At 34.8% G+C, this 288,358-nt stretch overlaps 3 protein-coding genes across 6 annotated transcripts in view; 1 reads left to right on the top strand and 2 right to left on the bottom strand.

Annotated features, from left to right (window-relative positions):
- The window catches only part of LOC112632005 (serine/threonine-protein kinase TNNI3K), a 310,001-nt gene extending 293,552 nt beyond the window's left edge, over positions 1–16,449 (bottom strand). The window contains exons 1-4 of the mRNA XM_025397614.1: positions 16,345–16,449; positions 15,625–15,733; positions 4,752–4,837; positions 3,519–3,616 (exon numbers count right to left, since the gene is read on the bottom strand). Coding sequence (XP_025253399.1) covers positions 3,519–3,616; positions 4,752–4,837; positions 15,625–15,733; positions 16,345–16,384 — 333 coding nt within the window. The 5' untranslated portion in view covers positions 16,385–16,449. The remainder of the gene's footprint in view (positions 1–3,518; positions 3,617–4,751; positions 4,838–15,624; positions 15,734–16,344) is intronic.
- Positions 16,450–49,985: 33,536 nt separating this feature from the next.
- Positions 49,986–59,004, bottom strand: FPGT (fucose-1-phosphate guanylyltransferase). Of its 3 annotated transcripts, XM_025397634.1 has the most exons (5): positions 58,862–58,982; positions 57,112–57,279; positions 55,538–55,630; positions 52,780–52,845; positions 50,160–52,017 (listed from the first exon to the last, which is right to left on the bottom strand). In XM_025397634.1, the coding sequence occupies exons 1-5, from the start codon at positions 58,980–58,982 to the stop codon at positions 51,404–51,406; spliced, it is 1,062 nt and encodes a 353-aa protein (XP_025253419.1). In that variant the 3' UTR covers positions 50,160–51,403. The 3 variants fall into 3 exon arrangements, with proteins under 3 accessions (XP_025253411.1, XP_025253419.1, XP_025253425.1); XM_025397626.1 differs by having other exon boundaries at positions 49,986–52,845; positions 58,862–59,004; XM_025397640.1 differs by lacking the exon at positions 52,780–52,845 and having other exon boundaries at positions 51,452–52,028.
- A 30-nt stretch (positions 59,005–59,034) lies between these two features.
- Positions 59,035–221,069, top strand: LRRIQ3 (leucine rich repeats and IQ motif containing 3). 2 transcript variants are annotated; one of them, XM_025398024.1, is made up of 8 exons: positions 59,035–59,225; positions 74,002–74,250; positions 74,828–75,151; positions 98,034–98,167; positions 136,833–136,989; positions 170,314–170,443; positions 202,827–203,069; positions 220,110–221,069. In XM_025398024.1, exons 2-8 carry the CDS (start codon positions 74,002–74,004, stop codon positions 220,160–220,162), a joined length of 1,290 nt encoding a protein of 429 aa, XP_025253809.1. In that variant the 5' UTR covers positions 59,035–59,225; the 3' UTR covers positions 220,163–221,069. The 2 variants fall into 2 exon arrangements, with proteins under 2 accessions (XP_025253809.1, XP_025253805.1); XM_025398020.1 differs by having other exon boundaries at positions 202,827–203,547.
- The last annotated feature ends 67,289 nt before the right edge of the window (positions 221,070–288,358 follow it).

Below are 288,358 nucleotides of genomic sequence, written 5' to 3'. Positions count from 1 at the left end.
CAATTCCACAATAAAAGCATTAATTACTGAATATATAACGTGGGTGAATCCCAATAGCATTATGATAAGTGCCAGAAACCATATAGAAAAGAAAACATACTGGATGTAATAAATTTATTTAAAATTCTAGAAAAGAGAAAACTATAGTGATAGAAAACACTTGTTTCCGGAGACCAGGTGAGAAGGAGATTGACTGCAAAATGGCATGAGGGAACTTTTTGGTACAGTAGAAATGTCCTATAACATGATTGTGATGATGGTTACATGATTACATACATTTTCAAAGGTTAACAATTGTAGACTTAAAATTGATAATTGTATTCGGTACATATTAAATCTCAATAAAACTAAACCCTGTGAAAAACCCAACAAACTAAAACAAACAAACAAAAAAAGGTGTATGGGGATTAATCATTCACGTAGTATTAAAAAGCTAAATATCCACTTTGGTTTTATTAATGAAAGCAGAGATTATTCATTAGAAAATATCCAGTCATGATGTCAGAGGCGTTTGAACCAGAGTGAGCTACTCCATTTTGAGTGAGGGCTAGGAAAATAGGAAAATGAGTCTGAGACTTACTGGGTTACATTCTCAGAAAGTTAGGCATTCTTAACCTCTAGATGTTTATGGTTAAGGGAACAAATTAATAATGTTTACTGAACAGATCCAGACTTGGGAGTGTCCAGATATCCTCATATCTGTAGAACAAAGGCATTCCTAATTTTGCTTTAAAGATAATAATATCGATTCTTGCAAAATATAGTAATTAAGAAAATTAATGTTATCACAAACCCTTGTAGCAGGACACATCTCCCCAAATATATGAGCATTGTACCTAGGGTGGATGCACTCCTCCTCTTACTTTCAGGAACGTCCTACTCCATCTATGGAGTAGCTGTCTTTTCACCATTTTACTTTCATAAAAAACTTGCTTTTGCTTTGCACTGTGGACTCGCCCTGAATTCTTTCTTAAGGGAGATCCAAGAACCCTCTCCCGGGGCCTGGATCGGGACCCCTTTCCTCTAACGATTAGTCAGGCCCAGCATGCCAGGGTGTATAATTGAAAGAGCTATTTGATGTAGTGAACAAAAGGATGGGATATTTACATTATTCATTTTGTGAGTGTTATGAACAAAATAAAATTCGATTGCAATACCAAAAAAAAAAAAAAAAAAACAAAGACATATGTATAAATAAGTGGTATGCATGAAAAATATTAAGATAATAAAATACAAGGATGGGTGAGAAATTATTTCAGAGTAAGGGAGATTACAGAAATAAGAAAACTGAAAATGCATGATTGTGGATTGAATCCTATCCCAGACAAGAAAAAATAATCTATAAATGACACAATTGGAACAATTGATAAAATTTGATTTTGAACTATAGATTATAATATCATATCATGTTAATATCATCTCAATTTTTTATTTTATAATTGCATTGGAGTTATATAAGTGAATTTTCTTGTTCTTAGGAAATGAAGACTGAAGTGGCTAGAGTGCATGTTGTATACAATTTACTGTCAAATGCTTCTAAAAAAAAACAGAATAATGGAAATGGGACAAAATGCAAACAGTTAATGAACCTGGATAAGGAGTTTCTTGTACTATTCTTGCAATTGTTCTTTTAAGTTTGAAATAATATTAAAATTAAAAGGTTATTAATACTATATGGGGGTGGGGAACTGGGCCCAAAATTAATTATATACTTACTGGAGTAGTTCTGTCAAGGGATAATTAGGAGTAGGTTTAATGCATTTAATGGTTACTAGGTTTAATGCCTGGTAGTGTGAACAACTACTTTATATTATTTTTGTGTTTAAAATGAAATAGTAACTTTAATTTGTTTTTTACCTTTGTTAAGAAATTTGCAAAATAACTATGCATTTTATTATGGCCTTTTAATATTTTTGCCTGCTTTGTTTCCTAAGAATCTAAATTTTCATTTAAACTTGCTATGAAAAAGCTATAGTTTATGCACCCTTCTCTAAAATAGAAGAAAACATAAAAATAGAGCAAAGAAAACTCTAAAAATGGATATTTAGTTATTATAAACAGAGGTTGAAGAAATATATTCTTTAAATATTGTAGCACTAAATCATTCAGAACCCATTCGTGTGCCAGTGTCATGCTAAATCTTAGTAAAATAAACTAATACAGAAAAAATCTCCCAGACGGTGAGGTTCAGAATTCATGGTTTCATACAGTGCCATGGCTATCCATCACTACCTTCCTGTTCCTTGAAGCTCTTCTACTTTCACCTCCTGCCTTTCAGCAGAAAAGTCAACATCAGATGCTGTTTTCTACACTGGAAACTCAGACTCTTTTGTAGTTTAGCAGGATAATTAACAGGTATTAAAGACAATTTAACACGTAAGTGAGGCTTTCTCCCAGAAGGAATTAGAAGAATTGACTAGGCATTGACTGGGCATGAAAAGAGACGAAACTTTAGAGTATTTGCACTATGAATTATAGGAATTTGTGAAGCTAAATCATGGGAAAATAAGGTCCTATTTCCTCCCAATGACAAACTCTCTAGTAGTTGGGGCAGGGAGATATTGCAGGGGGTTCCTAATACACGCAAAAAGTTGTCCCTCCTCCCACACCTGCACACACAAAACTGAAATAAAATTCTGTTACAGACTCACATGAAAATGAGAAAGAACAAAATACGCAATAAACAAATGAGATTCTGGGAGTAATGAGCCAACTGTACTTGATTTTAATCACTATTCTAATATTGTCCAGGTATCTACTTTAGTCTTTAATTGCATTTTCTGTAAAATAAATCCTAATATGCAGTTATTTTAATGACTAAAGTACATTTAACTTAGTATGATATTTAGCTCATAACAAATATAAAGTAGAAATTGTTATTATAATTATAAAATGGTCAATGTATATTATATAATTTGTACGTTTTATAAATTTATATTTATGAAAATCTCAAGGTTCAATTCCAACAGTAAGTATCCCAGTTTGTCCAATCCACTATTATATTTATTATTCTATCAGGTGCTGAGATTAGGTTGGAGCCAGGGACTAATATAAGAAAAAAAAAACAGCTGAAGCAAAAAGGTTTTTTAAGAAAAATTTGCAGTAAAGAAATACAGCTTCAATGTGCTTCTTTTGTCTTTAAGTACAGCCTCATCTCTCTCTGCACAGAGGCAGCATGGTGTTCTGATGAGGAACTTTGGCAACAGAACTAGACTGCCTTGTCTTAAATCCTGGCTAACCCCTGGCTAACCATGTAACCTTGGGAATAATCATATTCACTTGTGGGATTCTTGTGAGAATTAAATGAGCTAAATAGAGAAAGCATTAAAAGGAGTATGTGTCTAGTATACAGAAGATATCTGCTCAATGAAGAGAAAGAAGTCCTTTAGTAATGTAACGCCTCTGGTCACTGAAAATTTTCCATAATTACTAATTTGGAAAGAAAAAAAAAAAAAACCCTAAAGATACACATTATCCTTAGTTCCAAAGCAGTGATTATGGCAATTAAAGTGTCATACCTTGTAAACTGCCAAATGCAAGGCTGTAAATCCATTTCTTGACAGTCGAGATGGGCGGAGCCCTTTTAACATAAGAGTTCGAATATGTGATTTGTTGCCTTAAAGAGAAAAATGAAAGAAGGCTAAATCGTTGTGGGGATGGGGTGAGTTTAAGACTCTCTTTGACTTAATGATAAATGCCATACAGCTGTTTAAAAATGTCAAGCTGCCGTTCTGCAGGCCATTTGTAAAGTTTTCTATTAATTGGCAACCTTACTTAGTAGGGGATATTTCTTTTCCGTTTTTTCCGTTTATAAAACTTTATTCAAATGCTGTGTATTTTGATTCTTCGTCTTAGATGTTTTTATTTAGTATCCTCATCATCGGATGGTTTTGAAACATAAACACATAAGAGAATTCACCATAATAAACTATTAGTGAAAAAGCTTAAATTAAAAAATCTAGTTGTAGAGGATTTATCTGAACATTATTAACAGTAGAGCTTATTTAGATCAAAGAAATATGAAGGATATAACCAAGGTTGGGAAGGCACATTTAAAGTTGAGAGAACAATCTGTTAAGTAGAGTCTGTTTGGTTTGTTTGGGAGAAATGGTTAAGGAATATGGTTAGAGTTGACACTCATTTCTGTTCCATTTTAAGAAGTTAAGTTCAACGAATTTAGTTTGGGTTAACAAAATAAATATTAATGGTTCATTCATTAATTCAATAACTTTACTGAGTGGATATTATATGCCAGACACCATTCAAAGTGCTTGAGATACATTAATAAACAAAACAAATTAAGTGAAAGCCAGATTAAACTCTTAATCTTCACTTTGATCAATCCTTACTTTTAGATTTTATCTTTGGCATTTGTCACTTTTCCACATACCCTTGTTGAAGATTGTGAAGCAACTGCTTGATGCTATTTGGGGGAATCTTTAACTGCTTCTGAATTTAAGTTAATCCCTGACTGGCATGCCCAATATTGAAAAGGGATTTTTGATTTCCAAGCAAATTGAGTGACTTGGTTTCCGGTAGGAACACAATGAAGCTTAAATTTAAAGCTAAATCAATTGGAATATTCTGCCTGATAGTTACTGCCTAAACTGAGATTATCAAGGTTGGAAAAGGCAAAGCAGAAGAGAAAATTGAGCATGAATAGAATTCTCTTGTAGACTATTAAGCAGCTCAAGTCACTGATGATATACACATATAACCAGTTTAAGAAGTACTAAGTTTCAAGTACTCACCTCCACAAATGCAACACAAATGAAGTAGAGACAGCCCATTTTCAGTGCGGTAATTTAAATTGACTTTACTGAAGGCTTCATCAGAGCTGAAAAAAAACATTTTACAGATGATCACAAAATTCATCTTTTAGCATATTGTCTTTCATTTGAAAATTATAAATGCAAATTCTGTTACTATCAATTCAGAAATGTATTTTTTCTAAGATTATTTTGTACTTACAGAAAGAATCTTGAACCCTCTATATGAAGAATTAAAATTGAGAGGAAATTCTGTAGTTTTACACTGTAATGATGTCGCCAGAAATAACACTATGTTTCCAATAGTTGCTCCAGAATCACTGACAGCTACTAGGTGTCACAATAGTGAATTTAGTGCCACTTTTTAAAGAAAAGTAAAACCAAGGTCAGACATAATCTAGGAACCTGAGAGTCACTGTTAGTAGGGAATACTTATACAATACATATATAAAATTGATTATTATTAAAATCAGAAAATCAGAAATCAGAAAATTGTTGTCAAATATAAAAGGCCAAGAAAAGTCAAATATGACATGAAATTATAGGAGACAAGAAAGACCTTCCCCTTTGCCTCTCTGAAGGTTTGCTGAAATCAACTGACAAAAGGGACATTAATAGAAGAAAAGGCATAAAATATATTTGACCATAGTTTTAAAAGGCACAAGACACACAAGACATAAGAGCCTTCAGAATGAAGACTCAAAGCTACAGGAACAACTCTGTAAGTTCTAGTTTCTATGACCTGCCTTGACGGGAGAAGGATTCTAGTCTCTATGGCTATCCTCTGGGGAAAATGAGGGGCCAGAGACAAGAGGACAGGAGGAGGTCAGAGAGAAAGTTTTGCTTCTAAGGCTGCTTGTAGGGCTTTCATTTTGAGGTGTCATTTTCTGAGCCTCAACAAAAATGATGCTAAAATTACCCGAAGAGTTATACTTCACAAAGAAAGTTGTATATTCACAGTGAAGTTGGCAATGTTAACAACAGTGCAATAATCATTTTTTGATTACATATCACATGCCAGATACTGTAGTAAGCACTTAACCTTACTTATTCCTCACCACAGCACAATGTCATGTGTATTGTCACATATATTATTTTACTCATTTTATAATTGAAGAAATTGAAGCTTAAAGAGGTTAAATAATTTGCCCAAATTGGAAAAAAGAGAACAAACTACTTAAGAGGCAGAATCAGGATAAGATTTGAATCCTGGTGTAACTGTAAGAACAAGGCTTTCAAGGATTACCACGCTGATGAAATGATTTTTTCCACTTTGAAAACATCAAAACATAACAGGTATTGCTATATAACATTGGACATACATACTGAAAAACTGCATTTTCTCAGGGGTTTATTGCTACATAGGAGCTCCAAAGCTTTTTCTTCTTTCACTATTTGCCATTAAGTTCATTATGGTTAGCTCAAAAGAACGTGCATCCTTCCATCCTTCTGTGTTTTGCTTAGGCTGCTGGTTACATAGTTTTTCTTAGGATCAGAAGGCCTCTCTCACCTCCCCCAACCCAATACTTTGTTTTCTTTCTTGTGGTTTTATACTATGTTTCATTTGCTGGACAATAGAAAGACCAAGGAAGAAAAGCCAAAGCAGCTCAGAGCTGAATCATTGTCCATCAACATTCTCAGTTTCCAGTCACAGTTTTCTTTCCCTTTTTATTTATGGACACTGATTTCCTACAACCTTTAAGAGAAAAATCCAATCTACCTAGCTTGAAAGGCAGAGTTCAGCTCTGCCGAATACCTCTACTATTTGAAGTCATAACCACAAAGAAGACCTCTGCGACCTGTAAATTCATTTCCAAGTGTGTTCCAAATACCTAGTTTACTTTCTTCCAAGACATCCATAATATATTTGGGTTCGCGGGTTTAAAAGCCTGGCTGAGCCAAAGACTACACATTTCTAAGAATCATGTTATTTTGTGAAGTTACTGCAATACCATAAACAGCTCTATCATTTATAAGTAGGCTCATTTTATTATAAGTGGACATTTGAAACAGTGGTACTTTCATCAGAAATGATTTTGATTGCAGTATTCTTTGAGCTGAGGGAAATTGCTGATAGAAGTGAGTTAAATTCTTAACTATCTTCATGAAATTCTAAACTCCCTGCTTATATTATTAACATTTATAAACACTGGAGTTTATTGTACTTCTACAAAAGGCTTTCCAAAGCAAGTTGAGTTGTGTTTTCCAGTATTAGTAAGCTGTCTACATGTTTTGCTGCAGGGAAACACAGAAAGCAAGAAAGGTAGGAGGGTAAAAAAAGTTTGAGAGTACTGTATTCCCACGACTGTGGAAACAAACCACAAGACTTGCCATTTCTAATTAAAGCATTTCACTGAGGTTTTTCAATGACCCTGGATTTAGAGCCTTTCTCTTTTTAGCAGTACCTTGGAGAATAGCACTTTTTCTTTTTCTATTTTAAAATTCCAATAGCTTTTGATGTTCTTAACTGGGTGCCTTGATGATAATGTTCTGAATTTATAGTACCTTTCAAGTGTAAGTACTTTACAAGTGATATGAGACTTTGGCTAACTCACCAAAGACTACGCTATCTCTCTAAAGCTGCTAGAGATTTAAATAGGCAGGAGGCAGCTTGAAATTGACCTGTAAGGCCAAGGATATGATCTCATTTCTACTGAAAAATGTCCTGGGAGCATCATGGACCTCAAGAGGTCGAGAATTTTAGCTTTACATTCCTTTTGAAAGGCTACCTGTGGCTCTCTAGGGCCCTCCTGGGGCAATGGTCTTTGTTCAGACAAAGACAAGGATTTCATTAATAGAATCACTCCACTTCTCACCAGGGACTATATCACAGTACCTTACCAGAGTTTAGACCTTTATCTGTGAAATCTGACCCAGTCAGAGTACAAGAGAACTTTGCTTCAGGCAGAAGTTGTAATACACTGGGATTATATTCTTTTTTCCAGTATCTTATCAGATGCTACTTCCCCCCACCTTTCTTTTTGGAGGGATTTTCCTGAATTTCTCCTTAGATACTATGTGAGATTTTGGGTGTGAGTGAAATGAGTTTACTTTCAGATGTCTGTTTTCTAGTCATAATTTTTATTTATCAAAGTGCCCTGAAAAGTTTAAATTATACATAGAACACAGAACTGCACATGAGATTCTCTTATTTAAACTTGACCTCTCAAACTTTTAATATTACTGTATTTTCAACAGTGGAGATATTCAAAGAATGAAAACTGCAAAGGAGGGAAAAACGGTTAAAGTTGAAATGAAAATCACTTTATTTGAGAGGGTAAACTCAATTGCTTTCTTATTCTGTGATCTAACCTTGATGATCCGTTCAATAAGTCTGGCACAACACCTACTAAACACCTACTACATGCCTCACTTCTGCTCTTAAGGCTCACTTCAGGTTGTGTTCAAGAGTCTCCTGGATATAAACTACTCACTAATTCCTGGATCCTTTGAATGCATCCGTCCTGGAAATATACATACTAGATAAAATCCTGAAATTGACTGTTGTGTTAGTCCTGATATCTAATACTCTGATCAGCTTTGCAAAACAAATGAACGTGGAATAAACAGAAAATACAAGATGCCAGGGTCCATTCTTGATTTTTTAAAAAGAAAGGCACTAAGTAAATGTTTATTATTTACATAAATAAAATTGAAAGCAAGATTAATGACTTTTTATTCAACAATTATTCCTCAGCTAACTGAATCTTGAACTAGACTTTACCATCTATAAGTGACTCAGTATAGAGTCCTAGAGTTCCTTGCTTTAAACTGAGCTGCTCCTTGTTGCTTTTGTTCTCCTTTTGAATTATATCCTCCTTGAACTGATGCAACTTCTATTAATGTCAACAAAATGAATCAACAGAGAATAGACTCCTGTAATATTTGGCAGTCAAGTGTGATTTTAATAGAACAACTTTTAGTTCAACTTTAATAACTGGAATGTACATTTTTAAAATGAGAGTTACTTTGGGGGCTATATTTGAATCCTAATTCTCACTTCCCATTAACTTCTAGTCAAACGTTTCTGTTTTGAAACATGTAATTAAAATATTCAAGATATTTAAGCAATCATTCCTAGGAGAGAAATTTCATTTTCTCTTCTTTTGCCTCTTCTAAAGTAACTGTGTATGTCAAATTCACTGCCAATTGAGCATCACTTATGTATTCTAATACCCTAAGCTCAATTTATTTTTTAATTTCCCCTTACATTTTTCATCACCTGCCATGCCACACTGTAACTTAACATATCCTAATGAGTTCATCGTGCATGCTGGGGCATGAATGAAGTTCCTAATTAAAATAAAGCCACTATTATGAATATATTTCTAATAGTAAATGCTGTTCTTAATCATTAAAAATGATAGTTCTGTACCCAAAGGTTACTTTCTTTCTTGTAGCATAATGAATTCTTTTCCTAGCCTTTACCTTTTACCCAGAAAAGTGTGCAGTTTTGTGATCCAATTAAAATTCTTTTTCATGACCTCATCCTTTCAAGAAGATATCTGACATGAATGACCACAAGTGGGAACTTATTAAAATGTAACATTTGAACAGTTGGCCAAAAAATAACACACTGCTGTCCAAGGTATTCAGACAGGTAGATACATTTTAAAGCTAATTCATTGGTTAAAACTTAGGGGAAAGCCAATAATGTAAAAAGAAGGTAAGGATTTTTTATGGGTCGTCTAGTTTCCCAAACTGATCATTTAAGTTTCAAATGGCTAGTTGCAACTTCTTGCCTATTCATTGCAGATTCTTCCCTGCCCCATGCCCTCCAAGCAATAGAAGCAGACAAATAATAAGATATGTTTCTAATATATATCTCCAAGAAATATCCAGAAATATATTTGTTCAATATCTTCCAAATAAAATCTGCAAACTAATACTGTGAAGTATGTTCATTTATTCAGCCATTCATACAATAAACAATTATAGAGTGACAGATACAGCAAAAATAGCTAAGTATCATAAAATTGATGTAATAATTGTTACCTCATAAGATTGTTGTGAAGTGTAAATGAGTTAGAGTTTGTAAAACTGTTATAAATATTAACTGCTATAATAGTTATTTCTAGTAAGGCATCGATATTGATTACTTTTACTATTTTTTTTTTTTTTTTATTGTTTTGCTCTTCCAAAGAGGGATAGGAAAGTAGAAAGGAATCATGGAAGTACAGGATGGAAGAGAAGAAGAAAGGAAGAGTAAGGGGGAGAGAAAATGATAGAAAGATAGCAAGCTAGAGATGGAGAAGGAGAGGGAGAACAATAGGGAGAGATAGAGAGAGAGAGACAGAGAGAGATTGAGGTCAAGTTGCTTCTCAATGATTTCACAAGATATTCCTGTAAAATTATAGTTAATAAATAGTTTTACCTGGACAAACAGGAAACGAATTAGAGAAATAGACTGGCTTAGGGCATTATGAATTCTTTGTTTCCTTTTGGGTTTCGGGTTTTTTGTTGTTATTGATGATTCTTATTTTTTGTTTTGTGGCTAATTAGCAAAACACACTACCCAAACATGTCAAATAATATTTTCATTCTATGTTAATTATAAGATGACATTTCCCCTTCAATATCCTACTTAGTAGTTTGACAGAAAGGGTCTACTCCTCTTAAATAAGATCAGCTTGAAAAGTTTCCAGAGCTATTCATCTTATAATAGCCAGATTTCATAGTTGGCTATAGTGCTAAAAATAATTTTAGAAGATAATTCATTTAAGGATGAGTATAGTGGAATGCAACAGGCCTCAGCAGAACTTTTCAGAGAGAAAAGGTACAAAAAGGTATATCTCAGAAAACATGTTTTTTCATTTCCTCTATACATTTTGACTTTTTAATGGAACAGAGCATTCTTTTGATCATTTTTTGTACATAATTAAACCCAGTCAGTTTTAAAGTGAAGCACTGTAATTACTGACCAAGATGTATCTACCCAATTGTTTTGGATTATGTTGATGTCACAGTGTTTAAAAATTATGACTTTTCTGGGCCGGCCGCGGTGGCCAATGCCTGTAATCCCAGCACTTTGGGAGGCCGAGGAGAGCGGATCACGAGGTCAGGAGATTGAGAACATCCTGGCCAACACGGTGAAACCCCGTTTCTACCAAAAATACAAAAACATTAGCCGGGCCTGGTGGCGGGTGCCTGTAGTCGCAGCTGCTCTACTTGGGAAGCTGAGGCAGGAGAATGGCATGAACCTAGGAGGCGGAGCTTGCAATGAGCTGAGATCGCGCGGCTGCAATCCAGCCTGGGCAACAGAGCGAGACTCCGTTTCAAAAAAGAAAAAGAAAATTATAACTTTTCTGGAATATTCTCATAGTTTTACATATTATATTATAGATTAAGCAGACACAAAGTTGGCCTGACAATGAAATTGGCAAAACATAGTCTTAAAATTTATTATGATAAAAACTATTGAAACAAAATAATTTAAATGAAAACGTTTTAAGTCACATATGGAGAGCCATCACTTCCATAATCTTTTCAAAAAGGTTGTATAATATTCATAACCAAGATTATTAATATGATACATTTTTAAATCAAATAAAGATGGGTGTAATCCTAGGTAAATCATACAAATTGTTTAATCTAGTTCAAGCCAGTTTAATTTGATTAGCCTCATTTTCTCCAGGTATAACATGGCAATTGCAACACTTACTTCAGAGGGATGTTAACATAAACAATAATGATTAAGTGTTAATAAACATTTCTGAGGTTTGGCCATGTGTCAGACACTGTGCTAAAGCACTTTACATATACACCATTAGGATTATATAAGCTGATGCACAAAAAGATATAGAGAAGCATTTCTGGCATATGGTAAGCACTAAGTTATTAGTTTGTTTCACAAATAAATACAAATATAAATAAGGTTAAATAAGAAAAAAACGCTGCCTTTAGTGAACACATATACTAGTGGGGAGATAGACCTATAAATGGATAAGAACACCACCATGTAGTAAGTGTTATTATGTTGATAAAGATTAGAGGCAGCACCGAGGAGGATATAATCAGACAATGGTACTCTAAGGTGCCCTTTTCTGTCTTTCCTTCTCCTCCTGCCTTCTCTTTTTCTTCATTTCTTCCTGCCACCAATCCATTACCTAAACAAATGTCCAAAGTTGTGAGTGAGTAGCAACTTTACAGCAGAAGATGAAAGAACATTCCATTTCCATTTCCCTTCTTTCCCATATCAAGCTGCCATTCCAAAGCTGCTATAAATTGGCATAAGCAGGATAATTATTTAGCTCTTTCTGTCTTACATTTAGTTCTATATTGCTGTTTATTATATTGTGGGTAAAAGCTATGTCAGGAAGATTGTGTATTCGAGCTAATAGAGCAATGGTGTATTATGTGGTGAAAAATATCTTATAATGAATGAAATTAGCATCTACCAAGAATGTCATAAAGAAATTGGTTAGCAAATGAAAAACTCTGTTTACATCAGTGATCCTTTACCTTTGACGCTAGTGTTAATGTTCAACGTTCCATTTTGGGCATTGTATACAGTCTCCTTGCTATCTAAATGTTTAGAGAAAGGCTGATGTCAGGCAACATAACATAATCGCTTATCATAGAAATGCTCTTTATATTATAAGAGAAATAAATAAGGGTGAGTAATGAGATTCTAACATTTATTCAGCAGCTATAATGCTCTAGATACTCATTTAAATGTCATTTCATACAACGTTATGTTTGATCTTCCCAACTACCTTTAAAATTTGGTGAATGAGTAAGTAAGACAATTTATATTCTCAGCACACTATTCTTTTCTTTCTTTCATCCATCATTTTATTCCAAAGAAAAGAAAACACTTAGAACTCTGCCCTGGAAGCAATTGACTTTTCTGTCCCAGATTATGCTATCTACTTTGACGAAATCAGACAAAAGCATATTATTCTGTTTTTGCTTGTTTGTTTTTTGGTTCTCTTGACTCTCTGTAGACCATATCAGTTGCTTTCTTTCTGTTCCCATATTCCTCATCCCTTCACTAATATCACCTCAGGTAAAGAGTTCTCAGTGCAACTTGGATATCTTTCTAGAAGTATAGTTTTCAAACTTTAGAAGTATCACTTTTATTATGCATAGTTTTATCTGGGGAGTTTGTTAAACATTCAGGTTCTTGGAAGACATCTCCAGAGATTCTGATTCATTTGATAAAGGGTGGAGTCATGGAATCTAAAATTTTGGCAAGTACTACAGTCTCCATCTCCATTAACATAAGAGGCCCCTAGTTCTTGCAGAAACATCATTCTAGACTGGATAATCCTCTCCTCAACTTCCTTATCATCACATTCTGTAGCTTCTTTAATGTCATCACGACCAGGTTATTGGTCTTTCTCTCCAGAAATGTCTAACCGTTATCCTCAGTAAATTTGATAGCCATTTTGATGAGCCTTCTAATACTCTAGTCTCAAAATTCTTCAAATACCTTTCAATCAAAATCATTAAAAGCTACATTTCAGATTTTGGAATCATCCTAAACTGTGCTAATACTTTACATTTTAATTTTGAAATAGTCCTCTTCATAAAAACTTTCATTCTTTCTAACTTTTAATAAGCTATTTGTTACTCTAACTTTATGATAAAGGCTTCTGTTCTTTAAATTGTCGTTATTTATCTAATCAATCATGATAATATAAATTTCTAATTATTCAATGCTTACTATGTGTTGGGCTCTGTACTTAGTATTTAATTTACCTCATTTTGAAAATATCCTGTGAGGTAATTATTATTCACGTCATTTTATAGATGGAAATGAGGATTAAGGAGATTAAAAAACATATCCATGGACATACAGCTTATAAATAGAGGAAGCTGTATTTAAAACCATGTTTGTATGACTCCAAAATTCTTACATTGATTCGCATAGCTTTCTTACTCAACTCAGATAATATGGTCAAGACATTATTTTTTCTCACTTTTCCTAAACTTTATATGGTACTCATTCATTGTTGCCTACACACCTTTACTTAACTATGCTTTTTATCTATAATGATTCAAAAAATCAATGAATACATCAGGTCCTAAATCTTGTTTTTGTAAGCAGGGTATAGTAGGAAGAGCACTATCTATGGAGTCGGGCAGACCTTGACATAAGTCACATTCCAGAATTTACTGACCATGTGATTTGACAACTCCCAATGCCTTGTCTCTAATCCTTAGTTTATCATCCACTAGAGTTAATATTATTGGGCACACATGAAATGACAACAATCTACATATGATAGATAAATAATGTCTTGTATTTGATGTATCTGGAACAACACTTGAATATGAGCTGACACTGAACAAATTCTGGACTATAAGCTCCCTGACACAGATTTCTGCCTCTCATCCCCAATGCTAATGAGAAAACAGGTCACATTTGTTGCATTTAGTAGAAACATAGGAAAAGTCCGTTATGGCAGTTGTCAAGACAGGTTGTAGTTGTTGATGTGGTATGAGAAAGAACCTTACATCTTAAATCCATTGTTAAACCTAATATTCAGGTTTGGATACATCTAGTTTAAGCTAACCTTGACCTATTTGTGCAATACTTTCTAAATTAAAAAAAATACTAAATAACTGAGGCTTTGACCTTTAAAAGTTGAGGAAAATTTTTTCAATGTAATCACATTTCATTTAGCGTATTTATTTAAGTCAATAAGAGCTGGATGTTTATGATTAAGTTCTATATTCATATTTTTCCAACAAAACACATACATACTTATAATTCTCCTATACTAATGTACCAGTTATATTTCTATAGGAATTTCAAATGCTGTTCCATATCTCAGCATGTGATACTACTTGCAAAAGTCAGATCAGTGGTATCTCATCACAAGTGTCACTGTTGAGTTCATCATCTTGGGCCAAACTATAGAGAGAATCAATTATTTTTTGAACCATAAGTTGAACAGTTGTGAAAGCCTTGTTAAATCCACTGACAAATTTCATATAAACTATATTATACATGGATGATTTTATTTGCCAGTTATGTGATATTTATATGTTTACGGTATCTAAAATTTTGTTTTAAAGATATGACATTTGGTCATTGCTTTACACTTGTTTCCTAAGTAAAATAGAGGGAGTGATGAGTGCATTACGTAACACAGCTGTAAATGAACATGACTAATTGGCATATTTGGAACTTTTCCTTAGACAGGCAGGTAACTTTCTTGACCCTCTAATGGGCATCTAGTTTCTCAATGTCAGATTCAATTTAACCAGAAGACTTTTTGTGTATATAAGGGTCTTGCTCCTCTTTTCTGAACATTTTGTGTCTTCCAAGGTTGTGACACTGTCTTAGATTATTTTTCTCTTGTTATCATGGAACAAAACCTACTGAAATCCTGAAGGCAATATTATATGTTGTTTTATGATTGTTCAGGGGCAGAATGATACTCAGTTCCATTAAGGGACAGCCTTTCAATGTCAAGAGACCAGAGGCTTTGTTAAAATTGGACTTACCATCATAGTTCAAAGAGAACAATGTGGCCAATATGCAACCACTGTGTGGGAAGAAAAATCTTGCTTTTCATTGCTGGCATGGTTTACAAGAATGATCTAATTCCAGAGAAGATTATTGAGATCAACAATAGCTTGCATTCAAAGGCTAGCCCTTAGGTTCTTATTTTTAAACTTTAATGATGGCATATTACAAGTCATATTTTTAAGGAGGTGAGACATTATGTTTACATTTTGAGAGTGATATGAGTGGTCAAAAAGAGATAATCTGACATCCTAAGGCTTAGAACATGACTGCTTTTGTCTGAGGTTCTACAGGTTTAAAAAATACACAGATATTTTAAAAAATAAGGTGAATACTGTAGACACTTATACGAAGAAATAACTCTTACAACTTTACCTAAATATATGCCTTAGTTCTGTCAGTTCTTTTTCCTTGATCTGCAGGTCATCTTCTAATCTTTCTATTGTGATAACATATGATTCACTGACTTTTTTCTTCCATTCATCTAGTAAAGAAGAACAAATGAGATGAATTTATAGTTGTGTTTTGCAAAATGTAGACACAGATCATAATATACAAGTAATCAAAACTGTTTTTATTCTAGAATCTACAATACTTAATTTAAATTACTGATTGTGAGTTTAAAATGCAGATGTTTATATTTAAAATGCAATCATATTGAATTGTAGTAATTAAGAATCCATTTGTTATTGGATAATATATTTACATAGAAAAATATATTTGACTTATTTCATTTGATTTTATTGCATTTTAATTACAGCAATCTCTAGTTGCAAGACGGTTTTTAGGTTTTAAATACTAGATACTTAAGATATAATTCTAAAATCCCTACATTCAGCATTATTCCAAGTTTTTTTTCTGTAACATTATACCAAGGAACTAAAGTAATATTTTTGTAAGACATTTATTGTTTCCTATAAAGATCTTCAGAAAAAAAAAAAATTGAGTTCAGATAGTTTTTCAAAGACTTTCACATAACATGCTGCCTTATCTTCTGTATACAAATTAACACATATTCCAATGAGTTGTTAGTTATCAGTAACTGTAATTGAACCATGTTACATTTAAGGAAATAAGAATAATTAGAATAATTACCAGTACAAGTTTGGGTTGGTCTAGATTTATAATTTCCCATTTATTATAAGTTTCTTCTTTTCTCCAGGGCAGTTCTTCAAGTTATAAGATTCCAAGTTCAAGTGCAGTGACAGCCCAGTTGAAAAATACTTTGATAGTCTGGCTAAAAATAAGCCCAACTGCCAAATGGAATGTCATGCAACAATGACAAAGAACAAAATCGTGTGTGCTTTCAAGGGTGAAATCATAAAAGGAACTAATCAGTCTGTTTAAAAGAACTGTATCAAAAATAAATAGCAAATGTTTCAATAGGATTATTTGCTTCCATCAATTATCTACCCGTACATACTTTCATGGACCATTTATTTAACAGATAAATCTAGAAAGTTATTCAGTTACATCTGAAGTTCACAAAAGAGCTATTAAAACTACCCAGACCTTCTTTCAAGATCATTTTCTCCTAAGCCAAAATAATGGCAGTTGGTAAAAAGTAGTAATAGAATGTGTCTACATAAATAAATAAATAATAAAAACTCATAATCTCTGGCATATAACTAATAGAAATGAATGTAAATTTGGCCTATATAAGAGCTACATAATTATGTTTGTATGAAGAAATTCTCAACATAGACCAAGATTTATACTGTTGTTGAATATTCTGACCATAAGAATCATAGATAAGAATCTAAGACATTAAGTTCTACAAATAGCAATTCATAAAATAATAAATGACAAGAACAATATGATTAAGAAGATTGAGCATTTGCTATGTGTCAGACCCTAGTCTAAGTGCTTTACATATATTTCATTATTTAATCTCATGCAGTGCTGCTAGGTAGATATTATTCACAAATTATGGATGAGAAAACACAGAGTTGCTAGTACGCTGGAAGTCTGGAATCAATTATGACCATGTGATTCTAACATCCAAGCTAGATATTATTGATTTGTCTTTCAGAATTTCTCTTTCATGCACCTTCCATTTACTTTATGGGGACATTTCTCTTTGTGTGCATATTGTATGCATATTTCTACTGATATAAAGAACCCAGGCTATGATGGAGAATAAACGGGAAACCCAGAAAGAAAACATTAAATTTTTCACTGTATATTTATTTCAGATAATCTTCTTATACCTAGAAAGTATAAACTTTAATCTTCAGATTCACATCCAAAGGCTATAGCTTTAACTTAATAGATATGGATTTCATATTTTCTATAGTTAAATGTTCAAACAACTCTCTTTTTGAATAAATACTTAGGCAAAGTTAGGATTCAGCACATCTTTTGCTCAGCAAAAGTAATCAAAGTTTCAGAGGTAAGGCTTCCAGACTGATAAGATACAGTTGGCGCATCAGGTACCTGGCTTCATAGACACTTTGTCCTCACCTGGACGTATTCTCCTTTTCCCTTTTTATCAGTACATGCCTACCACAGCTGTTAATACTTGCTGTACTGCAGTGGCATCTAGTTACCTTGGTCCATACACTACATTCTCCTTGTTTGAAGGCCAGACATCTTCAGTTCCACCAGCTTTCTCTAAGCACTTATGTGACCCCCATTTTCTCAGTTTGGAAAGTCTTTGTTTTGTTCAGGGACCTTCCTGCTTAATCTCTTCTTTCTTCCTTATCTTGAAGACCATACTGGATAGCCTTCTTTAAAAGGCTTGCAATCTCCCAGGGCTTTACCTTGGGAAATAATGCACCAGCTCTTTCTCCTCTTGGTTTCTTAAAATAGTCATGGTTTCTATACTCTGAAGCCAGAGGGACAAAGATGGGAGCCTTCTAGAGGACAACTATATTTTTCTTCATCTCTTTTCTTATTTGTCTCTAATATCTCAGATCTTCCATCAATGTGTGTGTGTGTGTGTGTGTACATGTATCTTTTCTACATATGGAGGAAAAATTAGCTCTTATATCATCTTCCATTGTGTTTCTAATTTCCTGCTTGGGACACAAGTCTGATGTACTGCTTTTTAGAATTTTTCCTTTTGCTTTTCAAGAATACTTTTATTCTCTTAAAAAGCCATTTTACAAATGAAAGTTTTCGCTTTCAAAGGTGTGATTTCTGCTACGAGTTTGAAAATCCAATCAGGAACTCAGCTGAACTCCCCCACATTCTAACGCAATACATTTTGCTGGAAAAAAAATGGAAGGATAGCAATATAAGAAATGCAGAAAATTACTCAAAATATTACCCAAAATATTAACCATTATTGAACTATAACTGTTTCCTGGTTTGAAAGAAACAATCTTTATCGATAAGCCCTTCTTAAGAATTTGGATCTAGGTAATGGTTTGAGGTACTAGAGTAATTTTTTCTGGGTACCTTCGGCCTGATGAAGAAATGCTGGAAAAAGTAAATGGTCCAGGATAATATCCTTGCATTCCTTTTCCAAAGAATGTTGGAAAGAAACAACATAGAATCAAAAAATATTTTCCCTGATACTCCGTACATTTCTGTAAAAATTACTTCTTTCTAATAAAGAGTTGGTCACATACTCTAACTTGAATCCTACTCTCCCCAGTCCTGAGACGTCCAAAAGTGGAGAAAGCATGTTATATCATACATTATCAAAAACACAAATTGATTACAAAAGCAGTCTGCTTTCAAACTTTAGTGAGGATAGGCAACATGAGGAGCTTTGTTTAAAAAAATAGAAACCTAGGCTCCATCCCCAGAAATTCTGATTCAGTAGATCAAGAGTGGAGTCCAGGAATCTGAGCTTTAAAAGTTACTCTGATGATTCTAATGTAGACGCTACATGGAGCATCATTTAAGAAGCACTATTTTAAGGTTACTTAACGTGAGATGCCTACTTAACAGAATTTTTTTTTATCTTTGAATTTCATGCAAGAGAAAAGAGATAAGTAGAATAAAAACAAAAGAAAGATTACTTCAGATTCTCAAAGAGTTCCATCCTGTGGTAACTCCTGGGGCAATAAATGATTTGGCTGTGCAAGTATAGTTTCATATTCTAAAAGTGATTCACAAAAAATTGAACCAACCAACATATTCCATCATAAGTGAATGGAGAAACAAACTGTGGTATACCCAGAATATGGAAGATTATTCAGCAGTAGAAAGAAAGGAGCCATGAAAAGTCATGGAAGAACTTTAAATGTGTATCACTAAGTGGAATAAGCCAGTCTGATAAGGCTACATACTGTGTAATTTCAACTATATGACATTTTGGAAAAGGCAAAACTATAGAAACAGTAAAAAGATCAGTGGTTACACGGGTAGAGGAGAGAGAGGAAGAGATGAGTAGGTGGAGCACAGGGAATCTTTAGAGTAGAGAAATATTCTGTATTATACTGTAATGGTGGATACATGACATTATTCATCTGGCAAAACTCGTAGAACTACACAACACTAACATAAACTATAGACTTTAGTTAAAATCATATATCAATATAGGTTCATTAATATTAACAAATATGCTATATAAATGTTAATAAGAAAAATTGTGTGTGTGTAGGGGGAGTATATAGTAACTGTACTTTCTGATCCATTTTTTTTGTAAACTTAAAACAATTCTAACAAAATATTAATTTAAAAAATTATGGAAAAATATAAAACAAATAATGCAAAAATAATAATTCATTAACAAGAGCATTTGAAGTATTCAAGGAGATTTAATAATTTATAAAGAAAAGCCAATTCAAATACATGATTAATAGTAAGGTTTCTTTCTTTTATGCTTGCTCGTTTCTTCATTAGAAAATGTCAGAACACATTTAGTAAATATTATTTCTTCAACTACTTTGTTTCATCTACATTTGATATTCTACTGAATTGCCTAAATCTAGTTTTAATGCCTCTGTCTTTTCAACTGATTTATCAGACCACTTCTGCATACAAAGTTATATTCTAACACTCCTTCAATAAGCTTACTTATGTTCTTTCTGCATTACTTTATTTGGGGTTCATATGATTTATGTATCCCAATCTACACTTATACATCTGCTATTTATATTTATTTTATACTGATTTCTTCATAAAAACTTAAAAGGATGCTTTCAAAATGAAAAACATAAAAATTGACCTTGACACTTCTACCTTTATGGTTCCAACAGAGAAATGATAAACAAAATGTATCCCATGAAATCAAACTAATGCACTTGGAACAGTTATTGGCACATTTAGGAGTTGAATTAATTTATACTTTGACAATTTCTTCATTGTGTATGAGTCATTAGTATATTTCCATGTTTTTGGGAAGCATAGAGTTTCAATGTGTTGCATCTGGTTGACAAATTAATCGTTGCTTTAAACATAAGAAGCTCAAATTACTAGTTAGTTTATATTTATTTTTTTCTCTTATTTTTAGTAAAGATTAAATAATTTGTGTTGAAATAAAATTATTTTAAAAAGAAATTGACTGTTGCCTAAGATGCATACAACTATTCAATTGCACACAATTATTTGATTTTCTTTTAAATAATGTGTTTCTGCATTTAAAAAAACATAATTTGTAAGAGTCTTATTTATCAAACAATTTTCTTTTTTTTCCACTAGAATATCTAGGTTTATAGTATGTTGGATGATTTATAAATCACCATGATGAATCTGAACATGTTGAGGTAATATTCAGATTAATCCTCAAAAATGAGTAGGACTTGAGAATACATTATAATGAATATATAATATATTTATAATATGAAGAAATCAATGTCACAGTAATTTAAAGATGTGTTCTCAGTATCTTTAACTGCTAGAGTATATTTTAAAAAGGAATAAACAATATTGCTATTTCTGTGTCCAATAAAGTATAATAGCAAATGCAAAGATCTTAGTTTCTCCTGTAACTTCTTTTGTTGGTGGGAAAACATGAAATAAATTTGATTAAATAATCTAGATTAAATAGAGATAAGAGTCACATTTCTGTAATTGGCTAAAATTTCTTTTCCAAATTTATATGACATCTTTGAATTGTCAGTCTAGCTCTTTACAGATTGATGAGTCCATTTATCTATTTAAGAAATATGTATTTATGTAACAAACCTGCACGTTATGCACATGTATCCTAGAACTTAAAGTATAATAATAAAAAAAAGAAAAAAAGAAATATGTATTGTACCAAGAAATACACAGAGCTCATGGGGCCAGAGATGCATGAGTAAACAGGTAACTGCAATACAGTATTTGTCCTATGATGAGATATACATGATTGGCATGAGAAAGTCCATCTATTAAAGGCTAAATTTCAATCAGAAAAAGTTTACTGGAGGAATTAAAATCATCAAATAATCTAAACTTCATGACTCAGGCCACTTCCATTCCTTCTTAAGTCTTTCTTCACCCCTCCTAAAAGTTAATTAAATAGCTTAAAAATGATATTGTGTGATAATTATAGTTCAATTAATAGCTAATAATTGTTTTGGACAAATAACATTTTAAAAAATGTTATTTAGAATCTAATGTAATCAACTTTAAGTTTGTTTTAAGAATTAGAGGTTTCTCTAATTAGAGGTTTCTAAATCATATAATAAACATACAAACAAAAAATTGGGGGGAGGGAAACCAAAATAATAGTTCTACTTATATAAGTGTTTTCCTTTTTTTTTTTTTCGCAATTTTTATTTTCTTTTTAAAACATTTTCAATTTAAATTTTTGTGGGTACATAGTAGATATATATATTTAAGGGTCACATGAGACATATTGATAGAGGCATACAGTGCATAATAATCACATCAGGGCAAATAGAATATCCATCACATCAAGCATTTATCTGTTTTGTTACAAACAATTAAACTAGAAACTTTTAGTTATTTTCAAATGTACAATTAAATTATTGTTGACTACAGTCACCCTGTTGTGCTAACAAACACTAGGTCTTATTCATTCTTTTGAACTATTTTTTGTACCCCTTAACCATCCCCACCCCCGACCACCCACTACCCTTCCCAGCTTCTGGTAGCCACTCTTGTATTCTCTATCTCCTTGAGTTCAATTGCTTTTATTTTTAAGCTCCCATAAAAAATGAGAACATGCAAAATTTGTCTTTCTGTGTGTGGCTTATTTCACTTCACATAATGATCTCCAGTGCCATCTACATTGTTGCAAATTACAGGATCTCATTCTTTTTTATGGCTGAATAGTACTCCATTGCATATGCGTACCACATTTTCTTTTCCACTCATCTGTTGATGGACACTTAGGTTGCTTTCAAATCTTAGTTAATGTGAACAATGATGCCACAAACATAGGAGTGAAATGATCTCTTTGATATACTGATTTGTTTTCTTTTGGATATGTAATTCAGCAGTGGGACTGTAATTCAGCAGTGGGATTGCTGGATTATATGTAGCTCAATTTTTAGTTTTTTGAGGAACCTGCAAACTGTTCTCCATAGTGGTTGTATTCATTTTCATTCCTACTAACAGTGTACAAGGATTCCCTTTTCTGCACATTCTTCCCAGCATTTGTTATTGCCTTTTTGATGTAAGCCATTTTAACTGAGGTGAGAATATATCTCTTTGTAGTATTGATTTGCATTTTCCTGATTACAAATTATGTTGAGCACCTTTTCATATGCCTGTTTGTCATTTGTATGTCTTCTTTTGAGAAATATCTTTTGAAACATTTTGCACATTTTAAAATTAGATTATTAGATGTCTTTCCTATAAAGTTGTCTGAGCTCTTTATAAAATTCTGGATATTAATGAATCCCTATCAGATGGGTAGTTTGCAAATGCTTTCACCCATTTTGTGTGTTGTCTTCACATTGTTGATTGTTTCTTTTCTATGCAGAAATTCTTTAACACATGTGATCCCATATGTTTATTTCTGCTTTGGTTACCTGTGCTCATGGGATACTACTTGAGAAATCTTTGCCCAGTTCAATGTCCCAGAGAGTTTCCCCAATGTTTTCTTTTAGTAGTGTCATAGTTTGAGGTCTTATAGTTAAGTCTTTAATCCATTTGGATGTAATTTTTCTATATGGCAAGAGATAGAGGTCTAGTTTCTTTCATCTGCATATAGATACCGAGCTTTCCCAGCATCATTTAGTGAAGACACTGTCCTTTTCCCAATGTATGTAGTTGGCATCCTTGTCAAAAATTAGTTCATTATAGACATATGAATTTATCTCTGGGTTGTCTATTCTGTTCCATTCATCTATGTGTCTGTTTTTATGCCAGTAGCATGCCATTTTGGATGCTGTAGGTCTGTAGAATAATTTAAAGTCAAGCAGTGTGTCCTCCAGTTTTGTTCTTTTTGCATAGGATAGCTTTGGCTACTCTGGGTCTTTTGTGGTTCCATAAAAATTAAAAAAAATTTTTTTCTATTTCACTGAATAATATCATTGGTATTTTGATAGGGATTGCATTGAGTCTGTAGATTGCTTTGGGTAGTATGAACATTTTAACAATATTAATTCTTCCAATTCACAAACGTGGACAATTTTTTCATTTTTGTGTGTCTTCTTCAATTTCCTTTATCAATGTTTTTTATTTTTTATTGTAGAGGTCTTTCAATAGTTGGTTAATTCCTAGATATTTAATTTTATTTGTAGCTACTGTAAGAGGAATTAATTTCTTGATTTCTTTTTCAGATTGTTTGCTCTTGGCATATAGAAATGCTACTGAATTTTGTGTATGTTGATTTTGTATCCTGCAACTTTACTAAATTCTTCAATTCAAGTCATTTTCTTGTGGAGTCTTTAGGTTTATCCAAATATAAGATCATATCATCTGTAAATAAGGATAATTTGACTTCCTCCTTTTCAATTTGGATGTCCTTTTTTTCTCTCTCTCTTCTCTGATTGCTCTAGCTAGGACTTCCAGTGCTATGTTGAATAACAGTGGTGAAAATGGGCATCCTTGTCATGTACCAGATCTTAGAGGAAAGGCTTTCAGTATTTCCCCATTTAAAATGATACTAGCTATGAGTTTGTCATAGATGGATTTTATTGCGTTTAAGTATGTCTCTTCCATATCCAGTTTTATTATTTTTATCATGAAAAATGTTGAATTTTGGCAAATGCTTTTTCAGCATCAGTTGAAATGTCCATGTGATTTTCGTACTTCATTTGGTTGATATGATGTAGTACATTAATTGATTTGCATATGTTGAACCATTCTTGCATCCCTGAGACAAATCCTGCTTGGTCATGGTGAATGGCCTTTTTAATGTGTTGTTATATTTGGATTGCTCGTATTTTATTGAGGGTTTTTGCATCAATATTCATCACTGATACCGGCCTATAGTTTTCATTTTTTGATGGGTCTTTGGTTTTAGTATCAGGATATACTGGCCTCATGAATGAGTTTGGAAGTATTCTTTCCTTTTCCATTATTCTGAAAAGTTAGAGTAGGATTGGTATTATTTCTTTTTTAAAATGTTTGGTAGAATCTAGCAATGAAACTATTGAGTCCAGGCTTTTCTTTGCTGGGAGGTGCTTTTTATAATTGCTTTGGTCTCTTTACTGGTTATTGTTCTGTTTAGGTTTTGGATTTCCTCATAGTTAAATTTTGGTAGATTGTATGTGTCTTGAAATTGATTCATTTCTTCTATATTTTCCAATTTATTGGCATATAGTTGCTCATAGTAGCCAATAATGATCCTCTGAATTTCTGTGGCAACAGTTGTATTGTTTCCTTTTTCATTTTTGATTTTATTTATTTGGATAATCTCTCTTTTTTTCTTAGTTAGTCTGGCTAAAGATTGTACATTTTGTTTATCTTTAAAAAAAAGCCTTTTTGTTTCATTGACATTTTGTTTTGTTTTAATTCAGATTCATTTTTTTTCTGCTCTAGGCTTTATTATTTCTTTTCTACTAATTTTGGTTTTGGTTTGTTTTTGCTTCTCTAGTTCTTTAAGGTGTATCATTAGATTATGTATTTGAAGTTTTTCTACTTTTCTGATGTAGGCACTTATAGCTATAAACTTCCTTCTTGTTCTGCTTTTGCTGTATCCCAAAGATTTTGGTATATTTTGTTTCTACTGTCATTTGTTTCAAGAAATCTTTCAATTTTCTTCTTAATTTCTATTGACCCACTGGATATTCAGAAGCATATTGTTTAATTTCCTTGTGTTTGTATAGTTTCTAGAATTTCTCATGTTGATTTCTAGTTTTATTCCATTGTGGCCAGATAAGATCGCTGATATTATTTCAATTTTCATGACTGTTTCAAGGCATGTTTTGTAACCTAAGATATGGTCTATCTTTGAGAATGACCCAAGTGCTGAGGGAAAAAAAATGTGTATTCCAAAGCCATTTGACCAAAGGTTCTGTAAATATCTATTTCGTCTATTTGGTGCATAGTGCAGATAAAGTTCCATGCTTCTTTGTTGATTTCCTGTCTAGACAATCTATCTAGTGCTGAAAAGTTGGGTGTTGAAGTCTCCAGCTATTATTGTATTGAGGCCTCTCTCTCTCTTTACTTCTAACAAAATTTGCTTTATATGCCTGAGTGCTCCAGTGTTGGGTGCATATATATTTAGAATTGTTATATCTTCTTGCTGAGTTGACCCCTGTACCATTATGTAATGACTTGACTCTTTTTTTTAACCTTTGTATTGAAATCTTTTTTTTTTCTGATAAAAGTATAGCTACTCATGCTCTTTTTTGGTTTCCATTGGCATGGAATATCTTTTTTCATCCCTTTATTTTCAGTCTATATGTATCTTTATAGATGAAGTATGTTTCTTGTAGGCAACACATCATTGAGTCTTTCTTTTTCCCTCATCCATTCAGTCAGTCTGTCTTTTTTTTTTTTTTTTTTTCTTTTTTTTTTTAAATTTATTTATTATTATTATACTTTAAGTTGTAGGGTACATGTGCATAACGTGCAGGTTTGTTACATATGTATAATTGTGCCATGTTGGTCTGCTGCACCCATCAACTCGTCATTTACATCAGGTATAACTCCCAGTGCAATCCCTCCCCCCTCCCCCCTCCCCATGATAGGCCCCGGTGTGTGATGTTCCCCTTCTCGAGTCCAAGTGATCTCATTGTTCAGTTCCCACCTATGAGTGAGAACATGCGGTGTTTGGTTTTCTGTTCTTGTGATAGTTTGCTAAGAATGATGGTTTCCAGCTGCATCCATGTCCCTACAAAGGACGCAAACTCATCCTTTTTTATGGCTGCATAGTATTCCATGGTGTATATGTGCCACATTTTCTTAATCCAATCTGTCACTGATGGACATTTGGGTTGATTCCAAGTCTTTGCTATTGTGAATAGTGCTGCAATAAACATACGTGTGCATGTGTCTTTATAGCAGCATAATTTATAATCCTTTGGGTATATCCCCAGTAATGGGATGGCTGGGTCATATGGTACATCTAGTTCTAGATCCTTGAGGAATCGCCATACTGTTTTCCATAATGGTTGAACTAGTTTACAATCCCACCAACAGTGTAAAAGTGTTCCTATTTCTCCACATCCTCTCCAGCACCTGTTGTTTCCTGACTTTTTAATGATCGCCATTCTAACTGGTGTGAGATGGTATCTCATTGTGGTTTTGATTTGCATTTCTCTGATGGCCAGTGATGATGAGCATTTTTTCATATGTCTGTTGGCTGTATGAATGTCTTCTTTTGAGAAATGTCTGTTCATATCCTTTGCCCACTTTTTGATGGGGTTGTTTGTTTTTTTCTTGTAAATTTGTTTGAGTTCTTTGTAGGTTCTGGATATTAGCCCTTTGTCACATGAGTAGATTGCAAAAATTTTCTCCCATTCTGTAGGTTGCCTGTTCACTCTGATGGTAGTTTCTTTTGCTGTGCAGAAGCTCTTTAGTTTAATTAGATCCCATTTGTCAATTTTAGCTTTTGCTGCCGTTGCTTTTGGTGTTTTAGACATGAAGTCTTTGCCCATGCCTATGTCCTGAATGGTACTACCTAGGTTTTCCTCTAGGATTTTTATGGTATTAGGTCTAACATTTAAGTCTCTAATCCATCTTGAATTAATTTTCGTATAAGGAGTAAGGAAAGGATCCAGTTTCAGCTTTCTACTTATGGCTAGCCAATTTTCCCAGCACCATTTATTAAATAGGGAATCCTTTCCCCATTTCTTGTTTTTCTCAGGTTTGTCAAAGATCAGATGGCTGTAGACGTGTGGTATTATTTCTGAGGACTCTGTTCTGTTCCATTGGTCTATATCTCTGTTTTGGTACCAGTACCATGCTGTTTTGGTTACTGTAGCCTTGTAGTATAGTTTGAAGTCAGGTAGCGTGATGCCTCCAGCTTTGTTCTTTTGACTTAGGATTGTCTTGGAGATGCGGGCTCTTTTTTGGTTCCATATGAACTTTAAAGCAGTTTTTTCCAATTCTGTGAAGAAACTCATTGGTAGCTTGATGGGGATGGCATTGAATCTATAAATTACCTTGGGCAGTATGGCCATTTTCACAATATTGATTCTTCCTATCCATGAGCATGGTATGTTCTTCCATTTGTTTGTGTCTTCTTTTATTTCACTGAGCAGTGGTTTGTAGTTCTCCTTGAAGAGGTCCTTTACATCCCTTGTAAGTTGGATTCCTAGGTATTTTATTCTCTTTCAAGCAATTGTGAATGGAAGTTCATTCATGATGTGGCTCTGTGTTTGTCTGTTATTGGTGTATAAGAATGCTTGTGATTTTTGCACATTAATTTTGTATCCTGAGGCTTTGCTGAAGTTGCTTATCAGCTTAAGGAGATTTTGGGCTGAGACAATGGGGTTTTCTAAATATACAATCATGTCATCTGCAAACAGGGACAATTTGACTTCTTCTTTTCCTAACTGAATACCCCTGATTTCTTTCTCTTGCCTAATTGCCCTAGCCAGAACTTCCAACACTATGTTGAATAGGAGTGGAGAGAGAGGGCATCCCTGTCTTGTGCCAGTTTTCAAAGGGAATTTTTCCAGTTTTTGCCCATTCAGTATGATATTGGCTGTGGGTTTGTCATAAATAGCTCTTATTATTTTGAGGTACGTTCCATCAATACCGAATTTATTGAGCGTTTTTAGCATGAAGGGCTGTTGAATTTTGTCAAAAGCCTTTTCTGCATCTATTGAGATAATCATGTGGTTCTTGTCTTTGGTTCTGTTTATATGCTGGATTATGTTTATTGATTTGCGAATGTTGAACCAGCCTTGCATCCCAGGGATGAAGCCCACTTGATCATGGTGGATAAGCTTTTTGATGTGTTGTTGAATCCGGTTTGCCAGTATTTTATTGAGGATTTTTGCATCGATGTTCATCAGGGATATTGGTCTAAAATTCTCCTTTTTTGTTGTGTCTCTGCCAGGCTTTGGTATCAGGATGATGTTGGCCTCATAAAATGAGTTAGGGAGGATTCCCTCTTTTTCTATTGATTGGAATAGTTTCAGAAGGAATGGTACCAACTCCTCCTTATACCTCTGGTAGAATTCAGCTGTGAATCCATCTGGTCCTGGACTTTTTTTGGTTGGTAGGCTATTAATTATTGCCTCAATTTCAGAGCCTACTATTGGTCTATTCAGGGATTCAACTTCTTCCTGGTTTAGTCTTGGAAGACTGTAAGTGTCCAGGAAATTATCCATTTCTTCTACGTTTTCCAGTTTATTTGCGTAGAGGTGTTTATAGTATTCTCTGATGGTAGTTTGTATTTCTGTGGGGTCGGTGGTGATATCCCCTTTATCATTTTTAATTGCGTCGATTTGATTCTTCTCTCTTTTCTTCTTTATTAGTCTTGCTAGTGGTCTGTCAATTTTGTTGATCTTTTCAAAAAACCAACTCCTGGATTCATTGATTTTTTGGAGGGTTTTTTGTGTCTCTATCTCCTTCAGTTCTGCTCTGATCTTAGTTATTTCTTGCCTTCTGCTAGCTTTGGAATGTGTTTGCTCTTGCTTCTCTAGTTCTTTTAGTTGCGATGTTAGAGTGTCAATTTTTGATCTTTCCTGCTTTCTCTTGTGGGCAGTTAGTGCTATAAATTTCCCTCTACACACTGCTTTAAATGTGTCCCAGAGATTCTGGTATGTTGTATCTTTGTTCTCATTGGTTTCAAAGAACATCTTTATTTCTGCCTTCATTTCGTGATGTACCCAGTAGTCATTCAGGAGCAGGTTGTTTAGTTTCCATGTAGTTGAGCGGTTTTGATTGAGTTTCTTAGTCCTGAGTTCTAGTTTGATTGCACTGTGGTCTGAGAGACAGTTTGTTATAATTTCTGTTCTTGTACATTTGCTGAGGAGTGCTTTACTTCCAATTATATGGTCAATTTTGGAGTAAGTACGATGTGGTGCTGAGAAGAATGTATATTCTGTTGATTTGGGGTGGAGAGTTCTATAGATGTCTATTAGGTCTGCTTGCTGCAGAGATGAGTTCAATTCCTGGATATCCTTGTTAACTTTCTGTCTTGTTGATCTGTCTAATGTTGACAGTGGAGTGTTGAAGTCTCCCATTATTATTGTATGGGAGTCTAAGTCTCTTTGTAAGTCTCTAAGGACTTGCTTTATGAATCTGGGTGCTCCTGTATTGGGTGCATATATATTTAGGATAGTTAGCTCTTCCTGTTGAATTGATCCCTTTACCATTATGTAATGGCCTTCTTTGTCTCTTTTGATCTTTGATGGTTTAAAGTCTGTTTTATCAGAGACTAGGATTGCAACCCCTGCTTTTTTTTGTTCTCCATTTGCTTGGTAAATCTTCCTCCATCCCTTTATTTTGAGCCTATGTATGTCTCTGCGTGTGAGATGGGTCTCCTGAATACAGCAGACTGATGGGTCTTGACTCTTTATCCAGTTTGCCAGTCTGTGTCTTTTCATTGGAGCATTTAGTCCATTTACATTTAAGGTTAAGATTGTTTTGTGTGAACTTGATCCTGCCATTATGATATTAACTGGTTATTTTGCTCGTTAGTTGATGCAGTTTCTTCCTAGCCTCGATGGTCTTTACATTTTGGCATGTTTTTGCAATGGCTGGTACCGGTTGTTCCTTTCCATGTTGAGTGCTTCCTTCAGGGTCTCTTGTAAGGCAGGCCTAGTGGTGACAAAATCTCTAAGCATTTGCTTATCTGTAAAGGATTTTATTTCTCCTTCACTTATGAAACTTAGTTTGGCTGGATATGAAATTCTGGGTTTAAAATTCTTTTCTTTAAGAATGTTGAATATTGGCCCCCACTCTCTTCTGGCTTGGAGAGTTTCTGCCGAGAGATCTGCTGTGAGTCTGATGGGCTTCCCTTTGTGGGTAACCCGACCTTTCTCTCTGGCTGCCCTTAAGATTTTTTCCTTCATTTCAACTTTGGTGAATCTGGCAATTATGTGTCTTGGAGTTACTCTTCTCGAAGAGTATCTTTGTGGTGTTCTCTGTATTTCCTGGATTTGAATGTTGGCCTGCCCTACTAGGTTGGGGAAGTTCTCCTGGATGATATCCTGAAGAGTGTTTTCCAACTTGGTTCCATTTTCCCCCTCACTTTCAGGCACCCCAATCAGACGTAGATTTGGTCTTTTTACATAATCCCATACTTCTTGCAGGCTTTGTTCATTTCTTTTTCTTCTTTTTTCTTTTGGTTTCTCTTCTTGCTTCATTTCATTCATTTGATCCTCAATCGCTGATACTCTTTCTTCCAGTTGATCGAGTCGGTTACTGAAGCTTGTGCATTTGTCACGTATTTCTCGTGTCATGGTTTTCATCTCTTTCATTTCGTTTATGACCTTCTCTGCATTAATTACTCTAGCCGTCAATTCTTCCACTTTTTTTTCAAGATTTTTAGTTTCTTTGCGCTGGGTACGTAGTTCCTCCTTTAGCTCTGAGAAATTTGATGGACTGAAGCCTTCTTCTCTCATCTCGTCAAAGTCATTCTCCGTCCAGCTTTGATCCGTTGCTGGCGATGAGCTGCGCTCCTTTGCCGGGGGAGATGTGCTCTTATTTTTTGAATTTCCAGCTTTTCTGCCCTGCTTTTTCCCCATCTTTGTGGTTTTATCTGCCTCTGGTCTTTGATGATGGTGATGTACTGATGGGGTTTTGGTGTAGGTGTCCTTCCTGTTTGATAGTTTTCCTTCTAACAGTCAGGACCCTCAGCTGTAGGTCTGTTGGAGATTGCTTGAGGTCCACTCCAGACCCTGTTTGCCTGGGTATCAGCAGCAGAGGCTGCAGAAGATAGAATATTTCTGAACAGCGAGTGTACTTGTCTGATTCTTGCTTTGGAAGCTTCCTCTCAGGGGTGTACTCCACCCTGTGAGGTGTGGGGTGTCAGACTGCCCCTAGTGGGGGATGTCTCCCAGTTAGGCTACTCAGGGGTCAGGGACCCACTTGAGCAGGCAGTCTGTCCCTTCTCAGATCTCAACCTCCGTGTTGGGAGATCCACTGCTCTCTTCAAAGCTGTCAGACAGAGTCGTTTGCGTCTGCAGAGGTTTCTGCTGCTTTTTTGTTGTTGTTGTTGTTGTTGTGTAGCTGTGCCCTGTCCCCAGAGGTGGAGTCTACAGAGACAGGCAGGTTTCCTTGAGCTGCTGTGAGCTCCACCCAGTTGGAGCTTCCCAGCAGCTTTGTTTACCTACTTAAGCCTCAGCAATGGCGGGCGCCCCTCCCCCAGCCTCGCTGCTGCCTTGCCGGTAGATCACAGACTGCTGTGCTAGCAATGAGGGAGGCTCCGTGGGCGTGGGACCCTCCCGGCCAGGTGTGGGATATGATCTCCTGGTGTGCCTGTTTGCTTAAAGTGCAATATTGGGGTGGGAGTTACCCGATTTTCCAGGTGTTGTGTGTCTCAGTTCCCCTGGCTAGGAAAAGGGATTCCCTTTCCCCTTGCGCTTCCCAGGTGAGGCGATGCCTCGCCCTGCTTCAGCTCTCGCTGGTCGGGCTGCAGCAGCTGACCAGCACCGATCGTCCGGCACTCCCCAGTGAGATGAACCCAGTACCTCAGTTGAAAATGCAGAAATCACCGGTCTTCTGTGTCGCTGGCGCTGGGAGTTGGAGACTGGAGCTGTTCCTATTCGGCCATCTTGCTCCGCCTCCCGGACATTCCAGTCTGTCTTTTGATTCAAGAGTTTAGTCCATTTATATTCATTATTATTATTGATAAATAGGGACTTAGTTCCTATTTTATTATTTATTTTCTAGTTGTTTTGTGATTTTTCTCTTCCTGTCTTCCTTTCTGCCTCCCTTTTAGTGAAGGTAATTTTCTTTGGTGGTATGATTTGTTTTCTTGCTTTTTATTTTTTGTGTATCTGACACATGTGTTTCGATTTGAGGTTACCATGAGGCTTTCAAATACTCTCCTATAACCCATTATTTTAAGCTGATAACAACTTAACACTGTTTGCATAAACAAATAAGCATAGAGAAAACAAATAAAAACTCTATACCTTAACTTGTGCCCCCACTTTTAATTTTTTGTTGTTTCCATTTATATCTTAATGTACTATCTATGTTTTAAACATTTGTTGTTGTAGTTATTTCGATTGGCTCATCTTTTAGTCTTTCTACTTAAGAGTGGTTTACACACCACAGTTATAGTGTTATAATATTCTGTGTTTTCGTGTGTACTTACTATTACCAGTGAGTTTTGTACTTTCAGATGATTTCTTACTGTTCATTAACTCCCTTTTATTTCTGATTGAAGTACTCCCTTTAGTAGTTATTATAGGACAGGTCTGGTATTGATGGAATTCCTCAGCTTTAATGTGTCTGGGAAAGTATTTCTCCTTCAAGTTTGAAGAATATTTTCACCAGATATGCTAAGGTAAGGTAACAGGTTTTTTTCTTCAGAACTTTAAATATATTATGTCACTCTCTCCTGACCTGTAAGGTTTCTACTGAACAGTTTCAGCCAGATGTATTGTAGGTCCATTATATGTTATTTGTTTCCTTTCTCTTCCTGCTTTTAGGATTTTATTCTTTATCCTTGACTTTAGGTGTTTGATTATTAAATGCCTTGAGGTAGTCTTCTTTGGGTTAAATCTGCTTGGTGTTCTACAGCCTTCTTGTACTTTGTATTGATGCGTTTCTCTAGATTTGCGAAGTTCTCTGTTATTATCCATTTGAATAAAGTTTTTATCACTATCTCCTTCTCTACCTCCTTTTTAAGGCCAATAACTCTGAGATTTTTCCTTTTGAGGCTATTTGCCGAGTCTCATTACTTTGAGGCTAAGTGCTGAGTCTCATCTGAATCCAGCAAGATCATGTAGGCATGCTTCATTCTTTCTTATTCTTTTGTCTTTTGTCTCCTCTGTGTATTTTCAAATAGCCTGTCTTCAAGCTCATTAATTCTTTTTTCTTTTTTTTTTTTTTTTTTTTGAGGCGGAGTCTTCACTCTGTCGCCCAGGCTGGAGTGCAGTGGCACCATCTCGGCTCACTGCAAGCTCCGCCTCCCGGGTTCGCGCCATTCTCCTGCCTCAGCCTCCCGAGTAGCTGGGACTACAGGCGCCTCTTTTTTCTGTTTGAACAGTTCTGCTATTAAAAGACTCTCATGCATTCTTCAGTATGTCAATTGCATTTCTAAACTCCATAATTTCCACTTGATTTTTAAAAAATTATTTCAATCTCTTTGTTAAATTTATCTGAATGAATCCTGAGTTCTTCTCTGTGTTATCTTGAATTTCTTTGAGTTTCCTCAAAACAGCTACTTTAAATTCTCTGAAAAATTAAATATCTCTGTATCTGAGGGATTGGTCACTCATGTTTTATTTAGTTCATTTGGCAACATCATGTTTCCCTGAAAAGCCTTGATGTTTGTGGATATTCATCTTTGGGCATTGAAGAGTTAGGTGTTTATTGTCATCTTTGCTGTCTGGGCTTGTTTGTACTTTTTCTTCTTGGGAAGACTTTCCAGATATTCCAAACGACTTGGGTGTTGTTGTCTAAGCCATATCTGCATTCAGGGGCACCTCAAGCCTATTAATGCTCTGGCTGTTGCAGACTTGTGGAGGTTTGGCCTTGATAGTCTTGGATAAGATCTGGAAGAATTCTCTGAATTTTTAGGCAGAGACTCTTGTTCTCTTCCCTTACTTTCTCACAAACTAACAAAATCTTTCTCTCTGTTCTGAGCTGCCTGAACTGGAAGCGGGGTGACATAAGCATCCCTGTGGCCACCACTGGGGCTTCACACTAGGTCTTACTCAAGAGCCACTGTAACCTCTACCTGGCTACCGCCTATGTTCACTCAAGGCTCTGGGCGCTACAATCAGTGGGGGAAAGCCAATCAGGTTTGTGTCCTACTTTTCAGGATGGCAAGATTCTCCAGGTCCTGGGCAGGTCTAGAGGTGCCATCTTGGAGCCAGGTACTAAAGTCAAAACCTTGGAAGTCTACCTGGTGTTTTATTGTACTTTGGCTGAGCTGGCAACCAAACAATGAAACACAGTCTTCTCCAGTCTTCCCTCTTCTTTCCACAGGGAGAGGAGCCTCACACTGTGACCACTACCATCACTGGCCCATGCGGAGTACAGCCAGACTACTGCCAATGTTCCCTCAAGACCCAAGGGCTTTTAAGTCAGCTCGTGGTGAATGTCGCCTGACCTGGGACTCAATTTTCAGGGCAATGGTCTCATCTCCAGCCTGGGGCAGGTCTCAAAATGCTGTCCAAGAGCCAAGACCTGGAATTAGGGACCTTAAGAGACTGATTGATGCTCTTCCTGACTGTGGCTGAGCTGATACCTAAGATGCAAGGCAAAGTCCCCTTTATTTTCTCTCTGCTTTTCTCAAGTAGAAGGAATCTCTCCCAGTAGCTACCACAGCTGGAAAAGTGCTGAGTCTCATCTGAATCCAGCAAGACTCATAGTCTCACCCAAAGCACACAGCATACAACCTAAGTATCACTGCTGGTTATTCAGGGCCCAAGGGCTCTTTAGTCAGCAGGTGATGAGTCCTGCCAAAACTTGGTCCTTCCCTTCAAGGCAGCAGGTTCCCTTCTGGCCCAGAGTATGTTTAGAAATGTTGTCTTGAAGCTAGAGCCTAGAAAGGGTACCTCATGACTCTGACTGGTGCCCTATTCTACTGTGACTGAGTTTGTATTTGAGATGTAGGACCAAGTCCTCTTTACTCTTTCCTCTTCTTTTTGAGAATTTTCTTTTCACTTGTCAATTATCTACCTGTGGCTGTTCCTCAAAGTGAAAAGAAATATATTTTGATATAGGCAGGACAAATTATTTAAAGATTTGAAAAGTGGGACTATATAATGTGGTTGTTAGAGAATCCATAGACATGTAGCTATTATGTAGCAAAATTAGATAAACAAGTTTGCTTGCTTCCCCCTTGTTGACTCAGTGACTAATTCCCTGTTGCTTACTGCAGCCAACTCCAGTGATAGAGAAAGCAGGAAGTTGCTGTGTCTGCTACAGTGTGGCCCCTCAAAATTAAAATCGGTCCTGGTAGTTCTTCAACTTTAAGGGAAATGCCATGCCTGAGCCGAAATCACGCCATTGCACTCCAGCCTGGGACACAAGAGCGAAACCCTGTCTCAAAAAACAAACAAACAAACAAACAAAAATATGGAATGTCCTGAGACAGAAGAGCATTATCTAAGCACCATGTCTCTGAATTTATGTATGATCCTTGAGTTCTTGAGTTAGCATGATGAGTGATTCCATAGGACCAGTACTTTACTTATTCTCTCCAAGCAGAGAAAGTCTCAGTAAGCTGTCTGTCTATAGTTACCATCATTTTTGGTACATCTTCTCCTATATCTTCTTAATGGCAGAATAGTGATTATAGTTATCATGTACTATGTTTTTTAACCACCTTGTCACCATTCTCTGTAATAGTGGCAGAAATAGCATCAGCAATTTGTGTGTACGCAAAGGTTCATGATCTTCCTTCATCACATTGGCAAGCTCAGCACTCCACCAATCAGAACTAACTTTGATTCGATTGTATTTTGTTTCTATACATTGTATATTTAGTTGTGGAGCTAGACTGACTTTTTTCACAGTTGAAATTTCACATATATAATCTTTAATATCTTGCATAAAATTTAAAGGAGTGCTAGGAGTTAGTATAATGCTGTTAGAGGTAAAAAAAAAACTCAACTTTCATTCATAACCCCATTAATGGGTCAACACATTTCATTCAGTGAATTAATAGAAAGTTGCAGTTAGTATGGCCACACAGATTTCTGATTTCTTTTTGTGGAGACTATTGTTTCTGAAGCCAATTATTTATGGGCTTGTTATAGTAAGTAATATTTGAGTGCATCCTCAATGCCAGGCAGACTTTTAATAATAAACCCAAGTTAAGTGCTTCCAATTCAACATATGTCCTCATAGATTTATATCTCATTTTATTGGCATCCAAATAATATACCCTTCCCAACCAGAATTCAAGTTTAGTATCTAAGTGTATACAAAAAGATTTACATTTTAATTACAATTTGTGAAAAACTTCATGTTTTCCTTACAACTGTACTCCCCTTCTTCATCATGAATTATCAAGGGTAGACTATAATTATTATGAATTTCAAGATCACTTGTTTTCATGGAAAGCCATTTTTGGGAGTTCCCACTACTAATAAGCCTAAATTGTCTGGTAATATGGAGAGTGATTGCTCTAGTATTCTTGCCTTTATCTCCAGGAAAGTCATATTCCTGCTTCAGGATTCAGTTTAAATGTTAGCTCTTCTGAGGAGTCTTTACCAACTTCACAAAACATTTTGGCCATGTTGTCCTTGTGCTCCCATTGTATCTCCTACCCTGCTTTGTCTCTTAAACCCAAAATTTGGTCACATGAAGTTCACACTAATGGAGAAGAAAAATTGTGAATTAATGGACTTAAGCTCAAGCTAGAAACTTTAAAAATGAAATTGTCCTCAATACTAAAAGGCAAGTTCTGAATTACAGATCAGAGGAAATTGTACATGCAAAGGTGTTAGAAGCACTCTATGTTGCCCAGGGGTCCCATTGTTCCCATACCACTAACTTTATAATTTAAGGTCACCCCCTCTTGAGGTCCAAAGCAAATGATGCGAAGACAATTCTAACTGTGATGTTTCTGATGCCTAAGTTTATTAAATCATAATATAATATACTGGATTTGATTATAAGTCTTGAGTCTATTTGTTTAAGTTGGCTCACCATGTGTTACAATTTCCTAACTGCTGACCAGAGTTTCCTAGGTTGAGGTCTAGGTCTGATTACACAAATAGTTACCTAAAATTATCACCCATATTTCCCTAGTTCATATATACAGCCAGAGAATAAATGATAAGGCCTGTGGTAAAGGGTATCAAGGCATTTGGAAATTGTGTAGGCCTTAAGCACATCAGAATGAGAGATAAATGCATATTATCACATTGGAGTTTTCACAAATTAACTCCATCATTATCTTTCTGAAACTCTCATTGCCCATGATGCTCAGTGCAGCTATATAACAGTCAACGTATTGGCGAACTACAATAGTTATGTTTGGGTCCTCTGAAGACTATACATTCTCTCTTTGACTTATTATATAAAACTCATTTCTTCTACAGAGTCTGGACATGTACTAATCTACAAAGTCACCTTGAGATGATCTATCAGGGCTGCATCATTTAATGTTACTAAAGATGGCTGTTAGTAACTATTTCATTTTGAAGGCTAAACATATTTATATTTGGTAAGTTTATAGTATAATTTTATGTATGTGCATATACACTATATATAATACACATGTATACATTATATAAATATATATATAGAGAGAATAAATATATGTAGTTTAAGAAAGTTGCGATCCATGCAGCATCTGTGTCTATTAAGGGATTTACTACAGAATATAGAATTAATGCTTTTATCCCTCCTCCTAGGCAATAAGTAACTTGAACGCAGGCATCTTTGCATTTGAAATAGCCCAACACAGTTTCTGATAGGTATAGATATAAATTTAATTGTTTTGGAAGGAATTGAACTGAATAAAATTGAACTGAGCTGAAAGGGATTGAACCAATTGAACTGGATAGAATCCATTCCTTCAGTAAGAGAAATATTGCTAAGTTTGGAAAAGAGGTAAAGTGAAAATAGAGTAGGCCATTGCAATTCTGCAGACTAAATACTACAGTCTTTTGAAATTCTATGCAAGGAAAATTCACACAAATATTAGTCTCTTTGTTTTCCTCATCTTCCTGTTTATGTAATCCTTAAGAGGTTTTTGCATTAGTTGGAGTTGCTAGCATTAGTAATTTATACAAGGGATTTGATGCACTAGCAATAACTTACAAACCAGACTTTCAGGGAGATTTTACAAACTACAATTACAAGAACCTACTCATGATCAACTAAATCAGAATCTGCTGAGGTTAGTTCCTTGAATTAGAAGTAAAATAAAACTCCAAAAAGTGGTTTTTGACACAGCTTGTCTATAAGGAAGTATAAGGTAGGGCCCTTGCTTACAGAGTTTATAACCTAATTTGATATTCAAAAATCTAATTTATTTTACAAAGTAACTTTTGATGAGTATCAAATGATTGGTGCAAAACAAACAAACAAACAGAAAAACCTTCACATGCTATGGAAGAGGAAGAAAGGGCTACAATGGGCTAGTACAGAAGGATTTTCGAATCTGGCATGATTTGCAATAAGTCTTCTACTTGTAGATTTTTAAAAATCTTAGTGGGAAATAAATAATAATTTAATATCTAAAATATGATAAATTAAGAGTCTGGACACAATTTAGATTCTATCACAACAGAGAAATTATTAAGATGATGCTCATTAAAATCTCTATTATTGTTTTACACAGTAAACAAATTAAACAAAATTGATGAGATCAAAGTAATTTAAATTTCATCTTGGATTTTTTTAGGGGACTAAAAATTGATGAGGCTAAATTAGACAAAGCCATAAATACGAAATGACAGAGAAATTATATAAAGTAGCAGCAATGGTAGAAACTATGAACAGAAAAGATAAAAAGAGTTACAAAGGAAACATGTAATCAAACCAAAATAACTTAGAAAAGCTTAAAAAAAAACACAATATAATTATTGGAGGACAGAAGTACCTGAAGAGTGGTATAAGCCAGTGTTCTGTAAGGGGCATAAATACACAAATTATATATGAATTCACGGTATGTTGAAGAAAGTGAGTGGTTTAAACAGAGGCATCATTTTATAAAGAAAAACATAAAAAATTTGCTTGTTGCAAGTCTGTTGGGATTACATTTGAAATGTAATGTTCAATCCTGTACACATCTACCTCATTATCACAAAAGAAAGATCAAAGAAATAAAACTGTTCTTGGCAATGAAGAAATCGGTTATGAAATATATTTGTCCCATCTAAAGACAGTAATTGCACATATGCTGTAAGCGCTCCTTTAATAATTCCATTAAATTTTCTTAGATATCATAACTGAATAGGAGGCATATTTTCAGCTGTCAGGAAGATTGTTTTTTTTCTTTTCCTTTAAATTTCAAAACACTTTCTAGCACACCATTTCAGATTCACAATGCCCAGTGGCCTTTGCTGTTCATGTATTTGACTTTTGATTTAATGAAGATCACGGTGAGTTAATAGCAGTGCTAGGAACAAAGCTAAAGTGTTGTTTCATTTTTACATGTTTCCTTTGTTGAGCTTTATGCTTAACTAGAAAGTTATATTTTGTTTTCATGCAATGAAAATCTTTGAAGATTGTTTTATTGGTTTGGCTAATGTCTGACTATGGACTATAAAATGTGCATTTGTGTACATATTTTGGTTGTTGCTGTTGTTATTTTTCTACTAAGAGCCATGAAAAAAAAGTTTATGCAGTGTAGTTTACTCCATAAAGACCTTCTTTTAGTTCTTTAAATCAGACTGATATAATACTATCATATGTGATGTTGTTTCTATACTGTATCAATAAAAAAGCCAGCTGTATACTGAATTTTTAGCTCAGCACAGATAGGGAAAAACTCTTGTAAAGACAAAAGTAACTACTCATGTCTAAACAAAAACATTTCCAAGAAATACGTGTTTTAATGAGAATATAAAATATAGGATTAAACACTAAAGTTTTAAAATCTAATTTAAGTTTTTTCAGGTTCAAAGTAAATACTTTTCTGTACAATATTTGTACTATGTTAATGCATTTGTGAAGTTTCTCTTTTCCAGTTCTCTCTTGTTTCAGTTCTACACAGTTCAGTAAGTGCTGCTTATCGTTAAGCAAAGCTATAACATAAATCACCATATCCTTTAATTTACAGTGTTTTATTAGGAAGTGATCTGTGGGAAGACATTAATTATTATTATTTGTTTCCCTATTCGTTACTATCCATCAATGTCTAAAGTCAATTTTGTCATTTGGTAGCCAAATACTGGGACTATCACTCTCATATTACATACACACACACAAACACATACTACTTTCTCTCTTCTTTCCCCTTCTTTGAAATAAATCGTTAATCATAATTTGGTCAGAGGTTTAATTTCTAAGGTACCTGCGTATTTACGTAAATATGAAGTTACCTGCATATTTATATAAAATACTATAAATTAATCAAGTGTAGACTTTTTCCCAAGCCACTCTTACACTTCCATGTGATTTCTGAAGTGACACACTACACTGCGACTGGGTTTCTTTCAGACCTTCCTATTGACCGAGAACTCTTACCTACCAGACTAAGAGATCTTTCCTCATCACGTAGCTTTTGTTAGTTTCTTTGGCTGACTATTCGAAAGCCTTACTTATGGTAGCTCTAGCTAGGAATTATTGCAATTTTTTTTTTCCTTTCTTATCCTCAACTAAACTGGAAGAATCCTGAGAGCAAGGGATAAAATATTCTTAGTGCTGATCAAATATCCTGGCACATAATTAACTTCAAATTGTGACAATTTGAAGTCAGGGAGGGTCTAACACTGGTCTATGTGTTCTATCTACTATAAATGGTGACTTTTTTAAAGGAAATTATGTAGGCTTATTTCCTATTTCAAAAAATAAACATTTAACATACTTTTGTCTGCTTATGTTTATTCCGACCTCCTCTGTAAAAGATTTAACACAGTTTATCATCTCATAGCAGGCATCATGCTAGGTGCTGAGTCGTCTACTCCATCATGTGGCTTATGGGATGGGGGATAAATGGGATAAGGGTCTAAATGTTTATTTTATTTGCTGTTTTTTCTTCATATGTTTAGCATTTTCATGATCATTATATTCCATGACTGTAACATTCCTTATAAAATATATCATCTACTAGTACTATCCCCTACACTAACATACCATACCCTCTACCAACTAAAATATAGTGAAAATGTTGGATAATAAGTCGATAAGATAATGCAGAATTAGAGTTATGTTTCACAAAAGTGACAATAATGGACTGATTTTAAATGCTAAGTATAAAAGTCATAATCACAAAAAACAATGAGGAACTAAAAACAATAAAGTTGTATACACAAACCATTTCAGGAAAGTGCTTAAACCCAGAAATATAAGTGGATATTTATTTGTATAAGAAATATAGTTGGTATGGAATATGTTTTTGCCCTGAGGAATTCGCCAAAAGCGCACAGGTTCTAAGGAATCAGAGGGTGGCCAAGTGTTTCCTCAGGTCGGAAATTCTTAGAGGGTGTCTTTGACACATTAATCTAAAGCCTCCCAAAAATATGCCTTTGGATAAGGATCAACTAGAAGTAAATACGTCCTCCTTTATTCCAAACCAAAGAATTGTCAAGCAGCTTGCCTTGCTGTTAAGCAGAGCAGAAGAAATAAAAAAAAGAAGGAAGGAAAAAAGAGAAGGAAAAGAAAGTAAAATAAGGTTCCTGACAAATTATTGCTACAAAAATACTCACTTTGGATTTATACAGAGCCTAGTAAGTCAGAGAAGCTCACTCTTGAACTTAATCTGAGGTAGTTCTTAAGTGGCAATGCCTGTCTGGTCTCCTGATAGAAGCAAATATAAAGTCTCTACAGGAGAGTCCATTCATCTTAGGCCAAGGGAAACCTCGGCAAATAACTTTGCTAAGGACAATGACCAACAAACAAAGTCAATCAAAAATATACATGAAAGCATAGCAATATAACGCTAAAGAACAAGGATCAGAAGCATATCCACCCTGACTTTAGACAGTAGAATTATTAGATATGGTTTAGAAAACAACAGTGATTATCACATTGAAGGAAAAAAAGAGAAGACGGAAGGTGGGGACAGCAATGATGATAGATGTCCAGAGAACAGAAAACTTTAAAAAGGGACATAGCAGATTTAAATTAAAGGAAAACTTTATGAATTTTTTTTTTAAAAAAATGCTATTTTCATTTCTTCTCTCCCCAAATACGTTGGAGAAAAATCTTTTAATGATTAAGTTATATTTTCATTTCAAATTCACATCTGTGATTTTAATCTGAAAAAAAAGTATCCCTAAAAACATACTGATAGACTTGACAAAAATGGTTAATACTTTGTGTTGTACATTTCAATATTTTAGATAACTAAGCAAAGTATTAAGACGTTATGCTAGCCATGTTAAATCCTATTTTTCTCGAAATGCTAGTCATTCTTGCTGAACCTTCCTTCTTTCAGATTCCTGATATTTCAGAGACTAATAGAAAATAACTATATGGAGTCTGCTGTTAGTAATTCTCAAATATACATAGAATCATGGTTCAGTGCAAAATATAGTTAGCACTGGACACCTGTTATTCCTTGACTCCTTTCTGAAACAAACTTATTAGGAGTCTCTGCTATGATGATGGTATATTTTGTGCACTTCTTGGAATAAATAATGTACAGGAATCATTCAAATGCATATTCAGTGGGAAGCCATCTGGCTTCATGTGAATTTATGAATATTTTAGCTTGTTCAGCTAGTCAAAAGTAAAATCTGGCACTAGGGATTATCATGTAGATTTGTGACAGTATTACAAAAAAAAAAGCTTCTGTAAATCAATGATTGACATATCTACTAAAGTATAGTTTCTTCTTGGATTGGGTATACTTAAAATAAGTACAATATTGCATGATTAGTTTGGAAGTCATAATTCAACTTGACATAACAATGTTTCATTAAAATAGTTACATATAGAAATGGAACCTTGGAATTGAGTTGGACTTCATAATGTTACTGTGGTGAACACTGTGATAGCACCCATATCACTTCTTCAATGAAGAGCTTGTTACCTCAGCTACTCCAAGTGCTGTCAGTGGAGAGCTTTCACGGGTCAGTCCCCTTTCACATACTGCCTTATTCCTAAAAAGGTATCTTGTCCATTGTATTCCTTATCGATTGGGCATCTGAGAAAAGATAATTGATGTGTGGTATAAATCCTGGCCAACCAGGTTAAACTTGGGAAACACTGAAGTGCTATTCTAGTATCCAGAGCTCCTCTTGGGATTAGCCAATTAAGGCTGTCTTTGGAATTGCATCTCAGCTTCACTTTCTTCTTCTCTGTTTTGCTCTCTCCCCTTCCTCGTACAAGTGTTAGTCCCACAGGCCCTCCTTAAGAATATTTTGCATTCTAAAATACATCTCAGATTCTGCTTTTCAGGAAATCCAACCCACAGTCATTAGCTAATCCTGTTACCGGTGGACAGTGACCAGGTTCTTGGCATTTTGAACAAAGAATTAGACAAAACACACAAAGCGAAGAAAGAATGAAGAACTTTATTCAAAATGAAAGTACACTTTACAGTGTGGGAGTGGGCCAGAGCATAGGGTCTCATGGACGCCATTACAGAATTTGCGGGGGTTTAAATACCCTCTAGAGATTTCCAATGGTTACTCCGTGTATGCCCTATGTAAATGGAGAGGATGAAGTAAAGTTAAAGTCATTTACTCTGCATACACCCTCTGGAAAGGATATTTCCTGCCATAGTTTAAGTGTGAATCAGCCTTATGTTCCCTGTCTCCAGGCCCTACCTCTTATCTAAAATAAGAACTTGAGAAAACTCCTGCTAAATTGTCTTTTGGACTTTTTGCTTAAGCCTATTATCTCATAAGAAAATGTACTCTAGTATTGGACAAAATTCTTTATAATGTTGTATATAAATTTTCTTCCTTGTAGCATCTGGTACAATATAAAACCAACTTCATAATCCTGCTGGTTTCCTCATTAATTAAATTCTGACCCACGTTCACAATTTATGGATTCATATTTTAACAATTTGAGAGTTACATTTTGATAATGAGAAATACAGATTTGAGAATTGATAACACATAGATGCTATGAGAATGGATGGTATTCCAAAGGAGTGAATGTGGATAGAGTAATTCAAACACAAATATCTGTGACCTTCTAGTGATACAAGGTGAGGAAGATAAGGAGAAATCAGTTAAAGAGACTTAAAAAGAGTGACCAATAAGTTAGAAAAAGAACCAGTAATTGGGGTTCCTTGAATCCAGGTAAAGAATGCAAGTCAAAGAAGTAATCAATTGAGATAAATGCTGTTTAAAGGGCAAGAAGATGAGACCAAGAATGACCCCTGGATTTAGCAAAGTCGAGAGCTCTGGAAATCTTCAGAAGAACAAGTTTAATAGAGTAGTGGTAATGAAGAGGGGTGCTAAAAGCCTGAATTGGGTTGAAGAGTAAATAGGAAGATGGGAACTGAAGAATGGAAGAATAGACAATGTATTCTAAAAATTTTAGTGTAAAAGGAGCAAGGAAATAAAGTAATACCTGAAGGAAGTGTAGTCAAGGGTTTTTGTTTTTTTTTAATTGGAAAAATCACAGAATATTTGTGTACTGATGAGAATAATCCATTAAAGGACGAAAACTAATGACACAAGAGAAAGAAGAGATAAATGCTATATGTCTACAATGTAAACAATGTGTGCATATCTCGTAACGGGATGGAAGAAGTTGGTCTGAGGAAGAGAAACAAAGTTAGACATAATTTTGGATTATAAAAAAAATAGCTAGTGAAGAAAGTCTTGGTGATGAGGATGCCAAAGGATTTCTAAGAACAATTATTACTTAATGCTGTACTCTGATATGTATCCTTCTCTTTCCTTCCAGCACCTTCCTCCATAGCTCCAATGATTCAGAGAAATTTGCTACACATAAAATTTGTGTGAGAAGGCCTTTTTCTGGAGGGGATATGGTGATGCTCTAATTGTGGGAAAGAGGAAAAGTTTGAGACTCACATAGTGAAAAATACGTGCTCAGCTCATAGAATTGTGAGAAAATCACATGCAAGCCCAAACAGAACTAACTCAACAGAAGTGGAAGCTTACATCCCAAAGTAATTATGAAGATATATGATCTTCAGGAATTTCACAGATATTTGAGAGAAGTTTTTGACATCTATGGGGTTTAGAATAGAGGTTCAACTAACGTTGCCTGCATCTAAAGGGAAAGCAAATTTCCAGCTGACATCTGATTACACGTAGCAAATATGAAAAAGGTAAAAAACAACAATGTGGGTGGTAAAGAGATTGCAGACTATCACCAGGCAAAACTTCATGGAGAAAATAAAGTGTAGAATGTCAGAAAGTAGTATGAATCTTTGTCCTAAAAGGTAGTCTTCAGGGAAGCAAAATGGGATACAAAAACAGTACTAAATTAGTGAAGCAAGGCTGAGATGGCCACAGTATTCCTTTTTCTTTCAACGCCTCATACACCTCAGTGCCAATCTTTTAAATCTTTCCTTTGTAGGCTTTCTGTAACTTTGCCTTCATGTGCAATTATAAAAGTCAGATCATTGTTATTACAGTACACAATAAGGCATTATGGGATGTAAAAAAAAAATTGCATTTGTCTAGAAAACAGTGGTAGCTCAACAAGTTGAGAGAGGTGGATGGGTTTTGGTTGTGTTTTTCATATTCATGTGTTTTTCATTTCATATGTTTCACTTGTTGAAAACAGGATGAAAAGGATGAGGGGAAGTACCTGAAGAGTCATGGAAAATTTCCAGGTTTTTGCCTTGAGCAATTTGGTGAATGGCTGTGTCATTTATCTAGATGAAAAAGATGATCTTACTTGATAGAGAGAAGATTAGAGCTCTCCAAATAGAGATGCCTATGTATTTTTTTCCAGTAAGGGAGGGATACGAAGCAGGGAGGTACGTATCTGAATCTAGAATTCAGTGTTGGGTATATTATGACGGCTAGTACAACTTAGGTTTCATTGTAGATGAAACTAGGCTTACTACATCCTGATGAAATAATATGGCTAAGAGAAGTATTGTTTTTGTTTTTGCTTATTTATTTTTATGTTATGGAAAATTGCAGCATGTTTTTAGTCTAGAGATACATAATTGAAGACAAAAGAAACATGGCTAATTTTGTAAACTGCTTCTTCTCACTGAACTCATGGTAAATATTTATTTTGTATTGAAGAATCACCTGTTGCAATAAGTAAAAAAGAATTACTCTAAAACTTTCTCCTTCCTTCCTCATAGGCTAGCTTCCATAGACAGCTCTTTATTCGACTGGATAATGCTTAATTAGAAGCTCTATCAACTTTAACCAGTCATAATGAGTGATGATCTTTCTTATTCAATTTCATTAAAGATTGATCCCAGTGATATATAATTAGTGCATTTTTAATTTATGACTTGTCAGTGTGCCTGTACATTTAAAATCTGAACTTGGGCCATTTGATCTATTCGTAATTATTTCTTTGTATAGTCCAAGTTTTCTAGTTCTAGAAATATTGGAAACCTCTCTAAAGAACAGCATATTGACAGACATAATTTACTTTCTCAAACCCCAAGGCTAAAAATAATAGGGAAAAAACCACTCACGCAAACTTCATTAAGCAGTGCAACATTTCTAAACCTGCAAATGAAATGAACACTTACTTGATTTCGACATAGTTGTATTTTAAAAGATTTTTTTGCCTCAAGATGTAAATGCTTTAATTCTATTCTGGGCGATGTGACACTCTCCTACAAGGAAGTGGTAAATTAAAACTCACTTGAACCATCTGAATGTGCTGCAGAGAGAAAAGAGTGGATACTGGTAAGAAAAGAAATAAAAAAAAATCATTCACATGTGCAGATTACTTAGCTACGATGTGTTGGTTGTAGCAAAGATTTTAAAAAGCATTTAAGGAGGCTGGAGATTGAACAAGCATATCAGTAACACATCATAAGCCAGTGGCCAAAGAATATAGACATTTTAGTTTAGATTGTTTCAGAAATGCACTGAAGCACAATTGAAGGAGTATAATTCTGGCACAGATAGCTAGGAAATGACACTAGCAGATGGATTGCACTAGTCTATAGCAATCAGAAATGAATTGCTCTGTGTGAATGGTTGAAATTTATATGTGCGATGGCTAAGAGATTCCTGCAGCCAGAGGCTTCAAAAAGATAGACTATTTATCCAAGCAGCCCAAAATAAAATGTTAACTCTGTTAGTATCAATCAGTTACTTGCATGCACAATAATACTCTTGGGATGAACATCTTTAGACATAAGTGTCAACAATCAAGTTTATGTGCAGGTAGTTGATAATAGTCACTCATTTACAAGCATCTTCCCTCTACACCTTCAATCCTCCAAGTATCAATACAGTAGGAAAATCAGCAGCTTTTATTATTCCATTTCCCCAAATATTAACCTGACCCAAAGTTGTCATCTACTAAACTACAGCCAAATTGGCAAGTTTGAATGACGTGGCAAGTTCAGTTTGTTATGGCTCACGTAGACAGCTCTTCTAGGGACAGAACTAGTATTCTTCAACCAAACTGGTATGACTAGACTTTCATTATGTATTTAAAAAACCTAAGCAGAAGTTTCTGTATATACAGATAAATGGGAGCATGAAGAATGTGATTATGTTACAGAATTTGCGGCACACTAGTATTGGAGGAAGGAAAATATGACAAAGTTAAATGCAAGGAATGTTAATAATTGTATTAAGTATTAGAATTGTGTTTCTCAACCTCAATAGAAATAGGCTTTGTCTAAACAAAATTGAGAGGCACAGAAGACTCAAGTTAACTAGATATATGGTTGCTATTATTTTTCTTGCACTAAGCAAATTAAAAAGGTCTTTAACAATTTAGTTCTTGACACAGATGAAGACTTGATTTAGATGAACAAGGGAAAGAGCATCTGAAATCCTTTAGCTGGTTTTGAGCTACTAATGAGTTTTCGCTTCTCTCCATTGTAATTCTGCTAGGCTAGACTGAGGTGCCTTAATCCTGAGCCTCCAAGGTGCTCAAGTCCAGAAGGCATCATGATGTATGTAAACAGCAACTCTGATTTTGTGTCGTTTACTTAACAGCTATATGTGACAACAGGCGGTTTTGATTTTGGCTTTATTGCTGAATTTGGTAATCTTAACATTAGGAGTACTGCGTAGCTACGGAAGATGTCTAGATCATCCGGGGTTGTGGGAATTAATCCTGGATTCATGCCATCAAACTTTTGATGATTTCAGAGTATCACTTGGATTTTTAAAGCTTTATTTCAATCAGTACACAGTGATATATATCTTTTATTTCTGCTTTGCTTAGATAATAGATGCCTAAGGTAAAAGATTATTACCAAATGTTGAATTTTTCTCATGCCCTTGTTGACAGTTATTAAACCATCAATAAGTTTATGGATTATAGTTACAAACAATAGCAGGATTTGACACACCTGAGTATATGATGTAAGTGCCATGATTTTCTAAAAATAAAAATTATAAAAGACAATGTTTAATTTCAAACTTATCCATTTAGGTCTTCTTTTTCTATTGCTGATAAAATTCAGAAAAAAAATGAATCTTTATTGGGAGACTAAATGAAAAGCCTGAAAAATTAAGATTGTTACAAAATTTAGTCACTTCTTATCAAAAATATACTTCTCTCTCATCATGTACACTACATTCAGGGATTAAATTTAGGAGTGACTTACTTTTTTTTTTTTTTTTTTGCCTAGATTCTTTTATTAAAACACACATTTAGGTTAGGCTCATTTCCTAATTCATCTTTTTTTCTCCACATTTCGATATCCCAGAAAACAGAATGTGCCTTACAAATGATAGTATAATAGCTATTAGTCAGGCAGCAATAGTCATGGAGTTGTTACTTGCTCACATGTGAACTTGGTCATATCTGTGTATATGACTGTCATTTCAGTTGAATTAGGTACACTATTGGTGGTATGTGTGTGCTACTATACACCAAGCAATACATCTCAGAGCAAGAGACCTTGATAAGTCCTTTGAACAGAACCATTTCAAAGCAACTGGAATCCATGCACTGTGCAGGATTATGGTTAAAATTCAGATTAGGTAAAATACAGTAGTGAGCACTTAATAAACACATAACATCCTCTGAACACTCTGTAAGTAAATAAATGTTAAACAACAGCTATCATAAATTTTCTTTAAAAAGAATCTTGAAAAAGAAAAAATAAACACACAAATACCATATTTGAGGGCTTCAGATGGTCACTTCTGGTTTACCAAACAATAATTTTAATATTAACATGTTAATATGACCATCAATTTGTGACAAATCAATCACAGGTCCGATCTTCTAAGGACCTGTGATTAAACTGAAGCAAAAGTGAAACTGAGTTTTGTCAAACAGAAGGGTATCAAAACTTGCAGGAGTGTGGGTCTGCAGTTAGGTAAAAAATAAATCCAGACATAAGTGTGGTAAGAGCACTCAGGAAATACAGCCTTACCAATAACTCTGAAAGCACAGAAGGTACTAGGTGGACGTATGCATATCAATAGCTCTGAAAGTGCTGAAGAGTTTGAATGTAAAGCTGTAGAAATTTCTTGATGATATCTCAATATTTTACTTTTTTGTTATTATATATGTACATTCATTCAATATTTCACTTTTTTGTTATTTGATATGTATATGCAAGAGGGTTAAATAAAAATCTGTATTTAAAAACAACTAAAAGAGATCTCCAATAAATATGAAAATTTCAAGTAACAAAGCATTGTGTCATGTTTTATTGTGTTTTTCTTAATGGAACATAAAATAATGGTGATTCTTATAATTGATGGCACTTCAGATTTGGTAAAACTACAATTCTGAACATTTAGTGAATGACAAACATATAACATCCTCTGAAAAATCTGCAAGTAAATCAATCATTTTTAAACAATAGTTACCATGTATTTGTATCTTATCCTTGGGAAAAACTTTGGGGAAAAAAAAAAAAAACCACAAACACAAGTATCATAACTGAGGGTTGTGGACAATTTACTTCTAGTTTACCAATTTTTACATTGACATAAAGTAGCACAGACTAGTTATTTCATTAAAAAAAACACACACTGACAAATCTTTTCTCTATTACACTGTAGTACAAAGACTTTTCACTTATATGCTTACACCAATATAGAAACACATAACTTGAGATTCCAGCCAATTTTTATTTTCTTGAAACTTTATCATCTGTGTATTATCTAAGTTTTTCCATTTTCCTGCCTGCTTCTTGATGTCTGCATCTGGACCAATTATCGTTTCTCCGCATCACCAGTGTGTGGATAAAAAATAAGATGAAAAGTCAATTCAGTTCATTTGGTAATTTCAGTTTTGTTAGAAGGACTGACAGGAGATAATACAAGTAAAGTCTATAGTGAAATTATATGATTATTGATGAATTTCAATTATTACTACCACTTTCCCCACAGATAACTGAGTTTTGTGCGCATATGTATGTGTTTTCCTATGGAATGGAACATAAAGGAAAAATTTAAAGATACACAAACACATGTTCAAGTGTATAATACGTATGTACTTTTAGTTTCATTTTGATAAAATTAATGAGATATGAATTTTATCATCAATTTCAGAGGTCTTTGTATCTAGTTATTTATCAACTAAAATAATCACAATATATTGGGCACTCAGTGAATGTTTCAGCTATGGATTTGTTTCTGAAAAAGTATTTCTACAGTATTTCTACACTACTCTGAACATCCTACAGTATGCCATTTTTATTATTCAAAATAGAATTACAGTTGAGGAGAGAAGTGCCAGTGAATACTTAGAACTTCACTGGATCAAAAGCCTCAAAAAAGATGGAAAAATTCTAAAGATATGCTTAGAAAATTACCTTTAAAACTATGTGAAAAAACAGTGCTCCACAAATCAATCATTATTAAAAACTAAAATACTGATACACATCCAAAAAATATCTATTTTCTCAACTTAGTCTTGAAATATTTTTCTTCAAAAATGATTTATATGTACTTTTGTGCTATTATTATTATGCTACAGGAATTACATTAACATAATTTTCATTAATTGAGTTCAGTGAAACAGCCTACAGAAAATACCTATCTCGGGAATGTTACTCAAAAAGGCAAAGTGTACAATATTTAAAATGTCTCTAAATCAAATTGCTTTTTAAACTGATTTCTAGAAAAATTTGTTCCCTGTAAGTTATCATATCTTCTACATCTTTGTAGATAAGCATTTCTTCAATGGACAACAACTTATAGCTATTCAGGCTGAATGCTGACTTGTTCTTAACAGCATTTAACATCTTTAGGGATGTTGTAACTGAATCACTCAAAGAAGAACAAACTGGGAAAATGCGTGCAGTCCACAAACTCAGACATGTCTTGTTACCAGAGAACAGTTCCTCTGTAACTTTAAGATTCCAAACATCTAAGCATGACAGGAAACAGACTCCAAAGAATTGAAGTAACTTTATATCTGACAATGTTTTCACACTCTTTTTCAAGTTGTCTTGCACTCCAAATGCCATAGTTGAATACTTTAAGCATCTATTCATCTTTAAACTTAAGGAACACACAAAAGAATGTGCAGGGAGGGCAGCTTTTGTTAGGATATAAGAACCACTAATAATGCAGTTTTCCCCAACTGAAACATCAGGCCCCAATCTAGAATACTCCACAACTGAGCCAGGTGCTACAGAACATCTTGAATCCAGTATGCTTTGAATGATACAGGATGTTTTGCAAGAGCATTCTGGTATATCTGGAAAGATACTAAAAGTTATGGACTGTAAGCCGAGCTCTGACTTTAAACTGTTATCTGAGGTAAAGTAAAACAAATATTCTTCGGTTGTTCCAATGTGATAAAATTTGGAGTTATTAAGAACAACAACATTTAGTGATGTTCCTTTAAGAAGATGAAATATTCTCTGCCTCATTTCTACCAACTCTGACCCTTCTTTAATGACATTTGATGTGTTTCTGGTGTACTCCACAGTTGCTCCAGGTCCTAAAGCCTGTAGAAAGTCACCATAGGCATCTATTTCACAGTTCAGTGTGCCTATTTTTTCATAAAAAGCAAGTAACATTTTTGCTGATTTATGATCCATATAAAATAGGCTATCTGTGTAGACATAGTCAGAGTCTACTTTAAGATCGGCGATGTCACCCCCAGCAAAGTCCTGTTGACAAAAAATTCCAGGTCTACACACAGCATTAAATTGATACATCTTTTCTATGCTGGGCTTATGAAGGAAATGATGGCAAGATCTGTATTCAAGGTCTCTATGTTTTAAATCATCAAAAGGATCTAAGACAAATACTCCATGTGTGGTACCTATCGTCAAAGTAGAAGGATGAGCTAAAGCGGTAAAGCCAGGTTTGTCAAACCTAATAAACTCAAATTCTCCAATACTATAAAGTTCAATATCATCTGCACAGGTTACCAAAATTCCAGGATTCATATGTAAGGGGAAATCAATGTACATGGCTAGTTTTAATTCTAGCATCTGATAAATGGGGTTACCAAGAGGTAAAGCAGTGAAAATTTTTCCCAGAGCACTTGCATTTGGAAGTCGTTGACTGTAGCCACCTATAAAATTAAAACAAAATAACCATTTAAAAATGTAGTATTGTTTATAAAATTTTCAAAACCCAGGGTTTAATAACCTGTAAGTTACAAATCAAAATATATTTAAAGATATTTAATATATACCATGTGTTACTGTAAATCAGGAAAGAATAATGAAATCCAGATTAAAAATTCAAAGAGAAATTCTCTTGTTGCCATGTGATATAACACAATTTTAAAAACTATAGGTCAGGAAAAAATTTAAGTATACTGTAGAATCTGTGAAATGTTTTGAATTACATGTATAACAAACAAGAAGGACCATGGCCCAAAACATGATGTTGTATCTACATTTTTTTTCTTTTTTTCTGAGATGAAGTCTTACTCTGTCACCCAGACTGGAGAGCAGTGGCGCGATCTTGGCTCACCACAACCTCTGTGTCCCAGGTTCAAGTGATTCTCCTGTCTCAGCCTCCCAAGTAGCTGGGATTACAGGCGCCTGCCACTGTGCCTGGCTAATTTTTGTCTTTTTAGTAGAGACGAAGTTTCACCATGTTGGCCAGGCTGGTCTCAAACTCCTGACCTCAGGTGATCCACCCACCTCGGCCTCCCAAAGTGCTGGGATTACAGGCGTGAGTTACTGCGCCCAGACTGTATCTACATTTTAAACAACAAATTTCAACCATGTTTAGACTTCTAATTAAGAATCTACTTCACAGAAAATAAAATTATAGAAAACTAATATACTAATGCTAAAATACAGTCATTTGCTTCTTTACAATATTTCGCTCAAAGATGGACAGCATATATATAGGTTGTCCCACAAGATTATAATGGAGCTGAAAAATTCCTATTATCTAGTGATGTTGGAGCCATTGTAAAGTCCTAGCATAATGCACCACTCAAGTGTTTGTGGTGATGCTGGTATAAACAAACCTAGTGTGCTGCCAGTTTACTAAACTATAGAACATACAATTATGTATAGTATACAATACTTGGTAATAAATGACTATTTTACTGGTTTTTGTGTTTACTATACTATACTTTTCATTGTTATTTTAGAATAAATTCATATGATACATACCAAAAAAAGTTAAAAATACAATGGCCTCTGGCAGGTCCTTCAGCAGGTATTTCAGAAGGCAGCATTGTTATAGGAGACGACAGCTCCTGAACTCTAGTAGGGCTACAGAGGTAGAAGACAGTGATACTGATGATCCTGACCCAGTGTAGGCCTAAGCCTACACTATTTTTGTGTTATCATTTCTAACTAAAAAGTTTAAAAGGTAAAAATAAAAACAACGGAATAAACCCTAATGATATAAAGAAAATATTTTTGTACGGCTGTACAGTGTTTGTGTTTTAAGCTGAGTGTTATTACAATAGAGTCAAAAAGTTAAAAAAATTAAGAAGTTTATAAAGTAAAAATGTTATAGTAAGCTAAGGTTAATTTATTACTGAAGATCAATAATACATGTAAAGCACTTGGCAGCACACAGTATATTGTTCAACAAAAGGGAGCTAATAACTTTCTGTTTTTTCTTTTTCCAAAGACCAGTCAATAGTAAAGTTTAGTACTAAGAATTATCTATTTCCAAAAAACAAAAATAAAAAAACAAAATCTATGCATTTCCTGGTATCTAATTTAATTTTTACTAAACTGATAATAATAATTATTTTATTAAATAAAATTGTAAATTAGATTTTTTTTACACATTTTTAGTCTTCAAACCAGAACTTGGATGCTTTACTTTGACATCATCTTTACAAAGAATTATTGTTTTGTATGTAAATCATAAGAATGAGAAAGTGCTTTGGAAGCCATGTAGACAAACAATTCTAAAATACCTGTCCCTGGACTGGTGTCGGTTCATGACAGTTTTCATTAATCCCTTAACATACAGAGAAAAACAACAAAGGTTTTCATGTAACCAAAATTTTCGCACAACTAAATGTATTCAATTTAAAAAGCTATTCTTTATTGTGAGGCTATGTCCTTCCTACTTTTCTGTTTTAAAATGTCTTATTTTATGTGTGTGATTTCTCTCTTATATATTTACTTGTTCATTCCGTATATTGTCACATTTTCCTTTTATTTTTAAGCATTGTGGCCTCTGGCTACCAATAATCACACAAAAATGCAAGATAAAAAGTACTGGCAAAAGTCTAGTAATGACCGTGTTAAACCAGCCTTCCCTCAAAGCAAGAATCCCCATTAAGGGAGAAAGAGCATTAGGTAAAATAGCTAATGCATACTGGCTTAATACCTAGGTGATGGGTTGATAGGTGCAGCAAACAACCATGGTACACGTTTACCTATGCAACAAACCTGCACATGTACCCTGGAACTTAAAATGTAAATTAAATGTAAAAGAAAAATCCCCACTAAAGCATTCCTGAGAACTATTCATATTTGAATGAGTTGTCTTAGGAAAATAATTTTCTATATACATACCCAAAAGAAAACAATATTCATAAAAGGTTGACGATATATGTGATCTACAATTTTATGAGTAAAATTTGTGAAAACCACTATACTACTTACAACCTAAAAAAAAAAAATGAACATCATGAAATATTTGTTTTCAAAGCAGAATAACTTCAAAGATTTTTTTTTAAAAAAGGAAAGCGTTTGCAAGACAGAAAAAAGTCTCTAAAGTATTAAAGGTGGAAGACTAAAAAGAAAATGTAAATTAGTAAAGTATAACATTACCAGAGTGAATCAATAGGATGATAAAAGAATTCCATTTATCTCCATATAGCTTTTCCAAATGTTGAAGGGCACAAAGTGTTGATCCTCCATTTCCTTAAAAACAAAGTTAAAAAAGCAATATTTATTTAATAGAAACCTACTAAAACTTTGTCATGATGGTAAATTTAGGTGTTATAAAACCTTGAGGATTTGCCTTTCAGGAATAATTAAATAGATGGACACCAAAGGTATTGGCAATAGAACAAAATTAAAAACGTCTCATAGCAAATAACCAATCAATAAATTAGCAATGAAACCCAGACAACAACCCTCAGTAATAAATGATGAGGTAATATTCTCCCCAAAATAGTAATTATAAGAAAGAAGAAATAATAAATTACACAATCTATAACATTAGAAGACTGATAAACATAAGCATTCATACAGAGTTACAAATCACAAAGCCCATTTAAATAATTCTCCCAAATGACACAATCAACACCACAAGTTAGAGTTCCTTTCGAAAAAAAGATTTTTAGAACTTGAATTCCAAAAAAAAACATTAAATATAACTACCACACTAGTTATCTTGGGCCAGTTATCTAACTCTCAGTACCTCAGATTCTCATCTGCGGAAATAATATCACGCCTGTAATTTTTTACAGGCCTCCCTTTGGGAGGCCGAGGCGGGTGGATGTTGAGGTTAGGGGATCGAGACCATTCTGGTTAACATGGTGAAACCCCGTCGTCTCTACTAAAACAAACAAACAAACAAAAAATTAGCCGGTCGTGGTGGCAGGCGCCTGTAGTCCCAGCTACTTGGGAGGCTGAGGCAGGAGACTGGCATGAACCCATGAGGCGGTGCTTGCAGTGAGCCAAGATTGCCACTGCACTCCAGTCTGGGCAACAGAGCAAGACTCCATTTCAAAAAAAAAAAAAAAAGAAATAATAAGAGTACTGACCTCATAGTTGTAAGGATTAAAATAACATTGGCTAATTAGAATAATGCTAATGTCATTTACAGATATCCTATCTCTGGTATCAAGGGGCTTCAACTTTAAGTATCACATAGAAAATAGCCTTCAGAAAAACAGCATTTATTTCTATTTGCAATGGAAGGTCAAAGGGCAAAGTGGACCTAAACTAGGGTTTTCAAATATGTGTATTATGATATTTAAGCCATGTGACATTGTTCTTTTGCATTATGTCCTCAAAAGGCCAAGAGTATTTTTTCCTACTATTTTGCTTTCTTCATGTAAACTGCTGGAGGAACTTTGGAGTGGAGAGGACCTTAAGAGCTCTACTGATAAGGTCCAAAGGAGTATTCCTATCTGAGTAGTGTAAATTTCATAAAAACTGATAAAATTATCTTTTAAGTAACATTCTGGAAGTTTTTCAAGGTAAGTCATAATGGGTAAGAACAGTTGCTATTCCTTTTATCTTTCTAAAAAAAGTGAATTTACGTTCAAATTTTAAAGTTTATAAAGCTGTGGGTAGAGATATGCAGCTTATACACTTTAAGTCACAGAAAAGCTTTTCTTCAATGATTATTCCGCTTAGGACCTATGTTATAAATCTGACCATAAAGCACATACCAATTTTGGCTCCAGCAGGATCTACAAAAACGTGATACTGAACTCCGAGGGGTAACTCCTTTCTTTTCAGCTTTTCTGACAGCTGGTGGTTGTAAGCAAGTTCCTGTTTTTCATCAGCCGCTGTTATTGCAACTATGTCCCAGAATTCTCCAGGTGCTACCAGTTTGCCTATTTGGAAAAGGCAAGCAAATGCCAACAAAAATTATCAGAATTTTCTAGTTGCCACAGGTTTGCCTACTTAGAAGAAAAAGAAGGTAACATCTGTTATCATCTTCCAAAATGTATCTTTGGCTTTTGAGAGTTAGGGAATAATCAGTGGTGCATTAGTATGATTCAAAATAGTTACAATGAGGACTGTTCACAAGTTCCTTTTTTTTCTTTTAGATCACTCCCTCCTTTTATGGTCTACAATCCAATTTAATTATAAATGCTGAACGATACAATGTTTCTTGATTAAGAGAGCGACTTTTAACTTGCCAAAGACTATTGCCTCAATTCTTCAATAAGAAGAGGAGACAAACAAATCTCCAGCGTTGCAAATCAATTCTTACGTATCAGGGACACTTAGTGTTAGGTGACTGAGACAGACACAACCCAGGCCGGGAGCGGTGGCTCACGCCTGTAATCCCAGCACTTCGGGAGGCCGAGGCGGGCAGATCACGAGGTCAGGCGATGGAGACCATCCCGGCTAACACGGTGAAACCCCATCTCTACTAAAAATAAAAAAAATTAGCCGGGCGTGGTGGCGGGCGCCTGTAGTCCCAGCTACTTGGGAGGCTGAGGCAGGAGAATGGCATGAACTCGGGAGGTGGAGCTTGCAGTGAGCCGAGATAGAGCCACTGCACTCCAGCCTGGGGGACAGAGTGAGACTCGGTCTCAAAAAAAAAAAAAAAAAAAGACAACTCAAAGATCCATTCCATCAATGTTGCTGTTTATAAATGTGGGTACTTTATTTTCTATTACTTTAAGATAAACCATGCAAACTTACATAGGCTGTTAGAACATAAAATTCTGGATAACAGAAAGTCCCAACTCTCTGATGACATCTTTAAAAGACAGTCTGCACTTTTAGTAGACAGTTGGAATCTCTTTATTGGTAAACAAAATGATTTAGCGTTTTAATTAGTTAACAAACAGAACCTGTCAGCTAGAATCTAATAGTCCTGAATATTTTACTGTTATCCAAGTATTAGTCCCAGTATTTTTTAAGCAATCACTGCATCAGTAACCACTTTTATTAGCCAGTTGTACGGGGATTAAGTGGCATAGCCAATTTTTTGATAACAAATTTCTTCCTTTTAATTTTTAATCTATAATTCCTCCATGCTCTGTTACTCCCTCAACAAACGTTTACATTACAGAAGTAGATGAATGTAATGTAAACAGTGAAGTTTACATTAGGGGGTTGGGATCTACTCATAAAGGTCAAAATATATCTTTTAGATTTATTTAAAGTAACTTTTATTAATGAGCTAATCAATGCATAACTTCACCAGATTTTCTTTCTTCTTTTTCCTCCGCCCTCATTTTAATATCTATACTACTAAGAATAAGCAACAAGCATGTCAAGAAGGGACAGTGAAAACAATAAATAAAAACTCAAAAGGATTATTAGCTAGCTACTCCTGGGGGGCGTCATAGGCCTGCAGATGAGAAGCAGACGGGAAGTGACAGTCCAACAAACTTCCTGGCACGCAAAAGCACCCTCCCTCTGCATTGCCCAGGAGAACTCGGATGCCTTCTCTGGTACCTCTCAGCTCGGAAAACCTCCGCAATTTTCGCTGGGTGGCTTCTCGCAGCGATACTTCCGGAGGGTCCCTAGCAGCTGCCATAGCCCCACCTTCCCTGAGACCGCGCTGCACACGACGCATGCGCCCTCGGGTGCGCCGCGGTCCGGTTATTTCTGGCCCGCCCCCTCCGTGCGTGGCTCACGTAACCACGCCCCGGAGCGCCTTGGCTGGCTCCCGGAAAACCCTGATGTGGTGAACCTGGATCTCGTCTTGTTTCTCTAGCAACGGTCTCAGGAGCAGATGGCCACCCAGCGATTTGTCTGACTGTGTTGGGTCTGGGCCACTTGTCTCCAACTCATAAGGGCTTGCGGCCCAGTTGACCCGGTGAGTGGTTCAGGTTGGGTTACAAAATTGTTAGAACCGACCCGCTAAGGATAAGGCGAAACTACAGTCTAGTTTCCCAACTTTCACATCGAAGGCGATTCGTCCTAACTGGTGATTTGTTTCAGCCTGGAGCAGTTCCCCAGGAGATCCTGATAGAAGATCTCCCCCACCTGTCCTTTCCCCCCCGCCACCCCAGGTCATCTGGAGCCATCTGCCCCCAACCCTGGGTCATGATACGTACACAGTCTGAATATTTAAAATCTGTTCTTTTTAGGAACCTTAAGTTTGTGGTTCCTAGAGAGTGAGCCACCCCACCCCTCTGTTTTTTTCTTGGTAGGCTACACACGACAGCCTCTCAGATAGTGTCTTTGGAAATTGTATAAAATTCAATCCGCAACCAGGCTCCAAATATTTTTGATATTTTGGTTTATTTTCTGTCATTCTTTTGTATATGCAGATTAATCTAGAATGTTCAATAGCATTCTTAGAAATAAGTCGGTCTTTTTAGGTGTATTTTGGGTAGCTATGTAGAGGTGTTCCTGTTGTAGAACACCAGGTTTATTAGTTTTACAGATCACTTCATCTTTACACAGAAGAAAACTGAATCAGAGAATAGTGACTTAGTCAAGCTATCACAATTAGTAATAAAAGATGTAAGAAATATATTTCAATCCCAAACCCAGAAATTGTGCTATTTCATCATACCGTTTGATTTTTTGAGAAGATTTGTCTGTATCAAGGTCTTCATTAGGTACGTAGGCATTCAGGGCGCCATAAATTTACTTAGTTTTTCTTCTCAGACTTGTTATACAATCGTGTTCTAATAGTGGAAGCATGTGGATAAAATGGCAGATTAGATTACTCTTTCATAGTTTTGTCATTTAAAACTTTTCATTAATTAAAAAACGGTGTCTTACTGAAGAACATTTAGAAAATACAGAGACTCTCACTCAAGTCTCTGTATTTTCTAAATGTTCTTCAGTAAGACACCGTTTTTTAACCAAAAGAGAAAGTAGCGAGAGAAGGTCAGAGAGGGAACAAAGGGCCATAGAAAGAATTTTGGGTTTTACTCTTAAGGGAAACAAAACCATTGCAGGGTTTTGAAGTGACGTGCCTTATGTTTAAAGAGATCACTCAGAGATACGAGAATAGATTATAATGGGGGATGAGGTAATGATAGAGGCAGGGAGACTTGCTTGGAGGCTACTGCAATAATGCAGGTGAGAGTTGGTGAAGGCTTGACCAGGATGGCAGCAGTGGGGATGGTGAGAAGTTGGTCAGATTCTGGATGTATTTTTAAGACAAAAACAATAAAATATGCTGATGGAATTAATGGGTGTGGACTGTAAGAGAAAAAGAGGAATCAAAATGACTGCCTTGGGATGGCCATCAATTAAGATGGGTAAGTTTCTGACTGAGGAAGATTGTTGGGGTAATAGAGTCCAGAATTTGATTTTGGACATGTGGAATAAACAGACATATGTGTGTGCAGTGAATACGTAAGGGAAGTTTGTGTGTGTATATGTCTGTTTGCATTATACATATGAGTCTAGAATTCAGGAAAGAGGTCTGGGCTGGAGATACAATTTTAAGAATTGTCAGCAAAAAGATAGAAATAATTTAAACTGTGGAACTAGGTGAGGTCCCAAGGGAATGAAGGTCAGCAGAGCCTGTATGTCTGGGGTCTGTATATTCTAATAAGGTGAAATAAACAAGAAGTAACCAAATAAAAAAATCCAGTGGTAACAGTTGTAAGGAGACAAACGGAGTGATGTATTAGATTCTATCATACAGAATATTAAATAGAGTATTTCTTGGATCTGGGATGGTGTCATACAGAATATTAAATAGAGTATTTCTTGGATCTGGGAAAGATGGCCATAGAAATGGGAAATTATTTTTTCTCAATATGACTATATCATGCAATCAAAATTTGCTGGAAATAAATATACCATATTATCAGCTATGGGTTCTATTCTCTTTCTTTTCTCAAATTTTCGTTAATGTTAATTTTTAAGTAAAAAAAACTAAAAAACACTGTATATAAGCCGGGCGCGGTGGCTCAAGCCTGTAATCCCAGCACTTTGGGAGGCCGAGACGGGCGGATCACGAGGTCAGGAGATCGAGACCATCCTGGCTAACACGGTGAAACCCCGTCTCTACTAAAAAATACAGAAAAACTAGCCGGTCGCGGTGGCGGGCACCTGTAGTCCCAACTACTCGGGAGGCTGAGGCAGGAGAATGGCGTGAACCCGGGAGGCGGAGCTTGCAGTGAGCTGAGATCCGGCCACTGCACTCCAGCCTGGGCGACAGAGCGAGACTCCGTCTCAAAAAAAAAAACAAAAAAACAAAAAAAACACTATATATATGAGTAGGAGTAAATTTCCATGGCAGTTGATTGTTGGGGGCCAAAAAAGTCTAGAGATTTTATTTAAGTTCATATTCAAAATAATAAAACAGTGCGATATGATTGTTTAACATCTTAAGCTACTAGAGTATTATTTTACTAGAGTATTCACCACAGAGTTTTTCCATTTATCAGAATATTTTTATCAGAATATTATTTTACCAAAGTAAAATATATCAGTCCAGCCAAGCTGTAAGCCCATTAATTCTGCACAAATCGAACACACAGGAAATAATCTATTTAGTTTTGGATTCCACATTTTTAAAAAGACATTGAACATACTAGACTATAATAAATTGAAAAATTATATTCTGTGGAGGCATTTGGGCTTTTTATTTCTTGGAGGATAGTAGAGAGTATCTGAAGAGCTGCCATAAGGAAGAATGAGATAGATTTTTTAAAATAACTTTATTGAGGTACAGGTTTAGAACATTTTCATCCCCCCATTAAAATGCCTTCTAACCCATTTATAGTTAATGCCAGTTACATTGTTTTTTTTATTTCTACAGACATAACTATGACTGTTGTGTGGAAATTATAGAGAAGCATGTTTTAATTTCCCCCCCTTCTTTATAGGAGGAAGTTGAAGCCAAATGAATAGGGTCCTGGATTATGTACTGTGGAGCTCATAGTGCATGCTGTGGTCAGGCCAACCTAGGACTGTACTTGTTTCCAGTCCTTGTGCTTCATGGCTCTGTTTAACCACCGTTTCCTCCTGCTACCCTTCCTGACATGCAACAAAAGCAAAAATTCTCTTTTTGCAGTTTGTTTTATTTGAATTTATTTACTCAGCTAGCCTGTTCTCAACTTATTTCTTAAATATTTTTTTCTCACTATGCCCTGTTGGAGGAACCCTCATACCCTTCAACTTTCCGTAGTGCAAGGAAACATTGTCCCACCCTTGAACTTTTATTATACTTCCTCTCTTAGTATTTTGTGGATTTTTTTTTTTTCCCAAATGGAGTTCCCCAGTAGTGTAATCATAATCTACTTTGTCCAAATACCAACATGAGGTTTCGGGGAGGGGAAAGGGACAGGGAGAGGGCAAGTACTTGAAGACTATAAATTAGTAGAGTCAAGAATTAAATTTTAATTAATGTAATACAATATTTATGACACTTAAGAGAAAGGTATTAATGGCTTAATTTTAGGAGATACAAAATCTGTTCTGTGAAAACTAACCAAGGAGTGTTTTGGGCTAGAAGAAATATTTGTTGTGCTAATTTCCTTATTAAGAGGTTATGATTTTTGTGCAGATTATTTTCTGTGAATGTTTTTATTAATTTTGACTGTTTAATATCCATCTTCTGGCTCACCACCTTTTAGTTTTTTAGGTTTATGCTTTTGCAGTTTCCAAATTGGAATAAAAATACAAACTGAAAAATGATGTCTCACAAAAGCTTTTTTTCTGAACAGAAGTATATAACTTTCTAAAATTTAAAAAGCCAATACATTTAAATAAAAAAGTTATAATTACAAATGAATTCTGATTCCTTGTTCTGAATGACTTTTCATGTCATTTGAAAACATATAGAATATGCCATGAAAATATGTTTTGTGCTATCAAGGTTATTTATATTAACTTAAAAATGCACTGTATTCTATGTGATTTTCCAGGACACATGTACTGGTCTGACTGTTCTACTAGACTCTCCCCTTCTTAATTTTTAAAATATATTTTTTCTGTGATATAAAATCATGGCAATTCTTCTATATTTTTAGGGACAGGATTTTTATTTTTAGAGACAACCTTTCACCCAGGCTGGAGTGCAGTGGCAGATCATAGCTCACTCCTGGACTCATTCATTCTCTTGCCTTGCCCTCTCAAAGTTCTGGGATTATACAGGCATGAGTCACTGCACTGGCCTATGGCAATTCTTTATTAAAATAGTCATTACTTAACAAATCTGTTATCAAAATAAAGAGTATTTTAAAGATATAATTTCTTTATTTTGTTAATAGAGAAGAGCTTAATATATTGCAGACATGCTAAACTAAAAATAAAGTTTGTAATCACAATATGTATAAAATATTACCGATTAGAATCCTTACAATTAGATTTTCTAAAAACTGAAACTTTTAATTTTTTTTTTATGATTTGATTTTATATGCAGATATCTTTTTTTTTTTTTTTTTTTTTTTTTTTTTTTTTTTTTTTATTCGGAGTCTCGCTCTGTCCCCAGGCTGGAGTACAGTGGCGCGATCTTGGCTCACTGCAAGCTCCACCTCCGAGGGGTTCACGCCATTCTCCTGCCTCAGCCTCCTGAGCAGCTGGGACTACAGGCGCCCGCCACTGTGCCCAGCTAATTTTTTTGTATTTTTAGTAGAGACAGGGTTTCACCACGTTAGCCAGGATGGTCTCGATCTCCTGACCTTGTGATCCGCCCGCCTCGGCCTCCCAAAGTGCTGGGATTACAGGCGTGAGCCACCGTGCCTGGTCTTATATGCAGATATCTTAACAGCTGTTGTGATAATTCTGGAGTCCAGTATTCAGATTTCCATTTAATATTATAGTTCATGCTTATAAAATAAACTACTTTCATGTAGACCATCAAATCTAGTATTTTAATATATTACTTAAAATAATGATGATCTGTCTTCCTAGTACCTAAAAGGTTCAGCGAATAAGTTTTAAGTCTAAAGGTACACTCAGCAAAGGCTTTGAAAATTTTCTTTTCAATATTTATTATATATCACATTTGGAAAAGAAATAAATATACAAAATAAATATTTTTTACTTCTTAATATTTAATTTAGATATATTCATGAGTTATAACCTTGTATAGTTATACTTAATGTGTTTGCCGTCAAAGTTGGGAGCAAAGATGAGGTATAACTGATGGGCATTTTATTTTATAGAAATGGTTTATATAGTGTGATTAAAATGTATGATAATTTTAAAATTAGTACTTTAGTTGATATAAACTAAGGAAAGGTTTACTGATAATGGTACTGATTTATTTTTAACTGCAGAATTTGTTTGAAACTGTAGTTGGAGCCTTGATACTTTCCGTAATGTGTTGCTATACTTAATTTGCCTTTGAACATTATATTATTATTTGAACTTGATAATTTACAGATGTGTATATACATTTCACAAAATAGTTATAAAATTATCAAAGTCTAAAATGAACAAAAGTGACTAGATTCCTCCTCTATGTGCATATTTGAAATTTGCAACAAGTGGTAAGGGGCTTTTAACTTGGTAGAGGAGGATATATCAATTGCAGTGGTTTTTAGCTTCCCTTGGTAGGCAGTAGAATCATATGGGCCCATAGCTGCAATGATATGATTCAGGGGATATGCTCTGGGGCCTGCTCATTTGAGTTATTCCAGTTTTCAGATGTACAGTATAAATAAATAATGAGAAACAAAATTGAAATGCTGCATGTGGTAGTTAAAATATGAAAAATCTCCACTTTTCCAAAATGATTGGAAAGTTTGACAGAATATGTAGCTGAATAATATGAATAACTGACACATACATTATATTCTGAATATAGAATACTAATTTTCTAATGAAAAACTTATTTCTGTAATTTATTAATCATGTTAATCTTTCCTTTTAATAGCAATAACCAGGTATTACTATGTTCTATTTTGTAATTTGTAAAATATTAAGTTTGTTTATATACTGGCAAGTACATTTTGTTGGCAGAGGTGAATATTAATAGAGAAAATGAATATAAATTAGTATAGTATATGGGGAAGACTGCTTATAAGACTAAATTAGTGTTCATATCACATCAACTAAAAAGAAACCAGTTGAGAAGAGTTTAAAATATTGAATACATATAAAACAAAAATCAGTTAAGAGGAACTGAAAAATATGTTTTCAGACACCTTGGATAAGATTTGGTATTGCAGAGGAATACAAGAATTAGGAGAGAGGATGACAGGTAAGAATTGGAAAAAAAAAACTACCTGTTGGGTACTCTGCTTACTTCTTGGGTGACAAATTCATTCATACTCCAAACTGCAACATTATGCAATATACTTTTGTAACAAACCTGCACATGTACTCCCTGATTCTAAAATAAAAGTTGGGAAAAAATTAACTCTGAATGTCCTAACAAATAAAGAAAGGATATATTTTGGAGTAAGATTTATTATTGCATGGTAAAGGTAACCACAGAGAGTATATGGAAAGACCTCCCTACTCTTCACTAAAGATCTGAACTACAGGTTGATGGTTAGATGCTTTATATTATAGAAGAACCTACATATAATCTGAGTAAAGTATTTATTTTTTAGAGAGACTATAGATCTTTATGGAATCTTCTGGAATGAGATAATGATAAAATATCCCCCCCCCGAAAATATTGGCGATTGTAATTAATAATTACAATTTTTCTTGAAAACTAACTTAATATATTTATTACTTTTCTCCTATTTACTTTGGATTAAATTTGCTCTTCTTTTTCAAGTTCTAGAAATGGCATCTTAGATGATTCATTTTAGATCTTTGCTCTTTTCTAGTATATGTATTCCGTGCTATGAATTTCCTTTTAAGCACTGCTTTTACTATATCCTACAAATTTTGCTAAATTTTACATTTTATTTTTATTAGTTCAAAATATCTTTAAATTTTTATTTACCTATGTGTTACTTAGAAGTGTGTTGTTTATAAATCTCCTAAGTATTTGGAATTTTCCAGCTGTTTTATCAATAAACTAAACTGATATCTAGTTTAATTCTATTGTAGTTTGAGAGAAGATGTTGCATGGCTTCTGTTCTTTTGAATTTGATAAGACATGTTTTATGTCCCAGAATGTGGTCTGTCTTGGTGAATGAATCCTCCGTGTGAGCTTGAAAAGAATGTATATTCTACTGTTGTTGGATGAATTAAAATAAAACTAGTTACTATTATTATTTTGGACAAATTATTCAACTAAGAATAAGAAAAATAAGAGAATTTTATTTTATCCTCACTTGTTCCTTTCCCAACACTTTCTTACCATAGATATGAGTATCTGACGTATATCATTTTTCTTGTTCCTTTCCCAACACTTTCTTACCATAGATATGAGTATCTGACCTACATCATTTTTCTTCTTTCAGACCTTCTTTTAATATTTCTTACAAGGCAGGTCTACCAACAACAAGTTACTTCAATATTTGTCTAACAGAATTTATTTCTTTTTCACTTCTAAAGAATAATTTTGCACAATACAGTGTCCCTTGATATAGTTTTTGAAGCATGTATTTTATCTTGAATTGTTAATGGAACTAGGCATTCAATTAATTTTGTAGAACTTACTGTATTAGTCTGTTTTCATGCTACTGATAAAGACACACCCAACACTCGGTAATTTATGAAGAAAAAGAGGTTTAGTGGACTCACAGTTCCGTGTGGCTGGGGAGGCCTCAGAATCATGGCAGGAGGTGGAAGGCACATCTTACATGGTGGCAGATAAGAGAAAATGAGAACCAAGTGAAAGGGTTTTCCCCTTATAAATTCTAAGTCAGTGAGTTTTTTTTCTCTTGACACTTTAAATATTTCACTCCACTGTCTTCTGCCTGCATGGTTTCTGATAAGTCAAATGTAGTTATTATCTGTGATCCTTTATAAGTAAGATTTTAAAGAAATTATTTGGCTTTTTCCAAGATTTTTTTTTAACTTTTGATTTTTTGAAATTTGTGTATTAAATGCCTAGGTGTGATTTTTTTTTTCTTATATTTATCCTACATTATGTTCTCTGAGTCTCTTGAATCTGTGGCTTAGTGTCCGATGTTAGAGTAAATTCTCATTCATTATTGTTTTAAATACTGCTTTTATTCCTTTCTATTTTTCCTTTTTTGGCATTTTCATTACACATATGTTACACCTTTAGAAGTCCCACACTTCTAGAATATTACTCATTTTTTACTCATTTTTTTCAGTCTTTTTTTTCTCTTTGGTTTTTAGTTTTGAATGTTTTTGTTGGCATATCCTCAAAGTCAGAGATTCTTTTATCAGTCACTTCCAGTCTACTAATGAGCCCTTCAAAGGTATTCTTCATTTCTGTTACAATGTTTTTGGTCTCTACCATTTCTTTTTTATTGTTTCTTAGAATATCTATCTCTCTACCTACATTATCCATCTGTTCTTGTATGTTACCTACTTTTTCTGTTAGAGCCATTAGCATATTAATCCTAGTTGTTTTCAGTTCCCAGTCTGATATTTCCAACACCCCTGACATCTGTGTGTCTGTTCCTGATGAGTTTCTGTACTGCCTGTCTGTTGCTACAGTTTTGGGGTCAGTAGTTTACCCTATGATCTTACTTCTTTTGTGTAGCTAAGAAGAGTTGTTGATTTTCAGTTTGTTCAGCTTTTTAATGTGTTATTAGGATGGAGTGACTACTTCCAAGCTCCTTACATGCCGTACTGGAAATTGCAGGTGCTTTGATACACTTTTTGAAGCATATATTTTATCTTGAATTGTTAATGAAACTAAGCATTCAATTAATTTTGTAGTGCTTACCGTATTAATCTGTTTTTGTGCTGCTGATAAAGACACACTCATCACCAGGTTATTTATAAAGAAAAAGAGGTTTAGTGGACTCACAGTTCCTTGTGGCTGGGGAGGCCTCAGAATCATGGTAGAAGGTGGAAGGCACATCTTACACGGCAGCAGACAAGAGAGAATGAGAACTAAGCAAAAGGGGTTTCCCCTTGTAAAACCATCAGCTCTTATGAGACTTATTCACTACCACAAGAACGGTATGGAAAAAACTGCCACCATCATTCAATTAATCTCCCACTGGGTCTCTCCCACAGCAAGTGGAAATTCTGGGAGCTACAATTAAGATGAGATTTGGGTGGGGAAATAGCCAAACTATATCATTAAGTGCCAAACACTGTTCTAAACCCTTTATGTTGACTCATTTAGTCCTCATAACAATTCTATGGGCTGTTATTATTATCTTATTTTTACAGAGGAGGAAACTGAGGTACAGGATACATAACTTCCTTGAGATCACCAACCTCAGAACAACTTATATTTCATTTCCTTTTTCTGTACTTAGTTTGTAGGGTGCTTGAAAAATAAAATGAACTTGTTGTAACCAGTAGAATGTGGCTGAGGGGATGCTTCCATTGAACCTAAGCCTTAGGAAGTCTCACAGGTTCTGCTTTTATGCTTTGGGAGCCCTTAAGCATGTAGAAAGTCTGGCTGCCCTATTTCAGACACACATGGATAGATGACATAGAGAGGACAGTTCAAGATAGAGAGGTCCTGAGACAGTATGGAAAGAAAGGCTGGTTCATCTCAGTATCCCAGCTGAACCTAACCTTCCAGCAGTTCACTGGAGGAGTGAACTGACTCATGCTTCAGCCAGTGTCAGTTGGAGAACTGCTTACTTCAACTTAGTGAATACACAAAATCTTCAGAATAACAAAATGGTGGTTATTTTAAGCCAATAAATTTTGGAGTGATTTGTTACAGTACATAAATAGCTGAAAAATAAACCTTTTTTTGTTGTTGTTTTGCAAGACATTGAGTATTAGCTGTGGAGAATTAAAAATAAAGGAATGTCCAATAGATTTCTACTGAAATGGGAGAGACTTTGTCATTTGTACTTAGAAGTCTTTTAAAGGTTCCTTCCCCATAGTTTGCTATTTCTCTGAGGAAAGGAAAAGATAGACATGTCTATGAAACAGACATTTATTGAAATCTAACTCAGTTCTATGTCAGGTCCTATGCAAAAATTTGAAAAAACCACCTGACCGTAAAACAACTTTTCTGTTCACAGGGTACATATAATTTATTGGAAAACAGGGCCATTAAATAATAACACATATAAATATATAATCACTAAATTTGGGATGTGGGGATGTGGGGATGGAATCAGAGTCTAAATAATGACTAGGCAAGATTTGCCAAAGAAGGTTACACTGAGAGAGAAGTGTGACATCCTAAGATAGCTGGTTAGCATATTTTATTAACTAAGAAGCGAGGGTTCTTAATAGTTTGGAGTTTTTTAAATTTTTGCTTTAAGTTCAGGGAGAGATGTACAGGTTTGTTACATAGGTAAACTTGTTTCAGTGTAGTGTGTTGTACAAGTGATTTAGTCACCTAGGTGTTAAGCCTAGTACTCATTAGTTATTTTTCTTAATCCTCTCTCTCCTCCCACTCTCCACCCTCCAGTAGGCCCCAGTGTGTTGTTCCCTTTTATGTGTCCATATGTTTTCATCATTTAGCTTCCACATATAAGGGAGAAAATGCAGTATTTGGTTTTTCTATCCCTGCATTTTTTTTTTTTGCTAAGGATAATGTCCTCCAGCTTTATCCGTGTTCCTGTAAAGGACATGATCTCATTCTTTTTTATGGCTGTATAGTATTCCATGGTGTAAATGTACCACATTTTCTGTATCCAGTCTACCATATATGGGCATTTAGGTTGATTGTATGTCTTTGCTATTGTGAATAGTGGTACAGTGAACATATGTATGCATGTATCTTTATAATAGAACAATTATTATTGCTTTAGGTATGTACCCAGTAATTGGATTGCTGGGTCAAATGTTATTTCTGTTTTTAGGTCTTTGGGAAATTGCCACACTGTCTTCCACAATGGTTGAACTAATTTACACTCCCACCAACAATGTATAAGCATTCCTTTTTCCCCACAACCTCACCAGCATCTGTTAGTTTTTGACTATTTTTTTGTTGTTTTTAAATTTTTATTTCAGTAGTTGTTGGGGTACAGGTAGTATTTTGTTACATGGATAGGTTCTTTAGTGGTGATTTCTGAGATTTGAGTGTACCTGTCACCCAAGCAGTGTACACTGTATCCAGTATGTAGTCTTCTATCCCTCACGACCCTCCCAACTTTCACCCTTGAGTCCTCAAAGTACATTATATCATTCTTAGGCCTTTGCATCCTCACAGCTTAGCTCACACTTATATGTGAGAACTTACGATATTTGATTTTCCATTCCTGAGTTACTTCACTTTGAATAATAGCTTTCTAGGCTCCATCCAAGTTGCTGCAGAAGACATTGTTTTGTTTTGTTCCTTTTTGTGGCTGAGTAGTATTCCATGGTGTGTGTGTATGTGTGTGTGTGTGTGTGTGTGTATTACATTTTCTTTATCCATTAATTGGTTGATGGGTACTTAGGTTTGTTCCATATCTTTGCAGTTGTGAGTTGTGCTGCTATAAACGTGTGTGCATGTGTCTTTTTTAATATAATGAATTCTTTTCCTTTGGATAGATACCCAGTAGTGGGATTGCTGGATCAAATGGTAGTTCCACCTTTAGTTCCCTAAGGAATTTCTGTACTATTTTCCATAGTGGTTATACTTGTTTACATTCCCACTAGCGGTATTCCCTTTTCACCACATCCATGACAGCATCTATTGTTTTTTGACTTTTTAATTATGGCCATTCTTGCAGAAGTAAGGTTTTAATTTACATTTTCCTGATGATTAGTGACTTTTTTTTTTTTTTTTTTTTTTTTGCTTATAATAGTCAATGATTAAAGCTAAAAAGTAGGCAGTTGAACAAAATGGGGGAAAAGACATTACATTAAGTAATATCAAAAAGATCTCAAATTTGAATTTAATATGTCCTTAATTAACTAGTACTTAATTCTTACAATTTTTTTTCTAATCTTTTTGATTGAAACTGAAAAGTAGACTGTTTTACAAAATGGAAAAAAACGCATTGAATTAAGTAATATCGTGAGCATTATCCCAAATTTGGTTTGTGTGAACCAATATTTCGTTTCTTCCTCAAACTCTATGTCTTATTGACAGGAAACTTTCAAGTGAGGCAAGAGTGCCAATCAAACCAGTTCCCTTATTATATATTACTCATTTTATGTAGAAAAATGTTTGGACATATTTAAGAATTTTGGTGGGAAAGGACAATGTTATTTTATCATGTTCATTATAACAGCATTTGTTAATGTCACAAAGCTACTAGCAAGGATATTCATCTAATAGCTAACATTTGAATGTCTCACATAAGAGTAGAACCTCTCATTTTAGAAAATTATCCAGTGTATCTGAGATCAGTAAGGAAAATAGAAAAAACTCCACTTTGGAATAATACCATTAGTAGTTCATTGGCATGTTCAAATGACATATAGACAGCATTCATGCAGAAGGTTTAAAATAAAAAATTATTCCTGGTGGATGAATCTATAGATATTACTAACTATATTTGATTAATAGCACTGTTGAGAATCCCTGAAAATAAATGCCAGGAAGAAGATAATATCTTCATAAAGAAATAGACTGTTAGAGATTGAATAATCAATGTGAGAAGTAAATTCTTTGAAATAAAAATACTTATATTTATTTATATAGCTATATATTAAAATATATAATTTTGTGTACATATATAATTTGTGTACTAATGTCATGATTAACAGTATAAAATCACCTGTAGCTTTATGTGAAGAAACGAGATCTCTGAAGTTCCGTGTGGATGGGTGTTGGTTTTTCAAGGACTTTTTATGCATTTGTGAGCTAAAAAAGAAATGAAAATTAAGAAAGTGAAAAGGCAAGCCACAGAATGGGAAAAAAAGTCTTTGGAAAACACATATCTGACAAAGGATTAGTATCTGAAATAATACAAATAACCCAAACTCAACAATAAGACAATACTACAATCAAAGTATAATGGACAAAAGATCTGAACAGATAACTCACCAAGGAAGATATACATATGGCTAATACGCATATGAAAGATGGTCAACATCATGTATCATTAGGGAACTGCAAATTAAAACGACCAAAATCAAAACATTGGCAACATTATATACTGGTGAGGTTGTGGAGCAATAGAATCTCTCATTCATTGCTGGTGGGAGTCCAAATGGTACAACCACATTGGAAGACAGTAGCAGATTTTTACAAAATGAAATACATTATTATATGATTCAGCAAACGAACTCCTTGGTATTTATCCAAGTAAGTTGAAAACATCCAGACAAAATCCTGCACATACATTTTTATAGCACTTTTATTCATAATTGTGTAAAGTTGGAAGCAGCCAAGACACCTTAATAGGTGAATGGATAAACAAACCAAACCATGGTGCATCCATGTGATGGAATGTTATTCAGAACTTTAAAAAATGAGTTATTTTTCTAAAGACTTGCAGGAAATTTAAGCTTTCTTTAAATGGGGAAAGACTTACGTCTTTTCTATTTTGGAAGTCCAAGTGATGCGATGTGGATATTATCCTGCATCCCAGCACCAATAGAGCTTGATGAGTTTAATTTGTAAAGGTTTATTTATATCTGTCTATTCCATATCTGACTCTATATTTGGAAGACTGGTTTACTTGTAGTTGAGGCTAATCTGTCTTAAGGTGTTTGTCGATCACCTGTTGACATTATTCCTAGGCCCTTAGCCCAGAAATTCTGATACAGTAGATATGAGATGGGGCCCATGAATCTGCCTTCTAGTTAATTCATTGATACTTAGAGTTTGAGGATTCTAGTTTTAGGCCTTGGTTATGATATATAAAGTAACCAGTGTCTTGAAAGAGTACAAGAGTGTATCTGGATTTTCACATTTATTCTCACTTGAATTACACTGATTTAGTTTATCTAAACATGGTATAAATCGATTCTTCCATTGGGGAACATTATTGATCTTAAAACACACTTCCAAATAGACGACTTGAGCTCATACATTCTCTTCTCAGCTATCTCTGACTACCTTTTATGAAAGCTGAAATTACTCTTAATAAGTGAAAATTCATATGTATGAGAAATACTGTATAAAATTATATTAAAAAGCATTGATCTAAACATTTTAGATAAATTTAAGTAGTCAAAATTTAAAGCTATTAGAATTCTGGAGCCTAATTGCCTGAGTTGAATGTAAATACTGTGACAATGAATTTTCTCTTTAAGATACAAATATTATTGATAACATTTGAAGGCCTGTATAGCACCTTAATTTTATCTGGCTACATTGTTCAGCCTCTTTCACAAAGATTATCACTCTCCTGACTTGTTTATTATTCAGTGTACTTCTTTAACAGTATATTTTAACAACAATTATTATACAAGTTATACAAGGTATTGTTTGGTTTGTTTGTTGTTAGTTGTCTTGTCTAGAAGGGATGATTTTATCTCAGTTTCTTCACTGAATTCTTTAAATATTCTATGAAAAAGGAAGTTTGTCTTCCTCTTGCTAATTAGTTTGTTCATTGGTGAGTGCAGTGATAACATTCAGATTAGCTGTTATTGAAATATTAGACATTTAAGTTATTTTGGGATAGAAAGTTCTATAAGAATTAGTTTTTTAAAATTTTAACTTTAATAACACGTTTTACTTGTACCATCTCTTGGCAAAATTTTATTGGTTTTCAGGTAAATTTTTGAAAGTAGAAAAAAAAATCAAAGCAATTTCTTATCTTTCCTAGATGTTTCATGGAACAATCACAGAAGAGCTAACCAGTCATGAAGAATGGAGTCACTATAATGAAAACATAAGAGAAGATCAAAAAGATTTTGTTTTTGTGAAGTTCAATGGCCTTCATTTAAAGTCTATGGAAAATTTGCAGTCTTGCATCTCTCTTAGAGTATGCGTCGTCTCAAACAATTTTATTACAGATATTCATCCACTTCAGAGTTGTATAAAATTAATCAAACTTGATCTCCATGGAAATCAGGTAAGCAATAGGCATTTCAGTTATTTGCATATTTAATGAAATTTCAGTTTTATTTAATATGTACTTATGTTACCTATCCACAGTATTTCTTAAAGATGGTCTTTTATCTAAAATATATACAAAAATTTAACAATAAATTAAAAGCATGTAAGATGTATATTAATACAGACACTTTGATGTAAATGAAAATGCATAAATAGTGTGTAATTCGGTATGTTTCACTTCTTAAATCTACAGCCTGGATTAAGAATGCCTCATGCTTCCTTAATTTTCCTTAGGTAAGGAAAGTATTTTAGAAAAGTTTAAAGAGTCAACCTATTACAAAGGAATTTTCATTGAACAAAAAAGTATCGTTATGCATTTTACTGTACTACTACTAATAAATTATCTCAGATGCCCAGTGTATTATGGTTTTCAACTAGCCATCATCGTATAATTATAAATACTCTATTTGCTTATTAATTAGAAAATTGCTATTTGGGGAATATTGAATTTTAGATGTGTAATGTTTTACCATTTTCTGTGCTTTTTGAAAAAAGTAATTTTGGAATTTAAAGTATTTTTAATAATATTGCAGATAAAGAGTCTACCAGATACCAAATTTTGGAGTGGATTGAAGAATCTAAAACTTCTCTATCTTCATGACAATGGGTTTGCAAAGTTAAAGAATATATGTGTATTATCTGCCTGTCCAAACCTCATTGCCCTCACTATGTTTGATTGCCCAGTAAGCCTTAAAAAAGGATATAGACATGTTCTTGTTAACAGTATATGGCCTCTCAAAGCACTGGATCATCATGTGATTTCTGATGAAGAAATAATTCAGAACTGGCATCTTCCTGAAAGATTCAAAGCATGTAACCATCGACTTTTCTTTAATTTCTGCCCAACTTTGAGAAAGGTAATCAGCTTCTTTAGGGTTTCATTTTAATTAAATGTATAAAAGGAAAATTTTAGCTTCTGAGTTCTATATCTAAATTATATGAACTCTTTAATATTTTTGCATCATGTATATAAAATAATATAAACTAGTGAATATATTTGTAATGTCTATCTGAAACTTTATAAAAGTTTGTATGCCTACTACATGAAAAGCCTGAAATGATCAAATTGTAGAGAAACAAATTTTTGTTTTTTAAATTGAAAGTAAATCTCTAATTTATTCAGGATTTGGTATATGAAAGACTCCATTGGGAAATACTTAATGTTTTTTGAGAGCCTTAAAGGACAACTTAGATTATTATTAGAGGAAGATAAAATATTTAATTCTTACACAATTAATTTGATTATTTAACAAGATCAAACCATCATTATCTGTTGGTTTATAAAATGTTAGAAGAAGTGATTGTGAAAAGTTGATGCCTAGTTAATGGTTACATACTACTCAAGTGGATTTACAAAAACATAAGGAAACATTCCTTGTGACACATGAATGAGTATTAGAACAAATCATTTAAGTGTTCAAAAGAGGGGGTTAAATTGGTACAAGATATAGTAACAATGTAAATTGCAGGAGGTGTTTATAATATGTTCTAAAGGTTTGTGAAGTCACATGTGTGTGGAAAATTTGAGGAAGAATAGAACATCATTTTGAACAGTGAGTATATCTAAAAGAGTATATAAACATTGAACAGTGATTATGCATGGAAAAGCTGAAAATTACAAAGTTGGAAGAATTTTATTATTGCATATAAATTTTTATATTAGAGGTATATTAATGATTTTGTAATAGTTTTAAAAATTTAGGATTTTGGTAATAATTTTGTAGTAATATTTAAAAATATAAATACACGGTACTATTTAAGTCTGATATCTTAACCTGGGCCCTAAATAAAGAATTTCACTTTGGTACTTCACTTGTGTGGTATGGCAGAATCAAAGGTGGCAACACGCATGAGCCTTTTAAGGATAATCAAAGTGACTGAGATTCATTTAAGGAAGTAATGGAAAGTTGGGCAGTGGGCATTGAGAAAGAACTTGGACGACCTACTAAAGAGCTTAGACTTGATGAATATAATGAAGATTAATTGAAATTAATAGAGGTAGGAAAATTAGAGTAGGTCCCTCATAGTAAGTGCTCTATGAATAAATGGTATTGACAAGGTTTTAAGAAGGTGATCAACCCAACATTTTGCTAGCAGATTAATGGAGGATAGAAACCAAATGAGGGCAGGGGAATCAATTACTATAGTTTCAAAATGATGTGATTAGGATTGATATAGGCGGATACCAGTAATAAAGAAGAAAGAACACAGTGGAGAAGATAGACACATATTCAGTGAATGCCATTGTGGTAGGTGCTTTATATATTTTATTTATTCATTCTTTCTGAGTACCTATGAAAAGGACTGTCTGGGACTTGGAGATTCAGTGGTAAATAATACTGACAAAATTATTATCCTCTTTAAGTCTAAGGAAAAGGCACAGAGACTAGACGAATCTGGAAACAAGAATAAAACAACTATAGAATGTCAGCTAGTGTTAATTGCTAAAGAAAAGAAAGTAAGACAACACAGACTGAAAGGGGTAGAGATTTGGGCTACATTAGGTAGAGTGGACAGGGAAGGCCTTTTTATTTATTCCTCATCGTTTCCTTGGATGTGGAAAAGCATTCTTTTACAGGAGAAAATGAAGCATAGTGAGGTAGGAACTTACTCAATATTGGACAGAAAATGAGTCATGAGCTGGGATTTCAGCAAGTGTGCAGTCAACATTGCATCACAAATGACAGACAGTACAGAGATTTGAGTGTACTTTTCACACTGATTGAATGTGGGAATTGGGGAAGAATAAGTGTGGAAATACTCCACTATTTTGAAGCTGGATAACTGGGACACAAAAAAACTTATTTATCAGAAATGGCAGCACTTAAAGAGTTTTGGTAAAAGGTAAGTTTGGTGATACTTATGTGAAAGCAGGATATTAAAGAAGAAATATTAACTAGACATTGGATATGAAAAACAAAAATTCAGAAATAGTGTTCTGGACTTTGAGTGTAAATTTGGGAGTGTTTGCTTGGGGTCATAGTTAAAGCCTAGTTCTCTCAGGTAAATACAGGGATCAGTAAAGGCTGAAAACTAAGGTTACAACCTTGGGGCACAGTCTCATTTTGTGGGTAGAAAGCAGTGTAACCAATGAAGATAAAGGATAATCGATCTCAGCAGGGAAGAGGAAAAAAAGTTAAATTGAAAAAAAAAAAAAAACGCATTGGAAGAATTTTTGATGATAAAGAGGATGTCGCATCTTTGGAATTTCAATAGCTTGCAGTTGTTGGATATGAAATTGTAATGGGTTATATGTAATTGCCAAATATAGAACCTTTCCTGAGAATGTTTTGGACAGAAGAAAGATAAAGCTTTAGCTATAGGAAATAGAATTTATGAAAGATTTATTAAAGTGAAGTGGTACTTACCTCACTTTAACTTACCAAATATATAACTTACCATATTTAGAAACTGAGGATAAATAAGTTTTGATTAGAAAGAGAAAGAGATTGAAAATGTCATAAATGAAGAAATAATGGGAGAAAATCATTGTGAAGAAGTACGAAAGGACGGCAACACAAATGGAGTAAGACATAAAGAGATATAGGCATACCAAATGCTGACGTGATTTTTGTGAGTTGTGGAGATTTAAAGAAATCTTTCTGAATAACAATTTTTGAGGCTATCTATAAATTTGTGTTTGTTACTTCCACTAAGCAAGGTTCTTTTGATTGTTCTTTGATCATTGAAATGTTTTATATTTTATTTAATTTACAGCAAAAAAATAACTCTTGAGAAGGAATAAATGTAAACCTATGGGGATAATTATTTAGTAATGCTTGAAATATATGTTTTAGAACATTTCATTGGACTTATTAATGAGTATAAGAATATTATGAAAACAAAAATAATGAGACTTGTAAGAGTTCACACAATTATTTTCTTTAATTGGTATTCTTTCTTAAGGAGAGCTTGAATGTAGAAATTAAAGAAGCATATGCCCATTTGAAAAGAGACAAATCTAGTAGTGTAATTAAAGCTTGTGCCTTGTAACACACACACACACACACACAAAATCCAGAAGGATTTTATCCTTAATTGTGACATAAAATGATTTCTAACCTTTATTTTTTGAGTCAGAAAAAAAGGAGGAAGCATGGATTCCTTTTTGCTATATGAAATCAAAGTAACTTTACAAATCTGAAGTGCTTAGTTATCTAAAATCATATCATGGAAGGATATATATCTATATTTTGATTGTTTTATATATGTAACTTTTTAAAGATCAGAGTGATCTGGGCAAGAAACCAGTGCTATCAGCCAGTATTGCATTTTGTTTACATCTAATAGAAATCCTTCTAAATAAGGATTTTATTTTCATCATGTTACAGAAAATTAGGATATAGGAAGTCCTTCCTTGTAGTTGCTCAAAGAAATCATGAAGGACCAAGTTTATTCTAGCTTCCTGCTCTTCCACCTTTAGCAAGTGGACAGACCACCTACCTCTCATAGGCAATGAACTTCTTCACATCCAAGCATGTGCTTAGGTCAGAAAAAAGGATTGGTGAGAACAAAAATCACGTGCCAGTGAAGTCTGTTCATTTTATATTAGGAAATAATAGCTTCTGCAAATGTCTTACTTGATAGACTTCTACCACTGGAACTGCCTCACATGACTACCACTAGATAGAATGGAATCTGGTATGATGAGTATTTTAAGTGGACACATTTACTTCCTAAACAAAATCAATATTCTATTAATAAAAAGAAAGAAAGAAAGATTCTTATAAGGCAGCTAATATTTCTGTCACACAGAGAAAAACAAATTGATAATGCAATACAAGATTGATACTTTAAGGTAGAGATTTCTAGCTTGAGCATTTAGCATCCATTTGTTCTTTTAATGTAAATGTCAAACAAAATATAAAAATGATATGTATAATTACCAAAAATGATTTAAAAATAAATTTATAATTCACTCAATAGAGTAATATAGATTAAATAATTTTTGTAAAATTTAACGTTTTTTGCTTTCAAAAAAAAGAAAGATAAAAAAAGAATATGCAATTATACAGTCTGTATGAAAAAAACCATAAAAGTGTCAAAAGTAAGATTATGCCTTATAAAAATTACATGTTTACATTTATGAATGTGACCTGAATGTAAATGTAAGTAAATTGTAAATGTATTATAAATGAATGTAAAAGCCAAAATGAAGTTGTTTATTGGCAAGATTGATTCCAGAAACGAAAGTAACGATGAACAGATCAATATAAAATGCTAACCAAATATATATTAAGTAGAACAAAGCAAAGAACTTTACATTAGCTTCAAACAATGTAGAATTCAGTGTATAAAGGGTTAAATGTCATAGATAGGAACTCTTTCATTGATAGAAAAAGTAACAGCCAAAATAATGATATTTTAGTTCTGACCATTAATGTGCACAATAGTATTATGTAAAAACATATGAATACTTTGATAAATATGAGAATAAATCAATAGAAAATATTGTTGTAGAAAGAAAACGTATCATTTTTATGTCAACAAATTATGTGTGGAAAAATAAGCACATAGGGCTTCCACAATATCAAGAAGATGGAGTAGATATTCCTCTAAGTACAATTAAATATCCTTGACATTATATACGTAGTAATTACTGTGTATTATGTAATAAATTATATAATCTGTAATAAACATATTAATTCCCTAAAACATTAAAATATATGTTCCTTAAAACATATAATGTAAAACATATAATTCCTTAAGATATTATATGTAATAAACATATTAATATCTTAAAAATTATACAGAAAACAAACATCAATAGACTAAAAAGGTAAAGAGAAGAGGCAGACTGGATAGAACAATTGAAACCCAAGGAATGACACAGTGGTAAGTTCTTCATTTTGCTAGTTTGTTTTTCTTCTTCGCTATAAGTCACAGTTCCCCAGAGGGACATAACTAATAGGATAGATAGATATATATAAAGAGGAGTTTATTAAGTATTCACTTACATGATCACAAGGTCCCACAATAAGCTGTCTGCAAGCTTGAGGAGTAAGGACAACCTGTCTGAGTCTCAAAACTGAAGAACTTGGGAGTCCGATGTTTTGAGGGCAGGCAGCATCCAGCACAGGAGAAAGATGTAGGCTGAGAGGCTAGGCCAGTCATTCCCCAGTGCCAGACTGCATAGACATACTTAGCAGCTGAAAGAACCCCTATACCTTCATATATCCAAAACCTGAAGCTGAAAAATCCAGCAACACAGAAGGGACAAAGGGTGCAAACAAACAGAAAAAAAATATGAAAAAAGTAACGGAAGCTTGTGCTCTCTATCTAAATGAACAGGAAAGGGTCAACCTAGCAAGACTGATAACTTTTAGAATATAACCACTCTACTGCTGTCAAAGTACAGAAAAATCTGTGGTCTCACATTCGCCCATGCAGCAAAGTCTGGGTGGGGAGTTTAGACCTCTCCCTTTTTGAGACTCAAGTGAAGCAACCCAACACCCTGTAGGGTGGTGTCAAAGGAGGCCAAGTAAGGAACCAGGAATTTCATTTCTGTTGGCCAGTTATAAGCCCTTACTATCCCATTGTAGTGCAGCATTCCTGCCCCTTCTTGCTGAGGTGGTGTCAGAGGAGAACTAATGGAGATCAAGACTTTTACAATTGCCTGGTGATAACAAGACTACCCCTAAAGCTGTGCCAATTAAGACTACACAGGAGCTATAACCCCTACAATATAAACAACAGAAAAAAATATACTGAAAAATCAGCATAGCTTGAGGTGTCCATGGAATTATTATAAAAGATATAACTTTCATGTCATCAGAGTCTCAAGAGAAAACAGTGCAGTGCTAAAAAGGTGCTTGATTAAGAAATAATGGCTGAAAACTTCCCAAATGTTGCAATAGACATAAATCTGCAGATTTAAGAAGTTGAGAAAACCCGAAATCAGCCCAAAGAAATCCAATGCCAAAAAAATCTTAATTATACTTCTTAAAATTGATGACAAAGGGAAAAAATCTGGAAAACAGAGAAGAAAAACAACCACTTTACCTATAGGTGAAAAACAATGAGAATGACAGAAAATTTTGCACCAAAAACCGTAAAGAATATAAGCAAGTGGCAAAATATTTTTCAAGCTCAGAAAATAACCCTATCAAATCATAATTCTATGGAAATGAAAATATTCCACAGGAATGAAGAAGGAATTAATATATATTCAGGTAGAGGAAAACTAAGAGAACCTATTACCAGCATACCTCCCCTAAAATAATAGCTAAAGGAAGTGCTCTCTATAGAAAGAAAATGATAAAAGAAGGCTGTGGAATATCAGGAAGGAAGAAAGAACATGGTAAGCAAAAATATGGGTAAATGAAATACACTTTCTTTCTCTTGAGTATTCTAAATACTGTGTGAGCAAAAATAACACTGTCTCATGTTGTTCCAAATATATATAGAATGTATACTTAAGAAATTATAAACAGGAATGTAAAGGGATGTTAAGATGGATAAAGTTTCCATACTTCATCTGATGTGGTAAATTGGTAATATTAGATGGTTGTGACATTAGCTGACTGTGGTATGTATATTTAAAGCATCTACTAAGAAAGCTCTACAAAGAGATATACAAAAACAATATATGGAGAGGAGTGATGTCAGCAAGATGGAAGAATAGGAGATTCCCAGTTCTAGCCTTCCGACAGAAGCACCAATTTAGTAACTATTCATGGATAATAATGGTTTTGTGAGAATTCCAGAACCCAGGGGAGAGGTTACAGCACCCAGTAGAGTGCAGAATCTGGGGAAGAATGTTAAAAGGATAAAAGGAACAGTTTTACTTCACATGTTTCACCCTTTCCCCAAGCTAGCAGAGCATCACAGGGAGAAGGACCTTTCTGGCCTCCCATTTCTCCAGTGGGGGAAGGAGAGTCTGAGATGAATATTCATTTTCCTCAGCATTTCAGGGTGTTGCTTGAGAGGTACACTTCTATCTTGCCTCAGTCAGAATGTGGGAGAATTAGCACAGCTAAATCATCAGGGGACAACTAGGAACAACAACAACAAAAAAGGGGGAGGGCAGAGCTCTTAGTGGTGGGCAAACACAGATATTGGCAGTAGCCCCATACCCCCTACCATTGGCCTTGACTGACTGTAGACCTGTCAGTATCTTCACCTAACAACATCTTCTTCCAGTTGGCCCCAGCAGACCAGAGAGACCTGACAGCTGGCCTCACCTGACCTTGGACCCCATCGGCCTCATCTGACTTAAGAGCCAGTAGACACTAGTCAGCAGGCTTCACCAACCAGAGACACCAGCCAGAGCCCCAGAATCCCAGGGTGCACTGACTGGTGAAGACCTTTAATCCCTAAAGCCAGCCTATGAAGATGAGAAGATTGTTTTAGATATAACTGCTTCTTCAAATGCACAAACACCAACATAAGTATATAAGGACAATGAAGAATAAGGGAAACATTATGCCATAAAAGGAAGCTAAAGGAAACTAGTAAAGCTCTCTCTAGCAACCAAACCTAAAGAAATGGAAATCTGCAAACTGCCTGACAAAGAATTCAAAATAATATTCTTAAAGAATCTTAGTGAACTACAAAAGAACACTGACAAATAACTAAATGAAATCAGAAAACCAATCCATAAAAATGAGATGTTAAAGAAATAGAAACCATTAACCAACAAGAAATAGAAAACATTAACCAAAATGAAATTGTAGGCTGGGTGCGGTGGCTCATGCCTGTAATCCCAGCACTTTCAGAGGCTGAGGCAGGTGGATCACCTGAGGTCGGAAGTTGAAGACCAGCCTGGTCAACATGGCAGAACTCTGTCTCTACTAAAAATACAACAGCAAAAATATAGCCAGCTGTGATGGCAGGTGCCTGTAATTCCAGCTACTTGGGAGGCTGAGGTAGGAGAATTGCTTGAACCTGGGAGTCAGAGGTTGCAGTGAGCTGAGATTGTGCCATCGCAGGGCAGCCTGGGCAACAAGAGTGAAACTCCTGGCAAAAACAAAACAGGAAGGAAGGAAGGAAAGAAGGAAGGAAAGAAGGAAGGAAGGAAGGAGAGGGGGAAAGGAATTTTAGAGTTCAGTGTTATAATGAATTAACTGAAAAATTCAATAGAAAGTTTCAACAGTAGACTCAGTCAAGCAGAAGAAAGAATTAGTGAAATTAAAGATAGATCATTTGAAAGTGTCCAGTCAGAGAGACAAAAAGAAAAGAAAATGAAAAAGTGTGAAGAAACTCTATGGGACCGATGAAACACCATCAAGTAAAACAATATACTGCATTATGGATATTTTACAAAGTTAAGAGAGACAGACAGAAAAGAAGGAAGAAAGTTTATAAAATAATGACTGAAAACTTCACAAATCTGGAAAAGGAAGTGGATGCCTATATTTAGGAAGCCCAAAAATCTGCACATAGATAGAAATGAAAGAAATTTATATCAGGACACATCAGAAACCTTGTGGGCTGGAAGAAAATGAGATGGTATATTCAGAGTACTAAATAAACAACAACAACAGCAACAACAAAAAACAAAACCTGACACCAGCCAAAAATACTCTGCCTAGCAAAATGCTTATTCAAAAAATAAAAGAGAGATAAAGACATTTACAGATAAACAAAAAGTGAAGGAGTTCATCACCATTAGGCCTACCTTACAAGAAGTGCTAAAGGAAGTTTTTTGAATTGAAACAAATTATTATTTTTTTATTATTTATTTTTTGAATTGAAACAAAACATGTCTAAACAAAATTTGTTACTGAATATATAATATGAAAGCTATGATATCAATGACAAAACATGGGAGGGATCAGTAAGAGTGCAGAAATATACATGTGTTTGACATTAATTTATATCAGCTTAAAATAGGCTTTATTAAGAGATTTGATACAAATCTAATGATAATAAGAAAGATAAAACCTATAATAGATACACAAAAGATAAAATAGCATCAAAGCATAACAGTATAAAAATTATCAGACTACAAAGAAAGACAGCAAGAGAAGAAAGAACAAGAGAACTACAAAACAGAAAACAATAAATTGGTAATCATTAGCCTTATTAATAATTATTTTAAGTGTAAATGGGTTAAACTCACCAGTTAAAAGATAAGGAGGGATTGAATGGATTTGTAAAACACCAAGACCCAACTATATGCTATTTGCAAGAGACTTTCCTTGGATGTAAATGCTCACATATTGGTGAAGGTAAAGAAGTGGAAGAACATATTTCTTGCAAATCATAACCAGAGGATACCTGGAGTGACTATATTTATTTAAAAAGTAGGCTTTAATTAAAAACTTACAAAAGTCAAAGGAGGTCATCACATAATGATAAAAGGGTTAATCCAACAAGAAGCTATAACAAGTATAAATATATTTGCACTCAACATCAAATTATGTAATATATGAAGCAACATTAGCAGTTATTAGGAGAAAACAGAAACACAATAATACAAGACTTCAATAACCCACTTTCAACAATTGCTAGATCATCCAGAAAGTAAATTGATAGGGAACAGCAGACTGGAATGATGCTGGAGGCCAAATATACCTAACAGACATGTAGACAGCATCCAGCAGTAATATAATATACATTCTTATCAAGCACACACAGAACATTCTTTAGAATAGATGACATGGTCACATGTAAGTATTAAGAAATTTAAAATGATTGAATTTATTCCAAGAATATCTTCTAAGCACAATGGAATAAAACTAGATATCGTTAACAAAAGGAAATTGGGAAAATTCACAAATGCAAGGAAATTAAACAACCATTGAGTCAAAAGAGAAATCAAAACAAATTATAAAACACTGATACAAGTGAAAATGAACTTACTAAAATTTGTGAAAACACAACCTACCAAAACGTACAGGATAAAGTAAAAGCAGTATGATAAGGAAAGTTTAATAGTGAAATCTATTTTTAACAAGAAAAAACTATCTCAATCAACTGTACACCTGAAGGAACTAGAAAATTAACAAACTAAACCTAAAAGTGGCAGAAGTAAATAAATAAAGATCAGGGCAGAGATAAATGAAATACAGAATACAAAAAAAAAAAACAGAACTCAGTTGTTTTTTTAAAAAGACAAACAAGATAGAAAAACTCAGCAATAATAACACAGAAAAAAATAAGACTTAAATAAAATCAGAAATGAAAGAAGAGACATTACGATTAATGCCACAGATATAAAAAAAAGTTTTGAGACTCATTGAAAACATACTCCAACAAAGTGGTCAACTTAGAAGAAATAAATAAATTCCCAGAAACATACAACCTCCCAAGAACAAATCGAGAAAAAGTAGAATGGTTGAACATACCTATAACAAATAAGGAGGTTGATTAAGTATTCAAATTCCTCCCTAATGAGAAAAGCCCAGGGTCAGATGGCTTTATATATGAATTTTAAAGCATTAATACCAATTATTTTTAAATTTTACCCCCAAAAAAGAAGAGCAAACACTTTTAAACTCAGAAGTCCAACATTACACTGCTACCAAAGCCAGGGAAAAACAACACAAGAAAACGACAGGTCAATATCTGTGATGAACATGGATACTGCAATTTTCACCAAAGTATTAGCAAACCGAATCCAAACAGCACATTAAAAGGATCACACACTATGACTGAGAGATTTATCTCTGGGAGTCATGGATGGTTCAACCTATACATTTCAATCAATGTGATACACCACATTAACAGAATGAATAATAAAAATCACACAATTATCTCCATAGATGCAGAAACATTTGACAAAAATTCAACACCTTTTATGTTTAAAAAAGCTGTCAACAATTATGTATAGAAAGAGTTTCCCTTAATGCAATATAAGGACTATATATAAAAACCCCACAGTTAACATCATACTCGACAGTGAAAAACTTTTAAGTTTTTTTCTCTAAGATATGGAACAAGGTAAGGATGCCTCTATTCAACGTAGTGTTGGAAATCCAAGTCAAAGCAATTGGACTAAATAAATAAATAAATGCCATGCAAGTTAGGATGGAAGAAGTAAAATTATCTCTACTTGCAGGTGGCATGGTCTCATATGTTGAAAACCTTAAAACATGCTACAAGAATACTGTTAGAAGTAATAAATGAATTTAGTAAAGTTACAGGATTCAAAATTAACATACATAACTCAGTTACATTTTTATACGTTAATAATAAACAATCTGAAAAGGAAATTAAGAAAGCAATCCCATTTAAAATAGCACCAGAAAGAATAAAATACGTAGGAATAAACCTATCCAAGGAGGTGAAAACTTGTTCACTGAAAACTATAAAACACTAATAGAAAAACTAAAGTAGACATAAATAAATTGGAAGATATCCTGGGTTCATGGACTGAAAAAATTAGTATTGTTAAAATGTCTGTCCTACCCAAAGCAATGTATAGATTTGATCAATTCCTATCAAAGTAACTAAGTAATTTTTTACAGAAATGGAAAAAAAAATCCTAAAATTAACAAGGCACCGCAAAAGATGCTGAATAGCCAAAACAATCTTAAGCAAAACAAATAAACACAAACAAAAACCAAATAAAGCTGGAGGCATCACACTTACTGGTTTCAAAATATGTTACAAATCTGCAGTGATTAAAATAGTGTGGTACTGGCATACAAATAGACATATAGAACAATAGAACGGAATACAGAGCCTAGAAATAAACCCATGGATATATGTTCAACTAATTTTCAACAAGGGTGCCAAGAATACACAATAGAGAAAAGATATTATCTTCAATAGGTGATACTAAGAAAACTGGATATCCATATCAAAAAGAATGAAATTGGACCTTTGTCTTATACTATACTCAAAAGGAATTAAAATCTTAAAGGTAAGATCTGAATCTATAAAACTTCTAGAACAGGGAAAACCTTCTTGACATCAGTCTTGGCAATGGTTTCTCCAATATCCCACTAAAAACACAATCAACAATAGCAAAAACAGTCAAGTAAGACTACATCAAAATAAAAAGGGGCTACACAGCAAGGAAAACAATCAACAGAGTGAAATGGCAACCTATAGACTAGGAGAAAATATTGGCAAATCATTTATTTAATGAGAGGTAAATTTCTAAATTATATAAAGAACCCTTATACCTTAATAGCAAAGACAAACAAACAAAAAATAACCCAAATAAAGAACGGTTAACAGACTTGAATAGACATTTCTCCAAAGAATACATAAAAATGAATACATAAAAAGATATATGAAAAGATTACTAATCATCTGAGAAATGAAAATTAATGAATGAGGAGATGCCACCCCATACTTCCTAGGATGACTATTATTAAAACACAACAAAGCAGCCTGTAATTTCAGTATTTTGGGAAGCTGAGGCAGAAGGATTACTTGAGGTCAGGAGTTCAAGACCAACCTGGACAACATAACAAGGCCCTGTCTTTACAAAAAATTAAGAAATTAATCAGGTGTGGTGGTGTGCACTTATAGTCTCTATTTGGGAGGCTAAAGGTGAGAGGATTGCTTGAGTCCAGGAGTTTAAGGCTGCAGTGAGCTACAGTTGTGCCAGTGGTGCACCAGCCTGGGTGACAGAGCAAGACCCTATCACTTAAAAAGAAAGTTGGAGAAATTGAAACCTTCATACACTGTTGGTGGCAATGTAAAATGGCACAGCTATTATGAAAACATTATGGAGGTTTCTCAACAAAGTACAAATAGAACTATCATATGATCCAGAATTCCTACTTCTGGGTCTCTCTAAAAAAAAATTAAAATCAGGATCTTGAACAGTATTCTATGTTCATTGTAACATTATTCATAATGGCCAAGAGACAGAAACAACCTGCATGTTCATGGAGAGACGAATACAGAAAGAAACTGTGTACATATACAATTGATTATTGTTTAGCCTTAAAAAAGAAGGAAATCCTACCATTTGTGACACCATGGATGGACCTGAAAGATACTATGCAATGTGAAACAAGTCAGTCATGGAAGGACAAATACTGGATGATTTCTCCTATGTGAAGCATCTAACATAGTCAAATTTACAGTAGTAGATAATCAAATCATGTTTACCAGGGGATAGAGAGGACACCATGGAGGTATTGTTCAAGATTTACAAATACCCAGTTATACAAGATACTCATCCTGCAAATTGATGAGTTCCTGCAAATTGTGGTACAACATAGAGCCTAAAGCTTGCAATATGTATTGTAAACTTAAAAGTTTATTAAGTGAGTAGATCTCATGTTAAGTGTTCTTACCACAAACAAACAAAGGAAAATAAAAGTGACACAAGAGAACCAAAAGAACTTTTAGAGGTGATGGATATGTTTATTACCTTGATTATGGACATAGTAACATAAGTAATACATATGTCCATACTCCCATTAATTATGTTTAGGCTTTTTGTGTATACAAATTATATGTCTGGAAAGCTAGGGAAAAAAAGCCTCACTATAGATAAATCTAAATGTAATTACAAAAATGTTTAAGCAACCCGTAGGAAATCAAGAGAAGAAAACAATGAAAGAATAAAACAGAGGAATCTAACAGAAAACAAACAATAAAATGGTAGTCTTAAGCATTAACCTGTCTATTATTACATTAAAATTTACAGTAAATGATCTAATTATGCAAGGTATAAGAAAGAGACTGGCAAATTGGGCTTCAAAACATTATTCAGCTATGTGCTGTTAACAAGAAACTAATTTCAAATTGAATGTTACAGGCAGATTGAAAATAAAATGATGGAAAAATACATATCATACAAAAATTAGTTAAAGAAAAGTAGGATTGAGTAGCTGTCTGAATATCTGATAAAGGAAATTTCAGCACAAAGAGAATTATCAGAGGTGGAGAGAGATACTATATAATGATAAAAGATTCAATCCACTAATAAGGCAAAGCCATTCTAAATGGGGGTGCATTAAACAATAAAGCAACAAAATATATGGACAGAAAACTGAAATGAGAAATAGACAAATCTACAAATATAGTTGGAGATGTCAGTACTTCTCTGTATAAACTAGACAGGAAATTAGATAGAACAACTATACATAAAATTAGGATATATATAGAAAATCTGAGCATCCTATTAACCGATAGTATGTAATTGACATTTATATAACACCACCCAACAACAGCCAAATATACATTATTTCAAGTGTCCATGAAATTCTGTATAGACTATAGCCTTAAATATCAACAACTATTCCTAAAACAAATATCAATAAATTTAATAGAATTTAAATCATACAGGGTGTGCTATCTGATAACAGAAAGATAAGAGGAAAATCTCCAAATACTTGGAAACTATTACACATTTCTAATAAATCCATTAGTCAAGGAGGAAGTCTTTCGTGTGTGTGTGTTTTTTAATGTTTTTAATTGTATAATTCAGTGGTTTTTTGTATATTTTATCATTTCAATAGGTTTTTGTGGAACAGGTGATGTTTGGTTACATGAATAAGTTCTTTAGTGGCAATTTCTGAGATTTTGGTGATCCCATCACCACAGCAATGTACACTATACCCAATGTGCAGTCTTTTATCCCTCACCTCCTCCCACCCCTTTCCCCAAGTCCCCAAAGTCCATTGTATCATTTTTTAAAAAAAATGTATGTGGAAGTTTAGAGTGTTGTATTTTTTAATTTTTATTTTTATTTAAGTTCTGGGGTACATGTGCAGGTTTGTTACATAGTTAAATATGTGCCATGGTGGGTTGCTGCACCTATCAACCTATCACCTTCTTATGCCTTTTGAGTCCTAACAGTTTAGCTCCCACTGTGAGTGAGAACATACAGTATTTGGTTTTCCATTCCTGAGTTACTTCACTTAGAATAATGGTCTCCAATTTTATCTAGGTTGCTGCAAATGCCATTATTTCATTCCTTTTTATGGCTGAGTTGTATTCCATGGTATATGTATACCACATTTTCTTTGTCCTCTCGTTGATTGATGGGCATTTGGGCTGGTTCCATATTTTTGCAATTCCAAATTGTGCTGCTATAAACATCTGTGTGCAAGTGCAAGTATCTTTTTTGTATAAAGACTTCTTTGCCTCTGGGTAGATACCCAGAAGTGGGATTGCTGGATCGAATGGTAGATCTACTTTTAGCTACTTAAATAATCTCTACACTGTTTTCCATAGTGATTGTAACAGTTTACATTTTCACCAATAGTGTAAAAGTGTTCCCTTTTCACCACATCCACACCAGCATCTATTATTTTTTGATTTTTTTTATTATGGCTATTCTTGCAGGAGTAAGGTGATATCACCTTGTGGTTTTGATTTGTGTTTTCCTGATAGTTAGTGATGTTAAGCATTTTTTTTTTCATATGTTTGTTGGCCATTTGTATATCTTCTTTCGAGCATTAAAAGAATAAATAAAAAGGTAAAAATTATATTATTTTTCTTTATTTGAAATAAACACTTATGGGATGGGTATGTTTTACACTTTTCAAATATGCTGAGAAAATGTGTGCCAAATTTGGATTTTTAAACAAAATTAACTGACATAATTGTACATATTTATGGCATTCATGGTATTTCAAAACATATAGTGAATAGTGATCCAATCAGCATAGTTAGCATATTCGTCATCTCAAACATTGATCATTTCTTTGTGTTGGGAACATTCACGATCTTCCTTCTGGTTATCTAAAACTATATAATATATTATTATTAACTATAGTCATTCTGCAGTAGTATAAGCAGTAGAACCTATTCCTCCTATCTATATGTAATTTTCTATCCTTTGACAAATCTTTTTCTATCTCTTCCTTCCCTCTACCTTTCCCAGTCTCTAGTATCTTCTGTTCTACTTTTTACTTCTATGGTATCAAATATTCTTATGGAAAATATTCACAAATAAAATAGAAAAAGATAAACTTTATGGACAAGATAGTAGAACTAAAAACATGGAAGGTGGAAAGATAAAAATTATATAAGTACAATAGGCATTTAGAATGTCTAATTGGGAAATTGTTTTGCATCATTTTATACAATGTGACTAGAATATAGTTTTAGAATTAGTTTTTAAACTACTCTTACTGTCAACATGCAACACACTCTCATCCGTATGAGTCATAATTATAAAAGTCCTTAATTTTCTTTTGAATGTGTCACTCTACTTTGTTCCAGGATTAGTAATAGCCCCTGTTTCATTTCAGACAAGTAGTATAGAATTTCTGTTATTCTACCAATCATTTCATTGATTGTTGATAGTTTTTTGCCTAAGTGTCTTTTGTTCTTTGCTAAGCTTTTACTATAATTCCTTTGATTGGATTGAAGACATTTGTAGTGATTATCTTTTATAGTTAATTTGATTTCATAATTTTACATTATATTAGTTTGGATAAGTTAGTACATTTCTCTCTTTAGATAAAATTTTGTAAGTATCAAATATAATAATGTATGTAGAAGTTCCTTATAAACCCAAAAACACTATATCATTTTAAGTATTGCTATAAAACTGTTGAAAGATAACATTGTTTGCATGCTTGAAACCTCACAACAACCCAGTGAGCTGTACCATTGTTATCTCCGTTTTACAAATGATGAAAACATGAGACAGATAGGTTATTTACCCTATAACACACAGCTAGCAAGTGGTAGAACTAGGATTTAAACAAATGTCGTTTTTCTTCAGAGCCATCACTTCTTTAATGGAGGAAATGCGTTGTTATTATGCTTTAGAAAGAGCGTTCCTTCGTCTTCAGACACCAAATGGTTTATGGCATTTGTAAAATTTTGCAGGGTCTTTATTGCCACTTTTCAAGATCATTGTTTTATGTCATGAGAAAGCTTAAGTATTGTGTGGAGGTTACTTGTTCTCTGGAAGGGACACTCATACTACCCATAGCTGATGAATATTCTGTTTTTCTGTTTAATGAGAAGGAATTTTTCATGACTCAGTGAGAAGCAGGACTCTGATGTAAACTGCAATATGAGCTTAATGGTTCTCTACTGATGAGAACTGCTTCTGACCAGGGCTACTTGGGCCTAATCATCTAAATTCCCTCCTGTATTCTTCCTCCTTTTCCAACACTTCTATCCCCAGCCCCATGCCACCACTTATGCACTTTTATGCTATTACTGTCAACCCCTTTAATCCTAAGCCACAGGTGGCATCATGAGCACAAATGTAATTAACAAAGAAACATACAGATTTGTGGAAATCACGTCTATACTAGAAACTAGTAAAAGATAATATTCTTACAAAATATTAGCTCTGGATAATTTTAGACATAGCAAAGACTTTTTGTCAGATACAATGAAGGTGAGACTGCTGTGGTCTAAATGAGGCCAGTCCAAAATTTGTATGCTAAAAATCTAATCTCCAATGTGATGTATCTGGAGGTGGAGACTTTTGGAGGTGATTAGATGATGAGGGTAGAACCCTCATAAATAGGATTCATGTTCTTTGTAAAGAGGCCCCAGAGAGATAGGTCCCCTTTCCATCACGTGAGGACATGGTGGGAAGGTATCATCTATTAACCAGGAAATGGGCCTTAATCCAACACTAAAACTTGTAGTAGCTTTATCTTGGACTTCCCAGCCTCCAGAACTGATAGAAATAAGTTTCTGTTGTTTATAAGCTACCCAGTCTGTATTTTGTTATAGCTACCCAGATGGACTAAGACATAACTGAATCAAAAGAAGAAACTAAGGCAGCCTGACTTTAATTTATTCTTCCTGAAAAAAATTATAAAATCACAGGAACTAGAGGAAATTCTGCAAAACCCTCTATGTTTTCAGGGTGTTGATAGAACAAGTGACAGGATCCATTACTACAGAATAGGTTTCGTGGAGAGATTCAAGTACAGTCAGGGTTACAATAAATATCAAATGGTATATGACAGGACTCATGTGAGACAGAACAGCTAGGAGCTTCAGAAAAGAACTTAGACTCAGCCACATAACTGAAATAGTTGATAACCTAAATAAAAAATTCAATATGAGAAAGCTGACCTTTGACAGAATGGCTTCACCAAACTGAGAATAAATATATAAAGTTATGAGGAAAAATGTAGACATTCATGTGATATTTGTGAATAAGAAGGAATTATGGTAGAGAAAATTAAAACAAATAAAGGAGAAGCAATAATCAAGGAAATAATGGATAAAACATCCTGAATCTGAGTACTGGGCAAAATTCTGTGAGCAAAGTACATAAACTTTCTTTAAAAATCTTTGAAGTTCAATTCTCTAATCACAGGAAAAAATGCAGAAGTATTTATATTTCTGATGAATTTTTTGAATGTAAGAAATCACTAGGCAAATAGAGGTGTTGGCATGAGTGTAGAGCCTGTGAGGCAGAGTGGAAAGCATTTGCAAAGGCACAGAGGTATTGATAGAGCTTGGCACATGCGAGTGACAACAAGTAGTTTCGTGTTCTTGGAGTTTAGAGGATATGTTTGGGCATGTCAAATGATGCTGGAGATAAAAACGGGATTAAAATAGCAAAGGGTGTTATATGTAATACTAAGGAGACAGGACTTTATCTTGCAAGATCTTGGGGAAACATTTTAGGCATTTATATGACCTGATTTTTATTCTAAAAAAATCATCCTGTATTCTGTAATTTTGGAGTGAAGGGAAATTGAATATAGGGGAATTAGGAGTCTATTATAATAGTTTAGGTATAGTGTATAAGGAACAGATTGAAGAGCTATTTGATAGAATTTAGTGATTTATTGAATGGAAAAGGGTGCGAGAGAAAGAGGAATATGGGTTTATTACTTGGTTGACAAGAATAGTTTTTGTGACTATACAGATAATACAATATTAGTGTGGATTGATTCAAGTTAGGGATATAATTATTTATGGTTTTGACATGAAAGTAAGTAAATGGAATTGGAAGTTTATTTTATATGCCTGTAATTTAGGAAAGAATGTCTGACAGGAGATTACAGCTATGTGAATAATCTAGGTATGTGAGGCAGTAAGATCTAGCAAGGAAGGTGATCACTTGAGAAGAATTAGCCAAGAAAGATGAAAAAGAATGAAAATCTAAATTGAATCAAATGTTTAAATGTTTGCAGAAGAAAATAAACCAGCAAAACAGACTGAGAAAAGTTTAAAAGGGAGAAAAAGAGTGTGATGTCTTTGTATCCATGCAGACATCACAAAATAATTGAGCAAAATAATTGAGCTACAAGAATAAATTAATTGACATTGGTAAGTCAAGCTTGGGGACCAACAATGATGATTTCTTAGTATTTTAATAGTCAATTGATAATCAAATGCCAGTTATAGACAAGATAGCTCAGTTAGTCCAGATATGTAGGATGAAGAGTTGTTAAATTTGGCGAGCTTATATGGAGAAGATAGACCAATGATTGCATTAGAGTATACTTTGTCAGCTAAAAACATCAGGATTAATAAATAGAGACATTATTCAAAAAGCTGTTTGCGAGTGAGGGAAAGGAACTATTGCAATAGTCAGAGTGGGATTATTACAATATGGAGAATGTTCTGACTATAAGATCTGCAAAGGTCTCAAGGGTTAGGCAAAAGAGTTTCTCATTTATAAGGAGGAATAAAGAAGACTAGAAATAAGTGAATGTGGTGAAGTGGAATAAAGAAAAGTGGTATGGTCTAACCTTAGAGCACCAACTGTTTTACCCTGAGACAAACCTATTCTCAGGAGGGGTTGTTAAAGGGAGACTGTGTGCTGGCTCGGGCTGATGGTGAGCCAAAGTTCAGGGGCCAAGGGGAAGGAAATAATCTTAACCAAAGTTTGGCTAACAAATATTTTGTTCCAATTGATCAGTAGGGACAAAACCTTTCAGCTAATCGTTAAAGAAGGGAAGAATGGAAATTTGGAAGGTCTGTGTCAGGCCTTGTTAGAGATAAACAAGAAAGACATCCAAGAGTATTATTCAAGTCAGTCATAAAGAACAGGGTGCTTCTTTTCAGTAAGCCATTTCCTGAAACAAAGGACTGGGGAGATTTCTTAACTTTCACTGTTTTTGAAGAACACAGGGGTCAGCTAAAACTCAACATTGTTGAGTGTGACAAATGAATTATTTCACAGGACACAGGATAATATTGTATAAAGACACTGAATGCAGATCAACATCAAGAAAGTCTTCTTGGGGGAAGGAACTGAGTCTCCCAAAGACTAAAATTGTGAGACAAATCATTGAGAAAGGCAATACAAGAAGTACAGATGGCATTTGTAAAAAGCATTTAAGTTTGATTATCAGGTAATTCTATGTAGGATGAATGGAGAAGAGATTAAGGAGCTAGGATGGGACTAGATCAAGAAGGACTTTGTGTGGCAAATCAAGAAATTTATAATTTGTCTTTCAGTGGTAAGCCAATGCAATATATTAATCCAGAATGCCATATGATAAGATTTGCATTTTGGAATGCTCAATCTAGCAATAGTGCATTTTATGGTTTGGAGGGAGTGGGGGAACAGAAATTAATGAAGATAAAAGTTAGGAGAATTTTAGTGAGTTAGGGAAGTGATGATAAAGATATGGGAAAAGCAATGGCAGAAAATAGAAGACAAAGAGAGGTAAGACTGATATTTGGGATGTTGAATGTACTGAATCTAGTAACATTTGCATGCAGGGAAGCATAAAAGAAAAGAGAACCTAGGACGGTTCCAGGGTTTCTGGTTTAGGCAACTGTGGCCAGCGGTACCATTTACTAAGGTAGAGTATATAAGAAAGCAGGTTGGGAAAGAAGATTCATATTTGGGAAAGTTGTATTTAGTTAGATATCAGTTTGACTATATTATTATGTAGCTCAGGAGAGAGGTCAGGCGTAAAGATAGAAATCTGAGAGTCTGTAGCACAAAGGTGAGTGTTGAAGCTATGAATTTAGAAGTGGTCATTTGGAGAATGCGTAGAGATTGAAAAGTGACATAGGGAAAGTTCTTTCAATGTAACAGTGAAGTGATAAACATGGTATGTATAGTTTTTTTTTTTTTTTTTTTTTTTAAGTGTAGAAGCAAACAAACTTTAGAGAAAAACTGAAAGGAGTGTAGTAAAGAATCTAAGGCAAGTGTTTCAAGGTGGGAATGTCCAATGTTAACTCTAAAAAAATGCCCTTGGATGATAGGGATAGAAGCTGGTGGAATGAGATACAGAAAAAAAAAAAGAAAGTGGGAGAAAAAAATGTGGAATTCTGTTTCTAGATTTTGGGCTCTTCGTGAAAGTTAGATATAAAGGTTTGAGAATTGGGATTTAAGGATAGGTAAAGTTATATTTATAAGTGAATGGATAGTGCTAGCAGAGGGAGAGTCTTAGAAAATAAATGTTAGACTCATAACAGTGACAGAGTGCCAATCTTCAACAAATAGAGTGATACTTCTTGTTTTAAGTTTGAGTAGAAGGCACTTCTACTCAGTAAAGATAGGAATATAGTTAAATTTACAGAGAATGGAGTTAATTGATGGAGTTCAAACTTGATGGCTCTAGTTCTCTGTGAAAAAAGAAGCAGAGTATTTAGGAAGCTCCAGGGAATGGACTGGAAGAGTATTAAATAGTGTCAAAGGTTTTCAGTAGCTAATGTTAGGAATGGAATCAAGACAGAGACAAGGAAATAAGTTTCTAATTAGCAATGAGTGTTTGCAAGTATAAATCGGAAGTAGCACTAATCCGCAAGGTGTTGTGATTTTTTTTTTTTTTTTGGTTTCCTGTATACTTTATTATTGAGTGTATATGCGGAAAAGGTGTATGTTCTAAGTGTAATAGGGCTGATAATCTTCAGAAGAGGTGCTTCATAAAGAATGCAATTGCCAGTATTTTTAATGTATTATCTTATATTCAAAACATAAATAGTGACCTTATTTCTAACCAGTCAAGTTGTCAATGAAATATACTGAGCCTACGATCTCAAATCTAAAAGTTTTCAGGAAAGAAGATCTTTCTCATAGGCAGTATAGGATATTTTCCAAGATAATTTGCTGCGTTCCAATAAAAGTGTCCAACATTCTAATTAAGCTACAACAAAATTTTTAACTAGTATAAATTATTTTATGAATCAAAGTATATCAGTTTTCTTTATGGGGACTGACAGAGTATTTGCAGTTTCATTGAACACCTGTTCATGTCACTACCATTTAGAGAGCAGAATGATTATGGTTAAAGTTTTATACATATATATCGGATTGGGAAAATAATCTTTGATAGAAAAAGTTATCACCAAGAATCTTACATTTTGTGTAGAGAATTGAACTTATTTGATGCTACTAATTATTGTTCTTTTACTCTAATAACAGAAATGTATTAATTATTTTTATTAATCAGTTTCATTGCTATAAAGAAATACCTGAGGCTGGGTAATTTATAAAGAAAAGAGGTTTATTTTGGCTCATGGTTCTATGGTATATAGGAAGTATGGTGCTGGCATCTGCTTCCAGTGAGGGCCTCAGGAAGCTTACAATCATGGTGGAAGGTGAATGGGAGGCAGACAAGACATATGGTGAGAGAGGGAGCAGGAGACAGACGGAGTGGTCCCACAACCAGATCTCATGTGAATTGTATGAGCAAGAAGTCACTCATCATCAAAGGGATGACACTAAGCCATTCAGGAGGGAATGGCCCCCATGATCCAATACCTCCCACAAACCCCTATCTCTACCATTGGGGATTACATTCCAACATAAGATTTGGAGGGGACAAGCATCCAACGATATCATAATTTAACTATAATGCCTATAAGACCTTGTGAACAGTTTATTAGTTTATGTATACCAATAGATTACCAAGTTTAAAATATCTTTTGGAAATACTTTCATGAAAGATAAAAATTATTAATTATATTTTCTTTATACAGGGAACAACCTATGAAGAGGAAATCAATAATATTCAATATATTACTTCAAAAATTAATGCGATTCTGGCTCATAATTCACCAGTTTTGATTGTTCAAAGATGGATACGTGGTTTCTTAGTTAGAAAAAATTTGAGGTATGTTTTGTTTTCTTTACCATTTGAATATTGAAATAAGAAGGTGAAGAAGATCAAAAGTCAATTCTCCAATAATTTGCATTTTTGTATTCTCTATCATCAAAATGGTATAGTCTGTTTAACCTAACTTTAAGAAAAATACCACAGACTCTATAGTAATATAATATTTAGAATAATCAACATTTGATATTTTATTTTTTTCTTTTCAATTTACCATATAAATACAAATGTAAGCCATGGATTATATAATGGGATACAATAGAAATATAAAACATGGAACATATATGGAAGATTTTATATTTTGTTTAGATGCAAATACAATTTTGCTGAGACATCTGCTACCACATCAATCTATATTGTCCTTTATTTAGTCATCTTTTCCTTTTTTCTTGTTCCTTGCATTCCTTTTCAGTAGCTAAGCTTTACAAATAAAAGAAAACCTTTTTTTTTTTTTTTTGCTAGAATTTCTTAACATTGTACTTGCAAAGATAAGATAGGATACTCTTGTCATCAATTTATAGTATTGGTCATACCAAATGCCAAACATGCGAAAAACTAAATGAAAATTTTCATATAGCTTATTCTAAATGTTAAAATTCAGAACATAGAAATGAAATTTGGTCCTGAAATATAGATAGGATTAACATAGATCTGGAATAAGAAAATGGACATTTGTTGGTAAAGCAAGATTAGGAAGTTTCACTGAAATGAGATTCAACATTCTGTGGTAAGATAGACACAATGAGACACAATGTCCTCCAGCATAAACCAATATATACTAAATCATAGGTGGCAATAGTCTTGATAAAGAGAAACAAGTATGAGGAATGAATAGCAAAACTAACCATAAATACAGTGCCTCTGACTTCTGAGGAAGTGGTTCCACATAATGTTCACACTGAGGTCAAAATATGAGAGAACATAATTTCACATTGGAGACAAGTCAAATTGTCTGAGTAAAGGAGGTGCAAAAGAATCAATCAGGCAGTTGCTGAAAATACCTATTTAAAATATTAATTCTGTCTTTATTTTGCATTTGAATTTAATGTGCTCTTTATATTAAATACAGATCTAATTAAAGGACATTGTTTTTGGTTTATACCCCAGGGATTTTTTTCTCTGGTAGAATGAAAGTTCTCACTGACGCTCATGTAACATGAGATAAAAACTTTGTTTATGGGAAGAATCTTTAAAAACTAAGCATGTATGAATAGAATTTGAGAGTTTTGCAGGAAGAGATTTCAATAATAATATATGACAGAGTTCAAGACAAACTGATTTGTATTTTCTCCCTCTTTAAAGCTCTGTTCTATTAGGCACATTACTTGCCTACGCTGGGCTTGAATTTCTTTATCTGTAAAACTGTAAAGAACAGGGGCTAGTAACAGTACTTATTTCTATTTTTTGTGGGAATTGAGATGATCAATATAATGCTCTTAGCACCTAGCAAAAGTGGATATTACATTCTTATTAGCTATTAATTTTTAATTTTTTATTTTTTGAGATAGAGTCTCGCTCTGCCTCCCAGTCTGGAGTGCAGTGGCACGATCTCGGCTCACTGCAAGCTCCGCCTCCTGGGTTTATGCCATTCTCCTGCCTCAGCCTCCCAAGTAGCTGGGACTACAGGCACCCACCACCATGCCCGGCTAATTTTTTGTATTTTTTTTTTTTTTTTGTATTTTTTTTGAGACGGAGTCTCGCTGTGTCTCCCAGACTGGAGTGCAGTGGCGCGATCTCGGCTCACTGCAAGCTCCGCCTCCTGGGTTCACGCCATTCTCCTGCCTCAGCCTCCCGAGTAGCTGGGACTACAGGCGCCCGCCACCACGCCTGGCTAATTTTTTGTATTTTTAGTAGAGACATGGTTTCACCGTGTTAGCCAGGATGGTCTCGATCTCCTGACCTCGTGATCCACCCACCTCAGCCTCCCAAAGTACTGGGATTATAGGCGTGAGCCACCACGCCTGGCCTTAAAAATTTAATTATTATTGTTGTTGTTATATTTAGTGCTCTCTGTGTTGTTTGGTACCAGGGGAAATTTCTCTTGGATTTCTTGCTCCCTTCCAGCATACACAGAGTAATCTTTCAAAAATACAAATTTAATCATTTTATTCACGAACTTAAAGTCCTCCAGTGGCTTTCAATTTGTTTAGGACAAATGTTTGGAATATTGTCTCTTTGATGTGTTTCACATACTTTTACTCACATCACAAGCTCTTACCATACTGTATTATAGTCATCTCTATAATTAATTATATCTCCATATGTACAATACGCCGTATGAGACTGTATCTCTGTTTTCCACTCTGTATCTTTAACATGTAACAGAATGCCTGACACATGTTAGGTGCTCAAAATATTTTCTGAATTGATTAATACATCAATAAATGGAGAGACAGTGGGAGCTGAAATCAGATCTGGATTCATTCATGGAAAGGTGAAAGTAAGAATTAGGAAATATGAAGAGCTCCCCTCAGGGGCAACTATAGATTCCCACAACTTAGTGTCCGAGTGATTAGTCCTTTTGTGTGTCTATTTATAGGCATGAGAAATGTCTCCCCAGACCCAAATATTTTATACTTTGAAATTTTCAAATAAAAGTACTTGAAATATGTATGGCCAAAATTTATAAAATTATTATGATTAATGCTATTATCTTTTAGAGTGGTAGTATTTCTAGTGTGGGTGATTGCATATAAGGAAAGTATACTTTTATTCTTAGAATGAAATGTGATTAGATTGATAGCCTCCTAAACCTATGTAAAGGCAGCTATATTGAGATCATAGGGAGGATTATTGGTTGCGTTGATGGGTTGTAAAAAAGGAAAAATAATGGAAAAGAATATAGGAAACAAACATTTATTGAATGTGCAATATATGTAAAGCACCATATTAGGTACATTAATCCATTTTATTATTTAATAAAACAGAGCTTTTGAGTCTTTCTGTATTTTCTGTTTTACAGATGAAACATTGAGAGTTTAAACTTGGTGGGGAAGCTAATATATGAATCAATATCAGACAGCTATTTTGTGTTGGGCATTTGTGGTCAGTTATGAAAAGATGAAACTGCATGTAAATACATATCAGATTCTGGTGTTTAACATTTTCCAAATTCCATGCTCCTTTTACTTTTCTAACAACACTGCTGAAGTCAGCGTTTCTAAACAGCTCTAGTTCTTTCAGTAAGGAATGGTATTTGGAAACTAAGATATAGAAACTAGATGTATTCATTGCTATTGGGGTATGACTATTTTAGCCTATTTCAGCGGGCAGAATATGGATTATTCTTTCCATCATAAATTCATGTTAACACCTCAAATGTTAATCCAACACAGAGGGTTCTTCACTGCTTTCATTCAACATTATACTTCCCTTCGAATTGTGGTTGCCAACATTATTAATTTTACTCATTAGCTTAATCCTACAATATACACAAAAGAGTTTCAAAATCACTATTACATACAACTATCGACAACGTATTTAATATGATTCAAGATTTGTTGCAGGATTTTTAAAATCATTATTAGACTGGAGATATGTTTTCAAAATACTTTGTTGAATAGTTATTCATATTTATTTATAGTGATAGTACTTTTTCTACTGATTTTCTTTTTAATTTCAAAAATATTTCTTATTTTAGTCTATTTCACTTAGGAAATTTTTTGTTGTTTTCATTTATAATTATAATCCTTCTGGTTTAGTCTTTACATATAAAATGAGTAAATACTGATTTTTTTCTGATTTCTATCACTGCATTTCTACATTTGCTCTTATATGTCTTATATAATTTTCTTGCTATCTTTTTGTTCATTTTGAAATAATAGGTTGTAATTTTATTTTTATTTTTTATAAGCTTCACTTTCTGGCCTGCTTTCATTGTCTACGATGATGTTGTTATGCTCTTTATTTTCTTTTTATTATTATTCTGTAAAGGATGAGATAGTGTTTTTTCTCCATTGCTGGTTCTATAAAATTAGTTTTTCTGAACTTTAAGAAGAAGCTTTTCTTTTTTCAGGATTTAAAACTACTCCTATTGTGTTTGTGTAGTATCCACAATATCATGGTTCTCTTTATGGTATCTCTGGCTCTGGTTCCTATCACTTCCTTGTTAATGTGGATATTTTTCTGTCTCTTTTCACTATTTTTCTCTGCTAATCAATTAGGATTCTATTCCCAGGAAATTCTCCTCACTTTGGGCTTTGACCTGTAAGAGAGTTTTGGCTGGTTAGTTTTGGGGGTGTAGAGTCCCAGAATGCCTCAGATCGTTTAGATCTTACCATAGATTTTTCGATTTATTGTATTCACACACTAACGCCCATCCCCCCACTCCGAATTTAGCTCCTGTTCTTACTATTTGTTTTGTTTTTTCCATCAAATGCCTCATTACTTTCATCTGTTTCCTCCTGAATAATTGCTAACACAGCAGTGGGCTTACAGTTGTCAATGATTTTTCCCCATTCATTCACATTTTGGATTTCCTGAGGATACTTTGTCACATGGTACTGTTGTAGAAATTCAAAAATTTTGCCTTCTAGTTGTTATGTCTGTTTTTATGAAAGAATCTGGAGAAATTAGAAAACTATGTCACTGCCATAACTATTATCCCACAGTACCTTTAAAAAGTAGTGTTTACATGTTAAAAGCATTATTCAGGCTGAGGAGGGCGGATCACGAGGTCAAGAGATCGAGAGAATTCTGGCCAAAATGGTGAAACCCCTCTCTACTAAAAATACAAAAATTAGCTGAGCGTGGTGGTGCACACCTGTAGTCCCAGCTACTCAGGAGGCTGACTCCATCTCAAAAAAAAAAAAAAAAAAAAAAAAAGAAAGAAAGAAAGAAAAGAAAAAAAAAAAAGCATCATTCAATAACTATGTCTGACAAACTAAATTTCTGTGACGTTCACATTTTAGGTGATTTTTATTAAATAAATATTTATTTCTTAAAACATATAAGGTGGGGATAAATGAAATATCCTATAGTTATATCATCAGAGGTATGATTAGGGGAACTTGGATATTTAAGTATCACAAGAGTAAATTTAAGGCAATTCAAATGGTTGACCTCAAATTGTTGAATATTTTCTGTATGTAAAATAGACAAAAAAATCAGGTATAGTGAGTGAAAGTTTTAGAAAGACAAATTTCAGCTTATTTTCCAAGAAAAATGTTTAACTCTGATTGTCTGATTGTATGGTTGCAAATTTCTTTTTGCAGGTAGTGTTAATGTAGGAACCATCTAAATGCTAGGGCCGTAGTAAACTAGGTTTTAGCAGAAGCGAGAGTTTACTATATGAAAAGTCTAAGATACTTAGACTGCACTTTCTAGTAAATATGATTAAAATACATTAATATATGTATTGGAAAATAATAGCTAAATAGTACGTTATCTTATCCAATGAGGAGCAAGAGAAGGAGGCACATAATCATCACTATATATGACAATTTCCTGAAAGCTTTAGTAAATTTGATAATTAAAAGAAGAAGAAATAATGTATTTGTATGTTTACTTATTCAATTCAGTTCTATGTAAGAGGGATCCCCAATATCTTGGCTTAAACTCGGCAGAAGTTTTGTTTTTTGTTTTTTTTTTTTGGTTGTTGTTGTTGAGACAGAGTCTCGCTTTCTCGCCCAGGCTGGAGTGCAGTGGCTGGATCTCAGCTCACTGCAAGCTCTGCCTCCCGGGTTTACGCCATTCTCCTGCCTCAGCCTCCTGAGTAGCTGGGACTACAGGTGCCCACCACCTCGCCCGGCTAGTTTTTGTATTTTTTAGTAGAGACGGGGTTTCACCGGGTTAGCCAGGATGGTCTCGATCTCCTGGCCTCATGATCTGCCCGTCTCGGCCTCCCAGAGTGCTGGGATTACAGGCTTGAGCCACCACGCCCGGCCTAGAAGTTTTGTTTTTAATGTGAGAAGAGTCTGTAGTTCAGAAAGTCCAGGCCTGTACAAAAGGCCAAAATCAAGGCACAAAATCAAGGACCCAACCTTCCTCTAACTTTTCAATCTACCTTTCTAATTTGTGTGTTTTATCTTCAAGGTCATTTATGCTCAGAATGGCTGCCAGAGTTCCAATCTTTACATCTGATTGTATGCTGGAAGACGGGCAATACTGAGTGGCAGAAAGGGGCACATCTCCCCGTTATAACAGCAATTTTAATCACCCTTATTGGATTTACTGCATTTCCCTTTTCCTACATTTCCTTGGCCAGAATTCCCCTTTCCTACATTTCCTTGGCTAGAATTTAGTTATATGGGTACACTGGCAGCTAAGAAATAGGGTCTTTTATCTGATCTCTTTGTCATCTGTATGAAATTTGGCTACTGTTACTAAGTATTAAAAAGAGAATTAGAATTGAGTGGTGTCAGGCAGTTTCTGCCACAGAATATTTGAAAGCAAAAGACAAAATAATAATTATTGCCTAGCTGCTACAAATGCATGTATGAACAAAGGAGAAAGGCTAGCATATCAAGAATCTAAGCATCTGTCCCATGAAGATAGAAAAATAGCAGAAGTTATACCCAAACAGAGTAAAGGGGAATAAGAAAAGTAGTATCAGAAATTAATGAAATGGAACACAAATATACAATAAGCATGAGAAAATGCACAAGAAAATAATAATATATTTAAGAGTTCATTATTTATGGAGAGAAATTGGTAGTACTCCAGCAAGACTGATAAAGCAAAGAGAAAGTAAAAATATAAATTACCAACATAAAGAATTTTAAAAGGCACATTGCTATAGGTCTACACATATTAAAGTGAATAAAGAACTTTATACCAAAAATTACAATTTTTTATGTGATATGAAAAAATTCTGTGAAGAAACACAATTTTCAAACTGACAAAGGAAGAAATAAAAATACTAAATAGTTGTACATACGTTAAAAAGTTGAACACATTCTTGAAATTCTTTTCACAAAGAGACATTGAGCCTGGATGAATTTACTGATGAATGGTTCTATACATGTAAGGAAAATATAATGCCATCTTACCTAAATTTCCCAGAGAGTAAAGGAAAACACTTTACATATTATTTTGAGAGACCAACAAAACCTTAATACTAAAATCTTACAAAGACTTTACAAGAAAGAACATTTCAGGTCAGTGTCATGAATACAAATGTAAAAATCATGAATACAATATTAGAAAATTAGATCGAATGATACAGAAAAAGTAATAATACCTTATAACCAATTTAAGTTTATTCCAGGAATACAAGGTTAGTTTAACATTAGAAAATCACTTATATTAACAGAATAAAAGAGGAAAATAACACCATGGGCATTCCTCACTTTTGCCCCGAACCATGTTGATGAAAATGTGTGCCTATTTATTATAAGCCAGTCATGTCCTCACTTCACATGGTTTCAAGGTAACTAAGATTTGATCTTATTTGATCTCATATCACATGTGGTAGGTATAATTCCTAGGTGACCCACATGGCTTTTGTTCCCTGGTGTTACTCGCATGATCATGTTATGTTGCAGGACAAATTATATTATGCTAATTATGGTCAAATAAATTATGCTGAGACTACTCCACTACACCTACCAGATTCAAAGTCAAAGCACCCTATCCAACCAACACTATAGATACATCTATAACAAAAAATACTTCCCTACAAAAAATTAGAAGAAGCAACTGTTAACACCAGATGTCCAGATGTCAATGTAAAGACACAAGAAACATGAAAAAGCAGGAAACATAATGCCTCCAAAGAAACACAATAATTCTCTATAAACAGATTCCAAAGGAAAAAAATGTATTTGAAATGCCTGAAAAATTTTTTTCATGATTTTAAAGGAACTCAGTGAGATATAAAAGAACACAGTTAAGCAATACAAAGAAATCAGAAAAGCAATTCATGAATTCTTGAATGAGAAATTTAAAGTGACCAAATTCTCACATTTTGAAAGACTCAGAAGAAGAAGAGATGGACAAAGATGTAGAAAACCTATTTAATGAAATAATAGCTGAAAACATCTTAAGTCTTGCAAAACATATAGGCCCACATACAGAAAGCTTAAAAGTCCTCAAAAAGATTCAACCCCAAAAGGTCTTCTCAATGGCACAGTATAGTTAAACTGACAAAAGACAAAAGCAGAGAGAGTTCTAGAGACAGCAAGAGAAAGGCATCAAGTCACATATAAGGAAATCCCCCTCAGACTAACAGTTAAAACTGTATCCAAAACATGTTTTTATCAATAATGCATGCCTTTTGAATTAAGTTTTCTGACACTTTCACTTTATTTTATGGACATTGTGTTGATATTGGAAAGCTCTCCTGAAATGATTAACATTTTGACATAAAATCATTATTCTCTACTATAATTGTCAGGGTAGCAACCTGTGTTATCAAATATCAAATTAATTGGGTTTGAAAAATACCTTAAAATGTTTTATTTATCATGAGTTAGAATCTTTCATGGTTGATCAGAGAAAAAGAGTAGATAAAAAGAGAAAAATTTATTTATTTCATATGGAGTTTTTTAATAATTTTCTTGCTGCCTGTATAATGATAAGCATAGAAAATTGTAGAGATTAAGTGTACTGGCCGGAGGCAGTGGCTCACGCCTGTAATCCCAGCACTTTGGGAGGCCAAGGCGGGTGGATCACAAGGTCGGGAGATCGAGACCATCCTGACTTACACAGTGAAACCCCGTCTCTACTAAAAATACAAAAATTAGCTGGGCGTGGTGGCGGGCGCCTGTAGTCCCAGCTACCAGGGATGCTGAGGCAGGAGAATGACAGGAACCCGGGAGGCGGAGCTTGCAGTGAGCCGAGATCCTGCCACTCACTCCAGCCTGGGTGACAGAACAAGACTGCGTCTCAAAAAAAAAAAAAAAAAAAGAGATTAAGTGCACCAAATTAAATTTGCTTTTTAATTTTTATTGTTCATAGGCAATTCTTTTCTTTTGATACAGAGTCTTACCTGTAGTCCAGGAAGGAGTGCAATGGCATTATCTAAGCTCACGGCAACCTCCACCTTCCTGGGCTCAAGTGATTCTTCCACCTCAGCCTCCTGAGTGGCTGGGACCACAGGCACACATTGCCATGCCTGGCTCATATTTGTATTTTTTGTAGAGATGGAGTATTTTTTGTAGAGATGGAGTTTCGCAATGTTGCCCAGGCTGGCCTCCAACTCCTGGGCTCAAGCAATCTGCCTGCCCTGTCCTCCTAAAATGCTGAGATTACAAGTGTGAGCCGCCTCAACTGACCAATTATAGGGAATTCTTATAAAGGCTATTTTATTTATTGTAAAACAATATTAACTATTTAGGTCTAATCAACTATCCTACTTACTGTGAAGTTTTTGGTGTTATTCAAAGTTGACAGTGGATTAGAATCATCAGATAATGTATTCAAGTTCTGGCTTGGCATTGTGTGCCAGACATTTTATGTAATTTACCTGATTTGATCCTATAAACAATCCCAGATAACTTGCTTGAGGTTTCAAAACTTGTAAGTTATAGACACAGGACTCAGGCCCATATTTCATGGATCATAACCAAATAAAATGAAATAAAATAATTTGTATTATTCTGCTAGCACTCGCTAGATCTTGGGAAAATATTATTTCTTAATAAAATTTTCATAGCAAAGTTATGAAATTATGTACAAATGTGCACTACCTGCCTTATAGGCATGATATAATTATTTTTATCGATCAGTTCATTCTACAAGTATTTAGTGAGTGCTTCATTCTACAAGTATTTATTGAGTGCCTACCATAGGTTAGGCCCTTTCTAGGTCCTGAAGATACAACAGTGGACAAAACATTTAAATTCACTGCCTTTGTGGTGTTTATATTTTAATAGAATTATTATTTTCACATATATAGTGGCATATAATGGGACATATATAATGGTATGCTAACATTGTATATGATTTTACATTATAAATAACATAATTATTTTATTCCTAATAGATTATTTTTCCTGAAATACAGTCATACACTGCTTAATGACAAGGTTACCTTCTAAGAAATGTGTTGTTAGGTGATTTTGTCATTGTGTGAATACCATAGAGAGTACTTAGACAAACTTAGGTTGTAGAGTCTACGACACACCTGAGTTGTGTGGTATAGCCTAGGTGGTGTAGCCTATTTGTAGCCCAGGCCACAAATCTGTATAGAATGTTACTATATTAAATTTTGTAGGCAATTGTGACCTAATGATAAGTATTTGTATATCTAAATATAGAAAAGAGAGGAAAAATATGGTAATATAATTTCATGGGGACCAGCAGTGTATATCCAGTTTGTCATTGACTGGAACATCATTATATGGCATATAACTATATACTTTGTAGGAAGTTTTAAATGTACACTTGTCTTTATTAAGTCATTTGATCCTCACAGCAGTTCTGTGAGATAAATATTACTTCATAGATATGATAGAGAAAATTGAGGATTTATTTTTGAAAGTAGATAAAAAGAAGAGAAAATACTACATTTAAATACTTAATACAAATATAATTAAGAAAAAACTAAGTAATTCATTATATTTTAGTGGTGGAATATTTTACAAAACTCTTTCCAAATTTAGATTGTAGGCCTAGTATACTTGTGCTGTCTTTCTGATTACGTGGTTGATGAATAGCTAATGAGTTACTTCTTTCATAATTGATTAAAGCAAGTAATTTTTTAAATCTTTCTCACCTAAAAGTTTAGAAGATTAGATTATGTAGTATCTGGAGTTCTTACTTGCAAACAGCAGAAACTAACTGTAAATGACTTAGACAATAATAGAATTGGTTAGAGGCTTATTCAGGAAGCTCATCAAAAATTCAGGAAGACACAGTAACTAGCCTTGGAAAATGAACAGCAGCAAGAAGCATGGCAGAGCCAACTCCAGACAGCGTTCCTAATTTTCTGTTATTATTGGCTACCTGTCTCCCCATTATTCTGTTGCAGCTGTCATGAGTGCCCTTTTGCTGTCCTTGTGCTTTTGGATTGTCCCTAAAAAGTAAAAATCCAGGGAGAAAGCACCGAATTGGTTAAGCTAAGTCATATGACTGTTGCCTTAGCTGTTAGGAAAATGGAAAATGGGATTTGTTTTCTGAAGTCATTCATACGCTAGTGATAACAACATTAGTAGAGGTACCCAAAATGGAAGGATTTTCAGATGTTGTCTACCTCTACTAAATATACATTAAATTATTTTTGTATGTATAGACCATATTATCATAATAAGCAAGATTGTTATGGGGTCTCTATAATATTTCTGTAGGTCAAAATATTTTAAATTTAATTTAAAATTGTACATGTATGTGCGTCTGTTTGTGCATTTATTTTTCATTTTTCCTCAAAAATTTCTAAGGCAGAATGGGAGAAAAATGTGTGCGTGTGTGTGTGTGTGTACACACACATGGATGAATTAGGATAAAATATAGATATAAGGTTGGGAAACTACAGTCCGCAGGAAAAATCTGATATAGACTGTGCATAAGGAATAATAGTTTTTATAATTTAAAAGGATTGTTAAGAAAAAAGAAAAATATGCTATAGAACATATATACACTCTAACGTCCACATATTTACTAATTAGCTTTTTATAGAAAAAGTTTGTTACCCGTGACTGATACAGAAGATACAATGGAGATAATGTGATAAATGGTTTTTTTGCTGTGTGGTTTTTTTTTTTTTTTTTGTGGACTGTTACAGGCCTCTGAATTTGAGGCTTGCTTGAAGCTATGTCCAAGAAAGTGAAAAAATAAATACAACTTTTTTTTCTAATTTTTAAGTTGATAGAAAAATATCAATCTAGTTTCCTTGAAATATAAAATCTATTGAAAATAAAGGAATGTTTCATGTTAAACTGGACTGCAGAAATTTGTTCTAGATTAAGTTTTCATATAACTAACTTAGAAATCTGCATTGTTGATTACTTGGGCAGTATTTGATATGTAGATATCCTGGGATCATGCCAAATGTGGTTGCAAATAAGACTTCTTGTCAAATGAAGGGACACTGATTATAATCTAGGAAATTAGACCAAAGGTCAGGACTAGGAAGTTAGCTAATCGGTCTATCAAAGTTAAGGGCACCTTGTTAAGGAGAAAAGAGAAAAAACAAGAGCTACTAACTGAAAGGTGCCCACATAGGTAAGAATAAATGGATCATAGTTGATTCTGAGGCCAAAATTTTAAACACCAACATCTATATATGCATTTTAAATGTATATCATTACTGCTTTGCTAGTTCTTAAAGGAATATAAATTATTATAAGATAATACTCAAAATAGCATTATCACAACTTATATGAATCAGGAAATGATTAGTCTCGTTTAAAATTACTGACATTAAAGATTTACTTTAAGTATAAAACATTTATGATGTACTTAATATAATTTGTTAATATGAAAGCATTACAGGCAACTTTTTAGTAATATATCTGATGTGCCAATGGTAGTTACCATAGCTATCTGGGGAGTACATTTTGAGACTTAATTTTGGAATTATGAGATAAAAAGTTATATAATACATAAAAGGTTATTATAATTTGTTATAGTAAGTTGTGTAATTTTGAATGCTGAGTGTGTTCAATAATATTATTACTTATATATAATGAAGATTAGGTTAATTCCTACCTTAAATGTTAGGTATATTAAAGATACCAGTAGCACAAGTTCCTTAAAGAAAATTATATTTTAAATAATAAATTTATGCCAACATTTGCATGAAAAATGTTTAATAAAGTGAATTTCCTAGATATATACAATGAATTAAAATATTGTCTAGCTTTGCATATGGTAGGGATTGTTAACCATCTGTTAAGACAAAGTACAAATTCAAGGCAATACTATCTAAAATTTGCATCTTCAAAATTTACCTTACTTTGTTTAATGCTATCTTGAAACACAGATGTGCTTCTTTCTTCTACTATTTGTCAACCAAAAATTATCTTTATTAGAATGCTATTAAGGAATCAATAACATTTTATGACTGGGTAAACAATTTTAATAATTAAATATTATCCATAAAATAGGGTCTCACGTTCATCTTACCAGTTGAATAATGATCCTTCTGAAGTTGTCAGAAATGGACTGAATTGTTTCCTTATTTAAAGTTTATTCCAAATAATTTTAATTGCACTAATACTTTGCAAAATATTTTGACTCCTTTGAAACTCAGAATAAAAAAATAGATGTTTATATTAGTCTTATTAGAAAGTAGTTTTCCATTTTTCAGAAGCAGTACTAGAAGCAGAATATTTTGTGTGTTTGCTTTCTTTCAAAATGAATGGGCTTCTAATAGATACACATGCAAGACAGCTTTATTGCTATCTTCTTGTCCCCATTAGACTTACTGGAAGATTGGTGGCATAAAAAGGTGGGTGGACTCATTCCAATAATCTGTGGGTCTTCCTGCACTTAAGGCAAGTATAGTACATCCATCAGCAGGTTTCAGGAGCTGCAAAAATAAGTGGCATGGCCTTGGTGCATGCTCTGATGATTCAAGCTGTAACAGCATGATCACTTCTGTCTGCCTTCTTTATGGATTCAGGTAAGTATAGCCCTGACTCTTTTAAGCAAGCATTTCTGGCCATTCCAGGAATAAGTACCCTTTAAAAATACAAAATTCACATGAAATTGTATACAACAGATGACACTGAAATTTAAGCTACTTTAACAGTCAGCCTTATATCTGTGACTTTTACATAGGCTTTGACTACCTATTCTAACGATGGTTTGGCCACCTAATTTGCAAAGTCAGAAAGTCACATTACATTGCAGTATTTCCTTAGTTGAAGTGGACTGGGTGTGGTGTGATTAATTCTGCTTTGGTAAAGTAGGTAAACACTATTAGGAGGAGAATATGCTAAAATTGAAGCTTTAACAATTCCTGAGTAATATGTGGATCTCATTATCTCATTTGAAGGGATAATTAATAATTTGAGAAGCAGTATTTTTAGTAAAGTGGAAGTATTGGTGATACTATGGATGTGAATAGAGACTGGTACAGCTACTGTGGGAAAAATATGAAGGTTCCTAAAGTAACTTAAAATAGTACTACCATATGATGCAATGATTCAACCCCAGTCTTTCCAACTCAAAGGAAATGAAGTCACCACCTTGTAAAGATGGTTGCACTCCCACGTTCATTGCAACATTATTCACAATAGCCAAGATACAGAATCAATGCAAATGTCCATCAAGGAATAAACAGATAAAGAAATTGTTAAATAAGTTTGTGTATATGTATGTGTGTGTGTGTATATGTGTGTAAATGAAATATTATTCAGAATAATATTATTCAGTGCCTTTAAAAAGAATGAGAATTCTTTAGGGGAAGAAGTGGTAATTCTCAGTTTAATCTCTCCAGGATTAAATTATGAAACTGCTTTTGACTTGATAGTCCAGTTATCTTTTAATAGTGGAAAACAGAAGTACACTAGGAAAATTTTTCATAAAGCAACAAAATGAGTACAATATTTTACCAAAATAATATTGTTTGTGTTTTTTTCTTAGTTTTATATAACTCATAATTTTGGATAAAAGTGACATAAAATTGTAAAAAATTAGAAGAACATTTTTATCAAACAAAATACGTATCTAATACATATTTAGAAATAAAAAAGTATTGGGTTAAATTATCTGCATCTTAAAAATACCAGATGTTAATAAATAATTACTGAATAAATCAATGTCTACATTGGTGTGTTCAAAATGTTACATTTAGAAATTTTAATATTTTTAGAAACAATTCAAACAATATATCTGTCCATTCATATTTTCTAGATACTGTTTTTGTGGCAATACAGGCAAACTGAATTTTTTTTCTTGAAAAAGCCATAATCATGCTTTTGTGTAAAATATTAGCTCAAACCGTGTTTTACTGATGCAACATTGCCATCTAACCATGCTTATTTTTAGAATCATCAACTTATTTGTATTTTGAATTGATAATCTAGCGTGTACTATTAAGAAACTGAAGTATATTTTTAAAAATTTACTATTGGAGATATAAATTAGAATAGACAACAAGAACTGAGCTACAAATTTAGTTTTGAACATCTTGGCAGCCAAAGAAAACCTAGTTTGATGATGTTAGTATATTAGTTGCTTGATGTGTCTTAAATGCTTTAGGTGTTTTAGGTGTTGAGAATACAAAAAGATGCAAATTATGGTTCCTAATCATAAGAAGATAATAGTTCAGTTATAGAGACAAACACAGTATTTTATCTACTACGATAAATATTACAGTAGACAAATATTCACCCAACTTTGTGGGCATACAGTTAAGTCTGATTGGGTGAGGTTGTCAAGAAAGACTTCATAGAGGTTATATTACACGAATTTTTTCAAAAATTTAAAAATTTCAGCAAGTATGGAATGTATGTATGTTTTTACATTGGAAGGGATGTGGTGCCAGAAGAGTGGGATTAGTTGTAAAGGGTTTAATTCTAGTCAAACTATAGGATGTGTAAAGTTATTGAGGTAGGGAAGGACATTTCACATTAATATGATAATAACTTATTTGGTGTGAAAATACCTTAGGGCAGGGGAAATAAGCTTAATTGCCTTGTAGTGGGAAATCGTGTCCTATATGATTTCAGTCCTTTGACTTTGAATTTCACTGAGATTTGCTTATGGCCCATGCTTTTCACCTGTGCTTAAAAAAAAGTGTCCTCAATAGTTATTGGCTAGCATATTGTTTGTATTTCTATTAGGTCACTGGTTAGGTGGTGTTCAGCTGTTCTATTCCTTACTAATTTTGGGATTACTAGATTTATCAGTCACTGGGAGAAGTGCACTTACATCTCTCACTGTGATTGTAGATGTATTATTATTTCATTATAGTTAGGTCTTGTTTTATGTATTTTGAACCACGATATTAGTTGCATAAAAATTTTAAATCATGTCAGTCTGTCCATTGAACCTTTTATCTTTATGAAATGACTGTCAATTCATCTAGTAATCTTTATGGCTTAAAGTTTACTTTATCAAATATATTTGCACTGGCTTGTTTTTTATTTAGTTTTTGCATGTTTATTTTCTATCCATTTGGTTATAGGTTGTAATCGTTCTGTATATTTATCTTTATCTATCTATCTCATAAATAGCAGAGTTTGGTTTTTTAAATCAAGTTATAATTTTTATATTAGCTATCATATTTGGACTATTCACATTAAATGCTATTCCTAATGTTTGGGGTATTAAATACATTTTTATTTTTGCTTTTTGCTTTTCTCTCCTGTTCTGCAAATTTTCTTCCTCATATTTCTTGCCTACTTTGGAATTTAGTTTTTATTATTGTATGTTTTCCCCCTCTACTGTTTTGGAAGATGCACTCTATATTTCCAATTTTGAAGAATCAGTAATTCTGGCAATTAACATATGCTTATTTACTTTAATATATCTTCATTTAATTAGTACCTTTACTCTTCTTCTTGACCATATAAAAATTTTAGAGCTCCACTTCCATTATATCGCCTTTTCAACTTTCATGCTATTTTGACATGTACTATAATTTTATCTATGGGTTATAATAAGACATTAATATTGTTATTTTCATATAGTCAGTATTTATATTAAGAAATATTATCCTTTGTTATAAGTAGTGGCAAGCCATTACAAGTGTTTAAGCACAGAAGAGATGTCATGAGATGTTACTCTACAGTTATGTGGAATAAAAGTTTTAATGAGGGAAGACTAGAGCCATCAATCCTAGGTTACTAAAATAGTTTAGGTGAGTCATAAGGGCCTGGAATAAAATATAGATGTAGGGATCGGATAAAGGTATTTATGGGTACAATCCAGAGAATTTGGTGAGCAAATGGGTAGTGGTTGTTACAGTGAGAAAAAGAAGCATATGATGGATGACACTAAAAATTGTGGTGTATGCAATTGCATGGATAGTGGCCAGTCCTCACTACTTCCCTTCCTAGCTTCTTGCTTTTTCCTTCCGTCCCTTCTTTGCTTCCTTCCTTCCTTCCTTCCTTCCTTCCTTCCTTCCTTCCTTCCTTCCTTCCTTCCTTCCTTCCTTCCTTCCTTCCTTCCTTCCTTCCCTCTTTCCTTCCTTCCTTCTTTCCACTGAAGAGTTTGAAGTCAAATTATACATTTTATTTCCCCAAAGCCATCATATTTTCATCATTTACAGCTTAACATTTTACATTTATGTGTGTGTGTGTATACATATTTTTGTGTGTGTTTATTTATATATTTATTTATTTATTTTTGCAGAGACAGGGTCTTATTATGTTGCCCAGGCTGGTCTCAAACTCCCAGCCTCAAGTGTTGGCCTCCCAAAGTGTCATATTACAGGCTTGAGCCACCATGCCCAGCCACTCTCATATTTTCTATGATAAGTGTACTGGGGGCTGTATTGGAGAGAAAGGGAAGGTGCTGGGAGAGGAACAGATATGTCATAGATAATTGAATTTCATATGTAACCCAGTTACCTCCTGGATCCCATGTAGTCCTGGGAGCTATGAAATATGATTTGAGTATAAACATTATCATCTTTAAAATGAAAAATACTCCCATTACAGGTGTAACTGGCAGCATGTTCTGAGTCCAAAAATGTAGTTTCTCAATCCACTTGTTTTGAAACACAGTCTTTGCTGTCTGCTTTCTTGAAAGCAGCCATAAGAGAGGATTTTTGTTTAAACAAAGGCCATTTCATTCTCCTGAAGAGTTCCACTTGCAGTTTTTCTCCTTTTGTTTCTCATATTGAGACGACAGACATTCAACTTGACATGCCTAGCTGACCTCTGGGGCAAACCCTGCCCATGGGACACCAAAAAGTAAGTAAATAGGTCTGGTAATGTATTGAAGGATATTTGGAGACAGTCTGGGAATTTCGGCCCCAGTTTATCCAGAAGGAATAGCTGAAAATAGACTTTTTATGACCCAGGAGAATTATGAAGTGTGATTTGGCTATAAATGTGATCATCTTTAAAATGAAAAATGCTAAAGGTCTTTATGTTTATCTGTACTGGCCTCTACCCCATACTTGTAATCATACATCCATGTCACATTCCCATTAAATAAAGTCAGGGCCTTGGTTTTCTTTTTTTCCTTTTTTTTTTTCGGAAGCAAAAGAGCCAGGTTATTTATTTTCTTTCTTTCTTTTCTTCTTCTTTCTTTCTTTTTTTTTTTTTTTGATTATACTTTAAGTTCTGGGATACATGTGCAGAACATGCAGGTTTGTTATATAGGTATACATGTGCCATGGTGGTTTGCTGCACCCATCAACCCGTCATCTACATTAGATATTTCTCCTAACGCTATCCCTCCCCTACCCCTCCACCCCCTGACAGGCTCCAGTGTTGATGTTCCCCTCCCTGCGTCCATGTGTTCTCATTGTTTAGCTCCAACATATGAGTTGGAGAATATGCAGTGTTTGGTTTTCTATTCTTGTGTTTGTTGAGAATGACAGTTTCCAGCTTCATCCATATCCCTGCAGAGGACATGAACTCATCCTTTTTTATGGCTGAATAGTATTCCATGTTGTATATGTGCCACATTTTCTTTATCCAGTCTAAGTCTTTGCTATTGTGAACAGTGCTGCAATAAACATACCTGTGCATGTGTCTTTATAGTAGAATGATTTATAATCCTTTGGGTTTATACTCAGTAATGGGATTGCTGGGTCAAATGGTATTTCTCATTCTCAACCCTTGAGGAATTGCCACACTGTCTTCCACAATGGTTGAACTAATATACACTCCCACCAATAGTGTAAAAGCATTCCTGTATCTCCACAGCCTCACCAGCATCTGTTGTTTCCTGACTTTTTGAAGATCACCATTTTCTAACTGGTGTGAGATGGTATCTCATTGTGGTTTTGATTTGCATTTCTCTAATGACCAGTGATGATGAGCTTTTTTTCCATATGTATGTTGGCCACATAAATGTCTTCTTTTGAGAAGTGTCTGAAAGATGCTTGTTATATAAAATCTGCAGTAACAATTTAGGTTGATTGTTTAATTTTAAAAAGTGTTGTAAATAAAATGGGAGTGAATTTAAAAAAATTTAAAGAGGGGATTCTTTTCCCCCTGTAATTATACTAGATATATTGTCTATTATATATTGTCTATTAGGTATATATGATTTTTATTTAGATCATTGTAAAGGCATATCTCCTGCCCCTTAGGAACCAAAAGTTGAAACCAAAAGCAATCATGAATGCAAGAAATAGCCATAAATATTATACTCTTAAAATACTTAACATGTTTTTAACAAACAACAGTAAAATAATAAACTTAATTCAGTGCTTGAAGATATAAATAAAGAACCATTATGAGGTTCGGCAAATAAGACTCTTAAAGTTTTCTACTTCAACTGTTTATGGTTTGAGTTGCAGTATAAAATGAATCAAAATGATTTTCCCTTTAACCTTAATAATTTCTACTGAATGACTGTGAAAAGAGTGGAAAGAATGAAGAAGGCTAAGGAAATTTTGCATTTACAGTTAGCAAAATAATTACTAAAAACAGGCTTCCCAATCTGCCTCTGATAAATTGACTGGAATAACCAAAGTAATAGAAAAATTATGAGTGATAGGTAAGAAGGTAGATAAAACTAATTAAAGCTCAAATTAAGGAATAATTCCAAAAGCAAAATCAAAGTCCTTGATGAAATTTCACTATTTCTAAAATATATATATATATATATATATATATATATATATATATATATATATAAAATTAGATCTATTTCTTTATGGATTCTTGAACAATACTTTATTCTTGAAATTGCCGTTAAGCTGCTCATTAGGGCTCCAGAGAGGTACCTTGGAATGATGCTCACTGCTGTGCTAAGAAACCTTCTGTGTAGCCACCATCTGGAATGATGGCAAAACTCCTTGGTCTTACAGAATTAATTGGGATGTGTTTACTTCCCTATTTCTGAAGGAGTATTTGAAAGATTGGTATTATTTCTTTCTTAAATGTTTAGTAGAATTCACCAGTGAAGCCATCTGGGCCTTGGATTTTATCTATGAGAATATTATAAATTGTGACTTCAATTTCTTTACTTGTTAGAGATCTATCTAGGTTTTCTATTTCTTCTTAAGTTAGTTTTGGTAATTAGTGTTTTTTAAGGAATTTGTCCATTTCATCTACATTTTCCAATTTGTCAATTTGTTGGCATAATATATTTCTCATATTTTATTTTTACTTTTTTTTAATTATTATTTATTTATTTATTTATTTATTTATTTATTTTGAGACGGAGTCTCCCTCTGTCACCCAGGCTGGAGTGCCAGTGGCGCGATCTAGGCTCACTGCAAGCTCCGCCTCCCAGGTTCACTCAGTCTTCCTGTCTCAGCCTCCCAAGTAGCTGGGACATGTAGTCTGTTTTTTATTTTAGCAATATATGCCTTCTTTTGTTTTAATTAGTTAGCTTACCTAGAGGTTTGCTATTTTGTTGATATTTTAAAGGAATCAAGGATTTTATTGATTTTCTCTACTATTTCTCTAGTTTTTTATTTCACTGATTTCCTTTCGCATTTTTATTCCTTCAATCTTGCTTGCTATGGGATTCCTTTACCTCCCTCCTTCCCCACCCCACCTCAAATTTTTCAAGTGGAAGTTTGGATTTTGATTTGACATATTTCTTATTTTCTGATATAGGCATTTACAGCTGTTTTCATCTAAGCACTGCTTTAGCTACATCTCATAATGTTTTATATGTTGTGTTTTCATTTAACTCAAATAATTTTTAATTGCTTTAGCAATTTATTCTTGTCCCCATGGTTATTTATAAATAATAAATTTATCTGCAGATATATTTGAATTTCCAAAATTTTCTTCTGTTGTTGATTTCTCATTTAATTTTATCATGATTACTGAACATTCTTTTTTGATTTCAATTATTTAAAATTTATTGACTTATTTATAGCCTTGTTTATGAGATATATCCTGGAGAATGTTTCATGTGATTGAGAAGAAACTTCATTCTCTATTATTGGGCGAATTGTTCCATAAACATCAGTTAAGTAAAGTTGGTTGATAGGGTTCCTATAATTTGCTATATGTTTGTTGATTTATTGTGTTGTCATTCTGTCTATTATTTAGAGTGTGGCATTAAAGTCCACAACTCTTACTCTTAAATTGTCTAATTCTTCCTTCAATTGTGCCACTTTTTACATCATATATTTAGGTCGCATTTTTGTTGGGTGCATACACATTTAGAATTGTTATGTGTACCTGATGAATTGACATTTCCAACACTGTAAAATTTTTGTCTTTGTTTCAGTAACATGTTTTATCTTAAAGTCTATTTTGTCTGATATTAGTATAGCCACTCCAGCTTCTTATAGTCACTCTTATTAAGGTATTTTTGCATTATTTTAGTTTTAGCTGATTCGCATCTCTGAATTTTAAAGTTTATTTTGTAGACAGATTGTAGTTAGAACTTATGTTTTGCTATTTTAAAGTTAATCTGAAAACATTTGTCTTTTTTTTTTTTTTGGGGGGAGGGAGTCTCGCTCTGTCGCCCGGGCTGGCTGGAGTGCAGTGGCCGGATCTCAGCTCACTGCAAGCTCCGCCTCCCGGGTTTACGCCATTCTCCTGCCTCAGCCTCCCGAGTAGCCGGGACTACAGGCACCCGCCAACTCACCCGGCTAGTTTTGTGTATTTTTTAGTAGAGATGGGGTTTCACCGTGTTAGCCAGGATGGTTTCGATCTCCTGACCTCGTGATCCACCCGTCTCGGCCTCCTAAAGTGCTGGGATTACAGGCTTGAGCCACCGCGCCCGGCTAAACATTTGTCTTTTAATTGGAATATTTAATCCATTCTCATTTAAAATTATTATTTATATAGCTGGACTTAATCCACCATTTTTCTTTTGGGTTTTTATATATCACATGTATTTCCCTCTATTTCTCCTTTATCACATTCTTTTATATTAAACAGGTATTTTCTGGTTTACCATTTTATTTCTTTCTTGCCTTTTACTGTATTTTTTGTTATTTTCTCAGTGGTTGCTCTATGTACTACAATATGTATCTTATCACACTGTACTTCAAATTAATACTACCTTTATTTCAGTAAAATATAGGACTTTGCTCCAGTATAACTTAAATCTCTCTACCTTCCTTTTCCCTATTGTTGTTCTATATTACATCTATATATGGTAATTTAAACCAAACAAAAGTGTCATAATTATTGCTTTTAAAGATATTAAGAGGAAGGAATGTATACTTATAGACTCTTTGAAATTAATGTACATGTTTATAATTTCCATTACTCATGTTTTCTTCCTGTGAGTTGAAGTTGCCATCTGATGTCACTGCAATCTGCTCTCAGTCTACTGTGCCATAGTAGTACTTTTGCACCGTGTATATATGACTACAGTGATCAAAAACTTACATCACAACACCAAAATTCCTTTAAATATCTGAAAAACCTTCCCAAGAAGCACATATACAAATAACCTCAGACTGCAAAGAGTCCAATAAATACCCAATTCTTCAATGGCCAGACACTGATAAACATTCACAAGCATCAAGACTATCCAGGAAAACATGACCTCATCAAACAAATTAAATAATGAACCAGAGACTAATCCTGTTGAGAGTGACATATGTGAACTTTCAGACAGATGATTTAAAATAGCTGTCTTGAGGAAACTCAAAATGATTCAAGATAACATAGAGATGGAGTCCAGAATCCTATGAGATCAATTTAGCAAAAAGATTGAATAATTAAAAAGAGTGAAGCAAAAACTCTGGAGTTGAAAAATGCAGTTGACATACTGAAGAGTAAATCAGTCTCTTACCAGCAGAATGAATGAAGTAGAAGTAAGAATTAGTGAGCTTTACGACATGCCATCACAAAACACACAGAAGAGACAAAACAAACAAAATAAAACAAAAAACAAAAAACGAGATAGTAACAGAGAACTTCCCAAACCTACAGAAAAACATCAATATATAAGTACAAGAAGGCTATAGAACATCAAGCAGATTTAACCCAAAGAAGACAACCTCAAGGTATTTAATAATCAAACACCTAAAGGTCAAAGATAAAGAAAAATTCCTAAAAGCAGCAAGAGAAAAGAAACAATTGACATACATGGAGCTCCAGTATATCTGGCAACAGACTTCTCAGTGAAAAACTTTTAGGCCAGGAGAGAGTGGCATGACATATTTAAAGTTCTGAAGGAAAAAAGAAGCTGTATCCTGGAATAGTAAGTCCAGTATAAATATCCTTCATATAGGAAGAAAATATAATTTCCTATACAAACAAAATGTGAGGGATTTCATCAATACCAGACCTGCCCACCAGAACTACTAAAAGGAATACTTCAACCAGAAAGAAAAGGAAGTTAATGAGCAATAAGAAATCATCTGATGATATAAAACTCAGTGGTAATAGTAAGTACAGAAAAACACAGAATATTTTAACATTGCAAATGTGGTGTCTAAACTAGTCATATCTTCAGTAAAAAAAACAAACAAACAAACAAAAAAAAACTAGAAGATAACTATTCAAAAATAATAACTACAACAACTTTTTAAGACATAGACAGCATATTAAGATATAAATAGAAGCAACAAAAAGTTAAAAAGCAGGAGGATGAAGTTCAATGTTGAATAACAAAATGGCAAAAGTAAGATCTTACCTATCAATAAAACACTGCATAGATCATTCTCAGGGATGGACCATGTATTAGGCAACAAACAAGTCTTAAAATATTTTTTTAATAATGGAAATTATATCAAGTGTCTCCTCTGATGACAATGGAGTAAAACTAGAAATCAACATCAAGAGGAATTTTGGAAACTATGCAAACACATGGAAATTAAACAATATGCTCCTGAATGACCAGTGAGTCAATGAGCAGATTATGAAGAAAATTTAAAAATTTCTTTAAACTAATGATAATGGAAGCAGAACCTACCAAATATTATAAAATACAGTGAAAGCACTACTAAGAGATAAATTTATATCTGTAAGCACCAATATCAGATATATTAAAAATATTTAAATAAACAACCTAACAATGAATCTTAAAGAACTAGAAAAGCAAAAGCAAATGGAACCCAAAATTAGTAGAAGACAAGATCATAATAAAGATCAGAGCAGAAATAAATGAAATTGAAATGAGGTGAATAATACAAAAGACCAATGAAATGAAAAATTGGTGTTTAAAAGATAAATATGATCAACAAACCTTTAGCCAGACTATCCAAGAAAAAAAAGAAAGAAGACCCAAATCAGCAAAATCAGAGTTGATAGTAGAGACATCACAACCAAAACCACAGAAATCCAAAAGATTGCTAAATGATACTATGAGAAACTATATGCAAATAAATTGGAAAACCTAGAAGAAATGAATAAATCCTTAGACACATACAATCTACTAACACTGAACCATGAAAAGATCCAAAACCTGAACAGAACAATAGCAAGTAGTAAGATCAAAGCTGTAATAGGAAGTCTTCTAGCAAAGAAAACCTCAGGACCTGATGGCTTCACTGATGAGTTTTACTAAACATTTAAAGAAGAACTAACACTAATCCTATTCAAACTATTCTCAAAAATAGAGGAGTAAGGAATACTTCCAATCTCATTCTACAAGACCAGTATTATCCTGATAGAAGAATCAGAAAAAGAGATATTAAAAAAAGAAAACTACATTCCAGTATCCCTGATAAACATTGATGCAAATATCTTCAACAAAATAACAGCACACCAAAATCAACACATTAAAAAGACCATTCATCATGACCAAGTGGAATTTACCCTGGGAATGCAAGGATGGTTCAACGTACGTAAATCAATCAATGTGGTGCATCGTATTAATACAATTGGAGGACAAAAATTATATAATTATTTTAATTGATGATGAAATACTCCACAAGCACAGGCAACCAAAGCAAAAATGGACAAATGGGATCACATCAAGTTAAAGAGCTTCTACACAGCAAAGGAAACAATCAATAAAGTGAAGAGACAACCTGCAGAAATTGATAATATATTTGCAAAATATCCATGTGACAATGGATTAATAGCCACAATATATAAGGAGCTCAAACAACCCTATAGGAAAAAAATCTAATAATTTGATTAGAAAATGGGCAAAAGTTCTGAATGAACATTTCTCAAAAGAAGACATATACATGGAAAACACATATATGAAAAGGTGCTCAACATAATTTATCATCAGAGAAAGGTAAATCAAAACTACATTGAGATACCATCTCACCCTAGTTAAAATGGCTATTATCAAAGAGACAGGCAAAAACAAATGCTGGCACAGATGTAGAGACATCTGTAGATGTCTGTTTTTATGACAGTACTATGTTATTTTGGTTATGTATCTCTGTAGTATAATTTGATATTGTTGGTAGGAATGTAGATTAGAACAACCACTATGGACAACAGCTTGGATGTTCCTCAAAAATATACAAACTACCATATGATCCAACATTACCACTGCTAAGGACATACCCAGGGTAAAGGCAATCAGTCTATTGAAGATATATCTGTGCTCCTTTGTTTATTGTGGCACTATTCACCATAGCCAAGATTTGAAAGTAAACTAAGTGTCCATCAACAGATGAATGAATTTAAAAAAATGTGGTACATATACACAATGAAATACTATTCAGCCACAAAAAAGAATGAGATCCTGTCATTTGCAACAACATGGCTGGAATTGAAAGTCATTATGTTAAGTGAAACAAGACAGACACAGAAAGACAAACTTTGCTTATTCTCACTCATTTATAGGAGTGGAGAATTAAAACAGTTGAATTCATGGATGTAGAGATAGAATGATGGTTACCAGAAGCTGGGAAGGGTAGTAGGGTGGGTGGAGTGGAGACAGTTAATAGGTATAAAAATATAGCTAGATGTAATGAATAAGATCTAGTATTTAATAGTACACCAGAGTGACTACAGTCAAGAAAAATTTATTGTACATTATAAAATAACTAAAAATAATATATGTGGATTGTTTGTAAAACAAAGAAAAGATAAATGCTTGAAGTGATGGATACCCTATTTATCCTAGTGACATTATTATGTGCATTATAGGCCTGTATCAAAATATCTCATGTACCCTGTGACTATATACACCTCCTATGTAACTACAAAAATTAAAAATTTAAAAATAAATAAATAAAAGTTGGAATGGAAAATTAACACAGAAGTTGAACAAAAAAACTAGGGTTAGGAAATCATGCTTTTAATTTTAATTTTTAGCCCCCACAAATGAGTGAGAACTAACTGCTTATTCTCTCAAAAGACTAGTGAAATAGATAGGCCCAGGCCAGAAAAATATTTTAGAAAAGTAATGAGAAGATCTATAACCAGAATTACTAATAATACTAAAATTATATAAATGACTAGCATATGAAACTATGAAATATTAAAGTCTAGAGAAAAACTTCTCACAAGCTTACTATGTCATATAGACATGCCCATAAGGGGTTATGGTTCAGCAGTCAGCACAAGCCTAGGGCAGGCATAATCCTCTGCACCTTTTTGGCAGGTCCCTTCCAGCCACAAGTTACTTGGTTTGTTTTCAATAATAAACAAATAATATCATTTTTTTTTGTTAACCATGACATGGAAAGGTTGGATGGCACTTGTCTGCCAAAATAAGAATGATGTCTAGCAAATACAAACCATCAAAATGGACTAAAGGTGAGTATAATAACTCTATTAGACCAATAAGCAAGTAATAAAATAATGAATGAACATTGACAAAGGCACTATTCTCAGGTGGTTTTATTTCTGAGTTCTACATAATCTTTAACCAACAAGACTATAATATTGTTTAAATTATTCTTGGCCATAGGAAAAGTTTTAAAACACCTATTCATTTTATAAGGTTGGTATAATTTTAATTCTAACACATAATAGGGTAATAAAAATGTTACTGCCCAGCATCAGGAACACAGGTAGACACAAATGTTAAATGTTAATCAATCATAATGTTCTGCAATATATGAGAAGTTTAATAAATCATGACCAAGTAAAGTTTAGTCCAGGAATCGAGGGACAATAAGTGGGAAACTTATTAATACAACTAAGTAATGGAGAAAATGTAATCGTGTTATTGAATAGCTGAAAAGTAATTTAATAAAATTAACATTCTTTCTAATAAAAATAATTTTAAAATACTGAGTTATTTATTAAATATTATATTTATTTTAAAATTTAAAATTTTTAACATTGTTTTGGAATTTCCAGTTAAGGCCATACACGATAAGATAAATCTGGTCACATGTTTAGAAAATAAGAAATTATATTATTATATGATGTATTGATATGAATGATAAATCAAAGAGATTAGTAAAATTTAAAAATTTGTTTGGCTGGTGGCTGGATACAAAATATGCATATATAAAAATGGATGTTTTTTCTTCATAGTAACAATATTCCAATTGTTTATAAAAGGAAAATTTTCTATTTCACCTTGTTAATAAAACTGGAAAATATTTAAGAAACAACATACAAGCCAGGCACTGTGGCTCACACCTGTAATCTCAGCACTTTGGGAGGCCGAGGCATGCGGATCATGAGGTCAAGAGATCAAGACCATCTTGGCCAACATAGTGAAAGCCTGTCTCTACTAAAAGTACAAAAATTAGCTGGGCATGGTTGCACGCACCTGTAATTCCAGCTACTCAGGAGGCTGATGCAGGCGAATCGCTTGAACCCGGAAGGCGGAGGTTGCAGTGAGTCGAGATCACGCCACCATACTCCAGCTTGGTGACAGAGCAGAACTCCATCTCAAAAGAAAGAGAAAGAAACAACATACAAAGGATAAAGGTCCTATGTGAAGAAAATAATTTTTATCATACAATAAAACCTGAACAAATATAAATACCATATTTCTGGGTGGGAATTCAGTATAATACAAATAACCATCCTTTTTAAGTTTATATTTTAAAATAAGTGATTTCAATTACAATCTTGTTTTTGTAGAGATACCGGGAAATATGCTTTTAAAGTTCCTGAGAAAAAAAATTAAATGCTTTATAATATCCAAGAAACAACTGAAAAAGTATGCCTTTCCAAATATGAAAAATTACTCTTAGGCCACTTTATCAATATATGGTTGTATTGGCACAGGGATAGAGAAATCAGATGAACAGAATAAAAAGGGCCCCTAAAAAGAGCTGTGTATATAAGGGAATCACAAAGTATGATAGGAGTATCATTTTTGGTGGGGAAAGGATGATTTATTTAATAATTGATAATAGTAAAATTGTTTATTTTTCTAAACAAAAGATTTGTTTTCTTACTGTACACCATAAACAAAAATATATTTCAGATGAGTTAAAACATTACATATAGGACTTTAGAAGATAATTAAATGAAATATTTTTTAACCTTGTTGTGGGGGAGACCATTTGTAAGTGGCCTATACGTGGAAAAAATGTATTTAACTACTTTCTCAAGAATCTGTCTATACAAATCAGAAAATGTTCACATATAAATAGCTTGTATATAAAGTACTTGAAAAAAAAATGAGTTAAAAAAATGGATAAAGGGTGTGAATAGACAACTTACCGAAGAAGAAATATAAACTACCAACCAGCATATCAAAAGATCTTTAACCTCATTAATATTCAAGATATGCAAATTATATCAGCAATGAAATATATTTCCCTAATAATAAAAAAAAATTAAAGTGGGATAATAGTTCTTATAAGGATTTAAGAGAAGGGGAATTATATTACTGGTGAGAATTGCCACCACTATTTTAAAAAATAAAATGGCAATTCTTTACTAAAATTAATTTTTAAAGTGTTATACTATTTGTAATGTTTAATTTTATGTGTCAACATGGCTAGGCTACGGTGCTCGGTTACTTGGTCAAACACCTGTCCAGATGTTATAAAGGTAGAATTTTAGATGTGATTAACATTTAAATTTGTAGACTTTGAGTGAAGCATATTACCCTCCATAATGTGGGTGAGCCACATCTAATCAATTAAAGATCTCAAATACAAAGACGAAGATTTCCTGGAGAAGCATTTCTGCCTCAAGACTGTGACATAGAAACCCTGCCTGAATTTTCAGACTGCAGATTTGGACTTGAGATTGCAACATCAACTTTCCTCTGCAGACCTGCCCTACAGATTTCAAACTTGCCAGCTTCCACAGTTGTGTGAGCCAATTCCTTAAAATAAATCTCTCTCGCTATATATATATATATATATATATTTTCTACTGGTTCTATTTTTTGAGAGAATCCTGACTAATACATTCTTACACCAGCAATAACAATTCTTGAAATTTATACTACAAAAATAAAATATGTGTGTGGGAGATGGTGGGGTAGGGGAGAAGGCTAGGAAGAGACAGAGAAAGAGAGCAAGAGAGAGATTGTCTTATTTGTAGTGGCAAAACTCTTGAAAAACTTATGTGTTCCTTTGTTGAAAACTGGATACAAACACAGTATAAAATATTATGCAGTTGTTAAAAAGTGAATTAATTCTAAAATTTAATTTGAGCGATTTCAGCAATGTATTAAGTGAGAAAAGCAAGTTACAAAAAAAATACATTTAACAAACTTCTTTGTTTGCACAAAACAAGGGCAAAAGTTTATGTCCATTTGAACAAGGGAAAAATGTGGAACCAAATGTGTGGGTAGGTGCTTGTGCAATGGTCTGTAAAAGCAAGAGTGTAGTAATGATTGATAATTGTATGTGTGTGTATACAATTTTTAAAATGTGACATATACATGTGGGTGTATTTTTATTTTACAAAAAAGGGTATGTTATGCCTGCTATTTTCTAACAGGGTTGTTTCCATTTTCTATAGTATTAGATATTATTCCACAAGAATTTTTAATAGCTGGCCAGGCGCAGTGGCTTACTTCTGTAATCCTAGCACTTTGGGAGGCCAAGGTGGGCGCATCACGAGCTCAGGAGATTGAGACCATCCTGGCTAACATGGTGAAACTCCCTCTCTACGAAAAAATACAAAAATTAGCCGGGCGTTGTGGCGGGCGCCTGTAGTCCCAGTTACTCCCGAGGCTGAGACAGGAGACTGGCATGAACCCGGGAGGTGGAGCTTGCAGTGAACCGAGTTCCCGCCACTGCACTCCAGCCTGGGCCACAGAGCGAGACTGTTAAAAAAAAAAAAAAAAAAAAGAATTTGTAATAGCTAAATGTATTCTTCTGAATGGTTATGTTTTATTTAGGTAAATTCTCCCTTCTCGGTGGCCATTATTGTGGTTTCTGTTTTCCCTAAATTATAAAATGACAGGGACCAAACCCTGTAAATTTACATATGTATATATATCAATTATAATGTCTTTATAAACAGTTTCTAGAATTTGATTTGCCAAGTCAATGGACATATAGAATTATATTTTTATTATTGTATTACTGATACTAGTAATTGCTAGTTATATGGTGTATTATTATTATTATTTTGAGATAGTCTTGCTCTGTCACCCAGACTGGAGTGCAGTGGTGTGATCTCAGCTCACTGCAACCTCTGCCTCCTGAGTTTAAGTGATTCTCCTGCCTCAGCCTCCCGAGTAGCTGGGATTACAGGTGCGTGTCATCACACCTGGCCAATTTTTGTAGTATTACTAGAGACAGGGTTTCACCATGTTGGCCAGGCTGGCCTGGAGCTCCTGACCTCAAGTGATTTGCCCACCTTGGCCTCCCAAAGTGCTGGGATTACGGGCATGAACCACCTCACCCAGCTGTTATGTTATTAATATTATCAAGACAATATTTGCTTTTCTATTATTTCTGCTAATAATAGTACTACTGTTAATACAAATAATAAGATAAGGCCTTATCTTTTCTTCATACTTTGCTTATCTTTTCTTCATACTTTTTACATGAGACTCTTGTCATTAAGTCAAGTCTTTAGTGAAATGAGCGACAGGACTGAAGGTGGTTGAAGGTAGCTCTTAAAGGCTATGTTGCAAGTTAATATTTTCAATTGTGATAAAACATACACACCTTTTCCATCTATCTATATTTTTACTTTCAACCACTGCCAAAGTTACCTGGAAAATCACCTTTTATCATCAGTTCTGGATAACTTCTATTTAAAATATTTTGATTTACAAAGGTTCTGAAGATGATAGTGACTTTTCCTTTACTGATTGTGATGATTATTGTGATGATTCTTTTTAAATAATTTAATATACCTTTCTTTGTTTTACAGTAGAAAAGAACTAAAAGGTGGCACTACATTATAATGAATCATTTCCTCTTTAGGACAAATAGAGCTGAAGACTAAGTACATAACAGGGCAGACTTACTCTTTTAAATTAATAATCATTTGAATTATGGGTCTTTATAAGTTTTACTCCTCATGCTTCTGCAATTTATACCTTATTAATGGTATATTACCTATTACCGTAAAACCTTAATACTTACATAATGGCTTAAATTTTTTCATTAATATGTAAATTTAGAGCTCTTTGCAGATAGCATTTTGTAGATACTTTTAAAACATTCAAGCATATGTATCTTCTTTCTCATTTAAAAATTACTGTGATCAACATTTCCTTTATATTTTGATACTCACTACCTTGTATTTTTCTACTAAACCTAGGTAATTAGCAACAAACTTTGAGGAAAACTTAAAAATTATCTAATATTTTTAAGTTAATAATCCCTATGTATTGAATTGTAAAATAATAATTAATCTAATTGTTTGTTATTTCATACCATAGAAAGAAATCTCAATTTTTTTTCTGAAATTGCTGAAGTTATTATCTCACCCTTTGACAGGTTCAGTGTAGGGGGGAGCATTATATCTGATTGCCTGTATGTTGTCATTTCAGAGAATTGTTAATAGACCCTTATATTGGCTTTCTAGTCTTCAAATTTCAAGCCATGATAGTGGCTTGAATACCTGACCTCATATTTCCAAAGTTACAAAAGAACATAGTGAAACTCTATTACCTTAATTTCAGTGGGCAAGGGCAAGAGCTCCAGGTATAGGACAGTGTATGGATTTTTATTTTTTATTCTTTTGGTATTCTCTCTGTACTAACACATTTCTCAAATACTGGGTACTCTGTTTTGGAAAAACTTCCATATTGGAGACTTTTTCTGTTTTATTGTTTTAAACTGTAGTGGGTTTTTTTGTTTTTAGGTTTTTAAAATCAATATATTTTGATTTTTAAAAAGAAAGTTAGAATGTATATTTTGCACTTATTTTTAATTGAATAATGTCCTGATTTATATTGTTTTAGTTCTCTGTATTGATTTTCTATTTTACATTATGCATTTTAAGTGTTTAATATTTGGTCTTTCTCATCAAGTCTTGTTTTTCTTCTCTTTTAGAACATTCTTAGTTGTTTCAACAACTGTTCCAACGTTCGACTTTTTTGCGGGGAGGGTTCAGATTCCTTTGGGGATCTGAAGAAAGCTATGGGTATTTTACCTAGTATAGTCCATGCGTGCATATTCAAATAAAATTTGCTTGTGAATTCGCTAGATTCATAACCCTGAAGCTAAACTGTAATATATACCATAACTTTAAAATTCTCCTGTTTTTTTGCCTTTATTCTTGGAAAATTAGAGTAAATCTGAGTTCTTTCATGAAAGATCCAAGACCCCTCTCTTCTCCTGTCTAGGTTACCTTGATCTTGAGATCTAGACTGTCTCACACTATCCAACCAGGACCTTAATGGATTGATGAAGCCACTTACTTATTGAAGGCAAAGTAAAGTTTTACAAACACTCTATTTTATTTTGAACTCTTTAGTTATTTTCTATTTTGTAATGAGACTTTTAATTGCTAAGGCAACCAGATAATTCCTGAATTCCTCCAGCCAGTAGTTCATTAAGAAGCCACTTCCTAAGTTAGAATGTCATTAGGGAGTCTCCAGTAAAACTAAGATGAGATGGAAATATTAAAGAAATGTTGAGATTAAATAACTGATGTCGTTAAAAGTTAAATTTAAATTTTTGTCCTCACAATTCATTATAATAAGAGAAAAATAATCTTCCATTTTTTGTTTTTCTAATATAAATATCATTAGACTTTGAATTTTTAATCAATAGGTCCCTAGAGTCTAGAACAGTGCTTTTTGAATGAGCGAATGCTTGAGCAATTCCTGAAAGTGAATAAATACTTCTGCTGAGATAAAAATTAGGTTTTAACATCTATAGGTTGTGGAAATGATTTGTACCGCTTCAATTCTATGGGTTTACTTTCTATTAGACATTATAAAAAAATAAATCATTAGATAAGATAGTATGCTTTAGAAAGAAAATGAAAATAAAATTAAAGATTATATTTAAAATAGGAGCCATGTAAAATTAATTATATAATTATATAAAATATTAAGAATATAAGGGAAATTTATTTTAAAATAAACTTAAATCCTAACATTATTCACATATATGTCTTATATCATTTTTGTGCCTCTCTTCCTTTATAGCTTTTGTTGTTAGTGATTATTTTATAGTTTAACATGTACATTTCTTTATTGATTTTTTATGTTTTTAGTGATTTTCTGTATGTTTTTAGTGATTTTCTTGGTGCTTTTTTTTTTTTTTTTTAAGACGGAGTCTCGCTCTGTCACCTAGGCTAGAGTGCAGTGGCTCCATCTCTGCTCACTAAAAGCTCCGCCTCCTGGGTTCATGCCATTCTCCTGCCTCAGCTTCCTGAGTCGCTGGGACTATAGGCGCCTGCCACCACACCTGGCTAATTTTTTGTATTTGTAGTAGAGATGGGGTTTCACCATGTTAGCCAGGATGGTCTCGATCTCCTAACCTTTTGATCCACCCAACTCAGCCTCCCAAAGTGCTACGATTACAGGCATGATCTTGGTGCTTTTATTAGGCCTTACAATATACACTTTAACTTATCATGTCTACTTCATATTTATACTAACAAGTCTAGTGAGATATGGAAACGTTACTTCCATATAGCATTATTCTCTTTCCCCAGTTTTTGTACTATTAAATTAGACATATTACATCTATGCATGTTACAAATCCAACAGTTTGTGACTATAATTATTACATTATAAAACTGTAAACTTTTTAAAGAAACTAAAAGATGAATAGATATATTCATAGAGTTTGTTATATTAATATTTCTATTTATCATTTTTAGCTCTCTTCATTTTTATGAATTTGAGGTACCGTTTGGGGTTGTTTCACTATTCCAACTTTGCTTTCACCTGCCTCCTTGCGCTTTTATTGTCAGATATATTTCTATATATTATAGATCCAACAATACAATTATATATGTGTATATATATAACAATATATGTATGTATATATGTGTAACAATATACACACAAAATCATATAATTATATATATAATTTTGTGTGTGTATATATAGAGATAAAGGGAGGGGGGTTTATGTGTGTATATATATGTTTATATAATTAATTTTCCAATTAAGAGAAAAAATATGCATTTATACCGATTAATAATTACTTAATTACCTTTGCCAGCACTCTGCTTTTTTTAATCTTAAAAAACATGGAGGTCTCTTGCCTTCAGCCTAAATAGAACTTCCTTTAGTAGCTCTTACAAGGCATGCTGCTAGAAGTAAATTATTTTAGCTTGTATTGATCTGGAAACATTGTTATTTCACCTTCAGTTTTGAAAGATCATATTTTCTGGATTTAAGATTGTTGATTGAGTTTCTTCTTTTTCTTCTTTCAGAACTTCGACAATGTCATACTGTTGCCTTCTGGCTTCCATTGTTTCTCATAAGAGAGCCATAGTTAATTTTATTGGGGTTCCTTTGGATGTGACTCATCATTTTTCTTGATTTCAAGAAAACATTTTTGAGATTTTCTCTGTCTTTAGATTTCAGTAGTTTTACTATGATGTGTCTGGATGTGGACCTCTTTATGTTCATTGGACTTCTTGGATGTGTAGATTAATTTTTCAAAATCAAGTTATAGAATTTTTAGCCATTATTCTCTTATTTATTTTCCGCCTTTTTCTCTCTGTCTCTCTTATTTTCTTGTACTCCCATTATTTGTACTGGTGGACTCAATCCTATCCCTCAACTTTTTGTGAGTCTGCTCACTTGTCTTCATTTTATTTCTGTTTTTCAGATTGCATAATCTGTTGAGCCACTGGAGTAAAATTTTTTGTTTCAGTTATTGTACTTCTTAGTTGCAAAATTTTTGTTTTTGTAAAATTATTTTTATGTCTTTATTGATAGTCTTTATTTGAAAAGGCATTGTTATCATGCCTTTAAATGTATTTGATTTCTTTTAAGCGTATTTACTTACTTAAGCTTGATTTTCTTTCAACATATTTATAATACCTGCTTTGAAGTCTTTGTCTGTTTTGTCTGTTGTCTGGGTCCTTTATATGTTGGCTTCTGTTGTCTGCCCTATTTTGTATATAGTTTACATTTTTGTGTTTCTTTGTCTAATAACATTTTGTTTAAAATTAGACATTTTAGGTACTATATCGTAATAATCTGGGATACTGTAGCCCCACCCAGAGTTTCTTGTGATTTGTTTATTTGTTTAATAACTTGTCTGGACTATTTTAGTGAAGTCTATTTTCCCTGCATTGTGCAGCCTCTGATATTGCTCCTCAGAGCTTGCCCCAGCTATAGTCAGCTGTTTGGCCAGCTATAGTTGCTCTTGGGAGGACAGTGGTCTAAGCAGGGCTCTCTTTGACTGTCTTCTCTGATTTCCCTGTTAAGTCTTCTGAACTGTTTTAGTATCAAACTCACTGTCAACCTTTACTAATTGCCGGTTGATTGCTCTATTGTCTTTAACAATGTTCTGGAACATAAATTAACAGTCTGATTCATTTTATGTTGAGGCCCTTTCCAGGGGAATCTTTGAGACCAGTTTTTGCTGTTTGGTCTAATCCCAGTACTCTTCTTAGCTCTTTTCTTGTTTCTCTCTGGAAAATTTCAACCTGATCTTCAGTTTACCTTTTTAGTCTCATGGAACTACCATCCTTCTCTTAATTGCTTAACACCATAATCTCCACTGTTTTTAACAGTGCCTTTAGATTTGAAATTCTCCATACTCTGTTTCATAAAGTCAGTTCAGTTTGAGGGGATGAGGGGAGCACTTCAGATTCTGTGTTCATATGGGCTACATTTATCTTTGGGCAAAATCACTGTGCCACTGTCCTGGATCAGAGAGAGGAGGCAGTGGTTCACTTTTTTCAGAGTGACATTCACAAGTAGAATGCTCAGCTGTGACAGCAGTCTCTTGTCTTCTCAGCTTGCCTCACCTGGCACAGAATCGCTATCTTATAAGTGATCTGGAATAAGAGCTACCAGGGCTCCAGTATTCTCTGCCTGTTGCACCTTGATTAGAACTTCTGCCTATCAGTGGGAGCTGGAGGGATGAAGAAAGCCCCAGACCTCTCAACTATTCTTTCCTGACATAATAACCTCTGAAACATGTAGGTAGGCTTGGGATGCGAGATAAATTAATGCATTTCTTGTGAAAATACCGTAGTGCTCAACTAGGACCCAGTGGGAGAGGGATCCTATGTTCTCGGCTGTACTTACTCAGGGTAGAACTTCTGTCATATTGAACTGGGGTCGAAGGAAGAAGGGAGGAAACGAGAGAAAATTGTGGTTTAAATGTCAAAGATTCACTGTTAATACTGAGATGTAATAGATTTTCTTGAATAGATGTTTATTTTACTGTATGCCCTTTGGACAATTTCCACAGATATTTAACTTAAAAAAAAATTCCCACCAGATATTGTTTCACTGGGAAGAGATTCCACAGAATTTCTCACATCTCTATTCCAGAAGTCATCTCCCCAACTTGATCCTTTTCAAAGCCACTCTTCTGCTCAAAGCTCTGCAATGACTTTCCATCTCAGTGACCTTCTTTCTGTTTTTCAGACATGCCAAATGTGGTCTCGTCTCATGAAGCATACTTCTGTCTGGTTCTTTGCACTTGATATTTGCTCTGACTGGAATGTTTTTTTTCTGTGGTGCCCCCTGTGTCTTGTCTCTTCTTAGCAATATTATCCCAGACCAGCCTAAGTATAAAGCAGTTTACTTATTATATATTTTGTGTTTTATTTCCATACTATCTATCTCTACATAGTAGAGAATATAAGCTTCATCATGTTAGAGACTTTTTTCTCTTCACAAGGCACATATTGAGCATTTGCGGAAGACACTTTTCCCTTTAACATCCATTCTTTTCTTTTCTTTTGGCAATTGACTGAAAAGTAGAGATTGTATTCACACTCTCACTTGTGGCTAAGTATATTCATCAGACTACAACTTTTTTGTTGTTGTTACATTGGAAAGTGAGCAGAAGTAATGAGTACAACTTTGATTTTATGTGCTTAAATTGTTATTGTTGCCTCTTTGTTTCCACGTTTCCTTATTCTGTGGGCTAGAATGCATTCATCGTGTAGCTGATGGCAGTGATTTTGGATATGGTAAAATAAAATCGAATGACTTTATGGAGCAGGGCTACTCTACTCACCTAGACTGGTCAGCATGAGAAAGTAAATGGCCTTATTTAAAATATTATAAATTTTATTATCTTAGTATATTTAATCCTAACTACTTTGTATGTCATTAATACAAATATTTTGAATGAAAGAGTAAATAGGTGGAGTCCACTTAAAACATCTTAGAAGCGAGAATATTGCTTTCCTCAGTTAATTTGTTTTATTTCTCCTATTGAGTAATAATGGTAATAATGGTAACCATCTACCTCATTCATCATTTTACTCCAAACAATTATTTTATCAAACAGAATGGATGTTGCTGATTTTTGGTAAATCACCTCCATGATATTGATGTGGTTTCTTTGGATCCTGTTTTACAAAGATTTTTCTGTAAAGATAGGCTGCTAAATTTTATCCAATGCCTTTCCTGTATCTACTTATATAATCACACTTTTTTCCCTCTACTAATTTGTTGATGTAGTGAGTTTTATAACACATGATCATAGTGTTATTATTCTTTGCTTACATTGTTAGATTCTTTTCAATAATATTTAGAATTTTTGTGCCTGTGTTCAAAGGTGAGATTGGCCTATGGTTTTCTTTTTATTGCCTTCTTAGACCAGTAGGCATTGTAGTACAATATTAAGTAGGTTTAATGAAAGATTACATCCTTTCCTTGTTTTTAATCTTAGAGGGAAAACATGTAGTTTTTGACCATTGAGTATGATGTCAGCTTGTAGATGCCATTTATTGGGTAATATTTTTGATCTATTGGGTTAAATAAAGCATAGTATTAAAATTAAACTCACCTGTTTTTAAAACTTTTTCTTAGTGTGTCTAATGAAAAACTTAAAATTATTTTTGACTTATATTATGTTGGACATACTGCTCTAGAGCATATTTCCTAGTTTGTAATGAAGTACAAATATAATTTTTGTGGCATAGTAATAACTCTTAACCTCATTTTAAAAGTTCCTTCTTCACTAGGTTGGAAAATAAAAAAAAAAAACACTTCACACTGCTTACCTTATTTTTCTATAGATAATTTAGACATGTTCTTCTTCCCATTATTTATTAAAATGCTTAGCCAGATGTAAGTACAGAATTGTTTCTAGATTCATATCAGACAAAATTCTCAGCATTCATTTATCCTCTGATGATTGCTGATGGATAAACCTTAGTTACTAAGTAGCATTATATAACAATACGATGAAAATAAATATATTATTACATTCAATTTACCACCATGTTTTCTAAGATGTAAGTGAACTCATGACTGATTATCACATTTTTTAATGACACCAAACTAACAAGCAGTTTTCCGCTTTCCTTATATTCAGCCCTGTGTTTTTGCATAAAAAACATCGGGAAAAAATTATTAGAGGATATGAAACAAAATGGATTTACATAACCAAAGGATATGAAGATAAGCTCCTTAAGGATCTCTTTTTCAAACCTGAAACTAATATAAAAGGAAAGCTTGCATATTGGAAACATGTAAGTATAATTAGTGTATTATTTTTCTTTGAAATGTTTTTATTTAAGATATTAAAGTTTGCAATTTCGGTAGCACTATTATTTCTTCAGTCTATTAAATTTCCTTCATTATATTATTAATATCCTGCTTTATATTTTTTGATTGAAAAAAGTCATATAGTAATGTAATACAAATATATTTTTATGGTGCATTAATAGTATACACAACCATTTAATAATTTATGCTTTAAATATATAATTTTTTATTTCATTTTTACAAGTAGTAATAGTAATGTAAAAACCACTTCTCAGTGATTGAAAACATAAATATTTACTTTATTAAAGAGTGCTAACTCTGTATAATACAACATTCCTTCGTTGTTTTGTGCTATATTATGAATTGCTTTGAGGACACAGTAGAAATAGAAAGAAATTTATTTATGTTGGTTGAATGCCTACTATATCCCAGACACTGTGCTAGACATTTTGCAAGTGGTATGTAACTTATTCTCTGTAGCACCATAGATAGATATTTTTATCTCATTTTGAGCAATATGAAAACTAAGAGACATAGAGGTTAATTAACTTACCAAAAGCTACACAATTGATAGGTAGGATTGGACTCCAGGTCTTCTGACTCCAGAATTTGTGTTTTTTTATCTTTATAATTTTGTTTTGATTTGGACACTAATTAATGATAGAAGTGAATAGTTAGCATTATAGTAGTATTAACTGGAGTGAACATTATAATTTCTAAAGCACTTGGTTTGTGATAAGCTCCTTCATTTGTGGCTCTCTGCTTGAGTAGCCTGAGCTATAAATATTTCTATTACATTGGCATTGTTATAAGGGAATGCAAAAGGTACAGACTGTCATTAGTCTTATTTCAATGCAACTGAAGACCTATGTTCCAGATATAGCATAGGAATGTCCTCAACTCCTTAAATTGTGTGAAAGTTATTCATTGAATAAAAACATAGGATACAAAAGGCAAATGTGTTCTACTCAAAACTTGTCCCTCATCAGCACTCAGTGCCAACAGTATTAATTTGCTCCAGATGATAGTGTGCATTATGAAATTATAAAGTTCATCTGAAGTATGTTTTAACCCTCTGTGTAGAATATAAAATCACTGGATTTCAGAGCATACCACCTGCTTTTCTATATGCTTTATACAGAGTATGATTTCAGAGTATGATTAGAGAGTATGATATCAGTATATTGATAACCAGTTTGTTGTGTAATTATAACTAATTTGAATATATTGACAACCAATGTATGTGCGTATAAATATATATTATGTATATATATTGTGTTGTGGCAAGCGAATATATATGTGCATGAAATCAAAAAAAATACTCATTTTCCAAAGATTTTTTAGTATGTGTAAAGTTATATAAAATGTACCATTGTTAGGGATTTGCAAGTATTTTGAATATTATGAAGTTTTTTCCAGATAAATTTATCATAAAGAATGTTTGAAATCTCCCTTGTATTTTTAATAATTCTGCTAACTGTATCATGTTACTTTTTAAGAACTATTTTTTCATAGTTGATAAATATGTACATTGTCTTATGCATTTTTATCGTTTATTACCACCATTAATAGAATATTAATATAGAAGTTGTCTTCATCTCAATTTCTTAAAGTAATTAAAATTATTTTAATTGTAAATTTTATTTTTTGATGAATACTTTCTTTGTATAAAATTGTCCTTCAATCTTCTGCTGCCTTCATTTGTAGTTTCCTCTTCAGCTCACTTAGTTAATGTATTATTCTTTTATTATTATCTTTCATTATTCTTATTTTATTATTTATATGATAATTACATATTATTATTTTATTCATTATGCATTATTTTTATTCACTTATTATTCTTTTATCTTTTATTATTTTGAGTGGTAAAAATAATAAAAGAATAATATATTGACTAAGTGAGCTACTTGATTTCTTGTGCCTTAGAGTTTGGTTTGTAAGAAACTATAGTGATAATTGATAAATCTAAAGGAACAGTGAAAGGGTTAAGGAGTAGGGAAAGGGGTGGGGGTGAGAAAACATGTACATTTAATACTGAGAGTTCATAGAAAACAAGACAAAACAATAGCAACAACAAAACATGCCATGAGCAAAGCAATACAAAGGATTAGCCAAGAATAGAATTCAAGGTTCAGTAATTAGATGAAGTAATCAGTATCTGAATCTTCTCCTGTTTGGGGATAAAATGTGCTTGATCTAAAGGATTTAACATTTCCCCGTAACTATGGAAACCTAAAATGCAAAGAGCCAGAGGAGTAAGTTCAAGCTACATTCACTTAGGAAATACCACGATGCAAAACTAGAGGTTCAAATAAACATCCAGTGTTTATAGAGCAATAACTAACTGTAAATGAGATACAGAACCAGAAGTCAGAAACCATGAAGAATGAATTTGACAAAAGCAGTTGGGTCAGAATAGAAGAAATGGAGGATGTGGAACATTTACTAGGGACATTATTTTTCCATGGCTTACAGATACGAAAGCATTGTTGTGACTTGTACAGATGAGGCTGGCATAAATACAGAACTGTGAGAGTTCAATTAGATCCAATTGTAGGAAAACTTGTATACTATTATGATAGATTTTAGGAAAATCTGAATACTAATATGAAAAAGTTTGCTAGGATGCCTAAAGATATTTAAAATCGGCTTTGGTATCATTGATCCTTTCCCTTGGAGGTTACTGCTGTTCTAAGCAAAATATATGTTCAGGGAGTAATAGCAAACACACCAAAACCCCACAGGGGCTTTGACTTCAAATTCCTTATAAACTTATAGTAAGTAACCTAGACTGGACTGTGCTGTAATTCCTTTATTATCTATACTTTGTTGGCATAAATAGTCTTCTTTCATCTACTTCCTATGTTTCAAACATGAATTTTAGAAGGAATATGTTGTGAGAGAGAGTCACACCCATGGGAGCCAAAAGGAAAGAGATGGGGGCATTTCCCAAAATATTTATGTCAGAGGCAGCCTAGCTCCCCTCTTTTCCTCCCCCGGCCATCCCCACTCCCTGCCACATACATCTGAAGCATCCTTGTGCTGATTTAGTTCCTATGTTGTAAGGAAGGAGAGAAAGCATCTGTGAAGTAAGAAAGTGATGGCCAGAAACTTTTACTGCTTCAACCATGTGGAAAGAAAAGAATCAGTCTATATGTGGTGAATTTCTATCTTTTTTGACAGTCCACTTCCTAGAATAATGATCTAATCTTTTTCTTAGAACTTGAGCAATACCCTTTCTCCTTGAGGCATGAAAATTGGAATTTCACACCCTCTGTCTTAATCTTCTGGAGAGGGTGCCTGATTCTCCCTGGTTATCAACAAAGGAGGAAACCTTTCTATAGGGTAACCATATACAACCTTTCTGAAAGGGATCTCTTACTCAGAACCACTTCTAATGTACTGAATGTTCACATCCTGTACTCTATGGCTTTGTATACCTCCAGAAAACACCTGACATAAAATAACCTGGCTTTCAGCTATACTAAAGTAAGATTGGTTTCATAATGCTGATTTGCTTGAATTCTAGAATATTTTTATTGATTTTGGCTTTGCTTCTAAAGATTAATTTTTCCCATAGATAGGACTCATGGAACTATATGCATGCTATGTTGAGTGCCATTTTGTAAGATCAAATAAAATTAAATGTTCTCATATACAATTCTCCCTATGAACCCTTTCCATTAATTATTATTAGATGTATTATTCTAAAGGTTTAAATATATATATATTTTTAAATCTGATGAGCTGTTTGTATTTAAATCTATTATAATTTTAATAAGCGTTCAAAAATATAAACAAAATAACTTTTTAATTATACCACATAGGCCAGCCATGGTGGCTCATGTCTGTAATCTCAGCACTTAGGAGGCCAAGGTGGATAGATTAATTGAGGCCAGGAGTTCAAGACCAGCCTGGCCATACACACACACACACACACACACACACACACCACATAGATGTGCAAAAATACATTAAGGTATAGTCAGCAAGATATTAATAGTGTTCATAGTTAATACAATTTTAGATAATTACTACTTTCTTTCTAAAGGTTTACACATTCTTTTTAAAAATTCAAATATGTTTTATTTGCAAAATAAAAATGTTTTTATTGTGAACAAAAAAATTACTTACTTTTTTGACAACATAAATATAGAAATATTGCCTTCAGGCACCTCTGTTTTATATTTTATGCCACATCATCAGTTCTCTTCTTTTTAATTCATAAACTTCATTTGTTAAAGCAGTGTTAGTTTCATAACAAAGTTGAGAGGGAAGTACAGAGAGTTTCCCTATACCCCCAAATTGACATCCTACACCACAGTGGTAAATTTATTAAATAGATGTACTGACACATCATTATCACAGGTAGTCCGTAGTTTCCATTGCGGTTCACTGTTGGTGTTGTACACTTTATAGGTTTTGACAAATGTATAATTGTATGTGTTCACTATTGTAGTATACAGAATTGTTTCACTGTCCTAAAAGTTCTTTGTACTCTGCCTATCCTTCTTATCTTACCCGTGGCAACCACTGATCCTTTCACTGTCTCCACAGTTTTGCCTTTTCTGAAATGTCATATAGTTGAAATCATACAGTATGTAACCTTTTCATATTGGCTTCTTTCACTTGGTAATACGTGTTTAAGTCTCCTTTATGCCTTTGCATGTGGCTTTGAGCACACATTTTATTTTTAGCACTGAATAATATTCCATTGTATGAAAGATCATCCATTCACCTGTTGAAGGACATCTTGTTTGCTTGCAAGTTTTGGCAATTATGAATAAAGCTGCTACAAATATTGTACGCAGGTTTTTTTTTTGTGTGGGCATGTTTTTAATTCATTTTGGTAAATATCAAGGAATACAATTGCTGGACTGTCTGACAAGAATGTCATACAAACAGCTGTACCATTTTGCATTCCCATCAGCAATGAATAAGAGTTCCTATTGCTCCACAAGGTCTCATCAACTTTTGGTATTGTCAGTGTTTTGGATTTTGGTCATATTAATAGGTAGGTAGTAGTACCTCGTTTTTGCTTTAATTTATATTTCCCTTAATTGCATATGATGTCGAACATTTCATATGCTTACTTGCCATCTATGTATATTCTTTGATGAGGTGTAATTTTCTTTTTACTAGTAGAAAAATGAGATACTTTGTCACCTGTCCTATATAGGAGAGGAAAGAGAAGGATTCACCTTACTCAGGACTACTGCATTGCAAAGCATAGAAGTGCATTTATATCACAGTCTATGTAGCTGGCTTTCACTAGAGTGATGCAGAACATAGCTGGCAAGTCAGGGTGAGGTTGCTGTAATTTTATACATCAAGAACTAGTCTTATTTGATTGCTTTTAATATTTTACGTCTACTTTAAATTCAGGTAAATATGGAGGGGGGAAGGACAGAGGGAGAATAATTCGTTCCATAATATTACAAGCCAAAATATTGAATCTACCGCTCATCTTCTTTTTTATCTTGTTCAACAGAAAATGATGCTAAGAAAACAGTGAAGGAGTTGATTCTCTATGAGATTTAGGAAATGTGGAACTGGTCACCCTCTTTTATAATATGGAATGTTAAAAAAAAAAAAAGTATGTTTAAGTATTTTTATTTTTGGGGTCAATTTATGTCATTGTTTTGTGGAATAGTGTGTTTCCTTATGCTGGAAAGTAAAATTTTATTATTATTCAGCTTCTGGGATTTGTTCTAGCTTAACTAATGCTAAGAAATGAGCTTTGTGATTACATTCTTACATCTACTCTAAAAATTGACCTTTGTTATTGTATAACTCTCATTTTAGGGTTCCACCAGTAATGCAATTTATTTTAAATGGGTATTTACTGAATATTTACAATGTTCCAAGCACTGTAGTAAAGCATAAGGCGTAAGAACTTGCAATCAAGCAAGTTCTATGCTGGAACTTGTAGGGGATGGGGAAGAGCTAGAGAAATCTCACTGGGCAGAGGTTGATTTTGTAAAGAATGGATATGAGAGAAATATACACATCGAAGTACAGTTTAATCAGCCACCTGCAACTAAGGGGTCTCTTATAAGAAGTTGGAGTTGTCTTGAGTATTAGGAATTCTGAGAAGTAGTGGTTTTTAGTGTCTACTTAGGTAGACGTATAAGATATTTATCAGAAGAATCTATGGGGAAGATACTAGAGCTACCAGAGGCTAAAGATAATTTCCGACCATCCTTTAAAGGTCCAAGGAAGCAATATTGATGGCTTAGAAGGGAGGCTATAGCCCTTTCTGGAGAAACCCCACTTTGACACCATTTATTATACCTAGCTCCATATATGTGGATAAGAAAGGTTTTAAACCAAGTAATTGCAGAATTGGTTTTGAAAAACAGCAAGTGGATGCTAGATTAATACATAATCTGAGGTAGAAAGATGTGCGAATTGCCAAGGTCAATAGAGAAATTGCTGGGGAAATGAGAGAGTTGAACAGAGGGTTTATCTAATGCCACAATACGTCCTAGGAAAGGGAAAGAGTAAGAGAAAGGAACTAGGAAGTATTCATGTCTTTGAGATCTCAATCTCAATTCTTTTGGATAAGTAACCAGAAGTGGAATTGCTGAATCATATCATAGTTCTAATTTTAATTCTTTGAAGAACCTCCATCCTGCTTTTTATAGCTGCTACATCATTTTGCTTTTTCAAAAACAGTGCAAAGGAGTTTCAGCTTTTTCATATTCTTACCAACACTTGTCTTTTACTGTTTTTTTATAATAGCCATCTTAACAGGTATGAGGTAATATCTTATTGCAGTTTTGATTTGCATTTTCCTGATGATTAGTTTAATTGGACATTTTTTATATAATTTTTGAGACTGTGTTTATTCAAGTGCTTAGGTGATTTTTAAATCAGTTCTTAATGAAAATATTCAACATTATACCTTTATTTACCTCTCAGTGCAGACAATACTGTATCAAATAATTTTGAGAGCAATAGTTTCATTTTATTATTTTCTAAATATGATTTTCCCTCTTGATCTGAGATAAAACTATGGAGATTTTTTTTTTTCTCATCTACTTTGTCCTCCTGATAGTCATCATATGCATTCTCTTACAACTTTGAGAATTTTCATGCCTTTTGACTGGCTTTCCTATAATTGGTCCAGTTTCGTAAGATTTATCTTTATAGTTATTCTGTATAATAGTGGTTCTCAAAGTGTAGTTCAGGGACCACCTTAGGTTCCTGAAATCTTTTTAAAGGATCCACCATACCAATATAGCTTTTATGATAATACTAAAACAGTGTTTTCCTTTTTGACTCTCATTCTCTCATTACTGTATCATGGAGTTTTTCCAGAGCCTGCATGACATGATACAATAAGAGGTTTAATATATAAAAAGATATGAAAATCTGGGTTATCTATTAAGCGAGATACTACATCTATTCTTAAAAATATAGACCAGTCCCACTCTTAACAGTGATATTTTGTAATATAGTTTGGTTTTATAATGTATAATTTCATGAAAATAAAATGGATTTCTTATTGTTATTTTACATAAATTAATACACACTTTAAACATTTTACACTTTGAATTTCTAATATGGTAAATATTGAAAGAATATAATACACATAAACAAAAGATTTTTAGGGATCTCATAATTTTGAAGCAAATAAAGGAATTCTGTGACCAAAAAGTTTGAGAACCTCTGCTAAACATCTCCATCAGATATAATTTTTATCATTTCCTTTTAAATATAACTATATGACGATAAAGTAACACTTAGATTAGGAATGTTTTGGATAAACTTAAAAGTTGACAGTAATAACCTAAATGTATTTTTACATTTTTTATTTGCTGTGCTCCCATGTGACCATGGTGTAGTTATATATGACTATGAATTTAGAGTACAAAAGTACGCAATATTGAATATGCTGTCTACATAAAAAAGCATTCTTACTCATTAGCTAGAATTCCTGTGCGTAATGTAAGTTGCTTCTGAGATTTATTTAGGCATAATATATTTAACAAGTTTCTTCCCCAATATCTTAGTTATAATAGTTCACAACACATATGCCTTTAAATAACTTCACTAATGTTACATTTTTAAAGACAAAATTTTGTCATACATGTCATGGATATGTATGTAGAGACATGAGTAAAAATTTACATGAACAGTTCTATGAGAGAAATAATAAAGAAGGAAGAAAATGCAGTAGTTAGAATTGGGAGTAATCATCCCTAATAGTGACTTAAACAAAACAACTTTTCTCTCACATAAAAATCAAGATATAGACGGTGCATCGCTGGTATAACAACTCTGCATCATAATGTTCTCAGAGTTCTTCACTCCTTTTATCCTGTTGCTCCACTGTACAAGGCCTCTATTTTGCAGGTCATCTCGTGGTCCACAATAGTTTCACCAGATCCACTCATTATGCTTTCATTCTAACCAGCCGGAAAGAAGAGGAAATGAAGAAGAGGGCATAACGATTGTGTTTACTTTTGGAAAGTTCCTAGGATCTTCCATGCAACACTCTGCTTCTATCTGGTAGGCCACAAATTGAGCATACGGCTACAAGAGGCTAAGAAATATAGTCTCATTCAGACCATCCAAATGCCCAGCTAAAACATGGGTTTCTTTTATTGTAGAATAAGATTGGAATGACTACTTAAGGACAATTTCAAACATTTGCATGTACCCTTTCCAAAACAGAACACGAAGCCTCTACCAAAGGAAGCAAACCTAAAAGCTTATGTCACTATAATAGCAAAAATTCCATCATTTCTCGTGGCAGTAAGTGATGTTTGCTCTCTAATATCTATCATATCTCTCTTCCTCTGTAATAGCATCCCCAAATTTTAGCTGTCTGGATTAATTTGCATTTTGTAGCTTCTCTAGCAATTAAGTATCGCCATGTATATTAGTTTTCTATTACTACAAATTTGGTGGCTTAAAACAAGATACATTTATTCCTTTATAGTTCTAGAAGACTAAAATTGGCTTTACTTGGCTAAATCAAAGTGTTTACATGGCTGATGTTTTTCGAAGTCTCCAGGGCGGAATCTGTTTTCTTGCCTAGTCTAGTTTCTGGAAGCTGCCTATATTCTGTGGCTTATATTCCCTACCTCACATCACCCTAACCTCTTGCTTCTGTCATTTCATCTCTTACATCCTCTCTAATGTCCTGCCTCCCTCTTATAAAGACGCTTATTATTTTATCAGGCACACCACAATAATCAACTCATCTCAACATCCTTAATCACACCTGAAAAGATCTTTTTGCCTACAAAGTATCATGAGTTGAATGTGTCCCTTCAAAATTCATATGTTGAAATTCTAATCTCGTGTGGCTATATTTGGAGATAGGGACTCTAAAGAAGTAATTACGGTTAAATGAGGTCATAAGGATGGGGCCCTGATCTGATAGGATTAAGAATCTCCTCCTCCCCCTACCCTATGTGCACACACTGAGGAAAGACTATATCAAGACATAGGGAGAAGACTGTCATCTGCAAGCCAGTAGCAGCCCTCATCAGAAGCTGAATCAGCTGGAACCTTTACCTTGGACTTCCAACTTTCAGACCTGTGAGAAAAAAAAAAAAAAAAGACTATGTTTTAAACCACTCAGACTATGGTATTTTATGGAAGCCCTACCCAACTAATATATAAGGTGACATTCACAGGGTTCAGGGGATTAGGACATAGATGATTTGGCAGCCCTATTCAGCTCACCATACCATGTCATGAATGGAAGTATTTGGCAGATTCTGAAAAATGTCCCCAAAAGACAGTTGGCAATGGATTTTGTCTCTTCTTTCTGCTTTCCTTCATCCTGTGGCTTGGAACTTCATTTTAGACCATGGGAGTGAAAGCCACATATGAGTGGAAACCTGGAAGTATCCTGGATTACAGAAAATTGCAGAGTTTTCATACGAGTCCTGGTCTTCTTACATTCAGATATTCATGTGAGATGGAAGTACTCCTATATTGAGTAAGTCACTACCTGCAGCTAAACTTAATTCCAATTGTTATACTGGTAGATGTCCAGTCTGCTTCACTAAGACAAGATATAACAACTCATAGTCTAGCAACCTATAGCTAAAATATAAAATATTCACCTTCTACATACCAAGCATATAAAGTCGCATAGAAACAGCATATTTATAATAAAACTCTAATTTGGAAAAGGGAATCACAGTTGTTTTTGCCCCTATAGCAGTTACCAAATCAGTCTGATAGGAATAGTAAACACTTTCTTCTCTTGAAATAAACACATCTGGAAAATCTCCTATATTTTCCCTGTGAAAACATCTCACCTGTTTATTCATATTTATGGCAACATCAGAAGTAGGTATTAGAGAATTTTTTCCTCTTGAGTGTTGGAGTTTCATAGTCTTAATAGATTTAGGGGCCTGTGGGTTGCTATAGAGATTGAAAAACCACAGGTATTTTTAGGACAGACTTTATTTTTTTTGGTAATGCATTTCTTTCAAAAACTTAGTATGCTTCTGATTTATTTGATGTCAGTAGTTTCTGTGGTAAGTAGAAAGTAAGCAGAAAGATCTTGTTTAGACATTGTTTATAATCCTGAAGCTTCTGGTCTTTCACTTACTGATTTTTTTCTCTACTCATTTTCCTGTCTTCCAAATTAATGATAGCGACCATAGGTGAACTTTCTGAAACAATGGGTGTTGGAGGGAAGACAAAATTCTTAATCTCATCTTTCCTGCAGACATTTACATCTTTGTGTGTAAGTCTTAGTTCTACTTTGAAGTCCCCTATTGTAACCGCTTCAATTTGAGGAACAAAGAGGTTGTTTTTTTCATCTACACAAGACCCTGAATCACTAGAATCTCAGTAAACTTAACCTGCAGACTACAAAGAGTACCTGCCTTATCAAAATTTTTATTTTGTTTCCATCTCTTATTTCAGGCTGGCTGGATATAACCCAGATTTTTTTCTCTCAAAAGACTTAAATAAAAGGTACTAGTAACATCGAACACACAGTCAAATATGGTATTTGTTTGACAATTTCAGTAACAGAACACACTCAGTTAGCATGTAGCCTGCTTTCCAAAGTGAAAATGTTTTGAAGCCATAAAAACAAGGGCCACCAGCTCTTCAGCCTGTAATATCTTTAGTCCTTACCCAATCTCCTTTAATAAGGTAGTGTCAGATGTTTTACATTTCTTTCATCTGTACTATCCCACTTCCAGCTACATATTGCTATCAGTTTAAATTAGATTCAGCTATGTGTAATAAAGATCTAAAATGATACTAATATGTTTGTTCACCTCTCATGTAAAACTCCAAAGGTATACAATCTAGGACTGATATTATGGAACTATTTCACTCAGTACTTAGTGACCGACTCTTTTTGTCTCCTGCTTTTCTGCACATGACCTCCAGTCAAATGGTACCTCATGACCCAAAATGACTGCACTTACTCCACCCATCACATGCACACTCCAGCCATCAAGAAAGAGGAAGAGATAGAAAATAAAGGTGTAAGGGAACTTGTAACTGTGTTTTAAGTAAGGTTTCTAAATGATGCCACACAATATATCTTTAGCCAGATTTTGGTTGTATCATTACATTCAGCGGCAAGGAAGGCCGAACTATGTAGGCATTATCTTAAGCAGAAATGTGCCCAGACAAAAGTCAGAGATTCTGTTATGAAAATGAAGGAAAACCAATATTGAAGAAAAAATATAAATCTTTGCTGCAGAGTAGCTGTGGAAAGCAATTGTCAAAGCAAATAGGAAATAATCAAGAAGTAAAGAAAGTATTTAATGGAGATACAATGTTATAATAAAATATTATAAAATAAAATAGATACTTTCAACTTGAATTATTAAGACATTTATTTACCTGAGACACTTAAAGCAAAATTAGGTTGCACTGATGTCAAAGATCTTGCAATAGGATGTTTGTTACTTTTTACTAATAAACTTGTATTCTCTATGGTTCTTCTTTTCTATTCTGTGAATTTCACTTTTTTTTTCCTCCTTGATGCTTTCTGAAATTTTTTTCACTACTCTTCCAGTTCACTAATTTTCTTGTTAGCTATATTTAATCAGTAAATTACAATTTTTTGTTCTTTTCCTGCAGGTATATCAAAATTACTCATTCTTTATTGAAAAATAGTAGTCGGAGTAACTCTATAGTCTTTTGTCTGTTCATGTTCATTTGATACCTCAGTGTATCTTGTGTACTGTGTCTTGTGTACTGCTCATTGTATTTGAAATATCAGTTGTGAAAATTTTGGGCCATAGAATGAAGGTACTTTCCTCCAGAAATTGTTTCCATTTTCTACCACTAGAAACTGTGAATCACCACCAATATTTGACCATGTTACAATTTAAACCTTGAGATTTTATGGATTATTCAGATATCATTTTAATTTAGAGTCTGTTTTATTACATGTTTACTTGTATCATGCTGTAGCTGTGTGGGTTTCCAGCTCACTATGAACAGAATCTTCTACTTTGGTGAACATAGGATTGGATTTTTGATTCCTAATTTCCTTGAGCCACCAAAGTTATAGTTTAGTTTCTTCCTGAACTTCAAATATTATCAGAACAAAAGCATCTTTGAGGACTTACTGGGGGATCTTGCCTTCTCTTAAGTTCTGACCTGATAAGTCCTAGCTTTCTTGATAGCTCTTTCCTAATTTTCAAAACACTTTTAAATTTCTTTTATTTTAATTTATGTATTTACTTATTCTTTTTGAGATAGTGTCTCACTCTGTTGCCCAGGCTGGAGTGAAGTAGCACATTCATGGCTCACTCCAGTCTTGACCTCCTGGACTCAAGCAATCCTTCCACTTCAACCTCTCTAGTAGCTGGGAATACAGGCACACACCCATACACCCAGCTAAGTTTTATTTTATTATCATTATAATTTTTTTTTTTTTTTTTTTTTTTTTTTTTTTTTTTTTTTTAGAGACAAGGTTGTTGCCCAGGCTGGTCTTGAAATTCTAGGCTCAAGCAGTCCTCCTACATTGGCCTTTCAAAGTGCTGGGATTACAGATGTGAGCCACCATGCCTGGCCTAAATAAATCTTTTATAGGGCTTTTTGAAACTTGAGAATTAGTCCGAATTTAATCCAATTTAAACCTATCCTGGTTATGGATGTCTCTGCTCTCCAAATTTTATTTCCATTACTAAGTATATCTGGTGCAGTCTTCTTTTGACCTGATAATCATTCTCTCGTTTTAGCTGTATTTTAAATACTAAATCTTACGCACTTTGTGTTGATTTTATAATTTATTTTTAAGTTTTAAAGTTCCAATTTTATAGTTTATTTTTAAGTTTGAAAGTTCTCTCATAGTTTTCTTATCTTCCTAGAACTTCCATGAACAGTATATGTTGTACATTACTTCCTAAAATTTGAGGGAATATAAGCCTAATAATTGTCAAGACGTTTTCTTTCTACAGGCAAATTCTAAAAGCATTTATATCATTAAAAAAAAAAAAAAACTGTTTTGTAGGTTTTTTCTTCTATTCTGACTAGTCCATCTTGAATCCTGATTTATTGTAATTCTGTAGATGCCAACAAATAATTTATATTTGGATCCCCAAAGAGAGAATATGCGTAAGATCCTATTACCAAGTTTAAATGAAAGTTCTGGAAGTGCTATAGCTAGTAATTAATGATAAACATGTTATTTTCTGCATTTTAGTTATTTTGAGCTTCAGTTTTATCAAACAGTAAAAACAGTAAAATTTATATTTACTTGGCTTCTTTTTACATTCTTGAGTTACCATTAGAAATACTAAAAAGTGTTATAGTTTTTGAAAATGTGAATCCTAAATTGCCTGAAAAATTTTAATAATTTTCTCACGTCTCTTGCTATTATGTTAATTATTTTTAGTATCTCACATTTTTGACATTTTGTTATAGTTTTGACAAACACTACTGAAGCTGCATTGCCAACTTTACAATTTATAACAACACCTTTACTGAGATATAATTCACATACCATAAAATAAAACATTTTTAAGTGTTCACTCCAGTGGTTTTTAGTATATTCACAAGTTTGTTAAACTATCATCACTAATTAAATACAATTTTCATTACTCCCCAAAAGAAATCCCATACCCATTAGAAATTCTCCTTACAGCTCCTGGGAACATTAACCTATTTTCTGTCTCCGGGAATTTGTCTATTCTTGGCATTTAATATAAGTGGAATCATGCATATATGTTATTTTATGTCTGGCTGCTTTCACTGAGTATAATGTTTTCAAGAGTCATCCATGTTGAAACACTTTTTTTTTGCTGCCCAAATCTCATGTCAACCATGTTGTAACATTTATCAATAATTCGTTTATTTTTATGGCCGAATAATATTCCATTTTATGGATATGCCACATTTTGTTTTTCCATTCATTCATTGAGTTCCTTCTAATTCATGGATATTTTTAATAATGCTACTCTAAACATCCATGTACAAATTTCTGAATGAATATATGCTTTTAGTTTTCTTGGGTATACACCTAACAGTGAAATTACTGGATGATATGGTAGTTCTACACTTGACTTTTTGAGAAATTGCCCAACAGTTTTCCATAGCAGTTGTATCATTTTGCATTCACATGATAAATGCATGAGAGTTATAATTTCTCCAAAATCTTATCAATACTTGTTATTTTATGTCTTTAAGATTATAACTGTTTACTGGATACAAAGTAATCTCATGATGGTTTTAATTTGCATTCCCCTAGCAATTGATGATGCCAGCATCTTTTTGTGTATTTATTGTCCCTTTGTATATCTTCTATGGGGAACTTTTTAAATCCTTTGATCATTTTATAATAGGTTATCTTTTTGTTATTGAGTTGTAAGAATTCTTTACATATTCTTGATACAAATCTTTTATCACATATATAATTTGTAAGTTATTTTCTCATTATGTGGGTTGTCTTTTCACTTTCTCAATGGATTTCTCTTTAAATCCCAGATGCTTTTAATTTTGGTAAACTTCCATTTATATTTTTTTGTTGTTGCCTTTATTTTTTGTGTCATATCTAAGAAACCATTCTTTCAGTTGAGGCCTCAAAGATTTTTTTTCTATGTTTTCTGCTAAGAGTTTATAGTATTAGCAGAATATATATTTTAGCAGAATTATAGTATTAGCAGAATTATAGTATTAGCTCTTATATTTAGACCTATAATCTATCATGAGCTAATTTTCATATGGTGTGAGGTTAAAGTTTGACTTTGTTATCTTACATGTAGATATCCAGGTGTCCCAGCATTATTTGTGGAGAAAAATTTCTTATCTCTATTGAATCATCTTGGTCTTGTCAGAATTCAATTGACTATATTCAAGGATTTATTCCTGGATTCTAAGTTCTATTTTATTGATATGTATGTCTGTATATATAATTTTGACATTGAAGAATTTATATTATTTAAAAGGTATGCTACTACTGAAGGACAAAGAAAGCTTAAGAATCTTCAATAGTATAGTTTGTTATTGTCTTTTGCTTAGGATTTAAACCTGTTATCCTAAAATGTAAGCGTTTTATGTTATTATAATAAATTTCAGAAATTCACATGCAAAAAATTCCTTCCATGTGTATGAATGTTGTGTTATTTTCTTTGAAATAATTTATGAAATGTTTGTAATTTTTAGACTCATAATGGATAGAAATCTATGTGGAGAGTTAGTTTCTGAGAGTTAACATGTGGAAAGAATATTCAAATACCTGAAATACCTGAGAGACAATTTATGTTTTTGTTTGATGGAGTCTCACTCTGTTGCCCAGGCTGGAGTTCAGTGGGGCAATCTCGGCTCACTGCAACTTCCACCTCCTGGGTTCAAGTGATTCTTCTGCCTCAGCCTCGCAAGTAGCTGGGACTACAGGCGCCTGCCATCGCACCCAGCTAATTTTTGTATTTTTAGTAAAGACAGGGTTTCACCATATTGGCCAGGCTGGTTTCGAACTCCTGACCTCGTGATCCACCCGCCTCAGCCTCACAAAGTGCTGAGATTACAGCTGTGAGCCAGAGCCCCTGGCCTGATGATTTTTTTTACCTATAGAAATACTGATTTATCCCACTGTTAGGCCACGTAGTATAATGCAAATATGATGGTCTTTATAATTAAAAAATCATATTTGCTCATATACTTAAAGGTCAATAGATATATACTCACACAAATTTATAGATATAAGTATCAATACAGATATCAACACAGATTGTTTTTACATGAGTACTAAAGCTTAGGTAAAAATCTCACATTCTATGCTCTTAGGTACTTTTTTTACCTCAACCTGCGATGGGATAATTAAAAAGGGTGGACTTTTTTTTTTTTTTTTTTTTTTTTATGAAATAGCGTTTTAGATGAGGTAATAGAAGAACACAGATGAAATAGAGACCAATACATCTATATAATTAAGCACCAACTCTGTGGTGAATCATTGAAAAAAATGAAAGCAAAAAAGTTAAAAAAAAAAAGATAAAATTTTTAATAGTACTATTCAAAGGAACAGATGAAGGAAAATGCTAACTAAGAAAACTATATGGTCAAAGCTGTGGAAATGAGAATTAGCTTGGCAAATGTGTTAATGGAAGGTAAATTATCTTAAACATAGAGATGTATGAGACAAAATGTGGAAACAAGTGGAAAGGGCTGTTAATGAGCATTTTAATTTCACGTGAGCACTCAAAATGATTATTTGGCAATAGAAAGTCTATGTCTATATATTTTAATACCATATGCACAGTTATATGCATAATATTTATCAAAATACTTGGAGTAAACAAGTTACATTTATTATTTAATCTTTCGTATAAGCAATCAAATGTTAGGATGCTATTTAATTGTAATTAAGATATGAAGGAAAGAGTAAAGAGTAAACTCTTACACCTATCAGTCTAAAGTTTGTAGGTGGTGAAATGTTACAGACAACAAGAAAGTGTAGAAAAATTTCTGGAGTGTAGATAAAAGAGTATACTAGGATTATAGATTACAGTAGTTTATGGGTGTTTTGGCTTACCGTTTTATTGTTTTTTTGTTGTCTCTTCACCATTTTTGTTATTCTTTTGTCCATTATTACTTGTTTGCCTCATGTTTTCCTAATGTAAATTTAAGTATTCTTTACTCTTTCACGTCTGCCTAACTCATGTTCCCAGTTTCTTTAAGATGCTTTCCAGCGAGCTCAATCTTTTCATAACTTCCAGAGCTTTTAGCCTATTACTCATATTAAAACTTAAACATATACTTTATCTTGAGATTCACAGGTGATGGATATTAATTAAAACACAATAGGTTGAACTAAGGAAGAAGTTGGACTGAGCTAGTATGACAGTACAGGAGACAGAATGGTTATAGCACTAGGAATTAGAAAAGGAGAGTCAGTCTGGTATCCAGCGAGTACTGTAAGCTCTATTTGTTGTCCACACGGCAAGAAACAGTTGAGCAACTGGCATGAAATATTTAGCAACATTGAAATTGGACCAGGTTAAGATTAAAAGTTGGTTAATGGAATCTGTCATCAGGTATCAAATCCCAGACAACATGCTGAAGTATTGTCTTAAGAAGAAAACTTGGACTAAAGACTGGATTGCTAGATTAGAGGCTTGGGAAATGGCTCAAGGCAGATATCAGGTTTGAAGAAACTGGGAAACATTACAAAGGCAGAAAGGGGTGATGAAGTCTCAAAATGAGGTAAAAACCTAACTACCAGCATTATATGTTAGGCTGTTCACAAAGTTAAATTTACAAAGAGTTCTAAATTTTGGTCTGAAGAGACTTAAATAGCTCCTGTCACAAGTACTAAAACTGGAAAGAGAGTGGGGTCTGTGTTGATTTAGTAGCTCCAAAGGATGAAGAGGGTGATTACAGAGATGGAGCCTTATTTCTACCAGCAGTTTTATTCTACAAGCAAACCATGGCTACATAGTGTGAGAGATTCCATTGTTAGAATTGTGTGTTAGAATTAACTGTTTGATCTTAGTGCCTATGAATCAATCAGGCATTTATTTAGAGCAAAGTCTTCTTTTTTATAGATAGGTCTGACATTAAAAAGCGTCACTATATGTCCTTCTCCACTTCACCTCCATTCCGGCACGCTGCCTTCGTTCTACAATTATGCTATCTTAAAGTAGGCACTGAAAAGCCTTGGTTCATTTGCTTTAAGTTAAATTCTGGGCTCCCAGGTTAAAACCTCCTTCCTGGCAACTCCTTCAATTTATTTAAGAATAATTTATTCCAAGATTGTACCTCTTTATCTTTTCCCTCTTCACTTCAACTTGCAATGGTAAATAAAATAATATAGTCTCTGATGTCATCCAGAACAAAGATTCACTCTCTTTTAGTAAAGTTCACATTTAGTATTAGAGGTAATTAGTCTCTCTGATTGGTTATTCAGGTTTAATTTGTGTATGTCTCTATTTAAATTTATTTATATTCTACCTCCTTTTAAGGTGACTATTCTATTTGAATGTTTTTACACTAAGAATATTAGCCATTTTATGGCAGGTTGTGTTTTATTTGTTTTTGCCACCCTGTACCTAGCACAGTGATACGAACATAGCATGTGCTCAAAAAATATTTATTTATTTATTTAAAATAGTATCTGTTGCATTTAAAATATCTGTTGCATTTAAAAAGTATTTAAAATATCTGTTGCATTTAAAAAGTATAATCCAAATTCTATTTATATTGTTTTGTGTTACAACTTACAAATCACATAATCATTTCCATATATTTTGTGAAAACATTATTCTACTGCCCTGCTATAAAATAATAGCTAACAGAATCTGCTTATCATTGTGATATTTGTAGGTGGGTGGGAAGATTGAAGGGAATCATTGAAAGAAAATACATTAAAATTATAAGATGCAAGTCAAAGAATAAAGCATAAAGTTATGAGCTATAGAAATAAAACCGATATTCTTGACAGTCCTGTTATACTAGAACTTGGAATACCCTTCAAAGATAGATAAAGTAAGGGGGTTACCAGTACTGTGGTCATTATAATGAAATTCATTATTCTGGAAATTCTATAGGCTGATGATATTAACAGACCAAAAATAAATCACATAGATAAATTAATGAATAGTAGATTCTTAAGGATTATTAAAGAAAATTAAAATGTTTTGGTGGATAAACAACTTTAATAGCATGTTTCTTTTTACTACTATTAGAGGTAAAATATTTGGTATGTAGGACAATTAGTCTGCCTCAGTATGCCAAGTCATTTTCCACTTAATTCTTAGAATTCTGATATAATCTTGAAAATACTACTGCAGAGACAGCATTGGAGTTTTACATAAGATCTGCACTTTTTGTCTTTCTGTGGGAAATAAATATATATTCTCAACTGCTAAATATTTGTCAGAAATGCATACGCTCATTTCACAAGAAAAATATTCGTGGACAGTAGAGATAGAAGAAAATAATTAAAAAGTGTGCCTTTCCTTTTGAATTTTAACTGTTGAGCTCATTGAAATGTGAAAATTCACATGTTTAGGTTTCTTGCTATCATTTGGAGAGCCATGATTATTAGAATTCATGAGCACCTAAAAGCAAATGTTGAGCGCACTGTCCTCCAGGCAAAATGTAATGTTTGCTGATTATTGTTAACTAGTGGTACACCTCAAGAGTTTAACTATTTTTTTCCATCTTTAAACTTTATTACTGTATTTTTCTTCAGGATAAAAAAAAATTATGGGTCAATTTTCACTGAAGTGGGCTGGATGTGTGTATTCATCTCTCATCAGTGCCAAAAGGAATTATGCACATCATTCATTGGACAACAGGATGAAAACTTGTCTCTGATTGGACACTAGGGATATCAGCTGTACACACAAGATAAGTGTAAAGTTGAAAAGAGAAATACACTTAGTAATTCACTCAAGCTAACATTTATTAACAATTTAAACTTGCATTAAAATGTTCATGATATTATTTCCTTCCCCATATAAGAAAGCTAATGTTACAATTCTTAAATTGAATGAAACATATCATCATAAAAATTGTTTTGCAGAGACTGCTAATGCAAAACTTTTGAGCTGTTCATCCTTTTCTAATGAAAAAGATAATAAGATCAATAAAAGCACCATTCTTTACCACTTACTTAGAATGAATTTTTATTTATTCAGTGTAAGAGAGATTGGCTGTTTCAATGTATTTCAATATTGGTCTAAGCTTTAAATGACAAAGATTTGTGTTTTATGACTTATCCGTACATAAACAGCACTGAATTTTCTCGAAACTTATTTAGGCAGCATGACATGGAATGAAAATATTAACTATTGAATCACACTGACCTCTCTGGTCTACTTAAGATAGTTTTTTAGATACTCCATATAAGCATGGGTTTTGCTGACAAAATTCACCTACAAAGCCCAGAGAGACTCGTAGTCACTTGCAGGCATTTCTTCATATTAAGGCCTTTAAAAAATATACAAGATTCTGACAACACTTGCCTTAATTGCTTAAGAACTTAAAATAGGCCTGTTTGTAGAAATAGCTTGCCAACTACAGTTTTGAGTCACCTTATCCAGTCCCTGGAATATTGGAGTCTTGTAAATAATTAACATTTGGGCAGTGGCTGAAATATTTTTGATCAGAGCAGTAGGCATAATGTTGTTAAGGAAGCTGTGCTGAATACAATGTGAAGTGAAACAGACTAAGATTTGTATTGAGGCTGTAGAATTTTCAGGATGCCTATCTTGGGTGAGTGATAGCAGTTTACTGAGTCTCAGTAGATATATATGTACATACATATGCACGTGTGTGTGCATGTGTGTGTGTGTTTATTCTCTGCCTTGTTATGTAGTCCATCATTTGATAAAAAGAGTCCCTGAAGTTTTAGAGATAGATGTGGCATTTGGCAGAGAAGAAACATAATTATACTGCATTTGAAACAGTCATTTTAGGCTTCAGTATTGTAATAAAACTTACGTGAAGTAACACTTAAGAAATATTCTGATAGGGCTAAAACCTCAATTTTAGAATATATTATTCAAGTAATTGTTATTGAGTCAATTTCATAATTTATCCATAAGTGTTTGTAAAGTGTATGCACGTAGACTGTAATATGCCTTACTTTAGAAATATGATTATATATAGCTACTTTGCTAATATGAGACATTTTTCTCATGAAAAAATATAAATCCTTCCTCAGATTCAAACTCCAACTTAAAACATATAAATTCTAAATTTCTGGATTACTTAAGCTGTTTAGGTAAAATAAGATCAAACTAATCAGTAATAAAATATTGACAAGTCCCCATTTGTGTTTTTTTCTAAATCTTTCATAAATATAGACATTGTTCAAATATAATTAGAAAAATGGACTCTTGAGCTATGTATTTTATTGTTAAGAAAAAAGGATTTCCCCCTTGAAAATTGTTTTTTTGCCTATCATTAAATTTTATATGACCCTATGAACTTTTCAGAATTGTAAATTACTTAAGCAGTATAAACTCATATTATTTATATACGTGTGTCTCTTTCATTTAAAATGATTAGATTTACAAATTGAAAATATTATCATAACTAATTGACCTAAAACATGAGGTGTAATAAAATGCAGATCTGGTGCGAGCAGGATGGCCGAATAGGAACAGCTCCAGCCTCCAGCTCCCAGCCCAAGCGACACAGAAGACGGGTGATTTCTGCATTTTCAACTGAGGTACCAGGTTCGTCTCACTGGGGAGTGCCAGACAATCGGTGCTGGTCAGCTGGTGCAGCCCGACCAGCGAGAGCTGAAGCAGGGCAAGGCATTGCCTCACCTGGGAAGCACAAGGGGGAAGGGAATCCCTTTAGAAACTGAGACACACAACACTTGGAAAATCGGGTAACCCCCACCCTAATACTGCGCTTTACCAAGGGTCTAAGCAAATGGCACACCAGGAGATTATATCCCACAGCTGGCTGGGAGGGTCCCATGCCCACGGAGCCTCCCTCATTGCTAGCACAGCAGTCTGAGATCTAACTGCAAGGCAGCAGTGAGGCTGGGGGAGGGGCACCCACCATTGTTGAGACTTAAGTAGGTAAACAAAGTAGGAAGCTTGAATTGGGTGGAGCCCACTGCAGCTCAAGGAGGCCTGCCTGTCTCTGTAGACTCTACCTCTGGGACAGGGCATAGCAAAAATAAAATCAGCAGAAACCTCTGCAGATGTTAATACCCTGTCTGACAGCTTTGAAGAGAGCAGTGGCTCTCCCAGCACAGAGGTTGAGATCTGAGAACGGACAGTCTGCCTGCTCAAGTGGGTCCCTGACCCCTGAGTAGCCTAACTGGGGGACATCTTCCCCACTAGGTGCAGACTGGCACCTCACAGCTCACATGGCAGGGTACACCCCTGACACGAAGCTTCCAGAGCAAGAATCAGACAGCAGCACTTGCTGTACAGCAATATTCTATCTTCTACAGCCTCCGCTGCTGATACCCAGGCAAACAGGGTCTGGAGTGGACCTCAAGCAATCTCCAACAGACTACAGCTGGGGGTCCTGACTGTTAGAAGGAAAACCAGCAAACAGAAAGGACACCCACACCAAAACCCCATCAGTACGTCACCAGCATCAAAGACCAAAGGCAGATAAAACCACAAATATGGGGAAAAAGCAAGGCAGAAAAGCTGGAAATTCAAAAAATTCAAAAAATCAGAGTGCATCTCCCCCTCCAAAGGAGCACAGCTCATCGCCAGCAATGGATCAAAGCTGGGCGGAGAATGACTTTGATGAGTTGAGAGAAGAAGGCTTCAGTTGATCAAACTTCTCAGAGCTAAAGGAGGAACTACATACCTAACGTAAAGAAACTAAAAATCTTGAAAAAAGAATGGAAGAATCTATAACTAGAATAATCAATGCAGAGAAGGCCATAAACGAACTGACAGAATAAAAACCATGACACGAGAAATACGTGACAAATGCATAAGCTTCAGTAACCGACTCAATCAACTAGAAGAAAGAGTATCAGCTATTGAAGATCAAATGAATGAAATGAAGTGAGAAGAGAAGTCTAGAGAAAAAAAAGGAAAAAGAAATGAACAAAGCCTCTAAGAAATATGGGATTATGTGAAAAGACCAACTCTACGTCTGATTGGTGTGCCTGAAAGTGAGGGAGAAAATAGAACCAAGTGGGGAAACATTCTTCAGGATATCATCCGGGAGAACTTCCCCAACCTAGTAAGGCAGGCCAACATTCAAATTCAGGAAATAAAGAACGCCACAAAGATACTCCTCAAGAAGAGCAACTCCAAGACACGTAATTGTCAGATTCACCAAAGTTGAAATGAAGGAAAAAATGTTAAAGGCAACCAGAGAGAAAGGTCGGGTTACCCACAAAGGGAAGCCGATCAGACTAATAGCAGATCTCTCAGCAGAAACTCTACAAGCCAGAAGAGAGTGGGGGCCAGTATTCAACATTCTTAAAGAAAAGAATTTTCAACCCAGAATTTCATATCCAGCCAAACTAAGTTTCATCAGTGAAGGAGAAATAAAATCCTTTACAGACAAACAAATGCTTACAGATTTTGTCACCACCAGGCCTGCCCTACAAGAGATCCTGAAGGAAGCACTAAACATGGAAAGGAAAAACCAGTAGCAGCCATTGCAAAAACATGCCAAAATGTAAAGACCATCGAGGCTAGGAAGAAACTGCATCAACTAACGAGCAAAATAACCAGCTAATATCACAATGGCAGGATCAAGTTCACACATAACAATATTAACCTTAAATGTAAATGGACTAAATGATCCAATTAAAAGACACACACTGGCAAATTGGATAAAGAGTCAAGACCCATCAGTTTGCTGTATTCAGGAAACCCATCTCACATGCAGAGACATACATAGGCTCAAAATAAAGGGATAGAGGAAGATTTATCAAGCAAATGGAGAACAAAAAATAGCAGGGGTTGCAATCCTAGGGAAAAGAAGAAGTCAAATTGTCCCGGTTTGCAGATGACATGATTGTATATTTAGAAAACCCCATCATCTCAGCCCTAAATCTCCTTAAGCTGATAAGCAACTTCAGCAAAGTCTCAGGATACAAAATCAATGTGCAAAAATCACAAGCATTCTTATACACCAGTAACAGACAAACAGGGAGCCAAATCATGAATGAACTTCCATTCACAATTGCTTCAAAGAGGATAAAATACCTAGGAATCCAACTTACAAGGGAGGTAAAGGACCTCTTCAAGGAGAACTACAAACCACTGCTCAGTGAAATAAAAGAGGACACAAACAAATGGAAGAACATACCATCCTCATGGATAGGAAGAATCAATATCATGAAAATAGCCATACTGCCCAAGGTAATCTATAGATTCAATGCCATCCCCATTAAGCTACCAATGACTTTCTTCACAGAATTGGAAAAAACTACTTTAAAGTTCATACGGAACCAAAAAAGACCCCACATTGCCAAGACAATCCTAAGTCAAAAGAACAAAGCTGGAGGCATCACGCTACCTGACTTCAAACTGTACTACAAGGCTACAGTAACCAAAACGCATGGTACTGATACCAAAACAGACATATAGACCAATGGAACAGAACAGAGCCGTCGGAAATAATACCACACATCTACAGCCATCTGATCTTTGACAAACCTGAGAGAAACAAGAAATGGGGAAAGGATTCCCTATTTAATAAATGGTGCTGGGAAAATTGGCTAGCCATAAGTAGAAAGCTGAAACTGGATCCTTTCCTTATTCCTTATACAAAAATTAATTCAAGATTAGAGACTTAAATGTTAGACCTAATACCATAAAAACTCGAGAAGAAAACCTAGGTAATACCATTCAGGGCATAGGCATGGGCAAGGACTTCATGTCTAAAACACCAAAAGCAACAGCAACAAAAGCCATTATTGACAAATGGAATCTAATTAAACTAAGGAGCTTCTGCACAACAAAAGAAACTACCATCATAGTGAACAGGCAACCTACAGAATGGGAGAAAATTTTTGCAATCTACTCATCTGACAAAGGGCTAGTATCCAGAACCTACAAAAACTCAAAGAAATTTACGAGAAAAAAACAACCCCATCAAAAAGTGGGCAAAGGATATGAATAGACATTTCTCAAAAGAAGACATGCATACAGCCAACAGGAACATGAATAAATGCTCGTCATCACTGGCCATCAGAGAAATGCAAATCAAAACCACAATGAGATACCATCTCACAGCAGTTAGAATGGCGATCATTAAAAAGTCAGGAAACAACAGGTGCTGGAGAGGATGTGGAGAAATAGGAACACTTTTACACTGTTGGTGGGATTGTAAACTGGTTCAACCATTGTGGAAAACAGTATGGCAATTCTTCAAGGATCTAGAACTAGAAATACCATATGACCCAGCCATCCCATTAATGGGTATATACCCAAAGGATTATAAATCATGCTGCTATAAAGACACATGCACACGTATGTTTATTGCAGCACTACTCACAATTGCAATGACTTGGAATCAACCCAAATGTCCATCAGTGACAGACTGGATTAAGACAATGTGGCATATATACACCATGGCATACTATGCAGCCATAAAAAAGGATGAGTTCATGTCCTTTGTAGGGACATGGATGCAGCTGGAAACCATCATTCTCAGCAAACTATTGCAAGAACAGAAAACCAAACACCGCATGTTCTCACTCATAGGTGGGAATTGAACAATGAGATCACTTGGACTCTGGAAGGGGAACATCACACACCGGGGCCTATTATGGGGAGGGGGTAGGGGGGAGGGATGGCATTGGGAGTTATACCTGATGTAAATGACGAGTTGATGGGTGCAGCACACCAACATGGCACAAGTATACATATGTAACAAACCTGCACGTTGTGCACATGTACCCTAGAAGTATAATAAAAAAATAAATGCAGATCTTTGTCGGGAGCTTAAGAATTTAGCGTATGCTTTCTACTATCTTTTTCTAACTTTCAGTGCTTTTTTTCTTGTTTTCACATCTACATAGGGAAATAATCAGTAAATTATGAAATATTTTGAAAAAGACAGAATTTAAATATTTACTAATAATAACTTTATGCCTATGTCTAGTATTGTGCCATGGATATAGCTGGCATTCAATACATAGTTGTTGAATAAACTAATCAAATTTATCATGTTTTTTTGTTACTTGTGACTTGATAATACAACGGATTGAAGAATACACTCAAAGTGGTGCAGAAATATCCAGATAAGTAAACCACAACCCCAGTCCTCAGAGAGAGTAATTTTTACTATGAGTGAGCAATGGACATAACTATGATATAAAGTAGAATGCAACAAATGCTTTGAAGGTTATAAACAATGATATTATTTAAGGAAGAGCTATATTCTGTTTAAAATGAGATATTTAAAGATATAGAATTATTTTAAATCATTACTAATAATATGTTAGCTACCAGATAATGTAATCCATGTACTAGAAAAATTGGGTTGTGAATAGAATTTTACTGAAATGTAAATAAAAATTAATCAAATACATTTTTGGAGAGATTTTCAAATAAAATGAAAACTGCATACTCTAAAATTTCCCCATGTCCTTTCTTTTACTTATTCTACCTAGTGTCAATTATTACAATACACAAACTAGCATTGTTTTTTCCTTAATTTGAAGCTATAGCCTGCTCTAAAATCTCATGGAAGTTTGCAACGTCTCTTTTTTACTCAGTTCTACAAAGGTTGCTACCAGGTATCCACTGTAGTGTAGCTAAGAGTAGGCATCATTAATATACACATTGGTGCCTCCAATCTTCGTAATGACAGACCTCAGACTATTAGACAGTTCTTGAACTAAGGGAACATAACCTTTCTATTATCTTTTTTGTCATGTGTTCTTAAACTGGACACTTGCAGCATAATATATTCAGGTGCCCCATTTCTCGGCTACTTTGTGTATGGAAGAGAAATGTCACATTTATTTTATTTATACAATGTTTCCTGTGTTTATCCAGGCCATTCTTTTTGGATTCTCTCCCATGTATCAAGGGTATTCTCATTTCTAGTTCACTCTCTTAAGATAAAGTAAGATTAGTATCAAATGCAGGGTAGTAGCAATTTTTCAAACAGCAGTTAAACCTGCCAGTCACTTAAAGGGGTTATCTTTTTTAAAGTAACTTTTTAGAGTTCCTTTTTAGTAACTATTTCTGGTAAAACTTCATGTTAAACCATTTGAACCATGCCCCTTTCTCCATGGTTTTTCTTGTTAACCAGTACTTATTATTGAAAGCAGAGTCCAAGTGCTACTCGATAGTTCACCCACTTTGAGGACAACCCTATTTACTTTCCATACATGGATTGCTGTACACATTAACCTCCCCCTAAGGTGAAGGCTTTGCTTACTACGTTAATGAGAGGCTGTGCTGCAAACACTAGAGCTAACAATTTTCATTCAAACAAATAAGGGTGACTCTTTCTGTTTGTGTTTTAGTATAATCTCTTTGCATATTATCTGGAAAAGGTAAGATCTGGATTAGCACTCTGATTTGTATCATTCAAAATGTGAAAACAAAATTACAATTTTATAGAGCTCTAACTAGGCTACTTTGGGAAACTCAAACTAGGAAGGGTTGAAAATGCAACTTGAATTTGAAAGACAGCAAAGTTCAGTATAAAGTGTTTACTCTTGATCTAGAAAGAAGATAGAGGCAATTGTTACCACTGCTAACGCTCCTTAATTTTTAAAGATAAATCATTATCTCTCTCGGGAAAATAAATATCTAGTACAATAATCCATCTAACTTTTATAACCAGGTACTTATTTAATTTTTCAATTGTGGAGAGCTCTATAGCTCCTCAGATAATCTATTCCAATTTTCAGTAATGCTCTGAGAAATTCTTATTATGATTAGATGAAATTTATTAAAATACAATTGTCTCCCCCACTTCTATACCTATTATAGATTATTTTTTTCTTAGCTTCTTCACTCTAAATTACATAAGGATGGCTCTTTTGTTGCTGTGTTTTTTTTTTTTGTTTTTTTTTTTGTGATGTATAATCAACAGAACAGGTAGATAGATATATCTGAGTAAAGATACAATTATTCTTACCAGACGTTTATGTTTTTGATTTTGTGTGTATGACAAATTGAGAAATTCATAAATTGATAGAGACACCAAAAAATTCACAGAATCTAAGACACCAAAACTTCAGAGAAACTAAATTCAGAGAATCATGATAAACAGTTTATAAAGAGATGCAAGAATTGTGAAGCCTTGCTGAGTGAGAAGCTTTGGAGTAACAGAAAGATGTTAAAGAATTCAGGAAGAAAAGAAGAGAATGTTGAATGTGTTATTGGGGCAAAGTCCTGTAGAAAATACAAGCTACATGTTTCTTTTAAAATTATTTCTGGTTGTTGGACTGTCTCTAAAGAATGGAGCTTCGTTTTGCATCATATTGAACTGAAGTTTCTAAATCTCCACTCATTCCTTCTGCTATTTCTCTTTGGCTGTATTCATTCAGCATTTAACAAATAATTATTAAGTATCTACTGAGTGTCAGAGAACATTCTCAGCATTGAGTAAAAAAAGAAAAGCAAAGTCCTTGCCCTCGTGGATTAAATTGTAGGAAGAAAAAACAAATCTTAACCCATGTTAGCAAACAAAATTGTGATAAATTTTATAAACAAAACAAGTAGGATCTTGAGATAGAGAATAATAGAAGGAAGACTATTTCTCATAAGATTGTTATGGATGGTTTTTCTGAGGAGATAATATTTAAAGTCCTGAAGAAAAAGGAGCTAGCCATGCACATTATAGGAAGGAGAATGTTGCAGGCAGAAGAAAGATCTTACACAAAGACCTGAGGCATGTAATAGCTTATTTTGTTTGGGGTTTGTGCAAGGGACTGCATGAAATCTAGTATAGCAGGACTATAATGAACCAGGTCAACAATAGCATGAGATGAGCTTGGCTGTGCGGTCAGGAGCCATATTTTGATGACGTTCTATACCTCATAGAAAGGACTTAGCATCTTGAACAGTCGGAGGATTTAAAGCTAAAAGAGAAACATGATTGGATTTACATTTTGACAATGTAGATGTGTATTATAAAAGCCAGGGTGAAGGCAGAGTCCAATAAGAGGTATTTGTGATTGACCAGAAATAGATGATTATAGCTGTAGAATGGAGAAGTAGCTGAACATTTAGAGAAGGGAGCATATTTAAAATATATTTTGGAAGTAGCCTTGCCAAGATTTGCTGATAGCTTAGACATAAGGTTTCAGAAGAAGGGTTAAAGAACAAATTCTAAGTATTTCTGAGTTGAAAAAAATTATTTTTTTCAGCAATATTTTTCAAAATGAAAAAAATGGATAGTGGAGGAGATAGGGACCCTGAATCTCCCTTTATCTTTTCTCTATGCTGGACTTAACTATAGCCTATTTATATAGGGCTTACGTTTACAATAATTCAGTAGGTAGGCTGCTTACTATTCATGTTCTAGGTTATCTAAAATCATCTGAAAATATGTTTTCCTGATCTGACATAGTTCTTCAGAAGTGAATATGGTAAAACTATTGCTTCTTCCATTCTCAACGAAATGCTTAATACAGCTTAGGGTCACATCATAAATGAATTCCTAACTAATTTACTTTTAACTAAAGTGTATTTTATAAATATAATATGTCTTATCACTCATGATTTTAAATCACCGTCATGTACCCCAGTGATTAAGAATATTTTGCCCAACTGCAATATTTATTTCTATTTTACTTAATCTACTTAATTTACTCCAGGCTATTGACACTATCTTAGATTTTTGTTTGGTATTAATTGATTTTGTATTTTATTATCTCATTGGAAAATGTAGCAACCATTTCTTTTATATTTTACTTCTCATTTATATAAACATTGACCAGAATCAAGCTGAAAACAGAACCATGTATCATGACATTAGATACCTCCCTTCAGCTTGGCATCATTTTATTAATCTTCAGTCTTTCATGATCACTCAGCATTTCTGATCTCTATCTAAAAGTAATGAAAGATTTTATCAAACATACCGCTGAATACAGGTTTATCATGCCAAGGATATTTGAACCTGAATTAATTTTGACCATGTTAAAAATGAAATTGCATCTGATATAATTAGCTTATTGTCAACTTATAATATTTCTTGATTATTATTCCTTTACTAAGTGCTACCAAATACCCTTAAAATATTTTCTGCAATTATTGAGGACCAGCGTTAAGTCTAAGGCAGGGTAGGTAATCGAATATACTTTCTGTTATTGAAAATGAGATCGTTATTAGATCATTCCTAGTCTTCTGATAACTTTTCATTCTCTATGATCTCAACGATCAATTGGTAAGTGCACACATTCTCTTTCCTTTCTTGCATTACATATAACAGAAAAGCCCATTTCTTTACTTTTGCAGCTTGTGTAAGCCTCAGTTCCTTTAGAGGTTTAAATTTTTTGATCATCTTTCTATAGATTTGTTCCCCTGTCATATATGTACCCTTTGTCATGAATTCTTCTTTTCTAAAAACATGGAAGGAAGTATTTTTATAAAACGTGACAAACAATGACAGCCAGATACATGAAAAGGGATAATTAGGAGAATGAAGTAAGTATGTTTCTAAAAGGAGATAACTAGCAATCTACTTAATTTCTGACCCTTTACATTTCATGAATCTATAAATTAACTGTATTTGTGATAGAGTTTGGATATCTCAAATTTGACAGATTTTTGGAGGGAGAGTTCTTGTTTTTTTCAGGGGAATCTAAAGGTGTAAGTACTAGTGGAAACAGGATCACTGAACATACTCATTATTTTATCATGAGTAGGATAAAAGTGAGATATATAGAAGAAAGAAATGACACATTTCTATGGTTCAAATGCAATTTGAGGTGATTTTCAACATGTGATGAATTGCATTGTTAGGAGGGAGAAACAGAGAGAAATTTCCAAATAGAGCAAAATTCTTAGAAGTAGGAAAATACAAGAGTGATGATGTAACATGAAGAGGACTTGCAGAAGAATTTGAGGCTGAAAAAGTATTTAGAGTTGTTGTTACAAACTGGATTGCAAAATAGTGCCACACATTGTATTTTGTCGTACTTATCTAATAGAAAAACCAGGGCCTAAATGAAAATACAAGCAGCATTACTTAAAATTGTGTCATATTTTGACAATATGTTTTGGTATTGTGACTTCTTAAATTTTAATTATCCTTGGCAAGATTGAAAAATTTTTAAATGTAAAGAGAATATATGAGCTTAAAAGTCCTTATTTGTGTTTCCAGCGAAATGAGGTGATTTTATCACATAAAGAGTGAAAAAACATTGTCTTGTGTCAGAGTTGATGAGTGAAGAATTTTTAAATGAAAAATAAAAACAGGTTTATTCCAGGAACAGATGATACTTAACACTTATAATAAGCATTAAAAAGCCCTTACCCTATGAGTCACTGCTTGAAGACAAATTGTTTTTGATAAGTAAATTAGAGAATATCACATATAACATTTAAATAATAGAAACTCAGAAAATTGTAAATACAGGGGACTGAGGCGCATATCCAAGTGTCTTTTCTAAATTATCAAATAAAGGAGATTTGAACGGTTAACAGGTCAAAGTAGTGGGGGAAATGTGAGGATGAATTCTCTATTTCAAAATTCTGTCAGCTGTGACATATCAGAGAGTTTACCTGACTTTCTTCTTCTTAAACAAACATGGTGCCATTCACTGAAAGTAGGACTAAGAACTAATATATTTGGAGGAAAAAAATATGGTTTTGATTCTCTTGAGTATGAGATGTCCATGTGAAAGAACTCAGTTTGTGGTTGTTATGATTATTAAATGAGTTAATATTCATAAAGAACTTCACAATGGCAAATGATAAGCACTATGTAAATGTTCCAGAAACAAATACACAAAAGCAAAGACCTCAGAAAGATCTATGTGAAAATAAATATTTGTGAGTCTCCAGAAGCTAGATCAGTGTTTCTTACCAAAGAAAGTATCATATCCCGAGAAAGTTTTTTAATACATAAACACATACCCTCATCTAACCTTCTGAACTTTTTCTCTATGATAGAGACTATTGGTTGCCTACAAATATATACTCTTTTCTACCATGGTAACAGGCCCAAATTTCATTCCAGACAGCAAAACGCTTAGCATTCCTTACCCTCCCCTTCATAGCGGGATATGGGGCCAATGAGATATTCAACAGAAGTTATTTGAAGAACCTCTGGAAAAGCTCCTTAAGATACATGGCCTGTGTCCTATTGTCATTTCCTTTTTCCTCCAACTTCTGACTGAAACGGTGTTTGGAGCTCTAGTAGCTATTTTGATTCATGCGAAAAGTTTGAGGATAGTACCCATGCAGATACAGTAAGAGATGATAAAGGAATTTTGAAAGAGCCTATGCCCCTGATAACCTGATGAAAGCTCCATAACAGTCCTGGATGAACTGTGAAGAGGAAAGTAGATAACACTGTTATTAAAACATCCCACCCGGTTCACAGATATTATACAGTTACATTCCACAATGCCCCTGTTCCCCATGAAGCTCCTCTTCAATATTCTACTTGCTACTCTTCCCACACATAGCTGATCCATTTGTCCTTTTTTTTTTTTTTTTTTTTCTGAGACAGAGTCTCACTCTTTTGCCCAGGCTGGAGTGCAATGGTGCAATCTCAGCTCACTGCAACCTCCGCCTCCTGGGTTCAAGTGATCCCCCTGCCTTGGCCTCTCGAGTAGCTGGGATTGCAGGCATGCACCACCACACCTGGCTAATTTTCATATTTTTAGTAGAGACATGGTTTCGCCATGTTGACCAGGCTGAGCTCAAACTCCTGACCTCAGTTGATCCACCTGCCTCGGCCTCCCAAAGTGCTGGGGTTACAGGCATGAGCCCCTGCACCTGGCCCATTTGTAGTTTTAAAACGTGATAATTCTGGTCCCATTTCTCCCTTCCTTTCTTTCTGTGTTATTGTCCCTCCTTTTCCTCCTCCATGTTACTGCCTTTAAGTGCTCTGTGAAATAATTTTGTCCCTCCCTTTATTACTCTTAATCTTCCTTCAGGCTTTCTGGGGAAAACTATCTTGCTTCTCTTTGTTTATTCCTTATTTTCCCTCTTCCCTTGTTCCTTTTGTCACGGCACTCTCCTGGCAGGTCTCTCTTTCCCTCAGTCTCTCTTATGGCATTGGCCAATATTAGTAGAAAGACAGATTGTTAAAATTATACACAATGGAGTTTTTAAAATTTTTTTCTTAACCCTGCCTACCTCACAGGTTTTTGTTTTTGTATTTTAAATGAAAGTCAATCATGATAATGTATAATTCATGTGAGAACACTTGGAGAACTCTAAAACACATGAGATATTATCATTTTCATTGCTTTTATTTTATTTTCACAGAATATATATTATCCTGTTGATTTAAAAACTTCCAGTGAACACAGAAAACATGTTTCATCTATTTTATGTGAATTAAAACCAAAAGATCTTGGCATGAAATCAAAAACATCAAGACATCTCATTCAAAAAGGTTAGTTATATGAATTTTTAATTGTATTTAATAAATATATTTTGATGAAGAGTAAATAATGCAATTAGAAATTGGGCATGTTCATTGGCAAGTATAAATCCAAAAGTCTAATGAAATATGTGTTGAGACTTCTAGATAAAAAATCCGTATCTTGGAGCAAATGAAGCCAGACACAAAAGAGTACATGGAATCCATGTATAAAAAGCTAAAAAATGATAATTATCTTCATAGGGGAGTAGTAAGTAGAATAAATTACAGACAGGCATCTAGGATTTTGATATTGATCTGTGTGATGGTTATACGAGTTGGAAGAATTCATCCAGCTATACACCTGTGATTTGTTCACTTTTCTCTGTGTATTTTCTATTCCCATTAAAAATATTATAGCAATGTTAAAAAATTATATCTTATTCAATAGTTTCTAAATATACATATTCAGAAGGTTATTTTATGGATATCAAGAACCTCATTTGGGGTAGAAGTTGGGAATTATGAGAAATTTTTGTTAGCAAGAATCATTGAACTGATAGCTTTGTTACTGTATGACTATGTCAGCATTGTACCTCCTTTAGGAAATCTGTCAAGTATCAGAATAATTACTACAAATAAGTTAAAATTTATAAGTTACTAAATTTCTTTCAGACTTGGGACATAATCATTTTTGTTGAATAAAAATGCATATTGTCTTACATTATCACTGATAAAATTTTAGTTTTAAATGTGATCTTGTTTTTGTCTTACAAAATTTGTTCTGGTAAAATTTGTCATGATTAGATATGCTTTTCTTTATCTTTCACAGAAGAATCATAAAATCACTTTTGTAAAATCATTTGAAGGTCTTATTTTTCTCAAGGGCTTCTCCTCATTCTTAAATATTCAAATCTTTCCTTTTTAATCCCATGATGGTGTCTTTATCCCATTTGATTTTCTCTTCTTTGCAAATGAATTGGTCAAACTCTGTTAGTGCCTCATTGCCAGTGGCTTTATTTCATCAGTTCTCCATTTTTACACATGTACTAATTTAATAAAACTATTTTTTTAAAAAAAGAATGGACTGTTCAACTGTATTGAAGGCCAGTTGAAAAGACTTTGTGTGTGTGGTCTTTTGGTTTGTTTGTTTGTTTTAAAACTGTCTCACTCTGTCACCTAAGTTTGAGTGCAGTGGAATGATTATGGCTCAGTGCACCCTCGACCCCCTGGGATCAAGCGATCCTCCACCTCAGCCTCCTAAGTCGCTGGGACTACAGGCATATGCCACCATGCACAGCTATCTTTTAGATTTCTTGTAGAGATGGAATTTCACCATGTTGCCCAGGCTGGTCTTGAACTCCTGAGCTCAGGCAATCAACTGCCTCGGCCTCCCAAACTGCTGGGATTATAAGTGTGAGCCATCTCGCCTGGCTAAAAGTCTTGGAATATGAAAACTAAATAGTATTTATTGAATCTGGAATATAGATATCAACGGTGGCCTTGACAAAAGCAAACTCAATGAAGTAGCAGAGATAGGAACCATGTTGGAGAAGGTTAAGAGTGAATGGAAGTAAAGAAGTAAAAGCATTGACAATATTTAACGCTTTTGAGGTATTTTAAACTTTTCGATTTTTATGCTCAATAATCTCAAGGCATTGAAAAAAAGAAATCAACCTTCTGAGTATCAAAAATTCTAAATTATGAGCCAAAGACATTTTTAGTGTTATCAATATTTTGTTATATTTATCCTTTGAAAATATATTAAGTATGTATAAATCATAAAAGAACATTATGGTCAGAATATTTGAATAATCAAAATTTCATACCAAAAGTTAAATCTGGATATCATAAATTCTAGCTATTACTGCTGCCTTCTAAGGTGAAGGGAATTTGAGTGAATGACTGAGGATTTTTTTTTTCAAAATGGTACAGTCTGCTAATAGGTACCTACTTCCAACTAGGCTAGATATCTCTTCATAATCAGAGCATAGATGTGAGCATAAATTGCCCCACAATATGGATCATCTCTCAGTAGACCTATTTCCTAGATACTATTACTCCTGAGCACTAATTATGTTTTCTTCTTTGTTCACAAGCCCAAATATGAAGAAATTTAAGAACGTGATAAAAAATTAATCTCTCTCAATTAATATATACATATATGCACAAAAGCATTTTATTTATAATTTTAGGAGGTTCATGGGATCACCAAAGCCCATCTATGGTCCTTAAATTAGTTGGTAAGAACAAGAATCACATAATTTAGCTAACATACGAGATTTTATATTGCCTCTAAAATCTCCAAGAAAAGCTCACCTCAGTAAGTAATGGTTCTGGTATTATCAATTACATATCTTGCACATTTTTGTATCTTCATTCCTTGAGCTATTCCTAAACATGAGCTATTCCTAAACATGAGACATTATATAAGACTTACTTGAGATATATGCGATGCTTAATGTTTCTGATGGAGCATAGATTAGTTTGAGTGCTATTCATATCACCTATTACCGTAATTCCAACTTTTAGATATCATTCTTAAATACTGATATTTGTGTGGCTAAATATAATGGTGATAATCAAACTACCTACAAGAGTAATATATGATTTTTTAATTTTTAATTGGAAATAATATGTTATTCTATATATTTTCTAATGCTTATATTGTTAATATAAGCTCAGCCTGAATAATTAATATATTGCTGAGTGTTACAACTCTTATATGGGACCATATTATTCCATTTTCTCACCTAGACTTTCAAAGTTGGTAAAACTTTTTAAATATTTATTAGGTAAATACACTGATGAATGGGACCCATGCTATTTGTACTATAACTACATGTCCCAGTTTGGCCCCAGAGAGTCTCAGTTTGTGCTCATTGTCCTGGTGCATAACAGTGCCTTTCAGTCTTGAACATGCTCCAGTCTAAATGACATGTTTATTGTTATACAAAACATATGTGCCTTACTTTTTCTTCTTCATAAATCAGTTTAACATTATTGGATTGTCAAATTAGAATGACACAATTCAAAGATCTTACCTCAGTATGAAACTGTACTAATAACATCAAGGATACAATCAAGAGACTCAAATGAAACAAAGAGACATATGGGACATCAAGGGTAGCTTTCTAGGTCCTCTCTTCCCTTGGAGAACATGCACTTCTGACCCAGGAAAACGAAGTCTCTAGTAAGGATTATGAGTTTACTTCCAACAGAGGCAATTTTACATTACGAAGTATTTTCATTTTGTTTTCCAGAGGGTTGTGTAGTTTATTGATATTTTCCAGGGAACATACCTCACAGACTCTGTGTTTATTTCACAGAAGCAATCCTGGCAGGTCACAGTGGCTCATGCCTGTAATCTCAGAGTTTTGGGAGGCCAAGATAGGAGGAACATTTGAGGTTTGCAGGATGCAGTGAGCTATGATCATGCTACTGTACTTTAGCCTGAGTGACTTAGAGAGACCCTGTCTCTAAAAAATTATATAACTATATATAACTAGATAGATGATAGATGGTAGTTATATATACATACAAGCAATTTACCTAAAACTATATATATAACTATAAAATTTGTATAGTTATATATATATGTGTGTGTGTATGTATACATAAAATGTGTGTGTGTGTGTGTGTGTGTGTGTGTGTGTATATATATATAGCAAAGACAAGGAATAAATTACATATATATTGATATATATATAAAAACAATCTTTAGCCAGGGTCCATCCTGCCAAAGGCATGCAATAGATAAGGTGTCTTTCTCCTGAAAAATATAATTTGTCTATTTTTTCTGGAGTTCCAGTTGACATGGAGATTAGATTACTTTACAGTCTTCTTTTCTTCCTACAGGCCCTCATTTTATATTAAAAAAAAAAATAAGTGGATTACTGGACAGATACTTTAACTCCTTCCTCCTACCCCTTCAACAGATTTTGAAATTGAGAGGTATTTTATTATGCTTAACTAAATCATAAGTTATTACTAAACAGGCACACACACACACATATATACACACAATTATATATATACATATATGTATCATTTTAAGTTCAGGGGTACATATGCAGGTTTATTACATGAGTAAATTATATGTCACAGGGATTTGGTGTACAGATTATTTCCTACCCAAGTAATAAGCATAGTGCCCAATACATATTTTTTTGATCCTCTCCCTCTTGCTTCCCTCCACTCTCCAGTAGGGCCTAGTGTCTGTTGCTCCCTTCTTTCTTTCCATATGTACTTGATGTTTAGCTCCCACTTATAAGTGAGGTCCTGTGGTATTTGATTTTCTGTTCCTGCATTAGTTCACTTAGGATAATGGCCTCCAGCTCCATCCATCTTGCTGCAAAGAACATTATCTCATTACTTTGGGGGCTGCATAGTATTCCGTGTTGTTTATGTACCACATTTTTTAAATCCAGTCTACCACTGATGGGCATCTAGGTTGATTACATGTCTTTGCTATTGAGAATCGTGCTGCGATGAACATGTGTGCATGTGTCTTTGTGATAGAAAAATTTATATTCCTTTGGGTATATGTCCAATAATGGGATTGCTAGACCAAATAGTAATTCTATTTTATTTCAGAAATCACCAAACTGCTTCCCATAATGGGTGAACTAATTTATATTCCCATCAGCAGTGTATAAACCCTTTCTTTTCTCTATAACCTTGCATTATCTGTTGTTTTTTGACTTTTTATAACCATTCTGACTGATGTGAGATAGCATTTCATTGTGGCTTTGATTTGCATTTCTTTAATGATTAGTGATATTAGATAAATATTTTTATCAGCCCTAAGCATTCAACATTCAGCTAGAGCATATGAAATCCTACTGTCACGGAGCTTGCATATTGTTGTAATGATGATATTACAACTTTCAGTGGAAATTTTGGAAGATTATAAAGTTCAAAGTCTCCATGTACCTACTTGGAACTTGTGACTAAGGATAGATATTATACTGTCTCATTTATATTATCAAATAAATGGTAATTTACTTGTATATGACATTTTAGCTGCTGATTGAATTTGTTAGATATTGTCCAAAATTCCTGTTGTATTAATTAGCTAGTTTTTAATAATAGATGATTTTATCATCTTTAACTTAAGGCCACTATTTCTCCTAGCTTCTTTTTTATAATGCTTATCCAAATTTTTTTATGTTTCTCTACAAAAATGATATAACACTGTAGGTCAGACATTTTAAAATAATGCTATACTTCATGCTTTATGAATACCTATTCCATTGGCTGCTGTAAGAGGCATTTTCAGTGTTAAAAATTAACATACAAATTTATTGATTTATACTGAAAAGATGCGGCATACAAGGCTGAAATTGAAACCTTAAAAGTGTGTGTTCTGTTAGTGATTTTTAACCCTTTATAGTAAGTATAGCTGGAGAATGGGCCAAACTTCTACAGCTCTTTCAAAGTACCATTTATGTTTCAGATGCAGTTATAAAGAAGTAAATTCAAATACTTTCCAGAAAGTGCCAGCTGCTACATAAAAGATATTTCTGAGAACAAAACTGCTACTTCCTATTCAGAAAAAAAGGTCAAAAGTTTAATTATTTGAGGGTCATTGTATCATAGTGCCTGTGATCAGATTTATGCAGTCTTTAGTTATTTTACCTTCATTATATACTTTTTCTTGCTCCAAATCCACTTATATCTGAAATGAAGACTCTAAAGGTGATTTTATGGTTTCCATTGAAGCACATTACATTTTCTGTCTCCACCATTTTTCTTCCAAATTCATCCAATTTATCACATCATTCTGATTTCAATCCACTTGTGCTTTATGCAATTTTAACAGTGCTTTGCTTTTTTTTTTTTTTTTTTTTTTTAACCATTCTAGATTGTTTGCTGGAATGACTGAATTTTAGTCTAGGATATAAAATAGTACCAACCAAATTACTTCAGATGAGCAATTAGAGCATACTCAAGCATATAAAACTAGAAATCTTTGCTACCAGATGTTAAATTAAAAGCAAACAAGCAAACAAACCAAAAATGTATTTTGTTTTTGTGTCTGTGTAATATTTCAAATTGCTTTTAAAATATTTTAAATGCTTTTACTACTGAGAACAGAGAGGAAGAAGGTGAAATTTAAATCAGATATGTTTGAATTTATTTTGTAATTTTAAGCACCAGTGCCATATATTCCATGTGCTCCGCTGCATTGCCCAGCTTCCCATGCAGGTATGTAAAAATTATGTGGTCAGTCTCTCTACTTGACTGTGAGCAAAAGTAAAAGTGATCACTTCGGAGTGAAAGCAATTAAGAGCATCATTCTATTTCCCTGCTACACAGATCTTAGAGGCCATATGTTCCATTAATATAGCTGCAAGGTCCTCCTGACCCGTGTTGTTTCTTAGATGAGAAATAGAGAAATCTTCACTGTGTTAAACTGTTGAGATTACAGGGTTTATCTGTGAGGGAAGTTAGGATTAATCATGCGATTAAATACAGAAATTAGTGTCATAACAAAAAACATAAAATATGGCCTTATCTTTGTGATTAGTTATAGGAGATGAGAAAATTGATATCAGAGGCTGAAAAGATGGCAATACACGTTGTTTAGAGCAAAGAATGTCCCCATGATAACTTGGAAGGCAAACTATGTGCCTACTAGTTTATGTCTCTAAGGGAAGAAGCTGGAAGATGGAATATTGATTCTGTATGTTGGTTGTACTTGACTATGTTTGGCAAATTACCTTATAGCAAAAAGAGAGCTCAGAAAAGTAGCTGGTTTGCAAGACAAAATAAAAGAAAGTGAAGAGCTCCAAAATTAGAGCCTTGCACATTTGGAAAACTGTCTGCTTCTAAATCACAAATAGTAAAACAATAAATTTAACAAATCTTTTAGACAAGGGCCCAAACTTCGTAAATGAAAATGATGACTCACAGCACAGTTTAGATTAAGCATATGGGCTTCCCATCTATTATTCTAGATTTATAGTAACTTCCATTAAATTGCTAGAGAGTGAGTTATGGGAAGAAATTAAGAAAAAAAAAGTAGATATGAAAACTACATATGACTCCAAAAGAATTTTGGGTGTAATCAAGCGCATATGGAACTCACAGAAGAAAACAGATCAGATATCTATACTTTTAAAGGAAAGGTATTACCAGAGAACTTTAGCCTAAAATGCCTTTAATAATTCAAGACTTAAACATACGCTTGATCCCCTCATCTTCAGCACTAAAAACTGCACTGAAAAAGCTTTTGTAGCCTCTGAGATAGGCAATTCCCTAATTCCCCACACCTTCAGAATGCAGGAAAACTCCACACGGAAAGCAGAATCAGGGACTAATTCAGGAACCACCTGTACCTGAAGGTAGGAGAAATTCACAAAGTGTGTACTTCCACTTGTGGTTAGTCTTTCCCTGTTCCACTTTTTTATATTTAATATGTATATGATTGGGTGGGGCAGAAGGCGGATGATTTCTCTTTTAATTCATAAGTCTCTGGACTAAAAACTTATCCAGACCTAATTGAGAGATACTGCACACAGAGATTCTGGACTTGATGGGATTTCAGTTGTCATTTTTTAGGAGTGTGTTCTATGTTTGGGGAAAAGGGATCAAAGGATCTTTGGTGACCTGTGGCAATAATTTTGTTCTTACAAAGTATTCTACTTGTTTCTCTACATTTTCTAACTTTCCTTAAATTTAATTGGGGTGACATAATTTATTACTGGTTAATAAATTCTGACTCAAATTAAGTGTGTCACTTCTGGGCTAAGCACACCATTCTCTTTATTTCATTGCTTTAGCGTCCCTAGAGAGCTTATGTTTCAGAATGTATAGCTACATTATGTACGAAGAATGCCACCCCCTCCCCCAGTTTAGGTTTGAATGAGCAAGAAATCAACTTTTGTTGTGTTAACCATTATGATTTTAGATTTTGTCTGCCATGGCATCTAGTGTTAATTATCTTTAATATACTAACCATGGTGATGGACTTTTCTTATAATCAAATAGCTATAATAAAAGCATGTATTTCATAAGTAGGCTATGAAAATTAAGTGAGAGAATGCATGGATAGCACTTGACATAAAGTCTAGCACATGTGTATCCTCAATTGTCCAGTAAAATATCTAGCACAGAATAATTGTTAATAAATGTTAGCTGCTGCTGCTGCTGCTGTTACTGTTATTATTAGACCTCATATACCAATAGAACTGAAATGTATTGTGAAAAGTAGCTGTGGTTATACCAAAACATGTGTCTATTGTATAATTTTTTTGAGAATTTAGAAAGAAAAGTGATAAGAAATAGAAGCCCATAGGGGATTATTAAGTACACATTATGTCAAATAAATCTAATTTTCATTATTATTGGTGTTAAAATAATAATTTATGTAATATTTATACAGGCTGTCTTGATTTTTAGAGATCTTTGAATTTAAGAGATTTTCATAATAATCTTAGGACAAAATAGAAAATATTTAGTCATGGGTATCTTTTTACTGTTTTTTTTTTTTTTGTTTTTTTTAGGCGGAGTTTCACTCTTCTTGCCCAGGCTGGAGTGCAGTGGAACGATCTCAGCTCACTGTAACCTCTGCCTCCCAGGTTCAAGTGATTCTCCAGCCTCAACCTACCAAGTAGCTGGGATTACAGGTGTGCATCACCATGCCCAGCTAATTTTGTATTTTTAGTAGTGATGGGGTTTCACTATGTTGGTCAGGCTGGTCTCAAACTCCTCACCTCAGGTGATCCACCCACCTCGGCCTCCCAAAGAGCTGGGATTATAGGCATGAGTCACCGCGCTCTGCCTCAGTTTTTATGTAGTTGAATAATCTTACTTAACAACAATTTTAAATGCTTCAATGCTAACCTGGAATTAGCTTTTTAAGGGGCTATCTCAGGATCATTCTGTTTATTACCATATTAGAATTAAGTACAAACAACATGATTATACATTTTATGAGGCCAGAAGAGTGAGCTAATATTTAATAAAAAATAAAATTATAAATGTTTAGACTGAAACAAAGAGCTAAAACCAGGAATATAAAATGTTTAGCAAGTATAAATCTGCCATTTAAAAAAATCTATTCAAACACAGATTAAACGATACATGATTTAAAGCAAATTCATGCGAAGGCATTCAACTTTTAATTTTCCTCAAGCTAACTATGGAGGAACAGTGTATTTTGTACCTCTTCAATAGCTGATATATCTTTGGCTTTATGAATTGATGCATCCACAGTGAGATAAAAACCTACTATTTTACTCTGATGTCAGCTCTCCTAGGATCATGATTCACCTTTGAAAATGATTATAACCAGCAGAAGCTTTTATAGAGAAGGGTAATTATGATGCTAAGGGGACTTGGAATCAAAACAAGGGGAGACTGTTCCTTAACATAAAACTTTCTTAAAATTAGACCAGCATAAAGTCAAAATGAAATATTTAAGAATTAGTCACTTCCTTCACTGAAAATATGCAAACATAAGCTGGGATGAGCATTTGTTGAGCTTTTTGAATAAGGAAGGCAATAAAAATAATTGGTTTGGTTGTACTAGAAGTCTTCTGTAGTGCCAGCTATCTTGTAATAGTCTGCAGTTCTTTGATTGTAAGTACAGTGAACAAAGCCTTGGAGAAATATACGAGAATATTAAGTAGCCAAATGTAACAGGAGAACTAGGTGGAGAAAAGAGACAAAAGGGAAAGAAAAATTATTCAAAAAATAGTTACTTTCCAAATTTGATGAAAAACTGTATTCTACATATTTAAGGATATCAACAAACTCCAAATAAGATAAACAGAAATATTTCCATCCAGACACATTATAATCAAAATATTAAGAACAAAATATAAAGATAGAATTTTGAAAGTAGTAAGAGAAAAACAATTCATTACATGCAAGGAACTCCCATGAGAATAATAACTTACTGCTCATCAGATATAATGAGGCCAGAAGGCAGTAAGATAACATCAAAATGCTGAAAGAAAAGAAAACTATCAACCAAGATTCTTAAATTCAGAAAAACTGTCTTTCAAAAATAAAGGTGAAATAAAGACAGTCCTAGATGAATGAAGGTGAAATAAAAACATTCCCAGATAAATGAAAGCTGAGAGATATCATTGCTAAAAGATGCGCCTTAGAAGGAGTATGAAGGAAAGTTCCACAAGTTGAAAGCAAGTGGCACCAAACAGTATTTCAAATCCACATGAAAAACCAAAGAGTGCTAATAAAGGTTAAAAAGTCAGTAATTATAAAACACAATGTAATTGCACCTTTCTTCTTCTTTTCTCTTTTAATTGACTTTAAAAACAACTAAATAAAAAAATATGTATATATAATTATATTATTGGCTATGTAACATGTAGAAATGTAATATTTTTGATAAATAATAGCATAGAGGAGGTAGGTGTAACAAAGTTATATTGGAGTAATGAAATGATGTGAGATGGTAACAAGCCTAGAGAAAGAAATAGCACAAAAATAGGTAAATAAAAAAAGCTAATAACAAGTCTATGACTATATATACTTGCTCTCCACTTTTTGTCAGTTTTCTAAATATATATACAGTATAATTACAAAAATATTTTTACCATATATAGACATTATACATTATATGTAGTATCTATAAATGCACAAAAGTGGGAAATTACATCTGTAAGAGTAAGGTTTTCATATTTTACTGGAATTTACTGGAAATCTGGTGTCATTTTGATAACTTAAGATATATATCTATTGCAAGCCCTAGAGTGACCCCTGAGAATATAGCCCAAAAATAAAATTAAACAATCATTAAAATAATTAAAATGATGCCATAGAAAGTATTCACACATCATATCAAGATAAAATTAAATGTGAATTGATAAAGATCCAATCGAAAGACAGATTGCCAGATTTAATTTAAAAACAATCCACCTACATACTTTCTAAAGCATATACACTTTAGATTTAAAGTTTCATGTAATTTGAAAGTAAAATGATGGAAAATGATACCATGCAAACAGCAATCATCAGAGAACTGGGACTGTATTAATATCGGTCAAAAAAATAAAACGAAAAAGCAGTGTTGCTGGAAATAAAAAGGGGCATGTCACAATAATGAAAGAGTCAACACTTTAGGAATATATAACAAATATAAAAATATATACACCTAACAATAGAAACCTCAAATTGACAGAAAGTAAAATCTGACAGAATTGAAGAGAGAAATAGACATTGCAACAATAAGAATTGGAGACATTTATATGCCACTTTGAATAAAGGATTCAATAAATGGGTAGAAGATCCAAATGAACCTAGTTTGACCAACAGTGTAAAGCAGGCACTCTGAATGAACCACTCATCAGTAGCAGAATACACATTCTTCTCAAGTGTGCATGGAATATTTTCTAGTTTAAACCGTATACAAGTATACCAGGTTATGAAAAGAATCAAGGAATTTTAAAAGATGGAAATGATTCAAAACATGTTCTTTATTCATTATGAGATTACATTAGAAATCAATGATAGAAGAAAATTTTCAAATCTCACAAATGTACAAATAACGTGGAAATTAGAAAACACCCGTCCTTGTTTCTTTTTTGTTTTTGTTGTCATTTGGTTTAGGGGTTTTTTGTTTCTGGTTTTCATTTTGTTTTGTTTTTTTGGTAGTGGTTGTTATTTTAGGATTACTTGAGTGTCTATTTTATTTAATTGTTTTTACTTTACATTTTTAACTTTTATTTTAGGTTCAGGGGAACATATGAATGTTTATTACATATATAAATTGTATGTTATATGGGTTTGGTGTACAGATTGTTTCCTCACCCAGGTAATAGGCATAGTACCCAATAGGTAGTTTTTGGCTCCTCACCCTCCTCACACCCACCACCTTCAAGTAGGCCCCTGTGTCTGCTGTTCCCTTCATTGTATCTGTATATACTTGATGTTTAGCTCCCATGCTCAGGATAATGGCTTACAACTCCAAACATATTACTGCAAAAGACATGATCTCATTCTTTTTCATGGCTGTGTGGTATTCCATGTTGTGTGTATACCATATTTTATTTATCTAGTCTACTGTTAATGGACATTAAGATTGATTCTATGTCTTTGCTACTGTGAATAGTGCTGTGATTTCTATTCCTTTGAGTACTCATTCTGTTTTAAGTTCTTTCAGAAATTGTCAAACTACTTTCTACAGTGAGTGCACTAATTTACATTTCGATCAACAGTGTATAAGCCTTCCCTTTCCTCCGCAATCTTGCCAGCATCTGTTATTTTTTGACATTTTAGTAATAGCCATTCTGACTGGTGTGAGGTGGTATCTCACTGTGGTTTTGATTTGTATTACTCTAATGGTTAGTGATATTGAGCATTGTTTCATATGCTTGTTGGTTATATACATGTCTTCTTTTAAAATGTGTCTTTTCATGTCTTTTGCCCAATTTTCAATGGGGTTGTTTTTCACTTGTATATTTGTTTAAGTTCCCTATAGGTTTTTGGATACTAGACCTTTGTTGGACTCATAGTTTGCAAATATTTTCTCCCTATTCTGTAGGTTGTTTACTTTGTTGATAATTTATTTTGCCGTGCGGAAGAAGCTTTTGAGTTTAATTAGGTCCCATTGGTCAATTTTATTTTCTTTTGAGAAAAACTCTCATTCTGTCTCCTAGGCTGGAGTGCAGTGGTATGATCTCAGCTCCCTGTAACTTCCACCTCCCAGGCTCAAGGAATCCTGCCACCTCAGCCTCCCTAGCAACTGTGAATACAGGCATGTGCCACCAAGCTTGGCTATATTTGTATTATTTATAGAGAGGGTCTCACTAAGTTATGCATCCTAGTCTCCAGCTCCTGAGCTCAAGCAATTCACTGGACTAGGCCTCCCAAAGTGCTGAGACTACTGGTGTAAGTCACCATGCCCAACCACATTTGTCAAGTTTTTTTTTTGTTGCAATTGCTTTTGCCATCTTGATCATGAAATCTTTGCCTGGTCCCATGTCCAGAATATTATTTCCTAGGTTACCCTTCAGGGTTTTCATGGTTTTAAGTTTTACATTTAAGTCTTTAACAGATCTTGAGTTGATTCTTGTATATGGTATAAGGAAGTGGTCGAGTTTTCATTTTCTGCAAATGTGGTATAGTTTGAAGTCAGGTAATGTGATGCCTCCAGCTCTGTTCTTTTTGTTTAGGATCGTCTTGGCTATTCAGTCTGTATTTTGGTTCCATATGAATTTTAAAATATTCTAATTCAATGAAGAATGTCATTGATAATTTGACAGGAATAACATTGAATCTGTTCATTGCTTTGGCCAATATGACCATTTTAACAATATTGATTATCAATATTGATTCTTCCTATCAATGAACATGGAATGTTTTTCCATTTGTGTCTTTTCTGATTTCTTTGAGCAGCATTTTATAATTCTCATTAGAGAGCTCTTTCACGACCCCAGTTAGCTGTATTCCTAGGTATTTCATTCTTTTTGTGGCTATTGTGAATGGAATTGGATTCTTGATTTGACTGTCAGCATGGATGTTGTTGGTATATAAGGATGTTATTAATTTTTGTACATTGATTTCATATCCTAAAACTTTGCTGAAGTCATATGTCAGATCAAGTCCTGACCCTCTACCTCTCTAAGCAGCTTTCCCTGACAGCTCAAGTGTCCTTGAAAGTTGTGACATCTGCTGCCAGAATTCCAGAGGTCTGTGGTAAGAGGGGGACGCTTCTCGCCTGCTCAACTCACCCCTTCCCCAGAAGTCACTGGGGGTCAAAATGAGTCCTGATGTGTGGTAGCTACATGCAGAGGTCCCAGATTCCTGCCCCTTCAACCTAGCATGTGTTTCTTCTCTGTCTGCTCTCAATGCCTTCCTTCTGAAGACCTGCTTGGAGTACACCAGTCTTCCTCATGTCCTGGTCCCTTGGTGGTAGATGTTCCTCCTACCTTTTTTCTTTTTTCTTTTTTTTTTTTTGGTGACAAGGTCTTGATGTGTTGCCCACTGTGAACTCAAACTCCTGGGCTCAAGTGATCTCTAGTAGCTGGGACTACAGTCATGGACCATCACACCCAGCTACACCCTCTCCAATAACCAATGGATCAGAGAAAAAAATTATAAATGACATTAGAAAATATAGATAGGTAAATGAAAACAAAAACAACTATGAAGTTCAGCTAAAGCAGTACTGAGAATGAAATTTATATCTGTAAGCACCTGTATTAAAAATGCAAAAATACTTCAAATGTATAACCTAACTTTCCACTTTAAGAAAAAAAGGAGAATAAGAAGAGGAAGAAGAAAAAGAAGGAGAAGGAGAAGAAGGAGGAAGAAGAAGACGACTCAGGCTACTAGAATCAGAAATGAAACAGGGGACATTACCACAAATTTTCCAGAAATAAAAAGGATGATAAAGGAATACAATGAACAATATGCAAATACATTTTATGTTAGATGAAATGAACACTTTCCTAGAAGTATAAAAATACACAAATATTTGAAAATCATTTATATAGTGAGTAATTTGAAAATAATTTAAGAATACAATTTTATTTATAATAGAAACGAGAAGAACAAAATACTTAGGAATAAATTTAGCAAAGTAATTACAAGACTTCTCTACTGAAGAATTAAAGTAGATCTAAATAATTGTAAAGACACTCATGTTCTTGATATGGATGACTTAAAATTGTTAAGATGATATTACTGCTGAAAGCAATCAAGAGATACAAGCAATCCCTGTCAAAATTTCAATGCTTTTTCTTTTCAGAAATGGAAAAGGTGATCCTAAATTCCACATAGAATGTAGGGGATTTCCAGCAAACAAAACAATCTTTAAAAATAAAAACAAATTTGAAGAACTCACAGTTCCTGATTTGAAACTTACTGCAAAGCTACAATAATGAAGACAATGTGAAACTGGCATAATGAAAGACATTTAGATCAAGGCAATACAATATTTTGACAAGAGTGCCATGATAATTTATTGAGGAAAGAATACTTTTTCAAAAAATAGTGCTGGGAAAGATATATATCTACATTCAAAAATTGATGTTGGATCCCTATATCACACCATGTACAAAAATTAACTTTAAATGGATCATAGACCTAAACATAGGAATTAAAATTATAAATGTCTTAGAAGAAAAGATAGGAGTAATCTTTTAACTTGGGCAATGATTTTTTTTAGATACACCACTAAGAGCATAAGCCAAAAATATTAAGAAAAGAAAAAAAAAAGCAAATAAATACAGATAGAAAATGAAAGACTGAACTACATCAAAGTTGAAAAAATAAACAACTTTGTGCTTCAAAATATACCATCAAGAAAGTGAAAAGGCACTCACTGAGTAAGATAAAATATTTGCAAATAACATATCTGCTATGGACTTGTACCCAGAAATATTAAAAATCTTGTACAACATCTTTGGCCACCAGGGCAATACAAATAAAGAATTCAATGAGATTCTGTTTCATACCCATTCAGATGGCTATAGTAAAAAACACAGACAGTGCAAAGGGTTGGCAAAGATAAGGAGAAATTGGAAACTTCATGGATTGCAGATGGATTTCCATACATTGCTGGCTGTAAAATGATACATCCATTTACTTTCTATTTTGTTTATAATTAATACCTAATAATTATACATGTTTATGTGGTACAGTGTGATATTTCAATACATGTACACATTGCACAATGATTGACAGCATAATTAACATATTCACCACCTCAAACATTTACCATTTCCTTGTGTTAGATGCATTCAAAATCCACTCTTCTAGCTATTTGAAAACGTGCAACAAATTGTTGTTGAGTATAGTCACTTCCCAGTGCTACAAAACATTAGAACTTATTCTTCCTATTTGTGTATCTGTTAACCAACCTATGACTATTTCCCTTCTCCAACACTCCCCAGCCTGTGGAAACCACTATTTTATTCTTTACTTCTATGAGATAAACTTTTTTAACTTCCATATATGCAAGAGAATATTATGATATTTGCCTCTCTGTACCTGGCTTATATCGCTTAATATAACATTCTCCAAGCTCATCATGTTGTAGTGAGTGACGGGATTTCATTCCATTTTATTTCTGCGTAATATTCCATTGTATATATATACCACATTTTCATTATCCATTCATCTGTTGATGAACAAAGGTTGATTCCATTTCTTGGCTATTGTGAATAGTGCTGCAACAAACATGGGAGTTCAGATGTCTCTTTGAATACTAATATCATTTGCTTTGGATGAATACCCAGTAGTGGAACTGCTGCATCATATGATACTTCTATTTTTAGTTTTTTGAGGAACTTCCATACTATTTTCCATAGTCATTGTAATAATGTATGCTCCTACCAACAGTGTATAAGGGTTCTCCATTCTCTGCATTCTCACCAGTATTTATTTTTTAGTTTTTTTGATAATAGCCATTCTAAGAGGGTTGAGGCAATATCTCACTGTGGTTTTGATTTGCATTTTCCTGATGATTGGTGATATTAAGCATTTTGTCATATACCTGCTGACAAATTTTATGTTTTCTTCTAATAAATGTCTAGTCAGGGATTTTGACTATTTTTTAGTTGGGTTGCTTGTTTTTTAGCTATTGAGTTTGAGTTCCCTATGTGTTTTTTATATTAACCCCTTATCACATGTATAGTTTGTGAATATATTCTCCCATTCTGCTGATTGGTTCCTTTGCTGTGCAGCAGCTTTTCAGTTTTGTATAATCCCATTTGTCTATTTTTGCTTTTGTTATCTGTGCCTTCGAAGTCTAATTCAAAAAGGCCTTGCCCAGTCCTATGTCATGCAACATTTCCCTTTTGTTTTCTAGTGGTTTCAAAGTTTCAAGTCTTACATATAAGTTTTTAATGCATTTCGAGTAGACTTTTTATATGGTTAGAGATAGGGGTCTAGTTTCATTCTTCTGCATCTGAATATTTAGTGTTTGCAGCACCACTTATTGAAAAGACTGTTCTTGTTGAATGATTATTCCTGCCACCTTTGTCTAAAATCAGTTGGCTGTGAACATATGAATTTATTTATGGGCTGTCTATTATGTTCCACTGATCTGTGTGTCTGCATTTATGCCAGTACCATTCTGCTTTGGTTACTATACCTTTTTATTATATTTTAATGTCAGGTAGTATGCTTCCACTACCTGACATTAAAATATACTAAAAAGCTATAGTAACTTGTATTCATTTTGCTCAAAATTGCTTTGGATATTCAGGATCTTATATGATTTGGGGATTATTTTTTCTATTCTGTGAAGAATGTCGTTAGTATTTTGATAGGAATAGCAATGAATCTGTAGATCACTTTGGGTAGTATATTAGACCGTTCTCACACTGCTATAAAGATATTACTCGAAACTGGGTAATCTGCAAACAAAAGAGGTTTAATTGACTCACAGTTCTGCATGGCTTGGGAGGCCCCAGGAAACTTACAATCACAGCGAAGGTAAAGGGGAAGTAAGGTACATCTTTCATGGCGGCAGGAGAGAGAGAGTTCAGGGGAAACAGCCACTTTTAAACCATCAGATCTTGAGAGAACTTCCTCATTATCATGAGACTAGCATGGGAGAAACCACCTCCATGATCTGATTACGTCTCACCAGGTCCCTCCCTCAACATGTGGGGGTTACAATTCAAGATGAGATTTGTGTGGGGACACATACCAGGTAGTATGGACATTTTAACAATACTAATTGTGGCAATCCATGAACATAGGATAGTTTTCCATTTATTTTTGTGTTCCTGAAACTATTTCATCAGTATTTTGTATTTTATAGAAATATTTTCTTTTCATGGTTAAATTTATTTCTAGGTATTTTATTTTTGTAGTTATTGTAAATGGGATTGCATTCTTGATTTATTACTCAGACAGTTCACTATTGGTGTATTAAAACACTACTGATTTTTGTATGTTGATTTTGTATCTGCAACTTTACTGAATTCATTTACTAGTTATAAGAGTTTTCTGGTGGAGTCTTCATGGTTTTTTATATGTATGATCATGTCATCTGCAAGGAGGAATAGTTTGACTTTCTCTATTCCAATTTGGATCCCTATTTTCCCTCTTGCCTAATTGCTCTGGCTGGGACTTCTAGTACTATGTTGAATACAAGTGGTGAAAGTGGGCATCCTTATCTTTTTCCAGATCTTAGAGAAGAAGCTTCAAATTTTTCCCATTGTGTATGATGTGAGCTATGGTTTTGTCATATATGGTCTTTACTGTGTTGAAGTATGTTCCTGCTATATCTAATTTGTTGAGTTTTTTATATTTATTTGTTTATTTGTTTATTTTTGAGACAGTCTCACTCTGTCGCCCAGGCTGGAGGGCAGTGGCACGGTTTCAGCTCACTGCAACCTCCGCCTCCTGGGTTGGAGCGATTCTCCTGCCTCAGCCTCCTGAGTAGCTGGGACTACAGGCACCCACCACCACACCCGGCTAATTTTTTTGTGTTTTTAGTAGAGACGGGGTTTCACTGTGTTAGCCAGGATGGTCTCCATCTCCTGACGTCGTGATCCGCCCACCTTGGCCTCTCAAAGTGCTGGGATTACAGGCGTGAGCCACCGTGCCAGGACTTTGTTCAGTTTTTATCAAGAAGGGGTGTTTAATTTTATGAGTGCTTTTCCTGCATCTGATACAGCCACTTTTGAAAAACAGATTGGCCGTCTTCAAACATTAAACAGTTATAATATGAACCCCTAATTTTATTTCTAGCTGTATACCCAAGAGAATCATAAACATATGTCCACATACAAATTGTATATGAAAGAAGCAGTATTTATAGCAGTTCAAAGGTGAAAACAAATCAAATGTCCATGAACTAGTAAATAAAAAATGCATTACCCAGTCCTGGGCATATAATGAATGATACTCAATTATAAAGAGGAATGAAGTACTGATATATGCTACAACATGGATGATTCTTGCAAACATGTTAAATAAGAGGGAAGACACAAAAGGCACATATTTTATGACTCCATGTATATGTAATGCTCAGAAAATACAAACCTATAATGATAGAGGTTTGTAGTTGTCAGGGGCAGAAAAGAGGGGGGAACAAGAAATGACTGTCAATAGATACCAGATTTCTTTCTAGGGTGATGAAAATGTTCTTGAATTAGGTAGTCATGACAGTTGCATTATTCTGTGACAAAAACACTGAATCATACCCTTTATATGTATGTGTGTATATATATAAAATGTGTATGTATGTATGTATGTGTGTGTATGTGTATATATGCATGTGTATGTATGTGCATACACTTCATGATGGTTGAATTATTCTGTGATAAAAAGTGGCAAAGACCCACTGACTTATATACTTTATATGTATGTAGGTATTTATATAAATTATATTTATATTTACATATTATTTAAAATTATATTTTATATAATATAACTCATAATATATAATTATATTTTATATAATTTATATTTATAATTCATAATTGTATTTTAAATTATATTTATAATTGCACATAAATATATACAAATATACACATACATTAAAAGTGTGTATGTGTGTATATGTATGTATATATGTATGTATGTGTGTATTTATATGTATGTGTGTGTGTAGGTATATATATTGATTTGTGTTTTCTTCCTTTTTGTAATTAGTAAACTTTATTTCTTAGTGCAGTTTTGTTCATAGCAAAATTGAGCAGAAAGTACAGAGATTTTTCCATAACATTCTATTTCAATATATGCACGACCTCCTTCATTATTCACATCCCACACCACATTTAATACAGTGGTACAGTTGTTACAATAGATGAACTTAAACTGACACATTATTATCTGCAAAAGATCATAATTTACCTTAGGGTTTACTCTTAATGTACATTCTATGAATTTTGACAAATGTATAATGACATTTATCCAACATTATGGTATCATTTAGAATCATTTCAGTACCCTAAAAATCCTTTGTGCACTCCTTATCTATCCTGTCCTCCCCACCTTATCCCTGGCTACCACTGATCTTTTTACTATTCTTCACAGGTTTACCTGTGCACACGTGTTATATACCAGTATCTGGAATCATACAGTACGCAGCCTTTTTAGATTGGCTTCTTTCACTCAACACTATGCATTTATTTTTTGTGTTTTTTTTAATGTCTTGATAGCACAAGTCTTTAGCACTGAATAATATTCCATTGTCTGGATATACCAAGGTTTATTTATCCATTCACCTACTAAAGAACATTTGATTGTTTTCATATTTTGCCAATTATTAATAAAGCTGCTATTAAATATAAATATCCATGTGCAGGTTTTTTGTACAGACACAAGTTTCCGAAGTTTTCAATTCATTTTGATGGATACCAAGGAACATGACAGCCGGATTTTACGGTGAGAATATCTTTAGTTTTGTAAACACTGCCAGTCTTCCAATGTGGTGGTACCATTTTGCATCCCACCAGCAATGAATAAGAGGTCCTGTTTTTCCATGACCTCATCAGTATTTGGTGTTGTCAATGTTTTGAATTTTGGCCATTCTAGTAGGTGTGTAGTGTTATGAAGTTGCAATTCTCTAATAACATATGATGTGGAGCATCTTTTTATATGCTTTCTTGCTGTCTGTATATTTTCTTTAAGGAGGTATCTTGTCCATTTATTTATTTATTTATTTGCTTTTAGAGACAAGGTCTGGCTCTGTAGCTCAGGCTGGAGTGCAGTGGTGCCATCATATCCTGTTGCAATCTCAAACTCTTTGGCTCAAGCAATCCTCCTGCTGTAGCCCCCCAAAGTACTGAGATTACAGGGGTGAGCCAGTGCACTCAGCCCCTTGCTCATTTTTTCATCTGGTTATTTATTTTATTATTTTTGAGTTTTAATAACGTTCTTTATCAACTGTGTGTTTTGAAATAGTTTTCTAAGTCTGTGGCTGCTCTGTCATTCTCTGGATATTGTCTTTTGCAGGGCAGAAATTTTAATTTTAATGAAATGCAGATAAACAGTTATTTCTTTCATGGATCTTTGGTGTTTTTTAAAGAAGTTATTGTCATACTCAAAATTATATAGCATTTCTTCTGTTTTCTTCTCTGAGTTTGTAGTTTTGCATTTTATATTTAAATCTATGAGCCATTTCAAACTAATTTTTGTCATGGGCGTAAGGTCTATGTCTAGATTAACTTGTTTTATTGGCATATGGAGAACCGCTTATTTTATCACCATTTGTTGTAAAGACTGTCTCGCTTCATTGTTTTGCATTTGCTCTTTTGTTAAAGATAAGTTGACTATTTTTATCACGGGATAGATCTATTTCTGGGCTCTCTACTTTGTTCCATTGATCTATTTGTCAATACTCTTGCCAATACCAAACTGTTTTGATTATTGTAATTGTACACTTTAAAAACATACATTCTTTGGTGTATGAATTGTATCTCAAAGAAGATGTTATTTTTAAAAACCAGAAAGAATAGTGAACAAGGAAATTTTTAAATAAAAAATTAATTGACTACTTGAATTAAGATCAAGTGTAAGTAATATTTCTACAATCTAGAATTTATTTTTTAAAGAAGTCAGACATAATACACATTATGAAACAAAAGGAAATGCAGATTGAATATATTCCACAGAGAGAAGAGCTCAGAGAGGGATTTGTAATTGTTATATAATAAGAGATAAAGCAAAATTTATTATATCAGATGAAGATAGTAAATCTGTATTGACTTATAATCTACTCCAATTAATAACAGCTCTCTGCCCAGAGTGTGAGAAAGGCAGTGTGAGAAAAGCTTTTGAGTATATTAGAGATGTCTACCATTATCAAGGATATAAGAAGTTGTAGATCAAAAAATGAAATTGAGAGCTGATATAAGAAAAACGGCTAAATTTTAAAGTTTCTTCTTCAGTGCCAGACAGATTTTACTCAACCCTCACAGCAAATATATTAAGTGGGCACTTCCATTCTCCCATTTTATAGATGAAGAATCTATGGCATCGTGAATTTAAGTAACTTTCATGAAGTTACTTTCTGAAAGGATAGGATGTGGCATTTCAGACATGCAAGTGATTTTGCTCCTGTTTTTTTACCCTAACCACTATCCAACAGTGGCTGTAGCTGTCCAATGGCTCAAAAAAGAGAAAGTTAGATCCAAAGCACTGTTTCAGTGGACATCGGACTAGTAAGACTTACATAGTCAGCGTGGTCCTGGTGGAACTCACATATTTGGACCTAAGATATCAGGTAGAGAAATTTAGATATTCAAATTAAGATCCTGATCGTAGAGGAAAAAAAGATTGAAGCATCATGATCCTTAGAAGATGAAAGAAATGGTAAGCTTGGGAAAAGGGAAATATAATTATCAAGGAACTGATTCATAATTATTCAGGAACCTGTAAAAAGTTTGACCTTAATCCTAAGCCAAACTTGCCCAGTCTATTTTTTTTTTTTTCAGTCTTTATGGCCAGGTATGAAATTGGTTTAAATGTTTTATTCTACCTAAAATTACCAGACAAGTAGAACTCAGGGTGGAGTAGTGAAGGCAAACTGCATAAAAGGCAAATTTTAAAACGGAACAAATCATAAAGCTGTAATGTACTGCCTTAGAATAATGAAACCCCTTATAAAAGACCACATATTGTATGATTGCATTTATAAGAAATATCCAGAATAGGCAAATCTGGCAGACAGAAAGTAGATTAGTGGTTGCTTAAGGTGGGGGAGATGATAGGAGACAGGGGATGGTGAATGATGGTAATGTGTATGGGGTTTCTGTTTGGGGTGATGAAAATGCTCTAAACCTAGACTGTGGTGATACTTATGGTTGCACAACTCTATAAATGCATTACAAGAATTACATTGTACACTTTAATGATTTAATATACCACTAATATGAGATATTAAGTATATCTCAATAAGGATGTTTTAAAAATCATATGTAGGCACTTTTAAAGCATGACGAATGTCAACAATAGGTATGGCTATTAGAGACGCTGTTGTCACTAACAGCCACATCATTGCAATGGATACTATTTGTAAGCAGCCTTAATAACTGATGATCAAGAAGCAATGCTTTAAGTAATTTGCACATTAGTGTGAAAGGTACTTATAAATTCATGTTTTAGTGTGTTTTTCTGCTTTAATGTTTGCAATGCTCTATGTTCATTTTTGGAAATCAAATAGGGGTTGGTGGTTAACATTTAATGTTTTACAATTTTCCCATGTAGAATATAGAGAAATAGGCACCAGGATAACACTTCTTTACAGAATGTCTAATTTTCAGAAATAGATTAAAGATGTAAAGTGAGAGGGGTAACTCCTGTGCTTCTCTGTAACTTACTATTCTATTACAATCTATCCCCAGTATAGCTTTATTATATGTTAGATGTGAGATGTTTCATAAGCTATATTCTTTATTATGGTGATCTTGTACCATATCTTAGATAAGTCATTTATACCAGAGTATATGTGCATGTGTAATGGGAGAGACTTCACTGAAAACATTTGCTACTAAGAAAATAGGAAGAGATTGCAACCATTGCTCTAAGTGAAGTGACATTTTGCATCTAGCAAGTCAGGAAAAACTCAGTACATGACAGAAGTTTATGTCACTGCTTTCTTCCTTATATTCATTTCTTTTTCCTTTTTTTCCTGTTCTTTGCTTCACCTAAACATAAAGCGTATGTATCACATAAGGCTATAAGCGTGTGCGAAGGTGTCAGGCCAGTTTGCTGAGGAAAGCAACTGCTTCAGACCCACTTGTGAACATTCAAATCACAGCTATGCTGATTTTAAATAGGTTTGGACCATTTGTTTCTTCACAGATGGTTCATAAATCTGCAATACATTCAGAAGAATCAAACAAGCTCTGTTGACCACAAATGGTATTGGCTTCTGTGTTCCTCTGAGTCCCAAAAATCCAACTATCTGTTCAGACAACTGAAAGTAAATTGGCTGATATGATCCAGTTGTTTTGTGAGGTTGAGAGGTACATGAGGACAAATACAAGAATAATTGCTTTTCAGCAAGCTTTTCTTTAATACTATATCTAAAACAGGGCATTTTGTTGCCTTTGTGTCAAAAAATTCAGTTTGTGGACATTATGGCTGGAGAAAGGACAACCAGTACTTCAAGTATTATCTGGTATTATTATTTAAAAAGTATGCAAGGCGGGTGCTGTGGCTCGCTCCTGTAGGCCCAGAACTTTGAAAGGTCGAGGCGGGCACTTCATGAGGTCTGGAGTTTGAGAACAGCCTGATCAAAATGGTGAAACCCCATCTCTACTAAAAATACAAAAATTAGCCGGGTGTGGTGGTGTGCATCTGTAATCCCAGCTACTCAGGAGGCTGAGGCAGGAGAATTGCTTGAACCCATGAGGTAGAGGTTACAGTGAACTGAGATCATGCCATTGCACTCTAGCCTGGGCGAAAGAGCGAGACTCCATCTCAAAAAAAAAGAAAAAAAATAAAAAGATGCAAAGGTGTCATTTTCCTCACTTTTAACCTGAGTATTACTAAGAATCATGTAAATGGAAATAAATAGTATTTGTTCAAAATGATTTTCTTATTTTAAGAATAAAATACTTTAAAATGACATTGTATTAGTGAACGTTTTAAATGATTTTTTAAGATAAACAATTTGAATATGACATTGAATTAGGAGAAAGTTATGTGTTTAAATATGAAAAGTATGAACTGCATAACAGTAATACATATAAAAATATTTATTCTAATTCACCATATCTGCTGTTTCTCCAGTTTTTCCCATGTCAACAAATGGCATCACCACTCACCTGGTTTCTCAAGCCAAAATGCTACCATTCATCTTTGATTTTTTTCTTTCTCACTTCTGCCATCTAAGTTATCAGCAACCCCTTCTGACTATACTTGTAAAACATATGCCAAATCTGTCTACTTCTCTGTAAATTTTTTGCGTTCATCTAAGCCCTACCTATCATAAAACCTTACCTGGGCCACTAGAGTAGCCTCTTAACCAGTCCCCTACTTAAACTTTTATGGTCCACATTCAAACCCATTGCCTTCATGGTAAAACACATACCATATCAGTCCCTTACTTCAATGGCTTCAAATCTCAGAATGAAATCCAAACTTTTATTGTGTGACCTACAATGCCCCATAGAATCTGGCCCCTGCCTTACCTATGTAACCATCTCTAGAACCACCCTCCTCTTACTCAGCGGATTTCAGGTGGCTTTCTCTCTGTATCCCTAACAGGCTAAATGTGCTCCTGTCTACTGCCTTTACATTAGCTTCCTTTTTCTTCTGGAATGTTCATTCCCCCAGATTTTCTCCCTGCTTGTTCTTACTTATATTTTCCCATATAGGATTAAATCAGATATCCTCTAAAAAGCCATTCCTACCCACCCAATCTAATTTCTAGACCCTCTCACTGCCAATTAATTTTTATCAGAGCATTTATTTCTATTTGATATTTTCTTATTTATAAATTTGTTATCTGTCTTCTCCATTAGAAGTTTCATGAGCCCTGGGATAGTGCATTTCTTAGTAAATACCTCATATATTTTGTTTAAAAAAGTATCTTATACACAACAACAAACATTCAATTTTATGTATACACTGTTCATACATTATATTATTATTATTGGACTTCTATATTTAGCAAAGAAAACATTTACGATTAAAGACAGACTGCTAATATTCATGGAAAAAACTCAAACACAAAGGCAAACAATATTTACAGAAAAAAATTAAGAACTAATGAAAGTTTGAATAATAACTTTTATATTTGTGATCCCTGAATTTCCATAGAATTTGCAAGCTACTAAAATATGAATGAATACATGGAAGGATAGATAGATGAATTAATAAGTGAATGAATCAAAATGATTCTAGGAAGCCAGAAAATACTTAATCCTTCATTGAGATCATATGTAATTTTAAGTAGCTGCTGGGAGGTTTTGGGGGAAATTGGTATCTGTTACATTAATAAAACAATGAAATTGAGATATGAGACTCAAGACTAGACACATGGTCACATTTTGGACATTTTAGGAACATTATCCTCCCTTCTCCAAATTAGAAGAATTATTAACACACTAGGATGAATTAAAATTGAAATAAAATAGAAATAAATAAGCATCCCAGGATGATCAATATCTCTGAGCAGTCCTATTATCCATTAATAGCACACTAGTTTGCCACAGCACACCAGTTGGGCAACTTTACGTAAAAATTCAGGAGAGGGAACTCCCTTTGTGTTAGTCTATTCAAGCTGTCATAACAAAATTCCAGACTGGGTGACTTAAAGAACAGAAATTTGTTTTCTTACAATTCTAGAGTCTGAGTCTGAGATCAGGATGCCAGCATGGTAAGTTTCTAGTGAAGACTCTCTGCTTTATAGAAAACTACCATCTTGCTGTGTCCATATGGCCTTTCTTTGGTATGTATGCATAGTGAGAGAGGGAAAGTGAACTATCTGATATTTCTTCTTATAAGAACACTAACCTGATTCAATCAGGGTTTCACCTTTATGGCCGAATTTAACTTTAATCACTTTCTGAGGGGCCCCACTACCAAATAAAGCCACACTGGGGGTTGGGGCTTTGTCTTTGTCCATTTGGGCTATTATAACATAATACCATAAACTGGGTAGCTTATAAACAACAGATTTATTTTTAAAAATCATTCTGGAAGCTAGGAAGTCCAAGAACAAGACACCAACAAATTTGGTGTCTGTTGAAAACCCACTTTCTGGTTTATACATGGTGCCTTCTGACTATGTGCTTACATGATGGTAGAGGGTGAAGGACCTCTATCAGGCCTCATACACACACACACACACACACACACACACACACACACTTTTAAGTTCTGGGGTACATGTGCAGACTGTGCAGGTTTGTTCCATAGGTATGCACGTGCCATGGTGGTATGCTGCACCCATCAACCCATCATCTATCTACATTAGGTATTTCTCCTAACGCTGTCCCTCTCCTAGCCCGTCACACCCCAACAGGTCCCAGTATGTGATGTTCCTCTCCCGGTGCCCATGTGTTCTCATTGTTTAACTCCCACTTACAAGTGAGAACGTGTGGTGCTTGGTTATCTATTTTGGTGTTAGTTTGCTGGGAATGATGGTTTCCAGTGTCATCCATGTCCCTGCAAAGAACATGAACTCATCCTTTTTTATGGCTGCATAGTATTCTATGGTGTATATGTGCCCCATTTTCTTTATCCAGTCTATCAGTGATGGGCATTTGGGTTGGTTCCAAGTCTTTGCTATAGTGAACAGTGCCACAGTAAATATACATGTGCAGTGTCTTTATAGTAGAATGATTTATAATCCTTTGGGCATATATCCAGTAATGTGATAGCTGAGTCAAATGGTATTTCTGGTTCGATATCCTTGAGGAATCGCCACACTGTCTTCCACAATGGTTGAACTAATTTACACTTCCACCAACAGTGTAAAAGCATTCCTATTAATCCACATCCTCTCCAGCATCTGTTGTTTCCTGACTTTTTAATGATCACCATTCTAACTGATGTGAGATGGTATCTCATTGTGGTTTTGTTTTGTATTTCTATAATGACCAGAGATGATGAGCTTTTTTTCTTATGTTTGTTGGCTACATAAATGCCTTCTTTTGAGAAGTGTCTGTTCATATCATTTGCCCACTTTTTGTTGGGGTTGTTTGTTTTTTTCTTGTAAATCTGTTTAAGTTCTTTGTAGATTCTGGATATTAGCCCTATGACAGATGGATAGATTGCAAAAATTTTTCTCCCATTCTGTAGGTTGCCTGTTCGCTCTGATGATAGTTTGTTTTGCTGTGCAGAAGCTCTTTAGTTTAATCAGATCCCATTTGTCTATTTTGGTGTTTGTTGCCATTGTTTTTGGTGTTTTAGTCATGAAACCTTTGCCCATTCCAATGTCCTGAATGGTATTGCCTAGGATTTCTTCTAGGTTTTTTTTATGGATTTAGGTCTTATATTTAAGTCTTTAATCCATCTTGAGTTAATTTTTGTATAAAATGTAAGGAAGGGATCCAGTTTCAACTAGCATATGGCTAGCCAGCTTTCCCAGAACCATTTATTAAATAGGGAATCCCTTCCCCATTTCTTGTTTTTATCAGATGGCTGTAGATATGTGGCGTGATTTCTGAGACCTCTGTTCTGTTCCATTGGTCTACATATCTGTTTTGGTACCAGTACCATGCTGTTTGTGTTTCTGTAGCCTTGTAATATAGTTTGAAGTCAGGTAGCAAGATGACTCCAGTTTTGTTCTTTTTGCATAGGATTGTCTTGGCTATGCGAGCTCTTTTTTGGTTCCATATGAACTTTAAAGTACATTTTTCCAATTCTGTAAAGAGAGTCAATGGCAGCTTGATAGGGATAGCATTAAATCTATAAATTACTTTGGGCAATATGGCTATTTTGATGATATTGATTCTTCCTGTCCATGAGGACGGAATTTTTTCCATTTGTTTGTGTCCTCTCTTATTTCCTTGAGCAGTGGCTTGTAGTTCTCCTTGAAGAGGTCCTTCACATCCCTTGTTAGCTGTATTCCTAGGTTTTTATTCTCTTTGTAGCGATTGTGGATGGGAGTTCACTCATGAATTGGCTGTTTGTTTGTTACTGGTGTATAGGAATGCTTGTGATTTTTGTACATGGATTTTGTATCCTGAGACTTTGCTGAAGTTGCTTATCAGTTTAAGATTTTGGGCTGAGAAGATGGGTTTTTCTAAATATACAATCGTGTCATCTGCAAACAAAGATAATTTGACTTCCTCTTTTCCTACTTGAATATGCTTTATTTCTTTCTCTTGCCTGATTGCCCCGCCCAGAACTTCCAATACGATGTTGAATAGGAGTGGTGCGAGAGGGCAACCTTGTCTTGTGCCAGTTTTCAAAGGCAATGCTTCCAGTTTTTGCCCATTCAGTATGATGTTGGCTGTGGGTTTGTCATAAAAAGCTCTTATTATTTTGAAATATGTTCAATCAATGCCTAGTTTATTGAGCATTTTTAGCATGAAGCCTTCTGAATTTTATCAAAGACCTTTCTGCATCTATTGAGATAATCATGTGGTTTTTGTCCTTGGTTCTGTTTATGTGATAGATTATGTTTATTGATTTGCATATGTTGAACCAACCTTGAATCCCAAAGATGAAGCTAACTTGATAGTGGTGGATAAGCTTTTTGATTTGCTGCTGGATTCAGTTTGCCAGTATTTTATTGAGGGTTTTCAGATCAATGTTCATCAGGGATATTGGCCAAAATTTTCTTTTTTTGTTGTGTCTCTGCCAGGTTTTGGTATCAGGATGATGCTTGCCTCATAAAATGAGTTAGGGAGGATTCCCTATTTTCTATTATTTGAAATAGTTTCAGAAGGGATGGTACCAGCTCCTCTTTGTACCTCTGGTAGAATTTGGCTGTGAATCCGTCTGGTCTTGGACTTTTTTTGGTTGGTGGGCTATTAATTACTGCCTCAATTTCAGAACTAGTTATTGGTCTATTCAGGGATTCAAATTCTTCCTGGTTTAGTCTTGGGAGAGTGTATGTGTCCAGAAATTTATCCATTTTTTCTAGATTTTCTAGTTTAGTTGCATAGAGGTGTTTATAGTATTCTCTGATGATAGTTTGTATTTCTGTGGAATTGGTGGTGATAACCCCTTTATCATTTTTTACTGCATCTATTTGACTCTCCTCTTTTTTCTTCTTTATTAGTCTGGCTAGTGGTCTATCTGTTTTGTTGATGTTTTCAAAAAAAAACAAAACAGGTCCTGGATTCATTGATTTTTTTGAAGAGTTTTGTGTCTCTGTCTGCTTCTCTTCTGCTCTGATCTTAGTTATTTCTTGTCTTCTGCTAGCTTTTGAATTTGTTTGCCCTTTCTTCTCTAGTTCTTTTAATTGTGATATTAGGGTGTCAATTTTAGATCTTTTTGCTTTGTCCTGTGGGCATTTAGTGCTGTAAATTTCCCTTAATATTATGGCAGAAGGTGAAGTGGGAGCTGGCATATCACATGAAGACAGAGGTGCCCAGCTTTTTTAAACAACTAGCTCTCATGTGAACTACTATTAACAGGAACTCTCTTGTTATCATGAGGGGTCACCTAGCCATTCATGAGGGATCTTCCCCATGACCCAAACACCTCTCACCAGGCCCAATATTCAACTTTGGGGATTGCATTTTAACATGAGATTTGGAGGAGACACACATCTAAACTACGCTGCCTCACAAACCATGCTGTGCAAAATAGTAGGCTAGGGGCTAGGAATGTGGCACCAGAGACCGAAGGAGTAGATCCTTACTCCTAAGAAGTTTGTATCAAGTTCAATCCTATAGCTAAAAACTACTACATAGAGCTTTAATGTAAGTGTAGTATGAGTAATTCTATCAGGAAAAATATATGTGATAATTTAAAACATATCAATTTTTTTAAGCAATAAGGAAAATATGACATGTGGAAAGCCATGGAAGAATGCATAGAATATGAACGGATATAGATAAGAAAAACAGCATACTGAACAAAACATAAAATAGTAGACACAACGGCTCAATGATGATAAGATATGATGCATGTGTTGGGAAAAAATAAGTCACTCTTTTCTGGTATTATATAATCCTAGGCTAAAAGTGGAAACTATTCTTTGGTCTATGGGTGGAAAACCATAAAGATTTTGTCTTCCTTTGTTCTGTGTAAGGTACAATGTTGTTAGAACCCTATTTATGAAAGATAAATATTATGGCAGTGAGTGATTTATTGAAACAGAGATTCTGAAAACAGAGAAAGAAATTAGGAGACTTTTTAAAGTGTTAATGGGACAATGTTCAACCAACTAATGAGAGACTCTGGCTTTTGACTCTTTGGGTCCCCCATGTCTTGCTTTGGACACACACATTTAGTGTTTATTTCTGGACACTTTGGCTTTTTATTCTGATGGACTGCCTTTTCTACTTCCTAGACTTGATTTCCTACTCTGCTGTAGAATTTGCTTACTTTTCCAATGTTGATACTCCTGTAGCCTTTCATGAAAATCTTGCCTATTCAATTATTTTCTACTGTCTGTCTAGACCACAAGCCCTGCCCTTCTTCATAGTTCCTTTAACTTCCATAAAACTACCAGCATCATATTTGACATTTTTACACATAAAGACAAGGTGATTTTCTAGGGAAGCTCAAACCCTTGTAGACTAGAATTAGCAGGAATGTAATTTTAATAAGTGGAAGAAATCAGGAAACATATTTTTCTCCTAAATTAACAAGCATAACTTTTATACTTGTATTCGTCACCTGATTCTGAATTTATTAATAGGTTTGTCAAAATGTAAATATGCAAACAGCAATGTGGTTCAATTTATTGTATTAATTAGGTTGAGTATAGTAACAAATATACCCAGAAATATATATTGACTAAAACATAATTACTTTTGATTTCTGGCTCCATGAGTGACAAACTTGGATGATTCTTGTCCGTGAGTAGTTTTTTCAACAAGTGATTCAGGCAGGCAAGCGGTGTCTATCTTATGGTTCCACCATCTTTGGGGTTTCATTCTCATCTCTACATAGTGGAAAGAAGGTGCACATTGTTTCTTAAAACAATCCCTTGGACAAGAAATGACACATAGCAATTGTGTTCACACTCTATTAAAAAGGACTTAGCCCATGGTCACACAAAGGAAATTAAGAGTTTTAGTAATTTTATCTGTCCAAAAAAGGGAAAAACAATTGATGGCTGCTATTATTTTCCACCAGAGTTAAGAAAGATAAGGTAAAATGGATTACAATGCCCCTTGCAAATATGACATAATAATAACTTGTTAAATGTGGCCTAAGGCTGCCTCTGTTCCTTGATTTCTTGCATACTGAATTAATTGCAACCTAACTTAGTATGTAAACAAATTGAAAGCCTAACTTAGGGGTATAATTTTGTAAAAGATAACTTAAGTCATAGCCAATCACAGCAGCCAAGCTTCAGCCAATCACAGGCCACCAATTGATATGATTATGTCCAAATAAGGCAAAATTGAACCATAACCAATCAAGCTATTTCTATATTTCTTCCATTTTCTATCTATAAATACTCCCTGCTCATTTATTAAGCAGAGTTTTCTAAAATTTCACTGGTTCTTGGTGCTACCCCGTTCATGAATTGTTCTTTGCTTAAACTTTGTTTCTTTTAGCAAACTATATGAAAAAAATAATATGTGTCATTAAGTAGTACTAAGTATGTGATAAGGTGCTGCTATTGAGTCAGTGCAAGTTAAGCAATTGTGGAAGATAATACAGAAAATATAAGAATTAGATTCCGTGCATTTCTATGTGAAAATGTTTTAATAGTAATTTTCTTTTCCAAAGTTACTATTAAATCACAAGTTGAAAACATACTTGGGAAAAATTCCTCTTAGTAAAGTAAATAACAGGTTCTTATCAACTTTATTGATATATTTGAACAAAAAATAAAATGTGCTTAGCTCTGGTATAATGTATAATATTTGTCTTTTGTTTGATGTAGGTCAGGAGTCTAAAGATGAAATTGTGGATGAAAAATTGGATACCAGTTTTAGGATATCAGTTTTCAAACAACCCATATGTACTTCCATTTCATTGAAGGATATTGCAGTATTGAAAGAGAATAAACGAGATTTTTTTCCTGCATATCCTCAGCCAATCTTTGCTACTCATCCAAAGCAAATCACTAAAAAAGACATACGATTGGAGAGGAGTATGAAAGAGTTTTTTGCAACACAAAGAGCTGGTATGAAACTCCAAACATTTAGTGATATTGACAAATATTACGCAGAACAAAAGAAGCAGGAATGCCATAAAGAAAAAGTAAGAGCTATAGCCATGGCACAAGTTGCTCGTGAAAGAGTTAAAGTAACTGTTAATGAACATTTGAATCAGAAAAAATATGCTACACAAAAACTAATTGAAGAAAATAAAGAGATAATTCAGAACGGTTTACGACAAGTTTGGCAAAACAGATTCAACTACCTTGAAAAAGCTAGAGAGAGAAGAGCTCTGTTTCTAAAAGAAAAATCCCAAAAGGCTGCAGAGCGTTTATTAGTTCAAAATTTAAATAATGAGCGCACTCTTTTGACCAGAGGACTATTTAAAATTGACAGACTGAAGAAGAATGAGGCTGACCTAAAAGACAAAAGCCTGATTGTTAAACAAAAACTAAAAGCAGAAAAATATGGAAAGAATTTACTTAAAGAAATGAAAAAAGTTAGGTAGGTACAATTTAGGTGTAATAGAAGCATTTAAATCAATTCCATGTGAATATTGCATACTAAATTTTAAGATCTAATAATTAGTATTTTGTTTATAACATAGTACATTCTACTTTGAAAAACTGAAACAAAGAACAAATAATGTACTAATATATTACCAAAGATAAGGCAATAAAATAACTCTGTCTTTCCCCATCTCTTCACCTGTGCAACAAAACCTATCTACCTCTTAGTTACAAGTTGTTCTTATTATCACAGATGGCATCGTCATCAGCCTCTTGACCAGTGCTATCAACCTCAGTCTTTTGCAACAGTCTTCATTGCCAATATCTAATGTTTTTCTACTCACTTTACTTCTAAAAGGATTCTCAAAAGGTTCCTTCTTTTTCAATACGACTCCTCCTATTCTAACTTAGGCTCTCATAATCTCTCTACGAATTCACATTATTCTTCCACCCGAGATCTTCATTCCTATTCTTCATCTTTTCTTCAACCCAAGTCTTTTCTCTGGCCTACAAACCTCAACTGTCTTTAAAATAAAGTTCTGATCATATCACTTCCTATTTAAATATATTAATAGCTTGCAGTTGTTCACAGAACAAAACTGAATTTGCTCTAAATGGCATTTCAGACAATGTGCTCTGTTCTTTCTAGTCTAGACTTATCTCACGCTAAATTTTCTGCTATAACTTCCTCCCTTCTCCCTCTAGCAGCACTCTGCTCTAAACACACTATTCTCTACTCCCTGTCCAACTTTATACTCTCTTATTCCTATGACTTTACTGATGTTATCCCCTTTTTACTCAAATATATACTCCTCAAGAACACTACAAGCTCACAATGTTAACATTGTCTAGATATTATTATGCAACAAAAGCGTCTGTGTTATTGTGCAAATCAGAATGCTTTGCTGTATTCTAATTGCTGAGAAGGTAGTGCCTACATGTGAAGAAAAAGACACTCTTTTCTCCAGGGAAGTGCCTCACAAGTGTCTGATTCTTGACTGTGTGTGACCTTGTTTCGTACCTACTTGCCCTCATCATGGAATGCATGAACTGCACATCCACTGGTAAAATTTATCCTTTTATTACCCATCTTTTAGCAACTAACTCAATGGCATTTTCACTTTTAATGTCTTATCAACTGCTCCTCCAGTCTGAATTAGTCTCTTTAATTTTGTGGTGATTTTATATACTTTATTGGAATCTCAATGTTACCAGTTATAACCAGAGAGCTTTTATCATGGTTGCATGGTTGGGTTGTGAAGTCTTTTTTTTTTTTTTTAATTCTTTATTTATTTTACTTTAAATTCCTGGATATAAGTGTAGAATGCATAAGTTTGTTACATAGGTACACGTGTGCCATGGTGGTTTGCTGCACCTATCAACCCGTCATCTAGGTTTTAATCCCTGCATGCATTAGCTATTTGTCTTAATATCCTCTCCTCCCTCACCCCCAATCCCCCAACAGCTCCAGTGTGTGCTATTTCCCTCCCTATGGACATGTTTTCTTGTTGTTCAATTCCCACTTATGAGTGAGAACATGCAGTATTTGATCTTCTTTTCCTATGTTAGTTTGCTGAGGTTGATGACTTCCAGCTTCATCCATGTCCCTGCAAAGGACATGATCTCATTCCTTTTTATGACTGCATAGTATTCCATGGCATATATATACCACATTTTCTTAATCCAGTCTATCACTGATGGCCATTTGGGTTGGTTCCATGGCTTTGCTATTGTAAATAGTGCTGCAATAAATATACGTGTGCATGTGTTTTTATAGTAGAATGATCTCTATTCCTTTGGGTATATACCTAGTAATGGGATTGCTAGGTTAAATGGTATTTCTGGGTCCAGATACTTGAAGAATCACCACCCTGTCTTCCACAATGGTTGAATTAATTTACATTCCTATCAACAGTGTAAAAGCATTCCTATTTCTCCACAGCCTCACGAGCATCTATTGTTCTTTGACTTTTTTAGTAATCGCCATTCTGACTGGTGTGAGATGCTATCTCATTGTGGATTTGATTTGCATTTCTATAATGATCAGTGTTGTTGAGCTTTTTTCATATGTTTGTTGGCCACATAAATGTGTTCTTTTGGAAGTGTCTGTTCATATCTTTTGCCCACTTTTTGATTTTTTTTTTCTTGTAAATTTTTTTACATTCTTTGTAGATTCTGGATATTAGCCCTTTGTCATATGGATAGATTGCAAAAATTTTCTCCCCTTCTCTAGATTGGCTATTCTTCCTGATGATAGTTTATTTTGCTGTACAGAAGCTCCTTAGCTTAATTAGATCCCATTTGTCAATGTTGGCTTTTGTTGTCATTACTTTTGGTGTTTTAGTTACGAAGTCTTCGCCCATGCCCATATCCTGAATGGTATTGCCTAGGTTTTCTTCTATGGTGTTTATGTTTTTGAGTTTTACATTTCGGTCTTTAATCCATCTTGAGTTAATTTTTGTATCAGACATAAGGAAGGGGTCCAGTTTTAGTTTTCTGCATATGGCTAGCCAGTTTTCCCAGCACTATTTATTGAATAGGGAATCCTTTCCCCATTGCTTGTTTTTGTCAGGTTTGTTGAAGATCAGATGGTTGTAGATGTGTGGTGTTATTTTTGAGATCTCTATTCTGTTCCATTGGTCTACATATCTGTTTTGTTACTAGTACCCTGCTGTTTTAATTACTGTAGCCTTGTAGTATAGTTTGAAGTCAGGTAGCGTTGTGCCTCTAGGTTTGTTCTTTTTGCTTAGGTTTGTCTTGGCTATATGGGCTCTTTTTTGGTTCCATATGAAATTTAAAGTAGTTTTTTCTAATTCTATGAAGAATGTCAATGGTAGTTTGATGGAAAAGTATTGAATCTATAAATAACTTTGGGCAGTATGGCTATTTTCATGATCTTGAGTCTTCCTATCCATGAGGATGGAATTTTTTTCCATTTGTTTGTGTCCTCTCTTATTTCCTTGAGCAGTAGTTTGTAGTTCTCCTTGAAGAGGTCCTTCACATCCTTTGTTAGCTGTATTCCTAGATATTTTATTCTCTTTGTAACAATTGTGAATGGGAGTTCATTCATGATTTGGCTCTCTGCTTGTCTGTTGTTGGTGTATAGGAGTGCTTGTGACTTTTGCACATTGATTTTGTATCCTGTGACTTTGCTGAAGTTGCTTATCAGCTTAAGGAGTTTGTGGGCTAAGACAATTGGGTTTTCTAAAGATAGAATCATGTCATCTGCAAACAGACACAATTTGACTTCCTCTCTTCCTATCTGAATACGTTTTATTTCTTCCTCTTGCCTGACTGCCCTGGCTAGAATTTCCAATACCATGTTGAATAGGAGTGGTGAGAGAGGGCATCCTTGTCTTGTGTCCATTTTCAAAGGAATGCTTCCAGCTTTTGCCCATTCAGTTTGATATTGGTCATGGGTTTGTCATAAATAGCTCTTATTATTTTGAGACATGTTCCATCAATACCTAATTTTATTGAGTTTTTAACATGAATGGATGTTGAATTTTATTGAAGGCCTTCTCTGCATCTATTGGGATAATCATGTGGCTTTTGTCATTGGTTCTGTTTATGTGATGGATTACATTTATTGATTTGCATATGTTGAACCAGCCTTGCATCCCAAAGATGAAGCCAACTTGATCATTGTGGACAAGCATTTTGATGTGCTGCTGGATTCAGTTTGCCAATATTTTATTGAGGATTTTCACATTGATGTTCGTCAGGGATATTGGCCTGAAATTTTCTTTTTTTTGTTGCATCTCTGCCAGGTTTTGGTATCAGGATGATGCTTGCCTCATAAAATGAGTTAGGGAGGATTCCCTCTTTTTCTATTGTTTGGAATACTTTCAGAATGAATAATACCAGCTCCTTTTTGTACCTCTGGTAGAATTGTGTTGTGAATCTGTCTGGTCCTGTGCTTTTTTTTTGGTTGGTAGGCTATTAATTACTGCCTCAATTTCAGAACTTGTTATTGGTCTATTCAGGATTTCAGCTTCTTCCTGGTTGTCTTGTGAGGTATATGTGTCCAGGAATTTTTCCATTTCTTCTAGATTTTCTCATTTATTTTGTAAAGTTGTTTATAGTATTCTCTTATTATAGTTTGTATTTCTGTGGGATCAGTGGTGATATTCCCTCTATCATTTTTTGTTGTGTCTATTTGATTCTTCTCTCTTTTCTTCTTTATTAGTCTAGCTAATGATCTATCTATTTTGTTAATTTTTTCAAAAAAACAGCTTGTGGATTCCTAGATTTTTTGGAGGGTTTTTCATGTCTTTGTCTCCTTCAGTTCTGTGCTGATCTGAGTTATTTCTTGTCTTCTAGTAGCTTTTGGATTTGTTTGCTCTTGCTTCTCTGCTCCCCCCCACCCTTTTTTATGAAATGAATTTTCACTCTCATAGCCCAGGCTGGAGTGCAATGGCATGATCTTGACTCACTGCAACCTCTGCCTCCCAGGTTCAAGCAATTCTCCTGCCTCAGCCTCCCAAGTAGCTGGGATTATAGGCTTGCACCACCATGCCTGGCTAATTTTTTGTATTTTTAGTAGAGATGAGGTTTCACCATCTAATTCCGGCTGGTTTTGAACTCCTGACCTCAAGTGATCCACCCACCTTGGCCTCCCAAAGTGCTGGGATTACAGGCATGAGCCACCACATCCGGCCTCTAGCTCTTTCAATTCTGATGTTAGGGTGTCATTTTGTGATCTTTCTCCAGCTTTCTGATGTAGGTATTTAGTGCTATAAATTTCCCTCTTAATACTGCTTCCACTGTGTCACAGAGATTCAGGTATGTTTTCTCTTTATTCTCGCTGGTTTCAAATAACTTATTCATTTCTGCTTTAATTTCATTATTTACTCAGGAGTCATTCAGGAGCATGTTGTTCAATTTCCATGTAATTGTGCGGATTTGAGTGAGTTTCTTAATCCCGCACTCTGATTTGATTGCACTGTGGTGTGAGAGACTGTTCGTTATGATTTCAGTTCATTTGCGTTTGCTCAGGATGGTTTCACTTCCAATTATGTGGTCAGTTTTAGAATAAGTGCAATGTGGCACTGAGAGGAATGTATATTCTGTTGATTTGGTATAGAGTGTTCTGTAGATGTCTATTAGGTCCACTTGATCCAGAGCTGTGTTCAAGTTCAAATCCTTGTTAATTTTAAGTCTCATTAATCAGTCTAATATTGACATTAGGGTATTAAAGTCTCCCACTATTATTGTGTGGGAGACTATGTCTCTTGGTAGGTCTCTAAGAACTTGCTTTATGAATCTGGGTGCTCCTTTATTGGGTTCATACATATTTAGGAGAGTTAGCTCTTCTTGTTGCATTGATCTCTTTACCATTATGTAATGCCCTTCTTTGTCTTTTGATTTTTGTTGGTTTAAAGTCTGTTTCGTCAGAGACTAGGATTGCAACCCTTGCTTCTTTTTTTTCTTTTTTGGCTTTCTATTTGCTTGGTGAATATACCTTCATTCCTTTATTTTGAGCCTGTGTGTGTCTTTGCACGTGAGATGGGTCTCCTGAATACAACACACCAATGGGTCTTGACTCTTTATCCAATTTGCCAGTCTGTGTCTCTTAATTGGGGCATTTAGCCCATTTACATTTGAGATTAACATTGTTATGTGTGAATTTGATCCTGTCATCATGATGCTATCTGGTTATTTTGCACACTAGTTGGTACAGTTTCTTCACAGTGTCATTGGTCGTTATATTTTGGTGTGTTTTTGCAGTGGCTGGTACTGGTTTTTCCTTTCCATATTTAGTGCTTCCTTCAGGAGCTCTTGCAAGGCAGGCCTGGTGGTGCTGAAATCCCTCAGCATTTGCTTGTCTGGAAAGGATTTTATTTTACCTTCACTTATGAAGCTTAGTTTGGCTGAATATGAAATTCTGGGGTTGAAAATTCTTTTCCTTTAGAATGATGAATATTGACATGCACTCTCTTCTGGCTTGTAGGATTTCTGCTGAGTGGTCTGCTGTTAGTCTGATGTGCTTCCCTTTGTAGATGACCTGGCCTGTCTCTCTTGGTGCCCATAACAGTTTTTCCTTCATTTCAAACTTGGAGAATCTGATGATTATGTGTCTTGGGGTTGATCTTCTCATGGAGTATCTTAGTGGTGTTCTATGTATTTCCTGAATTTGAATGTTGGCTTTTCTTGCTAGGTAGGGGAAGTTCTCCTGGATAGTATCCTGACATGTGTTTTCCAGCTTGGTTCCCTTCTCCCCATCTCCTTCAGGTACTCCAATCAGTCATAGGTTTGTTTTTTGCTTTTTGTTTTTTGTTTTTACTTAGTCCCATATTTCTCAGAGATTTTGTTCATTCCTTTTCATTCTGTTTTCTCTAATCTTGTCTTCATGATTTATTTCAGCAAGGTAGTCTTCAAACTCTGATATCCTTTGTTCTACTTAGTCGATTCACCTATTGATACTTGTGTGTGCTTCACTAAGTTCTCGTGCTATGTTTTTTTTTTTATTATACTTTAAGTTCTAGGGTACATGTGCATAACGTGCAGGTTTGTTACATATGTATATTTGTGCCATGTTGGTGTGCTGCACCCATCAACTCGTCAGCACCCATCAACTTGTCATTTACATCAGGTATAACTCCCAATGCAATCCCTTCCCCCTCCCTCCTCCCCCCTCCCCGTGATAGGCCCCGGTGTGTGATGTTCCCCTTCCCGAGTCCAAGTGATCTCATTGTTCAGTTCCCACCTATGAGTGAGAACATGCGGTGTTTGGTTTTCTGTTCTTGCGATAGTTTGCTGAGAATGATGGTTTCCAGCTGCATCCATGTCCCTACAAAGGACACAAACTCATCCTTTTTTATGGCTGCATAGTATTCCATGGTGTACAATGAGATACCACCTCACACCAGTTAGAATGGCAATCATTAAAAAGTCAGGAAACAACAGGTGCTGGAGAGGATGTGGAGAAATAGGAACACTTTTACACTGTTGGTGGGATTGTAAACTAGTTCAACCATTATGGAAAACAGTATGGCGATTCCTCAAGGATCTAGAATTAGAAGTACCATATGACCCAGCCATCCCATTACTGGGTATATACCCAAAGGATTATAAATCATGCTGCTATAAAGACACATGCACAGGTATGTTTATTGTGGCACTATTCACAATAGCAAAGACTTGGAATCAACCCAAATGTCCATCGTGCTATGTTTTTAGCTACATCAGGTCATTTATGTTCCTCTCTAAACTGGTTATTCTAGTTATTACCTTCTCTAACCTTTTATCAAGGTTCTTAGCTTCTTTGTTAAGAACCTTAGCACATGCTTCTTTAGCTTAGTGGCGTTTATTATTACCCACCTTCTGAAGCCTACTTCTGTCAATCTGTCCATCTCATCCTCTGCCCAGTTCTGCACTCTTGCTGGAGAGGCATTGTGATCATTTGCAGGAGAGGAGGAACTCTGGCCTTTTGGGTTTTCAGCATTTTTTCACTGATTCTTTCTCATCTTCATGAGTATGTCTAGTTTTGATGTTTGAGGCTGCTGACCCTTGGATGGGGGTTTAGTTGGGACTTCTTTTTTGCTGATGCTGTTGTTGTTTTCTGTTTGATTGTTTTATTTCAATGGTCAGGTCCCTCTTCTGTAGGGCTGCTGAGGTTTGCCGGAGGTTCGCTTCAAGCCCTATTCATCTGGTTCACTCCTGCGCCTGGAGATGTCACTTGAGGAGGTTGGAGAACAGCAAAAATGCGTGCCTGCTTCTTCTGGGATCTCTGACCTCAAGAGGCACCTACCTGATGTCAGTGGGAATGCTCCTGTATACAGTGTCTGACAATCCCTGTTTGAGAGTCTTACCCAGTTGGGTGGCACATGGAGCAGGACCTGTTTAACAAAGCACTTTGACCATCCATTGGTGAAAAATGTGTTTTGCTGGGGAGAAACCCATTTGTCTAGGCTACCCGGATTCCTCAGAACTAGCAAGAGGAAAGGCCAAGTCTGCTGGTCTGCAGAGACTGTGGCAACCCCTCTCCCTAGGGGCTTGGGCCCAGGGAGATCAGACTTCTGTCCCTGAGCCCCTGACTGGAGTTGTTGGAGTTCCTGCAGGGAGGCCCCACCCAGTGAGAAGGGATGGGTCAGGCCTGAAGAGGCATTCTGGCTGCAGTCTGCCACAGCTGGTGTGTTGGGCTGTGGGGAATACTTCTTGGGACCAAGCCATCCAGCCTCCCTGGCTCCATCAGGGGAAAAGCATATCCTGGAGCTATAGAGCTGCCTTACACCCGCCCTGGGAGCTTAATGTGTTAGGCAGCTATCAGTCCCAGTGTTGGCTAGTGCCTCTCCCCTAAGGACCTCAGGCAGCTTAGACAGTAGGCAGCAGAAGCTGTGGTGCTGGTTGCCGCTTCCATGGGAGACTTAAGCAGATTCTAGTTGAGTGACTGTTGAGAATCTGCACAGGTTCTGCTGCAGATTGGCATGGGTTCACAAGTGGGATCCTCCAGTGCCTGGGTTGAACAGTTCCATGGAAAAAGCACAGTTTACTAGGCTGGGTAGCACACTCACCACCTCCCTTACCTGGGGCGTGCGGGCTCCCCTGCCCCGTGTGGCTCTTAGGTGGGCCACCACACCACACTGCTCTTCCTTCCTCTCCATGGGTCACACCAGCTGCCTAGTCAGTTCTTTTTTTTTTTTTTTTTTTTTGAGACAGAGTTTCACTCTTGTTGTGCAAGCTGGAGTGCAACGGCACGATCTTGGCTCACTGCAACCTCCGCCTCCCAAATGATTCTCCTGCCTCAGCCTCCTGAGTAGGTGGGATTACAGGTGTCCACCATCACACCCAGATCTTTTTTGTATTTTTAGTAGAGACAGGGTTTCACCATGTTTACCAGTGGTGTCAAACTCCTGACCTCAGGTGATCCGCCCCCTTCAGCCTCCCAAATTGCTGGGATTACAGGTGTGAGCCACCTCACCTGGCGCTAGTCAGTTTTGATGAAGAACCTGCATACCTCAGTTGCCTGTGCAGGATTCACAGGCGGTTATGGTTCTTTTCGATGACAGCCTCCAATCACTGCTGCTTCTAGTCAGCCATTTTGGCCCCATCCCCTCAAGAAAATAATCAAGTCTTTGTATTATTCGCTCCATCTTTCTATTTCAGTGCTCAGTATAGTACCTAGTTAATAAATCTATTCAACACATATTTGTTGAGGTAAATAGGTGAGAACTCCAATTAGTAATGGTTGTATATAAACTCATTTAAGTCATATAACAACCACTGAGAAGAGTGTTTTTTATGTATTTGTGCTTAATACGTAAGTCATTTAGAATAAGAAGCAATGCATATTTTTTCTAAATGCTTTTACAATGAAGATAAATAATCAGAATAATATTAAACGTAGAGTAAAAATGTAATTAACCAAGTTACGAAAGTAGCTTCACTAATCATTAGACTACGTAAACTTCTTAGTACAAGTGTTTAATTCATGGCAGTAAATTTGTCCTGCACATTTTTTTCTGTCCCTCTGTGATCATTGGTGCTTCTACTAAGTAGTACTTACCTTCAATTCAAATAATTCAAGTAGTAATTCATTTCTAGCTCTTGAAGAGTTATCTTACAGGTGATGTAGGCACATAAAGATCATTTGGCCCAAGAAACTGAAAATTGAGGTGGGAAATACAGCAAAAAGCAATGACATTAACAGAATTACATAATAATATCAGCAATAACACAAACACTATGAATAGACAATTAAAATTTCAGGTACATAAATAGGTTTATGGCTGACACTTCTATAACAAAGACAGATTATCAAGAAAAAGGCGTAACAAATTTATTTCATCGAAATGTTATGTGACCTCGAAGCTTTCTAAAATGAAGACCCAGGGAAAAGTATTTTTATGCCTAGGTTTGATGAAGAATAGACAATTTTGTAGAAGTATGATTGGAACAAAAAAAAAAAAAAAGGGGGGTATGACCTAATGGTAATGAACTGAGGATGAGGTGTACCAAGCATGGCCTGTTTGTTTAGATTCTTCTTGGCCTTTCTGTGTAATATTCCTTCCTTCCTGGTTTAAAGCATGGCACTTGTCACAGTGTTTAAAAGAGAGGAGGCAGGAGTTCAGAGCAATCTTTCTGCTTCTACAAGTTTCTCAGTTTCCTTCAGCTTAAAATACATAGTGTGCCAATGTGCCATATTTGGGGGCAGCATTTTTTGCTACTGCAAAATCAAAACCTTCAAAGAGAAGGCTTAACTAAACCACAGTGTTACTTCACTTAAATTATCCCTTGCCCTGCCCTACAAAGATGAATAAGATATTCTTGATCCTCTAAGAACTCACCATCCAGTGGCAAACATAAGCATACATTTCAATTGTTATAAAAAATAGAAGTGGGAGAAGTACAATTGTTGATTCAAATTGGAAAAGCAGAGAGATGAAGGGAGACCATTATAGTAGAAAGGTGAGGCAAGGAGAAGAGGATAAGCAAAGTTGGAAAGTTCAAAATAGGTAAAGCTAGGGGAGATCAAGGAGATTGTGAATATTCCTGTACCTATAGCAGAAGGTTTATGAAGAATAGTTGAAGGTGTGATTGCTTGAGAAACATCAACTTGATTTAAAAAAGCCTCTAAGTCTTAGTAGACAGTTGTGCAGTGAAAACCATTAGGATTCCTACCAGAAAGATATATTGCATTTTATACATGTATTTTACCATAAAACTTCCCTTTCAAGAACTATCTCAGAAAATAATTCTTAGGACACACTTTGGACAAAGTTTTCTCAAACAATTGCAAGAATTAGAAATTGTTTTATGGTGAAAGTTTTAAAATTTTAAACCAAATTTGGCAAAGTAGGAGCTTTGTTGACAAAATATTTTAACCTACAGTTAGTAAATTTAAATTTTATTAATTGCCAAGGAACATTTTTAAGAACATAAAACCATGCCCTTTATAAATATAAAATGAGCACATGCCGAAGATATCATTTAACTCATTAAAGAATAAATCAGTTACAAGAATTCAAAGAGCATTTCTCTATATATGTATCTATTTTATATCTATGTCTTTATTTATATCTACTCCTATGTCTGTATCGATACTGGCAATCAAAAATGCTAAACTAAATTCACAGATAGGTGCAAAACTAGTCAATATTCACTGGGCAGTAATCAAACGTAACTTAGCTGAACACAGTTGTTTATATCTCTATAAACAAGAATCATTTGGATTGCTCATAGTTTTTCTTAGAGTTGTAAAATTGTTCAAGGAGATTGAAAGGCACAGATAGTTCTAAAGAGTGTACTAGCCAGGACTCCTAGTAATTTTATTTTACCTTTTCAAAGTTTTTCACACATTTTTTTTTCTGATATTAGATTGAAGTTGATCAGCCACAGTTTTATCCTAGTGGTATTTCAAATGGCCAAATTATGTATATACGTCTTTAAGGCTTGTATAGAAACACTTAGAGATCTTCAGAACTGCTTATTTTATTTAAATTTTTAAATAGCATCATTTTTAAAAGGCTGTGCTGGAAAGGAGTTTCAAATAAGAAAAAGCATTTGCCTTTTCCTACTTATAAGCAATTTAAGCTATTTACTGATGTGTTTTATGTAATACTTTATTACGTATGAAAAATATTATGTATTTCCCCCTCCAAATTTAAAATCATTTTCTTTAGTGTACACTTTGTGTGGTGTGTGTGTGTGTGTGTGTCTGTGTGTGCTTTGGAAATGTTTCTTTATGACTAAAATAAGTATTTATTAGTATAATAAAAAAGTATTTGGAAAAGAAATGAAGGCTAGTGTGATGTATTGAAATACAAATCTAGTGCAAATCAATCTAGTTTAATCAGCTTAGTTTTTTCACAGTAAATTGAATGTCTGGCCATAATTAATTTTTAAAGAATACAGACTCAAACAAGCATCCTAATGTATGTTAACTGAATTATCTTCTCTCCTAAGCTACTGCAAAAGCATTAACCTGTAGAGCACATATGAATACGGCAATGTTTGTGAGTAGTATGTCCCAACAGGCATCTTTGAGTATAACTCTAAATATTTTCAAATAAAGATTAGGTATAAATATACAGAAAGAAGCTGTGATCAAAAAGTGAAATCTAACTGGAGACTTCTGAAATTTTTCAGTTCTGATACTGTTTTGGCTGATGATTCTTTATTCTCTTGACCTAAAAGCATTCTGATAAATTTCAATAACTAGTGAAGTCATTACTGAAAATGTAGCTCCCTAATCCTGCTTTGTGGAATGAGAAAGAGTAAAAGAAAAAAAGGGGAACCATAAAGCTCTGATTTAGAAAGTTAATAAAATACCCACAGGAGTATTTAAGCGTTAATTAAAGATAGACTTTGAAATGGAAGAATCTATGTATCAGATAAAAGCTAGTCATGGATTTTCTAAGATATTCATGTCTATACTCTGAGAAAATGATGATACTGTTCAAGCCAGGACAGCAGGGTGTCCATTTTGAAGTAGGGTATCACTTAGCATGGAAGAGCTAGAAAATAAAGTGATTATCCAATTACATCATCTTCAACTTGTCCTTATTTGGTCATCAATTGATCTCCCATACTACCGTCATAATTTACTGTGGTCTTTACATCATTTTTGATTTATGAAGCTTTTTCTCTCCATCCAATTTCTGCCATAATCATTGTTAACTTCCAAATTCATAAGAAAACCCTCCCAATTACCTAATATCGGCATTTTTGGACGCTGTCAATCTTTATCCTACCTGACGTTAATAAACTGATTTCCATAGACACATATAAAGACCCTCTTATCACTTGGAACTGCCCCACTTCTTAAATCTTCAACTCCTATATATTTATTTATAACTAAAATTTATCTTTTCAACTCCTTTCTTCTTTAACTTCCACCACATATATCCTTCAAATATATGGTGACACCCATCCTTCAAATAACCTCCTTTATACACTTTTATTTTCATTTCTAGTGTAGGCTCCGGGGTTCTTTAATTCAATTGTTGTTTTGTTCATTCTCTCAAGTATCTCTAAAGTTATTTCATTTCATTGCTTCGATTATGCTAAAATGTTCCTTACAACCCTTACCTTGGAACAGTTCAACTATCTATCTTCATTTCCTGTATTCAGATATAAATGTCTAGAAGAAATCAATGCCCCATAGATTTACGCCAATATTAATTTTATGGTCTCCAACTTGAGCTGCTCCCACAGTTGCTTACTCTTTCTCCTATTACCTATAAGAGCCATTTAAAATCTTCACCAACAGTACAGCTTTCTATTCAAACACCACTTATGGCCTCTCCTTCTCAACAATATACTTTATCTATTTCCCAAAGAAATTTTAGGACTTCAAGCTTTAATTCATTCAACTTCCTATATCCATATTTATAAAATTCTATATATTTTATACTTACCGCAGTTTCCTTTTCTGTTGTCTCATGATTAGGTTTCATTTTCCTATTAAAAGTTAATAATCTCTCCTCTTATAATTCTTACAATCTTTAAAATCAAGTAATGTAAGTCTGCTGTGCTAGTCAGAATTATGGCTACCAAGAAGATAGATATCATGCCCTGCGTGGTTCTCAGGACTATGAATATGATGAGATAGCACACCTGAGAATGTGTTGGTAAAGGGACTTTACATATGTAATTAAGGATATTGCTTAATTAACCTTAACATAAGGAGATTATTCTGGATTATCCAGATGGGCCCAGTGTATCACATGAGACTTCCAAATACAGAGACAAGACAGAACATAAGATACAAAGTATGAGAACGGTTTTACATGATATTGCTGACTTAAAAATAGAGGGAAGCACAGGGAAAGAGTGATAATAAAATGAATTCTGACAACCACTCATCCTGGATGAGGACCCCAAGACCTGAATGAGAACCACTGCTCTGGCTGACACCTTGATTTCAGCCTTGTGAGACCTAAGCAGAAAACCCAACTAGCCACAATATCCCTGGACTTCTGACCTGACGAAACGATGAGCTATTATAAGGTGGTTGTCGTAAGCCAATACATTTATGGGTAAATTGTTCAGCGGGATGGAAAATAGAGATTCCAACTTTGCTCTGTTTTCTCAAGATTACATTGGTTGTCCTAGGACCTTTGCATTTTCATATAAATTTAAATTTAAATAAATTCAAAACATTTAAATTTAACACATTTAAAATAAATTGGAATTAAATTAATATATATTTAAAACAAACGTAAATGTTAATTTCTAATTTCTATCATAGAGGCTCTTGGCATTATTAATTGTAATTTTATTAATCCATAGATCTATTTGAGAAAAATTGACATCATAATAATATTATCTTCTAATCTTTGAGATGATATAACTCTCCATTAATTTAGGTCTTTTTAAATTTCTTTCAACAAAATTTTATTATTTTTAGGTATAGGCCTTGCCTATCTTTTATTACATTTATGTCTAAATATTTTATGTTTTTCTGGTCACAATGTAAGTAGAATCACTTTCTTGATTTTATTTTCCAATTGTTTGACACTGGTATACATGGATATAATAATATAATTGATTATTTCATATTTCTCTTTTTTAAGTCTTTTAAATAGTTCTTTTACTTACATTTTCTTCACAGCTTATAATTTATCTGTAGGAGGGCTATTTTAGTACATTTCTTGACTTAATTAGTACCCTTAATTACATGTGCAAGATCCCTTTGCCATGATTTCTACTCTGCTACGTGTCCAGACATGACTACTCTCCTGATCTCTAGGCTTATAGTACTAGTAGCTAACTTTTAGCTACTACTAAAATGATTATTAAATGCCAGGCACTCCTTTAAGGATTTTAAAACTGTTGGTTTATTTACTTCCTCCTAAACCCTATGAGTTGAAATGTCCTCTTTATAAAGATGAAAAAAAATAAATGATACAGAGAGAACTTAAATAACCTATCTAAAATCACACCAACAATACATTCCAGAGCCAAGCAGAATGGCTTTACTACCTGTACTCTTAACTATAAGCTATCACTTCTCTGTATTCAACACACTGGGCATCACCACATGAATAACTAGACTCTTAACACTAACCATTTCCAGTCAGAACTCTAATCTTCCCATCTTGTTGCTCTACCTACATGTCTTTCTGTTGAACGCCATTATTATCCATCCAGTGAAATGAATTATTTAATGTTAGGCATTCACCTAAGAATTTTTAATGTATCAAGTCACTTAGTCCTTTACTAACCCTATGTGTTAGATTATCTCCTTAACAATGAAGAAAATGAGACAGAAAGAACATGAATGAGTTATCTAAAATCACACTATCAATAAGCTGCAGGCTTTTTAGACTTAATGCTCTCTTTCTCTCCTCAAGTTCAGATTTCTGAGTATACCTACACATAAATAAAGTATTTTATGATCTGGCCTAAATTTGCTTCCCAGACTGTATGACCCAGACAATTAGATTGATGTCAGTTCTTGGAGCATTCCAAGCTGTGCTACCCTCTCTACCTTTGTTTTGACTGTGTTCATGCTATAAAAATCACTTAAACAAAATTATCTTCCACTTTCTGACTGGAAAACACACATCTTCCAAGATTTAGTTCAAAGGTTATTTTAACTCTAAACTTTTCTTGTCTTCCCCTCCTTGCTCTCTAGTTTATATTTACCAAGTTTTTACTCAAGTTTTTCCTCACTCTGACTTGTTACGTAATGTTTTCATGATAAACCATATATCTTTTATATATTTACATGCATTTATTCCTGTTAACTTTTTATAAGCTTCACGTAATTACATCATGTTATATTTATGTTTCCAGCACCTAAGTTTAGTGCCATGCATCACAATACATAATTGTTGAATAAATAAGGATGAATGAATGAAATCTCCTAAGACCTGTGACATTTCCCAGGTTTGGCAGAGTATTAGTCTACTGGGACTGCCATAACAAAATATCACAGGTTGCGTGGCTTAAACAGAAATTTATTTTCTCCCAGTTCTGGAAACTGGAAGTCCAAGAATAAAGTGTCAGCAGGTGTGGTTTCTGCTGAGCCCTCTCTCCTTGACTTGTAGATGGCCACCTTTTCCCTGTGTCCCCCATGGCCTTTCTTCTGTACACTCACATCTCTGCTGTTCCTTCCTCTTCTTATAAGTACACTAATTATATTGGATTAGGACCTACCCATATAATGTCATTTAGCCTTAACTACTTCTTAAAGGCCTTATCCTCAAATAGTCACAGTCAAAGACACTGGGAGTTAGGACTTTGACATATGAATTTGGTGGAATGCATTCCGTCCATATAACAGAGTTGAAGAAGTAGCTTGGGTTTAGTGAGGCTTAAATAGATGTATTTTAAGTGATGACATAGGGTGATTTAGATACCTCTTTGGAAAGCTAAGTCGTAGTTTGTGAGAATTTTTAATTATAGCTTATAGATATCTCATAAATACTAGACTAATATGAATATTGTTTAATGATATAACCAAGATATATAAATGGAGTTCTCTCTTTCTCCCTTGTATATGCCTATTTCGAAGACATCTAGTTATCATCATTAACAGTCTAATAGATTGCCATGGTTTCAGGATTTAAAAGTATCTCATTCTATTACCTTTCTTTCTCCTCTTAGGTCTCAAGAAATATATAAAAGACATTGTGAAGAAAAATTTGTTATGGATATGATTGCCTTTGAAAAAGCCTGTGAAAGACTTCAAGATGCTAAAACAAAAGTAGCAATTGTGAAAACAAATTTAGACTTTAAAATTCCCAATGGACTGATAAAATGAATCAATGCCAGATCATGGCCTGTGATCATCTTAAATTATAGTCATTATTTTTAGTTGAAGGAATTTGAAATAATACTCTAAAGCAAGAAATACTCTACATCACAAGATGGATTTATAAATATTCTAAAACATATAAAGATTAGTTAAAATGTTTCTCTTATTGGTCATAATTTAACTTAAATAAACTTGACTTAGCACCTCTGAAAAATTTCTTAGATCGGATGCCCAAGGAACAATTAAAACTGATTTTATTTATTGTAGACAATCTTGCAATGACATTGCTGATATTCCATTTCATATTCTCTCTAAATACAGCGATTCATAAGCTAATTTAGGTGTCTCTGGAAACCTTAGAATAGTAATTTCTACTCCAACTGCTGACTTTTATTAAGACACTGTGTACGTTGATTGCTTTTATTACCAGCTTTTATATATTTAATTATATTTCCTGCTTATTTTGTTAAAATAATTTCTGAATTTCTTTTTTAAAATACCGTTTCACTATTTTGTCAGTAATTTATGCTGTTATAAAAATTCAGAAAATATGAACTATGAAAAGTAAATTAAACATTCTTATTACTTTCCTTGAAGACTGTAAGATTTTTGTATATTTACTTGTGATGGCTTTGCCCTGTTTGGTATATATATGAAGACAGGGAAAAGAGAGAGGAGAGAAGCAAGAGAGAACCCATATAATTATATATTTGAATCATAAAATATACAGAAATAGTATATATTAACCATAAGTCTGTTTAATACATACCAATGGTAGAAAATTTGAAAAATAAACTGTTAAAAAAGACCTAAAAATCCTTTGTAAAATTTGCAACCATTTTCAATAGTGATTTCATATATCTAGAAAGATAGGTGTCTCACCATAATTATGACATTGTTCACTAAATACGATGTAGCTAATACTATTCAAAATTTCTCTTTAATATTCTTGGTTATATACGTAAGTTTTTAAAACACTGTTGCTTTAAAAATTCCCTAATTTTATGTCTATGGTAAATTTCCAAAAATCACATATTTTACAACAGTGGTTACATAGTTGTGCTTCTATGCTGGGCTGCTAACAAATGATGATAGAAGTTTTCTAATTTTCTATAAAATAATAGCTGTCTTTTTAAATCCATGGCACAAGCTCTCACATTTCTGATAATTAGAGGATAACTAATAAGCAAGTCATATTGGCATGTCTATTTATTCTCCAAAAAGAACAAAGGGACATACTGTGGGGTTGTAGAAAGCATGACCTAGGTTTACAGCAAGTTAGCTAATGTGTTACCCCAGTTTTCTGTTCTGTGTTTGGAAATAATACATATATTTTGGAGATTTACTTTACACAAAGTAAACATTTAATAAAGGTAAGTGTGTAGTAGTGGAGGCAGAAGTCTTCTCTGTATAGCTATAGGAGGATTTGTCACCTATTTATGTGAGCTTTGAGAGGCATCATCAAAGAAAGTAAGCTTGATTGTGTGATATGTTTGGATATAAGTCATTTATTCAGTCCAAACATTAGTTGAATGTTTGTAATCTTTATGCTCTCATTTTATCCGTTAAAAGTTTTATAGCTTTTATCACACGATAAGTAATCAATAATTTCCTTGACTATTTTATACCAACCTGTGAGCTTCTTTAAGGAAAATAATATTTTACTCATCTCTGTCTCTCTATTACTTTTGACTAAGGCAGGTATGCTATGCATAGTGTTTTGTTGTTGTTGTTTTTGTTGTTTCTGTTTTTAGCTCTTCTTTCCTATTTATGCCCTGTCCTAGTCAATCTTGTGATATTTACTGCCACTTACTGTTTATGTTTTGAAGAATTCAAAATCTGTATCTCTAGATTATGCCTCTAGATTTATATATCGCCTATGTTTTCAGAATGCATGCTACACGTCTCTACTTTGAAGGCCTAAAATATTTTTATGTCATACATTAAAATGGAGCTCGTTTTTATTATCTTACTGTTCTCCTCCCATCCCACATTCAGCTTCTCTTTCTATATTCCCCAACACTTAGATTCATAGCCGTCTACATGGCTTCCCATATTGAAAATTTAGAAGATATCTTTGACTCCTTTCTCTTACCATGTCACATATTATTAAATTTTATGTCCTATAAATTTCATCTGCAGAAGGTCTCTAGGGTAGAAAATGGCTGACTTTTCACCAAATTCATTTTCTCTTTTTTCAGGGCACAACTAGTCGATATTTCCTAGCCTGCTTTTCAGTTAAATGAGGCGCACAACTGAGCTCTCACCAATGGAATCCAGGTAAAGTGTTGGGCAGCCCTTCCATGTACTATTCCTCATGATTTTACCTCTACTTTGACCATCTTAGAAAACATGTTAAAGACAACTGAGCCACTAGATAGAAAGAAGCTGGCCTCCTAAATCCCTGTTTGGGATATGATAGAGAACACCTGTTTTGTGCTTTACATCATCCAAAAGAAAATTAAGTTATTTAAAGGGCTTTGCAACACATCAGTTACATTGGACCAGCATCTATGAGTGATTTAATCAGTAGAGAACTTGTTACCAAAATAAGAGTGCTACTATTGGCTGAGTGCGGTGGCTCATGCCTGTAATCCCAGTTCTTTGGGAGGCCGAGGCGGGCGGATCACGAGGTCAGGAGATAGAGACCATCCTGGCTAATACAGTGAAAAACCATTTCTACTAAAAATACAAAAAAATTAGTTGGGCGTGGTGGCGGGCGCCTGTAGTCCCAGCTACTCAGGAGGCTGAGGCAGGAGAATGGCATGAACTTGGGAGGCGGAGCTTGCAGTGAGCCGAGGTCGCGCCATTGCACTCCAGCCTGGGCGACAGAGTGAGACTCTGTCTCAAAAAAAAGAGTGCTACTATCACAGAAACCCAACGTATCTGGTACTGGCTTTGTGGGGTAGTAAGACAACCAATATTGAAGACAGAAATATGGAAACACAGGTCTACTGATACTATAGCCCATGTAGTTTTAAATGTTGTGGGTTCTGGGTGTTAGTCTCCTATACTGCCTTTAACTTCATTATTCAGATCACTTACGTCTAAAAAAAATTTTTTTTTAGTTAAGTCTAGAAAGCAATATGTATATTATTGGTTAATTTGTTTTCCTACTCCTACCCTTTCAGCCAGCACGTTTTTTAAAGATTTCTTAGAATTCTGTTGCACTCTTTCATAGAGTAACTCTTGCCTTCAGTGCAAATTATAGACTTAAGCGAATGATTTTTTTTAAATTTCACACACCCGCACAGACACAGATCACACATATGTACAGACACATACATAGTAAAATAAAGTCTAAAGAACAATATAGTATTTCTACCTCAAATACTCTCTTTAGAAGCACTACCGTATTTCTTGATTTGTTTCTGGTATTTATCTTCTACAGATTGAGCATCCCTTATCCAAATTGCTAGGAACCAGAATTGTTTCAGATTTCAGATTTTATTTTTAATTTAGGAATATTTGCATATACATAATGAGGTACATTATGGATAGGACCGAAATCTAAACATGAAATTCATTTATGTCTCATATACATTTGTACACATAGCTTGAATGTAATTTTATAAAACATTTTCAATAATTTTGCACCATGAAACAAAGTTTTGACTGCATTTTTACTGTGACCCATCACATGAGGTCAGGTGTGGAATTTCCCACTTGTGTCATGTCAGGTATCAAAAAATTTTGGACTTTGGAACATTTTGATTCCAGATTTTCAGATTAGGGATGCTTGACCTGAAATAGCACATCCCATCCCATTCAAATTAGAAGATTAGTGGTTCTTGAAAACCGTGATTATATGCCTTCTTCCTTGACTCCAGTTATTTTTTCACTATTGGCGGATATACTCCATATCACAAATGTCACCTGCATAATTTTTAATGAAATCTAATACCCCAACACTGTGATCCATAGAAATTTGGCTAATCCTTTCAATTAGATGTATTCTACACTTTCTTCTGAGTCACTATAATAATTTAAAATATTGTATTTCAATAATAATAGCAGCATTATTTTTGAAAAGTAGAAACTGTATTTAAATTTGTAAAATGAAAGTAATAGCCTATGACCCACAGATAACCACTGTTAACATTTTGGGTTCTTTTTCTAGGTTTAGGGGTGTATGTATGTATGTGTGTTGTTCTGTTTACTGATCTTTCTCCTGCTTCTCACCCAACTTCTCCACCCTACCCTGTCACTTTCTGGGTCACTGACACTTAAACAAATTGTTGGCTGAGCTCTTCCTGTCTTTGTCTTCATCCATAATCCTATGGTAACTCTAACACATAAAACAAATGAGACATATGAGCACCACCCTATACATTCAAACATATACATTTTCTGACCAATTGTTTCATTGTAATTAATATATCATAATGGATGAGTCTATACAGAGTGATTCAGCAGACTGCTAGCTAGCATAAGTAGCAGCAAACACATTCATACTGGGAAGAGATCACATTTTTATGCTGGTACAGATACAGGGTTTGAACTAGGATGCAGTAGCAGAAAGGGAGTAACCTATCTCCCTACCTTATTTTAGACAAGTGGGGTTTCTTGGTTTTATGAGGCAAACTATGAGTAGGCTTTGTGTGTTTTTAAGGAAGAAACTTGCTTGTCATTCACAATGGGGGCTAAAGGTATCAGACATTCCCTCCCGCTACCCTCAGCTACACTAAGGGCGCCTGATTGATTATTTATTCTTGCCCGTGACTCTGGATCTTGAAGTATTGCTAAAACAGAGGTAATTTATAAATTATTCACTGCCATTGCAGCTCAACATTCCAGGAGAAGCAGCTACTAGTTTCCTGTGGCAGTAGTACTGGAAGTTCTTCCAGATTCTTTCTGTGTTGAAACATCACTTTGTTTTGTGCTGCTGGATTTGCTAAGTTTCTGACCATACTTTAACCAGGGAATTTCTAGGCTTACTTTTCCCAGTAAGTGTCTGATTATCAATGGGAAACAGAGAGTTTATACAAAATAAAACTATGAAGGAGTATGGATAGAGCTCCAGCCATCCCTTGGGACATCTCCATATACTTCCACTTCTAGAGCTAAAGTTAATGGAAGGCTGCCCCAACACTTTACAAGCAAGGGCTTGTATTTCTCAGGAAAGAATATTTGGGTAAGCTTACCAGGTAAAGCCTTCTGTTATAGTGAATTGTTGACTGAAGGCAAAGGGTACCTTGAAGAGATGGTGGAGGTGGAAATTAATACATTTTAACTATGGTTTCATAAATGTATACAGAAATAAAGATCACAACCTCTACTCATACTGCCTTCATGTTGCATCATGAATGTATTTGTATACTTTATATTTTTTCTTCCTCTCCATTTCTTCAATTCCATATAATATTAATGTAGTATCATAATAGAACTAGAGCACAATGGACATTGCACAGTGATCCTGGGCCCCAAGGTGAATGTAGTAACTAATGAGACTTTGAGTAATTTCCCTTAGGAAGTGGATGTATGCTTTTTTGGTTGTATAAAGAATACTTATATTAGGATTGAGCCACCTTATGGGAGTAGTGAGAAGTGTTAGTAACATAAGAAAAATGTAGATGTTTCTTTTGTTTATTTTTGTCTATAAATCATCTAAACGTTCTTTTTCTGGGGAAATACCTTTGGCCTGTTTTGAGTTATTAACCATGTCTTAACAAAAATTTAGAGGAATCAAAAAATTTTCACTTCAACTCCTGGGATATAGAGCCAGTCGTTTGATGCTCATGTTAGTACTTCTAAAGTGATACCAGGACAAAAGGCAAGAAGTCACTCACAGTGGTGTTGAGTCCAAGAGTGGCAGCAGCAAATTTCCAGTGATAGCAGTGTCAAAGATGGCCATATATGTGGCATTGTCTACTGAGCGTCTGCTACCTAGCCTGCTTTGGTATCTACCCATTTTCTGAGCTTGGTCCCAGATTTCTTCATTTAGATTCATGAGTTACCAACGATCCTTCCAGTGAGTATCTTTGTTGTTCTTACTAGCAATGGTCTCAGTCGCACACCAGAATAAGAAGAATTCCAATATATTTAGTTTGCCTCAGTAACTCTCACTTTACAAATGTAAGATAATTTTTTTTTTTTTTTTTTTTTTTTTTGAGACAGAGTCTCACTCTGTTACCCAGGCTGGAGTGCAATGGTATGGCCTTGGTTCACTGCAGCCTCCAACTTCTGCCTCCTGGGTTCAAGCTATTCTTCTCTCTCAGCCTCCTAAGTAGTTGAGACTACAGGCACACACCACCATGCCTGGCTAGTTTCTGGTATTTTTAGTAGAGATGGGGTTTCACTATATTGGCCAGGCTGGTCTCAAACTCCTGACCTCGTGATCCACCTGCGTAGGCCTCCCAAAGTGCTGGGATTACAGGCATGTGCCACACCTGGCTATAACAGATCTTTTTAAAGCTCAAGAAGTAGGCTTTTTGTCTTAATCATCTGTCAAATGGATATAATATTTATCTATCATGAAAGTTTCAAACATAAATGAATGCGATATACCCAGAACAGTGCCTGGGCCATAGTAAGTATTAAATAAGTGTTTGCTGTTATTATTCATTATTTTCCATGCTGAGAATTTTCAGCTTTGGGGAAAACTGGAAGGGAATGCTTCAGAGGATGCTAATCAGAAGGCACAATAAATTGAAGTTCAGGCATGATACTTTGCCTGTACAGCCCTATGGCACTCATCTTACCCTATCTTTTGTTCCTGTCATTTGCCTATTTGTTTAATTGTCTCACTTACGTTATAAAGTCTTTACAGTCAGAAAATGTGTGTTACCATCTTTCTATTGACAACCTTCTCTAGCATTGTGCTACACATTGCAATGGTCCATAATAATCTTTCACAGATATCTTCCTTGGCTATGATGTAGTGTGTAACAAAGTTGGAAAATTTTTTAGAGCCTACATTCAAAAAGAACAAAGAATCTCTTTATATATATTTTTACTTTTATTAGAAATATGTATATTGAAATGATTAAACAACTATTTGCTCTTTTCTATAGTTTCTTATCTGCCCCATTTGTCACCTTTATGGATTCCTTCTCTGCTAAATAGACACTTTCTCAGGCCATTCAAATCTTATCTAAATACATAAACATCCTCTCTTGTGTTTTACATATCAATTCTATGAAATCAGACTTCCATTTCATCTTATGACCCTGTAATGAAAACATCTTCAACAAAATCACTAATAACCTCCTTCTTGCTAAGTCAAATCAACATCTTTTAGCCTGTATTTTGCTGGAATTTTCAGAAGCATTCGCTACTATTAATTTTGCCCTCTTTGACACATCTTTTTCCATCTCAATTTCCATGACACCACATGCTGCTCTTTATATCCTTTCTTACGCTTCTGACTTTTTTTCCTCCTGTTATTTTTTCCTTAAATGTTGGTGCTATCATGTTTGTAAACTAAATGTTTGTGTCTCCCTAAAAGTTGTATGTTGAAGCCTAATCCCTCAAGTGATCATATTTAAAGGTGGGGCCTTTAGGAGATGATTAGGTCATACGGGCAGAGTCCTAATGAATGGGATTATTGCTCATAAAAGAGGCCCGAGAGAGTTCCCTCACCGCTTCTGCCATGTGAAGATACAGCAAGAAGACAGCCATCTATGAACCAGGAAGCAAGCCCTCACCAGACAATGAATCTGCCAGTGCCTTAATATTGGACTCCCAAGCCCCTAGGGATATGAGAAATAAATTTCTGTTATTCATATACCGCTAAGTCTATGGTATTTATAGCATCCTGAACAGACTACTGCATCATTCTCCCATATATAGCTTTATTCTCAATTTGTATGTTTCCTGGTTCACAGCATTCAAGGTCATGTTTTTTGACATTGCCCATAATTACATTGCCCATGTTCTAACAGGTCCTAACAGCATCTCTCCTGAGTTCCAGACATATTTCTAATCATCCATCGAACATGTTCACTTGGATAACCCACATGGCACTCAAACTCAACATGCTACAGACTAAAATCATAGATCTTCCCTTCCAGAACCTGTCCTGCAGGTCACCCTTAACATAATTCTCCACTGTATGTCTTATATAACCAAATCTTTTGCATCCTCTTATCTCATGGCTCTTAAAACTCTCCTCTAAATCTCCAATGACAGTGTTTAGTTCTTGCTATTTCTTTCTTCAAATCTATTCTGCATATCCTGAAATGGAAATCAGCTCTTCGGTCATATCCCCACTGCAATAGGATAAAGTTAAAAACAACAACAACAACAAAAAACAAACAAACAAACAAACAAAAAACCTTTCCACGTAGCAGGAAAGAAAAAAAAAAATCTTAATGGCCTTGACAGTTCCTACCTTTCCAGCTTCTCCTGCCATCAGAAGTCTCATGCCCCATGTTCCAGCTATCAGATTATTCAATTCCCTAATTCCTCTACCTCAAGTGCCCTTATGCTTTTGTCTGCTTAGAGAACTTCTGATTGATCTTCTAGAGTCAAGGGACATGCTCTGAAAGTCTTTTATCCAGTGCTTCTGTGCATGCCTTTATTATATTATTGTATTATTATATTACGTATTACTTGACATTACAACAAATTGATTATATGCTGCTCCACACATTTGACTGTGGGTTCCCTGTATTTTAACTTGTTTATCCCCAGTGCTTAATAAAACAAGAAAGAGGGATATCTTTTAATTTCCAGTGTGTACTATTTAGCCCTTGGAATGACATCAAGAACAAATAATGCTCTTTAAATATTTTAATTGTTTGTACTAAAATTTTCTGTCCTATGTAGAGGTCAAAGATTGATAAATATATCTTATAGATTGACAAAATTGAGATACGAACATTCAGTGCCACTAAAATTTCAAGAAAAAACTCTAATTTGCTTCATTATTTGCATTGACTATCTAAACTATTCTGCTGAGGAATCAATTTTTAGGTTAAAAGCCCTATTTATAGTAATTTCAAAAACCTCCTATTTTCCCTTCTTTCCTACATTTAGAGAAAAAAAATACAAAGTTGAAAGCTGACTTTTTTAGAACTTTACTTCTAAAAATGTGGCTCTTCAGATAAAGAAGAAGAGTGATTATGAGAGTTAAATAAAGAATGAAGTACTTTATCATCGCTTTAGAAAGAGAATTTCTAACACGCTACCTGCATGTATAATTGTTAACCATACTTTTCCTGGCCACCCCTTTCGCCTCCTCCTGCCATCCTTCTAGCCAGAATGGATCCATATAAAAATGCCAACCGCTCTCATGATTTACACAATAAAGTACTTTGGAGAAGAAGAAAGTCACCTGGTAATCATACAGATGCTGTTTTTTCATTTTGTTGTTGTTGTTGTTGTTGTTCATTTGATAGGCTAGCTCCAAAAACTCATCAGCATAGGTGAATATGGTGTAGGTAATTTGCCTTAGAGTACACTATGTGGCCTCTGAGATGAGCTGGACCTTGTGAAAATGACTGACCTGTACAGTAGAAATCTTTAGACAGTGACCTGGTTCACCTGATATTGATATGTGGTAAAGGTCTCTATTACCAGGTGATCTTATTATGAAACAAACACATCATAAAATGTATTTTTCATGTGTGTTCAAAAGTCTGTGGGTGTGTATATGTGTTTCCATGTATATGTGAATATATAGGTGCCAGTCTCCATATGCAAATGAGAGCTATTGAAAATAACTCAAGCTCACAACATCAGTGGCTTGAGCACCCAGGCAAAGGAAACATCTTTTGGGCCCAATAACCTAAAGAGGGAAATATGCATGGTCCTTGCCCAGGCCACAAGGGGAGAAGGTTTTTTTTTACTGTTTACTTTTGGAGAACTAGATAAATAACTGGTAAAACACAAAAATAAAGCCAAGTGCCAGGTAAATGTAGTAATGTAAAAGATCAGTTAGAGCTAAATCTAGGTTTTTATGGGGCCTGAAGCTTATTCAACTTGAGAGGATTCTCTTTTGGAAAAAATAATACGAAATTATCAAGTTAAGTATAGGGCCTTGGAAGGGGACCATAATATGAGGGGTACTGAAGGTTAAGTCTCATTATCTTCACTATAAATCTGCCTGTATAAACTGAGAATCTAAAAGTCTCTTCAAGATGAAGGAAATAATTCATGAGAAAGTGGATTGTCAGAGGTGTAAAACCTTCTTTTATCTTCTCATGAATAGAGGTTGTCACCAACCAGGCAAAAACTAAATGGTTACATTTGTATAATATGCAATACTTCTCAATTGATACACATAGTTTCTAGAAGTCAAGAAATGTATGAATTGATATATTATAACCCCTACTCTTCATATCAACACTTCCTCTATCATTTCAGGATAATTCCATCATGTTTAACAGCCTGACACTGTCAGACAAGGGTAACAGACTCTACTGTCAGTGACTTAGCCCAGTTTAGTTCATTTCTCACTGATACTCCATGTCCAGAGTAACTAAGGAAGACAACACTGTTTTATAGCGTCAGTGTCTTACAGGTGGCCTATGATGCTGCTACGGCAAAGAAAGAACATGGTAGAAAGGAGGGGGCCCAAAAGCCCTTAAGTGGTTTGGCTCCAAAGCAACAGGTCAAGTCTGCTCAGAGTGCTTGGCCAGAACTTTTCACATGACTTCACCTAATACAAGAGCTTTTGGAAATGCTGAGGAGCAGATAAATGTTTTAGGGAGAAGGACAGCCAAGTTCATCTCTAATATAGAGAATATTTATGGAGGCATTATCTTTAACCAGCCATCACAAGGGAACTTCATTTCATACACACACACACACACACACACACACACACACACACAGAGAGAGAGAGAGACACACATACACAGAACAGGTCCTCAAATAATATCGCTTCATTCAACAGAATTTCCTTATAAAATTGATGAGAAAAAAAATTTGATTCCTGGCTGGGGCCACTGTCTGTGGGGAGTTTGCAGGTTCTGCCCATGTATTTGTGAATTTTCTCCATTTTGGTGTCCTCTCACATCCCAAAGCTGTGCACATTAGGTGAATTGCCTGTCTTTATGGTCTCAGTTTGAGTGAGTGTGGATGTGTGTGTGCGTGCCCTTGAAAGGAATATTAGCTTGTCCAGGGTGGGTTCCCAGGATAGCCTCCAGCTACTCACTAGAATAAATGGGTTGGATAATGACTGAATGAATACAAATTATTATCAAATAAACATTTGTAAAGTATACAATAATCATGCAAATGTATAACAATAAATGACATGGTACAAAAGCACTCAGTGAGCTTGCCATATTTGTCATTGTTTTTGAACTGTGTGGTGATAGGAAGTGCTCTTCACAGTTTTCACTTTGCAAACATCTTGATTTAACCCACCACCACAAAGACCACCGTCATTCACTGATTCACCAAAATTGAATAAATAATGATCTTACTTGTTTTAGTTAGTCTTTGTTATATGTATGTATTGCTCACTGTTATTTCAGTATTTAATATTAGAAGTCTTTTGTCTTTATTTAGAAGTTTGGTGATTTTTTTGTGACTAGAAATATGCCATAACAACTTAACTATTTTTTAACAAATATATATTATTTATTTATTTTTGAAATAGAGTCTCACTCTGTCACCCAGGTTGGAGTGCAGTGACGTGATCTCGGCTCACTGCATCCTCGGCCTCCCAGGTTTAAGCAATTCTCTGTCTCAGCCTCCCAAGTAGCTGGGATTACAGGCACCCACTACCACACCTGGCTAATTTTTTTTTTTTAATGCTTTTAGTACGGACGGGGTTTCATCATCTTGGCCATCTTGAACTCCTGACCTCGTGATCCACCCACCTCAGCCTCCCAAAGTGCTGGGATTACAGGTGTAAGCCACCATGCCTGGCCTATTTTTTATTCTTTATTATTATACTTTAAGTTCTGGGGTACATGTGCACAATGTGCTGTTTTGTTACACAGGTATACATGGGCCATGTTGGTTTGCTGTACCCATCAACTTGTCATCTACATTAGATATTTCTCCTAATGCTGTCCCTCCCCAGCCTCACACCCATGACAGGCCCCAGTGTGTGATGCTTCCCTCCCTGTGTCCATGTGTTCTCATTGTTCAACTCCCACTTATGAGTGAGAATATGCAGTGTTTGTTTTTCTCTTCTTGTGTTACTTTGCTGAGAACGATGGTTTCCAGTTTCATCCATGTCCCTGCAAAGGACATGAACTCATCCTTTTTATGGCTGCATAGTATTCCATGGTGTACATCTGCCATGTTTTCTTTATCCAGTCTATCATTGATGGGCATATGGGTTGGTTCCAAGACTATGCTATTGTGTACAGTGCTGCAATAAACATATGTGTGCATGTATCTTTATAGTAGCATGACATATAATCCTTTGGGTATATACCCAGTAATAAGATTGCTGGGTCAAATGGTATTTCTGTTTCTAGATCCTTTCACCACACTGTCTTCCACAATGGTTGAACTAATTTATACTCTCACCAACAGTGTAAAAGTGTTGTTATTTCTCCACATCCTCTCCAGCATCTGTTGTTTCCTGACTTTAATGATCGCCATTCTGACTGGCATGAGATGGTATCTCATTGTGGTTTTGATTTGCATTTCTCTGATGACCAGTGATGATAAGCATTTTTTCATAAGTTTGTTGGCTGCATACATGTCTTCTTTAGAGAAGTGTTTTCATATCCTTTGCCCATTTTTTATGGGGTTGTTTTTTTCTTGTAAATGTGTTCAAGTTCTTTGTAGATTCTGGATATTAGCCCTTTGTTAGATGGATAGATTGTAAAAACTTTATCCCAGTGTGTAGGTTGCCTGTTAGCTCTGCTGATAGTTTCTTTTGCTGTGCAGAAGCCCTTAGTTTAATTAGATCCCATTTGTCTATTTTGGCTTTTGTTGCCATTGCTTTTGGTGTTTTAGTCATGAAGTCTTTGCCCATGCCTATGTCCTGAATGGTACTGCCTAATTTTTTTTCTAGGGTTTTAATGGTTTTAGGTCTTAAATTTAAGTCTTTAATCCATCTTGAGTTAAATTTTGTATAAGCTGTAAGGAAAGGATCCAGTTTCAACTTTCTTCATGTGGCTAGCCAGTTTTCCAAGCACCCGTTTATTAACTAGGGAATTCTTTCCCCATTTCTTCTTTTTGTCAGGTTTGTTGAAGATCAGATGGTTGTAAATGTGTGGTGTTATTTCTGAGGCCTCTGATCTGTTCCATTGGTCTATGCATCTGTTTTGGTACTAGTATCACACTGTTTTGATTACTGTTGACTTGAAGTATAGTTTGAAGTCAGGTAGCATGATGTCTCCAGCTTTGTTCTTTTTGCTTAGGATTTTCTTGGCTATGTGGGCTCTTTTTTTGTTCCATATGAAATTTAAAGTAGTTTTTTCCAATTCTGTGAAGAACATCCGTGGTAGCTTGATAGGGATAGCACTGAATCTATAAATTACTTTGGACAGTATTGCCATTTTCATGATATTTACCCTTCCTATCCATGAGCATGGAATGTTTTTCCCTTTGTTTGTGCCCTCTCTTATTTCCTTGAGCAGTGTTTTGTAGTTCTCCTTGAAGAGGTTCTTCACATTCCTTGTAGGTTGGATTCCTAGGTATTTTATTCTCTTTGTAGCAATTGTGAATGGGAGTTACTCATGATTTGGCTCTCTGTCTGTTATTGGTGTATAGGAATACTTGTGATTTTTGCACATTGATTTTGTATCCTGAGACTGTGCTGAAGTTGCTTATCAGCTTAAGAAGATTTTAGGCTCAGATGATGGGGTTTTCTAAATATACAATCATGTCATCTGCAAACAGAGACAATTTGACTTCCTGTTTTCCTAATTGATTACCCTTTATTTCTTTCTCTTGCCTGATTGTCCTGGTCAGAACTCCCGATACTATGTTGAATAGGAATGGTGAGAGAAGGTATACTTGAAAACCAGTATGCCAGTTTTCAAAGGGAATGCTTCCAGTTTTTGACCATTCAGTATGATATTGACTGTGGGTTTGTCATAAATAGCTTTTATTATTTTGAGATACATTCCATCAATACCTAGTTTATTGAGAGTTTTTAGCATGAAGGGCTGTTGAATTTTGTTGAAGGCCTTTTCTTCATCTACTGAGATAATCATGTGGTTTTTGTCATTGGTTCTGTTTATGTGATGGATTGCATTTATTGATTTGCATATGTTAAACCAGCCTTTTATCCCAGGAATGAAGACAACTTGATCATGGTGGATAAGCTTTTTGATGTGCTGCAGCATTCAGTTTGCCAGTATTTTATTGAGGATTTTTGCATTGGTATTCATCAGGGATATTGACCTAAAATTTTCTTTTTTTTTACTGTGTCTCTGCCAGGTTTTGGTATCAGGATGATACTTGCCTCATAAAATGAGTTAGGAAGGATTCCCCTTTTTCTATTGATTGGAATAGTTTCAGAAGGAATGGTCCCATTTCCTCTTTGTACCACTAGTAGAATTCAGCCATGAATCCCTCTTATCTTGGACATTTTTTGGTTGGTAGCCTATTAATTATTGCCTAAATTTCAGAACCTGTTATTGGTCTATTCAGAGATTTAACTTCTTCCTGGTTTAGTCTTGGGAGGGTGGAGGGGCCCAGGAATTTATCCATTTCTCTTAGATTTTCTAGTTGATTTACATAGAGGTGTTTATAGTATTGTGTCTGGAATTTATTCCTTCCAGCGGGTTATTGGTCTTGCTGACTTCAAGAATGAAGCTGCGGACCCTCGTGGTGAGTGTTACAGTTCTTAAAGATGGTGTGTCCAGAGTTTGTTCCTTCCAATGTTCAAGTGTGTCCCGAGTTTATTCCTTCAAGTGGGTTCATGGTCTCACTGACTTCAGGAGTGAAGCCGCATACTTTCGCCGTGAGTGTTACAGCTCATAAAGGTGGCACGTCTGGAGTTGTTTGTTCCTCCTGGTGGGTTTTTGGTCTTGCTGGCTTCAGGAGTGAAGCTGCAGACCTTTGTGGTGAGTGTTACAGCTCATAAAGGTAGTGCGGACCCAAAGAGTGAGCAGCAGCAAGATTTATTGCAAAGAGTGAAAGAACAAAGCTTCCACACCATGGAAGGGGACGCGAGTGGGTTGCCGCTGCTGGCTTGGGTGGCCAGCTTTTATTCCCTTATTTGGCCCTGCCCACATCCTGCTGATTGGTCCATTTTGCAGAGTGCTGATTGGTCCGTTTTACAAAGCACTGATTGGTTTGTTTTTACAGAGCACTGATTGGTGCATTTACAAATCTTTAGCTAGACACAGAGTGCTGATTGGTGCATTTACAATCCTTTAGCTAGACAAAAAAGTTCTCCAAGTCCTCACCCGACCCAGAAGCCCAGCTGGCTTCACCTCTCAATCCTCCCTCTAAACAGGACACCCCAACTGCTCTTAGGAATTGGGTGATGACCTCTGTAGCTTCTTCCTGATGGGTAGGGGCAAAGAAGGGGCCCTGCAGTTGTAGTGTCCTCCAGAGGGGAACTCTCTAGGCCAGTGAAGGGGCCAGCAGGTCGGTCCAGGGGTCCTCAGTAGAAGTTGTTAGTTGAGCTCATTTGGGGTTCCATTTATAAGACCATCTGTAGCTTGATGGCCTCGATTCTAGAGGAAACAAATCTGTCAAGGGGGTTAAAAATACAGGGCCCGAAGGTGAGTAATAGTAAGACAGTTGTCACAGGACCTAGAAAGGGGAGAAGCCATGTTGCCCAACTCCAGAGGTTGATATAAGAGTTTGAAAGGCATTGTGATTTCAGAAGCCTTTTCCTGTAAATGCCAGGTGGCATCTGGTACTATCCCTGACTGGTTAGTGTAAAAACAACACTCTTTCCCTAAGAAGGTGCAGAGTCCTCCCTTCTCAGCAGTGAGGAGGTCTAGGCCTCAGCAGTTTTGGAGAGTCACTGCTATCAAAGAGACTATTTGGGATTGTAGAGTAAGGATAGATTTTGTTATTTCTTGCAAACTCATCTGAGAAATCTTTTGAGAGTGTGTGGTAGTAGGATAATGAAGTAGATAAATTGGCTATTCTGGTTCCCGTAGCAGTGGTCATTTCTAACCCTATAAGTACGGGTATTAGTTGTATAGCCCTGTGCTGATAAACTTGAGCTTTGAAGGGCACTGATAGGGTCTGATTTCCATAAGATTATAATGTTAGGATAATATATGTTACACTGTTAACTTTTAGCAAACTTTACTTTTGTTGAAAACCTTGTAAGTTTGGGATTTCAATTATTCTTTGCTATTAGTAAGAACTTGTTCAGTCCATATTAATTTAGAATTGGTATAGATGACTCCTTCCTGATTCTGTAAGTACTTTAAGGTTTGACTGAGTACAAACAGCTCACAAGTTTGAGCAGACCAATTATTAGGCAATTTTCCTCACTCTGCTTCTACAAGAGTTTCCTTATCACTTACTGAATGCCCATTGTGTCTTTCTTTTTTTCTAATTGCCTGAGAGGAACTATCTATCATCCTATCCTGAAGGGAGTTCCTCTTAGGTCTGGTCAGACCTTTGTATGGTAATTAGTTAAGATTTAGATCCCCTATTAGGAAACCTGCTAGGTTAAGGATTTTTGATAGGAACGCTAGCTATGGGTTGTCAGTGACCTCAGTGCTTTCAGGCTATGCCCTTGTTTACACGGACAACAAGGTGGTACTGGAGTGTTTTAGGGTTACAGAGAAGACCTTCAATTATCAATTATGGGTTTTAAATTTACCCTGGCTTTTAAAGGAATATGGTACACTGTTTTTTTTCTTTATTACTTCCATCTCTCTTTCCTTCTCTTTGACTTCTTTGTCTCTGTCTCTCTCTGACTCCCTCTTTGTCTCTGTCTCTTCCCCTCTCTTTCCCTTTCTCTCTCTCTCTTTCTCTCTCTGACTTTCTGTCTCTTTCTCTCTTTCCTTCTGTCTCTTTCTCTCTTTCCTTCTGTCTTTGACTTCGTACTCTCTTTCTCTTTCTCTCTGTTGGTCTTTCCCTGCCTCTGCCAGCTGCTTATGATGCTGTTCTCCCCTCTCCTTCCCATTTTTGATGGCTTCAGCAGTGTAAGACTGCCACCTCCTTGGGTTTTTGCACTGAGTGCAATAGTATTCTCTCCTGGTAGTTTGCATTTCTGTGGGACTGGTGATGATATTCCCTTTATCATTTTTATTGCATCTATTTGATTTTTCTCTGTTTTCTTCTTTGTTTGTCTGGCTAGTAGTCTTTTTTTTTTTTTTTAATCCAAAAACACAGCGGGTTTTTTATGTCTCTGTCTCCTTCAGTTCTGTTCTGATCTTAGTTATTTCCTGTCTTCTGCTAGCTTTTAAATTTGTTTGCTCTTGCTTCTCTAGTTCTTTTAATTGTGATGTTAGGGTGTCAATTTTAGATCTTTCCTGCTTTCTCTTGTGTGCATGTACTGCTATAAATTTCCCTCTACACACTGCTGTGTGTGTGACCCAGAGATTCTGGTACATTGTGTCTTTGTTCTCATTGGTTTCAAAGAACATCTTTATTTCTGCCTTCATTTCATTATTTACTCAGTAGTCATTCAGGAGCAGGTTGATCAGTTTCCATATAGTTTTGTGGTTTTGAGGGAGTTTCTTAATCCTGAATTCTAATTTGAGTGCACCGTGGTCTGAGAGACAGTTTGTTGTGATTTATGTTCTTTTTCATTTGCTGAGGAGTGTTTTACTTCCAATTATGTGGTCAATTTTAGAATAAGTGTGATGTGGTGCTGAGAAGAATGTATATTCTATTGATTTGGGGTGGACAGTTCTGTAGATGTCTATTAGATACACTTGGCCCAGAACTGAGTTCAAGTCCTGGATATCCTTGGTAATTTTCTCTCTTTTTGATCTAATATTGACAGTGGGGTGTTAAAGTCTCCTATATTATTTTGTGGGAGTCTAAGTCTCTTTGTAGATCTCTAAGAACTTGCTTTATGAATCTGGGTGCTTCTGTATTGGGTGAATATATATTTAGGATAGTTAGCTCTTCTTGTTGCATTGATTCCTATACCATTATGTAATACCCTTCTTTGCCTCTTTTGATCATTGTTGGTTTAAAGTCTGTTTTATCAGAGACTAGGATTGCAACTCCTGCTTTTTTTTTTTTTTTTTTTTTTTTTGCTTTCCATTTGCTTGGTAAATATTCCTCAATCCCTGTATTTTGAGCCTATGTGTGTCTTTGCATGTGAGATGGGTCTCTTGAATACAGCACATCGATGGGTCTTGACTCTTTATCCAATTTGCCAGTCTGTGTCTTTTAATTGGGGCATTTAGCCCATTTACATTTGAGATTAATATTGTTATATGTGGTTTCAATCCTGTCATTATGATGCTAGCTGGTTATTTTGTCCGTTACTTGATTTAGTTTCTTCATAATGTTGATGGTCTTTACAATTTGGCATGTTTTTTCAGTGGCTGGTACCAGTTGTTCCTTTCCATGTTTAGTGTTTCCTTCAGGAGCTCTTGTAAGACAGGCCTGGTGGTGACAAAATCTTTCAGCATTTTCTTGTCTGTAAAGACTTTTATTTCTCCCTCACTTATGAAGATTAGTTTGACTGGATATGGAATTCTGGGTTGAAAATTCTTTTCCTTAAGAACTTTGAATATTGGTTCCCACTGTCTTCTGGCTGTAGGGTTTCTGCTGAGAGATCCTCTATTAGTCTGATGGGCTTCCTTTTGTGGGTAACCCGACCTTTCTCTCTGGCTGCCCATAACATTTTTTCCTTAATTTCATTTCAACCTTGGTGAATCTGATGACTATGTGTCTTGGGGTGGTTCTTCTCAGGGAATATCTTTGTGATGTTCTCTGTATTTTCTGAATTTGAATGTTAGCCTGCCTTGCTAGGTTGAGGAAGTTATCCTGGATGATACCCTGAAGAGTGTTTTCCAACTTGGTTCCATTCTCCCCGTCACTTTCAGGTACACCAATCAAATGTAGATTTGGTTTTTCACATAGTCCCATATTTCTGGGAGTCTTTGTTCATTTCTTTTCACTCTTTTTTCTCTTATCTTGTCTTCTCACTTTATTTCATTAAATTGCTCTTCAATAACTGATATCCTTTCTTCTGCATGATCGATTCAGCTGTTGAAGCTTGTGTATGCTTCACGAAGTTCTCGTGCTATGTTTTTCAGCTCCATCAGGTCATTTATGTTCATCTTTACACTTGTTATTCTAGTTAGCAATGCGCCTAACTTTTTTCAAGGTTCTTAGCTTCCTTGCGTTGGGTTAGAACATGCATCTTTACCTTGGAGGAGTTTGTTATTACCCACCTTCTGAAGCCTACTTCTGTCAATTCGCCAGACTAATTCTCCGTCCAGTTTTGTTCCCTTGTTGGTGAGGAGTTGTGATCCTTTGGAGGAGAAAAGACATTCTGGTTTTTGGAATTTTTCAGCCTTTCTGCTCTGGTTTCTCCCCATCTTTGTGGTTTTATCTAGCTTTGGTCTTTGATGTTGGTGATCTATAGATAGGGTTTTGGTGTTCACATCCTTTTTGTTGATGTTGATGCTATTCCTTTCTGTTTGTTAGTTTTCCTTCTAACAGTCAGGCCCTCAACTGCAGGTCTGTTGGAGTTTGCTGGAGGTTCACTCCAGAGCCTGTTTGCCTGGGTATCATCAGGGGAGGCTGCAGAAAAGCAAATATTGCTGCCTGATCCTTCCTCTGGAAGCTTAGTCCCAGAGGGGCACCCCTCAGGTGCCAGCCAGAGCTCTCCTCTGTGAGGTGTCTGTCAGCCCCTATTGGGAGATGTCTCCCAGTCAGGCTACATAGAGGTCAGGGATCCACTTGAAGAGGTAGTCTGTCCATTATCAGAGCTCAAACACTGTACTAGGAGAACCACTGATCTCTTCAGAACTGTCAGGCAAGGACATTTAAGTCACTGAAACTGTGCCCAAAGCTGCCCCTTCTCCAAGGTGCTCTGTCCCAGGGAGACTGGGACTGCTGCCTTTTGTTCAGAAATGCCCTGCCCACAGAGGTGGACTCTCGAGAGGCAGTCAGCCTTGCTGAGCTGTGGTGGACTCTGCCCAGTTCAAACTTCCCTGTGGCTTTGTTCACACTGTGAGCATAATGCTGCCCACTCAAGCCTTAGCAGTGGCAGATGCCTTTCCCCCTGCCAAGCTCCAGAATGTTCAGGTTGATCTCAGACTGCTGTGCTAGCCGTGAGGATTTCAAGCCAATGGATCTTTGCTTGCTGGGCTCTGTGGGCATGGGACCCACCGAGCTAGGCACCAGTGGGAATCTCTTGGTCTGCCTGTTGCAAAGGCCATGGGAAAAGTGCAGTATCTGGGCAGGAGTGTGTCGTTCCTCAAGGTATAGTCTCTCACGGCTTTCCTTGGCTAGGAAAGGGAAATCCCCTGACTCCTTGTGCTTCCCAGGTGAGGCGATGCCCTGCCTTGCTTCAGCTCACCCTCCATGGGCTGCACTCACTGTCTAACCAGTCCGAATGAGATGAACCAGGTACCTTAGTTGAAAATGCAGAAATCACCCGTCCTCTGCGTCAATCTCGCTGGGAGCTGAAGACCGGAGGTGTTCCTATTTGGCCATCTTGCCAGAAATCCTCTCCATAACTCTTTTCTAGTATCAATTAACCTTTGGTAAAATTGATTTTGTTACATTGTTTTCCTTAAAGTCACAGTTTCTAAGAATCTATTGACAGTGTTAAGTGAGGACTTTATGTATGTGTGTGTGTGTATATATGTGTGTACATGTGTGCATACATATATATGTGTAAATTTAAGATCAGTGCCATCTACATTTAGAAATTTGAATAGTGATTGGCATATATGAGAACTTAAGAATGTTTGTTGAGTAAGTGAAAGATTAATGAGTGAATAGAGAATATTCATGATGACTGTAATTCTTGGAAGATAAAAAAAGAAGGCATATGTTCCTAAAGTTCCAGCAAGAAAGCCCCAGTACTATAATATAATTCTGCCTTTTTTCTCCATATCACTTTTCAGGTCTGGCCTGCTTGTGGCTCTTGCTAAATAAAATTATTTACATTTCAAAAGTCATATTCTGTCAAGTGAACCAAATTTAGCAAATAATTTGAACTCAGGATTCTTACTAAGATTGTCATTTTTAAACCAGCAAAAGAATTGACCTTGAGAAGTTAAATTAAAAAAAAATAATGTTAGGCCAAGAGAGAAATTGAGGTGAACTACAGATTTACGTGGCACTTGACTCACCAGGAGCTGAGAAGGAGAGCTAAGCAAATAGAAACTAAAAAATTAGTATCCATATTTTCTTGGCTGCAACCACCTAAAGTTTTCTTTAGAAAAGGGAATTGTATAATTCTAATGAGTAAGTTTCCATAATTATTCTATTAAGAATATTCGTTTGGGTGGTATACAGATATATTCATTGCTTTAGCTGTTTTTAAAATATATTGAAAGCCATTATTCTTAGCAAACTAATGTAGGAACAGAAAACCAAATACTGCATGTTCTTACTAATAAGTGGAAACTAAAAGATGAGAACTAATGGACACAAAGAAAGGAACTACAGACACTGGAACCTATTGGAGGGTGAAGGGTGGAAGTAGGGAGAGGATCAGGGAAAATGATTAATGGGTACTAGGCGTAATACCTGAGTGATGAAATTATCTGTAAAACAAACCCCCACGACATGAGTTTACCTATATAACAAACTTGCACATGCACCCCTGAACTTAAAATAAAAGTTAAAATAAATGAATAAATAAATAACATTTTTCTCATTATGTATTTTTCATTTGTAATGTTATCAACACTATTTATTTGTCATGCAAATGTATGTTATCAACATTTAAAATGAATTTATTTCTACTAGAATACACTTCATAATGGTGAGTTGTATAATGTAGCTTATTGCATTACAGCACTATTTGAGGAACTTTTTATCTTTTATGTCTCACTAGCTCAGGACACTAAGGACACTTAGGACACTCACTAGTTTAGGACACTGTCCTAAAATGTTGTGCATGAGTTTTTTCCCCTCCATTTTCACTACTGTTTCCAAAGAATTGCAAGATCCATCACAGTTCACCTGATTTTGCCTTTCTTTTCCTCCTATAAATTACAGGCAATATCTTTGTTCTTAAGTACTAGCTTTCCTTTGAAAAGACTAGCTTGCACCCTTTTTTCATGGTATGTGAGTCTATCACCACATAACAGCCATGGGGAACCATTTCCACTAATGGACTCTGTACTCCCCAGTGCAGTTAATTTCACCCTTGTGGTTAGAAAGAGTTAATTTCCTTTACCACCAGGATTTTAACACAGACACTAGGGAGAAGATGATACCCTGTGTTTTCCAGAATGAATGTCTTACAAGTCATTAACAATTTTATCTCCCAGAAATTTTTTAGGTATTTTTTTTTTGTCTCTAGAAACTTTAAACATATACAACATGCAACCATTGCTCTTTAAAGGGCATCTCAACAGATTTGATTTTCTGATATATTTTTGCCTTTCAAACAACTTGATGAGTTGCTTCATTAATCTCTTGGTCTTCCTGCCTCTCCTCCATCTGGCATCACTAGCAGATGGAGGCAGAGTTGCTCAGATATAAAGGGACAGACTCCAGCTACAAATATATCATAAAGATAACAAAGATACTTTGTGATTATTGGACAGTAAAAATTACATAAATTCCATCTATTATTTTCTTATAGCTATTATTAAATATAGAATTTTACAATGTAATTTGGTACATAAACCGTGACCTAGTGATTCTGGTTCATGCATTTATTCAACACACATTTGTTGAATACCTACTATGTGCCATGAAAGTAGCTTGGGATAAAATGAGGGTAAAAATAAGACATAATCTTTGTTCTCAAAATGTATATAAGTAATAGTTTCTAAGATACTGAGTACTGAGGGTACACATTAAAAAACTTATGGCGGCCAGGCGCGGTGGCTCAAGCCTGTAATCCCAGCACTTTGGGAGGCCGAGACGGGCGGATCATGAGGTCAGGAGATCGAGACCATCCTGGCGAACACGGTGAAACCCCGTCTCTACTAAAAAATACAAAAAACTAGCCGGGCGAGGCGGCGGGCGCCTGTAGTCCCAGCTACTCGGGAGGCTGAGGCAGGAGAATGGCGTAAACCCGGGAGGCGGAGCTTGCAGTGAGCTGAGATCCGGCCACTGCACTCCAGCCCGGGCGACAGAGCCAGACTCCGTCTCAAAAAAAAAAAAAAAAAAAAAAAAAAAAAAAAAAAAAAAACTTATGGCAGACAGATTTTCACAAATGCTCCATGCTTCTGTCCTTCTACCCTTCACACAGAAATCCTTTGTAAAGCCCTCTCAAGTAAACTGTATCGAACTTAACTTAGTATGTATCAGAGTCATTCTATAGCAATTAACCAATGCATTTATCCAGAAACAAAACCTTACTGAGCAACTACTATAGGCAATAGATTGTGCTTGGCCTGTGATGAATGCAAAGGACTATAAGACAATACTTCTTCTTTCAAGGAATTAAAAAAGAAAAAAAAAACTTGATTAGATTAAAAACATACACAAAATAATAAATTACGCTTAAAGAGAATATGTGGTAGATCTCAACTAACTCAGGCAGAAATATCTTCTCGTATCTCCATTTGAAAGGTTGTTAGGCACCTTAAGCTACAACCAAATGCACCTCACCTCCTCCCTTCACCCCATGGGGACTGCTTTCCTCTAGCGTCCTATCATCCAAGGCAGATACCAAAGCATCATCCTAGATCCCACTGTTCCACTATCCTGTTCATCAAAACAATCTACAGCCCATTTCCAGTTAAAATACTTAAAATCCATTTCTTTGGTACTTCTTTCCATCACGACTTCAGACCTTCATCATCTTTCACCTGGATGTACTGCAATGAAGCCCATTAACCCTTCTCCTTCCAGCTTTTCTGGCCCCACACCTCAGATTCATCAACTTTCTAAAATATAAAACTGTACTTACACTCCTTAGTTAAAAAATAAACCCTTAGTGCCTCCCCTATTGCTTTCAGGTTAAATACCCAAGCAACTTAGCATCTGAGAGAAAGTCCTTTAAATTTTAGTTTCTTCATCTGCCTTCAGCCTTGTCTCCACCAGGCATTTATTTTGTGTTCTAGTCACATACAGCCACTCTGAACATGGTGCTCCATGAGCCTGGAGTGTTCTGCACCCACAAGCTACTGGTTTTGGCTTTACCCATATTCATAATTAAGAGGCTGCCTCCATATAACTAACTTGGAAATGTTTCTGTCTCACTCCACCTTCCTGCTTCCATTTGAGCCTGGTGTCCCTCCCACATATGCATAGGGCCCTATACATCTCTGTTATTATTTTTTATTATATAGCAATATATTTTCCCATTGACTTTATTTTCATAGACTTTAAGGTTCTTGAGGGCACAGACCTGCCTTCTTATCATTTTCTCATCAGTAAGCAACACAGTACTTGATATATAATGAGAACTAGATAAACATTTGTTGAATCAGTAAATACCAGGGATGCTCAGGAGAGTGAGAAGTGACTTTTCATATATAGACTTACTGAATATAAAACCAGGTATGATACAAACAACTTAGCACACATCGTCAGACACAGAAGCTGCTCAGTAAATGCTAGTTCTCTTTCCCTTGCATTGCCTTCTAAAAATTGGTTGCAATTACATAGAAGAAGGTGAGAAAGTGGGGCTTTATAGGTTGAAGAGAATGTGTCAGTCTTAGCTTGGTAAGGTACTTTGGGAATAAAGGTGGTTTATTAGAAGATTTAGGGTTTAAAGAATGTGTGAGGAGTTGAAGGGGAAATGCCTGAGAGCACAGCTGGAGGACTGGACAACCATCACTCATTACTGCAACCTGAAGCACAGGTGGAGACACTGGAGCACAAGCACTCCAGGAAGCCTGAGCACCCCACATGGGAGAACAAGGGAGTCTCAGTTTCACTTTCACCTTCCAAATGGTGTTAATGTTCCCCCAAAGGCCAACTGTGCCAGCACTCCTGGAGAAGCGCATCCAGGAAAACGTAGTTCGCAGCGCTCAGGAAGTTGTGCTCTGCTACTGGTGCTGGTGGTGGCACTGGTGATACTTACGCTGCCCAGTTGATAACAGCCTAAAACAGGGAGAAAGGTACAAAAGAAAAGGATAATCGTGTGCTGAGGTCAGAGGGTAAATATAGGCAGTATAACAGGAAAAAAAAAATTGTTCAGAATAGATGAGCCAGGTGAAGCAATTCCAGAGCTTGTGTGGGAAAATGGGAAAACCTTGGACTTAGGACTTGGAATAATTTGTTCTTAATCCATATTCTGCCATTATTAGCTGTATGACCTGACTAAACACTTAATTTCTCTAAGCCTGAGTTACTTCACATGGAAAACAGGGCCAAACCCTGCATGCAGGGTTGTCAGAAGGAATAAGTGAGACTGCATGTAAAGCTCCAGGGCTTGGCATGCATTAGGCATTCTGTAAAATTAACTACCATGTTATTGTTATAGCTTCTTGGGTTTTCATGACCCTTTTGAAATTTATTGTTCCTAATATTATTAGCAATGGAATCCTAATGAATGTTTTTTGAACAAGTAAATGAACACATTTCTCTATAATTAATTTGGTCCTTGAGCTTGTTAAATATGTGTAAAGTGTTTCTCTAGTGTACCATATATTTCCATAGGTGTGTGTATTATATAAATCACATTAGATTGCATGTGCATTGAAGGCAGAAGCAAATGCCCCTCTTCTTATATCCTTCTACAGTATCTAATGCAATCTGATACTGTGTACACAGTTGATAATTGATGAGTGTTGTTAACAGCACCAACTGTAACAATTTCTGGCTCATATCAGCTGTAATTAAGTTTCCCAAGCTGGAAATGAGAAAAAATGGAGAAAGAATAATATTTTCTGTATTTGAAATGAATTGGCCTACTATGAAAAATAGCTAAAACAGGCCTGGTGCAGTGGCTCATGTCTGTTATCCCAGTACTTTGGGAGGTCGAGGCAGGTGGATCATGATGTCGGGAGATGGAGACCATCATAGCCAACACGGCAAAACACCGTCTCTACTAATACAAAATTTTGCTAAATACAAAAACTTGCTGGGCATAATGGTGGGCACCTGTAGTCCCAGCTACTTAGGAGACTGAGGAAGGAGAATTACTTGAACTTGGAAGGTGGAGGTTACAGTGGGCCGAGATTACGCCACTGCACTCCAGGTTAGGCGACAGAGTGAGACACCGTCCCCCCCGCCCCGGCAAAAAAAAAGAAAAAGAAGAAAAATAGCTAAAACAGGTAAAGGTAAAAAATATGAAATGAATCGAAAAGGCAAAACTCGAGTAAACATAAAAATAACTTGTATTCTTTGCTTTTAACCTTAGCTACATATGGGTAGGCTAAAAATTACCACAAGAACACAATTTCAGCTGACCTTGTCATACTTGAAACTGTAAAAGTATCTATGAAAATTTTCATTTTTAGGTCACAGCAGTATGTTTTTCATATAATTTTAAAAATTATACTCTTCTTTTTTTTTTTTTTCTTTTAAGGCAGAGTCTTGCTCTTGTCACCCAGGCTGAAGTGCAATGGCAAGACTTCAGCTCACTGCAACCTCTGCCTCCTAGGTTCAAGCAATTCTACTGCCTTAGCCTCCCAGGTAGCTGGAATTACAGGCACCAGCCACCACGCCCTGCTAATTTTTTTGCATTTTTAGTAGAGACGGGAGTTACACCATGTTGGCCAGGCTGCTCTCAAACTCCTGACCTCAGGTGCTCTGCCTGCCTCAGCCTCTCAAAGTGCTGGGATTACAGGCATGAGCCACCAGCCCGGCCAAAAATCAACAATCTTATTGTTAAAAGTAAATCTGTAAGACTCAGATAATGATCTGTTTTCTGATCTATTGTTTTCTCTCTATTGTCTACAAAACTAGATCATTCAGAGGGGTCACATTTGTCTTGACCATTTGGCATAATTGGCCAAATATCCACAGAGACATTTGCTCAGCATTCTAAGTAATTTTCTAATAAAAATATGAAGGCATATTTAAAATAGAAAACCAACAACATCATGATATACAAGTTTAAGACTCTTAATTTTAATGATATGAAAAAAGCTTTTTATGAATAAGGAATTTATTTGTTTGAAAATTATGCAAAAATGGAGAAAGGAAAAGATGGCAATCTGGAGCTGCTAATCCTACGAGTGACTGAATCTAAGATTAGTCACTACTACAATGCATTGCATTAGCCATGATTTTTTTTTTTTTATTCCTTCATCAAGTGTGTAAAGATGGACACATACCAGAGATTCTGCTTCATTCGTTTCCAGTATCTTGAGCTATAGTTGATTCACTTTAATCTTGGCACATCATCATCGAACCAGTAGACTAATAGCTCTTATGGATTTAATTGACTTGTTTAGGTGATAGGTCTATCTATATCAGAGCCATGGAAATAAAGAAGGCATAGGATTACTTCCCAGCAAAGCAGAAAAGAGGAGATACAACATAAAAACGTATATTTTTAAAATGTCCACTGAATCAGATGCATGGGCTAAAAAACCTTAAAAATACTTCTTAATTTTACTTTTAATATTTAGCCACATTAAAAATCCTGTGTGAATTTAAAAAAACAGCACATGCAGATCACAGCCTTCATAGAATCTGCTCTGCACAGCAGGTGATGGATAGAGGGGCCCACTGGGGCAGGTGAGGCTCTCTGCAGTTATAAGAAATCTAATTTGGAAAGCAACAGGCATATTCCTCTTCAACAGATCTCTTTTCTCCCTTGGTCTATGCAACTCATTGATTTTGCAACTCATTGATTACAAATAAAATTTCAACTAAGCTTTGAAGATTGACTGCCATTAACTGCTGAAGAAAATAACATGGTAGATGCAACTGTGGGTTCAACTCCTAGTCTACTACTCATTGAGTGTAGCTCCCAGAACTTTTCAATAACCTTTCTAGGTTGCATACTTAGAGTATGGAAAATACGCCTGGTATAAAATATGTTTTTTGAATGACAGTAAGTGAAGAAGCTCCTCATGTGTAAGTTGACTATTGCATTCCTCATGATTTATTGAGGGAGTTAAACGAGGTCATGTTTATTACATGTTTTAATCACAGTGTGCCACATAGTTAGCACTTAGGAAATGGTGATTATTTTCATGATTAGAGTGGTGATCTCCTTCACCTAGGAAGTCTCTCAAATTTTTCTTTAAAAAAAAAAAAGGATCAAACTAATGTGTTCATTGAATTCATTTGACAAATTAGAAATACTGTTTTACACAGGTACCCATTACCAGTTCAGCCATCATCTAAGTACTTGCTCTTACATGTAATATTGTCAGATTTATGGAGTGCAGGATTTCTGCTGATATAAAGGCTAATAAAAAGCCTGACAGGTTTCTACCATTTTTCCTAAGTGAAAAATTGACCTAAGGTGGTACTAATTCACCCTATCAACACAAAATAATAAGAGAATTAAAATGGAAGCTTTTGGAACCAGTGGAACTTGAGCTTCATGTTTCCAAATTAACAAGCCAATAACTATGTATGGCTTACTAAAAAGTCCAGCTCCAAAGAATCCTTGAGACCATTGTTTTCATTTTATTTTAGGATCTGATCCTAAAAGATGTGTCGTGAGGACTCTCTCTCTCTCTAGTGTTATCATGTCCAGCATGCAAGCTGTTCATTCAGCATTTGTCATCCCTGTGTGGTCTTTGGAAGCCATTGAGAAGTATGTCTTTTGCCATTGTTGCTCAGATAATCTGATCGGTGTCTTCTTTCAATTTAATTTACGAATCTTATCAAGAAAATGAATCTGTAGCAATTTTTTCTTCTCTGATATTCCAAAAACTTATTAAGACAAGTTTTGGTGGCAATACTTTCTGCTTCCTATTATAGTTATTTGTGAATGACTTAACATTCCTTCGTTGTGTAACCACATCTTATTATCAAAAAGTATAGTCCCATATATATGCAAAAATATGTGCAGAGTGTGGTATAGTTTGCTGTATATGTGTGGTATATATACAGAAAAGGCTCAGTAAGTTTTGTTAAACTGAATTGCCACCTGGTGATCTTCAGAGTCCACTTCCCCAGAGGCTATTTCCCTCTCAGACTCAGTCAGTTCCTTGTTTTTTGATTTCATAACACCCTTTTTTATTTCCTCATAGGTTTTTCATAATGTTAACTAATAATTAATTAATTATAATAATTCACTTAACTGTTTAAATAAATTCTTGAAAGAAATACCTGTACCTATCTTAATTATCACTATTCCTATGGCTAACATAGTACCTGTAAGGAACTTAGGGGATATTTTATAAATGGCTAAGAATGCTTAACCAATTACTTCCTTGTTTCACAGTTATAGAAACTAAATTTTTGCTCTACTACACTATAAGATCTGCTCATTTATTCTCTCATATCTCATAACATATTAGATAATATATCTCATAATATATAAAACCTTTGTAGATATGTTTGGCTTACATCCAAAAATAACAAACTTTGGCCTGCATTTTATTCAATGAAATAATCCTCCTCTACTTCCCTGCTGCCTCATAAAGCAGTATTTTAGAGTCAACAATGCAGCTAACAAAATTTCCAGAGTCTGTCTTTCTTTTTCTTTTCTGTTTTGCTACTCACTCTCTGGTCTTTTTCCTGCTCATTAACATATCGACTTGAGATGAAGTTGTTTTGTTAAATTTGTTAGAAGTTTAGACAAGGAAGAGATTTGAAGATTTAGTTATCTTTGCTATTTCCTATGCTCTGCTCTCTTAGATCATCAAGAATTGAGTATACCTTTGGGAGAACAATTCCAAACATATCTCATGAAATTTTCTAATGACAAACTCAACCAAAAGAGATATCTGATTTATTTCATTAGATCAATATTTTTCTGGCTGTTACTGTCCTGTGTCACAGTTGGAAACCAAAATGTAAAAAACTCAATTTTCTGATAGGCCAATATTTTATTATAGTAGTGTATAAAGTGGAAATAGTAAGTAATATATTACTCAGAATGCTACGGAAATGTACATACAGCTTATTTATAGAATAAAAATGTGCTCTATTAATTATGTTAGCTTAAGTGAAATCTTCCCTCCATCCACATGGTAGACCAGGATTTTTTCTCATTGACTGAGGAGAGTGAGAAAGAGAAATGTATCCCCTTAGAGCTGAGTTCCTCCAAAGTGGAGTGTCTTTATCTTTGTTACTTTTCTACATGATGCAAACAATTGGCTTGTCCCTAAGCCATCATGCTGTAATTAGTCAATAATGGCAGTAAACAGGGGTCCTACTGTCTCTCCAATAGTTCACTCCTCCAACAAAATGATTTGCGGAGTTAGTTTAATGGAGTGCTGTCACCAGATTAATGGCCTCCCTTTGAAACAATGTCAGCCTCTTGACTGGACATGTTTTTGATAGGTGTCTTGGCACATAGCTACAAATGAGAAACTATTAGCTTCTAACAATGTTTTATTTATCTGAAGCCTTCAGATTGTGTACTTTGTTTGCAGAAATATACCAACATCATCATGTTTATGTTTCTTTATTTTACAAAAAAAAAAAAAAAAAAAAAGCTAACTTTTTTTTTGTTTCCATTTTTCAAAGGTGACATAAAGTGTTCTGAAGGGCTACATAGTTTCACATTCCGGTTGTGAAAGGCAGGGAGAAAAGATCTTATAAAATACTGTATTTCTCTCCAAAAAAAATCACACTTTTCTATCCAGTAAGTGGAGGATAGTTGTGTGTGAACACAAGTTGTTTTACAAAACAAAACAGCTTTTGTTCAAAGCCTCACTTCTACACCATTTAAAAAAAAAAAAATCTCAAAATACCTGTTGTATTTCACACATTTTTCTTGCATGTCATGCATTTCTGTGTTCTGGAGAAAAGCACAGTAGAATATATTGTGCTGGAAAAGCTTACTCTCTGAGAGAGACATCTGTTTTAGTTACGCATTTTTGGTGTCTAAGCCTTTTAAGTCTGGCCAACTTATAATGAAGTGCTCTAGGGACATTAGCAACTAACCCTATTTGGATGGAATCAAATATGAGATTATTCTACATAAAATGTTACTTCTTTGCATCTGATAACTTTAAAGCAATATTCCATTGTATTAAAATTAGTGAAACTGATCATCTGAAAATGAGTTTGGGGGCACCTTTATTCACAGAAAGAAATATTGGCAGCAAAAAATATATTTTTTCCTGAATAATCTGATAATTTTACTGTTTAATTAAACTGGTAAAATTAAAATTAAAATAAATTAGTAAAATTAGATAAATTAGACAGCTTTACTGAGTACTTACTATGTGGAGGGGGTGCTGCTGGGTGCTAAGAAGAGAAGGATGAACAAGATAACATATAGTTGGGGAAACAGAGGGGTGTTCAGGTAATTATCACAATAGACAGTGATAAAGAGTGTAATAAGATTTAAGCACTGGTACTGAGTGCTTAGTGGCAGTACTTAACGGTAGCGGAAGGTAACACCTCATCTATCCTTTTAGATGCAGGAAAGATTTATGCAAGGATGAAAGGCTCAAATGAGTTAGCTGCTTGCAATGAGGGACAGTGGTAAGAGAATTCCAGGCAGAAACAAAAGGAGGAGAAATTTCATAAGAGACAGAGAGCATAAGGTGAATTTAAAGAACTGAACTTCATTTAAATAAGGGCCTGAAAAAGCATTATAAGAATTTGGTATGTTACCCTGAGAGCAGTTTTGAGCTAAGATAAGATTTTAAGGAGGGGAGTGGGTGACTTAAAAAGATCATTCTGAATCTAATGTGGAGAATGGATTAGAGGTGGACAAGATTGGAGATAGGAAGCCCATTAGGAGGTTATTAAAATAATCCAGGCAGAAGATGGCTTGAATTTACGTAATGGAACTGGGGATAAAGGAGGTCAACAGTTCAAGAGATGTTAGCATTTCCATTTCTCCTTCTCCACCTCCATTTGTGTAATGTGCATTGAACAGAGGTTTTGCCTATATCTGCACTATGACAGAATGCCTGGAGATCTAGAGTCCTTAAGATCTTTGATATTACAAAGTGATAATTTGATAGGAATTTTATGAGTAATTGCTGAAACAACTACTAGGTACTTGAAGAGGAGAATGAACAGGTCATATATTTATAGATAAGAATGATGCAATCTCAATCTGTCCACAAAAGGTAGCACAAAGTGTCAGGCCTCTAAGCCCAAGCTGAGCCATCGTATCCCCTGTGACCTGCAGGTATATATCCAGATGGCCTGAAGCAACTGTAGAATCACAAAAGAAGTGAAAATGGCTGATTCCTGCCTTAACTGGTGACACTACCTTGTGAAATTCCTTCTCCTGGCTTAGAAGCTCCCCCACTGAGCACGTTGTGATCCCTGCCCCTGCCCGCCAGAGAACAATCCCCTTTGACTATAATTTTCCACTATCTACCTAAATCCTATAAAATGGCCCCACCCCTATCTCCCTTCATTGACTGTCTTTTCGGACTCAGCCCGCCTGCACCCAGGTGATTAAAAAGCTTTATTGCTTACACAAAGCCTGTTTGGTTGTCTCTTCACACAGACGTGTAACACAAAGGAGATTCTAGGAAGGAGGACTTGGTCTTGACCACTTAATTAAGGTAAAAGTTCTAGGACATTGCAGTGTCAATATTAAGACCGAGAACTAGTGTTATGTGTTGAATTGTATCCCCAAAAAGATGCTGAAGTCTTTACACCCAATACCTGTTAAGTGTGACCTTATTTGGAAAAAGGGTCTTTGATGATTATCAATTTAAGATCAGGTTATTAGGGTATACTCTGGTCCATTATGCTTGTGTCCTTATAGAAAGGAAAAATGTGGACACAGACAAATACGCACAGGAAAAATACCACGTGAATATTGGAATTATGTTGCCCCACGTCAGGAAACTACCAGAAACCAGGAGAGAGGTCTCGATCAGATTTTTCCCCAGTGCTTTCAGAGATAGCATGTGTCAGGCCTCTGAGCCCAAGCCAAGCCATCGCATCCCCTGTGACTTGCACCTATACGCCCAGATGGCCTGAAGTAACTGAAGAATCACAAAAGAAGTGAAAATGCCCTGCCCACCTTAACTAATGACATTCCACCACAAAAGAAGTGAAAATGGCCGGTCCTTGACTTAAGTGATGATATTACCTTGTGAAAGTCCTTTTCCTGGCTCATCCTGGCTCAGAAAGCTCCCCCACTGAGCACCTTGCCACCCCCACTCCTGCCCGCCACAGAACAAATCCCCTTTGACTATAATTTTCCTTTATCTACCCAAATCCTATAAAACGGCCCCACCCTTATCCCCCTTCACTGACTCTCTTTTCGGACTCAGCCCGCCTGTACCCAGGTGATTAAAAAGCTTTATTGCTCACACAAAGCCTGTTTGATGGTCTCTTCACATAGACATGCATGACAGCATGACCTTGCTCACACCTGATTTTCAATTTCTGACCTCCACAACTGTGATGCAAAGCATTTCTGTTGTTTAAGTCACTTTGTAATATTTTGCTACGGCAGCCCTAGAAACCTAATACGACTGGAGAAAGGAAGACTTCAACTGGACACATGAGAGAATTTGCTAGATTCAGGAAAAGGAGGACATGTTGATATGCTAGTCAACTGTTTCCCTATAACTGGACCATACTAACATGTGAGATGCTTCCAAAGTTTCAGTGGTCTATATGTCAGTGTTCAGTGTGACTTTCTCACATTACTTCACTGACTTGTGGGAATAAAAACTATGCTAGTTATCCAGCTAGGCCCATGATTCTGAAGCAGAACATTGATTCCATAGCCCTCCTAACTTTCTAGCCAGTACTCCTGCATTCAACATTACCTCCTTCTTTTATGCCTTATCCTTTTTCTTATCCCTCTTTCTCAACCTAAGCACTGAGTTGTCTCTGTTTAACTATATTAACTTTGGGTAATAATATCCATATCCCTCCTCTGTTCTGGGCTCATTCCCTATTTCCCTGCATTCTCCAATACCCTGTCTACTAGGCAGTATTACTTCTCTCAGTGAATTGAAACCAGCTGCAAGCAGATTTTGATGAGTGAAACTAGAATATGAGGCTGTCCTGAAAGCAAATGTCTTTTTTTATTCATGTTTTTCAAATTATTTTATTGAGATATATACAGAAATGCATATATCTTAAATGTATAGCTTGATAATTTCTACTTATATACATGTTCCAGGTGAATGTATATTCCCATGTAACCACAGCCTACATAAAGATTGTGATTATTATGTATTATTAATTTTTTAAAGTTTACCTCTTCTGGTGAGTGCATAGTGGTGTTTAATTTGCACTTATTTGATGACATGTCCATATCGTTTATGTTTGGCTCTCGTAAATAGCAAAAATTATTTTATTCCAATGAGACAAATTTTAATACTGAGTTTCATTTATATTTACTGTGATTACAGAAATATTTGGATATTTTTTACCATCTTATTTTATACTTTGTGGGCCATTCATAATAAACAGAAAGCTAGGGTGACAATATTAGTACTTGTGTGGTGAAGAACTAACTTTACCCAAAGAGAAGTCTGGCCTTTGCCTTGACTCCAGGAGGTAGCCTCTAAACCCTTTGAATTTTCCGAGTAATTGGAGTGTCTTTGTTATGATGGGCCTATTAGAACACACTTGATAGAGAGATATGCTAATTAGGTGACTGATGGTTAGCTCCTAGATAGTTTATGCTAAGGAGTTGACTCAGGTTGGATTTGGCCATACTGGAAAGATCAACCTTATATTTTTATATTAGCCTAACCCCAGTAGAAGGGAGAAATAACTGGAGATTGAATCAGTGGACAATGATTCAATCAATTGTGTCTACACAATTAGAGTCTGATTTGAAAAAACAAAAGTGAAACTCTGAACACTGAAGCTCAGTGAGCTTGCCCTGCTTGGCAATACTCTTGAGTATCGTCATACTTTGACACTGAGAAGATGATGAAAACTGTGGTTGGAACTCTCTGAGACTTCACCCTATTCATCTCTTCTAATTTGTATCCTTTTTATATATTAAAACTATAACTTTAAGTATTAGGCTTTCTTTTACTGTGTCCTATGAATTTTTCTCTTGAATTATCAAACCTTGTCACCAACTGGTCAGAAGTAAAAGTGGCCTTGGGGACTCCTGTCTCTTAACCTGTGAAGTTTAGCTTACTTCTAGTCATATTAAATTATAGGGAAGTTAAGATGAAGAATGTTATTAAGAATAAAGAGGGACATGATATATTATAAAATAATACATTTCTTAGGAAAATATAAACAGTCTAGTTAAATAGTCATAAAATATGGGAAGCAAAATCTGCTGGAACAGAAAAAAATGATTTATCACTATAATGGGAGATATTAATATACTTTTATTAATCAATCAGTTAGGCAGTGAAATAAATAATGATATAGACAATATGGACAGCATAATTAACAATTAACAAGTTTGGTTTATCTATCTATTTAGCACCTAAAAAGTAGAAAATGCACATTTTCAAGCACACATGAAACATTTTTGAAAAATGACTGTGTGCTAATCATAATGAAAGTCTCAAATTCAAAGACAATGAAAATATATAAAACTTATATTTAAAAAAAAAAGAAAACTGTGCCCTTTTGCTGAATGTACACTTTTATCTGTGTTTCTTTTTCAAGTAAGAGGCCTCTGGCACGCTAAATAAAATCACTTGAGCAATGGAGTCTCTTTCTAACACAAGTGATTGTAGGATCTGCGGAGAGTCAGACTTTAAATTTTGGCTCCTGTGGTCTGCCAACTTGATATTGGGAGATCACTCTCAGTGTGCTTGTGTGCGTGTGTGTGTGTGTGTGTCTATCTGTATATGTGTGTGCATGTGCATGAAGTTTAGCACCCCTCATTGACTTTACTCTTAAGTCCAACTCCTTACTTTGTGTCTTTTCTTCAACTATTTCTTGACTTTCTTGGGAGGCTGCTGGCATTGCTGTCTCAGTAATTAATGTTATGGAAAGATTCATCAATGATGCTGAACAGAAAAATGAATTCCAATATGCACAAATGTATAATATTAACATTTAGCTCTAGGGTATTGTTCTTAATTGTCTTTCATTATAATTTGTTTCATAACTGCTTCAATTGATCTTACAGTGATTCAAAATATTTTAATTGCAGGATGAAGTCCATTTAAAGATTGAAAAATAAAAAATGATTCCAGGACCATGAGTTCCTTTGTTCTTTGTTTTTTATTTTTAGTACTAGTGATTTTGCCTATGCAGTGCTATACTTTACTTTGTGCCAGGGCTCCCCAAACTCTAATGTGAAAACCAACTGCCTAATCATCTTGTTGAAGTGCAGATTCTAAGAGGGTCTGGGAAGAGGTCTGAGATTCTGAATTCCTAACAAGCTTCCAGATGATTCTGGTACCTAAAGTGTGGTCAGCAGACTACACCTTTGCACATCAAAGCTCTGTATTGTTCTGAACTGTACTATCCTATTCAACATAATACAATAATTGGACTTGTTCAGATATTTAACCCTGAATCCGGTAAAAATATTTTAGGAAACAAAAAACATTTTTAAGAATATATAAGATAAGACAGTATTTAAACACAGTGAGTTAATAAATTATGCATATACAGCATAAACATTTGTTGTTAGGACTGTTGAGAGGATCATGTTTTCAACAAATGTGTTCACATACTTATTGCAAAAAAAGAAGTGCCATTTGTTTTTATCTGATTTTGTAGTATTTACCAGTAGATGGCAGTACATATTCAAGCTTATGGCAAGACAGTTACCGTAACTAAAACAGTGTCCCCTAACATTCAAGAAGGCAGTCTTTCTGTAAGTGCTCCCCAAGCCCCAAGACACAGTCATGAAACTCTTATTAGCAATGCATTTTTATTTGATATAAGCTCTAAATATCCTTTTTTAATTCAACTTGCATGTTAATAAATATTTTCACTTTAGAAAATCAGAAAAACATACTCTAAGAGGTCAAATGAGAAAAAATGAAGTTAGGACTCTAACAGATGGAGATTTAGTTTACATTTGTACATTGGGTGTGTGTGTGGGGGGAATAATCCTCTTTCAAAGCAGGTATCAAATAAAACATAAATCTGGAATTAGGGTAAAGAAAATATTTAAAAAGATGATTGCAAGGAAGAAAGAGAATAGAAGGAGGGGAATTGTAATAGAAGGAGGGGGACTACTGTAATAGATCATGAGACCTGCCAGTATTCCATGGTTAAACAAAAAGAATTTTCCTTTTATAATAAGAACTAAACAAGGCTAGAAAAAATTAGGTGTGGAGAAATGGGATGAAAGGGTGGACTGCAGATTGGACAGTAAATAAGAAAGTGTGTTACTGAGATTATTCTCAGGAGGTGCTGTTAAGGGGCTGTCTGCTGGTTTAGTCTGAAGGTGGTTCAAAGTTCAGGGACCTAGGGGAAGCAGAGATGCTTTAACAAAGTTTGCTTAAGCATTTTGTTCTCATTGATCAGTGGGGACCAGCAGTTCAGTTAACTATTAATGAAGCAAAGAATAGTAGTTTGGAGTGTTTTGTCTGGACAGGTCATAGGTAAACCAAGGAAAGCATCCCTCAGTAAGTCATAAGGAAGGCTGTTTCTTTGTAGTAAGCTATCTTCTGGGACACAAAAGGATGGGGATATTTCTTTAACACCTTTGTCCCAAGATCCCTGTATTCTAGTAAAATTCTACATTGTCATAGCTAAAAAGTGTAAATAAGGGATTTAAATGAATTTTTATAGTGATTATTGCATTTATTCTATACATGTTTATTGGAATTCAAGCAATGTGTAGGAATGGGCTCTGGTCATTTAATGGTCCAAATGTTATGGTTAAACATGCTTCCCAAGGATCTTACTACATATCCAGTCCAGAGCTTTCTACAGTTGTGTAGGTAATTTGAAAAGCATGGTTTGATTGTTTCCTAAATACTGTAAGTTAATAAGCCAAAGTAAATGCTTAATAAATGTTTGTTTGATGAATGAATGAATACATGTTCTGCATTAGACATGTTATTACATGTTTATATATTTGACTGAATTGAATAAGACCTAAAAGTTAAATTTCTCAAAGTATTTTATTGTTGCTCATGGACAAAATCTTCCCAGGTATTTCCTATGAAGTCTGAATGCTGCTTTTCAGAGTGCACTTATGTCTTTACTTGTAAGTTTACAAAATATCTTTCTAGAAGTACTATGGTGACTTATACCTTTCTGACTAAAACAGCAACAAAAACAACAACAAGGTTTATGGACACAAACTGAGGGAATGAGGGCATATTTCAATTCCTACACCTAGCATTAAGATTTCAAAAATAGTCCTTCTTTCCATCTCCTACTTATGAAGGGGCTGTGGTTTCATGTGGAGAGTGAGGGTCTGGGAAACATCCTTTATACTTAAACACTTAATACATGTTTCTCATCTAATGCCCTCAATAGCATTGCAAGGTACATGTTATAATAATGTTCTTGTAGATTAAAATATTTTCCCACATAAATAAGACATAAAAGTGACAGAGAGGGCTCTGAATAAATTCATTATATATACACACACACACACACACACACACATATATACACACACATATATATATATAAAAACAAAATAATTGCTCTATCCTTGAACAGGGCAACATGTTGGAAGGTACAAGGCTAAAATAAAAATTGTCTCTGCTGTTAGATTTTTGCTACCTAAAGAAACCAACTAATGTAACTCTCAGGACAGCATTCTGTCTGAGTATAGGGGAAGCAACAGAGAGAAGTGATAAATTCTTCAATGGATGGAAGTGACAATCAAGAAAGACTTGAGAATGTGTGCCAGGGATTAGATGTTCTCCAAAAATTTGAGTCTCGACTTCCACAGTGTGAAGTTGGTGCTAGGAGAGGAATCTCCAGACAGGATCTATGTTTCTCCAGCCTCCTTTGTATACAGTTGCAGTAATGTGCTCTCAGCTATGAGAAATTCTCCCAAAAAAAACAAAAACAAAAACAAAAGCTAGGCAGAAATGATGTGTGCCACTTACGGTCTAGGTTTCTCCACTCTCCTTCCTTTCATTCACTAGAAGTAGAGGACTCTGAGCCTCCAGTGAATGAATGATAGAGCCAATGGATGGAGAAACCTGGGTCAATGAATCACCATGTGGAAAAACAGGAATATTGTTATGTGGATGAAAAATAGAATTATATTATTTTATGGGATTGAAATTTTGAGGAGTAGTTACTACAGCAGTTACTGCCGCCATAACTATCATAGAAGTTACTCCTAATCTGAGTTATGATAAGTTAACTCACGTAGCTCACATAATTTTAAATTGTAAGGAATCTTATACATTATTCCAGAATTTCATTTTATACAGCAAGAAATATGCCCACAGGAGAGTCGAGATTACATTGCTAATAGGTAATGAATTCAGGTCTAGAATTTTGTGCTTTCCTACCCCCAAAGTCTTTTTTAGGGGAGGAAGATGTCATGCTCCTTTTATATAGCACTTATGAAAATCACCCCATTTAACTTTTTATTGACCTTTAAGTTTATTTCTCTGTATTCAACAATCTGTGAACAATTAATCATGGTTTTTCTTAATATCACCTTCTGTGTAGCTAAAGAGCTATTTTCCATCAAAAATAATCAAAATTATTTCTTCATCTTAAGCTAAGATGTATAATTCCTTGAACAGTTTCACATTTATTTTATTTTATCTGAATTATCTTAAAATAAAAATGTCCACATCCTTGGCATCTTTTCTGAAATAAGTGTATTCCACAACTGCCTAGTAGAAAGAATACTGGGCTAAAAATAAAAATTATATTCAATTTAGCAAATATCTCTGATATACTTATCATATGTAGGTCTCTGTACTAGTCTTGACCAATGCATTTTTAAGGAAAATTGTTGCTAATCAAATATCATCTCCAGTTCGAACATGGTAGAATTATTCTTTCCAATCTTTTGTTGTTGGCTGGGGATCCTGTGATGAGTAGTGGGTGGAAGTAAGATCTTCCAGACCAGGGAAGTTAATTGCTGGTGGACACTCTTCAGAATACTTTTTTCCCTGTGGCATAAATGCAATCAATGTTCAAGACTATGGCTGCTCTGTCAGCCTGTGTCTCTCAATGGCAATATCGATATCCTCTTCTTACCTATGAGGGACCTGTAGCAGGAGCAATAAACAAACCTTCATTGTTTCAGTATGTAGGAATTTGGAGAGTTTTACTGCAGCATAACCTAATCTATCCTGACTGAAATAATGATGTTTCTGACATTATAAATGGGATCTTGAAAAATTCATTAAACTTGTTGGATGTCTAGCCTGCAATTTGGGAATTAACTGCTGTTTAGAGAACAAATTATATCATTTTGGAAAATACTAGACTAGGAGTCATAAATCCTTAGTTTTATTATCTACCTGGTCACTAATTTGTATAATTTTGGGAATGTATTCCTTCTCTAATTTATTCACAAATATCTATTGAACACTAACTGTGACTTAGTACTAGAAGACACCAACGAATAAAATCTTATTTCTTGCCCCCACAGGAGCTCACAGGTGACACAGAGAGACAGAGAGATGTAAGTAAATATGATGAGATGTGGTGAGTTATAGTAAAGGTAAGTGCAGATTTTTATGAGAAGTGTAGGAGAGACGATCAGGTAATGGCACAGGGGAGTAAGGGATGGATCAGAGAAGACATTTCAACTTGAACCTTTTTATTAGAAGACGTAGCATTTTTAGCAAGAGAAAGGATATATGAGAAGATCTAAAACTATATGTTTTAAAAGAGTAATCTCCTTTCTTTTTTCTCTAAAACTCATACGTACAATTATTTGAGTGCATTTTTATTTGATGTATGTGGTTCTGATGTTTGTCAAGGTATTTTAATGGCCCACTTTAAAAAAAATCCAATAAACTTTTGTGTATTTTCTGGAACCTACAAAAATAAGGTAAATTTGCTCTTCATTAGAATATTCAGCTCTACATACATTGTGGCCAGGGATAACAGTACAAGCATTTTTGCATATGGAAAGAAAATTTCTTAAGGTGTTTTCAGACTATTAATTTTTAATGTCCTTATACATGGCTTGTATATTTGCATATGTGCGTGTGTGTGTGTGTGTGTGTGTGTGTGTGTTTTAATAGTTATTCATTCCAAAACTACAGGGAAAATTAAGAGGTATATCAGTACCTCACCCTGTCATGGCAATCTTAAAGAATATACATGATGTCCCAAAGCATTTCTTAGAGTTTTCTATTATCGAGACTAAGAAAAAGGGCATTAATTATTATTTATTTTTTCTTTGAATACTAGGAACAATTGTAGCATCTAAAGTTGTTTGTTTTACATTTATTTTAATATCTCTAGTTATCAACACTATAATAAAATGTGTTACATACATAAACTCTTATTTTTTGTAATGATTTTTTTTTTTTTTTGAGATGGAGTCTTGCTCTGTCGCCTAGGCTGAAGTGCTGTGGCGCAATCTCTGCTCACTGCAAGCTCCACCTCCTGGGTTCAGGCCATTCTCCTGCCTCAGCCTCCCGAGTAGCTGGGACTACAGGCGCCTGCAACCACGCCTGCCAGGCTAATTTCTTTTATTTTTAGTAGACACGGGGTTTCATGGTGTTAGCCAGGATGGTCTTGATCTCCTGACCTCATGATCCGCCACCTCGGCCTCCCAAAGTGCTGGGATTACAGGCATGAGCCACCGCGCCCGGCTTTTGTAATGATTCTTACGGAGAATTAAGGGATTATTCCAAAAAGGAAAAAGTGATTCTCTTCCTATCACCTTTCACTGTAGCTAGTACTGCTGCTCCAGTGCTATACTGAAGAACCAAGCATCCTGGAGTATCAGGCAGTGCCCAGCTGTAGGGTAAATAATGACCAGAGTTAGAGCTGAAAGCAGGGGAAAAAACATATCTCATGTGATAGCAACAGTGAAGGAGATGACTCACCATTGGACATGTGACATGCTCACTTTCCCCCAAATAAGCTAGAGAAAGGGAGGCTAACATTCTACGTTTACAGTATGAATGTGCCTGTCATAGTTCGATAAAAGTTAGTACCTCTGTGTGGCACATGGGTCTGTAGAAAGGTAGACCCAAAGCTTGAACATGAGCAAGAAAAGATCCCGAAATAAAGGGAAGGATTATTCTGAGAAAGACCAATGGACTTGATGTTAATCTCACATGGTAACAGAAAGCTGCTGAAGAATCTCGAACAAGGGAAATCATAATAAGATTTGTGTTCTACAAAACACTCTCCAATAAATGTATTGAAGATAGATCAAAATTAGGAGGAAGTGGGAATCCAAGGCAGCCACAAACTATTACTGCCATATTTTCAGTATTTGGTGCAATATGTGTCTGGCAGAAGAAGCACAAGAATATTTGGAGTATGAAAGAGTGGAGGCAATGATGAGGACCTGAACTACCTTAGTGTCCCTGGGTTAGTGAGATGTGTAGGATATAAAACTAAATAGCATGTGGATCACTGATTGGATATGAGATAAAAAGAAGAGTAATTTCAAAATGACTCAGATTTTTAGCTTGAATGAGTTCTGATGGCTTCACCTGAGGAAGGGAAATCACAGGGAAAATAATTTCACCTAATTAAAGATCAATTTAGCCTACTTGGAGCTTAACTTCTTTATTTTTTAAATGAGGAAGGCAAACTAGGAAATCTCTAAGTTGTCAGCTAGTTCCAACAATGTATGATTTGATAATTCTAAATATGTGATAAAAGAAAATACATAAAAAAAGTTGGTGCAAAAGTAATTATGCTTTCAGGCTGTGAATTTTAAATCGTTATAACTAGGCTCAAACACATCTTTATTAATCAAAATAGAAACCATTACAATCAACATATTTTTGCTAATGAAAAATAAGTTTGTTTATTCCTGTAGCATAAAAATCCATGCTTCAAGATTCTACAAACTCTTAGATAGCATTTTTTGCATCTTGCTGGTTGTAGAAACATTTTCCCTGCAAAAAGTTGTTGAGATGCTTGAAGAAGTGGTAGTTGGTTGGCGAGAGGTCAGGTGAATATGGCAGATGAGGCAAAGCTTTGTAGCCCAATTCATTCACCTTTTGAAGTGTGGGTTGTATGACATGCACTTGGGCATTGTTGTGGAGAAGAATTGGGCCTTTTCTGTTGATCAATGTCAGCTGCAGGTATTGCAGTTTTCTATGCATCTCATGGACTTGCTGAGCATACTTCTTAGATGTAATGATTTCATCAGGATTCGGAAAGCTGTAGTGGATCCTACCGACAGCAGACCACCAAACGGTGACCATGCCCTGTTTTTGGAGCAAGTGTGGCTTTGGAATTTGTTGTGGAGCTTCTTGGTCCAACCACTGAGCTGGTTGTCGATGTTTGTCATATAAAATCCACTTTTTGTTGCACATCACAATCTGATTGAGAAATGGTTCATCGTTATTGCATAAAATAAGAGAAGACACTTCAAAATGATGATTTATTTATTTATTTTTATTATACTTTAAGTTCTAGGGTACATGTGCACAACGTGCAGGTTTGTTACATATGTATACATGTGCCACGTTGGTGTGCTGCACCCATTAATTCGTTATTTACATTAGGTATATATTTTTTGCTCACCTTATGAGGCACCCCGTTATCAAGGTTTTTCACCTTTCCAATTTGCTTCAAATGCCGAATGACAATAGAATGATCGACTTTGAGTTCTTCAGCAACTTCTCATGCAGTTGTAAGAGGATCAGCTTTGATGATTGCTCTTAATTGGTCGTTGGCAACTTCTGCTGGCCAGCCACTATGCTCCTCATCTTCAAAGTTCTCATCGCCTTTGCAAAACTTCTTGAACTACCACTACACTGTAGGTTTCTTAGCAGTTCCTGGGTCAAATGCATAGTTGATGTTGTGAGTTGTCTCCGCTAATTTATGATGCATTTTCAACTTGAATAAGAAGATTGCTCAAATTTGCTTTTTGTCCAACATCATTTCCATAGTCCAAAATAAACATAAAATAAATGGGGAGTAATAAATCATTAGCAAAAAACAAAACAAAACAAAAAAACAAAAAACCTTAAAGTGAGAAATGTGCACTAACGTGATTTATAACATAACCACATTTCTTTAAGAATGTATTCCAGTATCAAATGGCAAACTTCAGCATGCAGAAACTTTTGCATCAACCTAATATTAATTATTATTGGTAGAAACATTGGCTTCCAAACAAAGCAGTATTATTACAAGGGCCCAGTTAGCACTGAATAAAGAAAGACAATTATTCACAGACTCTTCCTTGTCCTTTTTTTTTTTTTTTAACATAATCTAGTATCTTATGCATTGTTTTCTTCTCAGACAGCTTTATATAGCTTAGACATCTGCCTAGTTTGTGAAATATAGATGCTCCTTGACTTAAAATGTCATTACATCCACATAAACCCATTGTAAGTTGGAAATAACATAAATTGAAGATGCATTTAATACACCTAAACTACCGAACACCATAGCTTAGTCTAGCCTACATTGAATGTGCTTACAATACTTACATTAGCCTCCAACTGGGTGAAGTTATCTGGCAGCGCAGTCCACTATAGAATCTCTGTGTTTACCCTCATGATCCTGTGGATGACTGGGGGCTGTGGCTCACTGCTACTGCCCAGCAGTGCCAGAGAGTATTATACTGTATATTGCTAGCCTGGGGGAAAAAAAATCACCATTCAAAATTCAGAGTATAGTTTCTACTTAATGCATCTAGGTTTTGTACCATCGTAAACTCAGAAAATCCTAAGTTGAACCATCGTTAAGTTGGGAAGCATCTGTACTATGATCTCTATTTATTTATTTTTATTCCTCATAATATCTTTTATAATAAACTCCCATTTTTTTTCGTTAGATGCCTGCTTGTGTTTTGATCTTGATTTTATTTCCATTCACTTTTTGTTAATTTTCAATTCCTTATTCTTAAGATATTAACAATTCTTTTTCTTGGCATTATTTGAAATACAATGTTTTTACTCTTAATCATACTCTTGAAGGAGAGAGAACACAAGGATAAATAGCTAATGTATGGAGGGCTTAATACCTAGCTGATGAATTGATAAGTGCAGCAAATCACTTTGGCACATGTTTATGTAACAAACCTGCACGTTCTGTACATGTACCCTGGAACTTAAGATAAAATTAAATTTAAAAATAAAAAATATATACTCTTAAAATTATTTATAAAGATAAATAACAATCAGAAAGTAAAATGATAATAAAAAATACTTTCACGTTAACAACCAATGTAAAACAGGAATAATTTGAATAAGAAATGCATGTGATGTTTTAGGGACATATAAGAATGCTTGAGTAAGTGAAGCAATGTGCCATATTTCTGGATGAGAAGACTGAATATTATTAAAATGTCAGTTTGTCTAAACTTATATTGTAGGTTTTATTGTAATTAAAATAAAATTCCAATTAGAGTATTTTTCACCTGATAAAATTATGTTAACATTCTTCAGAACAATGCTCTGAAACAAACAATTAAAAAGAAAAAGTGATTTATTAAGAGGGCTCTCAGAAGAAACCTATGAGGGAGGGAGGTAAGCAGGGTAAGGAAAGGAAATAAATTAAGCAATGATATAATTCAGATCATATACTTTCAGTGGGGCAATCTCACCCCTAAGGGAGTGAAAATTTATTGTTGGGAGGTGAAAGATATTATAATGGTGTGTAGCCCTCCAAAACACCACAATACACAAATAAATACATAGATGGTCTCTTTTGGCATTAAAATTTCATGGCAGTGGGTGATTAGGGGAAAAATACTGTCTATGAAGTTTCTTTAGGGGACCAATAATGGAAAAAAGGGGGCTGAGAAACACAATTTTATGTGAAATGTAGCCTCAGGATGATCTTAAGGAGATTTCTGGAGTATAAATTGCCCAAAGTTTATTTCGTCTTTAGGTAAGCGAGGCTCATGTCATCAGTCATGAGATACGCACCATCCAGGAGTGAGAGGGCGTAACTCCCAGGCACGTCCTTGTGCAGCAGCTCTAATCACTGAAGAGCCATTCTACGCAGGAGGTTGCCTGTGTGAGCCATTAGCAGTGACATTCATAGCAACTGGGGGATGGCCACACTAAGCAATGTATACTATGGAAGGAAGAGATGTAGTAGTCATTGTTTTCACATACTATAATGTTTTGCATAGAAACCCATGAAATGCAAAAAATTATTAGAACTAAAAGGAGAGTTCTCAAGGTTGCTGGCTATAAGATTAACATAAGATTAACATGAAGAAACAACTGTTCCTCTATACTGGTGTGAAACTACTAGAAAACAAACGAAATTAAGATATTATTTTCAAAGAACAACAGAATTCTGAAGTATTTAAAAAGAAATCTAACAAATACACACTACTTGGGGATAAACACTATCAAAGAACATTTAAAAGGATATAGCTAAAAGATACTTATGGATAGTATGAGTTAACAACTCAGCCAATCAAAATTATGGAGGATTTTAAGAAAATAATTAACAAATTTCCAAATGTCAATTGTAGCACTATTTGAAATAGTAAAAAGGTCAGAAATACTTAAGTGTCCATAAATAAGTGAAGACACAGTCACATAATGGAATATAAAAAATAGTGATCCAGACCTATATTACTGCTATAGTGAGGTGTCTAATGTATATTAAGTTGAAAAAACCAGTTGTAGAACACACTTGTGTGTGGAAGTGGCTTTGAAATTAAGTAATGAGTAGAGGCTAGAGGAATTTTGAGAAGTAAGCTAGAAAAAACCTAGATTGCCTCAAATAGACTTTTTGTAGAAATATGGATGTTAAATTCCACTGGCAAGGGCTCAGAAAGACATGAGGAACATATATAACAGTCTTTTCACATTTTTTTCTGAGTTTATCCAGAGTTAAGTTTTGTTTTTAATTTCCAAACAATAATTACATATATTTGTGGGGTATAAAGTGATACTTTGATATGTATCCACTGTGGAACAATGCCCTGGCTACAGTCTGGATAGTTCCCCTTCTTGAGCAACTGCCTAAGTCCACACTGTAACCACTTCCCTTATCAAGCTCTCATATTATGGGTCATTATGCATAACTTTAATCACCCCAAAGCCAGGTACCAGGCAATTAGAGAGAAATCATTCAAATTAGCCAATCAACAAGGAGCCCTTGAAATTTAGCACACTCCACTCCATTCGAGGTACAGAAACTTTCCCCTCAAGCTCCAGCTTGCTATTACCCTGTCTCCAGTTGTAACTCCCCATGTGGCTCTGCCTGCAGCCTTCTCTCATTTCAAGCCATAAATAACAAAAAGTTATGCCTTTTATCTATCTGAGTATCCCTGTATTGCATCTTGCCATCAAAAGAATCTTTAAATTTTACAAAACAACATACTATTGGAAACAGAAGTAAAGATAATCTTTTTTTTTTTTTTTTATATCTGGCAGAATGCTTACCTGCATTGTGTCCTACATTTGTAAGGGATGAACTTAGATATATAGCTGAGATTTCCAAGCAAAGTGTTGAAGCCAAGGCTTAGTTTCATTTTTTGCTACTTATGGTAAAATGTGAGAGGAAGAGATAAGTTGAGGAAACAACTATTAAGCAAAGAAGAATCAGAACTTGATGATTTTGGAAATTCTCAGTTTATCTAGACTTTAAAATGTGCTATAACGAGGAGATTTGCTGTCAGAAAAGCATGCTCTGCGGAAAAGCCAAGAACCTAGCTGGACGACTTTTTGCTAATTTCTTAGAAGTAACAAAAGCTCAGTGTTCAGTCACACAGAGGACTCTTTGAGGAGCTTAGTTGTCTGACTCATGGATCCTCTCAGCTATCTCTGGAAAAGCCAAAATTAGAGAAAGAATAATCCAGAAAAACCTGTGGAGGACCCACTTGTCTAATGGAGTGAATTCCTGTGACATACACAAAAGACTCACTGATACTTGAGAATATGATATCAGAAGAAACATGACTAATTTTGCTCTAAAAGGACAGAGGAGATGAAATAAAATAAAGTTTCTGAACTCCCAAAATTTTATAGGCAGGAAGCAGGCTGATAAAACCATGTAGCTTCAAACACATCCTATCCTGTAACATAAAGGAAAAATGACTCTGAGGGTGCAACCGCTGGCATAGAGGGATGAGCCTAAAGTCACAGAAGATTATTCCAGGCCTTAAAACATAATGGAGTTGGCCTTGCTGAATTTTAAAATTGCTTGAGAGAACCAACTCCCTTTTTCTTTTTCTTGATTTTTGAATGGAATTGTCCATAATTCTTCTACTATGGCTATCCTACCATTATATTTTGGAAGCAGTGAACTTGTTTTCTAGGAATCTGCTAAGATAGTAACTTGGATATTTAGCTAAGGAAATTTCTGAGCAAAGTGTTAAAGGTATGGCTTGATTTCTTTTTGCCGCTTGCAGTAAAATGCAAAAGGATGCAATTATGATGGGAGTAAAGAGAAATTTGAAGATGTACATTTTGAAGACAGAGAAAATTGCCACAAGCCAAAAAATAAGGACCCACATACAAACTGAAAAAGGCAAGGAAACAAATTTTCTCCTCAGAACCTCCCGGAGGAACCAGCCCTGACAACACTTCGACTTTAGCTCACTGTGACTACTTATGGACTTCTGACCACCAGAACTGATAAAGAGTAAACTTATACTGTTAAAGAAGATACATTTGTGGTAATTTGTTATAGTAACAATAAGAAATGTGTGTGTGTATCTATAGGAATACTATTTATGTAAAAACACATTTATATGATGCTTATTATAGCCCACACATTATACTAAACATTTTGTACAAATATTCTTATTTGATTCTAGAAAGAATCTTATTTACTTTCCATTTCTATGTGTCTGTATATGGATGTGTGTATTATGTATGTGTATGTGTGTTTGTGTGTATATATACATATATATAAAATATATGTATCTCATAAATAAAAAACCTAAAACTTAGGTTAAGTAACTGGAAAAAGGTCAAATAGCCAGGAAACTTTCTATCCAGAAACTTTGCTGAATTCATTTATCAGTTCTAGGAGCTTCTTTAAGGCTGTGCTTTTAACCATAAGGTAAAACTGTGATCTGGATAATCTTTTAAATACAGGAGGAAAAAAAAGAAACCTGGAAATAAATATAACAAAATGTTAAGCAGTATTACTTTGCAGGTTGAACACTATGAACATGTTTTTCCTTCTTTTTACCTTTCTGCATTTCTTTTGTATTAGGTGTGTATTATTTTCATCGTGTGAAAATCAAACAAACATAATACAAAACTTTACTTCTTTGTAGAAGTGGATTTTATAGATATTAATAATTTGTACTCCTCTTCAGACAATCGCTTTATATTAACTCTATTATTTTTTTGAGACAGAGTCTCACTATGTTGCCCAGGCTGAAGTGCAGTGGTATAATCTTGGCTTACTGCAGCCTCTTCCTCCCAGGTTCAAGCAATTATCCTACTGTAGCCTCCTGAGTAGCTGGGATTACAGGCATGTGCCACCACACATGGCTAATTTTTGTATTTTTAGTAGAGATGGTGTTTCGTCATGTTGGCCAGGCTGGTCTCAAATGCCTGACTTCAGGTGATCCACCTGTCTCAGCCTCCCCAAGTGCTGGGATTACAGGTATGGAAACACAGCACCTGGCCTATGCTAGCTCTTTAAATAATTTTTCACATAACTACACGGTCTGGCTAGTGACTTTTTTTCAGAATAACAAAGGATTAGAAATTGATGTCTAAGATTATTTGAATCAGATTGTGAAAGATAATATACGTAGAAGAATATGGCAACACCTGATTTGTTGAATAGAAAATATCACTTTGTTTGACATGGAGCAGCAGCAGATTATTTTGGTTTAAAATGAGTTTATAGAGTACAATAGGCAGAATTCTGAGACGGTCCCCAGACTTCTACCTTCTGGTACAGATTCCCTGTGTAAACCCCTCCTCTTGAATGTGGGCAGGACCTGAGAATATAATGGGGCAGTTATTCTCTTGATTAGGTTGTTTTATATGCAACTACATGCTTTGAAGAAGTAGGGGAAATGCTAACAAAAAAAGTCCAGGACCAGATGAATTCACAGCTGAATTCTGTCAGACATTCAAAGAAGAATTGGTACCAATCCTATTTCACAGGATAGAGAAAGAGATTGAATCCTCCCTATATAATTCTATGAAGCCAGTAGCACCCTAATACCAAAACCAGAAAAGGACATGACAAAAAAAAAAAAAAAAAAAAAAAAAAAAAAAAAAAAAAAAAAAAAAAAAAAAAAAAACTATAGACCAGTATCCCTGATGAACATAGATGTAAAAATCCTCAACAAAATACTAGCTAACTCAATAAATGTGATACACCACATAAACAGAATTAAAAAGAAAAATCACATGATCATTTCAATAGATGCAGAAAAAGCATTTGACAGAATCCCACATCTCTTTATGATTAAAACCCTCAGCAAAATCTGCATGAACAGGACATACCTCAATGTAATAAAAGCCATTTATGACAAACCCACAATCAACATTATGCTGAATGGGGAAAAGATGAAAGAACTCTCCCTGAGAACTGGAACAGATACGGATGCTCACTTTCACCACTTCTATTCAACCTAGTACTGGAAGTTCCAGCCAGAGGACTCAGACAAGAGAAAGAAATAAAGGACATCCAAATCAGTAAAGAAGAAGTCAAACTGTCACTCGTTGTTGATGATATGATCATGTATCTAGAAAACCCTAAAGACTCATTTAAAAGCTCCTAGAACTGATAAATGAATTCAGCAAAGTTTCTGCATACAAAATTAATGTACACAAATCAACAGCACAGCTACACACCCACAATGACAAGATGAGGATCAAATCAATAACTCAAACCCTTTTACGATAGCTGGAAAAAAAAAAAAAAAAAAAAAAAAAAAACCCTTAGGAATGAAAGACTTCTATGAGGAAAACTACAAAACACTACCAAAAGAAATCATAGATGACACAAACAAATGGAAACACATCCCATGCTCATTGGTGTGTAGAATCCATATTATGAAAATGACCATACCGCCTGATATGGTTTGACTGTGTTCCAACGCAAATCTCATCTTGAATTGCAGCTCGCATAATTCCCATGTGTTGTGGGAGGAACCCAGTGGGAAATAACTGAATCATGGGTGCAAATTCCTCCATACTCTTCTCACGGTGATGAATAAGTCTCATGAGTTCTAATGGTTTTATAAGGGGAAACCCCTTTTGCTTAACTCTTTTTCTCCCTTTGCTCTTTCTTCATCTTCTACCTTGATTGTGAGGCCTCTTCAGCCATGTGGAACTGCGAGTCCGTTAAACCTTTTTCCTTTATAAATTACCCAGTCTCAGGTATATCTTTATCAGCAGTGTGAAAACAGGCTAATACAGTAAATTGGTACTGGTAGAATGGAGCACTGCTGTAAAAATACCCAAAAATATGGAAGTGGCTTTAGAACTGGATAACAACTCACAGCTGTAATCCCAGCACTTTGGGAGGCCGAGGTGGGTAGATCACGAGGCTAAGAGATTGAGATCACTGTGGCTACAGTGAAACCCTATCTCTAATAAAAATACAAAAACTTAGCTGGGCGTGGTGGCGGGTGCCTATAGTCCCAGCTACTCGGGAGGCTGAGGCAGGAGAATGGTGTGAATGCGGGAGGTGGAGCTTGCAGTGAGCCGCGATCAAGCCACTGTACTCCAGCCTGGGAGACACAGTGAGACTCCATCTCTAAAAAAAAAAAAAAAGAAAGAAAAAAGAACTGGGTAACAGGCAGAGGTTAGACTAGTTTGGAGGGCTCAGAAGTAAACAGGAAAATATGGGAAAATTTAGAACTTCCTAGAGACTTCTTGAATGGTGTTTTTAACCAAAATGCTGATAGTGATATGGACAATGAAATCCAGACTGAAGTGGTCTCAGATGGAGATGAGGAGCTTGTTGGGAACTGGAGTAAAGGTAGCTCTTGCTATGTTTTAGCAAAGAGATTAGCAGCATTTTGCCACTGCCCTAGAGATCTGTGGAACTTTGAACTTAAGGGAGGTGATTCAAGGTATCTGGCAGAAGAAATTTCTAAGCAGCAAAGCATTCAAGATGTGACTTTGGTGCTGTTAAAAGCATTACATTTTAAAAGGGAAACAGAACATAAAAGTTCAAAAAATTTACAGCCTGATGATGTGATAGAAAAGAAAAACCCATTTTCTGAGGAGAAATTCATGCCCACTGCAGAAATTTGCATAAGTAACAAAGAGTAATGTTAATCACCAAGACAAGGGAAAATGTCTCTAGGGCACATCAGAGACTTTTGCAGTAGCCCTTCCCACCACTGGCCTGAAGGCCTAGGAGGAAAAAATGGTTTTCTTCACTGGGCCCAGGACATCCCTGCTCTGTGCAGCCTAGGGACTTAGTACCCTGTGTCCCAGCTGTTCTAGCCATAGCTAAAAGGGGCAAGGTACAGCTCAGGTTGTGGCTTCAGAGCGTACAAGCCCCAAGCCTTGGCAACTTCCACATAGTGTTGAGCCTGCAGTACACAGAAGTCAAGAACTGAGGTTTAGGAATGTCCACCTAAATTTCAGACCATGTATGTAGATGCCTGGATATCCAGGCAGAAACTTGCTGCAGGGACAAGGCCCTCATAGAGAACCTCTTCTAGGTCAGTGCAGAAGGGAAATGTGGGGTTGAAGTCCCTACACGGAGTCCCCACTGGGGCACTGCCTAGTGGAGATGTGAGAAGAGGCCACCATTTTCCAGACCCCAGAATGGTAGAACCCACAAGAGGCTACACTGTGAACCTGGAGAAGCTGCAGACACTCAATGCCAGCAAGTGAAAGCAGCTGGGAGTGAAGCTGTACCCTGCAATGCCACAGGGGTGGAGCTGTTCAAGACCATGGGAATCCAACTCTTGAATCAGTGTGACCTGGATGTGAAGCATGGAGTCAAAGGAGATAATTTTGGAGCTTTAATATTTGACTGCCCCAGTGGTTTTCAGGCTTGCATGGGGCCTTTAGCTCCTTTGTTTTGGTCAATTTCTCCCATTTGGAATGGATATAACATTCAATGCCTGTGCCCCCATTGTATCTGGGAAGTAACAAACTTGCTTTTGATTTTACAGGCTCATAGGTGGAAGGAACTTGGCTTGTCTCAGATGAGACTTTGGACTATGAACTTTTGAATTAATGTTGAAATGAGTTAAGACTTTGGGGGACTGTTGGGAAGGGATGATTGGTATTGAAATGTGAGGACCTGAGATTGATATTGAAATGTGATATCAGGGGTGGAATAATATGGTTTGGCTGTGAAATCTCATCTTGAATTGTAGCTCCCATAATTCCCATGTGTAGTGGAATTCCCATGTGTAGTGGAAGGGACCTGATGGGAGGTAATTGAATCATGGGAGTGGTTTTACCCATACTGTTCTCATGGTAGTAAATAACTCTCATGAAATCTTTTATAAGGGTAATCTTTTATAAGGGTAAACCCCTTTTGCTTCGCTCTCATTGTCTCTTTGCTGGCTGCCATGTAAGATGTGCCTTTTTCCCTCCACCATGATTGTGAGGCCTTCTGCCACATGGAATTGTGAGTCCATTAAACCTCTTTTTCTTTATAAATTACCCCAGTCTCAGGCATGCCTTTCTCAGCAGCATGAAAATAGACTAATACACTTCCTAAAGAAATCTACAAATTCAATGCAGTTCCCATCAAAATACTACCATAATTCTTCACAGAACTAGAAAAGAAATCCTAAAATTCTCATGGAACAAAGAAAGGGCCCATATAGATAAAGCAAGACTAAGCAAAGAGAAGAAATCTGGAGACATCACACCTCCTGACTTAAAACTACACTATAAGGCCATAGTCACCAAAACATCATGGTACTGGTTTAAAAAAATAGGAACATAGACCAATGGAACAGAATAGAGAACCAAGAAATAAAGCCTAATACATACAGCCAACTGATCTTTGGCAAAGCAAACAAAAACATAAAGTGGGGAAAAGACACCCTATTCAACAAATGGTTCTGGGATAACGGTCAAGCCATATATAGAAGAATGAAACTGTATCCACATATATCACATTATATAAAAATCAAATGAAGATGGATCAAAGACTTAAATCTAAGACCTGAAGACATAAAAATTCTGGAACATAACATTGGAGAAACCGTTCTAGACACTGGCTTAGGAAAGACTTCATAACCAAGAACCTAAAAGCAAATGCAACAAAAACAAAGATAAATACATGAGACTTAATTAAATTAAAAATCTTCTGCACAGAAAAAGAAACAATCAGTAGAGAAACAGACAACTCATAGAGTGGGAGAAAATCTTCACAATAGATACATTTGACAAAGGACTAATGTCTAGAATCTACAAGGAACTCAAACTAATCAGCAAGAGTAATACAAACAATCTCATCAGAAAGTAGGTGAAGAATATGAATATACAATTCTCAATGAAGATATACAAATGGCCAAAAAATATAAAAATTCTCAACATCACTAATTATCAGGGAAGTACAAATCAAAACCACAATGCAATATCACCTTACTCCTGCAAGAATGGCCATAATCAAAAAATCAAAGAATAATAGATGTTAGTGTGGATGGAGTGAATAGAGAACACTTTTACACTGCTAGTGGGAGTGTAAATTAGTACAACCACTATGGAAAATGGTGTGGGGATTCCTTAAAAAACTGAAGATACATTCACCATTTGATCCAACAGTCCCACAACTGGCCATCTACCCAGAGGAAAATGAGTCATTATACAAAAAAGATACTTGCACACACATGTTTATAGCAGCACAATTCACAATTGCAAAAATATGGAACCTGCCCAAATGGTCATCAGTCAACAAGCAGATAAAGAAATTGTGGAATATATATACCATTTAATGCTACTCAGCCATAAAAAAAGGAACAAAATAACAGCATTTGCAGCAACCTGGGTGGAATTGGAGATCATTATTCTAAGTGAAGTAACACAGGAATGGAAAAACCAAACATTGAATGTTCTCACTCAAGTGGGAGCTGCTAAGCTATGAGGATGCAAAGGCATAAGAATGATACGATGGACTTTGGGGACTTCAGGGAAAGAGTTGGAGGGCGGTGAAGGATAAAAGACTATACAATGGGTACAGTGTACACTGCTTAGGTGATGAGTGCACCAAAATCTCAGAAACCACCACTAAAAAACTTATTCATGTAAACAAGTACCACCTGTTTCCCATAAACCTATTGAAATAAAAAATAAATAAAATAGTGAGAAATATTTAAACAAAGAAGTAAGGGGCAATGTTGTGGAAGGTTGGATAGAACCTAACAGTGGCCTCTAGTCACTGAGTGACCCCCACTGAATAGCCAACAAGAAATAGGGGTCCTAGTGTTACAACTGCAGGAAATGGAATTATTCCAACCACGTTCAAGAGAGCCATGAGCTACAGATGAGAATACAGCCTGAGCTGGAACCTTGATTTTAACACAGTAAGACCCTGAGCAGAAAACCTATTTAAGCTAGACTTTGACCTCTAACCCAAAGAAACTAAAATGTAACAAATGTGTGTTATTTAAAATCAGTAAATTTGTGGTTATTTGATATACAGCAAGAAAAAACTAATATATGTAAACTTAGGTATAATAATCTCCTTTAAGATAGAGAAATATTACCTGGAAGAAGCTTGGCAAAGGATATGAGTTCTAGTCCACCCTCTGGAGTTTCAGATAGTTGAGACTGGTGATTAATTTGTACCCAGGGAATGTCTCATTTGCTAAATATTTTCCTTCCAAGTTTCTCTTAACTTATAAAGGCTAAGAAAAGAGTGTGTAGAGGGAGTAACAGGAAACCATAATTGGGTGCCCATTAGGTTACTAGAACCATGGTATATGTTTACTACCTTTTTCTCATTATATTCTCAAAAATCCATGGAGAGGTAGATACTAGAATCCCCGTATCTTAGATGAGAAAACAGGGTCAGAGATATTAAATAACTTTTTCAAATGCAATATAGGTAGCCAAAGGCTCCTCTTCCAGGGAGCTATTGACTTTTATTGTCTGATCTCTGCTTGTTAATGTTATTTCTACCTCTCCTAGGCATCTTCTTTTAATTCCTTCTTTTAATTCCTTTTGCTCAGTCATCCCTAGAACAAGTAACAAATATAACAAATACCTGGCTGTGGTAGATAAATTCACAACCCAGTTTATTCACAATCATTTTCTATGTTTCAAGAATAAAGTGAAAAAGTAGTACCTTTATTAATATATAGAAAGAAATTGTGTAGTTATACACTTTGAAATACCTGAGAGAAATTCATTATTTTTTTATCTTTGCAGGAGGAGGGTTATATTGTTAGTCATACTGTGGGTTCAAAGTCCTTCCAACTATCTAAGTAAAACCTGATATGAAACTCTGACTCACAGCACAATGCAAGATGGTTTTCAGCCATCATTTGCATTCCCAGTTGCCCTGGGATATTGTACTATTCAAACTGTCTTTGATTGCACTCTATGAACACATGTGTTTTCTAAGGGTTACTTTGTTAAGTAATGTTTTAAATTTTTAAAAATAATGCCTAAAATTGTGTCAGTTAACTGTTTCAAAGAGGCTCAGAGCCTTAGAAACAATTGAAGTTAAGACAAAAGTTATCAGCCAGCATGAAAAAGGCTAAGGGGTCACAGACATTGGCTGCATTCTTTCCTGAGAGGATTTCATCAGAACAATGCCCACATTGCTGCCAAGATTAATGAAACTGCTAAATCTGGAACATGACAAAGACTTTGAATGCCATTTAATGAAGGGGATGGAGAAAAATACAGCTATTGGAATGGGCAAATGCTATTTATTGCTTCATTTGGTATTGTCAGTAACTTATTGTTTTATGAATGCACACTTTAGATATAAAATTTTCAATAAATTACTTAGTTACTCTTCATATTTATGTTGTATGCAAAATGAACAAGTCTGAATTTTTTTGGATGCTACTGGAACATAACTTGCTTTTTCTTTATTACGATACATTTCATTTTGTGTTAGAATTACCCACCAAATTTCAGGAATTTGCGTAAATAATGATACACATTTTTTTAACCCCAGATTTTTCATACAAAAAGACTGAAAGTGTTACATAAGTCAGCCTCATGCACCACTGTTAAGTCCCTCACCTTCATTATTATCAGCCTGAACTATGCCTTTTCACCCTCCAACCAGTCTTGCCATGTCTCCCCAATCTCAGCCTCTTACAGAACTTTTGAAAAACACAAGAGAAGAATAATGAACCAGACACCAGAGGATGTTAGAACTACTGAATGAGAAGGAACCTGGAACAATAGGCCCCATGATTAGTGGCAGTGTTTGAAACTAAACACACATGTGAATAAGGAGAGACAAAAGGCGACAAGAAGTGTTGCACTGGGAATGAATGGGCCTGGATTTTAGTTCTGATTCTACAGCACCATTATCAAGCTCCACTGCCATAACCAAGAAACCATAAAATACAGTGGCTGGAATGAGATATAATTGTTTTCGTCTTTTACTTAATAGGTCATAAATGAATGGTTTGGGTTTGGGAGGGTGGTGTTGCCATTTTCAACACATGGCTTCCTAGATTGTTCCTATTACTGTTATTTTTAACTTAATTTAAAGGGAGAAAGGAAAGAAACATGGGAAGAGACTTTGGGTTTAATAAAGTAATCTAAAATGTACAAATTATTTCCATTTACCTCCTATTGGCTAAAACCTAGATGTATAGTACAGTTCTCCCACACTACACACTTCCAGGAGATATAATTTAATCATCTTTTAAGGTTCATGATACCCCTCTGACTTGTGCAGAATGGTGGCCCTAGCATAGCTGCTTCTTGTACAAGAGAGTGGTAGGCAGCATGTTGTACCCCATGAACTTTGCCCAATGTTGTGTCAATGAATATGTTTCATTATATGGCAAAAGGGATATAATTAATGTTACTAATACACTCACTGTAAAATTACCCTAGATTATCTGGTTGGTCCTAATATAACCACAGGAGATCCGAATAGCAGAGCTCTTTCTCTGGTGGCAGCCAAAGTGGAAGTCAGGGTTTCAAAACATGAAAAGGATTCATCATGCTATTGTCAGATTGAAAGTGAACGGTCCACGTATCAAGATAACAGAGACCTCAGTTTTAACAGCCAAAAGGAGCTAAAATCTGCCCACAATCGGAGCAAGACTGGAAACAGTTTCTTCCTCAGAGACTCAAGGTAAGATGCCAGTTCACCCACCAGTTTAATTTTGGTGTTGTGAGGCCCTGAGTCAATATACAAACAAATGAAAAGACATCTCATGCTCATGGATTGGAAGAATTAATATTTTTAATGACCATACTACACAAAGTAATCTATAGAGTCAATGCAGTCTCTGTCCTAATACCAATAACATTCTTCACAGAAATGAAATACAATCTTAAAATTTGTATGGAATCACAAAAGATCCCAAATAGCCAAAACAATCCTGAGCAAAAATAACAAAAGTATAGATAACACACTACCTAACATCAAAATGCACTACAAAGCTATAGTAACCAAAACAGCATAAAAACAGACATATAGACCAAGGGAACAGAATAGAGAACCCAGAAATGAATCCATTTATCTACAGCCAATTGATTTTTGACAAAGATGCCAAGAACACTCACTGGGGAAATTACAGTATTTTCAATAAGGAGTGCTGGGAAAACTGGATATCCATCTGCAAAAGAATGAAATTAGACCCCATCCTCACCTCTCACTCTTTATAAAAATCACCTCAAAATGATTAAAGATTTAAATGTAAGTCCTGAAACTATAAAATGACTAGAAAAAAACATGGGAAAAATGCTTCAAGACATTGTTCTAGATAAAGATTTTATGAATAGGATCTCAAAAGCAGAAACAACGAAAGCAAAAATAAATAAGTGGGATCATATTAAATAGAAAGGCTTCTGCAAAGCTCAAAGTGAAACAATCAATGGAGTGAAAAAGTGGCCTGCAGAATAGGAGAAAATATTTGTAAACTATTCAGCTAACAGGGAATTCATATCCAGAAAAAAATGGGCAAATGATCTGAATGGACATTTCTCAAAAGAAGACATAAAAATTGCCAACAAATAAATAAAAAATGCTCAACATCACTAATCACCAGGGAAAGGTAAATAAAACCCACAATGAGCAATTATCTCACAGCAATTAGGATGGCTATTAACAAAAAGACAAAAAATAGCAAATGCTCACCAGGAACTAGAGAAAAGGGAATTCGTATACACTGTTGTGGAAATGTAAAGTGGTGCAACCACTATGGAGTACAATATGGAGATTTCTCAAAAACTACCAATAGAATAACATATGACCCAACAATCCCACTACTGAGCATTTATCCAAAAAAAAAAAAAAAAAAAAAGGAAATCAGTATATTGAAAAGACATCTGCACTCCCATGTTTATTGAAGTACTAGTCATGATAGCCAAGATATGGAATCATCCTAAGTGTCCAACAACAAACGAATGGATAAAGACAATCTGGTATATATACACAATGGAATAGTATTCAGCAATAAAAGAGAATGAAATGCTGTCATTTGCAGTAGCATGGATGGAACCAGAGAATATTATGTTAAGTGAAATAAGCCAGGAACAGAGAGTTAAACACGACATGTTCTGATTTATATGTGGGAGCTAAAGAAAGTTAATCTCATAGAAGTAAAACGTAGAATAGAGAATACAAGAGGCTGGGAAGGGTAGGGAGAAGTGAGAAATAGAAATTTGTTAAATCATTACAGCTAGATAAGAATAAGTTATAATGTTCTATAGCACAGTATGATGACTATCGTTAACAATGACATATAATTTCAAATAGCAACAAGGATACTGAATGTTCTCAACAAAAAGAAATGATAAATGTTTAAGTGATGGATATGCTAATTACCTTGATATGATCACTATGCATTACATGTATGAAAACATCATTATGTGACACCATAAATATGTACAAGTATTATATGTTAATTAAAAAATTAAAAATCCAGCTGAGTCCACTTGGGCTTCTTATCTATAGAACTATGAGATAATACATGGGTGTTATTTTAAGCCAATATATTTGTGATAATTTGTTATGGCAAAAATAGAAAACTAATTAAAGAAGTTTTGAAATGTAGACTGTAGCTATGAAGTCAAATGCCAAGCCAAAATTTGGAAGCTTCTGTTACCAAAAGGTAGTAGGAGAGAATGTGCACTAGAGGTAATCAGTGGACCCTCAACAGCCACGGTTTGCAAGATTGTGACCTCAGGTTACTCACCTGTGGAACTTTTACCTAAACAGAGGATCTCTATATTTCCCTTTCTTGTGATCTGATGTTATGGTTACACTAAGGCTATACTATCTTTCTATGCAACTGTCCTACAAAGAATATCTGAGCAGTCATGCCACCTTCTGCTTGCTTCATAGAGAAACCTGCTCACTTTGGCTGGCTTGATTATCTTTCTCCCTTTGCTTTAACACTCCACAAACATGCTTAAGGAAAAGAATAAAAAAATTTAACAAAGATAAAAATAGCAGCCTTTATAATAATAACTAAAACAATAGGATGTCTTTCCTAAGCTGAGTGAGTTGGCATAATTTCTGTAGACTGAAGGGTGTTCTATTTTCAAAGATGAGGGTGGAATCCAGGATGATATTTTTAATATGGAGGTGATTCCAGTAAGGCTCTCCTTTATGGCTGATTGTAGCTCCTGTGGCAAGGTCATTAGATACAGTAGTGGAAGAGGGAGGTAAAGTCAGAGGACAATGCAGGAGAGGAAAGGAGAAAGACAGAAGCTGTGTTAGGCTTTCAGCCAATCAGTCTTTTCACAAAAATAGAGAGAAGCTAAAATGTTTTGCCTGCATACAGAAGAAAAGAGTAGAATTAGAGTTACTAAGAAGACAAAAGAACTTTGGATCAAGTACATTCCTTCTTCTCTTTTCCTCAAGTCTAGATTACAATGTTCATCTCTTTCAAAGGCACCTCTACCCCAATGACAAATTAAAAAAAAAAAAAAAGAAAAAACAGATGAGAAGAAAATAAAAAAACAAGAAAAAAGAGATAAAAAGTTTAAATTAAGAGCAGCAGAATGAAAAAGAATATAAAGGACAATATATTTCTCATTAGATTGTATATAGATGAATATTTTATTCCAAGGCATTATAAGTAACTGATTATTTTTAGAAGTAGGTAAGTCTGCTCTCAAAAGCTGCGACCAGTGGTATAATGGATCTCCAGCATATGGTAACAAATGATTAAGTGATAATGTTTAAGGCTGTGAACTTTACCAACACTAGCTTTTGATTTTGTTTTTGTTCCATTTAAAATCTTGTAAGATGTTAATTTCCTCTGATAAAGGTTTACTTAAGAAATAAAACTCATTAAGCTCTAAAAGACTCATAAAAATTCACGTTTACCTTCCCTCTGAAATGCTAACTAAATTTCAAGTAATGCAATAAAGTAAAATTAAGCTTTTTTATTTTCGAGTATCTTGGCAATTGACAGGTTTGGAGTTAATTTTGTCTGTTTAATTTTTCTCCCAAAGCATTCAATGAGTCAGAAATTTATTTAAGAAAACATGACCCTCTATAATTTTACGTTGAACCTACCATTTAAGAATTGTGAAGAGCTTCAGACTTATGAAAGTTTAACTTTTTACCGTTTTAGATATATTTTTAAAACAAATCACAAGGGTCTTTTAGTTACAAGGTGGTACAAGAGTTAGAAGAGGTTTTAAAAAATAACTTTCCATGTTTTTATGAGAATTAGGACTGGATATTTGTGTAAAATCCACTGAGGAGACCAGTCGTGGGTTGAATTGTATGCCCTCAAAGATGCTGAAGTCTTAATCTGTAGTACCCATGAAGGTAGTCTTTGGAAACTGTGTCTTTGCACATGATCAAGTTAAGATAAGGTCATTAGGATGTGCTCTATCTAATACGTCTGTGTTCTTATATATAGGAAGAAATTTGGACCCAGAAACAGACATGTGTGGAGGGAAAGTCATGTAAAGACATGGAGAGAATGCCATCTATAGCTGAAAAAATCCTGAGACTAAAGGAGGTAGGAGAGAGGCAGGAAACAGATGTACCCTCACAGCCCTCAGAAGAAACCAACCCAGGTGAACCTTAAATTTGGATTTCTAGACTCCAGGTGTGTAAGACAATAACTTTCTGTTGTTTAACCCATTCATTTTTTGACACTTTGTTAGAAAGCTCTTGGAGACAATGACAAGACCCAAGGCAACTAGTATACGGTAAGGTAGTCTGTCACTCTTTACATATGCTTTAGGAAATTGTGGCAATGGCCTTTCTCTATGCCCCAGAGATTCTCTTGAATTTGAGAACACCAGTGGAGTTCCTCCCAAAACATTTGTAGCTGGATTGGCTCCATTATTGGTATTCAAAAGGAACTTCCTGTGAAATAACTGGAATCTTCATCCTTCATTCCACTATTCTTCCCTATTCCTTTCATTTCCCTTCATTTTTTTCCTCTTTCATATGCACACACAAAACATCCTCACAGGACATGATCCATATTTCATTGGAAGAAGATGGTACTTTTACCTATCTCCTTGTGTAGAGCTGAAAACTCAACTATCTCCTGGAAAGAAACTTGTGTTAAATAATTAGGGATCCACTTTACCTTACAGATATTTTCTTCTGCTCAATAAAAGTAGATGTAAAAAACAGGCAGAATTAATATGTTCTTAAATTAGAAATGCTCAAAATAAGAAAGACATCAGTTGTTCCTAAGTTAATTAAAAATACATCACAAGTTTAGTTTTTCTGTAACTATAAAAATTGACTCTAAAAAGCTTATTGAAAAAATCTAAGTAAGTAAGAACATCCAGGGAAACTGAAAAAGAAGAGCCATACATTCAAATTACCACAAACTTAATGGCTTAAGGCAACACAAGTTCATTATCTCACAGTTGTTATAGTGCAGAATTCCAGGTATAACTAGGTTTTCCGCTCATGTGTCATGGGTTGAACTCAATGTGTTGGCTGGGCTGTGTCATCTGGAGCTTGGGGTCTTCATCCAAGCACCTTTAGGATGTTGGCAGAATTCGCTTTTTTGCAGTTGTAGGACTGAGGTCTCCATTTTATTGGGAGTTGTGAGCTGGTGGTTGCTGTCAGCAAGTAACGATTGTTTACTTTCCTTGTCATGTGTCCCTCTATCTTTAAAACCTTTAAAACCGGCCATGGAGAATCTCCTCTTTCAAGGGCTCACCTGGTTAGATCAGGCCTTCCTAGGATAATTCTTAAGGCAAATGTGCCTTATAATGTAAACTAATCAGAAGAGTGATATTCTATTACAATCACCAGTTCCTCCCACACTCAAAGGCTAAGGAATTATACAAAGGCATGGGTCATTGGTGGTCATCTCAGAATTCTGCCTACCACAAAGCAAAAGGTTATTGATTACAAGACATTTTATAATGTCAGAAATATAGCCACAAATAATACCATGCAGCTACAACAGAGTACAAAGACGTTCTTAATGTATTGATATAGAAAGATACATTATTAAATGAAAAAACTGCCAAGAGCGAAACAGCATATCAGTTGTTTATTTTTGTGTAAGACTTGAATAAAAGGGTTTAAGGTTATTTATTTTAATTTGGAAACATCTGCATGAAGAAACACTTAAAAGATATCCAAGAAAGTCATTAACTACTGGGTATAGTTGAGGGGATAGGTGGGCATTGAGGAGATAGAGTCAGGGATGGGAGTAAAGGCTTTCAAAAAAAAAAAATTTTAAAAAAAATTTTAGTTATTGAACAACTTAAATGTATTTGTCTATTATAGCTAGAATTTAAGGAACAAGGCAAATATTTATTTATACTTAATGTGCTGGTTGAGAAGTAAAACAATTATTAGAGCTCAACTCCTGTTCTAAAGTAGCAGACAGTGTGTTATGGTCAAAAGTCAAATCCAAAATTGACTACTATTCAAATAAAAGAGAAATGTCATAACAGAAAGAAAGCAAACCACTTAGTGGATTTTAAAAGAGAAAGCAGTTCTACCAAGTGCCTGTAAACCCAGTTCTTTAGTTGGATATATCCTTTTGCTCAGTCAGGCTGCCTGCCAGAAAGGGCAGTTTGGATCATTGTCTATCGATCCATGTAATTCAAGCTTTCTCATTTAAAGAACTAAGAGAAACATTACATCCCTCAAATTTCATTAGACATCATTGGATCATTGATTTCCACATATCGATTAGAAGGCAATAGATAGTCTGCATGATTTAAAAAATAACTTCTTGTAAACCATTAGTCTGTGTGAAAGTCAAAAAATGGAAAGCATTTTCTTTATTCTTGTTCTGATTGCTACACAAAGAAGAGTTGCTGATAAAATGTAAACAAGGCATGCTTATCAGACAATTAGACTACCCAAACTCTTTTTTTTCTACTTTTTCAACGATCATTACTATAACTTGAATTTCTTCTTATGTTATTTTAAAGTCTCTGTATTCATTTCTATTTTGATAAGAAGCAAAATAAGTCCATTGGATTTTTATGTGGCTTGCTTCCACATTTCACTGGAAACTCTGCTCAAATATCAGTTCCACAGTGAGGGCTTCCCTAAAATAACCCCATTCCCCAACAGCCTACCCCATTACTCTGTTTTGTTGTGCTGTGGTTTGTTTTCTTCCTTTTTTTCCTTTATAGGAACCACCTTTAAAACAATGGCATTTGTATGCTCCCATGCTTATTGTCCATCTCCTCCACAACGTACAATACACTCCCTGAACAGAACCAGGACTTTCTTCTGTTTACAGTTGTGTCCAACATGACTAGATGAGTGTTTGGCTTAATAGGCATTACATATATATATTTATATATTATTAATTGTATATAATTAATAACCAATTTATTGAAGAATAAACTCTATTCACTGCCATCAAATGCGCTCTTATTAATTCCTGTTTTCCCTTTCCTTAGGGAAGGGAACAAAAGCTCAGTGCTTCCTCTCTGTCTTACAAGAAGTGCTCCTTTCTGGAAGTGTCATGAGGGCAAGTCATCAGGTCACTGCCTGGCAAATGTCCAAAGCAAAATAAAATGCTAGTTTTCTTTTCTTGCAGAGTGATATACTAATATATACACACACACACACACACACACACACACACAAGTATATATATATATTTGTTCTGTGTCCCCAGTTCCTGGCACAAAGCTCTTTAAAACCTTACAGCTTACTGTTTTTGTGTAGTAATGAAATGACTCTTGAGAGGCTCTAGATAGCTTCAGAGCAATGGCTGCTCTCCAGAAAAACCAACCATGTGATTAGAGGTTTGGAGCTTTCAGGCCTATTCTCAACCTCCAGGGATGAGAGAGGGATGGCGATTGAGTTCAGTTGCCATTGACCAATGATTTAATTTAATCATGGCTAAGTAATGAGACCTTTATTTATTAACAATGGCAGGAATGGAGAGCTTCCAGGTTGATGAACACATCAATGTGCTTGGAGGGTGGTGTGCATGGAGAGGCATGGAAGCTCTGTACCCCTTTCCCAATACTTTGCCCTACACAGTTCTTCCATTTGGCTGTTCCTGAGTTGTATCCTTTATAATAAACTAGTGATCATAGATAAAGTGCTTTCCTGAGTTCTGTAAGTTATTCTAGTGAATTGTTGAACCTGAGGAGAGTGTTGGGGGACGCCCCAAATTTGTAGTCGGTGGATGTACTGTGGATAGCCTGAGCAACCCCTTTGCAGCTGGCATCTGAAGAAGGGGTAGTTCTCTGGAACCGACCCCTTAACCTGTGCGGTCTGCTCTAGTTCTGTGTAGATAGTGTCAGAATTGAATTGAGTTGTGGAATCCTCAGTTGGTGTTGGAAGTTTGGAGAATTGGTTGTTTTTGGAAACACACAGCATTTGGTGTCACAAAAAGTGCACTTGTAGGCAGCCCAGTCTCTGTGAGCAGTTTTTCCTGCAGGAGCTCCTTACCTGCCTGCGGAAGTACCCCCTTCCCATTGCATCCTTTCTCTAATTAGATAACTTTTACTTGTAGAAATTCCTCAAAATTCTCCCTAGGCTTCTACTTGAATAGGTCAGACAGGGTGGTTGTGTAAGGATATTCGTTAGGTAGTCCTGGAGGCGTATGTTTGACTAGTTTCTTTTGAGTGAACTTTAAGGTTTGAGCTGCAATTCCAAGTTAACATAAAAGGTTCCAATCTCCAATCTGAAATGAACAAGCGAGTTTTGAGACTTCTTATTGTGTATATATTGGTCAAAGTTGATTGACCAATTTCATAAGGTCCTGAAAGATGTTTACTCAGGAGAGAGTCAAGAATCATTCTAGTACCCACTACACTTCTGACTGATATACGAAAGATCGTCTCTTGCATTCTCTAATTTTCATCTTTGGAATCTTGTAACTAAATGAATTATAATTAACTCACAATAAAAGACAAATATTATTTTGTTTTTAAAAACAGTTACAAAAATAAAACCCATTGACAGGGTAAAGATTTAAACCAAATTTGGGATTACATATTAATTCCAACTGAATATTAAATTATCATTTTGGAAGCAAATGTAAAAAAGGTACAGATACTGTTACTTCAGTCTTTTTGTCTCAATAAGAGGAGACCTGCCCTGTTTCACCAGAATTGATAAATACCTTAAAGGAGTTTGTAGTCTGATTTATTTTATGAGACACTAAAGATAAGGATGAAAAGATTATAAAGGATACAACTCGGTTTTAATAGTAGTTTCACAGAGGGAAAAAAGGAGAATGTTAAAACAGGGCAGAAGGCCATGACAGGCAAGGGTTAATTTGCACACCCCTTCACTTAAAGAATAAACTGTGTTCTAACTACAACAAAGATTTGCTTTTTCCTCTGGCAGTGAGATAAACAATATTAAAACAATTGCAGCTTGCCAAATGTGACACTGAGTAACTGACAAGCCATAACTAGTTCCGCAAGCCATAACTACAGCTTTGATTGGACAAGAGACTGATTTCAGTAACTTTCTCCTTACAAACCACTGGCCATGGACTGGTTCTGGCTGGTTCACAGAGGCTGTGCATTTGAGTGCCTTCATGTTACTGCTTCATCTTCTGGTATATAGGGCCGAATTATAATGCATTAAAGTGTTAGGTTTCCACCCCAAAGTGAGCATGAGACATGTGTAACATGCATGTTTGCTTACTACACCTGTGCACATCCTCCCTCTTTGTGAATACTCATAGCTTCTACTATAATCTGCTGAATATTTATACTTGGCCAACTCATTCAACGTAAATTCTTTTTCCACTCCCCATCCTCAAAGTGCTTGCTTTTGGTCTCTGCCCATTCCTAGCCCGTCAAGATGGCCAACTTACAGGCTGGAACACTTTATAAGAATTAAAGTCTCCTTTCCAAATTTATGAACCTCATTATTTTAAGTCAATCATCATAACAAATGATATCATAAAAGAGTATTTGATATACTCCAGGCATTATATGAGGCACTTTACATGTGTGATCAAATTTGATATTCATAGAATGTTGTGTGGTAGTAGTTATTATTGCAATGTATAAATGAGATACCTTATTGAAATGTAGGGAAAAGATACCTCATTTTGCAGAGGTTCACAAAAATTATGCAGTTTCCTCAAGATCACATAGCTGATAGCTGTCAGAACCAGGATCTAGGATTACGTCTTTCCGATTCTGCATCCGTAGTGTACACCAGTGATTGCCAAGTGATTGTCAGTGACATTGTACTGGTCCATGAATAATTTCTACTCATTAATAGTAAAATAAGAACAATATTTTGAGTGTTCTAGAAAACTAAATTTATTTAATTAAATTTAATTTGAAAGGCTGTCTTTTATCCTGAAGTTGTGTCCTCCCTACTCTTTGGTCTTTATTTTGAAATATGAAGTGATCATGATGATAATAAATTGAGTTTTTTGTTTCTTTAGAGGATCTTCACTTAGCGAGAAAAGACAGAACCTTTTGTGAGTTTCCAATACGAAAAATAAAGTTACCTGTAAAACCTAAATATGTGAAAATTAAAGCTGTATATACTCCCTTGTTAATGGAAAGTCTTTATATATTCTGTTGACCCCTCAAATATGGCACTACCTTATGAACATCTTTAATCCTCCTACTTGTCCCTCTTACACTTGGCCAGCAAACGCCCAGTCCTGGTTAAATCACCTGTCTAT

The sequence above is a fragment of the Theropithecus gelada genome, chromosome 1, assembly GCF_003255815.1.
Source record: "Theropithecus gelada isolate Dixy chromosome 1, Tgel_1.0, whole genome shotgun sequence".
In the NCBI taxonomy this organism is placed as follows: Eukaryota; Metazoa; Chordata; class Mammalia; order Primates; family Cercopithecidae; genus Theropithecus; species Theropithecus gelada.
The sequence above is the reverse complement of the archived record's forward strand: the minus strand, read 5'-3'. Positions and strand labels throughout refer to the sequence as shown.

Excerpts from the sequence above, each read along its gene's own strand:
- LRRIQ3 (XM_025398020.1), top strand. The coding sequence starts at position 74,002 with ATGTTTCATGGAACAATCACAGAAGAGCTAACCAGTCATGAAGAATGG. Across the intron at positions 98,168-136,832 it reads TTAGTTAGAAAAAATTTGAG|CCCTGTGTTTTTGCATAAAA; the intron begins GTATGTTTTGTT and ends CCTTATATTCAG. Across the intron at positions 203,548-220,109 it reads AAAGAAATGAAAAAAGTTAG|GTCTCAAGAAATATATAAAA; the intron begins GTAGGTACAATT and ends TTCTCCTCTTAG.
- FPGT (XM_025397626.1), bottom strand. The coding sequence starts at position 58,982 with ATGCGTCGTGTGCAGCGCGGTCTCAGGGAAGGTGGGGCTATGGCAGCT. Across the intron at positions 57,280-58,861 it reads GAGGTTTTCCGAGCTGAGAG|GCAAACTGGTAGCACCTGGA; the intron begins GTACCAGAGAAG and ends TTTTCCAAATAG. Across the intron at positions 55,631-57,111 it reads TCCTGCTGGAGCCAAAATTG|GAAATGGAGGATCAACACTT; the intron begins GTATGTGCTTTA and ends TTTGTTTTTAAG.